The sequence below is a fragment of the Betta splendens genome, chromosome 24 (genome assembly GCF_900634795.4).
Source record: "Betta splendens chromosome 24, fBetSpl5.4, whole genome shotgun sequence".
Classification (NCBI taxonomy): Eukaryota; Metazoa; Chordata; class Actinopteri; order Anabantiformes; family Osphronemidae; genus Betta; species Betta splendens.
This window is the reverse complement of record NC_040901.2, coordinates 4,517,942-4,729,090: the sequence shown is the minus strand read 5'-3', so window position 1 is coordinate 4,729,090 and position 211,149 is coordinate 4,517,942. Positions and strand designations below refer to the sequence as shown.

Genomic DNA, 211,149 nt, shown 5'->3' with positions numbered 1-211,149 from the left:
TCAGCAGCACGTCTTTCACTGGGATTTCAGCTGAGCTCGTCCTCATTAAATGCCTGAGGTGGAGTTCCAGCAAATAACTATACGCACACCTACAAATATCCCCTTCCCACGGCCAATACCACCTACTGTTGGCACTGCAGTGTCCTGAAACTCTCCCGATCCAAGCCAGCGTCTCACACACACACACACACACACACACACACACACACACACACACACACACACACACACACACAGGAACTCAACAACCTCAAACTCATCTCTCTTTCAGCACCGGCCATAATAAAGACACAAAGGAGCGCGGCGTGTTTTGAAGCCCAGTAGAGCATGACACTAAAGTGAAGAAGTAGCCTTGTTAAAGGCTCAAGCAACTCCGTCTTCTTCTGTGTCTCCCGCTAATGGACGGGTAAATTTAGAAATATGGCCAAAAGAGAGCGGACGAGAGGAGAGGGGAGGAAATTGTTTCAGCCTGAGGAATCTGCTCGGTTTTCGGCCGAGGATCGTAAAGAGCTTTTCTTAATACGCTGTAACAGAGTTTAAAAAGAACGACCTGCTCAAAGTGGTTTAATCGACGGCGCAAAATAAAAAAATATCCTCACTGCAGCGCCTGTCATATAAGAACAATACATGCTCAAAGTCATAGAGCCCAGAATATATGGCAAAATAGACAATGGCCATAAAATATGACAGGATGAAAATGACAGAAAGGTCCTGTGGGGGATGATATCATCATAATGATATTCATCCTAATGCACCATCTGGAGTAATGGCTTTTGGACAGTACTTTGACCGAGCCCTAAGCTACAGCGATTTAATGATTTATTGACAGACGCATGCCTCATGGCTGCACGACTAAATAAAAGCTTAGAACGCGCCATCGTGGAATCATTATCTCATGTATGTTACACTATGTGGGTGGGCACGACACAATGTACGACACCACAACTCCATGAAGGGGACTTTGACACTGGGAATAAAGCTTCGTTAACTCTTAATACTTGCATTTTAAGTTAAAATCACTCTGCTGCAAACAAGCTTCAGCACATATTAAACGTTATGTAACTTTCAGCAGCAAAAACTAAAAATTTCCGGATCAGCGCTAAAAAAGGGAGCTTCTTCTCCAACTCTGGATGAAACGCTGCACACATCATCCGCCCGCCGCCGATTCATAAAGCTTCGGAAACGCGGCGCGTCTCGCTCGCTTTGTAAAACAAGCCCGTCCGAGGGCGGAGGCGCGTCGCGCTCTGCGGAAAACGCGCTTCCGCGCGGTTCCGCGTGATCGTGTCGCGCCATAAGACACTCAGGCACAAAGACGCGCTACAGCCATGCAAACAGGATTGCTACACTCCCAGACAAAATGAGATTATTCTTTTTCTCCCCCCATTGAGCCTATTCCAGGCAAGCGTCGGTTGGTGCTGTGTCTCAGGCCGGCGAGCGTGCTCATTATACTTGGGTACATCCAAGTAAACAAAATGATCATTCAATAAGACGCCGGGCTGCACCTACTGTCGGGGGCTCAGTCAGGGTCCGCTCGTTATTCACATCATTTATTCCTCCTCTAAACGCCTTTTATGTGATGGAAAAGACACTGGCTGCCGGCCTGTAGTTGAAATAAACAAGTGGTGCTTTCAATCCATTTGTGAGGCGGAGATGGTGGAGTGTGGTTGATAAGTAGCTACTGTGGGCACGAAGCGGCGCAGCCACAGTGAACGGGCGGCCGCCGCCACGTCGTCGAGAGCGCACTCCATCCTCTCAACGTGCCTCCTGGTGTAAACAAATGAAGCCGCGACTGTGCTTTGCTCTAAGTTTGATCGTTTTTATTGTATTTCACACGCGCAGCCGCAGTTTAAAGGGTGACGCATTGGCCCCCGCGGGAGGAGCCACTAGTGGAAACACCGGGTATTCTTTTTCATTTGGCGCCCGTGGCACCGGTCCGATTCGTCTCGACCTCTCTCAAACCCAGACGCGACGCGGCCTCGAGGCCTTTGATCTACGGGCCGCTCTAATTAAAAGATCAACATCTAACAGGTACGCTGGTGTAGGAGCGCAGACACTGTAGTAGTTAATTTCCCATACTACTCCTGTGTGGCTTCAAATTGCAGCAATTGGATTTTAATCTGTGTACCACTGATTAGTCATTTGGCTCCCCAGCCGCTGTGTAATTTGTTCCACAACAGAGAGCGGAGCGGTGCACGTGCGCACGCGCACGCACACACACACACACACACACACACACACACACACACACACACACACACACACACACACACACACACACACACGCGCGCGTACAGTACGCACAGTTAGCGGCGGCGCACAGGCGAGGGAGCGCGTAAAGGGACGCACAGAGATACAAATTACAGGGTCGGGTGCAGGGGAACAGCTGAGAGGAGTGAGCGACAGATGAAAAAGAGGAAGCGCACACAGCCAAGCAAAAAGCAGCAGACGGCCGTTGGTTCGTGGGCATTTATGGAGCGGCTCAGCTCCCTCTCGTGGCGACGGGGCCCAGAGCTGGACCGCGAGGGAGCGCGCGGGGGTCCGGAGGGGACGGACGGGGTCTTTCGGCTCCAGTCGGTCCGTTCGGACTGTGACGGCGAACCGGCGGGGCCTCCTTCAGCCGCGGGTCCAGTGCCCAGCAGGGTGCCGCGCTGCAGCAGAGGAGCTCCGTTACACCTGACAGCCGAGGGCATGACGGCGGCCTCTGCTTCTGTGTGACCGGCCTTCAGTCAACGCAGCTCATGACCCTGTGCATTTTATTTGCACCAACTACAGAAAACTGTGTTTTACTCAATGATGGGCAGTCGTTTTTTTTTCTTTCTCTTAGAAAATGTTCCAATACGCTGCTGTTTCATCATTTCCGTTAGCATTTAAAATAGAGTCATTTGTTGTTTGTTTGTAATTGTTATGTTTGCAATTTCAAAATTTCTCTCACCACACAAACAATAATTCATCCATCTGCAACATGAATCAATCGACGATCAAGAGCGACTTTTATTCTGAAGGGAATCATCGTGTTTAACAAAGCCATTGCCTTGCCATCGTTGAGGCTGTACTGCGCAGTGGTGTCCAGGAGATGGCGACAACAACCTGCACGCATTCAGCATGAACTAGCTCCACGTGCACAACACTACTGACTTACAGCAGGTCTCCCCCTTCCTGCAAAGAGGGGACAAGACAGTTTTAGTCAAGTAACAATGAGTTGAGACACGACGGTCGAGCTTGATGCTGCAGACTGACTGTCTATTGTTTAGTGTGGGGCAGATATTGGGTTGTGAGTCTGTCTGAAGCACATCTGCAGGTATAATGTATTGATTTTGGCTTGTGAAAAATGTAATAACCAATAAAAACTAAATATCCAGTGTGAAAACACCTGCTCTCTTCTGGGCCTTTGATTCTGTAACATGAACAGATGTGCACTGTTATGCAAAGCTGACTTCACTGTTACACTGCTGTAGGTGAAGCAAGACAGAAGTGCACTCAGTTCTTGTTTTCTATTTCCCAGTTTTGTGAGGAAGCCAGAAATTGAGAAACAACTCATGACTTATTAACCAAAGTGTCTATTAGACCTGTTCCTCTTCATGCTTCACGGATGCTGCACACAATAAAACTTTCCACGTAACAGTTCACTTGCTTCACATACTAAATCCCACAACATCCCATTAATCAATCAGGAGCATCACCCCACATTTTATCCCAATTAGCTCATTCATACAGCTGTCATGTTGTATCAGATGCTTGATCACAAAATGCATCAACTTGACAAACTTCATCTAATTCAGAGCTAAACGAATTACATTAGACTTTACAATTCTGACCTTTCATTGTACTGTACAGTCATCATTAGTCATGTGTGGCTCTAGTGGAGTTTAATATGTCAGAGTGTGGTGGGAAATAAGACTTTTTAAAGGCAGACACAGATTGTGACCTTTAATTATGGCGCAGTGACATTATTAAATGCTGGAGCAGTGTAGGGTTCCCCATTCTGACCAAAACCGGGGAAACGGTGTTGAAAATATCCGATTTGAAAGATAGAGAGCCTAACCTATGCACTACCTCTGCCTGGGGGGTGTTGATGCCTGCAAAGACACCTGTGAGCACTGTCTGTACAGTATAATCCCAATCAGCCGGGATATTTGCCCTCACTCCACAAAATCACGGCATTTCTTTTCTCTAAACCCTGCGTCCCACCTCTCGCTCTGTCTCCAGAGACACATATACTGTAGGAATAAACGTGACCGCATGTGTAATTTCCCCAGAGGCTCCTCACGATCGCCTGATGATCCTCCGCCGTATGAGCTGCTCTGCTCAACTCTGATTGGTGCGAACCCTGACTCACAGGTCTCAACCAATGGCTCGCGGTTTTGCTGCCACGTCACAACTGTTCAGATTGTTCTCCAAAAACCAATAAAGTGACTCACGAACTAATATCTAGAATTGATGATGGGGTGCTGGCTTCGGAACAGACACGTGCTAACATGCTACAAGCAGCTTTTGAAGCACAAGGAGGCACGATGACGTAATGGTAGAGATCGTGATCTGGTAGGAAGCAGTGGTTGGTTTGACTATTTGGAGAATCTGGGACTTTGGAAACAGCATCTGGTAGCAGGTTACAGCTACAAACAGGCAGGCCAGATCCAGTTGCACGCTTAATCTATAGGCAAAGCAATGGAAGACTGGGACAATCTGTGACCTCATCAAGCTGTAGACAGAAAAGTTATAAAAACTATTTCATGTCGTTTGTTTAGTTATTACTCACTCGTGTCTGTAACTTCGAAGCGATGAAGCTGATCCAGGAAACAATCAGTCCCCGTCCTCCATTACTGGTGGAGCTCTGCTAAGACACTCCAGACTCCGTAGGCCAATCACAGGGTTTGTCTTGTATCTCGCAATGTCACAAAGAATATGTAAATTTAGCAGCCAGACGAGGTGAAGGACTAAAAATAGAACTGACACGGTAGCACCATTATGAAAATGTGCGAGGCCTACATTTGGGCTCCTTCAAGAAAGGAGACTTTGGGGGATAAGAAGACCAAAATAGCACTTGGGTGGGTGGGAGGAACGTGACCTGCCTTAAAGAGTGCAATCACACACACATCCCTATCACCGACGAGAGCCATTTTTAGTCCTTCAGCGCCAGACTCATTTCTCAGGCTCAAGAGTCATTTATATCCGCCTGTGAGATCTATCACATCATGATCACTTGTCGACGTGTTCAGTCAAATTCCTGTTCATCTTTTTATCTCTTTGTCCAAACCTCCCTCTTACAAAAGCTTAGAGATGATGTTCATTGTTCATTTATACAGTGGATTCATGACGGTCATCAGCCAAATGTTGTGACCTAGCACCACCTTTTGACCATAATGGCACAGGACGGTTGCCATGGTACCCTCCACACGCCCCATCGATGGCTGAATCCTCCTTCAAAGGTCTTGGACGCGGCCCCCCTTCCTCCTGTTACAGTACAAGAGATGCGTCTTTACCTTTGCCCATCCCCACCTTCACCATCCCAGTGCCCGCCACACCTCCAGGCCCAGCGTTGCCAGGGAACAGCGATGCCTTGAAGTTGAGGGGGCGTGCGACTAGACAAGTGGAGGGGTGAATGGAGGCAGCAGAATGAGGGAAGGGGGACGATGAGCCGCTAATAAGTGGAGGCAGTGGAACATTGCGGCAGGGGGAAGTATCTGGGTATCTAATTAGAGTGAGGGGCTAAATTGTCTTTCCTGAGACGCCACCAAACATGGCACAACAGTGCTATAAAGTCATTCGTATTGTATTGGAATGAGTGTTTGACACAGATAACAGTAAGACACTGAGGGCAGACTTAAGTTTGGGGATATCTGACATTTTCAATAGAATTATAATGGGAAAAAATCATATATATCAAGTTTCTGTGTTCCTTTAAGCTCCAGCATAAGAAGTGGGGGAACGTAGATGCCCCTTTACGGCCGCACCTGCCTATGTCACTGCTCTCCTTCCACCGCTTTGATTTCCCTTCTCGCAGTCCTTGTTGGCAGCCAGACGCACCGTGAGCCCAATTATACTCAGACTTTCACTCACACAACAACAAGGATCGATGGCTTTGTTCCAATTTAGTTATTATGTACTGTTGCAGAATTGGTCTTTGTACATATTCATGGAGTGTGGGGGTGTTTACACTCCAGTTAATTAGTTACTTGGTGGGAGCTCGCTACACAAAGGTTTCACAAACCAAGTAAATCCATGAACCAACCAACTGATAAAAGGCAAACTACAAGAACTTCTGGTTTGGTGTTTTTTTATCTCCTACTTGACATTTGATGCTTATTTTGGAAACAACATGGAGCAACTTTGGTAAAGCAAACTCTGTAACTTTAACAATGGATGCCACAAGTCCAGCAGCAGACGGAAAATATACAGTGGAGACATAGAGAAGCATTTAGCAGTTTAAAAGCCAGAAATTAAAAGAGTGGAGACCAAATCAAAGCTTAAAGGCAACCTATAAAACTTCTGTATAGGTTTCAGTGCCTACAAATGACCCACACCACGTTAAAATGTTATCATCGATCCAGTATTGTTGTCCTGTTCCTCTTGGGAGGCCCCAGAGTTTTCCTAGTTTGAACTAGATTTATAAAGTATAGTTTCTTATTTGGTTCAGCCACAGTGCTTATTATCCACTAGATGGTTCAAGCCTTTCATTTATTTAATGATGCATTGCTTAGGGAGACTGCTCCAAATTAATTATTTGAGGTCTCACCCTCCTCCGTGAACTGGACCCTCACTGTGTGAGTAAAGCTTAGAGTTTGATGTACTGTACCTCGCTTTCAATAAACTAATCAATAATCCTTTAACGCTTACGTCTCTGTTCTGAGCAAACTGGGCAGAGATTTGTAATTCCTCCATTTTTCTTCTTTGTGATCAAAGCCACAATAGTAATATAATAATAGAAAACATGCAACACCAGCTCATTTTACAATAGCCCCAGATCTCTGCATCCCTAGGAAGGTTTATTGCAGCATCGTGCTGGTGGCTTTTTACCGAGAAGCTGGATGAGGACGGGACAAGTGTTCATTTACAGCTGTTGCACCAACAGCACAATCACTAAGGCGGGGAGGAGGGGGGTGGGGGTGAATGCTTCCATTCCAGCTGGATGCAGTGGTGATGAAGATGCTTGGTTGGTTAGTTAGCGTGTGTACAGTTAATAACACAGCTTGGCACCGCGTAATTGATTTCTTCACGTTTAATTAGTTGTTTATCATTCAGGAAATGGCTGTTTAGGCAAAGTCCAGCTGCTGCGAGTGCTGTTGTTGGCTAATACATCATTACTAATACAGTGTTTCCAGGCCAAGTCATAGATTCTTGCATCTTAAAAATGCATAGAATTTTTTATTAAAGATTTGTGTGCTATCATTTTTTATGTAGTCTGGCATGCTAACAAGCTGTATAACCTATAGACTGCACATACAGTAAATAATGGCATGTATAGATTATACCACTGTACTACAGCTAAAAGGATGCATTCAGTTCCTGGTAACCGGAATTTCAGCAGTTCTACCCATCAGTTCCAACATTAAACTATGTGCATGGCATTAAAGGGGATCCAATACTCTTTTCGCACACATACTGAAGGAAAAATTAATAGAAACTACAGTAGATAGACAAGGCAGACAAGGGAGCGTCCTGCAGCAGAGTAGGAGAATGATAAAATGAAAAATACACAAAGCTTTGGGGAGGAGGGGAAGTATCTGATCACACAAGTACTCAACAAAGAATAGTCACTGTAAAGTCTGCAGATTTTCCACTGGGGCGAGTGCAGACATTTCGATTGTGTCAGTTTCGCCTCACAAACTAAACATTGTGTCTTTCAGAAGATCCACAGTCATTTTCCAATAAATAAAAACTATTATCAAGGCCAAATGTTAAATCCTTTTATTAAGAACAAACATATCTCCCCTTATATAAACTCAAATACTAACAGAGCCCAAACAATCCAAAGTCAACTATCCAGAAATCTGACATAATATTGGGAGCTTAAAGCGCCAATAAGTACACAGGTGAACAAGATTGCAGTGAGACACCATTAAAATCATTCATTATATCTATAAGAGTGAAATTAACTTTAAAATATCCATGTATTGATTTCTAGGTTTGTGCATAAGGACAAGAAGGAGATCAACCTACAGCCACGCCTCCATTGCTGATCATGTCCTCCATGAACCTCAGCCTTGATGGTTCAAGCCATAGTTCCACAGGCCACGAGTGAATAGATTGAAACCGAACAGACGAAACATACAGAAGCTGACAATATCACACGCTCAGTGTGATGCACCAAATAAAATCTTCATATTCTATATGTGTTTCACGTCTTTGTGATCATGTGCCTATTGAAGAAAATGAAAAGCATCTGTTTTCCACACTATTTAACACCTTTTACTGTGTTTGAGCTTCACCCTGAAACCATGGTGATAGTATTTATTCTTAGGCTGTTAAGTGTTAGACTGCCAGAAGCATAACTGATGCTAAAATGTATTGTTCTTCCATCCACTTTGACAGACAGCTACAAACATCAACCATGTGTCAAAGGTTAAACTAAAAGCGAAACAAGGTCTGTGGGTTATCAACAAATTACATTTCTGTCTTACTGTAGCTAGACAATAACTTGCCAAAGATCAATTAAGAGTTGTTTTTGCCAATTAAGCCCATTTCACAAAGCACTCCCCTTCATATTTCATGCCATCACACAGAAATTACATTTCTTGAAGGCACGAGCTGGCATTGATCCCATATGATGACTTGATTCCCAGCGGGGTGCCATCACTAGATGCCAGTGTGGTGCAACACGGGCTAGGAAAGCTGTTGAGACACATCAAAGAGTCAGCCCCTGGAAATAGCCATGGCAACCAGTCTGCCTCGCTATGACACCGCCACAGAGGGCAAAACAGTGTGTGCGCTCTTTTAGGATGTTTTATGATATGTCTGATTCACTGGGACCGAGGAGCGAGAAGAAAGGGAGAAGGCGGTGCTGCACTACGAATCTTCTGAGCTCTGAGCAGATGATATACTGTATGCATGTTAAAATGCATTATATAATGCATTTATACAAAGTGTGCATTTGTGAATATGTTTTTTTTCCTACCTTTTCTAGCTTTTACACATGCAGATACAACTGAATAGGATCCTTAGAATTTCCTAGGTTATTTAAGCTCAAACAATACACAATAAACACAGATAATGTAGGAAGATCCTTTCAAAAGCGAGAGTCCTTCAAATAGAGGAACATCTGCCTCCGTGTCTGTAAGCATCCACTAAGAACACGTCTTTGAGCAACATACTGCAGCAGTGACCTGTGTGCTCGGCTTTCAAGTCAGATTGAAGCAGCATATTTCGCTGTGTTGGTCAAGATAACGCTTTGGTGTAAGCTAAAAATGTCTTTCCATGTAAACTGACCACATGCACGCAGTCAAAGGTTGCGCCTGTCTTAACATCAGCCATTTAAGCATTTTCTCTTTTCAAGCGTTTGGTTGATGCATTCAAGGACACTTGGGAATCTCACGTTCAGATTAAAAAAAGACTTAAATGCCAAAATCCTTAAAGGGACCAAAAAACTATATTCATGACCATATAACCCTAATATATATGGGAAAACAATGCAACTTGGCTTATGAGCTAATAACTTTGGACGTGACTTTTTGTTTGTTTGTGTTTTATGAGCTTTAAATAGAAAAAAAAACAGCTGGGTTTCTGAAGAGTGAATATTGTGTATGTTGAAGAATAAAATACCAGTATTATTCACTGCATATACTGGGTGGTGGCCGTGCTCTGTACTTCTGAAGGTGAGCTTGTCAATAACACTCCTACACGCTTTTCGCACATCTCACATGTGATGGGCTCTGCGCTGGGAAGGATCTACTCTAAATCCAATTTGGCAACAGGAGCAGTTTTACAGGCCATTTTGGAGAGAATATTGAGAGACATAGAAAGTGCAAGGTGACTTCTTTGAAACATGGTCTTAATAATATCTGACAGAGAGAAATCCAAGGAGCACCTGCTTCATCACTTGCATAAGACAGAAGACAGATTTATAGTCAGTGTAAAAGCAGAACTTGTCTTCATTCATATTCTACTCATTCTCTCTGTCATACAGAGCAACACTAGCCCATAAATGGGATGTTAAGCAAACAGAACTGACCATGTGGAACACAACTCTGAATAAATAAGTTTGATTTGGTGACACACTGGATTCTTATGGGCTAGAATACACACTTACTATATGTAGTAAGTATGCATGTGTGACCTCTGCAGGTAAAGTAACCCCCCCCCCCCTCCCACCACAGAAGTAAAGACTCAGTTTAAGGGCCATGAGACCAAGCTAACTTCGGCCATCGGCTGTCATTGTATCTGCCTTGTTGTTATGGTTGGCAGTGTTAGGACCCCATCTGTGGCTTCTCAGCCAATTTTGCATTTTGAATCCATAACAGAGTTGAGAGCATTCTGATTGGGTACGTTTAGCCAGTCGCTGCGGTTATTATCAAGCCTTTTGTCAGTCGGATGTGGAAATAAACCATCTGGTGAGTGTGTGGTGAAAAACTACTGATCAAACTGTGCAAAGTGATGTTTTTTTTACAGGTCTTATAAGCATACAGTTCATTTTGAAACAGTTTATCTATCAACATACTAAAAGGATCCGTTTCTTCTTCAGAATATCCAAGAAGAAACATTAGACATTACACCACCCGGGGTGATACTGTATGTCATCACCTTCTAGAGTTGGCCTTATGTTTGCCACATAGAATTTAGGGGTTGACCACCAATTTCTTCACAACGTTGATATGTGCCTGTTATGCGTGTCTTCTCAGAAAGACTGATCTCATTAACCAACCCTGGCCACTTTAAGGGGCTGTGAACCCCCCCCCCCCCCCCCCCCAGTCTTGCACAAAAGACACAAAAAGGAAAGAGAACAAGCTGAGAGCATCAAAAGCAACAGAGATAAAGGCCTTCCACAGCCTCACCAACATCTCAGTATGCACATAATCACACAAAGATAATCTCTACGTCAAACACACAAGCGTTTGTACAGACGTGCACAATGCATGTACAATGTATGCTTTTACCACACATACACCAATCTGCCAAAGCGTCTAAGGCAGTTAAGTGGCTCCAAAGTAATCCCAGCTCTGCTGTCGCCTGATACAGCTGCTGTGCATGAGAAACAAAGCCCACAGCTTTAGCACAACACAATAGAGCAGGTAGCAAGAACTGGATCCTTTCTGGAAGAGCAGAAAAGAAAAGGTCAGAACAGAGGAAAATGTAAATCATCACAAGTGACGAAAATATCAAAAGTCAAAGACGTTTTTAAGCACCTGTATCTGCAGCCCATCAACGGGCCAACAACTGTAAAATTTTAATTCAATTGTTTAACTTGATGCATTTTAATGTGAATTCAATCTGTTCTGCAAACCTGGGTAAAATGACACCAATATTGCCTCTGTGTGTGTTAAATGGATTACAGCTCTGTTTCTATGTATCTCTGTGTGACTCTTTAATTTAAACATCTGAGGATTATCAGATTAGTCTGGTCTTGTTCTGCGTTTCCCATGGAAACACCAAAGCAACAATGCATCGGTCCACATCCTGCTGGGACACTGTCCTGAAGCCATCTGAGCTACAGTTCTGAGTGACATAGGATGAAACACATTCAAGAACCGCAAACCAGTCCGGCTGCCACTGAGCAGAACCTCTGGGATGACCATGACTGGAGCGACTGCAAGTCCCCACACACGAGTGTAGCACTCAAATCCACAGACTCCTGATGATGACATATAGATCACAAATAAATAGTTGCACGTTTTATTAAAAGCCTGTGCAGCTTCCTGAAATATGTAGTGGACAAAAAAAATGTCTGAGGCAGCACACTGTATGCTCCTGTGCACTTACTGTTGTTATATATATATATACAGTACTTTATAACCTAGTTTCTTGTTACTATGGTTACCCCGCGTTCACTGGATGGATGCCTCCCTGCAAGAGAGAGAGAGAGAGAGAGACAGAGAGAGAGAGAGAGAGGTAGAGAGAGAGAGTAAGGGGGGGGGGTTCTGTAAATGTATTCTCCAAAACTCAATTGAATCCTGTGATTTAATTGAAATGAAATAGGATTTTCAATTGCTTTGTTGTTGTCAACGCAGAATAAACACACAGACACGCACATAGACACACAAAGACAAAATTATAGCTCACGGAGAAGAAGTAATACAGCAAAACTAGTGCTTTATATTAAAGTGAAGTGAGACAGAAGCAGTGCAGATGTTAAACATTTCCTAGTGGAGTATTAAACAAGAGCATCTGTGATCACATTATTAACAGAAACAAGCCCACTTCACCTACCATGACAGGTTAAAGTCACTATGTTTCACCTAATATGTTGTCTTATGTTTATTGTTATTCATAATGGCCAGATGTAATGTTCACTAATTTGCATCCTACAGATTTCGTTTTTTTGAGTTTTTTTTATCCTCAGATCTCTTTACTGTATATGACAAAATCGCTTTTGCATCTAAGGAAAACGCTTATCCCACTGACATCACCAGGACTTCTGATGATTTCATGCGCAGGGATTCAGGAGGTGTCGAATAAAGCTACAGCCTCCATAGTATCAGCAGCCCGAGGACGTTTGAACTGATCTGCTCTGATGTCAGCTGGAGGTCTTTCAACTAGAAAACAGAGAGAGGCTTTAATATGAGGGAGGAGGAAGGATGTTTTCTGTCAGCCATATGCATTTATTTCCTAAACTCAACCCACAAAAAGCAAGTTGAAACTATATCAGTACATGAAGTCCCTTTAGCTGAGCAATAGTTTTATATGCAGGGCCAGTAGTCATTTGGCACAGTATTATGTTACCATTCAAATTCACAGCCCAATACACTGATGTTTTTGTGCTTTTTAAATAGGGGCTACTGCCCTAAGTCCAATAAGATATTCTCTTGTTTTCTTGGGCACTCCACAGGGAGACCAAAGGTTAGGGTCAGTCAAAGAACACCTACTCTGGAGCTGCTTTCGATTTTCAGATCCAAGGTCTTGCTTGAGGACAATTCAGCACCATGGACACTTGTAGACCCCAAGAGCTTTAATTAAAACATTTGAAATCTGGTATATTTGTTTGCATTTGCTTTGTTTTCACTGCGAAAGATGAGATCAATTATCCAGTGACGTTTCCCATGAACGTCAGAGAGGTGAAGGGTCTCTGCAAACATGACAAAGGCTGCAACACTGTAATGATAGCAAAAAAAACAAAAAAAACAGTTATTCCAATAATATAATAGTATTGTTGACTTAATTTTGCAAATAAATTCAATGTAAGTCCAGTCTGTATTTCTTTCATCTACAATGTTCAATCAATAAATATTGTTAAATGTGACCAACATAGAACTTCATGTTAAAATCATATATATATATATACCACACTATTCTCACCCTCCGCGGGTGGTCTCATCCACTTTCCAAGCTCGGGTCCTCTACCAGAGGCCAGCCTTCTCCAGTTCTTCTCTGAGCCCTTGGTATTTCTCTAGTTTCTCATGTTCCTTTTTCCTGATGTTGCCATCGCTTGGTATTGCCACATCCACCACTACGGCTTTCCTCTGCTCTTTATCCACCACCACAATGTCTGGTTGGTTCGCCATTACCATTCTGTCAGTCTGGATCTGGAAGTCCCACAGGATCTTGGCTCGCTCGTTCTCTACCACCTTGGGAGGTGTTTCCCACTTTGACCTTGGGATTTCCAGTCCATACTCCACGCAGATGTTCCTGTATACTATGCCAGCCACTTGGTTATGGCGTTCCATGTATGCTTTGCCTGCCAGCATCTTACACCCTGCAGTTATGTGCTGAACCGTCTCTGGGGCCTCTTTGCACAGTCTACACCTTGGGTCTTGTCTGGTGTGGTAGATCTGGGCCTCTATGGCTCTGGTGCTCAGGGCCTGCTCCTGTGCGGCCAGGATGAGTGCCTCTGTGCTGTCCTTCAGCCCAGCCCTTTCAAGCCATTGGTAGGATTTGTTGAGATCAGCCACTTCAGTTATGTTCCGGTGGTACATCCCGTGCAAGGGCTTGTCCTCCCATGATGGTCCCTCTTCCAGCATCTCATCCTCTGTTCTCCACTGCCTGAGACATTCACTCAGCACGTCATCTGTCGGGGCCTTATCCTTGATGTACTTATGGATCTTGGATGTTTCATCCTGGATAGTGGCTCTCACGCTCACTAGTCCTCGGCCTCCTTCCTTGCGGCTAGCGTACAGTCTCAGGGTGCTGGATTTGGGGTGGAACCCTCCATGCATGGTGAGGAGCTTTCGTGTCTTAACATCTGTGGTCTGTATCTCTTCCTTTGGCCACCTTATTATTCCCGCAGGGTATCTGATCACTGGCAGAGCGTAGCTGTTTATTGCCCGGGATTTGTTCTTGCCATTGAGCTGGCTTCTTAGGACTTGCCTTACTCGTTGGAGGTATTTGGCTGTTGCCGCATTCCTTGTTGCCTGTTCAAGGTTGCCGTTTGCCTGTGGTATTCCAAGGTACTTGTAATTGTCCTCAATGTCTGCTATTGTTCCTTCTGGGAGTGAGACCCCTTCTGTGTGGATTACCTTGCCTCTCTTTGTCACCATCCTCCCACATTTCTCGAGTCCGAATGACATCCCGATGTCCGAGCTGTAGATCCTGGTGGTGTGGATCAGCGAGTCGATGTCTCGCTCACTCTTGGCGTACAGCTTGATGTCATCCATGTAGAGGAGGTGACTTATGGTGGCCCCGTTCCGGAGTCGGTATCCATAGCCAGTCTTGTTTATTATTTGGCTGAGGGGGTTCAGACCTATGCAGAACAGCAGTGGGGACAGTGCATCTCCTTGGTATATGCCACATTTGATGGATACTTGGGCAAGTGGCTTCCCATTGGCTTCAAGGGTGGTTCTCCACAACCTCATCGAGTTTGCAATGAAGGCCCTTAGAGTTCTGTTGATGTTGTACAGCTCCAAGCATTCAGTGATCCATGTGTGTGGCATTGAGTCATAGGCTTTCTTGTAGTCGATCCAGGCTGTGCACAGGTTGGTGTGTCGCATTCTGCAGTCTTGGGCGACTGTTCTGTCTACCAGGAGTTGGTGTTTGGCTCCTCTGGTATCCTTACCAATGCCCTTCTGTGCTTCGCTCATATATTGACTCATGTGCCCACTTATCTTAGCTGCGATGATGCCTGACATGAGCTTCCATGTTGTGGAGAGACAGGTTATTGGCCGGTAGTTGGATGGGACTGTACCCTTTAAGGGGTCCTTCATTATCAGGATCGTTCGCCCTTCGGTTAGCCATTCAGGGTGAGTCCCATCCCTTAGCAGCTGGTTCATTTGTGCTGCCAGGCGCTCATGGATTGCAGTGAGCTTCTTTAGCCAGTAGGCGTGGATCATGTCAGGGCCAGGTGCTGTCCAGTTTTTCATACCTGAGACTCTATGTTGGATGTCTGCCACTGTGAAAGTCACTGGGTTCTGTTCAGGGAGGTTGCTGTGGTCTTCCCTCAGATCCACCAGCCACTGTGCATCACTGTTGTGTGATGCCTCAGTGTGCATCACTGTTGTGTGATGCCTCCCTTTCCCATATACCCTTCCAGTACTGTTCAGTTTCCAGCCTTGGTGGGTCTGCTCTGTTGTTATTACCCTGCCATTGAGAGTACACTTTCGCAGGTTGTGTTGCGAACAGCCGGTTTATTCGTCTGGCTTCGTTATCTCTGGTGTATCTCTTTAGGCGGCTGGCCAAGGCTTGTAGCCTTTGCTTGGCAGTTTCGAGTGCTTCAGGTATGGTCATCTGGCTGTACCTCTTGGGCATCGGTCTTTTCATTGCACCTCTCTGGGCCTCTGTCATTTGGCTCACTTCCCTCCGAGCTGCCTTGATTTTTGCCTCCAACCTTCGTTTCCATGGTGGGAACCTCCCCTCTGACCTGGCGTCCTGGCTCCCCCTTGCCGTAGCATTTGTGTTGTATCTCGTCAATCTCAAGTTGTGATAGCACTTGCCGTTTGTGGATGTTGGAACACTGAGCTACTAGTTGCTTCGGCGTCAGCCTTGAATGTGGGTTTCTCCGTTCCCATTCACCGCACATTCTTTGCATGTAGCCCCTCTGACTAGGGTTACTTGAGTAGTAGCATTCCAACAGAGCCTTGTTCTCGCATCTCAGCCATTTCTTTCTTGTTCCAGTAGCCCATTTCTCGTCAAGGTGCTCTGGTTCCCCAACACCTGACGCAGACCTTGTTAGACCGGGCGACGTCTGAGCCGGTATCTCATGTGGTTCATTGTCTCTCATGATATGAGGTAGGCGGTAGCTTGAAGGGTCTTGCCCAAGGACCCACACTGGATGCCTATTCGCCCTAACGGGGGATTCGAACCGGGAACCCCCCGCATGCAAGTCCTGTGACTTTACTGATTGAGCTATCCAGCGACTGATTGAGCTATCCAGCGACTGATTGAGCTATCCAGCGATATATATATATATATATATATATATATATATATATATATATATATATATATATATATATATATATATATATATATATATATATATATATATATATATATATATATATATATATATATATATATATAATATATATAACCAATTGCCAGTTAGACATCAATACGCTGCAGTGCAGTATAGATTCCACCAGTATATATATATATATATATATATATATATATATATATATATATATATATATATATATCTATATATATATATATATATATATATATATATATATATATATATATATATATATATATATATATATATACACATATATATATATACACACACACATATATATACACATATATATATATATATATATATGTGTGCACACACACACACGCTATGGATTGTGGATCAAACCACTAACCCTGTGATTGGGAAGTGTTGCCTCCTAAACTAACAGGCCACCACCTAATGTGAAATTTTCTCAGTGTCTGGTACTCATAGGACTTTAGTAATCACTTGTTGATAGCTTTTTAATGGCCACTCCAAAGTCATATCAGCTGATATGAGTAGCGAAACAACACTGCAATCAACAGGACTCTTCAACCAATTGCCAGTTAGACATCAATACGCTGCAGTGCAGTATAGATTCCACCAGTATATAAAATCTGTTAGATGTGCATGCAATAAGGCTGGTGTCGAGTTACACAGCTAGCAGTCTTGCATTTGTGCTTTATGTATTTCATATATTTGTCATTTTAAAATAAGCCCCTAAAACAATCATTTATGGTCATTTTGTCATTTATGAGTGAATTTTTTGTGGTGAACTTGTGTTATGTAGTATTTTTAAGTAGTTTGGCAGCAGCAAACTTTATTTATACTGTAAAAGTGTACCTGTCCCACATTATTGTTAAAATTCTAAGGTGTAGATCTACACAATTTAACAAAGTGTGACCCAGACAAGCTGGCGTTGCGCTGTCCGTGGTCCTGAAACTGCTTGAGCGCGTCGTCCTGTTGTAAATTCACAGTTTTACAGAAATAGCTCCTTTGTTGTCCACGTAATCCTGAATAATTTATTTCGACGCCTCGTTCCTTTATGACATTTACTCACATCGTCCCCGGGTAAGCGTGGCCGGGCGCATGAATCCCTCATCAGCGCTCGGAAAGGTCAAGAGACATTGATCTCGCTTTGCAAACACGCTCTATATTGTCAGAATCAAACCGCCTCAGATCGAACATCTTCAGGCCATTTAGAGGCTCGTTATCAGATTCAATTCCTCTGTGCATCTAAGAGTTGAATTTTTACTATTACATCTACACCTAGAAGACTTTTCGCAACTTTATCATGCGGCGATGAAGTGAAGGAGCTGGGAGTGAACCCGCACGTCGGTGAGCCAACCGCGGCGCGTGAAGCGCGCGCTCCGGGGTGGAGACTCGTGTTTGAGGGGAAGGACTAGAGGCACCGCACGACACCGCATCCACAGGTTGCCGCGCGCAGCTCTCCGCCTCGTCTTAGCACCGAAAAGTAGTGTCGGTGGAGGCGCATTTGGGTCCGCGCTTTGTTTCGGACTTTGTTTGCAAAACGCTCGTGGGGCAAGACAGACTCGTGAGACTAAATCGCCACTTCTTCACATTACGCGGGACTTTTGCGTGAATCACACGCATCTAGCGTTTCTTCTAAAGACTGTGCGTTTAATTGGAGACCACCATGCCACAGGAGCCCCGCCGCGGCCGCACCACGGTGACAACAGCCAAATAATGGCATGCAGGAGCGGCTGCTGCTGCGGCTCCGGACCAATAAACGAGGATAACGCGAGGTTTCTGCTCCTGGCCTTGTTCATCATCATCTACCTCCTGTGTGGAGCCGCCGTCTTCTCCGCGCTGGAGCAGCCGAAAGAGCGAGAGGCGAAGGAGCGCTGGGCGCAGAGGTTCGAGCAATTCAGCCAGAAGTATAACCTCAGTAGGAGAGACCTCAACAACTTCCTCAGGCATTACGAGGAGGCGAACGTGGCGGGGATCCGCGTGGACGCCATCAGACCTCGATGGGACTTCACCGGGGCTTTTTACTTCGTGGGAACTGTTGTATCGACCATTGGTGAGGCGGGTTAAATTCTTTATTTATTCTTGACCGTAATGGGAGGATGGCGTCTTGGTTTAACACATTAAAGCCAATTCTTACTAACTTTTTCTGAGCCAAAATGGAATTTGTTTTTTATGGACAGAACATAAGCAGATCAGCTGAAACAAACGCCATTATGATTGTTGTAGCAGCTGAATTTCCTTTTGACTATAAAGATGGATAGATGAATACGTCGAAGCCATAACAAATCATAGTTACGCATTCATCTAGTTTCTATGTCCACAGGCAAATTTTGTGATTCTCAATTCTGAGAGAGCAAGATTTTGGACCGATAACCTGTTCACCGTGAACAGGGAGCAGGATTCTTTGGAATCGTGGATGTCAGTGTTAATTTGAAGACAGAGAAAAAGAGAAGTGAAAGAAATGTGACACGTTAAGACAGTAAACCAGCTTTTTTTGTACATATGTGTACCTGCATGCAGTTCTTGTTTTCTTTATTCCATATGACGACGATGGTTTGACAAGCCCTCTGAGGAGATGATTGTCTTAAATCATCAGTAGTATTAAAATCAGAGCAATAGTGATGAATGACCAAGACTAATCATGTTATACAAAAGCTTTGCCTTCATTAAGCAGGAATTGGTTTAATTACTGAGAACACAACTCTCTGATGTTTCAACTTAAACAGGATCCTATCTCTGCTCTTACAGAGGCAGATGCATCATCATAAAACCCTTGATGATGTCATCATTGCTGCACCCCCTGTGGAGACACTGTAGGCTGTAAGAACCCACTTGTTGCTCTGAATCCAGCTGCCTGTAGTCCATAATCAGAAAGACTGCCAAATATTAAATGTAGTCTCATCAGCCTGGGGATCAGTCAGCGTCCTTTTATCTTCTTCATTATCTAACATTCTCATCTGTCCCTCTGTTGGTGTATTGCTTTAGGTAAAGCTTTTATCAAAACACAAAGAATTATGTGTGTCAGAGCTTAGACAAATTCAAAAAACGTTTAAAAGACAACAGCACTGTACTTTGTACAGCTGTAAATGCACTGTAGTTTATGCAAGCTACAAACAGACAAGTGGGCTGAACAAGTTAAAATACACTGAGTAAACATTTATTGTTGTTGATAATATAGTATAGGAGATTGTTAATGGTAAATTTGAAACAGCAGCTTGATATTCTTGTGCATTTATATACAACCTAGAGATGCACTAGGAGCTTTTTAAAGGCCTCGGGTCTGCAGGAAGCCCACATGTGTGGCACTTCTAGGGCTTTGATCTGCATGAAACTACTTAATTGCAAGTAATGCAGATAGTGATGAAATAAAGTGATAAGTTTAGAACAAAAACAACAAAAAAGGGGTTCTCTGCAAAACCAATGACTGCACTTCAGATTCAAGTTCTGTTTAACAGTATATGTTGGAGACAATAGGTAAAAGCAAAGAATCTTTAAAGAACTTAGGAAATAGTGGTGGTATTGACATGTCTATTGTACAAACTGGCACAACATGATTACTCAGAAATAATTTTGAAAAGTTGAAGTATTTAAAATTGGTGGTTGTGGCATGATCCTACATGATCATTACTTTATCCAGGGAGTCTATGGTTTCTGTTTAAAAAATACAAAGATGAAAAATCGAATGTACTGAGAACAGAATAAGAACAGATATATATACAGAGATAAACACAATGAGGTAACTGCTAACTGGCTGTAACTACATTTCTAGGAGGCGTAAGGTTGCCTTTCTGACAAAAGTCAGGACTGCTTAGAGCCAAACAGCCCTTTCATTAACACCCACCATTTTCAGCCTGACACAGGTGTCGTACTGACACTGATTCCCTTTCTTTTTTTCATGTATGTTTCATTAAAGCAGTCAAATGGCTCATCAAAGTCACATTTAACTAGACTTACCAAATGGGAAGTAAAGAAAAACAAATCTATAAAATCAAGCCCATTTGGCTTTATCGTCGTGTTTGGAAGAAAAACTCGATGCTCAATTAGCACCTTGAGAACCAATTTGAATGTGGAGGCAATCAAATTCTCCACAAGAGGCCTGCCTCTGACACAGCGGCAATTAGACTACGTCTTTTTATCACTAAGAGAAATTTATGTGTTGTTTTTTTATTCCAGAAAGCCTTCTTTTCTCGTCACAATTCATCTTGTACACCTGTAAGCAAAGCAAACAACAATACACGATGCATGTAGCTGTAATGGCCAAATGACAGAAGAGCAAACAGTGTTAAATGGTGGGTAAAAAGCAGACATCGCTGAGGTTGGATCAGTCAATACTTTGACACGCTTTGAATTCACTTGCTAGTCCACAAGCCCACGAGACAAGACAAGGGCAAAGTCGCACACAAACCCCATCTCAGTTTCACACGGGGTGATATCAGGCAGGATGGAACCTCAAGAAGCTCAAATTGAGACGTGAAGCAGCAGTCGCCAGGGAACTGCGAGGAATATGGAGTCCTACAGTGACGAGCCCACAATTTGGGAGTGATTGTCGCGAAGCACCTCATCTTCTGAAGAGAAGTATATCAGAGGGAAAGAGGGAGAGTGTCACCATTAGCACCTAACACAGAGAAGACATCAGCAATTACTTGTAAATGTTTTTATTAATGATCAGTAGAGAATCTGTTGTAAATTCATTGTTAATACGTAGACCTCCTGTTCCCCAGGCTTTGGGATGACCACCCCTGCCACTATTGGAGGAAAAGTCTTCCTGATGTTCTACGGCCTCCTCGGCTGTGCAGCCACCATTCTCTTCTTCAACCTCTTCCTGGAGCGCGTCATCACCATCATCGCCGTCGTCCTCAAGTCTTGCCACGAGCGTCGCCACAGCAAAATCGAGCTGCCGCAAAATGGCCGCGGGGCCTCCGAGGGGACCCGAGCAGGCGGCGGAGGCAGAGGCGAGGACCTCGCCGGCTGGAAACCTTCGGTCTACTGCGTGATGCTTATTCTCGGAGCCGCCGCCATCTTGGTGTCCTGCTGCGCCTCGCTTATGTACTCCGCAGCCGAGGGCTGGGGCTACTTGGACTCGCTCTACTTCTGCTTTGTGGCGTTCAGCACCATCGGATTCGGGGACATGGTGAGCAGCCAAAGGGCCGTCTACGAGGGCCACGCCACCGTCGCCTACCGGCTGGGCAACTTCTTCTTCATCCTCACTGGCGTCTGCTGCATCTACTCCCTCTTCAATGTCATCTCCATCGTCATCAAACAAGTCCTCAACTGGCTGCTGAGGCGCTTGGAGGCCCCGTGTCGCTGCTGCTTCCCCAGGAGAGGCCACCATCCACACAGACACCCACGGCGGAACGTGGTGGCCCCCGGACACCTACGAGCCCGCAGAGACCCCTCAATTGAGACGGACGCTATTAATGAGAGCGAGACGGACACAGGGCGCAGGATGTCTGGGGAGATGATCTCCATGAGGGATTTCTTGGCGGCCAACAAGGTGAGAGCTGTAGTGTGGCAGTGACATCTAATGTAGTGTAATCCCATGTTATTAATCTTGGACATGGAAACAATCATAATCATCTGTCAGCACAAAAGCCTCACGGTTAAGTTTGATTCAGCCATACCTTCATCAGTTTGTTTATCATTACACATTTCAAGCATCATTGAAATTCTGGCTCAGTCTAAATTATCGGGCCGGTCCGTGTTTGAACATTCTTTCTAAAAGCACACCTGTACAGTTTGAAAAATAGACTTGTACAGTTTGAACCTTTTGAAGCGAGTAAGAGGGTGAGAACAAACAGAAGCGTGAAGGGAAACAGATGGAGAACGGAGATTTCCCAGACTGCTACAAGTTAAAACGCTGCTGCACAAGGTAACATGCTGACCTTTGCATTTTCCATCAGGGGTCTCTGAATGCTGATAATCTGTAGCTGCAACTTCATTTCAACGTGGACTTTTAACTTGCTAAACCCACAGGCTCACACTGGTGCTAGACTGTGTGGGTCTTGTTTGTAGGCTGCAGCAGTCCTTCTAAAATGCTGTGGTGGAAGACTTCATATACTGAGTCGCTGATATGCAAGGTCAGCTGTCCGTGCACTGAATCAGAGGTCAGCAGTTCAGGTTCATCCTCACACAAATACATTTACCAGTCAACCAGTAGCACTAAAGGTGACACTGGCAAATCTAACCTGAAAGTATTGGAGAAGTTAAGAGTTTGGCTTTATGATGGAAAGATGGTCAGTATGGATAAAATACACACAACTATCTTTACAATAGCTCCAACTCAACAGACTTCATACAAATGAATATGTCAAACAGCACCAATTATGTGAGATCTCACACTTTACTTGTACTGTAATATGAAAAATGAATGACTGTTGCTGTTTCCTTTCAGTCACACATCTTTCGCATTTGTTCTCACCATCTGCTGGTTTTGTATAACACCTGTGAAATCAGATGTACCTGCCGTCAAGGCACAGTCTCTTGACTTGTGTTTCCAGCCTTCACGGGAACTTGCTCCAAACACAGACAGCTAATTTCTCCCTCTCTGCTGGCTTCTCTATTCCTCTCCTCAGGTGAATCTGGCCATTATGCAGAAGCAGCTATCGGAGATGGCCATCGGGCACCCGCGGCAGCCCAGCTCCAGTTCACATCAGAACGGATTCTCGGGAGGCGTGGGCGCCCTTGGCATCATGAATAACCGGCTGGCAGAGACTAGCGTAGACAGATAGGGGAAATCGGGGAAAGCACAAAAAACACTCGGTGGATGTAGCACTGAGGACCAACTGACAGTAAGAAACAAAGACCTGGGTGGTGTATGAGACTGAGTTTATGACATCCAATATATCCTCTCTGTCAACAACCTAGAATCAAACCATCTCGGAACACTTTCTTGACAAGAACATGACATGACACGCTACATGAACGATGCACGATAGTTCACGGAGTCTCGCATCTGGACCAGGCTCAGAGTGCTGGAATGCCCATACCCCCCAACCTCTTCGCTGATAAGGAATTCAGTTTCCATGGTGATAAAAATAAAGCCTGCCTGGAGCCCTTGTGTCTATGCTCTAAAGACCTAATGCACTAAATCGCTACTTTACACCTAACCACAACTCGTGTGCAGCACTTGATAGTTACTTCTCTAAACGCATCATACTACTGTATATCTGTACATAATCAACAGCATTAATGAGACAAATACTGGGTTTGTCTCGAACACTGGTTATTACATAAAATCCAGTGTCAAAAACAAGCCCAGCTTGTGGGTAATGTTTTTCTTTGATGCACATAATTTCACTATTAGACGATCAATAACACTCCTATTCATATTATCCGTGACTCAGACAAATGTTTCCCTGCCGTATTATATCCAACTGAATGGCCTCTAGCTTTAGCTCTGCTTTCATTCACCATCAGAACAAACAGAAGACAAAACCCCCAACAGAACCTTATTACAAACTGAGTAGACCTATGCTGAATTGAATGGATAGTATGAGAGTGAGATGAAACCTATTTATTTGAGACTGCTGTTTACTTTGGAGTTTGCACATGACCTGATTCAAGATATTTTTACACCCTAATGTTGTTGGCCTGTAGGTGGTGGGTATTGATATGAATGAAGTAAAGCATCCCCAAGGCTCATTATTGAGTTGCAGTGAATTAATGTTTAGCTGTATTCTGACTGTGTGATTGCTAATAACAGGTCTGTGGAGTGAGACCCATGTGAAAGTGAGAACAGCTCATGGACACTGTATTAATATGCCTAACGTAGGAAGATTTAAAAGGAATCATGAATTGCTTCAAAGTATTTAAGATGAGTCTGAAATTCTATTATGAGAATCCTCCAGGTGCACCTTAGGCTTTAGTGTTTTACTGATTAAAAACTACACTTAGACAACTGCAAAAAAACATGCTATGATATTTTTCTACGAGGTCACTGTGGCATTTTAGGCAGTTTTCCAATGGTTTTATGAATACTATATCCGAGAGGCATCTGCTGCAAAATATTTTTCAAATAACAGCATAAACTGAGAAGTAGGAGGTGTGATCCAGATGGCATGTGGAATCAAAGAAATACTCTATATGCAAAGTAAAAAATACATTTGTATGAAAAGGAAGATGGTTCACCCTTCTGTAACTCATTCCCAGAATTAGTGATTCTCCAGCCATAGCCTAGCAACAGCTACTAGGCACAACAGACCAACTCAGCCTTGGATATTTTAACATGAAGCAATGTGCACATGATATAATTACAGCAAAACTTTCCACGGTTTTTGGAGATTTTGACTTCGTGTAGCCTTTCCAAAACAAACAAACAAAACACACAAAGACACACACACACACACACACACACACACACACACACACACACACACACACACACACACACACACACACGTCTTATTTAACTGTCTTCTAAAGAAATAGACAATCACAATTCATTATGTCAATCACAAACAATTAAGGGCAAATAATGACTTGGGACTGTTAAATCCACCATTATAGTTTTAAACTGCAAATGTCAGGTGCAAGAGGAGAATGTCAACAATAACAGAAAAAGGGTCAGCACATGGAACAGTCAGTTAAGTCAGGTTTCATTTATCAGTTTTAAACTAAATGTTGTATTTATTGTTACACTCTTCCAAGTTTAAGACATGTAAGGTCCTGAGACAATTTAAGTTCCATTTCCAATTTACTGATAATAAAAATGAGAATAACAGCTGGAATTGAATCAATATCAGTAGATATTCAGAGAAGGAAAAACACTACACACAGAACCCAAAAGCAGGTTCTATTTACTATGGAGACATTTCACTCCCTTAGAAACAATAACGTGACACACTATTCTGAAAGATGTTGCTCATAGATTGCATATATTCATGAACATGCATGCTGCACACAAATACTGAAGCACGTCAACAAAATTGGCTAGTGGTGAATCAAAAAATATCTCATAGAAACTGTGCCTACACAGATAAAAATAATAACTTGGAACAAATGCCTGTGTGTTTCTGAGGGGTGCTTGTATGGCTTTATAACGAGTGTGTGTGCTGCTTACCTGACTTGGACAGACACAGACAAAGGCCTTTTGTTGAAGGGCTTTTTTTCAAGGCGTGGCAACACTCTGAGTTCCTGACCTGACAGTTACATCCTGTGTTGGAGAGTATTTGAAACACACAGTGATGTCATTGAGAATTTCTTTGCGTGATTGATTCTATTATACTACATAGGTGACTATCGATACTCCATCATTTGCGTTTCAGCTGGACTTATTATTTTGCTGGGGGAAGAAGAGATGATGTTTATGCAACCTTTTGAGAGAGTGAGACTAAGTTGTGTACATACTTTGGACATATACTGACATCTTCCATCAAAGAGATAAGCTGTGGCAGACTTGCACAAACAGCTATAATGCCTTAATAAAGCTGTTAGAATAGAAGTAATGCAGTGACATTGTCGTGTCCATAATTATTGATTTATTGTTAATATAAAAATAAAGAGTAAATGTCAACCATGCCAATTAAATAATCTCTGTGAAAACAATTACTGTGAGAAACTGGGCAAGTCGTGCTATAATTTCTTTTCTCTGATGTGTTTTGTTAAAGTTAACCTTTTCTGGTTGCCGTTAATCACAATTCTTATTGTTTGTGACGCACAATAAAGTCACTTTTTGTGTTGTTTAAGTGTGAATGACACTACGATGTGCAATAATGTGCAAAGAACAATAACAATGGCATTGCATGCAATGTTCATTCAGTGTTTAATAGTTCAACAGAAAGTTGGCACCACATGCAAGGTGAATAAATAAAGTTGTTCTTACTCTACTGCATCCACAGTTTGTAGAGATGTACAGCGCCTGAGAACTGCATGACTTGTGTCAGTGCTGCATCTTGGACACTGTGTTGGTACTGGTAGTCGAAACATCAAAATTTCGGTCGTTCTCGTAAGTGAAACAACGTTGCGTAATTTATAATATTTTAATTGCTTTTTGAACGTAGCAGTGAAATAAACATGGCGGTCGAAGAAACTAATAATATCCTAGCTAAATAAAACAACTAGCTAATTTACTTATGTACTTAGCTTATTCGCTTATTAAATTGGCGTAAAATTACGTCAGCTATAGCAGAAAAGTTAATTAGTCAATAAAATGTGCATGCATTTTTAATTAAAATGAAGCAAAAAATAATAATATTGAAAACTGCAACTCAAACAGAATGTATGGAAATAATATATTATTAAAAACGTCACCATTAGTTTTCACCATTGGGTGTCATTTCGTTTCGCTTGGCTTTTTGGTCCTACGGTGTCGCCATACCATCTGACGTCACTCTAAAGCGACAAGTAACAATGGTAAGTGAGCAAGCAAATTTCTCATCGGCTCGTATATTTGTTATAATAAAACATATTATTCTTGGTTTAAACATCGCTCACAGTGTTTGTACTTAGTACATGTGTACTGTTGTAAATTTGCATCTTACTTGTGAATTAACAGCGCAGTTTAAACTAAGTAATAGCCTACTAGCTGAAGCCTAGCTATGTTAGCGCTTTTCCTTGGTTGCAGCCGTCGTTATTCTACGTTGGCCCTGAACACCAAGGATCTGTTTGGTTCGTAATGTTTCTCCTAAGGTGACATTAGTAACGCTGTTAAAATTGATCTCCCTGTTAATGTGAGATAAGTCATTTTTGGTAACATCAAGATATGCAATCAGGTACCGGCGCTCTGAGCTAACAATAATGTAAGAAGCTCAGCTAACAAGCAATTCTGGCATATGGAATATCACGGTAAAAATTACACAAACTAGCATGTACAACTCCTCAACTTATGAATCTTATGAACATAATTCTCATTTGTCCAGGGTCAAAGCCAGAGTGGTGGACACGGTCCAGGGGGAGGCAAGAAGGATGACAAGGTAAGAATGACACAGCTACTAGCTAGTCTGGTTTATATGTACCTGCCTCGAAATAACTAACAAACAAAATCTGGTAATAGTAGCAGTCATAACCTTACCTACAAAAACTGGCGTAGCACAGGCAAAACCTGAATGCAAAACATATGCATCCTGTTTTTTCTAAATATTACATTTTAATTAAGGATAAGAAGAAGAAGTATGAGCCTCCTATTCCCACCAGAGTTGGGAAGAAAAAGAAGAAGACCAAGGGACCAGATGCTGCCAGTAAACTGCCATTGGGTAAGATTGTTGCCAGTTTTTGCAGTTTTAAAGTGCATATTTCTCATGTGCATATGACAACATCTTATATTTAACGGTTGTTGTGAAAATAACGTTATAAGAATTTGCATATAAAGTTCGCCAATGTTACCTGTTTTTAGTGACCCCTCACACTCAATGCCGCTTGAAGCTGCTGAAGCAGGAGCGAATCAAAGATTACCTACTGATGGAGGAAGAGTTCATCAGGAACCAGGAACAGATGAAACCGTTAGAAGAAAAACAAGAGGTTGGTGCTTGTAATCTAAGTCCATCAAGTCCTTTGTGTTATTTAAATAATAAATATTACAAATATTTGACTTTTTGCTTTACTAACAGGAGGAGAGGTCAAAGGTTGATGATCTCAGGGGAACCCCTATGTCTGTGGGAACTCTGGAGGAAATTATTGATGATAATCATGCCATTGTTTCCACCTCAGTGGGATCAGAGCACTATGTCAGCATCCTGTCCTTTGTGGACAAGGATCTGCTGGAGCCAGGGTGTTCTGTTTTGCTCAACCATAAGGTACTCTTCAGCTTTAGGTTTACTCATTTTACATCAATAAAGTCTCTAGATTTTGTTTGTCATTTATGCATAAACAGAGAATCCTGGCATATATAAATTCTTGTGCAGAGTAAATGATTACATAAGAAAATAAACAAACTGGATAATACCTACAGCTGTGGCACAACACATTTACAGCTGTGGGAGGAAACGCTCCCCCATTGTGACAACCATCATTACTTGAATGCTAAAAGTATAGGTGTTTGACTTTAACTGTAACCTTCTAGCTTTAACTTTAGTTGTTCTATACACTGCTCTTCTGTAAATATTCTGATGGGTTTTGTGTATCATTGTAGGTTCATGCTGTGATTGGTGTACTGATGGATGACACAGATCCCTTGGTGACAGTAATGAAGGTGGAGAAAGCTCCACAAGAAACATACGCTGACATTGGTGGACTGGACAATCAGATCCAGGAGATCAAGGTAGATCATTAACCCACTTTATCCTATCTTGTAAAAAGCAGTCCATACAAAAGACATTGGATTTAAAGAAATATTTTACTAATAGATTGTTAGAAATTCCACAGTGGACAAAAATCCTAGGGTCAACAACTAAAGAGAAACCACATTTGAAATCTCAATGCATATGTGAGTCTGGGATTTTACCATAGAGACTGACTATGTAGTTTTATCCTTTATTTTTAAACAGGAGTCAGTGGAGCTGCCTCTCACACATCCTGAGTATTATGAAGAGATGGGTATTAAGCCACCTAAAGGCGTCATCTTATATGGACCACCTGGCACAGGTAGGCATGAATGAATTGTGTTACCAATAGTGGTTTCTAGACTCTTGGAAGTACAAGCAGACAACACATTTCACAGGCAGCCTACAGTAAAGTGCACATTGCTTGATCTTTTTTTGATTTGTTAATAAGGTTAGTATTAAGCAAAAGCAGTTGGCAACAATAAATTCTACTGAAAAGTATGTGTGAATGTCACATTAGAGTAAGTGAATGAAGATGGCATTTTATATCCAGTATCAGTGTTGAATGCTTTAATTTACAAATGAAAAGATTTTCAGCTAAGAAAATCACAGCCTTAAAAAAATCATGAATTATGCAAAAGGTCAATTTCTACCAAATGGAAAAAAAAAGAATTTAAATGTGAACAAAATGTCCTGGGAAACTGGTAAGTCTGCACTTCACTTTCAAAGTCACAGGAAAAAACATTGTGTTCTAGCTTGTTGCCAAACTCTTTGACTGAAAGCGTTCAAACATCTCCAAATGGATATATCGCAAATGGATAAAAAAGCGTGTAGGTGTTGCTGTTCTGCCCTACTAACATTAACACTATTCAGACAAGTGGAATGGAAAACCAGCAGCACACAAGGTCTGAGCAGGTTGATGCTAGAAGCTAGGAAACTTCTACTTGTTCCCTTGAGTTATGTTTTTACAGTGATGTGGATATTATTAAATTAATTTAATAGCTGTGAATATGGTTTATATTTTAGACTCTGTAAAGTTGCCATTCTTTTGCATTTGTCATCTTTGCACAGACTGGCATGCTCTCAAGTAGCCTCATATCACAAAGCAATAGACTATTGAATTGTGACTTATGTTTCCCTTTTTAAAGGACTGTAGGTTAATACTTTGTGTATTTACTAAATCATGAAAATTTGCACGTGCTGTGTTCCAGGCAAGACGCTGCTCGCTAAGGCTGTGGCAAATCAGACATCAGCTACGTTCCTGCGTGTGGTGGGATCAGAGCTTATCCAGAAATACCTGGGAGATGGACCCAAGCTGGTGCGAGAGCTCTTCAGGGTGGCAGAGGAACACGCACCCTCCATTGTCTTTATCGATGAGATTGATGCAATTGGCACTAAAAGGTACAGAGGATTATTATTTTAGAAAGCACTTGATAATGTCAACAAATTTAAAGGAGTCTTAAAAATTATATATAACTGTCTGGAATCCATACCTTCTTCGTCTTTGTCCTGTGTAGATATGACTCCAACTCTGGAGGCGAGAGAGAAATCCAGAGGACCATGCTTGAGCTTCTCAACCAGCTGGACGGCTTTGACTCAAGGGGAGATGTGAAAGTTATTATGGCTACCAACAGGATAGAAACTCTGGATCCAGCCCTCATCAGACCTGGTCAGTAGGAGTCTGATTGGCTGTCTCTTGACCTGCCTCTGTCACTGCCTGTCTGTTTACAGTGTTCTGGGAATTTGTGAAGTAGCTGAGTCATGGCAGAAAGAATGTCTTTGGCACATGCACTTTAAAGCACAGATTTACGCTTGAGCATCTTTCTACTTAAAACTCTTGATGGAGAAAATGAAAATGCATTATTCATGTTTCAGTTATTAATTTACATGTGGACTGAGGACTGATCAGATCTGAATTTAAAATGTTTTTAACAGTGAACTATGGGGGGAAAAAAACCCTCAGGGTAACAGTGTATGGGCATAGTCGTTGGACAGAGGAGCAGATGAAATGATAAACTGGTTGAACTTAAAGAAGCTCTTTACCACTGCAGTTTGTGACCTTCTTTTTTTCTCCCTTCAGGGCGAATCGACCGTAAGATTGAGTTTCCTCTGCCAGACGAGAAAACCAAAAGGAGGATCTTCCAAATCCACACCAGCCGCATGACATTAGCAGATGACGTCACCCTCGACGACCTCATCCTGGCGAAGGACGACCTATCGGGAGCAGACATCAAAGTAAGAATTTGGACTGGCGATTCTGAAAAACCTGCATCTTTTCTTACTGGTCTCATTGACTAGATTCCACTATGTAGCATTCAAAGTGTTCTTTGGACCAGAGAGGTACAAAAAAAAATAATGTGCTGGGCAAAAAATGCCTGCGATTACCCATGATCATTTATTGATGTGTTGGCAGCAAAGTGTTTCACACTGAATTAGCAGAAAGAAAGAAAACAAGATAAAGCGTTTCAGAGTTTAACCATCACAACTCATCTGTTAACAATTTTCCTGTCAATATCTATCTTACTGTGCAAGGTTCTGAGGTGTTGACTATATGAGCTCTTCATGCCTAACACTCTGCTCTGCTGCCCTCATGTGGATTATTACACACTGACACATGGAGCATGTTTTCAGCATACATGAAGATGACATATCATCATAACTAATTCAATATTTATATTGTTAAAAGAACACTAAGAAATAAAACTCAGTCTATAGAATATTGTGTGCATATGGTACAAGTTCACCCTGTAGAAACTAAGGTCACTCATGAGAATATAAATATAATATGTACATAATATATTTTTTATCACAAAGACATTTAAATTAAGTTTGACATTTCTTCCCTTCCCTGTGTCCTTCAGGCCATCTGCACAGAAGCAGGCCTCATGGCTCTGCGTGAGCGCCGTATGAAAGTCACCAATGAAGACTTCAAGAAGTCCAAGGAGAATGTCCTGTACAAGAAGCAGGAGGGCACACCCGAGGGGCTTTACCTCTAACCTTCAAGCGTTGACCTTTCCCCTCCTCCCACCCCCCAACTCCGATCTGTCGCCGTGTGAAAGAGAGGAGGCGGCGCTGCTGTGGCTGTCGTCCGCCTCCCCAGAGAGAGTTTTGATATATTTTGTGCATGTCATATCTGGCTTATCCCACTCTCCTGTTACTGTTGTGTTAAGATAATAAATAAACACCAAAATATCTGCCCATAGTGTGTTAATCAGCAGTTTGCATTTTTAACAGGAGCTTTTTGGCTCACAGTAACTTCTAGAATATGTTCGTAGGGAAGCAGCATCTGTTCATGTGGTAATATCTTCAGATAATTAATCACATGAATTATTCACTTAGTTTAGTCTCTGTTGTTGCCCTTGGTGTCACAAACATATTCACCGACTCGTGTCTGCTTTCTTAGTGTCCCCTCTGCATACATGATGCACCTGTTATTGACAAAGCCTTGAAGGAGTTTCCTGTCCTGGCGTTTAGAATAAACACGATTCACTAATTGCGGCGATGTTCAATGTGACTCTCGCACAGATGTTAGGAGTAACAAAATGAGATGAAACATCCTGACTGTAGCATTTTACTTGGACACTGCCTCGAGCAGCTGCATAATGTCAATGCACTAATGCCTCTCTCTGAAGTGTTTAAAGGGGACTGCCTAAGCAGTGGAGAGAGGTTAAAGTGAGCTTCTGCACATATCTGTGGTGAGGAAATGAGATTTTGCAGCCTTCTGTTCAAATCAGCCTGTGGGTTATTAGCGCGTGGTTAAGTAAATCCAGCTAAGCTGCCCTTGCTGCAGTATGACATGTGGAGAACCGCGGCGTTGATTTAATTCCTCTTGATGTGGAGCCATGTGTAACTGGGTGCTCAGCAGAAAGTTGCCCCATGCAGCAAGCGCCGAGACACTTTACGGGGCCGTCGTTGGGGCTTGAATGAGCGAATGTTGCCGCCCCCCCCCCCAGAAACACTCTTAATTATTAAATCAGTCACGCGTTACAACTGCAGCTCGTACAGTGCAGCGCACAAAACAACAACAACAACACTAAATCAAGCGTGGCGTGCTGTGCCAGGAGGGCTGCGAGGAGAGGGCCGCGTGTCCTAACAAGGCGATTTCCCTGTCAGCTTCAGGAAAACTGGGATCTGGATCTGCTAACGGTGATGGGGGGATGATACACCATGATGAACACAATGCTGGCATTCTCTGAAATGCCACAGTCACATTATTGTTCAGCTGTGACGCGCAAATGAAAGTCTTTTCAGACTTTCATCCCTATTATACACCTGAGACGGGCCCTTTGAGAGCGCCTGAAAAACGGCGCTCACTCACCCGTGCTTAAAAAAAACTTAATGTGACTGAGAGACGCTAGGCAGCGAGAAAAATGCATATGTGCTTATGTAATAAGCGTTTCTCCTGCTGAACAGGGCGAAACATCAGACAAATTCAGTGAGAAGTCCTGATTAGTTCCAGTAGATTAACACATGAAGCAGCTCAACGTGAGTTAGAGTCACTTGACCTGACGAGAACGCAGCCGCGAACTCTGGACTGAGGTGCAGTGATTGGCCACGATGCGCTAAAACAATCGTAAAGTATTAACATAAGATGCGTGTGCTGATTCACATTGGGGGACGTTCGCCGTCGGCCCTAAAGGCGCGTTAATAAAAGCGAAAAGTGGAAAAAATATCGCAGGCATGTGCACAGCATTCGATTATGAAACACGGATCCAGTGGGCAGAGGGAGAAAAAAAGCCTCCTCTCCTCCTGAAAACAACCACAAATGGGGGCCACGTTGTGTTCTTGTCATTTTGTGGTCATTTTTTCTGTCTTTGTGATTGTTTTGCATCTTTTTACGGTCACGTTACACATGTTTAATTGTTGTATCTACTTTGTGTGGTCATTGTAGTCTCGTTAATATTAAAACGGTAATCTTTTGCCTTATAAACTCATCTGGCTGTTCCATTAAACAGAAACTGCATCAAACGTATTTTATTTGATTTACAGACGTTTATGTGCCTGTCAGAGTCTAGAAATGTGGCATCTCTCCTCTCTGTCCCCTGTTGATGTAAACAACTCTTTATCCACTGGGTGGTGCCTTGTGTCAGATGCGCCCTCCGTCAGTGTCAGGCTGGAGAGAGAGAGAGAGAGAGAGAGAGAGCGAGAGAATGAGAGAGAGAGAGAGAGAGAGAGAGTCGACAACTCACTGCGATACTATCAGCTTTGCCAAATTCTGCGTCGTCATTCTACCTGCTGAGCTTGTTTTCTGCTCACTATTAGACACTATTTTATCCAAAAAAAAGAACAAATGGCCTCTCCCTTTCCTAACCGCCTAAATAATTAGGCAGCAGCATTTACATGCGTCGTCCATAGTTAATGTAACGTAGGCCTGCCATACGCTGTGGCAGCCAATAGTAAGTCTGCGCACTTGCCATAGCAATGAAAACCTGTCGCATTTTCCTTCTTTCTCCACCCAACGCATCTATTTAATTATCAACGGTAGTTAAGCAAAGATAACACGTCGCTGAAGGGTGCGATCGTTCTTAAGTTCCCTATATTTATATTTATTATATATCCATCTAGTGCCACTGCCTGGTGCAATGCAGGTCCCGTGTAGCCAATCAACGAGTCCGACACATAGAGTATAATATTGCAGGTCTGCAGCGACCAATAAGAGACGCCATCACACACCAGTACAGCAGATTCTCCAGTGTCAACCGGCCGGCTTCCGACACTAGCGGTATCCTTCCGCGGTTGCGAACTAGTGCTATGTCAAAGAAATCCACCCTTCTTCTCTCCCCTCTCTCTCTGGAATAATGAGGCAGATGGATAGGTGGCAACTTCACAATGCGCCATTAGGGATTTTATGCAGTCATGTAGGCATGAAGCTCATTAATTATTGTTGTGGGGTCTCATATTAGTTTCATGCATTTTAAAGGCACATTCTACATTTTCTCCACCTGTGAGAATCAATCTGATGAAGAAAAGTGCTACATCTGGCAATAAACTTACAAAATGTATAATAAAACAGAATAACATCAACAACAGTGTTATGTGGTAAACGGACATAAATATTAACATTTAAATACTGCACAATATTCTCATCTCAACATCTATTTATAAAAACAACAAACTTAAATAGTTATAACTTTCGGGTGTTTATTAATCTTTGCCAGGGGTACGATGACATCTACATTTTATTTGACATTTCATGTTATTAATATGTGACGATAACTGAAATTAAGTCCACATTTCTGTCTCAAAAACATCATTGTACTTCTATTTAGATGACGATGATGATGAGTGGTGGCAGCTTATTACAAATCTTTGCTTACTATTTTTAATTATGGCATAGTTGTTGTTGCTCTGCTGAAGTATTAATTATGGCCCCAAAAGCCTATTTTATCATGGGTGGGTCACTTTATTGTTGCTTTCTCTAAGTTGGACTAAAAGTTCCCAAGAAAGTCTACCAAGCAACGAAAAAAAATCATTTCTTGGGAGTTTTTATTAGTTTGAGACATATAGTACTAGAAACAGACTGTGGTGAATAAAGCCTCAGTTGGGGAATTAAGTGGGGTAAATAATGTCTAGAAATCTACTATAGACCAACTGCAGTATGTGTTTATGCATGCACTAATCTAGTAATTTGGACAGTATTAAACTATTAAAACAGTATTGCTGATAACATTAAATGGCCACTGCACCCCCGGCCGTGCAGTGCAACATGACTGGAGGGACGGTGTCGGTGCACTGCAGGCGTTTTAGCCCCAGTGATTGACACGTCTCCTGCAGAGGAGCCTCTGCTGCTGCAACAGCCCTGAATTGAAATAAGGAAGTGAGTGATCAGTGCTAGCGTGGCGGAGGGATACACAGGCAATCCCCATTCTGGCCACGGCCAATATACACACTCCTAACCCGCCAGTGGAACTCCATCTAAGGAACGACCACACTCCTAGTCTGCCTCCACAGACCGACAAGCACACAACCCATCCGACATGGTACGTATCGTCATTCATTCTGTGTAGAAAGGGGGGAAAACGCGCTTTAACAGTAGCGGAGCCGCTTTTGCCACCAGCGCGGACCCCGCGTGGCTTAACGCTTTTCCGCATGTGTATTTACTCTTTAGCCGTTGATTGTTCTTAGGAGCTATTAGTATGCGTAGCGGGGACGGAAAACGCCCGCAGACCACATTTTAACGCTGTATCCAGTACGTGAGGTACGCGAAGCCTAATTCCGACCAGCCTTCGCTTTACGAAACGGGTTTGTGCATTAAACAATGTTCACCTTCAAAATGAGACCGTATTTCATCACAACTGCGCAATTCTTACAGCATTAGCGGTCCCCGGGCTTTGTCGGGTCAGGTAGCTGGTCCGTGGCTGCGTGGTGCAGATCGAATTAATTCTTGGACTTCATTCGGCGGTATCAGGATAACTAACGAGCTATTTTGGGTTATTACAGCATAATTATTAAGCCATACGTGCGTTCGGCTACATCTTACAATCCGCCTCGCGAGCGCAGGCGTGTTGGGAAGCCTCCCTGGCGTTATTTGAAACACAGCGGTGTCATATGCAGGTACAATTCTAACGTGTGTTCCAAACACACCTTCGCAATATATATATTCGCGTCTCTTCTTGTCTTCCGCCGCCGCCGTTCGCGGTCTCCCGTCGCCCGGGAGGAGAAGCGAGGCGGCTGCGTTCGCTTCCCCAATTTCTAGGTTGCACCATCCCGCCGCTCGAGCCGCGTCGCGCGCGCCCTCGGTACACGCGCTGGTGTTCCGCAACGGAAACTGACCATATTCTGTGACTACAAGGTTATGGCTGCGCTGCATCGGCCGGACTGCGAGGGCTACGGAAAGCCACAGCAGTTCCGCCTTCACTGCGGACTCTGAGGGTTTATCTTGCACCTGTGTTATCTATTTATGCTATGTCGGCTGATTTGGTTGCCTCTTTGCAAATTCGCGATGTTAAGCAAATGTGTTGCCCAAGTGAGTTGTCCAAGAAGCTTTTTGTGGAAGTGGCCACCACCGAACGTCGAGTGCTCCTGGGTTTTGTGGACATCCTTGTAAAAACTACACCAAATCTAGTAAAAATGAGAATATTACAGAGCTCCAACGTTAGATCATCACCTTCACATAAATACGCTAGCGCAACACAACCCCTCCATCAGCTACGTCACGTAACAAGAAGTGGAAACGATCTGGTCGTCCAAAAGAGGCCTTGGAGCTAACCCATTGATTATCAAGTGTTATAGATCATTAATGGCTTGTGAGAGAGTTGAGAGGCTGTGCACCCCCTCCCCCCACCCCAACCCCTGGCTGTGATCAGATGTCCCATATATGGCATCGAGCAGGTTCACGTTGCATCGCAGCGCAGTAATTGGAGTGTTAAGTGGAATTGTTGTGGAGCTGGCCTGCGTATCAGCGTTTGAAAAGTTGAGTCCACGGGCTTAAGCCCCTTCTATGCATCAATACACCCACTGAAGCGTAAAGAGCCTCCCCCATTGAGGTGAAAGTATCAAATAAGTAGTCGGACCATGCTAGGGCCCTATCCTGTTCCTGGTACGCTCTTGTTGGCTGATGCATGTTTAGTAACTTGAAGGACATCTGATCCGCTTCAGTGAATAATTTATATTCTTGGTTGCAACACCTAGGCCATGTCCCATGTTCCAGTGTCTAGGGGCGATAAAGAGCTTGTGGTGCGGAGGAGTACCCGGCCACCCACCACCGCCAGACCATATGGTGGACTGGCCTTGTCTGCAGGGCGTCGGGATACTGGTGCTGTTTACATCCACGCTCTCTCCCTCCTCCCCTCCAGACACAACCCGGACCTAAGGCCTCACAGTCTTTTGTCCAGCTTCAAAGAGAACAAGCATTCAACACTGTGCTGTGCTCAGTGCTCCTGTTGAATGGGAGTGTGTCTGTCTGACTCTTCATGCGTCGGCTTGTGTCATGGTAAATAGAAGTATGCATTTGTGTGTGTGTGTGTGTGTGTCTGTGACACACCCATCTGTGAGTCCAGCTGGTTTTGCACCCTTCACATGGAAAATATAGAAGCTTTCACAGGACTTGTTTGGCCTTCTCATGATGGCAGGTCTACTTTAAAAACCTGTGAGGCACTGCTAAAGAGAGCACACATAAGAACATTATAGTTAGTGTTAAGGCAAACCGTTTTGCATCCCATGTCAAATTAAACCTCTCACCAAGTGAGAACGAAACATATCCCTCACTGGGCCCGTGAAATGCCTTCTGCCTCCTACAGTCCTTTGGGGAGCGCATTGCTGAAGCTGGCTGGCCAGGCAACAGTGGGAGTGGTTGACCCACTCATGCCAGCGGCCGACAGCCAGAGAAGACCCCCCCCCCCCACACACACACACACCCAAACACACACATACTCACACTCCCAATCCTCTACAAGCTGTTATTAAGACAGGAAGCCTGGCAGCAAACGGGCCTATCCATAAGTCACAGTGGATGGTGAATCACAGGGAGTTTCCTAAGAACAGCATGCTACCTGTATTGAGAGAAAACAAGATACGGTAGGAAAAAAAGGTCTGGCAAATAGAAAGGGAAGAAAAAGGGATGGGCTGGTAGTGGGCCTGGTGGTGCGACAGCGCTGTAAGGCTTCAACAGCTTGGGCCTAAGCCAAGGGAGGATCCATAGCACTGAGTCACCAAACCCTACACCCAGTCCACTTAGAGAGACAGCAGGGGACAGAAAGAGACAGCGTAGATACAACAGAAGCAACACAGCATGACAAAGAGGGTGACTAGGGCAAGATAGGAACGAAGGCTCATCAGCAGGGAAATTAACACATGAAGAGAACCTAGGAGATAAGAGGAGCAGCTGAAAGTAGATACACAAGACTCAAAATATTTTTCAGACTGGGTGGCACGTTAGCATTGACAGGGCTGTTTTGTCTCCCGATATTTCCTTTTCTCGGATGGAAATGAAAACAGGAAGAGGGTCAGGGAGGGAGAAGAAAAGTGTGTTGTTGTGTGCGGAGCAGATTATTGAATGATATCAGCTAATTGTATGAGGGCTGCTGAAGTTATCCACGAGCCCCGCGCTGGCTGAATCGATCCGTCCTGTGGATGCCTGAATGAGGAGTCTTTTGTTTTTAGTTAAAGGTCAGCTTGTTGTGTGTCATGCAGTCATCTGCAAAATTTGATCTGGTCTAACTTAATCTAGTCGTTACGCAACAAATTTTATTTACTGACTTGACTTACAGGAATAAAGCAATTTCACTTCCAAACATGGCTATAATGATGCTCAAGTTTACGCAGTGTAACTGGATGTGTGTGTGTGTGAGTGAGTGAGTGTGTGTCTAAGACTAGATGGCTTTTACAAACAACTACACACCAATGGACGAGAGGAATGCGCTTTGAGGCAGAACTGGTTATTCTGACTAATTTGCAGGAAACATGGAAGTGGAAAGTATTGGTGTACGGGAAGAATGCCATTAAGAGCGACTGTGTGTGTGTGTGTGTGCATGCGTGTGTGTGTTCCTTTGTTGCTGTGCAAAAATGGTGCCACAGTGGCCTGTTAATAAAACAAACTTCCCTCTGAAGCAGAGATGAGGGAGGGTACCTGTGGGAGTTATTTGCACCACAAGCTGCATGAGCACATCACGGTTTCTTTGAAATCTGTGGCTTCTTCAACAAAGAAGCTTGATCCATCTATGTAAAAATGCCTGGCAGCACATCCTCGCTTCCAGGCCATTTAAAGCATGTGTGAGTCACTATCAGCCATTAGAGTCCTAGCTAGTGAAGAGGCTGGGAAGGGAACTAAACTGCTTCAAGGCAGCAGGCATTTTCATCATGGGTTCATCATGGAAAAAAATCCTAAGGTCATATATCCTGAAATTATCCCACCTATATAGTAATTTCTTCTGGTTTGGAAACAGCAACTTCATCCGTTTTATGACACTGTCTTGATGCCCACCAGTTGAGTTGCATGGTGGAGCCACTCTACTACAGCTACTAGTGTTTAAAAGGCGTCTGACTGACTTTTAGCAAATGTCATTATTGATTCTGTGCATCATTGGCATTTCATGGATGTAGACAACTGCTATGTTGGATATGTCATGTAAATGTTTAGGTACAAATATCAAAATGAGCCTTTTATTTGATCAACACTCCTAATAAGAGTCAACATGTCTACTGCAGCCTCAACAGTAAAACAGCTAAGGCCAGCGGTGATGGCGTTGCACCGAGGGCAGCCAACCCCCTGAACACTGTAGTTATTGTTGAGCTGTGCGCTGGTCGGTGGGTGGGGATCCTGTGGAATGTAATGACGCAACAGTTGGGCTTTGGAATAATTACCGTGTTGGGTAAGTTGTGTGTTTGTAACACTCTTCCTCCTCCTTTTTTTCCAACCACAGGCTGACCAGCTAACAGAGGAACAGATTGCAGGTAGGAACTGAGAAAATATATTCATTTATTTTTCACTTGCCCTCGCAGCCAAGTCCTTTTATCATATATTTAATGGCTACTGGTGGAGGTTCAGCTGGTTAGCTTGCATCACATAACAGGATTTGACACACACCCTCCTTTAGCAGATTGTTACCTAGAATCTATGATGAGTCAGGACCAAGTTGAGCAACAGCATTCCAGGTGAGGTTGTAAGACGTAAGATGCCCCACTCAGGTTTCCTGATAGGAATGATGTGGACTAACAATGGAGGCTACACAGCTTCTTCCTTGTCCAACCCCCTCTGTGGCAAATTATCTTGCTAAGGCTAATGTTTAATATTCCCTTTTACTAAATGAGTTTTTTATGGCCTCTAGGATAAAGAAATGTCTCGTAAAAAGTACTTACAGTGAACGTTTTTTTACTGTTTCTGCCTATAAGTTCTCCTCATTTTTGTTCTTTCACAATTTGAGATAAGATCTTTTTGTGGTTGAGTTCACCGCATGTACAACTTCAACTTTAGTTCCCATCCATCTAGGCCAAATTACAGACAAGCATGAGCCTGATGAGTTTACCCAGCCCCAGCAGTCATGTCGCAAACAAGAATCAATTAACCTTTAGGACCTGACTGCAGCATCCTAACACAACCCCTTACTGTCTCTGCACAGCAGCATTAATCTAAGCTCTGATTTTCATCTCTACCCCTGCAGAGTTCAAGGAGGCTTTCTCCTTATTCGACAAGGATGGTGACGGCACCATTACCACCAAAGAGCTTGGCACAGTCATGAGGTCGCTGGGCCAGAACCCCACAGAGGCTGAGCTGCAAGACATGATCAATGAGGTGGACGCTGATGGTAAGCATTACACTTGATCATAAAGTACCAGCATGATTCAAGTTTGTTTTGAACATCCGCATTGAAACTCTGCACCTGTAATATCACTAAACATAAGAACATAAGATGATTTTTAAAAAGGAGGTCCTTAATCATTTGACTACACTTCCTGAAATGTCACAGTCAGTATTTAGGCCGATAATGTGTTCATTATGACATTCCTGCAGAAGGCACTCTTAAGATTCCAGGCACGGCTTAAATCCTGGCTCTAGTGTTATAAAACCATTGAAAACCAATCAGCATTTTATTGCATTAGCTACGTGGTAAAACCTCTGTTACAAATGGTCGAGGGATTAGATGGAGCATCCATTACTGCCCCATCTTGAAACACAGCAGCTGTGTCCCTCCCTTTTTCCTGCCAACTGTCAACCAACTGTCCAAGCCAACTGTCCAGCCAGCTTATTTTCACATGACGTGTCCTTCTGTGTCAGCACTTTAGTCACTGTTTGTTCAGCTCCATCACAGCTAACAATGATGATATGGATGTGCAGGAGGTGCTTGCAGTGGTGGGACGTAGAGCAGGCATTGTCAAAAACTTGTCAGCGATGGTGCCAAATGCTGAGCGCCATAATTCAGATTGTGCTATTTGCCTCCTGCCCTGTCCACTGAGTCTACTCTGCAGCAGTGAGTCCCAGGGGCACTGTGATTGAGAGCGAGAGACAGAGAGAGTGAGTGATTAAAAGACAGACAGAAAGAGAGAGGGAAAGTTGGCAAGTGGCTTTCCAGCTGGCCGTCCTTGGGCAGTAGCATCGAGGATGTTGGCTGTCAGTGAGGCCTTCACCCCAGTGGTGCTCTGTCAGCTTATAGGATTTTGTAAATGGGACTGTATTGATCAGGGAAAATCAATTCCACCGCAGCTTGGCTGCCACTTTATTGAAACGTCCTCCCACCATTTTCAGCATCCCTCCCCCTTTCCTTCAGTTACAAGCAAGAGCAACCATACACACACACACCCTCGATCACTAACATCCCCTTGTTCGCCTCTGCCTCCCTTGGCTGATGCAATCTAGGTCAGACAGCAATGAAGCTGGTAATGGAAAATAAAAGTGGTTACATAAGGCCTCTTTGCGCTTTGCACATCCAGTACCCACATCGGCGGCCATGGGATGTCATCTGGCCCATTGTAAATCAGCTTTATTTACCAAACAAGGCAGCTATGGCAAAGAAAGGAGGAGAGGATGGAGAGCTTTAGATAAAGAGCTGCTATAAGAAATAGTCTCGTAGTGATTTTATTGTAAAAGCCACGCTGCAGATTCGGAACAGCATGGATTACAGTATCAAGTGATTCACTGCTGTTGATTGCACAGACACCCTCATCGGGTCACAAACTAATCACACATGCCTGAGCTGATGGTATGGGCAGACTGTAACGATGTAAAACATGTAAAAGAAAATGAAATCATGTATCAGACAAGATTAAACTATTTAATTATGGGTTATGTAACAGTATGACAAAAGTACCAGCTTTAGCTGCAGCTCATTGCTCGTCATCACTACACAATCCTACCCATCCTTCTTGTCTCAGAATAGAGGTTGGCTTTGTGATGCAGAAAAAATGATGACCACACACACGCGCGCGCGCCTCAGCCTTCTATAGTTTGCGTCAGCATCTCTTATGTGTAATCGCACCATCTCCCACTCGGTTCACTCCTTATATTCTTTCCTCTTCACATCTCCCTCATCTCCATCTTCTTCTCTTGCGCCCACTCCCTCCCTCTTGGTCTTTTTTTTCCTCTCCCTCCCTCCCACCATTTTCTATCTCTCCCCGCCTTCCATTCTCCTATTCTTCATGGCTCCTTCCACCCCCCACCCTTTCCTCTTTCCTCCATCACAGCAGCTGGCCTGAGGTGGAGTGGTGCAGATATCACTCGCTATGTGCCCTGTTTCTATCAAGTTGTTCTTCCCCTTGAGATGATGGCTTTCCAGTTGTAGTCCTGCTCTTCTCCGTGACAGTGGCACCCAACCCCCCCAGTAGCAGCTTGTGCTCCCTTGGAGCTGCTGGTGGCCTATGTGTGTTAGATAACAGGTCCTTAGATTTTTACCCGGGGCTATAAGATCCCCATCTGCCCCATCACAACACAGATCTCTTTTCATTTCAAATACACACATTTAATCTGTTCTTCTGTCCAATTCTTCTCCGAGGCATGCTCTGTTATTGCTTAAATCTGCATACAGTTCCTTGTGCTCCATCCATCACACCCCAGGACTAATCCCCTGTCCCTGACCTTCACCTCAGTCAATCACAAATTTCAACTCTGACTGTCTGTGCCTGCCACAAACATGGTTTACTTCCTTCTTTCTATGGTTGAGCCGCTTCTGCTAATCCTGTTTTAAAACTGCACCAAAGATATTGATCCTATAGCATCAACACACCAGCTGGCATTAGTAATACCACCCTCACTGACCTTTTCTGATGGACTCTAGGATAACGCTACTTCCCTACTTCCTCTGCTACTTCACCCCCCAATTACTTTCCAGCAGAGGAAGCAGAAAAATCTTCCAGGTTCCTTAAAGGACAAGCTACACAGTATACTGTACATCTACATTATAGATGAATGGCCGTGGGTTACCCCCCCCCCCCCTTGCAGTCCTGTTGCCTGTGTATAACATATGCAACTCCAGGGCTTCCCGGAGGAAAAAAAGCAAAATGCAGAGACACACATACAACCCCCACAAAGGGAGGTGTATAGTGAAACGATACGCAGGCTGCTTCCTCTTCTGCTATGACTCATGTCCTAAGTTGCATAGTCACAGGACAGCTCAAGAGATTGGCTATAGCTCATACAGCAATGTAAATTCACAGGAAAAAATAGCTTTTCATCAGCTAAGTGCTTTGTTATTTCTGCTCATCCGAGTTTGCTTTTGAGTTAATTGTAGTTTTTGCTGATTAAATGGTCCTCATTGATCACCTATTACAGGTAATGGTACCATTGACTTCCCTGAGTTCCTCACCATGATGGCCAGAAAAATGAAAGACACAGACAGTGAGGAGGAGATCCGCGAGGCTTTCCGAGTATTTGACAAGGTAATATTTGAGTCTTTGATTAGATGGTTGTATTTCTCTGTAGTCCAAACAATTGTCTTTATATCTATTTTAAACCTTTTACTTAAAATGACCTAAAAAATAAAAGTCTAACATAACCAAGTCCTCGATTTCCAATTTTTGCTTGCTTAACAATGACAGCTGCCATGCCAGCTCAGAAATCTGTCTGATAGGAATATTATTATATATGTATTTGTATGTGTTTTGTTTTTTGATCCCATGCTGTGTTTCCAGGATGGAAATGGCTACATAAGCGCAGCAGAACTCCGTCATGTCATGACGAACCTTGGAGAGAAGCTAACGGACGAAGAAGTGGATGAGATGATCAGAGAAGCAGATATCGATGGAGACGGACAGGTCAACTATGAAGGTACAAACAAACTACATGTCTCGAACCTACTTGAGGAAGCACAAACCGAAATCTCAAAGTGCACAAATAGCTTTAATTTCTAGGCCACCACAGAATCCTTTATTAAAGGGGGGGAGCAGAGTATTCATTTTCCAAGCTTTGTATTTCTCTGAGGGCTACTGAGAGACACGCCAGCCACACATATTAGTTATTACATAGGAGGTATAGAGCTTGCTGAAACAGAGATGGGCAAAACCATCCTTCTGTGCTATCATCTGCACGTCAGAGCCTTTCACTCTCCTCTCCCTCTTTCTTCACTTCCTACTAGTATTGGTCCCTCGGCACATTACATGAGAGCCTGTGCTCATTTTCTCGAAGGCTGTTGATACATTATGAACAGTCCATAAGTCTTGGCTGAACAGTGCCCTACTTCTACATCCATCCAATTATACCACAGAACATATTATATATGATATGTTCTCCAGGGACAATTAAAGCGTCCTCTTGTTTTTCTAATGTGTCTTTTATCTGTGTGTGTGTATGTGTGTGCATATTGCCAACACATTGTTTCTCAACTGTAAGCACAAGGCATGAGGTTTTTAATCAAATGAGTTTAATGAGATGAACATGGAACCCATTTGGAAAGGGGACACTAATTAGGATGTGTGTTCCGAACCTGTTCAAGTTGATTAAAAAATTAATAAAGCATTTACCAATTTAGCAGGTGACTGCTCTTTCTGGCAACAGGCGGTGCCAAAGCCCTGAACCTGATGTCCTTATTGTTTTTTTTTCTCTCCTCTCTGCAGAGTTTGTACAGATGATGACTGCAAAGTGAACCTCGCTCGCCCCGCCCTGTCCCCTCTTAGAAGAAACAAAAAAGAAAAAAAAATCAAAATGTTTTACTTACCTCTTGAGAAAAAAAATGTTCATTTATTCATACTGTTTCTGTATAGAAAATAATTGAATGTTGAAATAAAATATCCTTCTGTCTACAGAGGAAAAAAATAAAAATATACAAAAACATCTGCATGAAAATGATGGTTAGTGACCCTGTCCCCTCCCCCCAGAGATCAATTTAGCATCAGTACTTAACAAGTAAAGATAATAACAAACCCTGTAACTGCTACCTTCAGACTAAAGCAAAAGCATTTGGCGAACTCCTTCCAGTTCCATTTGCTAGTGGTAAATGTCTGGGCTGGCCATCTCTTCTTTCTCTCTGTTTTCTGTTCTTCATGCATGCAGCTTGAGACCGGAGCACTAACCCCCCGCCCCCTCATCCTTCCTCCGGGCTACCAGAGCGTGCTGATTCCACTATAAGCTGTCCTCTTGTTGGTTTGGTACAGTTTTTTTTGTATTTGGAGAGGAGCCCTGTACTGTTAAGATGAGAGCATATACCAGGTTCTAGCTCAAGCATTAAAGTGGAATGGGACTTAATTGTATGCTAGATAAAAAGTGAAAAAAAACAAAAACAGTGTACAAAAAATACATTTTCAAATGTCTGGCATGTTCTTTTGTTTTTGTTATGTTACTTGGATGGCCATCTTAGTAGTTGTGCGTCCTACCCTTTGGAAAGGAGGGTTTGGCTTAAAGTCTTATGGTGAGCTTTCCGTTAGTTTTTTTGTTTTATTTTGTTCTTTCACTGAGATGGAGTGTCTGTCCTCTTTTCTTGCAAGAGAGAATCACTGGCCTTCACTTTTCTTTTTCTTCTGTTTCTCAACTCAGATAAGAGTGTAGTGGGGGTGTGTGCTGTGTTCGCAGCTCATGTTGTTGGGAGCGTCAGCGCACCAGTCGTCACAGCTGTTAATCTGAGTTCAGTTTACATTCATTCCAAGTTGTACATGCTAGTCTTTTTTTTTTTTTTCAAATAAAAGACCATGAACTTTACATTACGTCTTATGTCATCTTTTCTCACGCTTCGATCTGTAAGCACAACAAGTGTGCGTGAGTTGACGCTTAATCACCTCTCCCATGTGCAGCGGTGGGTGATGGCGGGCACAGGAGGAAGGACTCAGCGTGTACTACTGTGCTCCATTACATGACGGTGAGGCTGTGGAGAGCGAGAGCCGCAGACAGAGATGGAGAAGCAGCACACAGTGTTTGCTCTAACACTCAGCTGTGGCCGTACATACACATCTATGACGCCTCTCCTCCCCTCTCTCTCTCTCTCTCTCTCTCTCTCTCTCTCTCTCAAGACCTAGCTGGTTGCTAGGCAACAGGAACATGCTGTAACTGGGATGTTGGGTTCTTTTTTTTTCTTTTTCTTTTTTTGAAAAGGCAAGTGGGAGTTTGAATAAACCCTGCTGCTTCTGTCGATGAGTCCGCGTTGGCTTGTCCTAGTAAGGCAAAGCAGGCTACGGCGCCGCTGCCGCGTGCGCCTTTTAGAACAGCACCGATACGGAACGCAGGCATGAAGGTCATTCCTAGACATCAAAAAACTAAAGTAAGGGCTGGATTGTTTTACTATATTTGGGCTGTAATTTAACCATGTTTGGGGGTTGGAGCGAAGGTAGACTCAAATGACTCTCCACCCACCACACAGGACATGATCTAGCATGAACCAAGCATTCTTTGCATTCCACATATACCTGCTAGATCTGTAGCTGTTACTCCGAATAGGGAAGATGTGGGTCGCCAGAATCAAAATGAACATCCTTCTAGTAAGATGCTTATCATCTGCAACTACAGACATCACGTTTTCAATGAACATCAAGCCACAAGCTGCACTCGGCCGTCCCTGCGTTTGCCCCTCCTTGCAGCACCAAAGCAGCCAATCGGAGACGTCTGGGAAGTTGAGTGACAGATGGGACCGAGGCAGCCCTGCTCTGTATTACCTCAAATGGTCAGGTGCACAAATAAAACACATTTAAAGGAAAACAGCAGGAGAGTTACGCTGGGAGTGGATCTTATATGCATGTGTGTCACGCTCACTCATTTCCACTATCACTCACGCTCGGCTGCAGACCATGTACAGTAGAGTCCAGTCCAGCTGACAGCATGTTTTTGGAGTGTGGGAGGAAGCGGTTACTGGAAGTCCCAGTAACTGAACCCAGGTCCAGGACCGCTGACCTCTACAACACTGGGCTGGTGGTCAATTAACCAAGCACCTGGCTGAAACCTGCCCTCGGAAGTCCTTTGAAAACAACTATGGGCGCCTTCCTCTACTATAACACTGTGAGGCTGCTAAGACGCATGAGGGGGACTAACTCATATTCCATGAAGCCATGTCTTACACAAATATGATCTTGGCAGCTCTCGAGCCCAGATGCTACGAGCTAACACAGTGTGACTAGAGGTGTCTGGTATAAACAGAGCGCCGGTAACGCAGGAGCTGCCTTGTTTGTGCAGAGGAGTGGCCTCTGTTTGGTTTATTGCCACAGTGGCCTGAAAACTGTTTAAGATAAATAGCCCCTATTTAGTTAATGGTCTAACAAAAGTGCCTGTGGCACCAAACGGGGGCAGGTTTAAGGACGAACAGACACCACGTCCTTCCTCTGTTGTTTGCTAAGTCAACAAAGGTTGGCTCTTTTTTTAAAACTTTTTCCATTAGTGAACACTGACATTGTTTTCTCTCCATAACATTAAATAAACCTGATGTGATTTGTGTCTGATTCCTTGTAGAACAAGCGTCCACATTTTTTACTAAGCTCATTGTCTATCTGCCCATAATGAATGACATGAATTAGTTCTACAAATAAACTGTCCTTTATTGGAAAAGCCTGGTGTGAAATATTTTAGAATTCACAGCCTTTAATAATACAGCGTTCAATATCCACCTATCAGCCCCCACACACACACACAGGGAACCAGCCAGTCCCAAGGTTGGTGGGCGTGGCTTAACGCCTAGGCTGCAGGTCTACGGGCGTTCGGCCTCCGGGGGGTGGGGGGTGGGGGGCGGGTGGAGGAAGGGACACCTGAGCACCCGGGGGGTTAAATTAGAAACATGAATATTTCAAGTGTAAATGAAGCGGCGCAGTGCGGAGGCTGTAACGTGAGATGGGTTGAGCGGGCACGAGTATCACATGTCAGCGCCCCTGGAAAGAACGGACAGGCCTTATATGTGTGTGTGTGTGTGTGTGTGTGTGTGTGTGTGTGTGTGTGTGTGTGTGTGTGTGTGTCATGGAGCCGTGTTTGTTGGTGTGGTGTCCGGTTGTATTAGCAAGTTAAGGAAGTGGACGAGGTGAGCTTTGAGGAAGCTTCTGGTCCTTTCCACCATCAAACGCATATGTGTGTGTGTGTGTGTGTGTGTGTGTGTGGAATCGTGATCTACTTTAAAGTTTCTTGGCGTGTTTCGTGCACGTGTGACCCTCACGTGTGACAGCACGGGGACCTTCCTCCCACACCGTCACCGTCGCGCACCGTTCTTTTTTCCTCAAATTTAAGCTCATTCCTTTAAATCTGCCCGCGTCGTGCGACCGCCGCCCGAAAAGCGGAGGCGCCCCCGGTAATTAGCTCGCGTGGATTTAGCCGTAATGTTTTTTGCAGCCTCGCTGCTTATTACGGGCCTCGGAGGGTCGCTTGCACCGGGCTGCGCTAATGACGACTGTAGAGGTGATGAAGGGAAGCACCGCGGGGGGTTCGACTGTTCACGCTCCTCACACTCTGCAATGCAGCGCCCCCCCAACACACACACACCCATCCCTCCTCCTTTGCACTACTCCTTCACTCACTAGCAGCATCCCAACAATCCCAGCTAAGCCCCCCCCCTAAATCAGCCCTGGTGTCTTTTCAATTACTTGCAGCAGCATGGGTCTTTCACTAAGTCTTTCTCCCGACCCTCTAATAGCTCCATCTCTCACTTCATTTTTTTTCCTCCTTCTTCCCTTCGCCTCGATTCCTCACCCCGTCTCCCCCTCGTGTCCTCGCCCCCCTTTCCCCCTCATTTACCTTGCTCCCTCGTCTTCGCCTGCTCCATTTGTCTTACAGTACATTTTCATTTTTATGGACTCCAATCACTTTTTCCTCCTCCTCCCTCAGTTCCCTTCACTGTGTCACCGTCACCGTCTTTGGGCTTTTCCTCATCTGCGCCAGGCCTTCCTCTATTTACCTAGAAGAATAGGCTCATCCATCTTTGATTGTTGTGAAATATTACGGCGGTGTCACGACAACCAAGCCTCCCCGAACCTCATGCAATATTCAGAGGCGATGATATAAGATTCCTGCTAATGAAAAAAACAGCAGGCAATACAAACAGCCCTTTAATAAGAGCCTGCTCCCTATTGAGAAGCTGGCTGTGGCCGGCGGCTGAGACATCCCGTACATCAACACTGGGCCTCTGGGGTGAAGGCACCAGCTCCGTTGGACCTGTTTGCAACTTAATCCACATAAGCCACCTTTATTAACATCATAGGAACAATCTGCAACATGCATGTCCTCACGCTGTTATGCGAGAGCCCGCTTTGAAATATGTATTGCCCAGATGGGAGACAAAGGACCGTCAGGCTTAATGGTGAGAGGGGCCGTAAAAGCTTTATGCGTCCCCCCGCTCGGGCTTCAGATATCACCTTCTTCCGCAGACGCAGCACATTTAAATGCATGCATGCGCTGTATGCGCACACACACGCAACGGCCGTTCACACGCAGGAGGCAAGAGGAGGGGCGTGGCCGGGGACCGCTAGCAGGGAAAGCCTCCCGTCCTGAATTGGAAAAAAAACTCGTGGAGAAAAAAAATTCAATGCAGAGAGGCCAGAGATCCATAGAGACAGGATGCAGAAGAGGGGAGAGGGAGGTAAAAACAGGGAGATGGAGGGGGGAGAGGCGGGTGAGGGAGAAAATGCTGAGCTGGGATCCTCCTGCCAGGGATTTCCTCCCTCTGATGTATTTCCCCCTCTTTTTTTTTTGAAACTTCATCTTTGCAGCGTTCAGTTGCGTATTCCCTGCCACCTCCCTGAGCGCTGAACACCGTAACACAGCAGCAAAGGTGCGTGTGTGAAGCTACTGAGCTACGTCCTGCCCCGCGCGAACCCCCGGCCTGGCGCCGAAGGGAAAGAGAGGGTGATGAGGAAGGGCAAGTGAAGAGGGGGGCGGTGGGGGCGGGGGTGAAGCGGAGGCCGGTCCTGCAGAGGCAATGCAGAGGCAATACGATGCAAATGCAACATAATGCAGTGGTGCCGGGGGAGGCGCTGCAGAGGAGGAGACGACGTCCAGGAGGAGGCCGCGGGGCGAAACGCACACCGGCACGAAATGAAAAATGTGCAACGGTAGCCGCGAAAGAAACCGAGAGCAGCGTCACATCACCTTCAGGCCCAGACAGATGTCTGCATACGTGTGGATCGGACTCGGATGGTACACCCCCCCGTTCATGACCCATGCGCACATGCACCCACTTTTCAATTATTCATCACCAATATACGCGGCGTCTGAGCAAAACACAAACAGCTCAAATGTACCTTGACCCAGTAGAAGTCATTAGCAGAGCGGAGCTGTGTGTGTGTGTGTGTGTGGGGGGGTGCTGGTTGAGGTAATGTAGACGCGGCGATCTACGCTGCAGATGCGGGCCGGGAGTAACGCAATTAACAGACGTAATCTCGTTTCGAGTCTCGTTAGGCGGCATCGGGTCTGAGTCAGAGTCGCCGCCGCCGAACAAGTCTGGAGAATGTTCCCCCCACATGCTAACGTGCTCCTTCTTGGATTTAATAATTCAATGAAGCTAAACATAAAACGGCCTGCGTCCTCTCAGCGCTGCCAGGAAGAATTCAATTAGCCACGCCGCATGTTGTGACAGCCTGCTTTATGCTTAGGTGCCGTATTTGCTGGTTGTGTTTGTGTAGCCCCTCGGCCCCGCTTTTCCCCGCGCTCGCAGAGGGAACCAGCCGACTCGGCCTTTTCTCCCCCGTCGCCGCGGGCCACGTTTTGTGCTGCGGGGGGGGGGCGAAAAAGGGAGAAACCTGCTGTCGAAGGGGAGCGGGGATACGCGGACGCAGGCCGCTGCATTTGCATTTCTGTATGTTGTATGTGAAAGGTGCCGACGGGCGACGGGGTGAGTCGGCCGGCGCCGGCTTATTCTGGACCGCACTGACTGACACAGTACCGGCTGTTAGCGGCCGAATAGCCTCGCGCTGAGACCTTTCCACACAATAGCATCGCCCTGCGCGAACATGTGTCCACCTCAGGTCTGAATGGAAAACGTGCAGGATGGAGCCTCCCGCAGTCAAGTTCACCAAAGTAATAATAAACAAAAATATAAACCCATTTAGAAGAACACAAAGGTACGGTGCAAATGAGCAAATGAGTTTGCGCATGCAGCCGAGGAGAGGCTGGAAAGCAGCACGTCCGCCCACGCGGAGACCTAGTCACCAGGTGGGCGGCTGGCAGCGCGCTCTGATTGGCCGGCCGAGGCCGCCTGTCCGCTGGAGAGGAAGCCGGCGCGGTCGAAAAGGAAGGTTTCCATCGACTCACCCCCCCCCCACCCTACGACGAACGCGACGGGGGCCCTTTTCGAAACAGGGATCTGCCTCGGTATAAATAGTCATAAATAGACACCGTCCTCCCTTTGATGAGCCTGCCCTAAGGATGTAACGCGATTGTAGAGGATATGGAGATACGTGAGTCATCGCCAGCTCGGGAGGCCCGTCGGTGCCGTGGAGCACGGGCGCGGCGACGCATTCATGTAAATCCAAGACGCTGAGGATAGGAGACAATCGCACAATGGGCAATTAAGACATTCACATCCGTTAGGCGGACAGGAAGTTATTCATCGGGCCTTTTTACAACTTAACTCATCAAACGCAGACTCCACGCTGATCTATGATCTGTGTCATCGTTGCAGCCTCAGCGCCTTGTACTGAGTCGCCCAGTCACTCCTTCATCATCTTCGTCTCCCTCTAATTACTGCCTGGCAAACTAATGAGGAGGATCCTTTCGTTAAATACAAACAGCAGCCTGGCCCTTAATTAGCAGCCTCTCCGGCTTGTTGTTGAGAAACACTCTTGCGGAGAGCTGAGCGTCTAATAAAGGCTCGGTCCTCAGCCTGACACCGAGACAAACGAAGCCGGCGCCGCCGAACATCAAAATGGTGGCGGGTGCTAATGAAACGCCGCGTGCGGGGATACGTTTGTGAAATATGAGTCAGAAGCCACTGTTACTGGCCACATGTTCACATCCCAGGGATTTAAACTAGAAAGCACCTCATGCAGCTGCTATGACTGCTGTGTTTGCAGCCATGTTTCCATTCACCTGTTTAAAAATCTTTTTTGGCACTGTTTTGGTCTCCACCATCTCCTAAAAACTGGGCTCTTTGCTAGTTAGCACTCTAATACAGGACTTGATCTTCTTCTGTAACTTTCCTTGACTAACACAAAACAGAGCTTAAAGCATTTAAACCTGCTTTGTAATAGTGCTGACAAGCCGGTATTTTGTCTTGAGGACACAGTGTAAGTGCACACAGGTCGGGCCCAGTGAAACCAGTCCATTGCTAATGGAGGGTCAAAGGCTAAATACACAGAGTCATGACTTATTTAAAAAGATCCCTTTATTCTACAACTGCTCCGGGGCCAGGCAGTGCACACCTTTCTTGTTCCTCCCATTTATCTCCATCCTTCCACCACAGGAGATGAGGATTTACTAAATGGGTATCGTGGGGAGGAAGGAAATGCACATTCTTCATACTGTAAATTCTCCGAGGCGACTTCAAATCCCCAAAACCCGAGGCGACGGCAGCGGCCCGCTAAAACTCGCCGCCGCCGGCGGAGGCGTCTTCAGTTTCGCTCGGGTGCACGGGTAGTGTTCACTGAAGGCCAGCCACAACAGTTCAGGTGCACTGGCTGACAAATGAGCCAAGGATCAATTGGCTGAGCAAGGGCGGCACCGAAAGCAATAGTTGAGGCTGCTGAACGGGCCGTTAATGAGACACTGGATTCCAAATAATAACGGAGTGTTTATGAGAGGTCACCTGAGACGCTTGATGAATAATAGATGGGCTGTAGCCTTGTGAGAGCAGGTAAACTCACCGGGCTATGATTAGCGCTCAGCTAAGCCAACATTTAGAGTTTACCCTCGAGAGAGGGGGCAATAAGTGAGAGGGGCAAATAAAGGCCAGCAGGCACAGGTCCAGGCCATAGCACAGAGTGGCACCGGTGTCACTGACACAGGTATAATAAGGTCCACTGTTGCGTGGCATGATGCTGGTCCTGATGTCCATCTTCCCGGGGACATTTTTCCAGTTTCTCCAATGGGATCAGGGTCAGACTGTCACTCAATTTTACACATACAAAAACTAGGGTCTCAGATCCAGATCAGAGTCCTTGGAAACCCTACGCTACTGCTGTCCCCTGAACACATCACAACATGGATATGGCAACGCCACTACAGCATATGCTCCATGAACCCAGAGAACCTGGTGCATGCTAGACTGGACCCGACGTCCTGCACCGATCTCGTTTGCACACACGAGCCGGTGTTTAGGTTTTTTTTTAAGTCAAAAACTCAAGTTTCAAACTTCTCACATTGGAGAAACTGGAACCAGCAAACATTTGGCATTTTTACCTCGGAGAAATATCAAAGTCAATACATTTCCTGCCAAAAAGAATCCAAGTACTACCCAAACGCATTCACACTCACATTCACACCTACTGGGGAACGTTGCTTCCAGTTCAGTTGTTTGTACTGTATTATTGTTGGACGCCAGAAGATTCCACACGACGAAGGGAGGACGAGCTCTGCAGAAACGACAACTGAAGCACAGCTGTAACACAACAGCGGACGAACTCACCGCTGCCGGCCACCGACCACGAGGACAGGTGTGCTAGTAATAACCTCAACAACTCTCAGCCGTACTCACATTATTATTATCATTATGCCACAATAGACCACAGTTCAAACCTTGTACAGTTATAATCGCCTCAGAAGCAGGCTCTAAAAAGCCCATTGTAATTATTTGGGCTTAAAAACGATTGGATGATGATGGATTCCATTAGTGGATCCCTCTCTCGTTTCTCCGCTCTGCCCTCTATTCATTTCACAATAAAAGCCCCCGTCCCTGTGCTCTTCCAACTGACAGATAAAGCGAACAGAGCGCTTCACAAACACATGAGCCTATTCACTTCCGCCTTCAACATGCATGTGGACGGATGGATGGCTCTTTGCTCGGAGGGCGCTCTGCCTTTATGTATGTTCCAGCCAGTGCGCAGTCTGTGGGGCTTAACACGCACCCCTGGGCACCGCTGACGCTCAATGGAGCCGGCGCATAAAGACAGCGCGTCCTCCGCCTGCGCTCCTTCTGAAGGGGTTACGTAAGGCCGGGGGACGGGTGCAGCTGGAGGTGAGAGCGGGGCCCGCTAGGCCGAGGGGGCGACGAGGGCCAGCGGGTCGGGAACGACCACGTGGGGGAGGGGCGACCACCTCGGGGCCGCGGTGGGCCGGGGCAAATGGAGGCGCCGCCGGACAGGAAGCGCTCCTTATTAATTCATACATGGAGAACTCCAGGGCTGGCGCTCAACACACTCACATGTGTGTATGTGTGTGTGTGTGTTTTAATGTCAGACACAGCTGAGGACAGGTGGATACGGAAATGATCAGGACTGCATCGGCGATTAGGCAGAGTCAACGGGTTCGAGGCTTTTACCAAAGACAAGAGGACCCGATGAATATTCATGTTGCCTTCACTTCTGGAGACGCAACAGAAATCCCCACTGTGTAAAAAAACACAGCCCATTGTGCCGTGGAGTGTGTGTGTGTGTGTGTGTGTGTGTGTGTGTGTGCGTGTGTGTGTGTGTGTGTGTCTGTGTGTGTGTGTGTGTGTGTGTGTGTCTGTGTGTGTGTGTGTGTGTGTGCGCCCTCCGTCTTCCTGTGACATCCCGCCCACCTACGCACATCCAAATGCCTTAAAAACGCTCCCACCGACGAACTGGCCGCCGCCCACGCGTGCTCGTCATTACGCAGTCTGGCCGGCGGACGCCAGGCTTCACGTGGACGCAGCTTCAACATATCCGGCGGTTTTAGAGGGGAGTGAAATCCAAATGTGTGTCAGCTGCTTCCCTTCGACATTATTAGCCCATCAACTACACGGCTGCTGGGATTGTGATGAGCTCGACCTTCTTCCCATTGATCGAGCGCGGCCGCGTTTCACACGGCGCTCCCCTCCCGCGTTCGTGACTCAGCGCTGCTCCTCGCGCCCTCGGACGGCTCGGCGCTGACGAGGGCCCTCGCGTTGCTGCCGGACCCGTGACCCCGTGACCCCCTGGCAGCGCTGCTCAGATACAGCTGTGCATCAGATGCACCAGGCAAACAGGCACAGGAGGCCACATTCTAGCAAGCTGAGCCCTGTCTATATGGTTAATTTGAATCACTATTATATATAACTAGCTTTTTCTGAAATATCAATTTGTCTAATGGAACAAGTAGAACAGTTTGAAGATTAATACCCACCTATTAAGTTGTTTAAAATGCTATGTTTAAACTATTAACATGATACAGTATGTTATGAAGTTGTGACTTTACAGTGGTTGATTCCAGCTGAGTTCGGCAGGTAAAGCAGCCATTAAACCAACAGGTTTCCCATTGAGATCCACTTCAGGTGAGTCGACGCTCGTGGCAGACTTCATGTCTTTTAACACTAGACTCACAAAGCAACCGACCTCTAGGCTTCAGGAGTTTCGCCGCTAAGGTTTCTCTCCAGGAACCGCGTACATAACTTAACACCTTATTCAAAAGCATTTCCTCGCATGAGCTACCTGTTATGATCCGGCGAAGGACAAGTGAGGCCAACACCAATGGAACCATGTGGGCGGTGTGATTCGGCGCCGCTGCGCTCCTTCACTGGAACCGCTCCGCACATCTGAAGACGAGCAGTGGAAGGTATTTAACTGAAGTCCAACGGGAAAAGCACTATGACCGCAGCCATTTGCATAAATTGTCTGAGGTAAGAGATGCACTCTAATAAACCGGTGCTCACCACTGTTACTGCATGTGTGTTTTCAGTACAGATCAGTACAGAACAGTAACACATACGCATACAGAACCCTATTTATTATGTCATGGCTTAACATCTTCTTCACATATCACTAACACATGCCCCCTCCAAAAGGAAAAATAAGTCACAGGCGTCATATGCTATTTGCTCAGTGGGTATTTGCAGTTCTGGCAGCAGAGCGTTATTAAAATTGGATCATCACCTGAATATTTCAAAATGTTAAACCTATCTATAGTAACTTGACGGGAACTCGGAGCGGACTGGACCTGTGATTTCATGACCTCGACGTCTCTCGGAGAAAATGAAAAATGTAAAAAAAAAAAAAGAAGCGACGGGATATTCAAATTCGCTGTCTGCTTTTTTATCATCACTTGTGTTTAAGTACTAAAAACAGCACAGGGGCTTGTAAAGAAACCTATTAGTTCATCTGTGAATGTGAAAACGTACAGAGGGACTGGGATTTCGCCGTTGAGGGGAATGAGAGAGAGGACGAGAGGCTTCAGCGCGCAGACGGTGATGTAACATTAAAGAGGCATTTGAGGAGGAGAGAACAACAGCGAGACAAAGGAGGCAGGGACTGTACTTTAAAATGTGGGGTCATTCCCTGATGGCTCTGAGATCCTGCCTCCCTCCCTCCCCCCCGCGCTCGGCCCAGCAGCGCGTTCACCTTTTAAACTCTCCCTCCTCGGTTGGAGCGAATTAAGGACGCCTCGGCGGCTCCCAATGCAGCGCCTCCCACGAGCCTCGAGTGTCGGCCTCCGTCTTCCAGAGCGTTCCTTCAAAGATGGCGACGCAATTAGCGGTTCAAATGCATTAAACTCGCACAGATCTCTCTGTTGTGTTGTTATACAGATCGGGGGCCACGGACCGAGCACATCACTCCTGCATCCGTTTACACTAGGTCCAAGGATTCAACCAACGCACCGTCCACGCATTGTCTACGCTGCTTTTCTGGGCTGCTGGAGGCGAATCCTTGTCTTCTGTCTTATCTGCATTCTATACATACTACGCATACGCAGACATGTGCACACAAGCAACGAACAACAGCGCATTTGTTCGGGAGGTCGCCCTCTAACAGCAAGGTTGGCCTCAAGAATCAAGAGTCAGCCTCAAGAATCAGTGTGAGTGTGAGGGTGAATGGGTGAATGAGAAGAAGTGTAAAGCGGGTTGGATCCCAGAAGGCTGTTTAAATGCGTTATGTTAATCTAACAACTTAACCTATGGAGAGTTGAAGGGTGGCTTAAGTTAACTTTAGACAGAACCTGATTGGCTGTTTCCACCCTTTGACAAGCTAAGGAGAATCCATATATATATATAAAATTTAAGCTAAGCTTTCTTGTGTGTGACAACGCAGGACCCCTCTGATGGCAAGAGTGCTGTATCTCCTTTGTCAGCACAGCTACATATCTGAAAGGCATACAGTGTGTGACATAACCTCACATCAAGCATGCACAATGCGAAAAAGCACCGTCAGGGATCTCAGACTGGAGACAAGGAGACAAAGGAGTGCGTTCAGTGATATTCTGCCGGGTAAAAGCCGCCCGAGGTGACAGTCCTTCGCATCCCGACTCGTGGTTCGTCTCAGACGTCGCCCGCGTCGCTCCACCTGCTCCGTCTGGGGGTTCGGGCCCGGCCACGCAGCCAGAGGGCGGGCTCATTAGGGCTGTGGCCCACCTCCAACCTGTCCCACACCCTCTGCAAACGCCGGGAGAAACACCAGGCTCCGTAACTCGTCAGAGGGCAGCGCTGAGGGTGTTTTTCAAGCCTCGATGCGAGCAGAGCCAGGTGGAGTGTGTGTGTGAGAGTGTGTGTGTGTGTGTGTGTGTGTGTGTGTGTGTGTGTGTGTGTGTGTGTGTGGCCTCTGAGGAGACGTTCTCACAAGCCCACAAGATGAACCGGAAGGCACCTGTCTGCGCGACGCGCTCCGTCAGCGGCGCGCGGCCAATTAGGGCCGCAGCCGAGCATCCGGCACAGACACGCGTCCGTCCAATGCGCTTCCAGGGGAGACGCGCGCTTTAAAAGGGAGGCCTGTGGTGCATTGGAATGCGGGAGCTTCGCCCGGACTAACCAGCCACTCTGCTCCCTTATCCCGTCGCCGATAGCGCTCGGCCATTTGACTACATTTCCATACTGAGCACGAGGGCCCGAGCCTGCCAGCGCCGCGTCTGTTTATCTCTTTGGGGAGATGACGCCCGACCTGATACCGTCTTCATGTCCCATCATAGCAACAGCCGTGCCACTGGCTGGCGGAGCCCATCGGAGCACTAACACTCACGCGGGCGTGTTTGTCTTGAGAACACACACCCACACACAACACAACGCCGCTGTCTGCTGCCGCCGGGCCACAGTGGCTCCTGGGGCTGGTTTGCATATCAGACCTGACATAATAAGGAGATACTGTATGGAGTCTGAGGGCGGTGGGTGTGGAGGTGGAAGGTGATACTGACACCTCGTCTGGTCAGCTAAACAAGCACGCGCACACACACACGCACGCACGCACGCACGCACGCACGCACGCACGCACGCACGCACGCACGCACGCACGCACGCACGCACACACACACACAGGTTTACTTTTTTTTCCTGGCAGTTATCTCTGTATTTGCATGCCAGTAAGTGTACTAACTAGGATTCCTGGGTATACGTGTAGTACTCCAAGGGACTAGGGTGCACCTATTTGTCTTAGCAGTAATTAAGCTAAGCTAAAGGCTTCACCATAAATGAAATGCAATCGGATGAGGTACTGTAAAGCATCAGGACAGATTTCGTTTCATTATGAGTGATCGACCCCCCACGCTCCTCTTGATGCCGTACATCAACACATAACTTCTATTCAAATGAATGAGAAGCGATGCGTTGCAGCACTGTCCCAACATGGCGCCTTATGGTCGGGTCATGCACAGCTACAGCCGTGATGCTAACAGGCAGACGAGGCCAGCCTGACATTCTGCGCCTTCCTCCCCATCGCCGCCAAAGTCCATCCTCAACATGTGCCTTTGGTGTCAGAAGACAAGATTCAAGAGGAGGCCTCAAGTGGAGCGTTGAGCCAGTTGTGTTCACCTGTAACAACACCGAGCTCAGTCCGAGACGTAATTAATCCCATTCTGAATCCCTGAAAAACTACAGGGTTCAAACGCTAAGTAGCTTTTGTTCTCAGACATCGAGCAACGAGATCCGTTTCCAAAGAAAGATGATGTTTGTACATCACACTGTTCATGTTGATTCCAAATGCTCATCTTCTAGGACCTTTAGGTTACTGTACAAAGCCTTCCACATGCACCAACCCTGCCATTAGCAGAGGGAAACGGCTCATGAGGTGGTGGGCGCGACTAGTTTGTAGTGTTTAGTCACTGGGATCGGGGGAAAGCAGCTGATTCGCAGTAACAAGGCACCATCGAGTGGACAGATCTCACAGCACAGTCAGCCTCCTGCTGTAGCTGGCTGAAGTCCAGGACGCCATTATTGGGGTTCGTTTGTATAGACTCTCAAGCTCCTGACTCCACGTCCCTGTCCTTCCCTCATGTGAGGAGCTGATGGGTCTCTTGATACTAAATTCTTGCTGTTGGCGTTTGATATGTAAAGCGATTCTGAAACAGCATCTACTCAGATGAACTTTTTGTGACCTGCTGTCAATTTTCCATCTCACGACGACAAACCTACCTATTTACCAAAACATTATAAATGTCACCAAGCAGGCGTTGTTTTCTCGAATCTGACATTTTTCTCCACGAGGCATTTGTCATCTTGTGCAAGAAAAGTTTGGTTATGCTTTAAATTCCCCCTAAAAGTGAATCACGTAACATCTTTGCTTCACAAAACACGTCCGGTAACGTGAAACATTCATATGAAAGTGGAATAAAATTTGCAGTCTTTAGTCTTTTAAATGTTACTTTTATATTTACTCACACACAAAAAAATAAATAAAATACAATTCAGACAAACAAACTAAAGTAAATCATAGGGAGCGTCCACTGACTCCCTCTCTGTTTCTTCGATGATCAGCAACAACAGGGAACCGTCTACACACAGGCTGTTTATGCAGGCACAAACGATGAATGATGAAAGAGTGTCATTCTCCTGAAAACGTACACACACACACACAACACGGGGGGCAGGGGCATAAGTAATTTAGCAGAGTGTGACACTTTCACGGTCTAATTAGCCCCAGTGTTGCAGTAAACACGGCCCAATGACCCTCCAGTTCCAGTTACTCATTAAGTATAAATGGGTCTGAAGACGGCCTGACTCGTCACAACGGTGACTCCCCCAGAACCGTCCAGAACGTCATGACTCGACATCATGCACACAGCTGGGCAGTAAACAAGCTGGGCGTCCAGATGAGGAGGCGGCTCTGGGGAAAGGATGCCCGTAGCGCAGACACACAGGCAGACAGACCGCCGCCACCTTGGGCCTGTGCTGGGGATTTACCTTTCTCTCCATTTCTGTTGTGGTAGCAGTCATGGCCAGGCAGGAGCGATCAAATTGTGCACGACCCCCCATCAGCTGGAAGGCTTCAGCAGCAGGGTGTCCCAGATTCACAGACCACCTCTGTCCTCCCATCCAGTCCAGAGGCTCCTCGCTCCTCATTGCGAAGCACTACTGACACCTGGTGGACACCTCCTTTAAACCTCATGGCGCTCAGCTTGTGTGGCTGCCGAAATAATTATTTTGACCACCTGGTTTGATTATAGACATTTATCTCCATGAAGATTTCACCCATTTAGACATTCAAATGTATTAATCTAAATATGTGCTACTTACATTCAACTATCCCCAAAACATCTATCAAACGTAGAACATGAATGAAAATAAGTGGTACAGGAGGACACACTCAATCAATACGCGTGTGTGGTGACAATCTAGTAAGTGGTCCTCTGGCAGAAATAAGTGACCCAAAGACTGAACAGCGCAGCGAAGCAAAAGGCCGTTATCAGGCAGGACCAGCTCAGCATTTCTCCCAACAATCAGCCACTTTTCCTGTCACAGAGAGGAGCAGTCAGGGTTCAGTGAACCCCTGGGGTGACTTTGCTTTGAGCACCGTCAGGGCCTTCCTGTCTCGGAACACAGAGGCATTACCTAAGATTTTATTAGGGCATGTTGGGTCAAATGCCGCCGGACAGTCGGGCTCCGTTCCAGGACGCGGGAGTGGAAACAGGATTTGATTCAGACGCTTGGTTTTCATATGAATCGTTTATGTGCAGGTTGTTGTGTTCAAATGATCCAAACAAGAGCTTTATTCAGCCGTACATGTGTTAGCACGTCATTCTCCTATCCTTGGCCTCTAATGTGGAAATAATTCATAAAACTGTTAAAATGAAGCAGGTAAAAACAAACACGAGGCTTCACAGACATGTTTCAGGAGCAATAAAACAACGGTGCAAGCTGCGCTCTTTACAATACTGTTGGCAAGTACTACTTTGAAATGAGGTTGATGCTGAAAGTACATTAAAAAAAAGAGCTTTAAAGTCAAACACAGCTGAATCCTGTCTCCATATCTCAGACTGCACACCCAACATCTGTCAACCTTGCTCATCCTTTGTACTGGTAATAGGCGACTGCTGAGGGACATTTCTACTGACAGCAAAGGAAAAGACAAAGGGGAAAAGAGAAAGAGAAATGACAGAGAGGGATACAAAGACGAGGGAAGGGGACGGGGAACAGGTGACGCTTTTGATTTTGCCAGAGATGTAATAGTGACACTGCAGGGCTTAATTACTGATGTGAAACAGTACAACAAAGCGAATAAAGAATAAAAGAAGCACAAACTTTGTTGGTTTCTACTGTAAAAAGAAATGCATATTTCAACCGGCTGCATTCCCCATAAACATTATGAGCCGAAGGGCTGAGCTAATACTCACCACCTTCATTGAAGAGATTTGCAGATCTTCACTTCTATTCATCTCAAGTATACACAGAAAATGTTCTACGTGGGTTAGACCTCATGTCTAACTGCACATGTAAGGGAAAAATATATGAATGAGTTTAAAGTCAAATGCTAGGCACTGTCAGACGTATGGCAACACGACAGGGGACCGAGGAGAGAACCACAGTGATGTAAACACAAAACATATGGTCACCTCACATTACTGCATGTTCAGGATTGAGTTTTTCGCCACACGTTTGGTTTCACTTGAGCATGAGTCTAAAAAATGACGTGCTGGAAAAACTGCACCACAAAACACCGGGAGATTTGATAGAATGCTCCCGAATGGTCTGTATTGGAACTAAATCAAACGTTTTCTCGCGCAGGGTTCCCTGGAGATTAATAGGCTCTATGGAGCATGAAATTCAAGTCTCATCATGGCATCCTCACCTGGATCAGGGTTGTGACCTTCAGTCCTCGTGGTGATAACACAGTGCAGAGTAAGGCTTTGCTGCACTGATGCTTTTGATTAGACCCCCACCCGCCCCGTCTCAGAAAGGCACGCGACTGAGCTCCACCTGTTCACAGTTCACTACTGCTCTGCTTTTGTTCTCTCCTCGTCTTTAGCAGCACTTTACGTTGATCTCCGTTCCAGAGAAAATGACACTTTGTGACGTTGTCGATAATACTAGCATGCGTATATGCATTTACAGAAACGATCATCTCCTTAGACTAGACGTGTCACATGATTCTTTTGAAGTAACTGTGTGTTGGGTAGTGTACATATGCAAAGCTTGTAGAAAGATACAACATGATAAGAAGAGATGGTGGTGTCTGCATGGTTGTATCTTATGAGTGCTTGATAGTGCATTTGCCTTTCTGCAGCTGGGAGACATAGAGCTTTGACTTGGTGCCGTCCAGTCGTTTGTAGCACACCTCATCGTTGCTGATGGTGGTTATAATGGCACTGCATCACACAAAGACAAAAAGTCTTAGGACCTTGAAGCCATGCATAATAACAGACATATTACCCCCACCCTCACACACACACACACACACACACACACACACACACACACACACACACACCTAGTTGGGTAGTCATCCTTCCTGTTGATACAGATGGTCTGTCCCCTGCAGTACCACTGGTTGTCATAGAAAAGTCGACCGTCCTCGGAGCGGGCCACGTGGTGATGTCTGTCAGGCTTGGTTGCGGGGGCTGCTGGGAGAGATGGAGAAATACTGAGCGAGCCAGGCAATCGAACACACGCGCCATTAAAAAAGGGTGAAGGCACCGTTTACATTCAAATTGACTTTGAGAAAAATGTATCAAATTAACTGCTTTGTGACCACGTGCGGATCACGGCACTCCGTCAGGCTTTAATTGATTATGAGGCAAGAGTCTTACCATCCACCTTCACCCTGTGTGGCCCCAGTGACGCCATCGCCTGTGGGGGGGGGGATAAAAGGCATAAATAAGAAGCTCATCACAAGTCCAACCACACATCTACTCGCTCCATTTTTAAAATAATACCTTTCTTATTGCGGTCCAGTCTTCAAGAATATCCAGATCTTGTAGCATATAAACAATATAAGGCCGTAAGGAAAAGGTTAGGGAAAGCTACGCTGAAGAGTGACAGGACACATCTGTTTTAGGCATCATTAAGCTAAAGTGCTGCAGTAGAATATAGTGCCGATGACGAAGGGGAGCAATAAGACAAGGACACGACCAGGAGGAAAAAGGATATCAGAAACAACAACAGGCTTCTTCTTCTTGACAGGGCAAAATGGGTCTTTCTTCTTGTTTTTCCGTGCATGCAGTCCGTCATTCCACAGCTCTGAAAAAGCCAAGAGGACAGATGGGAGGGAGGGGAGATACCGGGCTGCTGCGTCACTTCCTCCGTTGTGATACTTTCCGTAATCCTTTTGTTGGTACCTGAGGTGATGTCGATGCTATGCCTGTCCTCTTCCAGTCTTCTTATTTTCTCCTCCAGTTCACTTTGCACAGTGTCAAACAGCAGCAACTTCTCACTCTGTCGCACAGTAAGAAGAGCAAAGACCAAGATTCGAATCTACACAAACTTTGCACAAGTGCATAGAGTGGCTGCATTTACAGCATCAAGGAGGAAACCGTAGCTTCTGACTCGTGTGTGAAGCTCTCACCTCCCAGTGTTGGCAGGCAGCCTGAATCTCACACTCATACTTGTTTTTTACAGACTCCAGACACAGCTCCCTATAGATGCCTGCAGCAAACAGAGACAGCAAATCAATTACAGCGGAACAAAGGCTTTTCACATAAATTTTGTGGACAGCATTGTCTCACCAGCTACTTTGGTCCTGATCTGCATGTTCTCCTGCAGGTTGGCCAAAGGTTCCAAATATTCCTGAGCACAGCCAGCCATGACTTCCTGCAGCTTGATGTCCACCTGGCTCAGGCGCTCCTTATACAACCTATGGAGCAGGAAAAGAGAGACAAGGGAGGCCACTAATTAGAGCTTTTCCCAAATTCACCAGACACTGAGCCTGAACACGTTTGAACTTGAACCTCTCCCCAGTTTCCAGGACACTGTAATCTGAGACCAGGCGTGGGCTCAGAGTGTTACGTACTGTTCCTTTAAATCCGTGAACTGCTTCTCCAGGGTGGTCATCTCATCCAGACACTCCATCCTCCTCCTCTCACAGTCCTCATCGTCCATCTCTGTTCGCAAGAACACATGTCACGTTCGACATTAAATGCGTTTCATTGCAACCAACGTCATCCTCCCTGTACTGCACTTCTCTATACTACACGGTCTTCACTCGTCAAAACTAATTTCCCCCACAGTCGCATTTCTCGTTGAATAATAATTGTCTTGAAACGTGTGCGCGCTTGTGTGTGCGAGTTGCTGCTCAAGGCCTATTTTTCCTACCCGAGCTGTCTCCATCTTCAGATACGGACGAGCTAACGGTGTCATCCTCGTCTGTGCTGCTGCCGTCCTGCTCGTGAAAATCCACCTCCATGTCTTCGTGGTTGCTGTCCTTCTTGTCCCGGGAGTGAACCGGCATTGCCCCCGCACAGACGCGTCGGGCTTGACGGGGCGGCGGGCCTGTGCGGCAACGTAACCGCGAGTAAAGAGGTAAAATGTAGCTCAGACGGCTAACCGGCTAGCTAACCCTCATCTAGACAGCTGGAAACGCAAACATGGCTACCGTCGACCAATCACAAGAGGCTTTACTGCGTTTGTCCAATCAGATGTTGGTATGAGGTAACAATTACGGTGAGACTACTTTCGGGATTTGTAGTTTTACCTGATATGCGGTTACAGTGTCGTATACCTCAAATATCTTTTTGACGTGTATGATAAGCGCATTTATTTACTTGACGTTGTGAATTATACGTGTATGTATGTGTTTTGTTAGAGCGCGCTTATATAGAGACTAGCTGCTATACATTCTGAGTTATGCCTAATTAAGGCTCTCTTAAATGTATATTTCAGTTGCCAGGTTGTTCCCTAATCAAGTAATTTGTTTTTGCAACACTGTAATGCATTTATAGGTAGATAAGATACAACAGTAATACGAGGACATGCAATGGATATAGGTATATAAATAAGATATAATATGAGTTGTATTGAAGAGTGGAATGTACAGGAGAGAAGAAAGTAGAGATGTGGGATGAAAACAGAGAGAGTATCCTACTGGTCTGTTGACTTAACAATGACAATGTGCTGTCAGGGCTGCAGGTTTGGAGATTCTCAACACAAGCTGTCAGTACCACAGTCAGCTGGAGAACCTTTGATTTGGACTGGAAGCAGACGGGAGGTTTTCACAGTGAAACCGTGAGCAGCTGCTACACGGGGAATGTTGAAAAGGTGCTGGAGACCCTCAGGTAGCTGACTGGCAGATGATTCAACGGCCCAGGGCCTAAAGCTGTCACAGCTCCCTGCATGACTCTCCTTTCACCCATCTGGGTAGCAGTGATGGACAGGCTGCAGAGTGGGCGGAAGCTAGAGCTGTGTTCTCTACTGGCGTGACTGACAGTCATATGCAGATTTTATGGGCTTGTGCTGAACAATCAGCAAAATAATCTAAGTGGTGCTTCATCTGTCTCTGAGTTATTTGATGTCATTATGAAGAACAATACAGTAATAACAAAACAGAAGCTTAGTATCCCATCAGTTCAAGTCTTTTGTTCAGAGACAGCAGCAATTCACCAAACAACTATTTTGGAGCAGTTATTCAAAGTAGGTAAGTGAGTGAGTTGTCACCTGTATTTACATTTTATCCTTTAGTATTTGTTTACTTCTCGTGTGTTTTAGTTTTGTGGTACAGTGGTGCAGTGGGTAACACTGTTGCCTCACAGCAGGAAGGGCGTGGGTTCTGTGTGGAGTTTGCATGTTCTCCCCATGTTCGCGTGGGTTCTCTCCGGGTTCTCCCACGGCCCAAAGACATGCGGTTAGGTTAATTGGCTACGGGGAAAAAGCACTAGAAGACAGATGGACGGAGTTTTAGTTCTAATGACAGAGACGGAGGTTCCAGGAGCTGCAATCAAGCTTCCAACCACAAGGGGGAGATAAAGACCAGTGCTGCTCGAGGTAACTCCTCGATTCGGATATTAAATTCCTCTTATTAATGAAATAGCACGTATAAAATTAATGATAAGAAGTAATTGGGGCAAATTGGAGGGGTAATATAATAAAATTAATTAGGTAAAAAAAATTAAACACAATACATTCAGATGTCTATGTCATTAACAGGCACCAGAAGCTGCAGGTTTATTTGCGATGAGAGGTTTGCTACTAGAAGGTTTGTATTCATATTCCAAGCGTTGTGCTCATTTGCTTTGTGGTTGATCTTGTAGTCTCACTATTTCCGCGGTGTGAAGCACAGTGCCACTCACATGCTATTTTCTCACACCACTAGAAGTGTGTCAGGGAACTTTGCTGGTCTCATTTGTATTTAGGGCAGCGCAGTGTGCACAGAAAATCTGAGTTGTCTTTTGTGGTTTATTTCATAACAAAGAAATTTTTCTCTCTGTTTCTCAGAGTCAAAAGAACTGACTGTTGACACAATGGACAATCAATAAAGTAAGAAGGAATGTGGGAGCAACTCAAGAATGAAAAGGACCAAACAGAGAACCACACTTTATGGTTTACTGGCAAGTTCTGTAAGTCTCCACCAGTTTTATTACTTAAAGCTGTACTGCACCCTGGAAAATTTATTTGACTTACTTAATAGATGTGCTTTCTGCTTTGCATGTGCCCTCACATGACAGTCAGCACTGACATGACAATGTGCAGTCATGTCCAATCGCCCTGTGATGCTGCGTCTGATATGATCTCAGACTTACAGCTTCAAACATGCAGCACGGTGCAGCTCTGGGCTTTATTGGCAAACTCGGCAGTCAGATTATGCGGTGGGACCACGTGGCGAGATGGAGGTGAAGGCTCAATTTGCAATTCAATTTCGTAGCGCAATATTGCAACATAGTTATGGCAAGTCACTTTACAAAGTAAGGTTTAAGACCTTACACATCTAAACCCAACAGATCCCACATACAGCAAGCCTTTAGCAGAACCAGACTGAATGAGGGCGGCCATCTGCCTCGACTGGCTGGGGTGGGGGTGGGGGAGTGAGAGAGAGAGAGAAAGAGAAAGAGAAAGAGAGAGACAGAGCGACAGAGACAGAGAGACAGAGAGAGAGAGAGAGAGAGAGAGAGAGACAGAGACAGAGACAGAGACAGAGACAGAGAGACAGAGAGAGAGAGAAAGAGAAAGAGAGAGAGAGAGAAGCACAGACACAACAGCAACAAGCGGAACACAGGCAGGATGGTTGGATCCTCCACTGCCCATCACAGACACAAAGCTCTGAGTCCAGTGATACCTGTAGGTGAGGACAGAGTGGGTGAACAGAGGAAGAAGGACAGGGAAAGTGAAGAACCAAAATAAAAACGCTGAGGTGTGCCTACATTTATCATGCTTCACATCTCTGTGCCCCACACAAACCTTTCCAGTAGGAGGTGTTTCAGTTCATTAGCGTTTTACTGCTGCTTCATATACATGTATGCAGTCATAGTAAGAGTTCAGTGATAATGTTCAAACCCATTAAATTCTTCCATTGGAGACCGTTTTGGAGCTTTAACTGAATACATCGTTTAATTTGCAAATGAAGGAAATAAAGGAGATTTTTCTTCTGCAGTCAGTCCTGGAGGCTCTGCTGGAACCTCTTGGGTTTTTTTTAAACACAGGCACGGTAGCCGGTTCTTAGCGTTAAGCCCGATTTCATATTGAGACTCGTGACTTTGTACAAAATGTCAAGCTGTTCTCCAGAGAGAGGTGGATATCTCGCAAATCTATGCAAATGAGGGCAAAAACGTCTGCAGGGCTGCATCTGAGGAAAACCTGCGGGCCCGATGGTGACAGATTGCTGATGGGCAGCAGAACAGTTGAGGGCTGCACCATCCCATCCAGTGCGTGCACGTAAGGCGCCGTGGGAATGCCTGGGGAGGGAAACCGAGGCATTACCCCTTCTCCGAAAAGCACCCACGCTTCCCCGAAAAAAGAAGCCCTCGCACATTCAGCACGAAACCGAGGCAACAGAGGGGAGGATATCAGAGCTTTTCAGCTCACTGACAGTTTTTAGAGCTTAAAAAAAATGGAAATGAACAGAACGAAAACTAGAACGACTTTATTCCTTTTATGTGTTTGAAAGAAAAAGTGATTTCTAGGAACTGATGACTGGGCTACAGTTCATCACTTCATGTCACGCATACACGTTCATTCATGTTCACACCCCATGACTGTATCAATATGATGTTGTATGAAACTTTAATTTTATTGCATTTTTTTTCTCCTGGTGTGGTTCTGGTGAAGTCCCTTTGACAAAGACACGGCCTGACTCACACGGTTAAACGCGGCTCTTGTTTAACCTGCCTGACTAAAATATGCCTTTTTTTACATCATACCACCCGTTGTGAAAATATGAAGTGGGCGTCGTGTGTGTCACTTCTGGGTGTAACGGACTCCCACGCAAAATAGACGGATGGATGTCGGTTGTTCGGTGAAGCTCTCACCAAGGTGACGGACGGCAGCTTCCATCTGAAACAGGAGGCAAGTTGTCATGAGTGAATTCAACCCAGCAGTTGCTGCTGATTTTAGGATGTCAAATCGTTTTCCTCTTTTCCTCCAACACACAGCACTAAATAGATAGGATTTCGCCTTTTGCATGACCCCCCCCCCCCCCCACACACACACAACGTCACGGCCTCCATCATTCCTCCATCATACGCTACAATACGCTGTTCTTCTAACTTTTGTGTGGATGTTTTTTTTTTTATGTGACTAACAATATTTCTTTGCTTGGTTTTGCTCATTGCGGTAAACGCACACTTGTACAAACAGAGTGGTCTTAAGTTGTGATGCTGTTAGTCGTCAGAGATACAACAGGCCTTTGTTTTAAAGTGCAGGGTGGGGTTGATGTCAGATGGTCCTCAGCGCTGCACCGTCGCGGCGTGGTTCCCCCTCTGACGCTGGATTAGATAAGCAGCGGTCTACCGACATGCAGGCAGAGGGCAATGTTCAGCGCCTGACAATCGACTGGCGTCAGCGCGTGGTCTCCATGGCAACCAGATGTAAACACCGAGCCGGAGCACTTGCTCGGCTTTACGCAGAAACATGCTCAACGCGGTAATATGGAAGTTCCAGTATTTCCCATATGGGGTAAAAAAAGACACCAGACAAATGTACACACACACACACTATCATGGCAACAACAAAAAAAAAAACACACAAGCCCAGTAGAACAGATTGTCCCCAGACGCCTCATTATGAGAGCATGCAAGGAATTCAGGACGTACGCGACGCGGCGTGCACCGCTACGCGTGACGTCTGTCTGATGTGACGCACTGCAGCAGATACTCGCAGACGCTGCTGCTCAGTGACATCACAGCTCTCATAGGTGTGTGTGTGTGTGTGTGTGTGTGTGTGTTTGGTTTGCATAATGTAATCCCAGCGGAGCATCGCCCCGCAGAGGTGTGAATGCATTAGTGCACATGGATACCGTTGCTATGTTTTCGCCGAGCCCGCTTCTCACAGTGCAAACAAACGTGATCCTGGGAATTTTTTTCTGAAATATCAGGGCAGCCCGGACGGTTAGCGCTGTCACGCACTCGGCTGCGGGGTGTTGTGAAAGACAAGTGAATTTCCTGTGTGCGCGCGTCGACGCAAAAATGGCACAAATGCAAAAAAGGGGGAAAAGGTGAGAAAGGTTTAAATGAAAATTGTGAGGGAAAAAAAAAGGCCTTCTCAAATGGAGATATTTCTGCAGGACTTAAGTGATTTCCAGAATGAAAGCCGGTCTGTGCAGGATTTTGGAGATGTGGTAAAGAGTGTGAAGTGACAGACGGGTAAGTCCAGAACATCCTTCCTGGTACGCAAAGTGCTGGTTTCACAAGGGAGACTCCAAGAGGAAACTTTAGAATGTTTCCCGGCCTCCGCTGCACTCTGTACTGGCTACAGGGGCTTTGTACTGGGACAGTGTGCAGAAACAACGGTGGGAATCTAGCCGCCGTCTGCGTGGAGATTTGTGACATTTCTACACTAGGTGCACGACTTTGAATCATGAGGACCCCCAAACGCAAACACAGTGACATGTCTGATCAGATTCATGAAATATTGCTGCCTAGAGTCCACGATTTGAAATCTAATTCAAATCAAAAGAACACAGAATTTCATTTAAATGAAATGTTTCATTATGTTAAGTCGTACATACTAAAACACAGCTAATTTGCATGGAACATGACAACACAGCACAATATGATTAATAGTCTGGCTGAATAGTGTGAATTATACATTTATCTCGGGATCTCGGCTCTCATTTTAAAAAATGTCTTCAAATGTGGTCAATTAGGATAAAAGTGTGAAGTGGAAAATATGCAGCGCTACGTTGGTTCGCCACTTGAAACGGATAATTTCCCCGGCGCAGAAGGGAATTCTTCAAGAGCCAGACAGGGGCCGTCTTTCGCTCATTCATGCCCATCGCGCTCATTCATTGAAGTTAATAATGGCATGTCCCCTAACCTACATCACAGGTGAAAATAGGTGTCTAATAGGAAACTACAAGTTGTCATTCTGAGTGTCTTTTGGGGGGGGATTTTTCTCACAAAAGCACGGCTGCGTGTGATTTCCCTTGCTTTTTCTAAGATAAGTCAATTGGAAATCCCCGCCGAGGCTCCGCCCAGCGAGCGCACAAAACCCAGCGCGTCCTCCTGCGCTGCACACTCTGCCCTGACCTCTGCGTAGAGACGGAGCCGAGTCTTGTGACAGTCGCAACATGGTGGACATACACAGAGTATCCAACCACGTCCAAATGGATTACGACCTGGACAACCGGGAGGCGAAGCAGGGGAAGATGCTGCCGTGCCACGAGGACCGCCTGGACAGCGGCCTGGATTCGCTGAAGGAGGACGAGCTCGTGAACCAGTTCCAGGACATGGCCGTGGACGCGGTCCTGTCCACGAGCCTCCAAGAGGAGTACGAGCCGTGGAGGGCGGCGGTGACGGACGACGGAGACACGTAAGTGCGCTCAACGGGGCTTTTCAGTGTGCGCAGTTGCAGAATAAACGCTCGATGTTTTTTTTTTGTTTGTTTTGTTTTTTTTTTGCACGAAGGCTTTTTGCACCGACGCGCGCAATTGGAACCGAATGCATCGAAAAGACGCGAAAATCCCCCTAGAAGTGCGCGTGAAAATGGCGAAAGTTGGACGAAAACAAATGGGCTTTAAAACTGCGTGTGTGTGTGTGTGCGTGCGTGCGTGCGTGCGCGTGCAGTACTTTGCGGTGTGTGTGTACTTTGGCTGAGAGCGCAGTCTGGGCGGCGCTAAAGTCCGCGCTGCGAGTTCAGGAAAGTCCCTGGCCCGCTGCCAGTAACTGATAAAAGCATCAGATGTGTCAAGCCACAACTGGTGGAAATAACCCGACAAAACTCCATTCTTGCGAAACGCTCCACTGCTTCGCCTTTGTTCTGACTTTTTTGGCTGGAACCACTTCCTCCATGCGTATTTTTTTTTCTTGACTATTTTGAATAACCCCCCCCCCCCCTCCCACAGGCTTCTCCACCTGGCCGTCATTCACGAAGCCACGGATCACGCGCTCCAGATGATCAGACTGTCCCACAATCACCCTTTCCTCAACGTCCAGAACCATCAGAGACAGGTAATGGCCCGAACCAAACGCAACTCACCTCAACCCACTCAAACGAAGCGTGAACTAACAAACGCCTCTCCATCCATTCTCCTTTCCAGACCGCCCTCCATCTAGCGGTGATCACGGAGCAGCTCCAGCTCGTGGAGAAGCTCCTGAAGGCCGGCTGTGACCCGCGGCTGGCCGACGACAGCGGGAACACGCCCCTGCACATCGCCTGCAAGAAGGGCTCCCTCGCCTGCTTCGGCCTCATCACCCAGAACTGCCAGCGCCACCTCGCCTCCATCGTGTCCTTCCCCAACTACAGCGGTGAGTCTCGAATTCAAGCGGACCTCCTCCGCTCGCTCATCAGCGGGTTTGACTTCAGCAGCAGCGCTTTATGGGGTTCTGTTGTTAACCTGTCTGAATTCTTCCCTTCCAGGACACAACTGTCTCCATCTGGCATCGATCAACGGCTTTGTTTCGCTGGTGGAAGGTCTTGTTCAACTGGGTGCTGATATCAATGCACAGGTAGGTGTTAAGAACTAGTAAATGGAAAAATAATCCCTTTCAGCCAAATGACTCTTAAATGCGAGGCAGAGTGGAGGAGCCTAACGGTTGTTTTCTTGCTTTTCCATAGGAACAGTGCAGTGGCAGAACGTCGCTACATCTCGCTGTGGACCTCCAGGACTCCACGCTGGTCCGCTGCCTGCTCGACCTCGGCGCCGACGTGAACTGCTTGAACTACGGCGGCTTCGCGCCGTACCACCTGACCTACGGGCGGCAGAACGAAGAGATCCGCTGCCAGTTGTACGCGAGGACGCCGCAGGCGCTCAGGCAGCTGCCCGACAGCGAATCGGACGACAGCGACATGGAGGATCTGGACCTGTCGGACGACGAGGTCAGTATCCGGTGCCGAACAGAACTAAGAGTCCTCTCCAAGCAAAATCAGCCAAAAGGTTTCCCTTCAACAGTCCCTAACGGTTCTTTTTTCCTCTCTCACCCCTACAGCTGTATGACGACATCAAATTTGGGAAGTAAACAGAACCATCTGTGCTGGTGTGAAGAAGAGTGATGCTGCTATGGGCTGCTCAGCCCCGGCCCCCGGTGAGGGATACCCGCCCCCCCCCACCAGAGCCAAGTCCACTAGTGCTGGCCCTGGGATCACAAACATGAAGATGGCGTCTAGTTTGGTCAAGTCTGGTCCAGATCACAGAAGTCTATGGCACAAGCAAGGCCGTGACCACGTCGACCACAGTCCTAGTGTACAATGTATAAATATGTATTGATGCGTGTGTGTGTGTGTATATATCAGACGTAATATATTGTAAATACAGATATTATTTTTGTACCAATGTACATGTGCTGTGAATTTAAACACTATAGAAATGTTCTGAATAAAAAAAGTATGGTATGACTATAAAATAACGTGAGTAGTGTGTTTCCTCCACTCAGCGGGGTTTTTTTTTTACCCCCCCATGATGAGTCTTTCAGTGCTTTTCCATATTGAATAATCAGCATCACATCTCACTTGCACAAAGTGACGAGGAAGTGAAGACTGTCATCGCCCAGACTTCACAGACAAAAGTGATCACACTCAGCCACTTGGAACGGTCTGGGATTTCCTTGTTGGGGCGAGGTCACCAGGTCTGAGTCACTGAGTTGAAAGTCCCTGGGCAGAAAAAGAAGAACATGGTGTACAGAATATTCCGCCCTGCCCTAGGAGTATTGTTGAACGGCGGCTGCGGAGTAGATAGGCCTGAAAAAAGGAGGAAATCAACAGCGTCTGAATTACTGCCATGTCATAAAGAATCAGGAAGGAATTGGGAAGTACTGGACTTCCCTGTCAGGCGATACATTATCAAAAGTTAGGAATTTCTCTAAGTGTTTCTCTTTAGTAACCAGCAATTATTTCCCAGTATGAAGCAAAACTGGAACCAGCACTGACTCAGAAAATGCCCCATGTGATTAGTAGCAATAACAGTGGATTCTGCAGCCTGTAATTGCCCTTGAGGCTGTAAACCTGCACAGTGGGATTTTCCAAGGGCCACTCGGTTACTTTTTAAGGGCAGTGAGAATTATGAGAGATGTAAACGCTGGCTTAAGCAGCAAAAAAGGCCTTGTTGACTATAGATAAGAAAGCAAGATATTTAGTTGGGTTCTTTCTGATTCAGGTAACAGCTGTAGAAAAACTGACAAAAAGTGACGCAATGAGACTGAAAGTGATGGAATAGCAACTGAAACACGATTGACTGGTGACATGCTAACATCATTTCTGATCATACGACGATGACAAATTCCTCTGTAAAGGGCAGGGTCATTGACCAGAATGCTTAGTCAGTTTCTCCCTCCATACTGACAGTCCAGCCCATATGCCAGCTTCATCATAACCGCTCTGAAATCTCAGAACAAGTAAGTTTTCCACTTGCAAAGTGAAACTACTTGTGTTGTACAATGCATCCGGTGAGTTGGAGTAATCTATTTCTGACAAGCTGCAGGAGGATAAAAAAAAATGTCAAACAGGTTAGCAAAATGAGGTCAAATCACTCACCGTGTAGTAAAAAAACCCTCCTTACAGCACCTCGGGCTGTCACGTGATTTTTCTGTGCATTTACAGCCACAACAGGAAGTGTAGAGGTAGAGCTCTGCAGCAGCTCATGTTCCCATAAAAGGTTTCCCTTGCTGCTAACTTAAACCAAACAGTGCAGCTGCACCATAGTGAGGGTCTACAAAGAGCATAATTCATGCGGGAACATTATGCTTCTCGGCAAATAGTAAACAAGGACAACATCTGTTTTACTCCAAAAACTTTTTTTTAATTATTGAATGAAACAGTTGGGTAAATGTACAGCAAACAAAGATAACGCCCATCTCCATCTGGGAACTGCATATCCCTTTATGCTCTAACTCCAATCCACCTGGTGAAAGGTCGCCAGCTCAGTCTCGCTCTGCAAGAGACATCAGGTGGGAGTCCACTTCAGTCTCTGTCAGAATTCTGCATAAAAACAAAATAAAGTCAGATGATGATGCTAAATCAATTTCAAGCACTGCTGCAGTTAGTTTTTGTTAGGTTTCATGAATAATATTGCATTGTTGGTTAAATAAAATTCATAACATTCAGTATATTATAGAACAATGTCAGAAGAAAGCCTTAGGAGATTATAGTAAAAAAACATTATGACTTTAATAAAAAAACAACATTTAAGTGCAACAAATGACCATGCATGACCAGGGTTTTACCTGAACTTTGGGTCCTGCGTTGTAATAACGCCCACCTCGAGCTCAGAGGGCTTGAAGTCAATGGAAAGTACAGTTGACAGACAAGAAACTGCTGTCTACAGCCAAAAAACAAAAAAAACACAGGGCTGAGTAGGAAGTGATAAAAATGTGAAATGTGTATTCAATCATGTAATAACCTTTAATGAGAGTGGCAGAGTTTTCCTCTATGAGTTGAAGATTATAAAATCAAGCACCGCACAGCTGGAAACCACCACAGTCTCACGGGTTACTTTCACATGAACCTGTGCTAAATACGTCAATGAAAAAAAATAATCATTTACCTCAATAGTTTGTTCAAAGGTCCAGTCCAGTTTCTTTTTCACTTTCTTCTCCAAGAAACTGGTGGCTTCTGTCTGCTTCACTCCAGCAGCTGTAGCCTTGAAGCCGCAGTAGTAACCTGCTGGGTCACACTTGTACACCTGGGGGCCAAACTCCTCATCGATCCCAATCACGATCATACCTGCATGGCAGAGTCACCATGGGGGACTGTAACAACTCATGGTTTTCAAATTGTGTATTTTATTATGCTTTTTAACTATAAATCAATGCTTACAACAGCCTAGTGGTCGCATTTCAGCGTTCTGTGTGTAGACCTGCGAGATGTCAGCGATTCTCTTGCACAGCATGTCCACTGGAATCTCATAACCATACTTATACTGCCAGTTAGCTGCCTCGTAGCGAGCTCGCTGCACTTGGGACCTGCTGTCAGCTGTAAGAGATAAGAGGCGTTATGTTTTAAGGAGTGTGCTGCTGGATTATTATACAGTATATTGATACTTCAGATCTCACACCATCTGACACCATATGGCAACACTATCTAACTACCTAAATAACTAGTAAAGAGGAACCATCGACAAGTCAATGCAGGGACTGAGGAGAACCGAGATGTCACCTACAATGTTACCAGTCTGAACACAAAAATACCCTGAAAGGTGGTGTAGTTATGTTTAAAATTGTTCCCTTTTACTGAAAAGCTTCCGTTTTCTGCTACAAAGAGTGACTCAATTTAAAAAGCAATTTGTAGAACATCCAATCGTTCTTTTGTGCAAAAAAAGCTGCTTAATGTGTTGCCTCTGAGTAAGAGTATCACTGTTCAGATGTACCACAGTGGTTGTAACCTAAAAATAATAAACACTAAACTTACCTGTCATTCCAGACATTACACAGCCAATATTATCTGTTATTCTGAAAAGGTGAGTCACTGTGGATGCATCCAGAAGCTTGTCCTGTTGCAAAGGAAGAAACAATGAATCATAGTGTTGAGATCAAGAAATGCCATTACTACACCAGTGTTAAGTGATTTATGAATCAAATCTATGCATTTAATATTGCTTTAAATGGAAGGGGTGGGTCACTTTCAAAACATGGGAACACAAAGAACACACGAATGACGCAAGTGCTCATTATCGTCACATCAGAATGCAAGTTTGTATGTATTCCGTGCTTCATGATGACAGCAGTATAAAACACTCACCGGTACTTTTTTCTGTGTTACAACAACTGCACAGTCCTTCCCCCTGACTGCTACTGATGTGAGTCCACCTTGGTTTATTGCCTTGAAGGCATATTCTGAAAGACACAGGAGGCAAGGGTTCATGTTTGCTTGGCACCATGTACAGACAGACAATGCTGGTCCTCAAATAAACAAAATGTAGCCAACAAGCAATGAACAATGAACAACTACACGTGATCAGGTGTCATCTGACCTGTAGCTGATTTTGTGGGCTCACATCTTGTGTGGTTTTAAGACAATGACTGACAGCATGTCACGATTGGCTTCTTTGGTTTTTCAAGTAATTAAGTATGTAGTAGTAGTATTAATAATGTTGACTAATACGTTCTGTCCATATGCAGTTTGGTATATAAAACTAGCTCAAATACACAGAATAAAACAATTACAAATACAAAAACAGTGTTGTATTATAGTTATTTTAATTATATGGTTATGTGAACGTCAAGAAATGTATGCCACTATGACCAAATGATTCCTGTTAATCAAAACAAACAAATAACTTCATAACCTATCCATTGACTTAATGGAAAATTGACACTTACGGCAATGAATCAGCTTGCCTAGCTAAAATGCTAGTCACGCTAACTAGCCGGCTAACGAGTAACGATATAAGGTTTGTTTGCTTTCTTTATTTAGATGAAGTTGCGAAATGAAACCGAATTTAAAAATTAAACACGCTGTTATCATTACTGATACATTTGTGGGTAAATATTCTACTTGCACCCTGCCGGGCTTATTACACTTCAATGAATCAGTTTAAATAATAGAAATGCTAACGTGCAGAGTAGCCAGCTAGCTATTTTGATCCTCTGCTACTCTGTCTGTAGCTCAATTCAGAAAGTCAGAAAGTGGGCTTAAATAACGCATTTGACACTTTTAGTAACACCGTTCTGGTAACATTCGACACTACTTTCGCTTTGGCGGGGTATTATTTACCAGCCAGTAGCCAAGCAAGCGAAGCATGACAGAGCATTTAGCTAGCCAGCTAGCAGACCTTAGAGCCAGCAAGCCAGCGTTTGTCTGAACAACTCCGCATACTGACCGACTTGGTAGAGTCTTCCTTCAGGAGAGAAGATGGTGATGTGTCGATCAAACCCTGCACTTGAGCCCCGGGACATTGTACAAAGTCCGTTTATCCAAATTAAATTGCAAGCAGACCTTACTTCATGCACAGTACTGGCACCCGGAAGTTGAATACAAGTGTTCGAACCTCATCCGGTGTGAGAGGCCTGCCTCGTTCCTATGGTAACGTCAACGTTGCATATCTAGAAACAGTAAGGACAATATTTGTTTTTACTTAATTACTTACCTGTACTTGTCGGGTACTTTATATTAAATATATATCTTATGTTAGTAACCTTTTTTCTACACTTACACTACTACAACTATTTGACAACACAGTGGGCATATATTATATTATATATTACTATATATAGTAATTTTAAAGTTTTTATATATAATAATATATAATACGTTTTTATATATAATAAAGAGAATAACTTATATATAATAAAGAGAATAAAAAAACAAAACTAAGAAAGGCACAGCTCTAAGTGTCAAAGATAAATTACTTTAGATTAGTCAACTGTTTAAATTCCTGCAGTGTATGTGTTAAAAATTGTATTTGTGTAAACTGTATAAGTTTTGTCTTGTAGCAGTGACAGGAAGCTGGTTGTATAAGACTTTTCCAGGAACATTTCACAGTATAACATAATTCAGTAATAACGCACCAACAAATATCGCCCTGGTGATTAACCGGCAACCTTAAAACTCAGATATTTACACGTCCTACATGTATCAATAAACCTCAAATGACATCTTTGCAATCTTTGCAACCTTTGAAATCACACAATAAAGTGTAACCTTCATGGAGAAGCTAAAGTCTTTGTATACTGCGTGTGGTGGAACATGATTGTTTTACAGTTACACAGGATTCATGTAATATTGCTGTATAAAAGGCCACATGGAACACAAGCAGGTTTTTTTTCTTTTAAACTACAATTCGTGGAACTAAATCACAGACGGCTCACTTGGTTATAGCTAATCCCATTTCCTTGTTCCTGAACAGGCTGCTAACGTGAATGTGTCAACAGGGGGGGGGGTTTCCCTCTGTCCCCAGGTAAGTAATACAGCTGAACAGAGGATGTTTGCTTCCTCTTTAAAAGTCAACACAGTCAGATAGTGACTCAGGCAGCTTTTAGTGTGGTAGCACCAGCAGCGATAACCAGAACTGAATCTCAGTTCAGCAATGGTAAGCGGGGTTATCTTATGAACTGGTTTCACGGTTTTAGAGCAAAAAGTCCCTCTGTTTGGTTGCCATGGTAACATCCTAATTTTGGAACAGCAGTGTGATTGATATAGCTGCAGTGACATACATGGAAGTATTTGAATCTAACCACCGATCAAAATTTCTGATCTCTCATTTACCCGACAAACAGTCCAGCGGATGAATGAAGATGTGAGTTTCCAAAATATATTTTGCAATAAAAAAACATGTTTTAACATATAAACTGTTGTAAGGTCACTTGAAAATGAACACATATATTAGTTGCAGGTGCTGTGAGGTTTAATCAGACATGTGAACAAAAAAATTGAATCCTGATCATTTGCTACATTTTAAAGGCCTTATATGCTTCATTTAGATATTTTGCAATCAAACCCCCTCACTCCTGATACCTCCCCCTTTCCTGTCCCCTTCCCCACCTCTGTTCTTTGTGCTTCTGTTCTTACTCGTTCAAAGCGTGGCTCGCACATTCTGTACTGGTGTTTGAAGCCAGAAAGACCCCCCACCCCCGGGTCGTATGAGAAGAGACGTGGGACCGCGCTGCAGACCGGGGGATCTCCATTGTCTCAAAAAATAGTGTTTCACATTACAATGCCACAGTCTGTCGAATAATTTTTCCAATCGCAGAAGTTAAGATGTTGGGCAATAAGGGAAGTGATGTAATGAGGCCAGCTTTCTCTGAAAAGTCATTTGGAGTAAATATTTGGAAATTTTTATAAGAATCAACATTTTTGAAACTTCCCAAATAAAAATCTTAAAAGTTATGCTTTTTTTTAAATTAAACCCTATGTATAGAATCACCACATAGATCTTTTCCTTTAAAGCTTGGACAAACGCATTCTACTTGTGAATTTTTGTACATTCATTATATTTTAGCACATTTTAGGCTCATAACTTCTAGGAACCCGAATGCAGCATGAGGCTTCCAGGAAAAGCTTATCTGTGATATAAGACGACATAAGTCCAGTGTGTGTGATAACAGTGTTGCACGCTGGCTTCCTTTTACTACAGACTTTGTCTTTTGGGTTATCTGATGGTTTGTCATGTTGCAAACACTCCAGTGGTTGCACAGTACTTTTTGTTGTAATCGGCGTTGCTGCACTTATTTGGAATCAGACCTAAAAAATGGCAAATCAAAAAGTGGTGCAACATTAACGTTAATTGAAAACTTGTTGCTGGCTTTTGATTTCCCCGTGTGGTGCAATAGATGGGCTTCATCCTCCAGAAAGGCCAGAAAATATGAGGAGGACAGGAAAAACAATTAGCATCACACAGAAAGGAAAACAGAGCCAGAGGTCAAGAAGGAAATAAGATATGTCATAGAAGGCCTTGTTGTGTCTCTTCCTCATATCTAACTAAATGTGAAAATTAGATCTGAAGGAAGTCCACCTGTACTAGTTGTAGTTAGTGGGTTGCACCCGGACATGAGTAATTTAAAAATAAATGGCCTCTTTGTGAAACTGTTGGCATTAACATGTGGGTCAGCGCCACCTAAAAGATTTTCATAAAGTGGTTTAGAAATGTTTTTAACTGTCTCTGAAGACTCTGCATCAAACACATCAAACAGTTCATGTTTTTAATAAAACACAAGTTCACAGCTTTGGATTTTCATCACACATTAACATTAATTAACAACATGTCGTCCAGGTTTTTATTGCAGCCTCCTTCCTCGTCCTGTGGAGGTTGGTCCTTTGAATCCTCCCATCAGCATATGTTGAGCACAGTTCTTCTCAATGTTGTCTTGCACTTTGCTGTTTCCATCATCTTTGTAAGAATAAGGTCTGTTGCATGATAAGAATGTTCCACTGCACTGTTTTCTTTCTGCACAACATTTGGCTGATCTTATACAACAGTACGTCTAAGCAGGCCTATATGAGCGAACCACATGAGAGCAGGTGTGTGGCAATAGTGGAATTAGCATAGAGGGGGGATGTCAGTGGTTTCACCCCACATACAGTATCACACCATAAATGTCTTTAAATGTCTAACCTCTGCATGAAATCCCCCTCAAAGACACAGCGAGAATTTTTTATTTAAAAATAGCTCCCTGTTCTTTGCAGGGCTAATGTTCAATATAAAAAAAAGCTCATGTGGTTGAGCTCAGTACCTTTTTCAGACAGTCATTATGCACTGCAGGACGGACAGATTCAATTAGATAGCGAGCTGTAACTCCAGGCGCATGCACGTCGTTACATTAAACGGCCAACATACCAAAACTGTCCTGGGAGGAACTCCGAGCGAATCGAAAGGGGTTCAAACAAGAAGAGCGACCTGAATCTCACAGTCTGCTCATTAAGCGAGCGGCTTGAGGAAGCTAAGGCGTCTCACGCTGCTGTGCCACAGGGCAGCAGGAAGCACAAAACCTCTGCTTCTTCCTCACTATTTAGAGGCTGAGAGCTCTGCAGAGCTTCTCTTACGGTGCTGTGCACTGTACGAATTCAGGCAGGCCCTTACAGCTGGTCGCCACGGCAACGCTTGCACGCCTCCATCACTGTATCGGTCCATGCAGGTTATGTCATTATGTGGACCTTGTCTACCTGCACGCATGCAGAGGGTGCAGCATCGCTCCGTGCCCTCGGGCTTTGGAGCTTCAGCTTTCGTTTTGCCTGCATACTAACGTATAGTGAAAGCAACGAATGAGGAAGACACCTGAAATGAACATAAATAACATCTTGGCAAAGAGTTGACTTTTCCAAATGCTGTGCTCATCATCCCTTGACTTTGCAGCAGTGGCACCGCTGAGCACCTGCTGAATGTGCACTCCTAGACCTTATTTTCTGGTTTGTCAAGAGTCACCTGTTTCACAAGACCTCAGTCATTTGCATTTATTTCTAATGCAACAATGTTAAAGATTTTAATGGCTAATCAGTAAATATCAGCATTCCTTTTATTTTTATAGAAGAAAAGCATCAAAGCAAACTGAAGACTGGAATGAATTTGCAAGTACAACCTGAAAATCCTGACACTAATGATAATAATGAAGCAGTTATGTTAGTGACCTCCCACTGGCTCAGTGAGGGAGGAAACACCCTGTCGTCCTGCACCGATGCCAAACGCAGTGTAGCACCAGGCAAAGATGTCAAAAACGGACAGACTCTAAGACCGCAGGTTGAAAAACAAGAAACCCAAACGTGACCGCGTGCTTGTACGTCCACGAAAATCCCCCGTCTCACGTGCTTCTGCTGCGTTAATGGAGCCGCCACATTGTCCGCAGACGGAAAGCGTGCGCTCACGGGCCTGATTTGGTTACGTTAGATAGTCAAACAGGGGTTTGAAACGAACCTTCAGCTGTGAAGTCATTGCAGGGAATAGTGGGGGAATTTGGAATGAGAACACTGTTCCCAAAAATGATACAAGGACCGTTTATCTTTAGTCATGGAGCTATTTTGTGGATGGGGCCTTGTTAAAATAGACAGTGACCTACTGCGAACAGGGTTTTTTTTTTATGGCTCTTCCTCATGCCGTCTCCGCTGCTTGTTCTCTCATGCTCTCTCGCATTCCCACACAGGTCTGCGTCCAGGAACCCGATCGAGATCCATAAAGATTTATTGTTCGCTCGAGGGCGAACGCAAGGCTCGAGGCGCGACCCCGGCTTGCGCTGCAGCAGCGCAGCGTTATGAAAAAGCGCAGGAATGCGCTCGCTGAGGACTCTCGGGGTGGAATTTTTCGCTGGGAATTTCCCAGCGGCGTGCGTTTGCGCGTGCGTGCGCGCGCGGCCGGATCTCCGGCGAGTGCGGAGCAACCTCCTGCCTCCGCGCAAGCGTAAACAGGTTCCGCCTAGACTGAGGGCTGAAGCCGGTCTTTGGGAGAAGCCCGTGTGTCGGGCCACGCATTCCGAAGATGCCTCTTCAGGTCTATTTAAATACAATTACAGCCCATTAGCAGAAGCCTGGTGATGCTCCGTGCTGTCGAGGATGTGTTGCGCTGCCGGGCACGTGACCCGCGTGCTGCTCTTATTCAGAAATGTGGCTTTTGCAGAAGTGCGGACTGCAGCTGACCTCCAGTAGCACTGTTACTTGCAGGCTGCATGTTCCCCTGAAATCCCCCGAACTTCCCCTCCTCCAGACCTCGCCTCCCCGCCGACGGGATAAAGGCCTCATTCTGCCGCGGATCCGCTGCCCGGCTGGCGAGAAGTCGCTTCCCCTGCACCACGTGTTCCGCCTAATTGCTTTTCCAGGGTAGAGCGGAGGGCAGTGTTATAGAGATGAGGACGGGGGGCGTTGGGGGCCCAGATGTGTGCAGTAGCAGACGGCCACGCGCACATCTGCAATTGTTTGCGCTCGTTGGGGGAATTCCTCCCTTGCTCCGCATCCCACATACGGCGTCCTGCTGAATCCACAACCTGGGACAATGAGCCGCTCCACTCCCTCCTTCTGGGCCTCCTCTCATGTTTCCCTGTGTGTGTCACGAGCCGTTCTCCCCACAGACAGACAAACAGGCCGGTCTGGTGGCGAATCCAGGAGGCGTGGGAGCCTTTTGTGTTGAGGAAATTTAAAGGGAAGATAAAAGAGACGGCTGCTTCTCTGTAAATATACAGTATGGCGTATGAGGCACAGACATAACAAGCAGTTAGCTGCAGGTTGGGTTTGGTTCAGGGGGTTTGAATGCACCTCACCGCATATGTTCCTATTATGACAAAGGAAAAAATGTAAAGCTTTCAGCCGAGTGTTGTATCAAGTGAGCACACGGGCGACAAAGGCTCCAAACGTAAATAGCAATTTGCACTGCTGGCAAGAGCTTTTTATATAAAGGGGCTAAAAATACCCATTGTTTTGCAGCGTGGGCCGGCCACAACAAAAGTAGGGAGTTTCCTCTCCTCCAGGATGTGGGGAGATTTCCTTGGACGTGTTTCGCGGCGGAGAAGTCCTGACAAGATGATCCGAGGTGCACTTCAGCATTCTTTACATGCTCCCGTGAAGCGACGAGGCCGTTGTGTAACAGCGAGGCCCCGCCGGCGCCTCACAGGGATCACAGGGCGTGGGCCGCCATCACCTTGACCTCCGCCTGCGTTGCTCTGTCGCACCTCTCGGGCTCGTCGGGTTGATGTACAGTAGACGGGCTGGAATGAAGCGCGGCCGTTTCCCTCGCACGAATGTTCACATTCTTGACTAGTGACACGGGCGTCAGACAAAGGCAAGACAACAGGTCACACTATTAATATCAAGGTTTGGGTTCTCGTTTCAACATCAGTCAACTGTCTAAGTATAGAAACTAAAACCAGTGAGATGACCTTCAGTAGATTATTAAACAGAGGCCTTTAGCACCATCGTAACTCATATCTTACTGTATACTGACCTTGACTTTATCATTTCTTTCCCCTCTAAAAACACTTCAAGCATCTTTTATATTTGACGGCTTGATATAATTTTATTGCTCTAACGAGGAGCGTTTCCAACTGGCAGATATTTTCTATGGAACAACATTAGCAGCTAATAGCTGTGCACATTGTGAAGGATCTAAGAAGTTATAGTCCAAAAGGTTATGGAGTCATATTTATTAAATTACAGCAAACAATGATGCTGAAGTTACTGTTCAATCAGGCGTTGCCAGTTTCTTTTTGATAAAAGTAAGTCAGAGCATTGTAGCAACTGGGTTGTTCGTTGGGCTGTTCAACCACCAGCCATTTGTCACTGACTCAGAGCGGAGCTGATGCATTCACAGCTTCTGTGTTTCCAAGCCCTGTTAGCATCATTCGCCGTATGTGAGATCACACATCATATGTGACAGATACTGGAAAGTACCTAAGTATACTTTTGGCCCTCGCCGGCCCTTGCAGCGCCGCACTCCACCCAGACAGGAACATTATTCTGCAGAGGCCTGTTTCACTACCGTCGCGCTCTGACCAGCGGTTACATAAGCCGCTCAGAAAACAGGAGCAGGCCTCCGCCCATCCACACACAACACCCACTGACCAGTCAGGGTTATTCAGAGTCAAGAGGCTAAAATTATCAGTATGAAGGAATCAGGCTTAAGGCCATGGTACTTACAGGTATTAGTCACGCGTGGCGCTCCCATCATGCATTATTAGGGGTTTGTGGTCGTTTTGTGCCTCTTTGTAGCAGTTTTGCGTTATTTGAGGTGATTAGTTGCGTCCGAGGCTCTTTTTGCGCCTCTGCGCTGGGACTTCACGCAAAACGCTGACACCCATCGTCAGCGACTGGTGTCCAGAAGCCAAAGAGGTGCGACGCTGGTGAGATTGCGATCACGGACACGCTGGGTGATAACTGAGGGAAGCTCGAATCGTAACGTGTCCGGCAATCACAGCGAAAGCGCTGATAAGGACGAGACGCTGTCACATGCTTCTATCAATCGAGGAACTGACTCATGAGTTCCAAGTACTTGGAGGACAACGCATTCTTAAGATAGACCTGGATTTCATTTTTTTATTGTCATTTGTATGATTTATTCAGATGAACACATCTGTATAAACATGCATGAATTACATAATATTAAGGTTATAAAGGACATATTCAATGTGCATCTGTGGAGTGGGCCAATAAATAATAATAAAAATTGCTGATTTAAATCAGAATTGTTTCATTTACTCAAAATCTGAAGTGAAATTCTGAAGTGAACCCGTTTTCCAGTAACATTTATCTGGTACGTGATGCTAATTGCAAACTCTAAAATCCCTACATTTAATCAACCTGTTCTCCTTCCATTCCCACTTGTGCATGAGCAGATGGTAAAGGTCCACAGGTCATGTTGTCTTAGCGCTGCTGTCAGTGAAGCAGCCACCTGTATTAGCAGAGTTGCAGCTGAGACAGGAGGCAGGTTGTGCCAGGGACTTTCCACAACCCTGGTGTGTATATATGTGTGTGTGTGTGTGTGTGTGTGCGTTTGTGACAGTCGAGTGAACGTTTCTGCATTTGGGCGTGTGCGTGTGCGCCTGGGTGTGTAAAGGCCACCGCGCGCAGACGCACGATCTGGCGAGCGAGAGCGGCGCGAACTGAGGGGCGAGACAACGCTTCGTGGCACAGGGTAAATAAGCAGAGGTCACAGTCTAGCACATCCACGTTGTCCCTGTCAGAGCGGCGCGTAGCATTATAATGTTGTGGCTGCTAGCTTGCAAACCTAAACGCAGCTGAATGCCACGACCAGTGTTAATGACTCAATACGTGAGCATGCTTGTAGCTGTCACACAGGCCTAAACCTATTGCCCCACAGCGGGGCAGCCCACACTCTCTGACCTGCCGCATCCCTCTACACCCAAAGGCGTGTGCAGGTTATCGGGTCAAGCTACGCGCCTCAGAACCGTCGGTGCCGCGGCGGCTTTCTTGCAGGACTCCGCTGTGTTTTGGAGCTGCAGCCCACGGAAGAGGCGCGGGCTCAGGGGGTGAGACAGGAGGCCGAGCGGCGCTGGAAATCCCCTTCCCTCGGCAGGCCTGCCTCGTCTTCGGCTCGCGGGGCCCCGCGGAGGCCCACATCAAAAGCGCTGCTGCTGCTCTCATCATCCTCCTTCTTCTGTCTCTCTTTATGTCTCACTGTCCCTCTGTGTGTCTGCTTCCTCACCTCCGTGTCTGTTTCCATATAGGTTACAAGTGGCTTTCACCCATGGGAGGCTGCTCTGTAGGCCTCTGACCTACCAGGATGTAATGACTGATCTGCACTGCATTACATCGACTGCAGCTGTGTGTATTGACTATTTTTAACACCATTGTGTGTGTGACTGAGCTGCATGTGCGCCTTGATTAGTCCCAGAGCTGCTGCATCAGCACACATGGCAGTCATGTGAGGTGTGATACATTTTAGGCCTTGCGGTCAGGCTTGCGGACCACCTTTGGGTAAATCAGAAGTGGAAACGCACTCAGCACCTCCTCTCCCCCACTCAAACGCCACAAAAATGTCAGATATGCCTGAAGCGAGGCCCAGCGCGTGGACACAGTCGGGGGTGGGGGGAGGTGAAGGTGAAGCAGACGGCTTTGGGACAGACCCTTGAGCATAAGCTCAAGGCCACACAGGCACCAGTAGACATCAAGTCACAAGGATCAGCAGTGTGAACTCTCAACCCTGGATTTTCCCTCTTAATCACTGATGACTGCTGCGTGTCTCATAGCTCCCTGAAGGAAAGGACAAAGTCCCACAACACTCTCAAAGCCGGTTATTCATCTATTTTCTAGTATCTGTAATTAACAATGTTCTTTATGCTCTTGTTGTTGAGGCAGTTCTTCAAACGTGTCCTGCAAACCTCAGAATGAGTTTGTTTACATAGTCTGGATGGATGCTGGCCCAAGGTAAGTCTGCCTATTGTTAAATACAGTACTGCCACCTAGCGGAGAAACCAGGAACTGCAAACACCTTAGTTCAGAACTGACTCAAGATGTAGATGAAGAACCTGTAGCCAGTGAAGGATGTGGGTGATGCGGTTTAATTAAACAGGATATAGTCAGGTGGAAGATGATGATCTGCTGTGAAAACTCGTGATAGGATGAGCCCCAAGATAAGAAAGAAGGTATTTGTCTTATTTGATTAGATAAATAACATAATAGGAAGTCACTAGAAAACTGCTACTAAGCTACTATGAAATGTATATAATATAAACCCCTGCCCTTGGACCTATGCAGCATGACAATCAGGACTGTGTGCTGCAGAGCCTGCAGGGGATGATGTGAGGTTGCCTTGTGTGGATTAGAGTGACTCCACAGTGAGCCGTCTCATCATGGCACCTCCAAACCCATGTGGCACCATAGCTTGAAAATATATCAAGCTATTGGATCAGGCATGAGGCACCAGCAGATTCTGCCTTCATACAGTCTAGGGTGTCCTTAAAACACACTGTCCACATATATCGCTTCCAGTCTAAGTAGTAGGTCTTACAGAAGCATTCCTGTCGTGTGCTGTAGATTCACTGCCCCACATGCCAAGTCAGAGTCTGTCATTAACTCCTAAAACGCTCATGTAGCGGTTCTCAACCACGTGAGCTTGGGGGTGCGTTAGCAAACATACCCGGCCTTAAAACGGCCTTCGTGATGCGCAGCTCTGCATTTCTCATTCCTTACGTCTGCCCATAGCGCAGCAATCATCCCCCGCCCCCGCTGGGCACGTCAGCGGGACCACAGGAATCCACTCTGACCACAGAGTGGGGACATTGTGGAGCGAGTGGACGGGGCGTGTGACCGCACAGTGGCCTGCACAAGAAACAACACGGGCCCTTTGTTAACAGACAGAACCAGGCCTTTACATCACTGGTACTGTAGCACCAGCAACAAGCACCAGCAACAGTCACCTTCCACTTGGTGAATAACACACTTTAGTATCTGAGCCTCTTTAGCTCGGTAGATCTCCACAGAACACTGAGTAATTGTGACATATTGATATTTTATTTACTGTTATTAAAGCAATAGAAAAGTTTAAATCAAGTGCACTCAGTTCAGTAAAACAACACAATTATAAAAAGTACTAAAAAGTGTTACAAGTGTAAATTTGCATGTTTCTATACAGACTTTGCTTAATTTTCAAAAAGGCCAACACTCCACTTCTGCTGTTTTGTAGCAGAGGTGGCAGTAAAATAAAGGAACCCGTTTGAAGAGTGTTTCCCGGCTCTCTCGTCCGCAGATGATGCGAGAACCGAGGCCGAGACCCGCCCAGTGCTTCCACAGACGTTAAAGTGCAAAACAAGCTTCATCCACATTAATGCCGACCACATATTAACACGCGACAGAGCATTACAACGGCCAGCTCCTTGGTGCAGAGTGGAACAGATCGGGACAAAAGGCATGAAATACTGACAGAACACCGCCTCCAGGCTCCTGAATAAACCGGCTAATCTAAGAGAATACAGTCAAAGCCTCCAATGAAGAATAATTCAGCTTCATCATCATATTATTTATGCCTGATGCCCAGATCTGTCACCGTATTGGTGATTTAGGCACAGTGTCCAGTTGTAAACATCACTGTCAACATCACAGCACCTGATGGACGCGTGGGCACATATGTTGTCACGTTATCCAGCTGTTACTTCACCATTAGCTACAATGTTGGAAAAGGACACTTTTCATACTACGGCCAAACAACCACCAAACAGCAGCACTGCCCATGTAACGCTGGGTCGCACGCAAACCAAAAGGTGCTCAGTGAAACAAGACCGTCTCCCTCCTTTCCAACGTTACCGCGCTCGTCTTTTAAGATTGGTTCTGTTGCCGGGGCGATAACAAGATGGCGCTTTCAGGTTCCGGGCTTTCCCTCTCCATCTGATAGGAGGGCAGGTCCGGATGCGCCGGGGTCGCCTCCGCCGCCGCGACCGCCTCGCCGTCATCGCCGTCATCGCCCCCCGACCGCTGGTCGAACGCCCGCTCCGCCTCCTCGGACAAACGGTTTTCCTCCGTCTCCTCCTCCCGCTAACACAGGGGCGGGGTCAAACATCAGGCGGTCCATGAAATCAGAACCGTAACCACTGCAGTGTACGATGGCTCCTGCGACGTACCTCTTTCTTTATCCGGTAGTATTCGTCTATGGCGTACTGGTACTTCGCCGATGTGATGCCAAAGAGCGAGGCCATCCTCTCCCCCAGGTAGTCACAGGCTGGAAAATCAACGCTATGAGCGCTAACGTTGCGAGCTAAGCTATGTTGAGGCATCGCAGCAGTTACCATGGCGATTTATCCTGGTTCTTACATCAAAAAACTACATTTGGGACTTGGGTTGGTTTCTTATATGGTTAAAAATAATCATCCAAACCTGAGATGGTGGATGTGGCCGCTCTCCACATGTGGAACCAGAAGTACGGCCCCCAGGTCATTTTTGACTGTAATGAAGAAGAGTCAATGTCATGTTGTCATATAATCCAGATTAGACATTTATTCGATCCCATGCATGGTCCCCCGCATGAACTCCCCAGTCCCTCCCCCGCTCCTCACCCTCACCGCATCGGCCGGGGACGACAGCAGGTCCTTCCTCTCCGGCTCCTTGTCTTCCCCGTCCTCCTCGTCCGTGCTGTACTCCTCCATTGTCTCCCCGCTGGAGAAATGGATGATCCGACGAGGAGCCTTCTCCCTGCGCTGCCGCTCCCCCCGCCCGTCCATCTCCCCCAGCTCCACGCTCTCAAAGTCCTTAGCTGGATTCTGGGTAAACAAACAAACAAACAAACAAACAAACACACAAGCACGAAGACAGTTATTGCGTCGCTGCGGCCACGAGATGAGATAACAGCACAGTTGCTAAGCGTGACTATGATAAATATGCTAATTATTTATCATATCTCAACGTAACAGCTGCAGACACGGACACATATTCACAAAACAACGCGGTGAAGAAAAGACGCAGACGCTTCAGAGGAGACCCGCGTTTACCGACCTGCTCCACCGCCATGTTCTGTCCGAGGGACACGCTGACGTTTGTCAGATACAGAGAAATATCGGCCATTGTCGCCGTCTTCTTAACGTCCGTGGATGCTGCGACGACGACGCCCCCTCCGCGCGAGACGCACCGGAAGTGCCGCGCACAACGTAACGTAACGAAACGAAACGTAACGTCTATAAAAAAAAAATTACGTTCAATTCACCAGGTGCACTTTCATTATTTCAAAAGAACATTTTAATTAATCTTTTTTTAAATATATATAGTTGATTAGTTGATTGGTACGTCTTATATTTTTAGGTAAAGCCCTATGTTTAATGCCTAATGCATATAATTATTTATATTAATAATGTAAACTGGACTTTTTTTCCACAACGGTTTGATGGCTAAAAATTTGTTTTATTTAAATGTGGGTGAGCTTCTATACGTTTATTTGGATTGAAAAGGTCCACAATTTAAACTAAACAATCTAAAGAATGGCTAAATAAAATCATTTATTACTATGTCTGGGGCACTTAGCCTGGCAGTAAATGAACAGTACCATTATTTAAAATTACATTATAGCTGACTTCGGTCCACTCTGCTGACCCTGCTGTACACTGCTGATTACCTGGATCAGGTGTGTGTGTGTGTGTGTGTGTGTGTGTGTGTGTGTGTGTGTGTGTGTGTGTGTGTGTGTGTGAGAGTGTGAGACCAGTTCTTAGCTGTAAGTGCAGGGCTGCTTGATAAACAAGCAGGACATTGGCCCTTGAAGACCGATAGATTTGTCTTTGCCTTACTTTCCATCACCACTAGATGTCAGTAGTGCTCTGTATACGACACATTGCCTTCTCTGAGGCAGCTGTTTGGGAGTTGGCAGTAAATTATCAGCGCCAGAGTTGTGATTTATATAAATAACCAGCAGGAACCTGTATATTTTCACATTCAATAATCAATCACCCCATTTGGGTTTTTGCTCTCTGCCTGGAGATCTGCAAGCAAACTTCAACAGGAAGAATTTACTGGAGGCCACAAACCACAGGACTAACTCTCAAACCTGTGATGTTGTCAAATACACAATTGCCTGAGGTGTATAAGAACATCATCTTCGTTCTAAACAGTTTTATTAGTTAGGAGCCAAAATATATTTCCTCCTCTCCAGGAAACCCCCAAACGCGCTCACGGTTTGCTTTTCTTAGCATCATCCTTCATTTCTGTGGATTTTATATACACTCTTCCAGGATTTACAGCCTCACCTCTCCTCACCTGCTTTATCTGGATTAGTCCGCATCAGAAATGGTGTTGCAGCTTTTCATCGGCTCAGTCTCTTTGCATATTAACAGCTGACAAGGGCATTTAACCAGGCTATTTGTAATCAGCCCCTCAGTTTCTCAGGTCAGTTATTTGTCGGACCAAACATTATCTGTAGCCGTCAAGCGTTATGGATTTTTCAAAAGGGTAAAATAACAACCACTGGGATGTATCTGTTGTGTTATAGGAAAAGGTTACTGCTATCATACTGTATGATGTCACAGATTTTGTTGCAGTTTCTTATTGGATGCATAGATTTTCAATTACATACCATTAGTAGCCAATAAACCACAAAACATTAAGATATTAGGAAAACCCAAGAGAATGAACAACAACTGTGCTGCACAGCAAATGTGAACACTGCACTTTGTACAATGCTGCATTCACGCTAAGCAGAGCATCCTCCCTGCCTTTTTTAATGCCATCAATAACATGGTGCGTTCCCTTTCCAGCCATGTCCGTTTTACACCCCCAATGATATGAGCTCCTCTGTCGACAGGAATCGTGCCTCTCATTTGCCCATTGATAGTTATGGGTCTGCTTTCACTGGGAGGAGTGGGAGTGTTGCAACGCCTCTGCAAATGGGTGGAAAATATGGGAATCCTGGGAGAAATGTAAACAGATGTATTAAAATGTAGAAGAATACATTAATTCAACAGACTCGCTGTTCGTGAAGGCAGCACAGTAATGAAAAGAGGGCTTCTCTCTGCTGGGACCCCCTATTTTCCCTTATTAGTCAGGCACCGAGTGACTCACTGACTCTGTTCAATTGGCGACACTTGCACAAACGTCGCAGCATTTATAGATGTCCAGCAGCCATTGTGCTTCGAGGTTAGCCTCACTGAATGGCTGCTTTATCGAATGGTGATGTCACCTGTCACGCAGTTGGAGACGACAGTGGCCTCTATTCGACGATCCGACGAGCCTCGCGGCTCAACTCATACACGCAGCAGGGACTTAATACACAGTTAATATCGCTGTAAAGATTTCTACTGGCACGTAATGCAGTTTGCAATGACAACAGCGGCAGTGATTGTTCCTTGGCAGCCTGTGAATTTATTTTTCTTGGCGCATTCGCAAGTCCATTACTTGCTTACAATTTAATGGGTTCTTTAGAATTTGACTTTTGCAATGGGACTTAATTTGATGGTTATTTGTTGGACAATCTGTTAAAGTTGCACGTCTCTGTTAGGCCCAGTTCGAAAAAGGAGAGATGCAATTTAGATTGCATAAAAGTGTTTATTGTGAGAACACAGTCATTATGTAGCAATGGATTATGGTAAGAGCTGGCAATTAGTAAATCGGACAGGATGGCATGATAGGAAGAAACTCCTGGTGGGGATCAAATAGCTTAAAAAAGGAAGGCAAGCTCTGGATGCTCCTTCTGGATGAGGTGATGGGGGGTGGATGTGCAAATGATAGAATCCGGGAGAGGACTTAAATTATGCATTCAATGAGCTGATTGGATAGAGAAAAGCAGGCAGGACGATTACTGGCCACAGACAATTACGACAAATTTGAAAGACAGGAGTTTTGAAGAGGTGGGGAAAGGGCAGTTAAGCAGTAAATTAAGTATGAGTGTCAAAAAAAGATTGAAGATTGAACATAGGACAGGACATGTTGGTATCTGAAGCATTAAATGTAAGAATCAACAGCTGGAAGAAGAAAGAAAACCAGGTTCAGGCTGCACAGACATTTATTACCAGCAAAATGTTATTATAATCATAATAATTCAACATGCCTTGTGCCAAACGGAGTCAAACACAAAAGAGGCTTCAAATGGCCCCATGTACAATGTGACAGGCAATAGGAGCCGTCGAGGTAAAATAAAAACGGCAGCTGCATTACAGCAACACAAAGGAAATGAATCATCGGCAAGAGAGCGGGGAAGAATATTAAATACGGTTTCACGGGATATTCGGGCAGCAGCTGTGGCGATAAATAGCTCTGCTTGCTTTCGCTGGACTTTGCGAGAGCTGGAAGGGGACACAGGAGAATCGAAGGGTTCGAGGGGCTTCCGGTGGCACGAGCACGAAACCAGCTGCTGTTGAATTGTTAATAGAGGAACAAAACCAGGAGGCAAACTCAAGATTAACACACCTGTGTGGAGGTTGGTATTCTCACCTTTCAAACGGAGGCGCGTGTTTGTGTTCATTACCACCTAGTATTTTTTTTTCTTTTATTTTGGCGAGACACAGTCGTCTGTGTATTTTAATCCCCGCCTGTGACTCTCCAAGGTGTTTATCTGCTCTTATCAACTCCCCCTCCGAAGGAAACTGCCGATCACAAAAATTCATTTTCCCCGTGTTTGCATTGTGAATGCAGACATCAAAACATCTAGTTAACTCAGGGCCTCTGTGTTTGTATGGGCACATTAATGCAGCTCATTACAACAGAATCAACAGAGCAAAAGGGCAAGGATACGTTCACAGCGAGCGGAGGGCGACGCTTTGGCGGCTACTGGCAGTTGTTACTGTGGGAAATCTGAATTTGAATCATATTCATGCTAAAAAAAGAGAAAAAAAAACTTTTTTAATGTAGGTTCAAACGCCTCGATTCAAAATATCCCTTCGAGGTCAAACGCGAATACGTTTCATCCGCGCCCTCGACACTGAATGGGTTTTTGAGAGATACTCAGTTTGTTCCAGACGAGCCTTTTGTTGATGTGTGTGAAAGGGGAGACGCTTTAAAGAGACGCCGAACGCTGGCTGAAATTATTTACCGGTGAAGATCATAAAAAGGTTTAGAGTTAAAAAAAGCCTTTTAAGGAGCTGGTTCGAGATATCAGGGCTTTTCCACTGCCCACCGTCCTCACCGCTGATACTAAAACAAAGTAATTAAGCATCAAAATCAATGGAATTGATTTGGATATACTTAACAGCGTGTAAGAGCCTCGGTGATTGCAGAAATGAAGCCTACAGGACATAAAGGAGCCATATTACATTAACAATCAGCTGTTTTAATCAGACCCATTCAGCAAACTGCTGTTTTTAAAGGCTCACGTTGGTTTGGGTTCGTTTGTCTCCTGCTGATTTTTGCAGCGCGAGGATCGAACTCATCAAGCTTATATTGCATCTATTTTATGGGCACCTCACTTAATTGTCTTCCAAGCATAAGTCAAATATTCTCCATACTACCGGTCCAGCCACTCACTCACAGGCACAGATCTTTTTTCCTGGTTATGCATTTTGTTCGCACGTCTCCTCCACTTTGTGGATATTTGCGTTTTCACGCGGATCTTCAGTCTCGCGCTCGAACCACTCGTTGCTCTGCTGCCTGACATCTGCAGCTTCTGAGCTCTTCACAAATCCGAACAGGCTGCTTCCTCCTTCGCGGAAGACGCCTGCGCTGTCAGAACATCTATCAGTGAAAGACGTCTCACGCACGTGTACTCACAGACGAACACACCTCTGACATGAAGATGAATGGCGCGCATCAATGTTTCCATCTCCCGCTCGCGACGGGGCCCTCGGAGGGGCCCAGCTGCGAAGAGGAGCCAAGTTCCCCTCACGCTGCTCTGTCATGACCGTAAAATTACCTCCAATAATTCATATGATGGGACCGCGCTTGGAGGAGGAAGACCTGCTGCATGATGGACGTCTGGCAGCCAGAAAACACGGGGAAACAGGAACTCAAAGCAGGCGAGAGCCGCTTTACTGCAGCAGCAGCGGTTTGAGGAGTGGAGGCCTGGAGTCGGCATCCGAGGCTGCTGCATCGACTGCTGACATCCCTGAGTTGCTGGAATCTGAACAGAAGGCAGACACACACACACACACACACACACACACACACACACACACACACACACACACACACACACACACACACACACACACACACACACACTGAGGATTTCCAGTTTAACACTGCGCAGACCGCTACTCATGGACCTATGATTGGCAAATGAAAGAGGAGCCTGACGGTTTGAAGGCCGAGTCACTCTTTGGTTCAGATCGACTGATGCTCAGCACACTGAGTCTGAAGCTGATAATTCAGCTGCCAGATTTCTGCAATTATGCCAAGGATTTCTCTGCTGGACCGCTGAGCGCGGCTTCACTCTCACTGACGGAAAGCGAATAAAAAGAACCCTCTCGTTGGTTACGATTTCCAATTATCATTATTTCAATTCCATTAAAATGTTGTAATAACTGGAAAACATCCCATTTTCATACACACAAGAGGAACTCCACCAAAGCCCAGTCAGATGTTTTCTATCCAAATTAGACTGGAAAACAAGCACAACGGAGTTCAAGGGTCCAAACTGGGCCCAGAGAAATGTTCCTGTCACTGACCAACCACAGCGGCCCAGTTAACTGCTTCTCTCTGATAAATAGACAGCGGTGACATTTATTTGCGGATGCACACGCGCCCCTCGACCGCAGCTGTGTCAGCTCGCGCTCGCCACTCGGCACGTGCGGTTATAAATGAACGCGGGCTCCTCTGGATGCAGGACGGCGCTTTTACACCCTTCTCCTCCTGATGAAGAGGAGCGGGCGGCTGTTTGACGCCAGGTGGCCGTCCACAGATGCACGGTCCACATCTGGAGGGAAATGAGTCAGGAAAGGCCATTGTGACTCACACACGATGCCACTCATGACAGTCCTCATCATATGATGCAGGATTAAGTCTCAGAGAATTAAAATAACCAGATTCTGGCTCCGACCATGTTTGATCCTCCTCCATCCCCCTAAAATAAATGCATGGTTTGAGAAATGTGCAATAAAAGAGATCATTCAGTAAAACTACAGAGGCAGACTGAACCAGGGCTTTGTATCGGCCTCATAATTAGATCAGATGAAAATAAATATTCTATCACATCTAATAAGTCTTTTTGTCAATTTTGTTCTTTTACATCTGGAGGCTGGCTAAAAATATTATTCGTTGGCACAAAGCTGATCTGCTAACACACTCGATTTATTCTGGCTATAATACGTCTTTATGCGGCCGCATTTCTCTCCAAACTTGGGAGGGACTTTCATTTTCAGCCCTGTGCAAAATGACAGAGCCCATTCAAGTATTTTTCCTCTTATTTTATCCTTGAGGCAAAATTGACACAGCTTCTTTCCCATGATGCAATTTTTCATTTTCTCCAAATTCTATTTTGATAATACCGGTACATACAATGTACCTTCAAAGCAACATCATTCATAGTTTGTCCTGGACATCTACTGACCCAGAACTGGATCCGTAGGGTTTAAGATGGTATAACAATGCTCTATTTAAGAAATATGACTAAAATATAATCTATTGTGGCTGCTATTAGTGCCAGTAATAAAAAAATGCAAAAAATATTATAGGGGTTCTTTTTAAAGATAAATGAGATTCACGCTCCTTCCTATTTCAGGCATTTCTGTACAGTCCCTGAGTGTCAGGACTTGAATTGAAAGTGCAGAGTGTCAGTCATCCTGCAGCTCGCTCTGAATCTGAGCTCAGACGAGTCAGAGCACATTCTGTCCCAAAAAGCCAAAAAACATGCTTCACTGCTTGGAGGTTCCATGTAGTTTGTCCCTTGATTACATTCTGTATTTAAATGTCAAGATGCCCCCGCGGAAGGATGCGGGGGTCACTGTGCTCTGGATTATACTCACCTCACACAGTAAAGGTGCAACCACACATTCTGCAACTTTTGTCTCTTCTCTATTCTTCCACTGTGACGAGCAGCATCATGCAGGACTTTCACCTATGAATGGACTCAAATTGTGGAAACGTTGATGAACCGCAGTCCTTTCAAAGTGACAAACCGCTCCGGTGATGTCAATGAACTCCACTCCCATCGCTCCCTTTTCCACCGGCGTCTGTTTTAAATGTCATCGCTGGCTCTGCGCTGACGTTGAAACTCATTTATAGCATGTGGTGGCCAAAAGCCTTGGGCTGAAATGTGCTCTGCCAAATTGACACTTTTGGCTTTGTGTGGTGGAGGCTTTTGTGATACAGAGAAGCCCTCACTGTAAACTGTCATTAAAGAGGCAGCGCTTTACTTGAGACTTTGAAACCCTGTCTACTGGAATAAGTCATATGAGGGGGGAAAAAAGGGTTATAATTGGCCATCGTGCAACAATAATGGCCCTCTTGCCAGCCCCTTCACAATGGGCTGATTTTCTGTTGCCTTAATCCCCCCGACACCTTCTCTTCCATGCGGCTTTCTCTTTTAACAAAGCAAGTAGAGGAAAGACGGATAAGTCACTTATCTGACATCATCAGAGGGGAAGTTCTGCGTCCGTGGACTTTCAGGGTCAAGTAATAGCTTTAAGCGAGACGCACAAGTATGAGGGAGGAGAGGGTTTCGGGATGCGAGAGGGCGGCGGATGCGAGGGGTGAGGGAGGGCGCGGCGATCGAGGGCAGGGGAGGATTCGTGTGGCGGAACAATGGGGCGAGAAAGCACTGAGTGCTGAGGTCGGTGGGTGGCTGCTGACCTGATTGCGTGGACTCGCCGGCAGCAAGCAGAGCTGCTCAGATGCGCACAGATCCGAAATCCATCACAACCGTGTGAGGGAGAATATGTAGAGGCTGACTGTAACGTAAATAATGATAACGTTGCTTTAAGGGCCCCAGTTGTGCCTATTTTGTGAAAGAGAAATAGGAAAAATATGTAGGGAGGAACCATTCGCTCTCAGAAGGAGATCTGTAACATGAAGGCAAAGGGCTCAGTGGGCTCTTGCTTAATAAGTCAGGCCACACAGTGTTGGCAGCACCGATGTTGAGAAATCTTTTAAAGGGTTCAGGTTTTCACGCTGATGAGGTCGATGCAGATTTTCCATCGGGAGCCGGGACAGTTTCTCAGCTCCGTCTGGGTTATTTATACCTCCGACGCTGTCTAATCCAGACCGGACATTTGATTACAACAAGGGCTGGAACGCAAACAACAGCCTGTCAATCAATACGATGCTGGGCTGGATGCAGAATTACAGTACGCGTCTATTGTTTTCTTCATCGGCTGTGATGTCTAAATCTCCATCCGTCCTAATCAACGAGTCACGTTCTGCAGGTGGAAGGTTGATCTGCAAGAAACAGGCAGAGAGACAAAGACCCAGACCTATTTCATAGCCAGCAACTCTGACTGTTATTTGTGAAAGTATGTGAAACGTCGTGGGCGCATACAGTATATACAAATTGCAGCGTGCGCTCGAAGCCCTTCTCATATTCGGCTTCTCTTCACAGGTCTGAGCCGTGCAATTTCCTCCTCAAGGATAGACACACAGTAGAAAGTGCTCACTTTACTTTCCCCCCGAGAAGCCCTGAGCAGAGCCGACTGGCCGAGAGACAGGACGTGCAAAGGAGGTTTGAACTATTACCTTGTTATATAATCTATAATTTGTCGGTTCCCTTGAACCTGTATTTAGTTTCCATGAAGTACTTTAAAGTCTTTCATGAATATCCATCCATTTAAAATAGTCGATCAGTTTAAAAGAAACGATTGTTCTTAGGTCCTTCACCTATTATAGCGCATAATGCTGTGAGACATTCAGGGACTCTGGGAACTCTCATAGTGTGTTGCTTGGGAATCTGTCATGCTACTGTTATTGCCACATGGCCTCAGGAGTCTTTTTAAAAAAACTGTCACTTAACATTTGGAGAAGCAGCCTAAGGATCTGGTGCTCAAGAAGAAGTGTGACCAAACCATATGATGCCATTTTTATATATTTAAAAGTTCAATTATGCAATATGAGCACAAGCTGAATGTAAGATTTAACAAATGCATGTTTTTATATAAACCCACATAAGAAAACAACCACATTGTGTTTGCAGCGCTCATATTCCGTATGTTAGGAGGGACAGTGAACTGCACACGACTCTGCTGCGTTATTTGCGATTATGTCTCTTTTCTGACATTTTCCTGCCATATGGTGCACTGAGCTATCTTTAACCGAGGCCCCCTGGGGTGTAGAACCAAGCAGTCGCCCTCTGACCCCCGCTTAGAATTAGGACTTTCCATCTCTAGACAACTTGCCCTTCGATGTTCGCCGCTGTCACTTAAATGGCTAATGGCTCCCATTCCCCCCAGCGCAGGAAAATTAGGGGGGCCTAATATAACAAAGTGGCCTGGCTTTTGGTGTTTTGGGGATAACAGATTGTTTCCATAGTAGTGGAAGGGGGCAAGCTGGTGGTGAGCATCCCTCATCAATCATCGTTTAGCAGCCTTTAAATGGGTGTGTGCCTCCCTAAGGGATTTTAGGATTGAACTGCCAAGGATATAAAGAGCAGCTCCACTGTTCTGTATGTTTTCCAGTCTAAGCAGTTTCGGAAGTAACTCTTTAAACGTGGACCACGGGTGAGGAAAACCCACCTGCACTGTGCTGTAAACAGGCCACCGTCAGCTCAGCACTAATGGCGGCAAACGCCACAATTTTCCCGCCGTCAGGTCATAAAAGCCCGGCAGCGGTGAGCGGCGTCGCTGACAGGCGCCGCGACGATGAGCTATTATGTGTAATATGCTCACGTATGAGTGGAATTACAGCAATTTGAACTTAAAAACACGCTTTTGTAGCGGACTAGCGTTAGCTTGACCTCGTCGTTATGCAAACCTGCGTCAGAGCCCCGACAAATGACAGCATTTCACATGTTTCTTCAATAATTCATTCGGGGGGTTGTTTGATATTTAACATTGGCATAAAGGTTAAAAGAGAACAGGCTTATCCGCTAATCTTGGGTTTGACAGGATAATGCCATCTGTTGCAGGTTCGGGTCTATCCGCCCTCTCGAAGCCTGAACAGCGGCCGCTCTCCAAGGAAGAAGTGTGGTTAAGTGACAGACTGAATACACAAGTGACAGAAATGATTAAAAAAACATCCCGTTCGCGCGTTGCTATTCATCCCTCTTGAAAATGCCTCCTCCGACTTGTCACATAAAGTTACCCGTTCTTGGGGGAAAAAAAAAACAGCATTTGTCCTACTTCTATTTGTACTGCACCCATCAATTTTACGGGAGTATGGGCTGTTATATAAACCTATAAAGCAATCATCGTTTTGTATTTTTCAAATTCCTGGCCGCTTCCTGACCATTCTCATGTGGATGGAAGACATGGCACAGTGATCAGGCATTGTCAGGCACATGTCGACACTTTGTATAGGATTCTTTTTTCCCCCGAGGGGACAGAAATGATCCATTATCAGGAAGACATTGGGAGGATGAAATATCCAATGTTTATGCACTGAAGGGGATGATGAATGGCTGCTTTGATGGTCTCCTGTGTCAATCAGCCGGACTGGCTCATTAGGTCAGCAGATTTTGAGCCACGGGAGGATAGTTATTCAAATCCCTAAAAATATGCAGAGGCAATGAAAACACCTTGTCCATGAATAACAATGGCCCTCGCGTTGCAGGAGCTTCCTGAGCGAATATACGGTCAGAGAAGGAGACGCTGCTGAGATGAGGCTTTAATTTGGGGGGAATAAAAACGAGGCGTGCATATTAAAATCGAGTGCGGGATGACAAATGCGTGACATCTCAGTTGGGGGGGGGGGGCGTCTTGTACAAACAAAAGAGTAAAGCTCAGGTATTCAAGTAGATTATGGTGCATACACAAAGGGAAGGGGAATTCTAAAGAGGCTCCAGAGTTACGGGAGAGAGGTTCTAAAGGACGAATGGAGCTTCGGTCTCTGTGTGCCCTGTTTCATCTGGCCCAGTGTCACCACTTAATCAGAACCAAGGAACTCCATTGCTGAGATACAAACAGCAATAAAAAATAAATAAATAAAAATAAAAACTTTAATTAACAGGATCATATTCTATATTTATTCATATTTCTACACTTGTTTTCCTTAAATCAAGTATTACAGCGCTGTCTAAGACTGTTTGTGATTGCTGGTTAGCAGCTGGTAAAGACAATGCTGATCCTGTGAATGGCCTGTTTAGTCACGTTTTGCTTATCGCCCTTAGAGCTGACGCAAACGAATGCAGATGCTTTATTACAAGCTAGAAGACCCCGCAGTGAGGACAGTGAATTAAACGTAGGGGAGTTCGAACTGACACAGATCACATCAGGCATGAATCAGAGGACACATACAGGTGGTTGAGGTCTTCATGGCGTGACTGGAGGCCAGTCTGCTCTGAGACTGGTCCAATAGAAGAGCTGGATGACTGTGTAACTCTCCCATCTGGGGATGAAGCATGTGTCTGCAGAAATGCAAAAACGCATTAGCTACATCCCACAGAACAATATTCAAGCTAACACATCCGCTCTTCTCCTTGGGCAGTGTGCCATTAGATTCGCTCTATACAAACGCCTGATAATGCTGAGATCTACCTAAAAGCCACGTTTCTCAAACACACCTCAAATCTGACTAGGAGTTATCGCTGCATCTCTGAACTGAGAGCTCTATTGGCGCCGCGTATCCTAATTACGATCTCCCTCACTTCCTTTGCTTCTCCGCTTCCGGGGCTAATTTGGTTTAGATCGATCTTAGCTACTTACTCGATATTTCAGAATCGAGTGCTCCCCCAAAACGTTGTAAACCACAGTATACTTCATTATCCTCCGTGTGCATATGATGTTGGAGAAATACTGATACAGTTGTTTGCTCTAAGTGAAATCCTCTGTGAATGAACGGACGACGGAGCGAACCACAGCAGAATGAAAGCTGAGGCAGTAAATCATGATGTCCACGGCGTTAAGCGTTCAGGCAAAGCAGGAAGTAAATGCACGAATACTGAGTGATGCAGGTTTTCTAAAACCTAGCTGTGTTTCCTTGCGTTCCGAGCCGAATGGAAAACAAATGTTTAGAAGCCATTTGAACTGCGGCAGCTTGTCTCTGGCAGGTTTCCTCAGGCCTCGAGCTCCGCCTGCAGACACTGTGTGTCCTGCGCTCGCTTTCATTCTTTGACACGTTCCCTCTTTTCATCTTGCTTACACTTCCTTTCACCCGCTGCATTTCTCCCCCCCCGCGTTTGGCGTCGGCCTCCCCTCCTCGGCAGATATCTGGGCTGTGTTCAGGAATCAGCCAGTCGCACAGCGAAAGCCGGGAGGGGAGGAGGGGGGGATGAGACTGTAAACTCTGACTATGTGCCAGCACTGTTATTTTCTTCATCACAGAACCTGCGTTGACACAAATAATGGAATGCATTGGCAGTCTATCAGAAAGAGAGTGAGGGGAAAGTGGGCCACTGCCAACCCTAGGCTATGCAAATCCACCCACAGCCGTCTGAGTTTAGAAATATAACGATCAGATCAAACCCCAGCGCTTCCCGTCCTGTCTTTTTTCTAATCTCTGATTTCCCTCCATTCGCTCTATTCCTCCACACTCTCTGTTGCCCGCGTTTTTCCTCCTCCAGCTCCGTTACTGGCTCCGCCATCTGGTGCCGGTGCCCGGGAGACGGACTCGGCTGTGGTCGGGGCTCAGAGCGGGAGCCTGCTTATTGCGCCTCGCCGTCGCCGCTCGTTCCGCCTCTGACGGGCACCGTGACCAGTGGAGCATGTGCCTGCAATTAAGCCCTGTGTTAAGTAAAAAACTGCAATTTGCAAAGTCAAGCATGAAGGTGCACTTTCGGAGAACAAAGCGAGGTGGAGGAGAGGAGGAGGAACCAATCAATCTGCCGCCAGGTTCTGATTTAGTTGTTTTTCTTTGGACATGGCAGCAGCTGTTTGTCAAAAATGCCGGTACATCAATAATAAACCGAAGAATTTGTGATGAAGATGCCAAAAAAATAAATGAATTTTTAAATCAATCAAAAAGCATCAATCCTGATTCTAGCACGTGTTTGTTGTCAGGGTTTAGCTACATGTCTGACCGGTAGCGTTTCAGCTAAGGGTGCTTTTATTTATAAGCCAGTCTTTACAGGACATTTACTGCCAGGTCCAGCTGCAGTGCAAAATAAAGTCAACAGCAAGGCAGCAAATCACTTCTACGCTTCCTCTTTCCCACGAGACACGTGTGCAGTGCAGGTCTATCTGAGTCCACTCGTTTCAAACCCCACATGTTTTACGGTAAGTGTTTTGACCAAAGTGTCTGAGCTGCACTTTTCAACATCCAGTTTTCTTCTGTATAGTGCAGGTTCCACTTCCGTGACTTTGTTTTTTTACGTTATTGGGTTTAGGCACATCACGTACGCTTAACTTGAAAATACAGAGGAATAAAACAGATGTTTCACCCACAAGCATCAAACAACAGCAGAAAGCGGTGGAACGCTTCGCACTGTTCAGAGACCAAGTGGCTTCTATTGAGGTCTTGCAACAGGTGAACGTCTGAGCAGGAAAGCAGAGTCAGTGACTATATCAATTTTCGCAAGTATTCAGCCTTGAACCAGCAGCTATGGGCGTCAACACCCAGCCCTGCAGAAACCCACACCTGTAAATAAATGATTATTATGATATTATTATGATAATTGAACTGATTCGAGAAGAGAGAATGTCCGTTACTGCTGATATGCTCAAACACAGCAACATGGCTACAATTATGCACAGAATCATTTGTTTAAAGGAAGAATATTTGTGCATTCCTTCGGTAACATTGTTTCCTCTTGCAGTTTAGCCGCACACATGGCGTCAGCTACCAATCCATTTATCAAAGCTCATGTGACGGGTTTAAATGTGTCTGTGAGGGATTTATGATCAGATTCATTTTAGTAAAACGACGGTTTTATGAACGCGATCACTCTGCGTCTTACTTGCTATGCGTGTGTTAGCGCAGCAGTGCTAATGTCACACCACAGCGGATGAAAGACGCTCGCTGAATTCACAGATGTGTCGCCTTCATTTGCATATGATCATTAAGCCAGAGCGAAAAAGAACAGAGAAAGGAAATAGGAAATGTTCAGTGCACGATAGATGATTTCACCAGCTGCCGCTAACGCCCTCAGACCCCTCCACAGGCCGAAGGCCGAAAAAGAGCTCGCCCGGAGACTTAAGTTGGGTTTAAACTCAGTCGTGGTTGAACGCTGCTTTCAGGTGCAATTTGAAGGGCTCACAAGCGTTCGGTCGTCGAACGCCAGCCACGCACAACTTTGCCAACAATTTCAAGGCTGCCGCTTCCGATTACGCCGCGTCTACCTGAGCTTATTTTTACTGGACATTATACGAGACGCAGCAGACGCTGAGAACGCTGCTGGCGCGGCCGCCGGGCCGTCGGCAGGAATTACCTCCTGACATAAATCTAATCCTTTTCAAACAGACCTTTGGCACGTCGGCGTTCGCCCTGTGAAGCTTTGTGTTAATGCATAATGGATGTGCCCATGTGCATGTTTGCACTACCAAGTAAAAACGTTAGCGCTTGTCCTGTTGCGTCCTGCACCTCATGCATCTGTTTATTCCCACTTTTACATAATTTCAGATTAACATACATTTCCACATACTTCACTGCTGTGTTTTCTCTATCCCTGCTCTATAAACTATACACCTCTCTCTCCGGGTTCCTGCTTATAGTCTTTTCACCCCTTCAGTGGAATCCGCTAACGCCACGATCTGTCGCCCTCAGTGCTGTCGCCTGGCGTTTAAACCAGCCACCGTCTCTGCTGTCAGCTGTCATTTCGGTGTCAGATCGATGCAGCGCTGATTGGAATTGATCCGGCCGCTCCGCGTAAGTGTTTCCTGAAGCTAATGCAATTGTGCGGCGACGCTCAAACATTCATACTTTGAATCATCTCCAAAGCGTCCGCGTGTGTGTTTTTTAATCACGCGGCAGGCGATGGCTTCATCCGGACGCCGGGACATCCGGGACCTCCGGGACCTCCGGGACCTCCTTGACCCTGCAGCTCATCGTGCCGCTCCCACCGAAATCGCATTTATTCATCAGTTCATCATTAAGTGCAGATTTGAGCAGCAAGAGAACAGGACAAACTGAAGAAATAATTATAATTATAATTATAGATTATTGGAAACAATCCTGCCTATGCGTGTTTATATAGCAGAAGGCAGATATTTATCACTACATCATTTAACAATGTAGACCAACACCATACAATACTTATAAACACAAGATATGCCAAATATGAGACTGTGCCTAATTCTATTTATAACCTGATTTAATCACCTTGAAACAACTCTGCCTGTTTTACTGGTTAGTGGACAACTAACCAGTAAAAACATTGTACACTGTAAATATGCATAATGAACATTTTATAAATGTATTGATCAGCAATTATGTTATTATTATATTCAGTATTTACACTCTACAGTATGTGGAGGAGTTTACATATAGGCTGTTTTTTGCGATCCAGAAAGGAACTAAATTGTATCCAGACTTTGATGTAACCAAAATTGCACGGAGATGGCAGCCAAATAACCTTGATGGGGGCTGCTCTGCTTTTAGTTCCATTACCTGACGTATGATGAAATGTGCTTCTTCAAATGGTGAAGCGCATTCGCAAGATGAGATGAAACTGTAACAATCCCCGTGCAGGAAAAAATGGGGCATGTAATCGTCCGCACTGTGTTGTAGGGTTGCATAAAAAATATATTTTAAGACTATGAAATGTAAAAGAAAACGTGGTTTGATGAAAATGGGATTTGTGAAACTTTAGGGCTGTGGTGGTGGGGGTGTATTTGAAATGGCTTCTGGGACGAGCGACTCGAAGCGCTGTGAGGAGATATTTACCACCATGCCAATATCTGATCACACCCCACTAGACAAATCCATATTGTTTGATATGTGACATGTAACCCCAATATGTGAGTAATTATTGTTTCATCTCCAGGTCTCCTTAGATGTGGATGATGGCAGGGCAGGACGGTTCAGGAGCCTCGGGGGAAAGAGAGTTCTGGGAACCAAGACAGCTTTTATATGACGCTTTTGATGAGGCCTCAGGCTACAAAAGAGCCTAAGATGTGTGTGTGTGTGTGTGTGTGTGTGTGTGTGTGTGTGTGTGTGTGTGTGTGTGTGTGTGTGTGTGTGGATGGGCAGCTGGTTGGCAGTTGCATCATGGGTGTGAACGCTGCCTCGCAGGTGAATCTGATACGTGTCAGCGCGGCGCCGGCCTCGAGCCCATTAAAGGTGTCGGGTTCAAACTGAGACCTGCCACCCGGAGCGGTCCAGAAGTCCTTTCAGAAAGCAGAGCGCCGAGAATCCGAACGGGCTCTGACGCAGCCATTAATAGTGTTTTATGAACACATTATATCTGCGACCTTATCATATAAAAGTAATACACAGCCAGTGTCTCGAGGGCAGCATCAGCTCCCTCGGTTTAGGCTTTTAAATGCGTCCTCTGCTGCCATAGCGACAAAAGGCAGCTGAAAAGTTGTCCACAACAGTGATGTCTGCACAGGAGGTTCAGCGGCGGTTGAATTAAACGCAGGCCGTCTGAACGTCAGGGAACAGGAAGACGCTGCTCGGGTCACGCAAACGCACGAGAGCCTGCTGTAGCGGCGACGGGGTCATGGTCTGCGTGGAAGCTGAAGTAACCAGTGCAGACCACAGTCCATTAACACAGGGGGCGCCATGCGGGGACAGAACCACGCGTTGCTCCACACAAACAGTGATAGTAAAGATTAAATCAGCAGCAAAGCCCTGATTGTTGTTGAAGGGCTTCACATAAACTCAAAGATGGTGGATCTCACTAAACAGCATCCTGAGACTCGAGTGTTTACATTTTAAACCTAGTAAAATGTTTGTGTTCCAATTGATGAATTTGCTTTATTATTTGCTAATGCTTCAATTAATCTGTTTGTATTAATAACTGTTAACACGTCGCCAGTCGTCGCCTCCGGAGCAGATGCTACTTTCAGTCTTAATAAGGTTTTAATTTACTTGCACCGCTCTCATGTTTCCGGCCTCCTCACAGGAGCTGGCAGACGCACGACTACGGCTGAATACTGATGCCGAGGCTGCAGGAGGAGGCTGCAGTGCTGCCCTGCGCCTCACGGGGGCGCTCTTACAAAACCTTTACCGATTCTACGAGAGGGTGGGGACAAACAAGCGACCGAGGCGAGAAGCTGTTCAATGGGGCTGTCTGCTCATAATATAAGCGATTCGAGACGAGTAAATACCTTGTACTTAATGAAACGCTATCACTTTAAGAAGAGTTGGAGAATCTTTTTCGCTCACCGGCAGTAGCTTCACCAAAACCGGTCACTCTAACGGTAATTCATTAGACACATCTCAGCTGCAGCTTCTACTTTCTTTCTACCTTGGCGATGCGGCACTTATCCAAAATGATGAATCAGTTTTATATTTCCACTGTCAGAGTGTTCACTTCATAGGCTCGGACCACACTAATGGGTGTTTGTGGCTGTATTTATTATTAATGCTGTTGGGCATCAGACACTTATGGGATCCATTTGGTCCACACAAGCCTTTAAATCTGGCTCTTTCTCCCGCTCGCGACGTGTCGGGTTTTAAACTCTCGCAGTATAAATATTTTAAGGGGCGATTGAAGGTGGGCTCCGCGCGCGGCCCATCGATGCATCATAGTTACGTCTGAGACGGATGCATTTAGATTAAGCGGAATGGCTGAAGAGTCCGACCAACGCGAGCGAGGCCGGGGGGCGAGCGCCGCACCTGAGTTGTCGGCCGCGGGTGGATTTTATGAGAGCGAAAAGGCGTCCGGAGGCGCAGAACGCAATTAACGAGGCTGCGGGTGAATTTACAGACAATCAGGCCTCCGGTTCTGGCAATTTGACGTGTCTCGGCCGGCACATCCCACTGATGAATGCAAAGGATGTGGCTAAACAGAAGAGAGGAGCAAGGTTCAGTTACTCTTCTGATTATTAGAGCGCCGCTGATCAAATTTACCGCCTGCACTTGCTCGTGTTTGCCATTTACATGCGGTGTTTAGAGCCCGGGATCCGATTTGCATAACAGGAGCTCAAAGTGAAGGATGGAGGGCCTTTCGGTCAGCGTTTACGGGGCTGGAGCTAAAAGAGGAGAAAGCAAATGCCGCACCGCATGCGCCCATTTGTGTGGCGCCTTTCTTCCCCCCCCCGACACACACGTTCACGACACGATGGCACAGAATAAAAAGAAAGCTCAGATCTGTGGGTGCTTTCAGGCCCTGGCACAAACAGGGAGCGTCAATAACTTCCAAATGCCAAAGAACACAAGTGATAGTCGATAGAGCGCAGAGTGTGACGAGGTGAACGCGACCAGAACTCAGCGAGGACAGGAATAACTCGACTGAAGCCTCACTGGAAGTGATACATATGAAGATCTGCTCTAATAAACATAGGAGCCCCTTGATTGACAGGACATTCGTTGATGGGGCCGCTTATCTGATGCATCGATTCCGGGTTCATAAGATCGTTCAGAAAATAATGCAGACAGCAACACTTTTAAGCTCCCATCGCTTATTTATGACCCTTCGACAACACCGGGCCTTTACCTATGCTACGGTCGATACCAGCGCCTCACACACACACACACACACACACACACACACACACACACACACACACACACACACACACACACACACACACAGACACACACACACACACACACACACACACGTTACTCCATTGGTATCAATCCATGAGCAGTGGCGTCATTAATAATTCACAGGTGCATTCGAGTTCACCAGTAAGCACTGAGGAGACATTCACATTTTGGTTTCGTACACACATGCAAAACAAAAACAGTCCGGTGTAAATGGACCAGTAGCCGGTACGGTAGAACATGTACCCGTCCACATGCAAATGGGCTCAACAGGTCAACATCAAGTGGTGGCGTCCGTCACAGTTTCGTGCAAACCTACCCCTGACTGGGCTGAAGTTGGAGAAGGCGTCATTAAATTGGAGTTTGGTCCCCAGAAGCTCTGTTGTCAGCCAGCGGCCCGGCCGACCTCGGCCCGGCACACACTTACCCACGCGTCTAGATGATAATGAGAAACGTCTGACAGGTACAGGTAGTAGGTGGCCCGCTGAACCACCACTATGGGTGCGATAATGACTGACGAGACACATCTCAAAGCGTCTTTTGCTTTTTGCGAAAATGAGAAATCGGTGCGAACGCTTCGGCTTCTCAGCTCTAATTTCTATTCCTGCATCTGTTTGCTCCTTCCTACCTTCTGCCCACCAGGCTATCGCAGTGCTGCGTCTCCTACCTCACCCTTGAGTCATACGAGACGACTTTTACATGAAAGTCCACGACTACTGTCGCTTTGGATGCACGTTGCTTCTAACGTTTGCTAGCCGCAGGTTGTTAGCTAGGTGCAAAAGGTCACAGTGGGTGGATGTTTGTGGCCCTCTCCTGCGTGGATGTGCTACAGAATATAATTAGCTGCACAAGGGGAGCTCTAGAGGGAAGAAGCCATGCTCGTCTCGCACACAGGGGGACGCGCGAGAAGAAGGGCTACGTTCTGGAGACGGCAGAATGAAAGAGCATGAATTATAAATGAATCTCCGCTCTCAGATGCGCATAATTAGGAGCGGAACGAGAGCTCGCGAAATGACAAATGAAGCCGGCGCGGATCAGCCGGACCCGGGCTGATGTCGCTGTCTGGTAAGCGCGACGTGTGGCGGGTGCGGTGGAGGCGAGGGGCGAGTACGTCTGCCCGGGTCGGCTGGTTGTCCGTGGCCATCCATCTGCACCAGTGATCAGGTGGTTTCAAGCCGCGGCTCTGACAAGCAGGTGTGGCGTCTCTGAAAGGTGCTTCTTTGGTGTAATGAGGGAGACGAAGCGTGTGTGTGTGTGTGTGTGGGGGGGGGGGGGGTATCGTTGTCACGTTTGCCCTTCCCCGGAGTGCTCTGGGTCCAGACTGTCTGTTGTCTCTCAAGCGTGTTTGCAGTCTGCCAAGTGTAACTAGTGAGTTCACATGTTTTGACCCTCCTGCAGCGAGTGATTAAAGGAGGACAGGCCACCAGCCACTGATGCCCGCCTGCCCACGGTCCAACATCACTGGATGCGTATTGGAAACACATTTACACGAAGGGGTTAGTTCACACGAATTCAGACTCTTTTTTAGCTTCTTGGTTCCATGTGGATAACACAAATGTTCCGTTGTCCTCTCGCTTCAGCCGGCAAACAATGACTGGGCTTTTTGCAGGGATGTGGTCCCCGCATCCACTCTGCTTCCCTTTGTCCTGCCTCGCTGGCTGTCATCCACATCGCTCCTCCCGCCGGTGCCACCTGCAGTGCCGAATGCATTAACTTGTCATTTGGAAGCGTTTAGATGCTATTTTGGGGGGCTTTTCTTTCTCATCCATGTAAAACAGGTCAGCGGCAGTCAATCACACGCCAGAGCCGTGTTTACATGATCTTAAAAGACGCTCCACCGATGTGGATAAAGGGATGGGCAGCTTTATGGGACTCAGCCAGGTGCCCGGCTGTCATTGATTGGATGGTTGGCTCATTGGGCGGAATCACCGGGAAGCTCCCTGGTTTCTACTTGTTATACAGAAAGATGTTGCTGGTCCAGCTGCTTCTCTCCAAACAGAACCATGATGGCCTCGCCCCATGTTACCTCAACATTTCTCCAAGCTAGAATGATTTCTGGGGCTGTGGTATGGGCGGTTCCAGGCCCAAGTTTCTGACAGATGGCAGGGGCCAGTGCCAGCACAGACCTGGACGAGAGGCTGGGTACAAGGTGGGCCCGAGTGAGAGACAAACCACATACAGCTAATCTGGCGCGCCATCAAACTCCTTGGCAGCTCTCCGAGGGCAACAATTACCGAGGCAAGGTGCCGTAGAGATGCCGCTTTGAAAATGAAATTTTCCCACCACAGTTACAATCAGTATGGAAATGCTGATTAGCCCTCTGACGTGTGCGCAGTTAGCTTTGTTCCTAATCCCCCCGAGAGATATAAAGCAGACGGAGGCTTCACGTCGGGGCTCCGCGTTTAACATTTACCCGCTCCAAATCTCTCTTTCAAACTGTCGTCAGTATGTTTGCTTTAAGGGCGCGAGGACAGACACAAGTGTCCAGAAGAAATACTCCAGCTAAAAACGTCTCCTTCGAGAGGAGCGCTGACGACTGTAATGAGCCACCGAGGGGCCCTGTCAGGCTGGAGACAAAAGACCCCACCGGAGTTCTTCACATTCACAGGGGAGAAGTGCCAATTCTGCCGTCCTCCCCCTCCGGGTTTGATTCTATGTGCGGCTCTGTTCTGCTCGTCTTCTGATCAATATGCTCCGCTTTCCTCTCTTTTCTGGTCAGCTTGTCACGGAGCCCGTGGGGAAATGTGAAGAAATGGCAGAGTTCCATAAAGCAGCTGTGGCCCTCCGTCAGCTGCCAGCCGACTACTGATGTTAGCGACAGAAGAGTTTGAAACGGACGCGAGGACGCTAACAGATAACCAAGTGTGACCATAGCATGAAAACGCCGAACAGAAGCATCCGCTTCTGTCCTCGCTAATTGACTGGGACATTATTGATGATTGAGGATTCTAGCATCTGGTTCCATGGCTGCCGCTGTCGCTTTGTCAGTCCTTCACGTTCATCAAATACCAACATTAAGGAGGATTGCTATGAAATCTGGTGCCGACGTTCACAAATCCTACCGACTTCTGTGATCAACATATGACTCTTTTATTTAGCATCTCTATCTGGTCCTTAGAAACGAGTCAATGCAGTAGTAAAGCACTTTGGCCTGCAATTACTATTCCTCATATGTACAATGCTAGTGGTTGACCGATTGATTGCTTGGCCAATCATTGAGCCGATCTTTGACACTTCTAATTAATCAGCAACAGCCAATACCAACAGCCATGTTGGTAAATTAATAAAATGTCCACAGTCACAAAAGCATCTTACACTGGAAGCACTCATTGTTCCAATGCAACTGAAAAATGCTGTGAGTCGTCGCCCCCGACGCGACTGAAGAGAGTGAAAAGCCAATAGCAGCTGTTAAATATGCACCAACCATTCGACTCACGTACGATAAACATCTCGGGGATCTGGGTACAGCAAGCGTTCATCACAGCAGCCATGCTGGTGAGTTCAGGGATAGTATTAATTGTAGTTCATCAGCCTTTCAGAAACTCGAAATGAATATATGCATATACATATATTCAATATGTATTTGTAACTATATTGTAACCCAGTCCCAAGAGTTAACCGTGATCCTGTTACCATCTGGACAATTAGAAACCACAGGCACTGGAGCATAAAGAAGCTGTTTGTGACCATAATGTGTCCATCATTCACATCTTAAGCTTGGAGGACCTCATTACGGCGAGAGCCAAGGGAAGAGTACTTGGAGCGGGAAACACAACTGGGGACATAATCTAAATAAAAGCGTCCCAGGCCACATTGAAGGACTGCCTAGTCAACAGTTTTTAGTTGTGCTTATACCACAAGACACGTTTGGATACAGTTCATTTGTCTATGCCAAACAACTGGGACAAGGTTGTGAAGTCTGTACCAGAGGCAAAGTACAGCACACACCAAACAGCATCTGCTGGCTGCACCCGGCAGCCACACAGTCCTCTTAGTTTTGCAGTATTTGCATTTTTTTTCCAGCCATGACATTTTAGAAGTTCAGGTCACGAGTTTGTTAAAATCTAAGTATAATCTAAATAACTGATCCATCCCCAGAAACACATTTCAAACTGACTTGACCACTTTCCTGGAATGTGTTGTTCTTCCTCCAGCTGCACAGAACATCCATCATATTTCTCCACCCGAGTCATTTGATCTAATTATCTCACAGGGAGCCAGAAACAAAATGTACCAGAGGTGTGAGATTTCATTAGTTTCTGCACATGATGCAATATGACATTGTCATTGTCTAATGTCGTTGTGCAGCACGCCGGCCTGGATGCGACATCGTTTTTCAAAATTTGATGTCATCCTAAACGAGTCACTATTTTCCACCATTGTGGTTTGTCACCAGCGGTGGAGGTTTCCTGCTTCATAAACTCATGTCCCATATGATGGACATTGTCTCCTGGTGACAACAAAACCATCAGTATGGACCATCAGGTTCCTCTCCTTCACACGGAACCAACTCGTTTCATCTTTGCCTCCGTCTCCTGCAGCAGCCAAGGCTCCAAGTCAAGATGTGGCCTGAGATGATTTGCATAATTCCCATGGTGATGTGAAAGTAGACGCTCATGAATAATGTAATGATAACTCCGCGTAAATAGTTTTCAAAACAAGACAGGCGAGGTTGGACTATTAGACAAGATGGATGGAGGGGAAGTCAAAACAACGCTTAGTAAAGAGAAACATAATATTAAAATATTATTAATATTAATAAAGACAAGACAAGAATGAAATGGAAATTTAAATAGGAGTAAAAAAATAAAACGTGTGCTGCTGCTGTGAAAGAAAACAGTGTATTACTGAATGTGAGTATTTGGATTGAGCACTTAATTCAATAACATTTATGTTTCAAGAGAGCTAAATCTCCAAGAGAATAAAACTCCCTTTGGTTTGCTGTAAACTTTCCTGCAAGTCACAGCCTGCAGAGCCTGGAAACAACCCAACCCCGCCTGATCCGGTGTCCGTGTCAACAGCGGTCAAACGCGCGAGTTATTTTTGCAGTTAAACGTTAAGGTCTAACAGGCGCTTCTGTCATCTCACCTTACAGAAAGTGGTAATCTGTAAACAGAGATACATCTAAAAAAAGAGAGAAAACCCTGCACAAACAGCGGCGTGTTAAAAATACGCCGGTGCCCTCCCTCGGCTGCAGTCGGACGGATGCTCGGAGAGAGGAAGACAGAGGACCTGAAATAGCCTCCTGAAATAGCCTGGAGCAACCAGGGAAAGAGAGAGAGACAGAGAGAGACCTGCCTCTGCCTGCTGTTAATTCCCCTCTGTCCTTGAATGTGTGTGTGGTCATGTGAGCGCATATAGGGACGGATGAGTGTGTGTTTACTCTCCCACAGCCTCCTTTTCCTTCCACGTTTCGCCTCCTCCCCTCTGATTTGATTTAAATAAAAGCCACCCGCTTAAAACGAAGTGTCAGGGCGAACCTCCGAAATGTGTTTAAGTGAAACGGGATTTTGAGGCGTAAACATTTCATTGGCTCATGTTTATTCATTTTTAGCGAAGCCGTGGAGTAATGTTGCATTTTGGTTGCCTGCACTATTCATTAAACGGCCTCTCGCCCGAGGTGCAGCCTTTTATAATGGCGGTAGAGCGCTGTTGGCAGCTATGTTATTGACATAAGCGTATGGATTCCATTTCGTGTTCATGAAGCCAACATCGGACAAAAAGGGAACGCGTCCACGTGTTTGAGTCAGAAAAAGGAGGCGGAGCGACGCTGAGGGGAGTTGACGCGTTCGTGTGCGAGCGTCTCACTTTCACCCGGTCCGATCTATTGTTTCAGAGACAGCAGCGCTTCATCACCCGCGCCGCCCAAGGTCTCAGGCGTGAGATGTTGCCCTACATCGAGGCTCTGCCGATCAATATTGACTGATCCGTGCAACTCGAGGGAATATCGGCGCTCATCTGCGCCTCGCACGCCGCCACGTTTATGTAATTAAAATGGCCGACGAGCGCTAACCCGCCTGTGACCTTTTAACCTCGCGTTGGCGGCGGTTCGTCCGCGCGGCGTGGGAACGCGTCACCTGATATCCACTGGAAATCTGTTGCTAAAGACACTGGGAGCGGTCCTGCGGGGACTTGCTGTGTGGGGGAAGAGACGGCGGTTCAGGGGCCGAGGCTTTGGCAGGTTGGGATCTCCATTAAAGCAGATGAGGAGGATAATTGCAGTTATTTCCAAACTATGTTTCACATTGTTCTGGGTTTGTGAGTGTGCCAGAATAATAGTACACCGTGTCCAGCAGCGTTTGGCCACATCCAAAACCCAGTAACACTACACTACAATTACACTTGTCTGTATTTGACTGTAACATCATCCAACAGTTTGATATATTGTATTGAAGTATGTTTTAAAGTTACGTCTGTGGAAATGAAGTCATTTTGGTTTTAAAAATTATTTCTGGGCGTGTCGGTATTCCAAAAAATTGGCAGTAAAATTCTTATTTGTTTGTCTGACTCAGCAGTTTGTGGTAGAATTAAAGGTAGTCAACAGTTGTAGTATTAAGATACCAAAACAATAAGCTTTTTGAAACTCTAATTATAGATTTTTTTATGTTACGCTTAGGCTACACTACTACTTCTTCCAGGCCTTATAAGTCCCGGCGATGGTTTTCATGTGAATGAGAAGCATATACTGTACAGCAGAGACACACTCAATATGATCCATATATCACCCAGCCACCTCTGCCCTGCTGCTGAATCAGCTCAGTTCCTCACGTCTGGGTGCACTTCAGGCCGATCCCATCGCTTGTGCACTAACTGGGGATGGACCGGTTACGCTTTTACTAATATTTTCCACTGTTTTTCGAAACTAGCTCAGGACTTTGTAATTGCGGAGACAGTGCACACGCGGTCTCTGCACTTCAGAGGCAAAATGGTGCATAATTGCTGACTTCATTCGGGCTGCTGAGTCCACTGATAATTGCATCTGGCGGTAAATGCTTCTTCCAAATGTCAAACCTCGACTGTCGCGCTCGTGTTTTACTCGCACATTTCCGATGACATCTGTTAACCCAGCGTGAGGGAGCGCTGTGTGCTGCCCAGAGACTTCCATCAGACACTTGCTATTGGGAATCATATCTTCCCCCTGCACCAGCTACGTGCGTGCAATACAGGTACATAATCTAAGATTGCTTTAGTTTACACCCTCACACACAATATAGTTAGGGTCATGCCCATAGGTTTGAAGAGGAGGGTTTAAAAAGCCGTGAATTTGACAGGAAATGACAAGAATTTCAGCTTTTATTCAATGAGTCTGGACATCAAATTGTGTGATGCCCTTCCTGACCTTCAATAACTCAACAGACATGAAACCAGACTGTGGTCCCACACAGGCTGACTGAACAAAGAATGGTTCTTATTGCATGAATAAACTTTTTATTTATTAAAATATATATATTTTTTATATTCTTATCAAAAGTTTTAAATGCAAGACACAAAGAAAAGCCAAATGTCCTTGTTTGGCATTTTGTTTTGCACTCATTCTTACGCGCGGTGCTCTTTTAGAACCATCCCAGACCGTCTGCGTCGGGCGGCCGTGAGTCCGATCGAGTGTTCGGAGTTTGGCGTGGGCGCGGAACGGCAGCACAATAAACAAGCACTTGGAGCAGGAGCATCGGAGAGGATGTTTCCCAGAAATCGATGTGAGGCCCACTGGACCGCGCATCAGCCACGTTATCTTATCGCACTTCAATATGAAGATATTCCTGTTTGGTAACTACCACAATAAACACAGCGCTATTTGCATTTATGGATTTTCTGCTAGCGCCGCGTATCTGCGTGTCATGTTCTCACTCGGGGTAACGCTATTCATAGCCTCGGCCGGTCTGTGCACCACAGAGCTATGGAGGCTACATGCAGGTTGTCAAAAGATGATGTAACGTGGCCCAAAGAGGTAAAGAAAAGGTTGTTCAGGAAAAAATGCAGCTCTTCTACTTCACCTATAAAAACTATCAACAAGTGAAAGATTTCCTTTACTGTATTTTAGCTGCATAAAGTAGGCTCTACTGACTGTGGACAAACTAAACAAACAGACAAGGCTCCGGAATGAGGAAACGAACGTCGAGGAATCGATGCTGCACTCGTTCGTGGACAGCGCTCGCTCGTTGCGATGTAACATGAAGTTCCCTCTGTCCTGCAGCCGCCGCGGCGCATCTAAAACACCCATTTGCATTTATGGATTTTCTCCCTGCACCGTGTCACGCTCCTGCTCAGAGGGGAGACTGGTGTGTGTGTGTGTGTTGGGGAGGCTCTCTGGTCATAGTCTTTATCCATTTCATCTCCACCGCAGCCTTGACGATGGGCCATGGCCCTTAGTCAGATGGGGTCAGGGCACATGCTACTTGTTGGAGACTTGGTGGACACCGATGAATTCGGGAACAAGGGGAAATAAGGGAGGGGGGGCAGTTCAATAGCAACAACCAAGGTTAGCCGACACTTCTGAAGCCGACACAAATCTGAACTGCGAGTTTACATACGCTTTAATTAAGTGGCTGCAGTAGCTGCAAACATCTTTTGCAAACAATTAGTGAATATGAATTTTTTTCGACTTAAGCAAACTTAAACGATACAGATTTGTACTCTTATAACTCTGTTGGTCATGTCTGATTGGTTAGCTTAAAAAATTACTGGAGCTTTTGATTTTCTGTCTTTGCTAAAAATGTCACGGGAGAAAAAAATGCAAATCGCTACAGGTTTAAGGTCGAAGGCGTGAAAAGCTCCATAGCGCTTACATTAAATCATCTCCTTCCACAGGTTGCACTCGTGTGTGTTTTTCTAACGCCTGGTTCATGTCATGTTTTTGCTGCTGAGCCGCTCACACTGTTCATATATCTCTCACCGAGGCAGCGGATCAAAACCAGCTGCTGTCAGAGTGAATAAAAAAAACAAAAAACAAAAAAAAAAACGCAGCATGATGGTTGAGTAAACAGCCAGTTAGTTTACTCAAGCTGTATTAGGTCCAGAACGTAAAGCATTCAATAAAGAAGAGAAAAACAAAGCTGAGATTCTTCTCACTGCAATTTGTCTTTCAAGAATATTTTCCTTTAAAGTGTTTTTGCTGCATCGCTGCAATGTTTTTGTTTCACACTTCACCCTCGTACGACTCCAGAGGCAGAGGCTTCATCTGAAGGAAAGCTTTTAACGCTGGAAAAGACTCAACCGCACCGTCGGACCATGTTTAAACGTCTTGCTCGGAAAAAAAAGTCTGCATTTTACGCGATTACCCGCCGCAGGTTGGCGTCCGCGGCGGCATTAGGAGACGCGGAGCAGAGCGTTCTCCACCAAATTGGTGTCAGGGATTAATTTGACTCTGCAGCCCACTCTACTCTGGAGTGCAAGCATTTGGAATCCATCAATGGTTTTCTCCTGTTCACGTGGAAAAAAAGATCATATAGTGTGTGTGTGTGTGTGTGTGTGTGTGTGTGTGTGTGTGTGTGTGTGTGTGTGTGTGTGTGTGTGACGTAGACGGTGGCTCTCGTCAATGCAAATACCCCCCCCTCACCCTCTGCCAGCTGGTGTGACGCTCTGGCATATTGGCAAGTGAGGCGGGCGGGTCGATAAGGATTTTAACCGCGCCTTAAAACGGGTAATGGTGGCCTTTATGTGTGTCATTGTCACTTACCCAAAAGTCACGGCTCCTCAGCGCCGCCATCCATCACCTGCCCGCCCGCCACATGCCTCTTTCTGCCTAACTGATTTACTTAGGCTCTGTTTGTTTGTTTGCGCTCAAAGTCACTTTCGTTTATGACGGAGCCGGGGCCACGGCTCCCGTCTGCACGGAGATAGACGGACAAGGCTGGTTAGCGCCCCCCCGCCCCCCCCCCAAAGCCCTGTCATAGTGGATATTACACTCACGCAAAGCTATTTCTGCACCTTCTCTTCACAACGAAGAAAGCGAAAGCCCCGTTTTGTCCGCGGCAACAGCTGACTTCAATATTTGTGTGCTTGATATTCCTCCTATGAGCGTTGCCCTGCGGTGAATTTACTGTAACCTAATGAAAAAGGTCTCGGCCAGACGGCCCCCCTAAATAAATCAACTGCAGGGTGAAAGCTGAGGGAAATAAGGTTATAACGCACATATTCTGAGGTTTTTAATAACGTCTGCGCTGGAAAAACAAGGAGGAACGCGAGAACGCATCCTTCGGGGGGGGGCGGCTTCTGGAAATGGATTCGTGCTGTTGCGTCTGGATTTTGCCAGTTGTGTCATTTCGCCTTCCAGGTTGAGACCCAGCGTGCGAGGACCAGCGCAGGGCGGCCGCCCTTGAAGCACTGCAAAGTGTGTCTCACCTTTACGACAGCAATTTCGGCCACAAATGCCTCTGTGTTTTCACTGCGTAATGGTCTCGGAGCATTTGGAACGGAAACGGGGAAATTTAATTCGCGATTGGCCGATGGGTCCTTGGACGTGGACGGAAGGCGGGTCTTTGGAAGGTGGGAAGCTTCAAATAAGGTGACTTAGGGATTGTGAATGGAATATTTTACAGCATCCTCTTTCCACACGACTAATGACTCATATAATCATTTGTTGTTCCTCGTAGGTCAGTACCAGGGGCTGATTTAAAACTTTAGCAGTCTTTAGCAGCGTGTTAAACATAGGGAGGAGAGAAGGAACCAGCAGCGGCCTCCTATGTAAGACCCCTGTTTTATTAAACCATTCATTTGCCTCATGTTGCTGCTCCATAACAGGAGAGTCTACCTATAAACCTGCAAGCGCTCACGATCGGAATCACAATCAGAATGGGTGTCATCACGCATACTAGGATGGAGCCTTGCTCGGCGTTTAAGACGACGTAAACATAAATTGTAGAATGTAATAATGCACAATAACGGGATGGGAATATAAGTAAATGGGGTATTTACATGTTCAGGGTGCTTTCTAATACGGAAAAGTACCAAGATAAACTGCATTATAGATCTCTAGACACGCAGCGTATATATTTGTTTGGGTCAGAGATGATGCATACATGCATATTATATAAGGCTGGGAGATGTGCTGTCAGCGCGTTTGTGATTTGTAACAGTGAAGCAGAATATTTCTAGTTCATTGTGGTGAATGTTTAAAGGGTCTTTGCTCTGAGATGTCAAAGTGGAATCTCACGACGAAGCGTTAGCGTGTCTGTAAATGAGATGATAAAGATCAGCGCAGCCCCGTGGGACTCGCGTGGTGGCTAAACGGTGTCGCCGTGGCAACCTCTGCGGTTAAAGCGTCCTCTGGAGGCCGGCGCCGGCCCTCGGGTGCGATCGGAAGGAAACACTCGAAAAAAGTTCCCGCGCGAGACGCTCTTCATTGAAGCGCCGCTCCCCCCACGGTTCACGAGGAGGACGCCGGCAGAGCCGTTTCATCTCCGCGCGTATTTACAAAGCTTTGGGAGGCGTCCCGCTCGTTTTCGTGGCTAACCGGCGAAGATGTTTGAGTTGCTCCCAGCGACTGTGGGAATCTACAGAGAACGGCTGGCGGACTTCAGTCGGGGAAGAAGTGCTCGTTAGGCTCGTTAACTATGTTGTCGTGGTTAATTAAATGCCCACTTCATACTTGAAGTTTGTTGGCGCTCATGCACCAAGTCTGACCCCCCCTGTTATGACGACGCCACTGGAATGAGGGGTGGGCGATCAAGGTCGCCGATGCCTCTCTCTCCAGTTTGACTGATGTGTGTGATTAACTGGCATTACCTCCAGACTTCTTCAAGGGTGAGGTAAAAGGGGAAAAAAAGGGAGTTCTGACTTTCATGTCTGCTCTGAATATTGTGATTGAGAGCTGAAAGGCCCCGCTTTGAACAAGCGCACCCAGCTCCACAACACAACGAGGCCTCTGTCTGCCTCCAACCCCGGGCTCTGACGGCTTCGGCCAACGCCGCCTAATTCAATTGTTTCGACGCCGGCGTGAAGTGGAGGGGGAGAGACGGGGAAACGAGACAGAGGCATCTCACTTGAGCGACGGAGGAGGATGCAGTCACCTCGCGTCCGAGCCGCTGGAGAGAAGAACCTCATTGAGCGCTTTGTTTTCATCTAAGGCCGAGCGCTGTTAGAATCACTTCACGCGTGTGCGTCGCTGCACACGTGAAGGCTTGTGTGTAAAGCAGAGAACATCTATATACAATGTGTGTGTGTGTACTTCAAGGCACTCTCATTTACATATAGAGCACTCGGCCCTCAGGAGGTAAGTGGACTTTAACAGTGAGATAGCTCTGCTATTTATTGCTTTTCATGCTGCAGTGAATACCTGAGAGCCGCAACTTCTCAAACGTGGCGGTGAAATCCATATACAAATGACCAACAGCCATCGCTGCTCGCCAGTAAGTGCCTCCGCAGCCTGGAAGAGAAAGCCGGGAGGCTGTTAGACGCGTAATTCCTCAATATCTATAAGCTGTTCCTCTGTTTCCGCACATGCCAGGAGATGCATACTGTACCATTAGGCGCTGACGTGTGGAAATGGGAAGCGGGGGCCGACTTCGCCCTCCAAAGTTTCCCTCAAAGTTAATGAAACCCCAGGAATTGGACAATCTATTTGATTTGATTCTTGTTCCCCTAAACTAGCGACGTGGCAGGACACCCACACAATAAGCGGACGTCAACGTGTCGGGCTGTCAACCAAAAAAAAAGTCAGTTCGCATTCTGAGGGAACGTTGATACAATCCATCAATGTCAGGCTAATCTGAATTGGAGATTTTTATTGCAAAACCCCAGAATAAACTTGCGTTTTTTTTGTCTCGTCCAGTCAGCGGCGCCGAAGATTTATAGCGATGTCATTATTGGAGGCGTAATCTTAGTTGTGCCGCGTGATTTAGCGGTGATTTATAGTCGGTCCATTTCCTTGTAAACCGCGGCGGGGCCCTGGCAGAAGAGGACGGCCTGATGCGCTAACAGCCAGCGAACTGCTGATATGACAACACGGCCGCGTGTCGTCGGCGCCGAGCCGGAGAGAAGCTACATGGGAACGTTTAGTCGGCGTAAAAACGCCCGCTTTTCCTCACACGGCGCTGCTTTAGTGTCTGTTCAACGTCTCCGGCAGACAAACCCCTTTGATTCTGCGCGAGGCTCCGCCGTCCAACGAATCGTTTACACTATTATGTGCGATTAGTACTGTAGGTGTTGGAGTGTGTTTCACTTGGAATTCCAGCACAGCGAGTGTGTCTTAAAGGGAGGCGGAGCAGAACAGACAGGAAAAGAATGAAGGATTCATGTAGAGGGTGAAATGAAGACGTGAACCACAGCTTTCTCCTCAATGTGTATAAATCCTCTATTATCACAGCATTTGGAGATAATTCCCTTCATAATAGCAGCAGGTACAGTAGGAACTGGGCAAAGGCTGTGGTGACCACTGATGGAGACCCATAAATACAGCTAATACCTTTAACTGGACATTGTTTCCCACTGCACATATCATCCATGCCATCGACTGGCCTCGCCCCGTCCCAGGCTCTGACTGCGGTGCGGGCTCTCACGTTTCGCCAACAGTAATAGGTTACACAGAAGAATAAAGATGCAGTCGCTAGATATTGATCACACGGAATCCACACCTCTGGCAAAATTAACGAGACAATGCACATGGGTCAATACTGCTTTCCACTCGATTGGAGAAGGAACCGCTTTTTTTTTTTTTTTTCGCAGCGCCGCTTGTAATCCGAGTAAAAGTGCTGATTTGCGCTCATCTCCTCCAAAGCGTCTCGTTAAAGGTCATCATGGAGTATCAATTATAAAACCCGCCAGGAATTTCATTGTGGATTCAAACATATTTCTCCACCCGGTTGTTTAAATGTTAGAGACTTCGCTCGCTTGGAAAAAAGAATCTGATCGCCCCAATTTGAGAACAGGCTTAAGTCACATCCTGTCAGACAGCCGAGCGTGTTGGTCAAGATTACAGAGGATTAATGACATCATCACTTCCTTTAAAGTCACAGAAGCTCTTCCTGTTTGGTAAAGTATGACACCAGCAGACGGCCATCGATCCCTTATGTCCATAATTAGCACAATATGAGTGTTTGAGCGTGTGTGTGTCTAAGTACTGTACATGAGTCCCACTTCCTCCAGAGATCATTATGAAGGGGATTCTTGGATTTTGCAGGGCAGCAGCGACTCACATGTAATTACTCACACTCGACTCGAGGCCCCCCACGGAGCGACCCGGTGCAGGGGCCCCGGGTGTCGCCGCCCCGCGGCCCGTGTTCTCAAGGAGCCGCTCCATCAGCGTCTCCTTTAATCGGACCACCGGCTCTGCCCTTCGCTAACCCTCCGGAGTTCAAAGGAAAGGTCGGGCAAGGTGATCCTTCCACTCGCGGCCAGATTAGGGCGGCGGGCGACGTTTTAAACGTTTGTTAAAAGGGAACAAGCTGCGGGAGGAGGACGACCGGGCTTCAAGCTGGAAAAAGCAGAGGATGGAGTTGGTTTGTAGTTGAACTCCATGATATTAAATTAATTTCACGTCTACTGGACAGAATTTAATGGCGAGAAAAGCACGAGCATATATTTTGTGTAAATTCTTTTCTTTCGACATGAGTCAGTACATTACAGAAAGGCATTTTCTGCAACCTTTGGTGTATTAAGGCCCAACATGTAAAAGTATTGGCTTTTACGCGATGCTACATTAACTGAAACTTCTTAACCAAGATAAAAGGAAAAAAGAAGCTGCTCCTTAAAATATAAAATCAAAAAACTAAAGATACAAGAGGGAAAAGGTTCAAAAGTTGTGCATTTCGTTTGAATCAGCTGTCTTGATGTTTGATGACAGAGAAGCTGGATACATTTAAAGAAGGAAAGACTCACTGTGAATCCACCTACAGCACGTTTCATGGCCTGGTGCTGTAGCTCCATATCGCGTTGGTCGTATCCTTCATTGTTGCCTCCTCCACTGTCGAGTGAAACCAAGCAATGCTTTTACTTTGTTGACACATAATTTGATTCAAACCAAAAGGCAACTACAATTACAGAAGCCAAGCCGGCGTCCAGTCGTGCCGCTTCCACTGTGATACCGGCCGGTCGGCCACTTTCATCTCAGAATAACAGCAATGATTTTGCTAAATTGACGCTGGATTCTCAGCATTGTGAGTGTACAATTGCAAATGCCCGAGGGGGAAAATGAATGAGTTTTTAACTTCAAACTCCACTGCTGCCACAAACAGTATTTGGGTTGGAAGAAGATCCGCGCGCTACTTCACTGAGGACGACAGAATGAAAATGCTGGGTTTTTCAGCAGTAATTAATGAGGAGGATCATTTCCATTTGACTGCAGCAGAGAGCAGAATGAAACCACATCTGTAACTCGGCGCTCTTTTCTTCCTTCCAGGGCTTAATAATTAACACGCGCGCGCCATTACTCAACAGTTTTAAGTGAGTGACAAAGCTGTGCATAGATACATCATGCCCCAATTTCATATCTGTCATCTGTAACAAGCAATTAAAAGTGGGTTCCAGCAGGATGCGGGGAGTGTGACAGCCCCGGCAGCGCGTTTCATCTCCGTCCCGCTTTCCAGCAGCTTTTACCGACTCAATATGGTCACCGACAAGGTGGAGTTGTTGCCGGCGCTGACGTTTGCGGTCGCACCTCTCAGCCGTACTTGGGGAATATCAGCTTTGCGTCCATCCTCCCCCAGCGTCCCGGCCATCGTCCGCCTTTATCTCTTACATACAGTATAATCCAGCCTCCCTGGCTTCAGACACGTCACCCTAAACCATTATTTACCTCTCCCTCTGCAAGCATGGTGATGTATATCTCCGAGGAGAGAGTGCCGGCTCTATTAATTAGGAGCACGGCACCGTTAAAGGAGCTCTGCGGGGAGAGACGGCGCCGCTCGCTGCTCCCGACCTGCCCGCCGCGTCCTCCCACGGCGCAGATGATTAATGATGTCAGCCGTATCGCGGGGCCCTTATCAGACAGGGACACTCCCACCAAACAAAGCCGGGGTTAGGAGCTCGCTGTTTAACTGATGAACTGGGACCAGTGGCAAGGTGAGGCCGCGTCGCAGCGAATGCTAATGACCTTGGGCGTGGACTGTTAGGCGAGCGCCGGGGAACGTTAACGGCTGGAGGCGAGCTGTAACTATGATGTGTGCGACCGGGCTGCGAGCTCCGGGGGCTGCGAGCAAAAGCAGCAGAGAGGTTTTCAGTCAGGACCTTCAGGTGACAAATATCCTTATTATGTCGATTGGCTTCTTTTATAATGCAGAGTGTGGCAAAATAAGCATTATTCATAGCTTTACACATATACTGTATATGTATTTACTATATATATATATATATATATATATATATATATATATATATATATATATATATATTGGGGGTCCACTGCCTGCTCATTATCTCAAGGTTTCTCCCTTGCGGCTGCTCTTTAAAACCATCTTCAGGTGGATGCTTTTAAGTTTTTAATTAATTCTAATTGAATCCACAGACGAAACAAGGTTTTAGGAGCGAGACAAAGAAGTGCTTTATTTGCTCAATTATTTATATTGTGTCTACTTCTGTTTCAATACAGCCTGTTTCTGAGAGATAGGTAATGCTTGAGTTATTTGGATTCGTTTCAGCATCAGGTGTGAATTAGAAAGTGTGACATGATCAACTGTCCCACCTGGCATTTTTGTTGTCTCTTGTTTTTGTGTTTTCTTTAGTTACCTCACTCACACTCAGTTATCATCTAAACTGCTTCATAACAGCCCAGCTGTGGTTTGGATGAGGAGCGGGCCCATCCCTGCTACCCCCCTATTTAAGATTACCTGCTAACTGTGAAATGTTCATAATGTATATCACATAATGCTTATATTAATATTGTAAATATCAGGGGCTATTGCTGTAACCAACACTGTTCAAAAAGAGTAAACTTTCCTCTAATGTATTTTTACTTCATTACAATTTATGGACGCGTAATTAATGAAATAATGGAGGAATCCTACTGCACTAATGGCAGTAGCCCTGAGTTAAATGGAGTGTGGGCGAGTGGCTGCGTATTGAACGGTCCATGTGGCTTTTCACATTACACACCAAGGTTAAGTTGTTTAATGGGACACTTTGAATCGCGGGTCTTATCAGATATTACAGAAGCACCCAGATCAATAAAAAAGCCCTCTAATCTTTGTCACCAGTAATGTGAGTTAACGGCTAGTTATGAGATATCCGCCGCGATATGCTTGCTTTTAACTTTATCATATATGTGCATCACATCGTTTCAAAGGGAACTTGGTGAGCCCTTGCATGTGTAATATATCAGGCCTATCTGGCCCTGGATGAGAGCGGGAGAAGGAGAGCGGCAACGATGGGATCTTGTCTTTGTGATGATTTTCCACTACAAAGACGCTATCGCGCCTCCGTCCTCAGATTGTTATCGCTTATGGGCTAGAAATAGAATATTTTATGAGACACAGGACCACAAGTGTTATAGTCAGCTGGGTAGGATGTCTCTTTATCAACCGCTAAATAAGAGAATTGGTAATGAAAGTCCCATTACGCTCAAATCTAACTGTAGTCTGTAGTCAAATCGTTCAAAAAGAGTTAAAATAACAGTGATTGAATTAAAGTCCCAGAGTGAACACTACCTACAGGAATAGATCTGTTAGATCCTGGGCTGGTTCCGACACATATGCAACCTGCAAATACACACATGATTCATTTGCTTTTGTTTGTTCCTTGCGCCTTATTTGCTGGAGGCTAATGTCAAGATATCATAAAAGCCTGGAAAAATGAATACTTAATGACTGTCATTTATTAGCTATTCCTCCACCGTCATGGGAAGCGCTTTGTGCAGGGATGTTTTATTAATGCACAAATCACAGACCCAGCACTTATGAGAAAAGGGAACGTGTGTGTGTCTGCGTTTGTGTAACTGAACTGAAGTATCTCAACGACTAATGAATCCATTAAAGTCACATTTTACAACAGGAAGAATCCTATTAACTTAACTCTGATGATCTCTGACCTTTTCCTCCACTGCACTTCTGTTTTCAGGGAAACGTTGAAACCTATTGCATGACCTGCTGGGCGATTCTGCCTTGGCATTCGTTGTCCCCAGAGGATGATTACTACTAACATTACCAATCACCTGACATTTTCCCTGCCACCATGCTGGCATTTCTGCTTTTGGTATTTCATCAGAATCTAATAACCTCAGACCTCTAATCCTTGGATAGCTGGTCATAGACTATGTAACAGAGAAGCATGTATCCCCAGAGGATAAATCTAAGGAAGATCACTCATCATGTTCCATGTAGGATGAACTACTTTTAATATGCTGAATCCTTAGTGAAATAGTGCAATATTTTGGCTACGCTGAATATAATGGACAACACAAAACAGTAAATAATGTTTGTGTAGTAGTAAAGTCATGTGTGTTTCCATGACACTGTTGGCTTTTTCCACACTGTTGCTTCAGACTTTCCTGTGTAAGTATGCGTGGTGGAATGCACACACCACGGTGTTTAACTGTGTATAATTTGACTGCAAAACACTGGCAGAAACCAAAGTGTGTGCACGATTGAGATTGTTTCTGTGTAATTGTGTTTTCCTCACATGGTTTGCTCTGCTCGTCTTGTGTGGCGCGAGGACCGCGAGTGTGAATGTGCAGCTCGCTCCGTGTTCTATGTTGATCCCACTCGCGGTGCGACTCAATATTGGCTGCCAGCGGAGAGTCCGTGGGGTGTGTGCGCGACTCCAGTCTTACTCACCGACCGATCCCCCTCATTTGCCGTGGAATTTAAAAGGAATACGTCTTCCACCAAGTGCGGCTCCTTCTTCCCTTTCAGCGTCTTCTCTCTCCATTGCTCTCATTCATCCTGTGTGCCGGAGAGGTCCGCTAGACTCATTAGCGCCCGCCTCTGTGTTTCATGCCATGTTCCCCCAAAGGCATTACTAGCACCATTAGCCCAGGCAGCAGAGAGATTTCAAACTGCCTGGGTAGACGGATGCCTTCCAAGACAAAGTGTGTTCCTTTCTTTAATTAGCATTTTTTAAACATCAATATATTTTCTTCTGGCCTCACAGGACCCAAACTCTGCCGAATTAATTATTTACAGCAATGCTGTCTTCCTTCCGCTTTCACTCTCCCACCTCCTCTACTTCCTTTGAAAGCCGTCATGGTTTCCAAGTTGTTGCCTCTAGTTGGATGTGAATGCGGCGTGGACGTTCAGCTCTCCCCCTCAGGTGCCCTTTAATAGCAGACATTTTCTGCATTAAATGATCAATTTGTGGCCGAATCAAGAATTCAAGCAGCATTAATGTCCACGAAAGGCTTTACTGCCCACAAGACAACTTTAATTATGTTTATGTTTCTCTCTGATTTTGGTATTTATTTTGGCCAAGTATGAAATAAGCAGAATAACCTCTTGAAAATGAGAGGGCTGCTCCTGAGAATCCCCCCAGGTGGAGAACACAGGGTAATATCTCTCTCTAGCTGTCATAAAAGAGAAAGAAAAGTGAGGCCACAGACTTGAAAAGGCAGGGGATTGGATTGAAGGCACAATATGCATGCGGAGATAAAGTTGAAAAGGAGAGCGATAACCCTCTTCCTCTCGTAACCCCGCCACGCCACTGTGACAGAGCCAAGGTGGGAATAGCCACCAAGTCTCCATGGCAACCATGTGAACTTAAACTGAAATTGAGTTTATCCATATTCAGTCAAACACGACCTGTCAGCGTGATGGTCTTGGTTCATCACAAAACAAACACAGGGTTTGGAGTCAGGGCTTCAGTTTGTGCATTGGTATTGATTGGTGGAATTTTTAGCGAGAAACAAGCCAATGAGAATAGTTCTCATCCATATCAGTGCACTGACTGTAACAGTTCTCCCTCCGGCCTTAGATGGCGCTGTCTGGCGTGCACCATGTCAATTTTTATTCCTGTTTCATCCCCGTTTTTTTTAGTTTACACTTTATCGGTTTACTGAACTTTATCACAGAGTTGGGGTCGTTATGCACATTCTTTGTTTTACATTATACCTAAGTATCCTGCCTTGCAGAGATCTTTATAAATTAATACTTTCATACATTAACCTGTATGTGCTTCATTGTTTTCACCTATTTTGTATTTCTTGCCTTTAATTATATGATTAATTTTTATAAGTCTTGTGTGTTGTGCACTTGGATTCTCTAGTCCTGTCAGAGTGGCCCATGTCTCTACGTTAAACTGACCTACTGGATTTTATAGATTTCCAGTCAGGAAGTAGTTGGTTTGTCGGCCTCTTAGTTGGTTTTTAACTCTGACTCTTGTACAATGCCTTTGCTTTAAAATCTGAGGATTTCTCTGAAGATCAATTGTCTTTCATAAACCATATTCTGACAACAAGTTATCTAGGGAAGAAATTGAATGAGATAACACATGATTGTATTGGAAAAATACAGTTATAAAAAAAGGGAGAGCTTAAACACATCTTAGATCTCAAACATCTATGCAGTCTAGGCTTCACACTGGAAAGTTCAAACTGTCTGTTAACCACATATGCAAGGTGTTGTGATGGTTCTTGCACAATTGCACCGTGGGAAATTTAGGATTTCTTTTTAAAATAAATTATCACTTTAGGATATTTTGACCTTCACCAAATTTACTATTTATTTACTGCCTTTCCAGTCCAGCAGAGGTGGAATACGTTATAACTGAAGGACTCCTTTAAACTTCATTACGTTCACCATCTGCTGATGAACAGGTGCACCTTGCAGCGAGAATGATTAGTCAGCTGCTGTTTCTAAGGTCAAGACTGAAGTGAAACTTACACACTTACACTGAGCTGTACATACTGTAGACGTTCACTGTTTAACTTAATGTACTAGATCATTTAAATAAAGTTTTTTTTACGGCAAACGGAGGAAGTCCATTATCGGACAGATGGGACAAGCTGAGGCTGAGCAAATGGAACAGTTCCAAAGTCACGGACAGAGAACCCAGCTGCTCAGCTGGTTGGAGGCTGGAACTGTCACACTGATACTTCTTTACTTCCACAGTGGATATTTAAATTGCACAAACAAGGTTGCTCTGCCTCTCTGAAATGCCTGCGTCGTCAAAAAGCCAGTCTGCTAGTTGTTACCAGTGACATATGTTGGTTTCATCCTGCTTTGGTGGCCAGATCATAGATATATATTTAGATCTAAACATCAAACATAATAAAAACACCTTGTGGAGCATGTGTGATAGAAGCTGGCTGTTGTTAAGCACAAAGGGACACAGATAAAACTGAATGTAGACAAGAAAAATTTAACCCACAACTGCACCATCAACCACGGCCTGTTTCCTCCCTGTCCACTGATCTATGGCAGCAAATCTCAAATTAATTATGCCAAAAGGTGTTTGTTCAATTGCTCTAAGTGATCAAAAATGAAAGTCTTTGATATGTAAATAATTTCAATTAGGAATCACTTCCGTCGTCCTGGGCGCCTGCCTAATTTTCATTGTTCATATGTTCAAAGACACACACACACACACACACACACACACACACACACACACACACACACACACACACACACACACACACACACACACACACACTGGGCTCATGGGTTGACGGATGATTTGATTGATTTTATGAAAATTAGACTTTTGTAACAACACTATAACATCACTAGAGACTATAAACAAGCAAGTTTCAGTTTGTCATTCAACTCTATTTCATTTTGGTAACCACTTGTTAGAACAGATTGATAAAAGATTTCAAAATACTTGTTGCAAAAGGTTGCTGTGATCTTACAGCATGGAGACAATAAAAATCTTCCATTATGTTCCATATATTTCAAATGATAAAGAGGAAATGATAACTCTTCAGTCCCAATCTACTGCACCTCTTCCTTGGAATAATGCAATCTTTGATCCCTGGCTGCCTTGAGGAACTGAAGCTTCACAAACAGGGAGACTTTCTTGGACATTTGCTCTCTTCCGCCCAACAATTCCATCCTGATACATCCCTGAATTGTTAGTTTGAATAAATTTAACAGTAAAATGCTTTATGCCGTAAGTTCTTCGACCGGCTGTGACTTGAAGCATTAGCATATGTATTGGATGGGAATAGGCCGGGTGAGAATGTGGCTTTGTGCCGACTCTCGTGCCTTTAGCTACAAAAGCTGTGCAGTCTTGTCATTTAAATACGAAATGATCAAAAGAGGGAGAGTAAATTAATACTTAGGCAGAAGTGACCATTAATTAAACAGGGGGGGTGTAAGTGTTGCTACTTACTGCATATTCTACTAAACTTAATCTGGAGTATGTGGTTTGTTGTGATCTGTAAACTACTTTTCTTTATTTGCTCCCGTTCTTCATGTTGCTGTGAGATGTGGAGCCTGGTTTCATCTTAAATAGACTCGAAATGCTTATTTTGGATCCATACTTAATTGCAGGTAGAATCAATCTGTCCAAATGGGTTGTTTTAATTTTATATTACCTTGAAACAGAGCCGTTGCCGTCTTCCTAGTGCACATCCAAGCGTCAGTGAATCCGTGGCGTCTCAGTGATGTGCTCTTGCGAGTCCTTTTGACATTTGCCTTGGATTGAGTGGCCATCTGTGATGATGATGAGCCTTTTTTTTTCCTCCCCACAGCGTTTCTCACATGAGCCATGTGCGGCGCCTTGAGTAAGTGTTGTTTACGATGCAACCTCACATTCTTTTTTTTTATTTTTCCCCCCATCCTTTCATCCGCGTCTGTAAAAACTCCTTTCAGCGTGACTTCTGCTTTTTGCCTGAGAGGAAAAGAAAAAAAAAAAGAAACACTCAATCAGAATCGATGCCGTGCCGGCCGTCGATCCTTTGGTACTTTTAATTTCTCAAACACATGCATAATTAGCTAGGCCTCATTTTCAGATTGAATGGCTATTTCATCATCCGCTCAGATGCAGACAGTGATTTGCAGATCTAGGACTGGGCTACATTTAGTATGCAATTAATGTCGGAGAGGAATTATGAGGGTTGTTGATGGTCTCTTTTCATTTCAGCATGTCATGCAAAAAGCTAAAGGCCTTCCCATAAACTATTAATAAAATCTGTGAAAATATTCCTCAAGAGCATGAAACAACGCCATCTAAAAAATGTGGACTCATGTTGCATCACTGCATCCAACAGCAATAAAGCACTACTTGCTGGAGGAATATATTCATATGTATGTACACATGTTTTTATGATAATTTGATCATTAGATTTACTGGTTGATACATTTTTACTCTCATACAGTAATGAGATCTGGGTCATGGCTGAAAAAGGAGGAAATCTCGTGGGCAAGTGGGCAAAATGAGCTCTTTCTCCAGTCTGGCAGGGGGCTTCTGTTTGAGACAGGGTGAGGAGCTCCGAGTCGAGCCGCTGCGTCTCCACAGTGAGAGCAGCCCACTGAGGTGACATCTGTTTCAGACGCGTCCCACCAGGAAGAGGCTCTGGGGAAAAGCCAGGACACGCTGCAGGGACGGTGAGTCTCGGCTGGCTGGAAAAGCCTCGGGATCTGGTCCCGGACGAGCGGGAGGAAGTCTCCGGGGAGAGGGAAGTCTGGGCTCTGCCTGGTTAGACTGCGGCCTCTGTGACCGTGGGCGATGTCTCCACCTGGAGTTCCCACGGAGAAGCCAGACCCATGCGAGAAGAAGGAGAAATACTGTGGGTGATGGAGGGTGGAGAGATGGGTCATCAAAACAAGTCTGCGGTGCTTTTCTTTTATCTACGACAACAAACATCCTCAGACCTTTAACCAAATACCTGTTTGACTTACTCTTCTATGGTTTCCAACCAAGATGTCATGTGTTTGCCTAACACTGGGAAAAGATCAAACCTCTCAGCACATTAAAAGCATTGCTTTTTGCCCAACACTGAATTGTGCAAAACAGTGTTATGCACAATGCATCTTTTTAAATTTTTAGTACCAAACAGTATCTGCTGTACACATGGTACCTCTTGTAGTTTTTCTCTTACAGTGACATGAGTATATATCTACAGGACGATGAACGTTGTAACACCAATGAAGTGTAGTCATGAACAGTTACAGACACTGGGAAGTTTGAAAGTTTGAGAAAAGTTTTGTTATTATTGTTTTTTCTTGGGAAATGGATCCTGATGTACAAACTTTGTCTGACAACAGAGTTTGTGGTATCGAATGAAGGTGAAGGAGAGTTTCTGAACCTGTGTGTTTTTTTATGCTGTGTCTCAGTAATAAGCTAAGCTACTGAGACGTGGACCATACAAAGTTTGAAGCCGTCAGAGTTTGACGGGGGGAAACTTCTCATGGCAGGTTGTGAGCGTGTTTGATAGAATGAGCACAGCGAACGAATCAGGAAAGTTGAAGCAGGCGACAACGTAAACAACGATGCTCTTTAACAAGGTGAATCGTGGTAAATCTTCGCGCGCCGGGCTTTGATGCCCGCCCGAATTGGCCGAACATGACAGTGAAAAGCGATTGATTGCGAGTGCGAGTGGAAACGCGACTTTGCCGCTTTATCTGCCGATTTGCTTTGAAACGCGTGGGCTGTGAAGATAATGTGTCGGGTACACGCTGCAGCTCCCAGACAGACAAGGTGTTCCCTTTGATACCAAGTCCAAGAACTTTGGGTTCTTGGACTTTTTCTACATTCGACAAAATGCTGCGCCGTTGTTTCTCTTTCTAGCACGAGATTTAAATCAACATTGAACACCAACCTGTCAACATGGGTTCAAATCTGACAACAAGTAATTTAATATGTGAAATATGGAGTCGTGAGGCTACAGTGACCTTTATCCATCTATATCTTAGATATAGATGGTTAAATAGAAAGCTCAGCTCACATTGGACCAAACAGACAAACAACGAGTTATAAAGTTGGAGGAGATAAAAAACAGAGAAAGAGGAAATATGCATGTAAACGTCTTCACTGACATTAAAAATCAGGAAGTGCTAATTATGTGGTTGGAAATAAGCAGAAGAAATTGTAAATCTTTCAGTGAACAAATGTAATAAATGTACAGTTGTTTTAGTTTCTCTTGTTTCTCTTTCTTTGCTCTAACACATCTGACATTTCCATCGGTTTCATATTCGCTTCAACTCGACTTCAGTTGCAGTTTGTTGCATTAATACACAGACTCTCCACCTCAGGTTTGTTCATCCCTAACAGTCTGTGATACAAGAATTTCAATAAATGCCAAAACACACTTTAGTGTTGGAATCGCTTGCTCTGTGACAGGTGTTCCTGTTTCTGTTTGCTGACTAGAACCTGCCACAAAACATGATGACTTAAAAACACAATAATTAGAAGCCGCTAAATCACATGAAAGCTTTTGTCGGATTTGCTCTCTTGATGTTTCCATCGTGGCTTCAGGTGCGATGTGACGCTTTGGAAACAGATTTGAACCAAAGGAGCATTTAGACAAGTACATTGAACAGCACACATTGATGCCCAGACGACGTCCTGCGGATTCATCAACTGCCCTTTTCAGTCAGCGTATAAAAATCTAAACTAACAAATTAGAGTGAATTTGCTGTGATGTAAAACCCTGCATGTGCGTCTGCAGTCCCGACAAAAAAGCCCCAGCTTCGCCGACTATTAGCGGCCGTGATATCATCTTATCACCGCGCTGTGTTTCATGTGCAGCGGGAGGACGCACTCTACTTAATTAATTGAATTGCAAGGCCATCTACTTGGACACTTCCTTTTCAACGTTTTTATTGCCGGCTTCGGTTAAATTAATTGGGTGAATTTCTCATTCCCTTTAGTTGGCTTTGGCGACAGTCAAAGGGAGATTAAAAAAAAAAATCCTTGGATCTTATAAACCTAAAAGACGTCTGATGCCGCAACAGAAGCAGTGATTAAAAAGGTGCGGAATTGGTTCTTCCTTTCATTTTATCTCCACTCATACATCTTTCCCTTTTTGGATTCATTTCATTGGTCTTTTATTGGGTGTTTGATCATGACAAGACTGGTTCATTTTCTGATGATTTAATAAAGATTTCCTAAACATGGGGTCGGGTCACGGATGCATTGCTGCTGCTGCCGTTGCTGCTTAAGTGACAAAAATAGAATCATTTAAAAAAGGAAGTTATTTTTAATCCTTTGCACTCAGTGATTTTCACAGAGCATCCTCAGCCCTTCACTGGCGACTCCATCGAAACACTTACTGTGAGAGTAAGGAGCGCTTCACAAGGGCACCTTGACAGCAGGCGGCGGAGGAGAGAGGAGTGTGAGCGGAGAGCCCATTCGTCACCTCGGCTCCTGTTTGAGCAACGGTGGCTCCTCTTCTAAAACAAACCCAGCGATGAAGCGCACCGCGCGATCAGCGAGGCTTAATGTTCACCATAAAGGACAGAGATCAACCCGCAATATTTCAGGCCAGCTCACGCGGCGAGACTCAGATCAGAGGGTTCAGTAATAGTTTTGTCTGAGCCACGGAATGATGGAGAGAATGAGGCCCTTTAAACTCGGAGGACGTACGTGACCTTGAAGATCCCTCTCTGAAAGGCCAAGAGAATGACAGGTATGAACTAATACGCCGGCCTGACGGCAATTTAGCCCCGCGTAATTCCAGCTCTCCAGCTCAAACCTCCGTTTCTCAATTACTTTTGACATTTTACATTTAGATGTTGCACTAAGAGCCGTTGGAGAGGAAGAGAGACGCGCAGAGAGATAATGTTCTGAAGGAAGGAGCAGCGAGTTCAAGTCACAGCATTTATTTCCCTGTTTTAAAAAAACTGTTTATGGTTATATAAAAATAAAATCAACTACAAGTGACAGGTGCTCTATGAGTCTTGTGCCACTAGTTATTATGTACTGTGTCTATACAACTTTGGGAGGACACAACATAAAAACACACACAAGTAAATAGCTAAGAATTCATTGAGAGTGGTCGAATGTCTTGATTATATAAAGTATATACATTTAAATAAGTATTTAAATACACCCCTGTGCTCAATTTTCCTTTTAGTACAGAGAAAAAATACTCAGGATTATGTGATCTTTGAAACATTTTGATGCACACCCTCAGTTGTGGCCAGGTCATGCCCTCAGTGATTACAGACTGCAACACGTATATAATCTTCAAGTGTTACCAGCATCTTAAATTACTTCTGGTACTTTACCCTTGAAAAAGTAATTATTGCTGCCATTAACTCTGTAGCACTTTTACTCTCTTCATTACTTAGTTTAACCTGCTCTGTTGTGTCTCCATGAGCTCAATCAGATCAATAAATCAAACAGCAGTAATGTGTTTTCTTCAAACACGGTCTCGTCATTTTAAATAGCAGAGAGGCTGCTGGTAAAAAGGTTGTGGTCCCCAGTTGTCCAATCAGATGGCGGTCATTAAATCAAACGGACCAATCACAGGGCAGAAAAAGACATCACCTTCTACCGAACCCCTCACTCACCTATAAACACTAGTGGCTGCTGCTTCTGTATCTTCACAATCCTGCAACTCCACATATAGAAGAGCTTTGTTTTTAAAGTACCTACAATACAAAATATAATCGTTTTAAAGTGACGGTACGATATTTATTCATTTCCCATCTGGCAACGCAGGCATACTCTGAATCCAAAGGCAGCAAAGATAAAAATACAACAATACAAACAATGACTCCGGGGTCATAACTAAATCGATACCATCCTGCCAACGCGCTGCTTTGAACACATCGCGCGCATACTTGCATGAATTTCTATGCTATCGTAAAGCACATACGCTGAAAAGGTTCATTGTTCGCCAGTCAAACCTTTAAACTGTTGCGAGGGATTCGGTCCCAGCATGAACTTCCCCGACGATGTGTTAAGTTCAGTCTCCAAGCATCAGCCACAAGTAGCAGGAAAAAAAAAAAGACTCGTATCTAACGCACGTATTGTTGCGAGAGGCCTGGGAACAAAAAAGGAACGGGATTACGGTGTATTTCATGCAGGAGACACGCCACCAGAGAGCGCGTGAGACAAAAGAATCCGTTTGACATTGTAAGCAGCTGAAATTCAAAAAGGGGGGGGGGGGTGCATTATCTGTCTAGACTTATCTAGGCTGGTGGAAAAGTGCCAGGTGACTGGATGTGAGAGATCAAAGTTCTCGGCAGGCGTGCGCAGAATGCGAGGCGAGGCGGCTAGTTACCAGGACTCAGGATTTGCGTCCATCAACGTAAGCCCCGGCGCTCTTTGTTCTTCATGGACCCCGGTAAACAAAGCCCTTCCGCCTCCTCCGGCGCGTAGCGCTCCCCGTCTGATTCACATCCACAACATATTGTTTCATCTGCGCCGTTCTTTTCGCTTTTCACGCCTGTGGAATTGGGGAAGCTTAAGAGGAGCTTGTCTCGGATAATCAAATCCTTATCTCGGAGGGGGTGCGTTTGTCTTAAAGGACAAGGGACAAGGAAGCCGGTTGTTCTTAAACTTCTGTGTCTCTTGATGCTCCGGGATCTGCCTCAGCGTTTTACTTGTCTTTTTTGTTTCTCCTTCCAGTTTTTGGTTACTGTGGATAAGTTCTGTCCACGCTTTTCAGCTCTCTACTTCAGATGAGAGCGGGCTAGAAGCACCTGACCGAGTGCCAGCATCGCAGCACGGCTTTACTTGCCTCCCCATCCCTCCCTTTCTCCCTCGTATTCTCCATCACCAGGCCTCGCTCCTTTTTTTTTCTCCTCCTCCTCCTCCTCCTCCTCTCTCGCACTCTCTTTTCTCTCAGCATAAAAGCGCAGCGGCCATTCTGTTCCAACCTGCTGTCCGCATGACAGAGCATGGGAGAGATGATGGAAAAGCACTTCGCTCAGGCTCCTGTGTTTGAAAGCCCCCGTTTCTTTTTCTTTTTTTCTTTTTTTTGAGTAGCAGGAACAGTATCCCAAAAAAACTGAGCTCCTTCTCTAAGGTGCAGGCAGGAGAATCAGACGAAATCAGAACACGAGACGGATTTTGGCTCCCAAGAAATGAAAAAAAAAACGAGCGTGTGAATTTAAAACACCTTTTCTTGGGGCGATACTCATTTTTTTCTACTTTCAAGGTTTATAGAAAAGGAGGCCAACAAACTATACACATTAATTCTACTCTGCTAAGCTCAGGGAATCCAAGCCTACTGTGTGGGATGGAGGCAAAAAAAGAGAAAACACTCCACGGCCTGCCTGACTAAATGATGGTGTTGGGATTATTGGGGACCACCAGTTCAATGAAGCAGAAAATGGGAATATGCTTGTGAGGGCACACAAGTTTACTTGAGCAGGAACCGCGGGCTCCCCGGGAGACCGGCATGGCGAACTCAGCAAAACATTTAGCCGAGTACAGCCGGCGCCGTACTGCACTGAAGGGTGTAATTGTAACTAATTGGAATTCACCGGCAGCACGAATGCGTTTCAGTAGCTTATTGAATCACAGATTTATAGCTGGTTGAAACTGTTTTTAAAGGGCTAAATTCAGCAAGGTTGAAAATTAATCACAGTCATTACGGCGCAGTAATGAATTTTCAGTCTTCACAATGCGACTGTTCCGTATCACAGTCTGTGTTTGTGCTCGAACCCACGACAAATTCTCTAACTCTAACATTTCATCAAAAGTTAATTACCGACCATGTGACGACTTTAACCCATTCACCCAATTATTATAGAATTCTTACACTTATGAGTCATTAGTTGTAGAGTTTCATTTAAATTATATTTAGTCTCCTAACATAAAATAAATGTATTCGCGTTGAAGAACGAAACACAATTAAACATCGTTTTAATAAAAATTGTCAGAAAATCCTTCCCAATATTAGTTACTAATTACCTGTTATAACTTGAAACGAAAGGAAACACTGCAACACTTATACTAATCCTATTAATATGATGAATTGAACCTAACTGCTACAAAGGATGTGACTCTGTTACAAAACATTTTATGTTATTATATATTATGTTAATTGATTTGTAAGCAATTACAGCAGGTTTCCCCCTGGGTAAGAATGTACAGAAACTCCAGGGTCATTGGCTTGATCCCGTCTCCTGTTTCTGTTAATCTGCCCATTGGCAAGGCACAGACTCCTTAGGTTTACTTCAATCTGACCCTGCAGTGTGTTAAGTTATGAGAAAAAGTCAATAAGTCATTAATGGCTCTATTTCACTCAAAATGCACATCATTTAGACTCCCTTACTTGATTATGAATATAATAGGTTTGCATTAAATTGCACATGCTAACTTGGACACGTGCCTTATCAGGAGATCACAGCCCATCACAAAGAGTCGGGTTCGTCAGAAACCCATGTGAAAATCAATGTGGGGTTGCTCTCACGGCGAGTGCAGCTCCTCAGCCTCTGCCGGTCCGGTGGGCGGCTCTTTGGACAGACAGCACGAGTGTCAAACTGTCATCGCTGCTGGCACAAAGCAGCACCCGAAGTGATTTGCGCTGCACTCTGGAGGTGTGGCCGAGGCAGAAAGTGCTCCTCAGCCGCACCGATCGACCAGTGAGACGGCGTCTGCGGTCCAGATGTGTTTAGTCCCCATCCTCCTCTCCGACGATGCCTTCGGGCTGTGCTGCTTCATCCCAACAGCTCCTTCTTTTGTTGTTCCCCTTAGCTATCGAACACTTGAGTGGAGCCGCCTCAGAGACCGGCGTCCAATTACCGATTCTCACATGAGGTCAGTCACTGATGCTTGGTGGAACATGCAGCTCCCCGCACATTACAAGGCCTCAACTTGATCAATGTGCAGCTGATTTCAGAGGGATTCAGAGGAAACTAAGAATTCCAAATTAAGTATAAATGTGTCCAGAAGATTGATTGATTGAATTGAACAGTTTCTTTAATGATCTACTGGATGCTCTGCATTGATTTTGGTCCTCTTTGTCTAATAATTGTTGATTGTTGGTTCAGCATGTAATCACATTAACCTTATGTTAACATTAGCTCATGTTTACAGTGTGTGGAACGATCCATCTGCATGTGTTAGTCACATCCTCACAGCAGGAGGCCTGTGTGTTAATACTGCAAAACAGAAAAAAACACAATCAGCCCTTCAGCAGCGAGACACACTCAGGGGTCCGACCATGGATCAGCACTAATAGAGGCAATGTGTGAGTTTTGAAGTTGCAAGGCTCAGGTGAGCTGATCCTGGCGCAGCGCTCGCGGCGGCGCTTCCGTAATGAGCCACGGCGGGAGGCGAGCGACGAGTTCCTGCGGTAAATGGCTCCGCCGAGGCTGCAGAGGCAGAGAGCGGCTGGTAATCAAGGAGTACAGCCAGAGGCGGTGTCATGCTCGCTGGATTGTTCAATCTCCTCACATTATCTTCTCATAATGCAGCTCTGCCGCCGCACTCAGACACTCACCACTTTGGGGGACGCAAGGGGAGGATGAAGGGAAGGCTAGAAAAAGGTAGCAAGGTTTTACATGATGAAACGTCACACAATAGGTTTTAGAAGGAGCATCTGACATAGACATTTCTTTGTGATAAATGTTAGAAATGATTTTCCTACACAGCCTATAAGCAACCTTTCATTATTGTAGTTTTTACAAGCTTCGACTTGAACGATTTATTTGGTCTCACTGCTTCTATTAACCTTACTTCAGCCTATGCAGCTGTTCATGCTGAAAAAGGTGAATTAAATCCGATGTGTGCTGACGTGTCCAGCGACCAATAACTAGTTAATGATCTTTGCGAGCATTTTACCATTTTAAGAGACATAAACATGTCAAAGAAGGAGACAAAGCGGCAGTAAAATGGGGGAGCGTTTGGCCTAAATACCACAAACCTGGTTTTTGATCATTTAATTAATCAAATGGGCAAAACCAATCAATAAATGATCAAGTAAAGCCTGGTAGAGTAGATGGAAATTTTATTTTTTACCAAAATCTTCTTAAATAATATAAAAAAAAAATTAATTATTAAATAAATGTTTTTAAAGTCTTTTTGTTTGATGAGGCCATCCACAAATGAGGTGTTTAGATTTTAGACTGTAGATTCAACAATAGCTAAAATGCAAAAAAAAAAAACCTTCCTATTGTAAGCCCAATGCAGATGATACAAATATTGGATTGTTTTAGATTCACTGTGGATTTTGTTAATGTTGTTGAGCAGAATCTGCAGAAACACTGAACCTTTACCAGCAAACCTGGGCTCTTTGTTGCAGTTGCACATATCGTGTTTGCTAACTGACGCTAGGCTAACTCATGGTGTAGCGGTTAAGCTAGCTTGGCTCGAGTTATTTTTAATAGAAAATAAGGAAAATTGTTGGTGACCCCCCACAAAGCCAGAATGGAATAAAATGTGCTTCCTCTAAACATGCATTAATCACAGTGTGTACTTTTATTTGAGTGTATATGAGCCAGAGAAAGTACTGACATGCTTCACATGGGAACGGTGCCTCAAATTAAAAAAAAATCTTCAGATAGAAAAAGTCGTCTTTGGAGAACTCGGATGGTCTGTCCATTCTTTAAACCGCGATCAATTGCTATTGAGAGGCCTGGAAACTGTTCAATGCTAAATGTATTTTGTGTTATTTTTATTCAGTCGAGTTTTCTTGATCTCGGCATCAAACCACCACATTTCTCCTCGGGGAGCTCACAATGACTCACATTCGGGCCAGGAAACCAGGAACGATTGAGCAGTTTCAATCACACGCATGAAGACTTTTTCAAAAACAAGATCAATCAATATCCACCTCTTAAAGTTAACTCTTAAAAATTTACTTGAATCGAAACCGCCAGTCACCCGCAGACACTAAGTAACCATCTCTGTTGCTCATCGGCGTCTGAATGCCAATGACCTGAAATAACGAACTTCAAACAGGCTGGAAGATAAACCTATAAAGCTAAAGACTGTCTTTGTGTGTCCCGAGGACGCCTCTTGCTCCAAATTTCTCTGACCTAATTTCTCTTTTCACACTGTCAATAACTAAATTGTGCCACTGCTTCAAAATGAAGAGAACAGCTTTAATGACTGTGAGGGGAAAATCCTCCACTAGTTTCAAAGTACCACAAAAAAAAAGTTAGCAGATAGCAGAGGGAAATCTGCATGAAAACATCATTATTATTATTTTCATTATACTACTGTACAAAAAAAACAGGTTTTGGTACTTTTGCTAAAACAGAAGGAATAAAACATGAAGGTAAAATGGCCTCATTGAATCGCTACAGTACATAGCAAAGTTGCGAATAAACGCCTGCAGGTGCTGCAACACAATTAAGTTGTTTTTTCCGTGTGGACAACGCTTAAAAATAGCAACTGTCAGTCAGTAATGGCAGCTGTTTGTTTTTGTCACCAGCGCACCCAGCGCCGGCATGAAAGCGGCGTCTCCGAGGCACGGACGGGTGTCGTGGTTCGGGAACCGCTAGTTTAACGGCCCCCTGCGGCGCCTTTGGCAGCTAGCGGCGCGTGCAGCTGGAGTGATACTGTACAGTACGTTCCTGCCACTTCCTGTCATTCCGGTGGAAAAATGAACCATTGCAATTTATGAAACAATTTGCAAAAATGTCACATTAAGTAATAGTACAATTTACAAATCATATTCTCTGTTAGCAATGCTACTGTACCTTAATAGCAAATAGGGATTGGTCTTTGGGTCATCTGCTTAAGCACTTCAGGAATGGAAGTTTATATTTCCACAGCTTCCCGGTAGCACCTGAACGCACCGTACAGTAATAGACACACAGAAACCTACATTCATTTTTCATTCATTCCCTCCTCGGTTCCTCCTGTCCGACGCCGTTCAGGATTTAATGCAGTGTTTCTCTAATCCTCATAAGTGTGTTATAAAATCCTACTCGGCCTGCGTTTCTTTCAGGTGTTGGAGTGTTCTGCACGAAGTTGGAGCCAAAAACATACATCAAGTCCACAATTTCGTTTGCTCAATTCCTCCCAGTGACGGATACGTCTTGGAAAACACATACGAGGTTGTAGCCAAAAACAGAATGGTTTCCCAGCAGTGGGCCCTATACATCACTGTAAATAATTCACAGAAGTAAAGTCTGGCTTCCTGAGGCCTGCACATGCCCAGACCAACATCTACTTCATCTTGATCACTATGAAATCCCCCGAAGACACAACATTGACCCGGGGCAGACGTCTTGGGGACATATTCCAACAGGAGAACATTACTCCTCGTGCTACAAATGTACTTTTTTTATTAGGTGCCAAAATGTGACAGCAGACTTGGATTTAGTTCCTCCCTTGTTCTTTATTCTGTGTAAATTTGAAAGCGTCAACTGATTGAGAAGTTTGAACTACTTTAGTGTCCATATAGGAGTAAATCTTCAACTGGTGAAATATATCCACCGACTTGGACGGAGGTACAGGCCAGAAATACACTGGAAAAGATGAATGGAGCAAGTCTTCAACTACTGCACAGTGTAAGTACTGTAGACTTGATCGTTTTCTGGTCAGGACTTGAATCATGGTCTTATCTACAAATCGCTTCACTCAATAATAAAACCAAAGCATCAATTTATCATAAACTCTACATTAAGGATAGCAAAGTACATGTATGTAATCCACAGTGTTATTGTTATTTTCACTTCTTATGTCATTCGAGCTTTAAATCTAATTTTCTTCAGTCTTTCTCAAGGAAAACACAGCTGAGGTCAACACTGGCACTAACTCCTAGTGACCCATTAGGAAGCTTGGATAGAAGACAGAGAGATGCTGTTTTAATTCGCAGCAGCAGGCACATTATTAACAGGAGGCTCGTCATTGGCTGAAAGCTATGAAAATCATTATTGTCAATATTGTCGTCGGTGTCAATGACGTCACACAAATATAGTAAGGTGAAAACTAATGAATGTGTTTTCTACTAAATTAAACATCTGGCAAATTACTTCTGAATTATTAATTTATGTTTCTACATCATTTACTGTGGTGTCATCAGACACAGGAAACAAAAGGCGTCCTGTCTCCTGTAATGGTGTTGTTGTAGCGCAGCGTGCACATTTGGGTGACGGGCGAGACCACGGAAGAACCTGCGCGGAAGCAGACGGAATAAAAGACAACGGCTGGACTGGTCGGCCTTGCTGTGTTTGTGAAACAGGACCCTTTCCCAATCAGATCACAGTGAGGATGGAGGCGCCGCAGGGGGACATTTTGGACGGGGGGGGGGGGTCAGTTTCGCCTGTGAAGAATCATTTTTAATTCAGGTCCTCTGACTTATTTTATCGGCTCTCAGGACTGCTGCTGAGTAAACACTTTTAAAATTGAAGGTGAGAAAGCCCCTCTGGTTTGGAGCATAAAAAATGCATCAACCTTGTGAATGTAAAACAGTATATCATTGGCGCGGACGCGGCGGCTTCCATTTCGCCGTCGCGAGCGAAGCAGGTCTGTTTTGATAGTGCATCACGTTTATGATTTTTTGCATGTATAAAATAAAAATAAGTTTCATTTCTTTGTAGTTTATGGTGTCATTACCTCCCAAGTTACAATGTGAATATAAAAAACACCTAAGCTGGTATTTGTGGTGCAGCTGATCCTCTCCACAGACATACACTGCCATTGATTTTTCAACCTGCAACCTGTGCCGTGGCCTCGTACCCGCTCCGCCGTTTGACGTCAGCCTCGCTGACAGTGGGCCCGCTCAGGCGTGTAATGGCATCCTTTGTGTTTCAGTCCGAATGCGGGCGGCCTGTTCACCGGCGCTTGGGGGGGGGGTCGCGTTCAACGGCTCCGTGTCCAAGCACGAATATACTTGTCTCCATTTGGTGAACGTGTCTGGAGTGCGGCCGTTCCGACGGATCAACCCATCACTGTCGCCTGACCTCGGCTGCGCTCCCATTACCCAGCTCCTCCAATCTGTCATCGGCAGTCAATGCTACGGAGGCGAGCGCTCATACATCATAAACAGCTACGATGCGTCTGGATGCATCAGATTTCCATATAGGTCAAAATATATGATTTATGGCTCGACGAACATGATTATTTGTCTGGGGAAGAATTTAGAAGTCGTGACTATTTGGGCTAAACTTTCTAAAGGCGCGATCAAATTAAAACTTTACCCCACGCTTTGATTCATGGAGGCGGGAGCGTTTGGCTGCTTTGACACGACGGGCCGAGATTGTTTTGTGTGCGAGGGTGTGAGGGCCAGTCGGTCACAGGAGCCGGGAGGATTTATCACTGCATGCCAGGTATTGATTTATACCCGAACACACGTCTCTTACCTCCCTCTCGAGCCCGTGGCCTGTGTGCGCCTGATTCCTCCGAGTCGTATCAGCGCCATAGGAGCTTCTAATCCCTCCAGCAGGAATCCTCCCTTGGTGTAAAACATTGATTGCTCTGTAATAACAAGTCCAGATTGTGTACAGTCCCGTGGTGTATAAGTAGCACCGACCTATAGCTTTATTCTCATAATACAAAAATAGGATTGTGGGATTTTTCTACCAGGCTTCGTGGCCAGGGCGGGAACTTTTGCGGTTGCATTTTTCACTATAAATCAAGTTGTGTGGAGCTCCGTGCCTCATGCGGCGTCTCAGGGGCTCGCTTATGTTCTTAACACAGCCAAGCGTCACCTCTTGGAAAACAAAGATGAACTGTAAACCCACAAATGAAAAGACAAAACAATAAAACCCTCGAGAGATTGTTGGGGATTTTTTGGGTAAATGTCTTAAGAAGCGTTTGGACTGAATCAAAATGCATCTTATATGTGTAAACATATAAGAATAGCTTTATAAATCAGTAATAAGCTATTCATTACTGTAGTATTTGGTTGCCACTTATGATAAATGCAGGTTCTGCAGTTCCCATCAATATTGCACTTATAAGGAATAATTAGGTCATTAATTAGATTTAGGGGCAATAAAGGCCCCATGTCCTTATATATCGACCAAATGTAAACATACTCTAATTATGGCTCGGCTTTAATGTAGTATCTGTTATTGTATTTGAGATTGAATGCACTGAAGCATTAAACATAATACTCTGGGCTGTTGCGAGGTTATTTGTGGAGCTGCTGTTGTTAAACTATACTGTAGTCTGGAAAAAAAACAAACACTTCAAATTAAACAGGGTAAAAGAGACTAATTGAATAAGTCTCGGTTTGAGGGAACTGAGGTGGACACAGTAAACACTGTGTAGAGGAATAGAAGTGATTGTTGACCAGAGGAACCGGCTCCTGCTGCAGCTGAGGAGTCTGGATGTGTCAGAACAGAGCAGCAGCTCCCACATGAATAATCCTTTGGTTTATTGGTTCCTGCTCTCCCGTCTGTGTTCACATTCCATCCGTCTTTTCTCACATTACCTCTGCGGACAATTAAAGACAAACGGCCAACAATAACATTTTACAAACACTGGACCAGACATAGGATGTGTAAATGAGTCGTATACTGTAGTATTGAAACCATATGATGTCACCTAGAGAACGTCTGGAGGAGCAGGTGACCCATGACGGCAACCTCCACGTTATGACCTCACCTTATCTGAAAAGTTTTCCAGATGATGTCATCTCTTCAGCTGGAAGATGAGAAATCTCTGAACCTAAGGGTTTTAAAGGAACTCACCAGTGAATCACTGATGCGTTTTCTAGACATCTAAACATCCTAATCACCAGCTAATGATCTGACAGACAAACTGAAAACACCCTCGATTTTAATAAAATGCTAAACACCCTGATTACGTTCGGTGGAGCTCAGATTTCTGATCGACGCCCCCCACATTTGGCCGATCGGCCTCCGCGTGGTGACGATGCACCGCGGGCGAAAATTTATTTCCATTCATTACTTTTCATGACAATTGATGCATTTGTCACCAACGCGTTGCGCTGCTACAGACGCCACTGACTGTCACATAATCACCAACACCTGCCGTTTGATTACTCACACCTGTTGCTCACCTAATGAGACAGTCGTGCGATGACAGCCCTGATTATGCGCGGAGCCGTCCGTTCGCCGCGCCCGTTCTCCCCCGTCCTGCGGCGTCCTCGCCACTTCGTTAACCTGCCTCCTCTGCCAGCGCTGACCCCGGAGTTAAAGCCATTGATATTTTCATTTTTCACGTCCAATAAACGTGTCAAACACGCAGAGGCTGAATGGCTTCCTGTCCATATTTGCTATCTGCTGCTCACAGCATCTCATTTGTTGTTTATTTCCCCATCCTTTCAGAATAAAGCCGCACCAGGATGCTACTAATATCATAGAATAAACATTTTATTCCCACGATGCTGTGTTTGTCATTTAAACAAGTGCCACTGAATTTAGAGCAAATCCACGCACCCTGAGACATCTCATTGTCTTCCTGCGAATCTGAATATTGACAAGCCTCGCAGCTCCCAGCTGAAAACACAGTGGAGGCCTCCAACGTACATCCTCGAGCCTTTGATGGGCTGCCTGCCGCGGACTAAAGCTTTGTTAAGTCACCTGTCAGATGAAATTACTCCAGTGTCAGCTGCCCGGTGAAGTGACGGCAGGGATCCTGAGCCCCGCGGGGCCCCTGGGAGCCCGCACGGACCCACAGCGGGGCTGCGGGAATGTCGGGTGGGCCGCGGTGCCGGCGCTGTTAGGTCTCGTTGAGACACTTCCACAGATCCACCCTCACCCTCGTATTATGGCCATAATCCAGAATGACACTTTAAAAAGAACACACGGGCTTCATTAGTGTGCTGACAATGCAGCCCTATGGCCTGTTAATGGTGAGCTCTCATAGGCTTGGCAGTGAGGAAAAGAACTTTAATCAGTGTCTCACAGGTACTGCAGTTGCCAGGGATACTACACTAAAGAAAGCATACAAAAGGACTAATGGTCTCCTGTTGCGCTAGTTGGCTTCTGGAGGACAATCTAGTTCCAACAATGAGATTCACGGAGTCCAGAGCCGCAGAAGAAATTAGAAACACTACAGCCTGTATTGACGTTTATTTTTAGCGATGCAGTGTCATGAAGCTATATTTACATACGGTTATGTCACATACGTGACAATGGAGACTTGCTTGGGGCAATTTTGTATTTATTTATATGCAATACTTCACTTGAACCAAGAGCTCATTAACTGGCATTTCCCTGTTTGTGTATATTTATCTATTATAATTACTCCCTCTCTATTTCTAGACGAAAGTGGGGCAGCTGAATAATGAACAGTAATGAAGATAATGATTTTTCCTGAGACGTAATGAAAGCGGCAATCAATTAACCAAGCTGTACCCACGTTTGTCAGTCATTATAATTATTTTAAGTAAAGAAATAAGATTCTTTACTGGCTTATGTGAAAGTAGCATCATTAATATTATGCGTGAAGCCTCGTGCAGCTGTAGCTCCGTGATGTGTTGTCCTGCGTCCTCCCTCCCCCCCAATATCTGCGGAGGCGTCTGTGCGAGTCTAAAGAGGCAGGAGCTCAGGAAGTAAAGGCCCGGTCACAGCCAAATCCATTTGCACACCAGACACCCACAGACACCACCTCCCATCATGGGAACAGTAAATTAGAAACTTTTTGCTTTGACTAAAGAAAAAGAAGGGAGAGGGAAGCTCTCGTATGTCCGTTCTCCAGGCCCACACACCAGGTGGGTGTTGACAAATCTCTCTCTAGGGAATACTGTAAGACAAAGTACTGCAGGATAAACCCACCCGTGGGTGTCCTGCAGGACGTGGACTAAACAGAACAGCCATCCACCTCAAAGACGTGAGCTTTATCATTTAATTTATCTTAGGTCTCTTGATTCATGCTTTTATTTCATTAACACAATCCACTTCCTGTTTGCCTCTATCTACTTCACATCTGTCTTCCTCCACACCTCCTCCTTCCTCCCTGCTGTCGTGTAAAGCCCTCTCCATCCATCAGTCCCCTGCCAGATTGTCTTCACTTCTGTGCCCTACAAACGTTCAATCCTCTGCCTGTTGTCAAGCTCTGGGCTCCTCTGAACTTCTCCGTGCCGGCCTGGTGATCTGTTTGAATTTGCTTTAGAAACCGTGCCAGGTGAATTCTTCTTCTTGACTCGCTGCCAGTGAAGAGGATGAATATCTCAGTTGGCTGTTCTGCCTCTCTCTCTCTCTCTCTCTCTCTCTCTCTCTCACTCACTCTCTTGGTGGCAAGTTTGTCGTAGTCAATGCAGGGAGGATTAGGAGGCCATTTGTAATTGAAAGCCCTTCGAGTCCTGTCACTAAGACTGTTTGTATACTTTGCCTCTGCTGTCTGCTGCAGAGAGTGAAGAAAGGGAGTGTCCTGTGAAGTGACACAGGAAGTCTGATCAGTCATTACAGATACAGGGAGAGGTTTTACAGCAGCCACGCAAAATCCACAGAAACAATGGACTTTTATCAAATGATCCTTTGTGACTATTTATTTATTTTGTATCACTACTTCCAGGAAACAAAGAAAATCAATTGCTTCAGTCTGTATTCAGTTCAGTGTGTTTCCAGATGTTACAGCTACATTAATAAAATGTGAAACAGCAACGCCATTGCAGATTCGCTCTCTTTAGGGTCTAATCCATTATGGTAATAAAAAAAATCCAAAGTGACTAAGCTGGTATGCTTGAATTTGTCATGACAACCGTCCTGCTCCAGGTAATGAGATGAAACTGCTTCTGCGAAGGACTGACAGTCACTTTAAAGCGTATTTTCTTGGGAAGCATTTTCTCGTCACGATTATAAACACAGTGCGATGCGTAAATAAGAACCGCTCAATCAAGTCTGTCACGTAAAAAAAAAAAACAGTTGATTAAAGCTGTTGCACATTCAACTTACTTAGCTAATGTGTTGAGGAGGAGGCACCGAGGTGAGAAGAGAAAGGACAGCGCAGAGAAAATGGGAAGATTTAACACGAGAAAGGTCAAAATGAAAGTATTAAACAGGGAGATGGAGTCTGAGTGGAGAAGTAACAACCCGTAATCACTGCTGATATCTAGCTGCAAGGCCCCCAGAGCCGCTCTGTCCTCTCCTACTTCTATCTCTCAAAATAATTGGCGTAATCTCATCCAGGGCTGTTGCTGCCAGGCATTAGTCAGCACTTTCCTGCTCGGCCGGCGTCGGCCCAGCGTCGCTGATGTCTGTCTACAGGAGCGCTCTCCCTTCATAGGAAACATCCGAACTGCTCTCTTCAAGGCCTGTCTTTACCGCAATTACACTCGTTATGGATTCTGCGAGTCGTAACCCGCGTGCACTGACTTCATTCACCTGTTTGCGAATAAGTAGTCAAAGTAGAGCAGGAGGGAAAAAAAAGAATAAATAATGGAACAGATGGCGTTAAAACCATCTGTTAGATTCTTGATTAGCAAAATAGACGCGGCGGTGACAAATTTGAATTCTGGCGGGGGTTATAAGCTGGTTTGTAAATTGCTGTGTGATTAATAATCTACATTTGTTATTTACTCTGCATCGCCGGCCATCTGCTCGGCACCCGAGTTCACAATGCAAATGTAACATTTCTATTGGCTGGACGGTTGAAACTGATACAGGGTAAATAGGGTTACGGTTAAAAACGGTGGCGAGACAGTTTGATCGACTGATATTTTGCTTCATTGTCATTAGATAATAAAGTTGCTGTTGCAGATGGAGTCTGTTTAAACTACAGTACTGCACATGGTTCCAGTGCTCCTCTTTAAGAAAAACCCTTGCAGGTAAACAAAACTAACAAAAAGTAAGACACAAGGACGACTGAGTCATTTAAAGACTCCTACACAAAACATAGAAAGCAGAGGTTGATGCACAGAAACTGCCTCTGCTGGCTGAAATCCACGACTTGGCAGTCGACTCAAAGTTCACGAGCCGCAGAGCAGCAGAAGCGTTGGGAGAAGTCGGCTCATGCGGCGAAACGCTCAAAATAATATTTAGCCCTTGTTTAGTTCCTGAACAGTGTGTTATTTGTTCCTGTAGCGCTGTAGCTGCAGCTTCCCACATGGTTCCACCGCTGACCCGAGGTCGGGAGAGAGCAAAGGATGAAGCATGAAGTCGGTGCATCCAGACAAACAGAAGCACCGAGTGAAACAGCTGCTGGACCCAAACTGGGAAAATCCTAAAAAACTGAAAGAAGTGGAGGGAGTCAAGGAGCGCTTTGAGGAGCGACTCTGACTCAGAGCGTGAGGAGACGAGTCAAAGAATCTGATGAGTCACATTAGCACGCTGATTCTGGGATCAGACCCTAGATTCAGATCCAAAGTGGGTCGGTGAGTAAATATGTTGGGTTATGACTAAAACCTAGTCTCCACTTACAATAGTGAGAATGAGTTGAGTGTGTGGCCAGTGGGTTCAAAGGTCAAACGCAGGCAGCTCGCGCACCATCCATCACGCGTCAGTGCAGCGGCGACGCTATTACACGGGAGGCGAGTCGATTTTTTTATGACGCACGTCAATATTTCTCCGCGTTCTTTTCACAATAAATCACGCGCTCTCCGATGACAGCTAATTAAAGAACAACACAACTTTTAAGAATTCTTTTTTTTTTTTTTTCTCAAACGCCTCGTAACTTTCCAACGTCACACGTTTTGCTAGAGGTTCGCTGCTGCATCTGCATCGTAGCGGCGCCGCCAATTAGTTTTTAATTGCACCTGAGAGGCCGCGGCGCGGGACGCCGCGCGGCGGAGGCTTCCGCCGCTTTTTCCTCCACGCTAATAAGGCGGCCGCTCCTGATATATGTGACGCGGAGACCTGCCAAGTCACTTTAATGATCCTCCTGGTGGTAGGCAGGAAACCAAACCACAGCGAAATCACTTTATACCCACAAGGTCATGCAGCGAAGGAACCTCGCTGTTGTTGATTGATAAATATTACCTTCAGTCCTTGGCTCCTTCTTTCCCCTCACTCACTTATGATTCCATTTTCCTTCCGACACCTTTTTCCTCCCGCTCCTTTCAGGCGCCTTGAAAGCCTCGGTGTTGGACGTGTACGGGGGCAGCTGATCTGTCTTACCAAAGGTGTGTTTTTTTGCTCCGTGGGAGACAAAGATGTGAGCCCCCGCCGACACATTGTGAACCGCAGGACTGTATAATTTCTATCACTCGCTGCTCTTTTTTACATCCGTCCCTCAGTCCTTTTCCTTCCCGCCCACGCGCTGGTGGGAAATGTAGACTCAAAGCGGCGCCGCCCACGGCCCGAGCCCAGAGATCACAGTCTGACGCGAACGACTCCCCCGTACGACGATGGCGAATCGTGTGCGGCACCCGCTCCCGGACGGATCCGTGCATCTCGCACGTTGTTTCCAAACTCCGAAGCTCGGCCGCGCGTCTTCTGCGCGACGTGTAGCTTTCAACGCGCCCGGTGGGACGCTGCTCGAGTGCCACGATGGAGGGACTCAGTCTAAACAAAGATGCTCCGACAGCTCAGCGCCGCTTGGAAGAAGCCGGGATCACAGTCACATGTGATCTATGATTCATGAGCGGCTCTGATAAATTGATGCCTGGTGGAGACTTCTTCTCTGCAGCAGCAAACCACGTGGGTCGTGAAGCAGGGCCCCATGAAGCTTATCTCCCAGTGGATTCATCCACTTTTACTTTTTTCCATTTTATTACTTTTTTATACAACCATTATAATTATGTGCAATGCTTTGTGATGTTCCAAATCAAATATGCAGTTGTTGGAGCTGCAGTTTTGCAAAAATTCAAGTGATCAATGAATAAAACTCATTTCTGAAAAGTAGCTGGAAACAGAATTCAAACTCCTGGATTAATAAAGAAAATGTAGATGAGAGAAGGTGACGGTCAACAAAAGTTGGCCCTGGTTTTAATAAAGACCCTGTCAGTATCTGTGACATGAATCCCATCACCACCCGGGACCAAAAGATCTGGATGCGAGTCCAAACACAGCCCTGAGCTTTGTATCTGTGCAGCCTGTCTGCGCTGCTGCTGCACCAACTGTGCCTTCAAAATAAACTCATTTGTACAGTTGTACATATATTCCTTCCAATTCCCAGTCAACTACAGCAAACAGAGTTTGTGATTTTGCTACAGTTATACAACGCAGACATGTGTAACGCTTGGGTGCCAGTAGCAGGCAAAAATGGTCAAGAATATATATTATTCTATACGGATTAGCAAATAATACGGATTAGCAAATAATAAAATGTAATTTTGTTTTGAAAACAAAAACAGAAAGGTTTTTAAGGCTTTTAATGGTGCAGATGAAAACTGAGGAGAGAACAAGTAAAACTCACTCACATAAGCCACGCCCACTTTTACATCACGCGTACTTCCTGGTTTCGCGGCATGATGGCCAATCCTTTACCAGCTCATCTTTTTTTTCCACAGCCCTGTTGCTTGTTGATTTTCAACCCTAGAGGCTGAGACTGTTGTCTCTCAAAGGTGAAACTACTTAGTTTCAGTTTCTTCATATTAGTTACTTACTATATTCCTGGCTTGCAGTGATTTTCAGTGTGTAGTTGGAATCTGATTCCCTGTTTGTTTTATAATGCTTGTTTGGTAGGCGGCCATCTTAGCTCTGGGTGATTCTGCTACAGTAAGTAGTTGAATCATAGTAGTAGTAGTTTTTATTTAAATTAAATTTTACATTTCAGTTGTAATAAAATGAGAAAGACATTATAAAGTGAAGTCAAACTGGTAGTTGGGCCACACAGAAATCAATACTAGATGTATTTCAGTAATGTTTGTACATGACTGCAAAGCTTCCCGAAGGAAACGAGCTACAGCACATGCAGTATATTCCAACGCGTGAAAAGGAACTGACCCCGTCGTCTTGTAAATGCGCTTCTCATAACTTACTGCACGTTTGCAGCGCAAAACAATCGATTTCAAATGCACATACGCGTTATTGATCGCCTGCTCAGAGCGCGGCATCAAAAGGAAGCTGTCTCTTTGACAAGCAGCCGCCTGTAATGGCTGCTCCTGCCAGACGCTTCAAATGGCTCCCACCCGCTCCCACCGGCTCCGGCTGCAAACACCAGCACCAGAACGCATGCAGAACTGCAGGAAACTCAGCAACAGAGACAAATCGCTGCCCATTAGCTGCTGGTGTGTTCCTTTACGGTATGTAGACCATAAACCGATGCTGCAGCTCGGCTTCTTTTTCCAGGGAAACACGGTGAGAAACATGGAACCAAACCACAAAGCTCGACAGGCTCCCAACTGCCTGTTTATTTATATTTCCACTGAGGAAACCCAACTGTTTTCCCCACATCATGCACGGTCCCTGCAGTGTTATCTGATCTGCACTTGAATGTGGAAGACGGGGTATTTGTTTAAGGAGCAGCAAACGCTCCTGCCTGCGTGTGTGTGTGTGTGTGTGTGTGTGTGTGTGTGTGTGTGTGTGTGTGTGTGTGGCAGCCAGTGTCCATGGGAATAAGGATGAAGTAGGTGGATTAACATGTTTGGACAAGGAGACTGATTGTTTGAACAGTGTTGCTGAGTGAATGACAGCCTGACAGCAACACTGACTCCTAAGTAGAGTGAGAACGATGGCCCTGAGCTCAAAAGTGTGTGTGTGTGTGTGTGTGTGTGTGTGTGTGTGTGTGTGTGTGTGGGGGGGGGGGTCTTGGCGAAGCTTGTAGAAAATCATCAGTTTCTGGAGTTGACAAAATAATACACACTCATCTGTTTGCATGTCCAGTTGCATCATGCAGTGAAACAGCTTGAAGCACTCGCAGCAGCTCATGAATGAAACATGAGACCACAGGGTTATGATTTAAGCCGCGACAATATTACAAATATTAGCAAACTTCAGTTTGTAATCCGCAGTTGTCCTCGTGAGCCGCACATGTAATATACATGTGTCCTCCCCAAGGAGTCCATTCACTGCAGCATCACTTGTGTCAGTGGGTGAAAACAATGATGTAAACTCACATTTAAATCCCGGAAAATCCTCCCAGACAAACTATTCATAATTCAGAAGATCCAACAGGAAAGGGTCATTTTGTAAGTAAAGCAAGCTTTCTGATTAAATTCGTCTCTGATCCACAAACTAGAGCAACAACAGCTACTAAAATATGTGTTGAGCTGATTTCATTTTACACCTCCTCAGCTGTCACGTTGCATCATGGCAGCAGATTCAGATGATGACTTAACAATATATAGAAGAAAACAAAGTATGTTTTTCGCTGAGTCATTCTTTGCTGTGTTGTGTTTTTAGCAGTTTCTGACTAAGTAAGTTTGTACAGCAACTAAAGAACAAATTGTGCAATAAAAAAAGAGAGCTGCTGCACAGAGTCGTTTGGAGGAGAATACAATGTCCGAGCTGCTTCTTAAGCCGTGCCAAGCTCACGCCTTTGACCTGGTTTGAGAAGCTGAGCCGTGTTTGGCCACGTTGAGCAGCACACAGCAGGGGGTCCACTCCTGGCACAGGAGGCCACAGGACCAGATGGACAGTTGGATAATTATAGTTCCCTTCAGTCGGCCCGCTGACCACTTCAACTCGCTTTTGGCCTCGCTGCACTTGTTTTGAGTTGATTTTAAAACTTTCATATGCTCAACAAAGTGGCGAAGCTCAGAGAAGCAACTGGAATAGGTGCGTCACCGCCGTGCGGCCGCCAAAGCGGCCTCCTTTTCAGCCAGGACTAATGCACAGCTCTCACGGCCTCAGGTTCGAGCGGGCCTGGCTTCCAGCGCCGCTCACATATGTCTGGAACATCAGCGCGCGAGCGTTTCCAGACACTCTTTTTTCAGATGTTGGAAACGTTCTCGCTACTAATTGGGCGACGAGGTTCTCCATCATTTTTCTAATCAGGACTTATTGCTGTTTCCTGTGACTCTCGTTTGCGGCCAACTTTAGTCACACCGTAAATGAGATATGCCGTAGTGGTCCAAGAGCATGAGAGTGTGTGTGTGTGTGTGTGTGTGTGTGTGTGTGTGTGTGTGTGTGTGTGTGTGTGTGTGTGTGTGTGTGTGTGTGTGTGTGTGTGTGCGTGTGTGTGTGCGAGACTAAGCATGTGTTCTTTTGTGTGTCCGGTTTTACTCATGACTTCATTTGTATCTATTATTACTGCTTTTCCTAAGCGGTGACCAAAATGGCAAGGGGACAAATTTCTTCCAAGCCCATTATGCACAGTATAATGGTTTGTTGATGCAGTTTTAAGAGACATCCTTGGCCGGAAACGCAGCTCTGCCATCCACAAGAGCCCAATTAAATTTATTTTTCATTATGAATTATGGTATGGCTTATGGTGTGTGTGTGTGTGTGTGTGTGTGTGTGTGTGTGTGTGTGTGTGTGTGTGTGTGTGTGTGTGTGTGTGTGTGTGTGTGTGTGTGAGAGAATTAGCCGAAGGCCAGAAAGCAGGCGCTGCTCAGATCTGTCCAGCTACAAGCAAACAGTGTCCGTGGGTGAACCACAGCCAGCCGTCCCCTGGACAACACAGCAATGCTCTCTGTTTAATTACCATGTTTAGCACAAGAAGAACAACCTGACAATGAATGGAAGCATTTTGATACATCTGGAGTCCAATTATGCCAAAGTTCCTGCAACTGTGGACAAACATCACAGTGATACTGACAGAAAATAATCCAGATGATGAGGAGGAAGTTGCTGGTTTAGTTCAGTTCATGTGGAATGGACGTGAATAAATGTTTAGGAAAAAGCTGCACCTAAATATCATGACTGCATCAACAGCTTTAAAAGCAATCACAAATCAGTGGAGTTCATCTTCAGCAAGTCACAGCTAATAATGGAGCATCTTCTGATTCTCTTGCTATGAGGCCGCATGTTCAGTTTAAGACAGCAACTGACTCCCTGTTATCTTCAAATATCACAATGGACCGCCCCTTCCACCTGTCATGGTTTCTCCCCCCAGTCTTCACCAGCGCAGGTCTTCTTCAGTTTGAAGCGGTGAACCATACAATACAACAGAGGCCTTTATGACCTGAACGTTCACGGCAGTGTCTCAGCTTTCATCTCAATAGCTTCGCATGAATGTTAAAGTGTGGGGAACACGTGACCATTCTGGGCTCAGTGCTCAGGGTTGAAAGGAATTTGATCTGTTCACTTCCTGTTGAAGCAGAAGAAGTAAAAAAAAAAAATCATTATGTTTAATGTTTTGCTGCAAATTCCTCAGCGATCGCCTGAAGTCCACCCCCTGTTCCTGCTCGATCTGTTTAAAAGCTTCATCCTGGTGAATGATCAAATGTCATCTAGTGCGTTTTGATTAATTAACCAGTATGAGTGCAGACTATTACGGCTGCAGTTGTTGCTACTCTTCTAGGAAATAACTCAGAGGAGCCAAGTTTTATTCTCTGAAATAATTTGAGTGGACAAAAATAATGAAATGAATAAAAGTCTGACTTTGCTGTCGCAGGTTTGAAAGGCTCTTCATCCAGACTCAGATTAAGGTTCACAGGGTCCCATGTTTAGTTTTTAAACTCAGACTTTAACTCATTTTCCTCTTGGAGGATCCATCACCTGCCATTATAATGAACTACTGAATATACCCATGAAACCAGCTACATTTGATCTCCATTAGGCCATTTTTTATAATTAATCTATTTAGGTATCATTTTCTTGCTTACTTGCACAGACGACTCCACATTAATCTGAATGGAAACGATTGCTGTTTTGATGCAAAACGCTGAAACGGTACTTTGAAATCCTGCCCTCACGCCTCACGCACTGAGCTTTAAATACTGATTAAAAAAACCCTGCTCAGATGAAAACTGTAAAAATTGAGAAAGTCATTTATGAAAGTCAGGTATAAAAGGCTCTGCTGTCACCACCCCATTCAGTTCGCCTGCTGTTTAGTCACACAGCCTTTGTCACAGAGGCATCACCTGTGCATCATCAGTCCAATTTTATTTGACAGTTCCAAACAAATTCTGAAGAAGAACTATTGATAGCGACTATTTATAGTGTGTTTTCTTCAGCAGATGGTTCTGTTCATATTGTTAACAGACCCGTCTGTGTTTTACTGTATCCACTTTACTCCCAAGAAAACATGGATATTTCTGCCATCGATTGAATAAATCTGAATGCCAAACAGGATCATTGATGGATTGTTTAATTGACTTGCTAATTAGGTGATTTACCTTAAATGTGCTACTGCACAGTACCATGCCATAAATAAATAAATTGTAAGACATTCGAGGCGTTAGTATAATTATAGTAATCCAAGCAGAGCGCTGACGAGGGCATTGGCAGCCACTTGATGCCATTTCCCTTCGCAACCTGCTTCAATGAAATGAACAACAAACGTCACAGTCGCTCCGGTCGAGCCGAGGGGGCACAATTAGCGGCATCCTCAACCGGGTTTTACGGCAAATGTACTTCTAATTAGCTCCCCATTAATGCGAGCTGCAAGAATGGAGCGAGATGGAGCGGTTCCACTCGGTTCTGCTGTTCCTGAGCCGTCGAGCGGGAGCTAGCCACTGGAAAACAGTTGCAAATTTCACCTTTGTAAGTAATAACAAGCTCAATTTCTTTGCTCATTGACCACAGTGAGCGCGGTTAATGGAAAGCCACGGCGCGCGGCCTTCGCATCTTTTGGACGCGCCTCTGATTGATTTTGTCAGAGTTTTTCCCAGCGCGGGCAGAATGAAGCTGCAGCTCGGAGCCCTGCATCACGCGAGACGCCTCAGTCGGTGGAGAGATATGACGTTCATAAGCGACGCTCAATAATTAGACCGATTAGTCATTTTTATACACACAACAGTAGATGTAGGAGCCACACAAATGGGTTTTACCTCAGAGCCGACCGCCACGGCGGCGGGAGGACACTCATTTCCAGCTCTGCTTTGTCTGAGAGGAGGAATCGATGGCTCGTTGAGAAATGCAATATGAAAAGAAAACAACGGAGAAATACATCAAAGGCAGCAAAACAAAACCCAGCGTACAGTATGTCAGTGTGGGACAGACAGTTTAAACTTAAACCAACACCATGCTGTCGAGTCACATTCACCAACGTTTCAATATAACGTAGCTGATTCGCATCTGTTCAAACGCTACATATTTCATTATAACGTTCACAAAAACCACTGATGTACAGGATCCTAAAACATCTGAACTGTGTTTACCCATCGTGATCCTTTCCCATCAGAATCCAGGTTTCTGCTTAAAGAACTAACAAGAACCACGTTTAAAATGACTTCAGTCATGATGTCATCTCACAGGACTGCTCATTTATTCATTTATATATTTGCTTACCAAGCCAGTGATGAGATAATATTTGTAATGTAATATTTGTGCCCTGTAGCCAGGGCAACAATTTAATGTAGGTATCGATAAATGTGAGCTATATGTGGCAAGTAGCCAACCCGTACTGTAGCACGAGCACTTTGAATCAGTGATTTAAAATAACACAATACACAAAGTACACAATTGTAGCATTACTAGGTTTAAATCTCCAGCTTATATTTGTTGTGGTGAAACATAAAGATATGCGGGCAAGGACCAGCACAGAATATTAATGAAGGGGGTGACATCCACAAATCATTTAAAACGTGTAAATGTTATTTTTCAAAAATTTAATTCCAGAGTGCCAAAAGTCCAGATCCTCCTGAGGCGAGAATGTGGAGTGGTTTACAAATAAATAAGAGCAAATCAATATGAAGAAAATCAATTTCCACAGACAAAACCCACATTGGATTGCAGCTTCAATCGAGTCATTTCCCAAAGGAGCGAAATAAATTCCATCTTGCCGAGATGTGCCAGGGCACTCCGACATTATGCTGGGATATCATACACATCCAAATCCCCAACAAACAGATCCATCACTCTGTTTACTCACATTCTGTCCTTGCATTCTGGACGTGCATTTCTCCAGCTGAGTTTCTGGATGAGAAGATGATCTGCGACAAGCTTCCACACCCTGGATCTCGACGAAGTTGTGGCCGCCACAGTGAATAAGGAGGTTATCGGGCTCGTAGTTCCTCTAAACCACTGAGGGAAAGAGAGAAAAGGTCACCGGAGCCAAACCAAAAACATGCATTTATGTATTTTAACTGAGAAATCTACTCGATGCAAAATGAATGGCAACAATGGACTGAATTGAGCGTCCTGTCAAGCGCGTGCAGACCTCTAACATGCGGGTGAGAACATTCTTGTTAATGTGTTGTGGCCCATATGATTTGCCTGCGGTTGCTGCTTCGTGCTAATCCTGAACTAATGATGGATGTGTTGGTAGAACCTCAGCAGATACACAATCAAGCCCTAATGAGATGTGGTGGTACTAATTGCAATTGCTGAGTATAGAGGCATTGGATTATAATTAATAATTAGAAAGAGATTAGTCATTGGTTTCCTGTAGGATGAACAAATTCACAGATATGTAGGAACCAGACAATTAATTATCTCTATTGTCATTAACAGTGTTACACTTAATCCTTGTTAGTTAAACATTAATTTGCACTCAGTTACTAATTCTTTTGTCTCTTTACTTCTTCTATAAAGTTGTGTTCATTGTGTCAGCAAAAACGTTAATTCTGATTGTTGACAATCTTTTATTTACAACTATAATTAGGATTAAATTCCCCTTTCTGTAGCAGAACAATCATTGGGTCTTTCTCAGAACATCGACAGACTGAAAATTCTGTTTTTAATGTTCATGGAAACATGCAATGCTCCCTGTGCCCACGCATGTGCAGCGTGTCTGTTACCAATACACACTACATTTACTGGAACTGAGGGCAGCTACTAATGGCCGACTTCCCCCTAGGGGAAATATTACAAATGCTTAATAAGTGAGAACAGGGGAAAGTTGAACTAAAAACCAGGTAAGAACAAATCTAACTAACTGCAAAATAAAATGACATGGTTGAAGAACAGACAAGCATTCATTGGACAAAATATTTAGCATATAATGTCAGTGCTAAGCAGAGAAAGAGACCAAAATACAAACAGAGAAGACTGGAGTAAGAGGTAACATTAATAAAGTAACGACAAAGTAAAGACAGAGGAAGAATAGGAGGGAGGCCTCACGAACCTCACTGTGAAATTAATGCTCAGGAATGAATGACACCAACGAAGAAGACAGGACTTTTGTTCAGACACACCTACTTCTGTTTTCATTCCCATCTACTTCTGTTGCTATTATCTCCATATGTTCATAGTCAGTATTAGAAACAGTAAAACAAGGCTGCAAAAAAACAGCGTGTAACATATTATGTATTTGTGATCTAAGTGACAGAAGCTCCATGATAAATTCCTTCAATATTGCTGCCTTGAAGTGGGGACGGATTTCAATTGGCCCGCAGCCCCCGCCGCCCCCCCACCCCCCGAAATCCAAACCACGGCTCAGTCTCCCAGCGTCGCCAGCACTTGTGGCTCCAAGCATCCACTTTCAGATGTTTACCTACGAATACAGAGGCCTTATTAAGCTGCAGGCTTTCCTGGCGGCCAGGCTGCAGCGGGGAGCGCGCCTCTCAGAGAAACAGCACTAAAAACCCAGCGTGGGTCCCCGCTGCGCCTTTCATTTTATCATTTTTATTTAACCTCCCAATTTGTGTCCGACTTTGAACAGTGCAGTCAGCGAGCCTGCGTGGCGCCATTAGGCCCGAACCCACCACAGCTTCACCCGCCCGTAGCCCAACGGCCCAGAGTCGGCAGCCAGCTTGACAGGGCCTGCGTGAAAGGCAGTTTAATCATGTATTGATGATGAAGTCTTTTAGTCTTTTATTATAACACATTTATACTTATACCAATTCAACCCTGCGTGCGTGATTGTTTGTCCAGGTGTTAAACACGATTTACTTACAGACGATTCGCAGGTCAGACTCTTCATGTTTGCACAACATAAAGCATGAACTCAACACTGGAATCGTAATATTTGTATTTAAAGGACACTAATGAGTAGATTTTGTATAATACAACTTTTCTGTCTTTGTTCAGATGTCACATGATTCCTGTCAAATGAATAGAATATATCAAACGCGTTCTCAATGTGTTTATTGAGCGATAATGTGAAAAGTGTCACGTCATTCGAACCAAAACCTGGAGCTCTATTGATTTCACAACTTTCAAAAGGGTTTATTTAGCTTTTTGTTCCTCTCATCCCACCTATGATGTATTTTTTAACTTTAGCATAGACAGTTGCTTTTGTGAGGTTGTATTATCTGCTCAGCACCAGACAGCAGGCAGACAATTAGACAATGAACGCGGGTAATAGAGCAAACACTCAATACAAACCCAACAAGGACAAGAAAATGTTTCAGCTTCCAGTCATTTTATCAAGTACCCTTAATATCAACTCCTGACTGAAAGGAACCCTCCTCCATCAACTGGTTGGTTATGTATTTAAGCAGTATAAGCAACATCTTACCCATAATTCAACAGTGTTACAGTACCTACAGTAGTTATATTGATGTTTAGTCATAACCAGTCCATTCATGCAAAACAAATGTGAGTGTGAAATGCAGGAGATTAATTTGGAGGAAAAAAAAAGATCTTTGGAAAAACAATTTTATAACATATGTGCAGCTATTTTAAAAATTCAGACCTTCGTTTTTTATTTCTCTCAAACACTGGAGATGAAAGCGCAGACTTTTCATCTCAGGTTGTACCGAGGCATCAAAGAGCGGTTTAATCCACGTGCGCCTCGCTCTCCCTCACTCTATCTCTCTCTCTCTCCATCACACCGTTGGATGTCTGTCAGCATTTTCCGCCCTTTTAACCAGCCTTTTCTGCTCCTCGGGTTGTTAGATGCGTTTAAGGACAAATGAAAGCAAAGAGGCTACAGATGGAATATGCAGCGTTTTGTTCAGCGTATAGATCCAACAATTGGACCTAGAGGCAAATAACTGCTCCGTTATTGACCGGCTGCTTTATGCGAGCGGCAGCGTTCAAAGGTTAAATAGGGAAGGTTTGAAATGAGCCAACTCTGCATCATTGTTCCCCCACATCTGTTTATTGTTTTCATGGAGTGCAACAATTAGATACAGTGTAAAGCGATCACATCGTCTCCAGCTGCCAATAAAACACTTTTTATGACAAATACACACACAAACGCGAAGACAAGAGCAGAAAAACAGAATAAAAAGGATGACATAGACGTCAAAACATTTAAATGTGATTATGCCAAACTTGAGTCTTTGTGCAGCTCACCTATCAAAATTAGGCCAATTACTTATATCCAGTGAACAGGTTTACAATTTTTGTTATTTTAATAAAATTTAGAACAAGAAAGAAAAAGAGAACAATTAAAAGGCTAAAATATGTTTCAACGCATCGATTAGCATATTTTCCGTTGAGCACAGAGACCATGCCTTTGAATGCCTGACAGGTCTGACATGTCTTTCTGCTGGCACAGTAATGGCCAGCGTGGCCCCTGCATGCGGGGGCGGTTCCTTGAATGGCAGGCCGGAGACATGTGACACGCATTGGAACCCCTCACACTCGCAAACGACGCGGTGACAGAGATGGAGGCGAGAAGTCGACGGAGGCAAAAGAAGTAGGGTGAAAATAACAAAGATCTATAATCAAATGTGTGAAGGTTTGATAACTGGTTTACTCCAACGATCGTGAGCCTGTTTGTCCAACAAACAACACACATAAAGCAGATTTTACGACCATCTTGACATGTATGTGCTTTTCCAACAAATAACAATTATGTGAGCCTAGCGCAGTTATAAAATCAAGCTAGGCTGGGTCGAAACACCAGGTAGTTCACCAAACCACTAGTGCATCTGTTTTGTAGAAAGAGGCTCCAAACCTCCATCTCGAGGCGGAGTGGTGCTGTCAAAGGCTCGTGTGATTGAACGGTCTGGCAGCGGCGCAGGTGTATTTATACATTCCCTTCTGTTCCCCGGCGAAAAGGGGTGGGAGCTCACAGCTGTCAATTAACTTCAGGTGTGCTGCTGGCCTGTGCTGAAGCTTCAGGCTTTAAGACTCCCACGTTAGCGAGGCGGTGCAGCTGCAGGTGCGAGCGGAGGCGAACAAGACTTTCGCATCGGATTTTCAGAGAAACCAAACGCATGTACTTGATTTCAAATTTGATCAGAACCGTGACTAACAAGTTAGGTTGTCCATTTTTTTTGCAATGACATCACAGGAGAACATGTAAACAGTCCAGCGAGAGCAGCTGTGACCAATATTAAAAGAAATCTAACTCTAGAGTGAAGTGCTTCTTCATCTTAGTTTGAAGATAGAACTTCATCTTGTGTAATTTTACTTTGCACTGTATCGGTACTGGAGACCAACCCCAATTCCTCACACAATTAGCCCCTTGGACCCTGCACATCTCTGGACCTGGCTTCAGAATTGTGCGAACCCTTCAGGCCAGACAGCATCAATAAGTGGCTGACAGGCTTTGGAGGGGCCCCGTTCTCAGACAGTAGTGGCAAGATAAAAGACAAATGAAGAATAATTGACTCGCGGCTCTTGGCCAAAGGGATTAGTATGACTGAACTCTGGTATCTCCTCCACTTCTCTCTCTCTCTCGGTCTCTGTCTCGCTTTCGCCCCATCTGTCTCCTCGCCTCCTCCACTGTTGGACCCGTGGCTCCAGCAGCACTACCCAGAATCACGCTGCCCATTAATAACCCACAGAAAGGAAAAAACTTATTAAACACATCGATAAACGTCCTTAGACTCCGAAGGGAAGTAAGTGACCTCATTTACAATGGCGGCGCCGAGTTTGCTCAGGAACTGAACTGTGCCTCCGCTTGTATTGAATTCGGTGACGAGATGCAGGAAAACTAGAAAATGAAAAAAAAAAAAAATCTAATCAAAGTTGACACAAACATAATTCAAAGTACTGGAGATTTCTCGTGTATACACATTGTTATGGAGAACACGGTGATACATGCTCGTGTTTGAAGCCGCTCATTATTTTCAAGGGAACACGGAATCCGACGACATCATCACACAATCAGTGCTACACCTATTATTCGCAGTGGTTTTAAGATGTTTTCCTCTCCTGCCATGGAAAGACCCCCACCAAAGAATGGGATCTCTGATGAGTCGCTCTTTTATGTTTCTTCTTGTGTCAGTTGCCTCTGAGGGTAATTGGAGAAGAGCCAATTACAGGAATACCGTATGGAAACCTGGATGGAAATTTAAGATCACTCCCTTCAGCGAATCAGTTGCGATTCGGATGCGTACATACTGTACAGGAACCTTCACAGCTTTTTGGTTTGTTTTCTAACTTTTTTGCTAAACTAAGTTAATCAAGCTTAATTGTTATAATAAGAAATGTTGCATCTTGGCTTTGAGACAATACACTATGCAGCTTTTGGGATGTTTCTGTAGTAGTACAGTATGAGACTCACTCAGACCAGGTCTCCAGCCACGCCCCTTATCTCGTGCCACTCCCACTTTCTGTTTGAGACCATTTAGGTTCAGGAGTTTAAGTTTAAATTAAATTATTAATAATTAAATTAAGTTCAGCCAAAAAGTCAGCATCCTAAACCAAAAAAAACATTCACTGTATCTACAGTATCTCATCTACCTGCATCTCTAGTTAAGTTAATTAGTGGGGGGCTAGAAGCAGATTACTGTAGCTCAGTGATTAATGGAAGATCATTTTGAAACAACAGCGCACAGTGCCAATACTGTATGTAACACTGAAGACCTTTATAGTCTATAATTGCTGGTCATCAGTACAATCTGAATTCACCCTTTACACCACAACAGTCAATACACCTGTTCTGTGTCATACCTCTGTTGTCCTGAATATACAACTTTTTTTTTTACACACTTAACAGGGTCCTTGGTAATGATTTACTATGTGTTCATTTCAGGCAGTGATTTCTGGAGGCACACCTACTTCTTATTCCAATGCACTGGTGCATGGAGCCATCAATTCATCTCCCCATCTACTAACCCGGGCACACATCTATCCATCCAAGTATAAACCATTATGGAGCATTATCATTTAGTCAGTGTCGTTCAAGGCTGCCAGTGGCCTCGTCCTGCCCAGTATCCCCCGCCCCCACGATCCACTCCGTTCCCACTACTTAAAACCTGGAACAGCCAGTCTTCTCTCCTGGGTCTGTATACCGTCGGCCATCTGTGCTCCAGGCAAGATGGAAAACAGTGGTTGAGTCACTGCCTGCATGCTGGATGTCCAGAGTGACACAGATCAATGTGAGGGATGGAGGTGGGGCAATTCTGCATAACACCCACCAAGGCCCCCAGCGGGTGATGATCACCAGAACTGAGAAATTGCTCTTTGTATTTGTAAGAAAACTTTTTTAAAGCTCACATCAGTTTTTCCTATAATGGGCATTAGGACAACATTTAATAACCTACTGCTACATTCTATAGCCCCAGTGTGCCCATCTGCAGGCATAGCTCACAACCCCCTGTATCTATAAAGAAACACTCAAGTCCATTTAAAGTATTCTGAGGATTCTCTAGATTCTGCTGTTTGCGTGGTGAAAATGAATATACAGCTGCTGCTGATGGCATCGAGGGGGCACTGATAATAGGCTCTTAGTGATTTGAAAACACTGCCTGTGTTTAAGATTTGCCTTCATTGCCTAGAATTAAAATTAAAAAGTTTTAAATATTCTTCACTGTGTGGAGAGAACAGACGCACTGTAGCACCCGGACGTATTTACACAACACACAACAATCCTTTGTTCCTTTTAAATCACAATTTCAGCTCATCCTTGCCTTCTAGCGATTAGTGCTGATGACAGCTGGATGGATGGATTAATAACCATTCACACGTCTCCTCCACAGGTAAAAACTGCAGAAATGCTTGACATGCTCTGTGAAGACGTAGAGAAGCTGAACAGAAAACAGAAAAATGAAAGAAAAGCCTGTTGTTGACCCTTGTGTCACTAGGTGATGGTATCAATAAACAGGGCTGGAGAATGTGCATGACCGTGATGGGTTTGCATTAGTGCAATGGAGTAGTCGCTTCCTCCGATGACAGACGATGCCTGACTGGACTGTGGACGGCGACACCGGTCTGTCAGCAGCAGATAGAGAGTGATGTCATAGTACGGCTGCAGTGCATAAATCTCTCATTACAAAGGCGCGACCCACTCATTTAACTGTTCAGTGGTGCCAGAATCACAGGCACTTGTCTGCGCAGTTGAAAAAGGGAGTCTCGGAAGACGTTAGCGGTCGGATTACACGCTTACTAGCAGAGACCTAGGGAGAAAAACCAAGCTGCAAATCAAGTGTTTGCATCTTTTCAGCTGAGATTGTATATATTTAAATATCTTTAGTATGTTTGTGACTTTAAGTGCTGTACCAACGAGCACATTGCTCATGGTCATAGAATCTTGCATCAGCCTTGCTGCCTCCAGCTGTGACTGTAGGAGCTTCTTGTGATATCTGCTCCAGCTACTATCAGTGGTGTTAGTCTTGGTGCTAATTAGCCTTCATCTGGACAGATTAGGATATTCATGGGTGCCAAAGAGCATTAGCAGCAGAGCTACAGACACCTTTATTCTATAATTTCTCCTCCATGTGTTATTAAGTATTAGATATTATACACAGTTTAACTTACAGTATGGAAGAATCTCACAGTTGCAAACAAGCACATGAGCCTGTCAGTTTCTCTCTATACTCAAAGGTACTGTCGCTAATAATAATCCTGCACCTGTGATGCTGTAAGAGCCATAAGAGGCATTTTCCAAGTCTCAAATACAAGATGTTCCAAGACAGAAAAAGCTGAACTCTCTTTTCTCTGTTACGAAGCCTAATATTCTTTCTTCCTTCTGTGTTTAACTTCAATACTAACATGATCGTATGAGCGATCCTCGGAGCTCAACAGGTCCGATTAGATAGATGTGCTGGACCATTGCATTAAAGCTAAAAGATGTCTCCAAAATATGAGTTTCTGTATTTCAACATACAGAACAACTGAAATGCTCTTAAAGTCTAATATAACGCTAGACTGTGTTAAAATATCAATAACTCAGCAACTTTGACTCTTGAGATTTATCCTCCGTTTGCCCTTTTTTGTATTTTATTACTTGGATCAGTCATGTAGCGCACCAGTACTGCTGTCGTGAGACATTCTGAGCACATCAGCCATTGAGCATGAATAGTTTATAAAGGCAATAAAGCATGCATTTATAGTCCCTGCAATTATGGCCAGTCATTTCCCCATGCTGTCTCCCTGCTAGATGTCCTACCATTATCATCATGTCACCAAATTTGTTCTTTCTTCTAGATTGAGAGAGAGATCGTCGATCGCTGGCTGCGGTGTTTTTTTATTGCATGTCTAAATGTTGCTAAGCAGACTGTTGCGATGGGGAAGAAGCCGGAGAGAAGTGTGTTTATGTGTATTTCAATTAACAAAGCTTATTAGTTTGATGGGTTTTTCAAGAGTCCGCAAGAATAAAGTTAACATAAAGCATTGTTACTATTTAAAGTGACTGTTGTTGTGGAAAGGTGCCGCTTTAATCAGTCATGAGAATAGAAAGCGCTAATAGAAACTTAAACAAGTCAAGTAAACCTGCAGCGTAATGAATCGGTTCAGGGGCTGATTGAGGTGAAAAAAGATGATGATGCTGTTGCTTTCTGGAGCACCTTTAAATTAGATGAGCTATTATAGGTACAGTACTTCCTAAGTACATCCTAATGGACGTGGAAATGAAAGAGCCTCGGTCGCACAAAGGGAAAGCGAGAGCCTCATCCAAACGCAGCGCCGAGCATGGAGAGGTTGTCTTGCTGGGTGACCTTGTCCTAAGAGCCCTGTTCAGAGAGTCCCACAGCTGCGGCCAAAACAACAATTATTGTCATGGGTGGGCGATGGGAGTCAAAGCACCTGGAATAAATTGCAAATGGTAAACAAACAAAAAAAAAAAAGAAAACCAACAAAGCATCTCATCATTATGCAGGGTTTGCTTAAAAGAGCGATTTTGACGCCCGAGCACCAAAACGTCCCCCGGTCGACATGGACTCGTTAAAATAGTGGCTGTTTTGCTGTTTCGACTGTTGAGCACATGACAGAGCTGCAGATGCAAAAAGGGAGCGAGATTATGTCTAAAGCTGCACCAGGAACAGATATTAAAACTCATTTTAGCACTTGAAGCCTTTATTGATATTGTATTAAGGTAGAGTGAATCCTCTGCTGAATCGTTTGAGCATTGACTGCATTGTTATTTTTCCAAATCCCAAAGCAGACAAGCAGTTGAACACGGTTCAGTAGGTTCGTATCCGTATATATTTGCCCGCATGATGCATATTTGATTGGATATTTGGACATCTTGGGAGTAATTGGAAGCAAAGAGCCATAGACAGAGGTGTGATTCATGTGACTTCGCATTTCTGGACGCCAGTGGGTCACGACTACATTAACCACGTCTCGCCTGTTAGCGGAGCAGAGGAGTACAGTAACGGCTGCGTCTCAGCTCGTCCCTGCATAATGAACATCGGTAGTTCATTCAGCAGAGAGCAGTAAACGCGGGTTTTATTAATCATCGTCATCGCGCGGCGCCACAATCTGCTGTTGACTAGTCGTCTGTAAAATGAGGACACGTCGCGTTGTGGGGTTGGTATCGGGATGCAGCTCACATCACGTCTACAGTACAGTACGTTCCTCTCATTGTTGAGCTGCTGAAGACACACACTCCCTTCACTGAATCAGTGAACGGCACCATGGTGCGGTACTGGATGTAGTATAAGTAGCAGCATGTTGCTACAAGTAGAAGATACAAACACATGCAAGATGCAATACAGGCACGGCATGTGTCATCTTCATATCGAGACCGGTTGGAGGTGGTCGCGTTCAGGGTGAGTGGAATAGGTTAAGTTGAAGTGTCAGGAAGGAAACAAAGTATTTGCCTAAGTGTAGGAGTAAGGGATGTTTTTCATAGTCCACAGAATGTAATGTCACTGATGGGATCAGTTTACACACACACACACACACACACACACACACACACACACACACACACACACACACACACACACACACACACACACACACACACACACACACACACACACACACACACACACACACACACTCCCATGTGGGAGGATTATAAGAGGAAGGTACAGCCCATTGCTTTCTAATAACATCCTCTAATCTCTTGCCAGCTGCCCTTGAGGCTGTCCACTCAGAAAACATTGCAACTTTTCACCTTCAATAAAGCGCCTCCCCTCTCGCTTCTTCCTCACCCTTTATCAGCGAAGGGATGGGGAGGGGGGGTGAGGGGGAGGGGGGTGAGGGGGGGTGCGCGCGCGAACCTCTCTCCATCAAGGAGAGTGGACAGGGTTGGCCCTCTGCTTGGTTGCGGAGGGGAGAGGCATATCCATCCCCCGACCCTGTCAGCTCGAATTAACTGTACAACCCCAACCTTTCAGCCCGAACCTCCGGCCATTAGAGGCCGCGACGCCGTCGGCGCTGTCTTCCCGTCGAGGTTCCCTCAGCTCCCACTCTCCGTCCAGTACATTAGACCCACTCCTCTCAGACAGCGCCCCTCGTGATATGTGGGAACGGGCCCGTCCCTTTGTGTCAGGTGTTGTGGCGGGGCGGCTCCATCGATTGCAGAGGAGCAACCTTTCATCCCGACTAATGTCTCAGCTCGAACGACCCCACGCGATGACACGGCGTCCCGCCGCCATCTGCTCTCAGATCAGGTTTCCCAGCGGTTACGCTGTTCTTTGCACTCTGAATACTTTCATCCCCTATTACACTGATCCGTCGGGCAGAAGTTTAGCCCACTCGCTCTTAAACTCTGTCATCATTTGTATTCATCACATTTTCAATTTCTCTCCCCCCCCCCCCCCCCCCCCCCCTCTCTCTCTCTCTCCATGATGCCGTATAATAGGTTTTGTGCTTATAGGGTGTCGTAGGGTTTCTTTTTCCAATTAGCATGGAATCGTTTCTCCAGCACTAATCTCGCGCCGCACATAGCCAGCTCCCCCATCTTTGATTTAATGCTTGGCATGAAACAGGGGGAGTTGGAGGTGCAGCCATGTTGGAGAATCCCAGCGGCCCACAATGTGTTCACCTACTGATTGCTCGACCTCCCAGGTTTAGTGCTGGTTTATGGAGCATGATATGAAATAAACCCGTTTTCGGTCCCCCAACAAAGGTCGGTGGCATAACTCGCACTCTACTCGGGGAGCTCGGAGTTCAAGGATGGAAGGTTCTGGAGATGCATTTAAGGCAAAGTGGGAGAAGTGGAAACGACAGGAATGCAAATATACATGCGCATCTGTTAAGAGAGTTGGAGAGACTTGCAAACAACAGTGGAGCAAAGCCTGTTGGAGCTGAGAACCTCGATTCGGAGCACACGCTGGGCTCCTGGAGACGGAGCCCTGAGAGTTCGTTGTGTCCAGAGGTCATCAATCATCTTCCCGAACCACTGCTCCACGTGAGCTAATCCCACCGTCCTATTAAAACCCACAGACACAAGGCTCAAAAAACAATGGAATCGCAGCCAAACTCCTTCATTTCCCCACTGATTTAGTTCTGTTGTTGCGAAAAGGCAGAGAATCGAGCGATGGAGGGAGGGTATTAGTATGTACAAAGCGCCGCGTTGACACGAGTATCTTCAAGTAATGAATACGTGGAATGGTAAATATAGGCCTCTTTGAGTCCCTGAGCTTTAACCACAGTCTCTTCATTTATGGTTAATCATCAACCCCACTGTGAAGGAAAACATTCAAAATGCAAATTGTTCGCCTGCTCACAAGCACCTTTACAGACACACACAGGCTGTGTTCATCAGAAACGCACACCCAGTGTGATTAGATGGGGGACTGGTGGTGGGAAATCAATTTTGCGGGATTCAAACTGCCTGTCAATAATTTATTCACCAGCGCTCACTACAGGTATTGTCCTGAAAGACATTGACGCGAGGAGCATAGGTAGTGGTTTTTGTCATATTTGAGAGGGTCTTTATTAAGAGTCCTCATATGAAACAATGAGCTGGTCTCTCTGTTCTCGCCAATACAATTAGGACTGTATTGTATCGCTCGACTTGCAGTTGCGGGACTTTAATTTAATTTTGTCTGCAAAGGTTGAATTATAACAGAGTAAACACGGGGCGCATTAACGGAGGAGCCGTTGTAGCTTTGAGGCGGGTGTGTCGTACAAGACGTTTACATGAAGAGCAACAGAAGGGAAAAAGCGGAAAATCGAACGTGACATTATGAACTGACAATTAGAATGATGAATAATCAGAGACTATTTCAAATAATTTCCCTTTTCCCACTGACACCTATCTTAATTTCAGAGCTTCTGTCGAGTGCTGCAGCAGCGCAGAAAATGTCAGTTATTGTTGCCATTACAAGACTTGTATTAGAGTTTGACTTAATTCTATTGGGTTTTTTCCCACTCTACCCAGAGCAACAAATTAAATTAGTATGTTTAAAGTCATGCTTCCTCTGTAAAGGATCAAAACAACAGTCGTGGTCCCGAGAGGTTAAGTGTGTTTTTCAGAAATTGCATGAACCAGGTCCCTGGAATGACGCTGCCCTGTGCAATAATTCAATTTAACATTCACAACGCACCACAAAAAGTATCTTACTCATAATTAAAAGGGAATAAATTGGGAGTGTAAGAAAATATCAAAACACAGCATTGATTTCTAAATGTTGACATGGGAGGCAGTTCAATGAAGTTGCGTCAAACCTCCAACCGCTATGAGGCAGCAACGATGTCAAAGTCACTAGTCACTGATTTAAAGAATATGACTCTATGGAGTTGTTGAGATTTTTATCATTTTGATCATATCGTTTCATTTTTCTTTTTAGAGTCTGGAAGCAGAGAGATTTTTGTACAGTTATGCTTTAACATTTTATAATCTTCATTTGGTAACATACAGTCCTCACACTGTGAACACACTCACACTCACACTGTGAGTTTCCTGAAAAGAATATTTTAAAAATTGTATTTCCATTATACAGCCCGGGGTACTGTGTTTTTTTTTTCCTTTTATCACATCATATCGAGTCTCCGTCAGATGTGGATTTAGTTCTGAGCAATATTACTTCATAAATCATACAGGAAGCTTAAGAATGATGTTGACAGAATTTTGAAAAGTGAAGTCCCCATTTCCCAGGTACAGCAGTCCCACCAGAAACCACAGCCTCTGTCACTCACTCCCTGCTTTGTCTTTTGCAGTGGTTGTAATCGTAGATAATGAATCATTACCAAAGGTTTTCCGGATATTTGCATTTTGCAAGAACGAGCTAGTTTTTAGCAAAGACAAAAAAGAAGCAGTGGCTTTGTTAACTCTAATCAACAAAGGGCTCAGATAATAATTGGCTCTCACATGAGGGAGAAAAAAAAAAAAAAATTCTTAGACTGAATGAAGCACTAATCCGTAGCATTAAATCAATGTCCACTTTGATTCTCCGACTGGATTGGGAGCAGTCACTTAGCAACTCCTGACCTTGGCTGTCATGTTAGCATGCATGAGCATTCTACATCCCTGACGCTTTGATGTGCCGCCTTCACCCCTTCTCCATCCATGCATGAGCAACTTAAAGATTTCCTGCCCGGGTCAATCATATTGAATTGCGAGCTGATCAACTGTGACAAGCAGCTCTCTCTCTCTCTCTCTCTCTCTCTCTGGCCGAGCGAGCTTGCAGGACAGCTGAGCACATGCTTCACCTTACCCAGGTGCAGTCACCTTGGCCGTGAGCGATGAACTCTCGGGCCCGGCTGACTAATTCCTTCCTTTTGCTCCCAGGACGGCACATCAAAGACATCTGCATGTAGATTAAAGCCGGGAGCTCGCCCGGCGTTAACATTCACAGCCACCACAGAGACAATATTGAGACGAGGTGAAAGGGAAGACGGTGGTCCCTCTGCGGCCGCGAGCGTGTCATCGAGAGGCCACCTGTTCTGCATCGCGATCCGCTTCAGCAGCGGAACATCTAAAGACCCGTCCACGTTCCAGTAAACACATCTGAGCACACGTGTACATACAGTACACGTGCTTCTGGTTAAGGTGATGACGACACGCAGCATATGGTGCCGGAGAGCTTCAGAGAACACAGAAATCCATAGGATCAGTGTGGGAGAACTTCTTAAATTGAAGCATTTGGCTAATGGCTCGCTCCAGAAGAACCAGATAACAACGGCGACTCGATGCCGTCACACTTTAGGTCGTTGCTGAATTGTTAATGTGGGCGCGGTGATAATTTGGCTGCCTCAGAGAGGAAAGCGCCTCAGCTGATGACTTCAGCAGTTAAAGGACAGATGCGCTGACAAGGCGATGGATGCCCAACCTGCTTTAATGGGGTGGGCCATTCTCTGTGTAGAGCAGCAGGCGGAGGAGCTAGATTGAATTAAGGCGCCACTTTGTCAACACGTTCGGTCCATTTTATATCCGGTGTGTGGGGGAACGTTATGGGAGAAGCCCACCGGGTTGAAGCCTGCAGCGAAAACGGGTCAACACCTAATGCGAATCAATCATCTGTCGCCTTTCCTGGCATCAGAACCATCAAACCCATCTGTCCTGAAGCTACTGTTACAGTAGCAAAGCCTCAAATTTGCTTTCATTTTTCCTCATCATATATTGATATTACTATTTTTTTTACAGTCGATCCCAAGAGGATTCAAATATATCACTTGACTCAAGTTTTGTATCGCGATGCATAAAGGCAGTTCGTTTCTATGCGTCATGCGAAACCATTGAGCGAGCGACACATCAAGGCCCACTCACCTTCTCATTAAAATATGCAGATGAAGTCCATAATAAAAAGGCTGACAGATGTTCTGATACTAATTTATGGGTCTTATGAACTTGTAAATGAGGAACATTATCACTGTCGTTATGGGACTAGCTGCTCTGGTTACTGCTACAGGATTTCGCCCGGCGTCCGTCAAAGGCCACGTCTCCGGCGACTTTCCAGGCGCGACTCTGACGCCGCGAAAAGGCCTGAACGTCAGCGGGTCATTCAAGCATCCAGCAGATGTTCCTTATGGGAAAACGTACAGTCTGAACGTCAAAACCTTGAAGGATCACCGGTCTGTTTCCCTTCAGCTTCGAAGGATAATTCATCTTGCCGCCGCTAAACCCAGACGTCTGCGCAGCTTCTCGTCCCTTTAATGTAAACCCTGCAGTCGTCGGCGAGTCAAATGAACCGTCACGAAGATCGCGCAACATTCCAAAAGTGGCCTGAAAAGTGCCAATTACGAGTGCGCTCCTCCTGCAGATACGCAGGCGAGTCGCACTTGGCAGCGCCTTCGGCGATGACACCCGTGCACGCGGGGTCGGGGTCACATCTGGCCCGTGTCTCGATCCGATGTGAGCAATCAGACCAAGCTGGCAACGCGCGGCGCGCTCAGAGGGAGTGGGGGAGTGAAGAGGGAGGCGGGGTGAGGAGGCGTCGGGGGTGAGAGGTGTGCAGATGGCTGATAACAACTCTCGTACATTCTCGCCACATTTCCTTTTTCTGCTGATTGCCTACATTTCAACTCTTCTCCAGCTCCTTTTCCATCGCTTTCGCTTTGATTCGGCTTCCGATGGGAAGTGCTTCCATGGTGCACTTTCAGCTGGAGGACGTTCTCGAAAAAGTACAAGTACTGTAGTGCAGGACTAGAACACGTTTTGTGTTTTAGGAGCGGCTTCCATTGGGAAAATTCATAAAAAAATTATCTACATCCCAGTTATGCTTTTCAGGTTTTAGAAGAATATTGTTGCAACAATCTCTTTAAACTTTAAAACAAATCAGTGCATGACTTGAGACCTTTATGAAAAAATATAAAAACTGACTGATAATTTGTGAACTGCATGTGTGTTTTTGTTTTTTTTCCTTTTTCTTGCTGCTGTTGTCAAATGTGCAGGTCTGGAATCTAACTTTATTTTTGCATCTGTCATATTTGGACCAATAAAGGTTTGCAACAATCAAAGGTTTTTCCTTGGTTTTATGTTTTATTTATAGTAGAAAAATCAATTTTTGTATAAAAAATTGGCCCCATTCACTTTTAGTGGATGATTGAATGACTTGTATTCATGAATTCATGTTTTTTTTCCCCTGAACATTTTTATTGTGTGGTACTGAATCAGTTAAATTGTCTTATTTGAAGTTGCAATAAATGTAAAGCTTTATTGTGAAGGTCTGCCTGTACTGCATATACTGTAATGGAACATTTGAAGAGCACGGTGCTCAGTGACACGCAGACTCAATATGTTAAAGTCATAATGACTTGATATATCATCCCTCCAGGCAAAGGTTAGAAAGGCAGAGTTTTCTTATTGGCACCAGATTGATGCTGCAGCTCAGAAGTGACTGCGCAACAATAGATCTCACACACACAGTTGGAAATAAGTGAAAGCGATGCGTCGTCTGCTCTCAAACCTTAACCATGCGAGCGCTGGCTGCGTTTGCCGCGTGTCTCACCCCCACAAAAATACCCACAATTTAATACGAAGCCCAAACTCATTGCCATTCATTCCCTGGCACATCACTCTCCGGCAGCTTGAATTGGAAAATGATGCTGTAGTCCGTACAATTCAGAGAATGCCGTATTTACATCACCGCAGTGCCGTGTAATCAATATGTCAATAAACCTACATCTATTCTGCTCCTCGTGCCCCCCTGCTGGGTGAATGGGACTCAAATGGGGCAACGGATGCAAAAGCTGGACAAACACTCGCATGCGCATGAATTTGTTTTTCTTCTTGTGTTTGAGATTCTAGAGGATGAGAGTCACTACTACAGTAGAAATCAACTCATGTCAATGGCATTTCCTATTATTGGACACTTGGATGCTTTTCATTTCCCCTCTATAGAAAAGTCTGTTTAGAGCTTGCACATGAGACTAGTTCATATTCCCCCGTATATGATACCGGGCGTGTTTTATTCATGGCGTCGGCTGAGGCCCGGCCTGGCTCAAGATCGAGCATGTTAACTATTTATCCCACATTATGACAAGACACGAGCCCGTCAGGCTTAAAGCAGCCGGCCTCGCCCGCCGTCTGCCGCTGACAGGGTTGAAACTCGACGCGTCTCATCTCCTCCACAGATAAGGATCCAGACCTCCTCTAGTCACCACGAGCTCCCCCTGCGCCGCGGACCGACACACAGGGCTTCCTACAATGGAACTGGCAGGGGAAATGAGGACGGAGCAGCTCTTATCCAGCAGCGAGGGGCTGCGGTTCCTCTGTCGTCGCCGGCCAAACGTCTGACTGTACCCAGGACATGGAGATGATCAATTACGCCCCATGTCTCTGTCCCATCAAGCGCATTCACAGGAGCTTTAGTCAAATGAGAGCAGAAGTGTGGACCACTGCGGGGAGAAAGCAAATAAAAGCGTAGAAAGGAGAATTCTTTTCAACAGTTTGGGGGAAAAAGACGATTTTGAGAACCGTGAGCATGACCTTACATAGAAAGTATGAAAGGATGATGAAAGCACACAACATAAATTAAACAGCATCCAATTTCAAGGGTTTTTCAATTCAACGATGATGCAATTACTGTAGATAAATATTTAGACTGTATTATGCAAATGAATTTAATTATGTAGGTTCAACATTTAGCTTTATTTAAATATTGATCTTGGCCTCTCACTTTGGTATATTTCCTATTTTTACTCATTAATTTCTAATTTCCAGTCGCCAGCAATGTTTATACTGTATAAAACTGTTCATGAGGTCAAATTCTACTCTACAGCCTGTGAAGAGAAGCTGATGCAGATGAAATATGATCTCCGTGGCTGCAGCATTTTGAAACTTTTTCTCAAGTTTCTTGTACTGTGCCGTAAGTTACACTGAGATGCTGCTAATTTGCTTTGTTCATGTAGAAGCCAGTAGATAATTTTTAACACGTACGGTCTCACCCTGTAAATGTACTGCGTGAGGATGAGCTTGAACTAGGTGCAAAGCGTTACTTTGCTCAAAACCGAGGATTGGCCGTTTCACAGGGGCAAGTATTGTTCCAGGTTTCTGCAAAAAGCATTTAAGAAGGCAATTTTTTCTGACGTCCCCCTGGATGAGAGTCCCTTCATACATTTAAAAGTGAAAAATCCTGCTGCAGTGATAGAATTCTGGATTTGTGAAATCCCCTTATAGCAGATATATTGCTGCTGTAGCACTGCTGTATTATTACAGCTTATTCCTGTAAGCCACATTTTCCACAGAGGTTAACAACATGTTTTGAGCCAGGATGAATAGCTGCATGTTCTGGCCTCAATTCATGCCCATATTTGGCTTATGGGATATGAACATCGACCTTGTACAGCCTTCAAATAGTTTGTGTTGAAACATATTTTCATATTTAAAGCTACACCTTGATTTTGTATCTACGGCTCCCTTCACGTACGTACGAGATGACACAGGATGAAAGGGTTTTTATGCAAATGTTTAACACTTTAAAATATTTCCAATCAATTAGTTATGAATCCTGGAAAACCGAGCATCTTGGATCTTTCTGGTTGCCCCCAAATTAGACCAGAATCAAAAGGAATGGCTAATATCGCTGTTGTTGCATCGTCTCGATAGCCTCAAAGGCTAATTATTTGTAATTAAGGTTTTTTGTCGTTGAAGGCGTAAACAAAGAAAATTTATGAATTCAGCAAACTGTTTCTCAGCTCTGAGTCTTTTAATCATCCCAACGTTTCGCTCTTCGCAGGCTGGCCATGCTGGATTCGGCCCGGGAGATTTATTGAGTCCAGCTAAAACTTCAATCAGCTCTTCGTCTGCTTTTAGCTAATTTATGGCTGAAGTAAGAGTTATTGAGTTACAGTACTGAAGACAACAAATTAGCACTTTGCAAATATTTGTTTCATATTTTTGCACACAGACTGAGATAGTAGATTATGGTTGGAACAGATATAACAGATTTATTTCACCTAATAATCAAGTGCAAGAATAATACATCAATTCTAATTTCAAGCCTGGGTCTGACAACTTTGTTAATGAGCATGAAATTTACAGTACAACTGTGAAAGCCACAACTTTTTGACTCTGATTTTATTTTATTGGATGTGGTCAGATTAATCTTGGAAGATGTCCTGATTTTGTTGCACTGTAGAATAACAGCTTATCATGAACAAGTGACATGTCTTTAAGGAAAAGATCCACACGTTACAGCTAAAAATAATTTTTTTTGATATTGTGTGTAGCCTAGTATTCCACCCACTGTTTAAGAATATGATACTATTAGAAATTGTAGCAGTTCAAGTGAATACAGTTTCTTCTGATCGCTAGCATTATTATTTCTGCCCACATTAGAAGTGACAGGTTGTTATAAACGATTTATTTAACTACTATATTTTAAACCTCTTCTGTCACATGACAACCTATTTCCGAGCCTCTTTTTTGTCCCTCTTATAAAAAAACGGACGCGACGTTTCGGCGTCGAATTGCTTGTCGACAAATGTTCCGCAACTGTCTCTGTCACCGAGGAAAATGGGGAGAGCGATTTTCTCCGCTCACCAGTCGCCCTAATCTTCAAAGGATGCTGTTATTGCACGGCTTCCATCGCGCCCGTCCTGGACCATCCTGCCAGAGGAGTGTCAGGTAAAGTGCTAGATTACAGCCTGTGTCAAGTGAGCTCCCCCCGAATGACAGCGCTTAAAATATTGACGCTGCCATTTGTTTAGTTCCTTTACTCTCCTTACTATGTTCTTATAAGAGCGGCTGTGGAAGTGATACAGTGGTTTCCTCTTCATATCAGCTTGACACCACGCGTCAGGGGCTGATCTCCCTGGGATGCGACTGCACGGTGGTTCCCGACGAGGCGAAAGCGTATCGTTACTGTACTGGCCCCGGCTTTGAGGGGATCAAAGTCAAGACTCCAGCAGGGCGGAGAGGCTGGAACGGCGGCGCATCGAGGTCGACGTTTCTCCCTCGGCCTAAATGTGACCTGATTCGAGGTGGAGTGAGGCCGCTCGGATTCCATTGTGCCGCGTGAGGGGAGCGGGGAGGAGGTGTAGCATCGGGAGGCAGGACAAGAACAAACAGGAGGAAGATGCAGGAGGGTGGGGGGGGTAAGACTGGCACTGAGAGCACAACAGAGGGGAAGAGACATGGAGCCAAACTTGTTCCCTTCTGGTGCCAGCACATTTCATCCCATTGTCTTTTTTTCCTCTCCTTTCAATGAGCTCTGCCAGTCACAGTCCATTGCCCAGATGAAGCTCTGGGCCACTAGTTCGGGGAAAGATATAAGGCCATTGTACGTGCCCGCCTGCCAGATCTGCGATACTAGTTTTGCCAAAATTGCCACTGTATTGTTTTCCCGCTTTCATGTTGTGTGAGCAAACGAGGGCAGTGACTTCCACTTTGGAATATTTGAATGCACTAATATGTTGATGCTGCGTCGGCCAAAAGAGCAGCAAAACACTAAAAGATGGAAGATGCGTTCACTTACACTCCGAAATTCAGAGTTACTGATGCATTTTTGCCTTTGTTTACGATATTAAGGTCATCTGTTACCATTTCCATCCACGCTAGTGCTTGTGAACGTTTTTCCTGTCGTCCCCGACACCCGGACCTGCCCAGGGTGCTCTCTGCAAACCATCACACCAAACAAGCGGAAAATAGCGGTGAGACAACAGTGGTCAGTGCTGAAATTTTAATCCGAGCTCACACGCATGAAAGGGCACAGCCGGCTCTTTCTTCAGTGCTCTTGGCGGGAGTATGTAAATGTCTCCGTATGTTCAATTCAAATGACGCGTCAGCTCAGCGGGCTCACGTGAGGTGGTGCTGAATACAATTAGTTTCACATCACTAATGCATAAATAATGACTACCCTTGGAAGGGCCTGAATGTCAGGATGCAGTCATGTGCAGCTCTGCCGCTCTCATCTTCATTTGCTCGCAGCTCTCTCTCTATTCCATAGGTCAGCAAACGCTTGGCCGTGATGCATGTGAGGAATAGCATCTAGGCCACTTTAACAAGTCTGTGTCATGAAACTGACACATAGCGCTATCAACTAGTTACAGTTGATGCACTTGCTGAACACTAATGTTATTTCTTTTCAAAAGCAACTGAATTATAAACTACATGTGTTGCATGCAGACACAGGCGAGTATGAGGTGCACATTTAGTTATTTCATAGCAACATCCTAATAAGCATTTCTTTCTTTGTTTTACTTAATTTTTTTAATTTAGCACCATCACCTGAGTGCATGGTATTTTGTTGAAACATTTATTTCCAGCACATTTGATGCTGTGAAACTATTGGAGTGCATTTGGTGGAACACAGGGATGGGATTTCAGTGAGATCCAATTTATTGATCATTGAGGCAGAAGTGCAAATCACAGCAGGAATATAAACCATATCCAAAAAGTAGGGACTGGAGCAGGAGTTAAGGACGGGAACGGGACTGATAAAAATGTTGGTGGTGAAAGGCCTTGATGATAGAAATAGTGAGGTTCAATCCAGTGACTCTCCGGCGGGTGTAACAGCACGCAGCTGAGCGGCCTCATTATTAGTCGTAGGAGTTGTCAGCGTGGCAAAACACAACAAATGCATCTGATCTTCTGGATGAGATTTTTCCAACAGCTCTCACACGCTGGTTATAGCCAACTTTCATAGATCACTTTTTATAGCCTTTCATTGGCAGATTCATCCTACGAGTCCATGTTTTTAAATGACGACATAAAGCCTCGCTGTTAATAGATTAGCCCCATTAAAATGTACAATAATAGTATTATACAAAGTCATTAAAGCTCATTGTGGGAATCTCTGAAAGCACATGGTGAGAGTTTAGGCGTGTGCTTACAGACCACTACCTCAGTGGGAGACGCTTGGAAGAAATCTCATCAGCCCAGTTTTTTATAATAGTGATCCAACTGATCATTTTATTACTTATTTCTCTGCTGTTGTTGTGAAATGAAGGTATTCTCTCAACTTTTATGTGCATCTCTAACTGCTAAACACAGCAATGCAAGACTCAGCTTTTGTCACTGCCCAGACTTGGATCAGCGATGCAAAACGAGCTGGACTCAATGATGGCGACGTTGACTCAAGCCAAGAAAATGAAATGGTCTCACAGATGTAGATTCCTGTTCCTCCATCACATCTTGGACAGAGGCACTTGAGACAAATCTCCCGTCTGTAGAAACTAAATGGCCTTAAACTACCTCTTGGACCGTTGACCGAAGGAACCACTTCCTGTCACTCGTCACCTGGGGATTTATGGTCTGTTACAGGCTGAAGCACAGAATTAGACACGTGAGGTTTTTACACCCTGAGCCTCGTGTTCTCCACGATTAGCACAAAATCATAAAAACCACACAAGAAGTCGCACCCACCCTACTCCAGCCCATCACTAATTTATTAATGATGAATGTACTGGATATAAACTCTGACAGGATGATTAATGTGAGTAAGGATATGAGTGTGCTTTACGCATGGGAGATTTCTGAGAGGATGAGGTTTTTTTTTCTCTCTTGTCACTTCATCCTGTGTATCCACTCATATACCAGCGATATCAGTCTTCCCTATAAATACGGATGAACCATCTTGACAACTAAAGGCAGCTCTTCACTTGACTAATACATTTGAATATTGTAATGTTGGGGGAGGTTTAAGCAGTAAGTACATCATTCACACAAATCCTGAAGACCTTGTGTGGAGGTTTTTGTTGGCAAGGCATTTTTGATCCCTTGCAACAGTTTCTGCTGTTACCTTGCAATATTATTATTATTTTATTTTTTCATTCCATTGCAATACCTTCTGACTGCGTTATATATTTACACCTTGGCTAAGAGTGATGATTACTATTCACAGCCGGCGGCCTCTGTTCCTTTACTCCTCGTCTGCTTACGGTAGCTGGAGTCAGATTCGGAGCCGACTTGGCTGGAAGCCATTTCTTCTAACATTAGAAGAAGCTTCAGCTCAGTTTCTACTCTAACCCTAAACCTACGAATAACAGTCAGTTTAATGCATAACATACCTCCTCCACAAGTAAAACCTTTACATGCCTATTACTAATATTAATCGCAAAGCTTGCACAATAAACAAGGACAAACTAACTTATTAAAGTTATTACTGAATAAATTTAGAGGATTTGGTGTTACGACCTAAGGACAACACAACATTGCTGCATCATTAATGCACTAATCTTTCATCTGATATGTATCCAGCACTGAGTCTTTCTGAATCTGATTTCATTCAGATCCATTATTCATGTATTTAGGGTTCAGCTTTCAACTTCTGAAAGTTAAAAATTGAGTGGTAGCCTAATTTATGTTCATAACCTGCAGCCATATCTCCTCAAATTAATAAAATAGAACTGTTTTTGATTTTCTTACAAACACCTGACTTGTGGCAGAAGATGGAGCAAAATGCTATTTGTAGCAAAACTAGCAAAATGCTAATTGTAGGCAACACATACTGTATAAATGGATTGCAACATATTAACATGTAAGGAGATGGTGGCAGCCTGTGAGGATTTGTTTTAGGAACCTTAATAAGCTGCAGATGGAGTCACATGTAGTTTAGGATAGAAATGAGGTAGTTTCTTTAAAAAAAAAAAGCTTGACTCCAGCTATTTAAAATGATGAGATGGCTCTGTGGGGTTTTCCATACGCTCCACTTTTATGTTGGCACATAAAATTTAACAAATCACCTGCAGAGCATATCTGACGTGTTCAGTATTGTGGAAACGCCCAGTAATAAGTGGACACGACGGACACCTGGACACCACACAATGCTTTGATTATCATTAGACGTTGCATGCTTTGAAGCATTACATCAGCCGTTCTAGAGACGTGATTCGCGGTATTTACAGTACAGCTGCCCGTTTGAGCTTTTTCTACCTACAAACCGCCTCAGCGTAACAGCGGGGAGAAGATTTACACGTCGGCCTCCGCTAAAGCTGACATAAGTGAAGACGTGAGCACACGGGGCGATTACCTGTTAATAATGCGCAGTGGGCATTGTTAGGGCGGGAGGTTTTCCGCTGCTTCAAACCCATTAACCGTGGTTTTGGAGTCATCGTCAGGAAGGCAAAGTTTGTTAGAGGCATCAGCAAAATAATTAGATGCTCCCTGTGTCGCTGGACCGGCGGAAACCGACTAGAAGCAAACAGGGGTCACGGCGACTGCAGTGTGTGTGCGCATGAAATGAGAGGATCTCATAACAGATTGCATTATTTGAGAATGTTTTCTCAGCGAGGGACCGGACTCATTGTGAATACAGCTTGGTATTTGATACACTCGGAGGGCATACCTCCTGGGGGAAGAAACATAGGACGGTGTTTTATTTTGAAATGGGAAAAAGTTCGGTTGAATGGAAGCGCACACATAATCAAACACACACACACACACACGCAGAGGATGGAAAATAGATCACATATTCAGCAAAATGACCTTTTCTTTGATGGTTGCTGAGTATGTGAGTCCCAGCTATCAAACAAGTCCTTCGGTAAAGGAATAGAAATGTCTTTAGAGATCTTGCAAATCCTGCTCGAATGAATCGGGACGGCTTTAAATGAATATATTATTCAGCGCTAATACAACCTTCTGAAAACGACGGCCGTGTTTGAACCTTTCACTGTGATTGTGCGCTCCATACAGCACGGGCTCGGGAAAAACACAAAACCGTCCTCAGCTGCGAGGAATCTATCAGGTATTCATGAAATGTGCTGCGGCGCCGTCATGTGAAGCTTTGTAATATGTTCATACTCCATTTTAGGTTTCCTTCATGAATAGACTTAATAACTGTCTGAAGAATCAGGGACTCATTCCATTCAGCTTCTTTCTCTAGGAATTTATGCCAGTTACTCCTTTTCTAGCGCATCCTTTTGTGACAGGGTACAGTACGTAGTAGCCTATTACAGTCTATTGTCCAGGTAAATCACTTCCTTATTTAGCCGACTTGCATTTTAAAGTTCTCTCAGCAAGAGCTCATTCAGCATCCCAACGCGTGCTTCAGCTCTCGAGCAAATTAGCCTGTGACATATAGCAACATCTGGTGGCTGCCTGAGCGGGATTCATCCACTTCCTGTTACACACTTGGCAAGAAGGCAACGGGCTGCAGTCATTACGTCACCGCTGGATGAGCCTCCGTTCAGTCGGCAGCAATCGCGACTCGCGATCTCCCGTCACGACCGGCAGCTTCATAGTAGAAAGGGATTCGGCAGCATGTGAGAAGCTGAAGCTCCTGCGACATGAAACAGTGCAGTAAACTATTAATAACTATAAATCCTTTTGCTTTTCACTGACCAGACATGACATCAATGCTAAAAAAGAAAGGTCACAGCAGTTTTTCAGGAATTGGATGATGCCAGTGAGAGCTTATTTACTGTGCAACCCCAGTGTTACCATGGTTATAATAGAATAAGTTACACTATAGCCCATGTCAGCGCTTTAACAAAGGACGACTCTTTAGTCTGGCATTTCCAGAGTATTACAACATGTATTTAAAGCCTATCTCAGGTTACGTTTAACAGCTTTAAGGAATGACCTCATAACATTAGAGATGGCGGCTTGTAGCATGAATCAGGCCACGGGAATGTGCTAATAAGAAAAAAAAAAGGTTAATAAACAAGACCAGAACCGAGGGGATTATCGCAATCCACCAGTGAGGTTCAGTAAAAATATAAACATGGCGGTGAATGTCTGCTTCCAGTTTAATCCTATGCCAATTCACACATACAATAAAACCTTTTTTATAATCCACTGTCTCAACCTGTGTAATCCATTACTAAGAGTCTTTTATACTGAAAGGACGATAAGGTGCATTCCCCATAATATCTCATAAAAACCCGCTATTATTTATAGCACACAAATGTGCTTGGAACTGATGATTCATCCTCAGGCAGAGGCGGGTTTAAATATTAGTGTCACCGTGACACCTTAATAAAGCTTTTTAATTATTGACAATAAATATGGAGGGCTTATCTTTATGAAATATTTTCTTTGGCAGCGAGCACCTTGCATATACAACCTTTATTTTTAAACCTGGCTTTTTGTCACATTTTATTTGTAAGAAAAGCTGCACACTGCAAGACACAGGCCACAAAGAGACACAGTTAAAGACAAATTTGATTCTGATTTTCACATTCAGGCTGTCACTGTAACCCGTCTGCTGACCTCCACATTATTATTCCTGAGTCCCAGTGTGGCCGGGGAGGAGGGGGACTGGAAGAGGCTAGCCTCGGCATGCCTCGAGCCAAAACACAATCCCACAATTACTCCACTTGATGTGCTGGGAAAACTTGGCATCTTCCAGTTGAGTCAATATGTGGCAGGTTTGGATTTCAAGAATTCTTTAAAGCTGTGGAAAATGAGCGCCTTTCCTGTGCATGACACTTCGTTTTTTGACTTCAAGGGGTCATCGGTGGCTGCTTGGGCCTGATAGCATCAGTGCTGCTGCTATGACACCACTGGGACGACTGGGGCGACGGTGGAATCAGACTGGCCTGACGCTATCAGCGGACTCATCTCTGCTGAGAATGAGATCCCTCTCACGACCTTCAGCCGATCCTTATCTCGCTTGGACAAAAGGCTGACTGTGTCTCTAAGCGTGTTGATTGGATGAGTCACCGCATTTAAAACTGCGGATGTGTATGAATTGAGGAGATTTTTTCTTTTTTTTAGAAAGAGCTTTCCAAAGGGCGTGTGGGTTTTTCATTTTATTTGACCATTTTGTCTGTTAAAGTACCTGCTGTATGTTGAATTTGCCATAAATCACATATTAGCTGAAGTCCATACCCAAAGTTTGAAGCAAAGTCAAAGAAAAATATAATAATATATCAGTTACAATGGTCACAGATACTGTAGAGGCACATGGTGAGCTGAGCGACACACTGTAAAAGGAGCAAAACGTGGTATGAAAAGCGCCACCCTGGGACGCGATGCATCACAATCTGCCCACGTGCTCGTTCATCACCTTGGGTTCACCAAATGTGATACAACATAATCTACAGCCCTGTCTCACCTTTCTCCCCTCGGGCGACCGACATCCAGCCTACAATAACCGTGCCAGTCTGTTTCCTTTCACCCTGACTGAGATTTTGACCTCAACCTTCATATACTGTACTGTAGGAAACATCACATTAGAGAAGGTCTGCTCAAACAGATACCTCAAAAATAATTAATTTGGGCCTGATGAAAAGGCAAAGAAGTGACCTTTCCGAACTCTAGTGTGTTTAAAGATGTGAGCGAATCCTAAGAATAGTTAAGCTTCTATGAGCTGCATTTAGCTTTTAGTTTTCTACACAACAACAGCTCCTCAACGGACCCCCGACAGGCCTAAATGCATTAACTGTACATGACTTAAAGACTACGAGATGTTGTTGCAAATGTAATTGGATTATTGGCAGCATATACAGAGGTGCCTGAGATCACCTCAGGAGCACGGCAACATAATAACCTGCTGAGCGAATCTGGCAGCGTGAGGAAAAACGCATAAAAAGTCTGCGGTGACACCAGAGATGCCTCCGGTGAGCCCACCGGATATTAGCGGCTGTAAAAGTGTGACCCAGGTAATGAGTTGGCTCATTGACATGCTGTGTTCAGCCCATACACCTTTAATTCTAATAAGTCATTTTCTTTAGTGTCTGCTTTTAATATCTGTGTGAATGTCATTATGGGCGAGTCGTAGCTTACGTACGTAAGTTAAAGCTTTGTCCTCTGATGCAGGAAAAGCCCTACTCTTTGTCCGCAATGTTTCTATGTATTAATAAAATACATGGCAACTGTTACATAACATCAAAACACAGCTCTCACCTGAATTGATGAGGTTTTTATTAATAATAAACCTGAATCATCATGTTTTTAATAACACTACAGTACCTCCTGCTTTTATTGGTCACGCCGTCTGTGAAAACAACAAAATTGATTCCTGTTGCTGACATCGATCATGAACAGCGGATGCACCAAAATTGTCCCGTGTCCCATAAATCTGCCGCTCAGGGCCAGTGGTGTTACCGTGACGACAGGAGCGACGCTCCGGCTCGTGAACGCACCGGCGAGGCTTGCGTGTGAGGGATCGCAGGTGGCTGGAAGCTTGTATTCCATCCTACGCCACGACTCCACGAAGGCTGTGAGTGCGAAAGCATCAGTGTGTTTTATTAATAACGAAGGCGATAGATAGATGGACGGATGCATGCAGCGAGCAAATGAGGGCGTCGGGGAGAAGGAGCAGCTGCAGCAGGAGAAGGGGAAAATTGAAAAGTGTTAATCAGCAGCTCGACTGTTTAATTGCGGAAGCGGATGGAAAGTCCAATTTGTGTTTTCTGCTATTGTCTTGCAAACCACATTTGTCTCTGTTTTATGCACCTGCAACGGCTGATTAAATTACGCTTAGAACCTGAAACGCGTCCAAACAACAGAAACACAAACCAGACACGATTTACGGCCCCTGACACGAAATTTAATTGTTTTTTTGCCATATTTTTACAGTTTAATTTTACGAGCGATTTGCCATAATTTCCGGTTTGCCGGAGGCAGACCATTTACCGTTGCTCAACTCTTTCTTCAGCATTCCAAGGCAAAAGAAGAGAGGAGGAGGAGGAGCAGATGAAAAGAGGAAGAATTGTGGATCGATTAGCTTGCAGCAGGATTTGAAAGGAAATTTACATTTGTGCCTGGACACATAAAAATAGGGAAATGCAAACTAGATTTTTATTCTCAACATAGATTTCTCTGCTCACTGTATGATGATGCGACACACAAACAGCCAGTAATACCACATGACTCATACCGTATATGCTGTATGTGATCACAGCAAACTCCTCCTGAATCCATTAACTCCTGTCTCCAGCATCTTCTATGGGAAAATGAGGATCTGACTCAGGATCAGAATGAGATGCTGCACACAGTAAAATAGATTTGACGGAAAGGGAAACACTTTCTCTAAAGAAATATTTGTATAACATTCAAGAGATATTATATTCTTAAAGCTGCAATTATACATTTGCAGGTTGTCCTGCAAAGCTAAGCAAAGATTGCACTATAAATATTCAGTGTTATTGTGATCGCAACGATTTGTACAGTAGCTCAAAGTACGAGCCGCCGCAGCATCACCGGGTTTTATGTGATGTATGTTAAGATTATGCAGCAGCAAGCGAGAGACTTTGCATTCGTGCGTATTTGCTTGTTTGCAGAAAAGTAGTAACAATATGTCGACACCGACTGGATGAAGTTCTCCATCCATTTCCGACGGCTCGTCAGGGAAGCGGCAGCTACTTTGGCTTCATTTTCACTGACCCTGCATATCCACGGGATCATAAATAAGGGAGCAGTTTGCTTTAGGACTATGGGGTTTCAGGTTTGCGCCCGGTGTCTCCAGTTGGGAGACGATTGTCAAGTCACGCCTGCTTTTTTTAGAGTAATGTGTGAAAAGCGGACGGAACAAAATGAGAATCTTCCTCTTTGTCCTTGTGATGAATGAAGGGACACTGGAGCAGCGGCAGCCGAGAATAGTCGGCAGTAAGTACAGATAGTCCATAAGATCTACTGTAGATGAGGTGCCATTTTTATTCTGAAAGGCTCGAGGCCAGTTCTATCACTCTGCATCGCGTTCTTGCTGATTTTCCCCCTGAAACTTGTTCCCTCCTCATGTCATCATCGCTGGCTGCAATAAGTTCTGATGGCAATTTAAGTTTTCCATTCATGAAACTAAAGCTGTTATAGTCACTGGTTTTATATTAACCCTGAAGCCCATATATGTGCAGGGGAACTGAAACTATGCAGCATGATCAACAACCTCTGCAGTAAAATCAATAATACAACATTGTGACTTCTTACCTACAGTAAATGCCCAGCACTAACTAGTTAGCAGACGTAGGTGGAGACCAAAATAAAGCTCACAGGGTGAGAGATAATGTGAAATTAGTCATTAAATGTATTCCTTAGAATAGTTGTTGTTATTTATTGCCTCATCTGGATTCATTATTGCTTCACAACAGGAAGATAAGTGTGGTAAAAGTGTTCAGGAAGTCATTACATCGTCTCGCTGACACCTTGAACACTGACTTCGGGAGATCTGCCATTTTTTTTTTTTTTACTGTGAAGACAAATGCACGTACATTTAGAGAGTTACACAAACCCATGCACAAACACAGCCATCAACCCTTAAGCAAGAGGTGTATGCTGTTATCACTTTCAGGAGGATAAACAATGTTAGTGAGAATACTAATCTCGGTGTAGCAGCTCAGAGCGTCTCCCTCATTGCTGGGATATAAATAGCATAATTAGCCACGGGAGGAAACACAAATGCCACTTATCTCACTAACCGCTGCACGGTGTTCCACATTCCTCACGCACAGTTTTTCCCTTCAATCCGTCTTCCCGTGTCGCGCCTCCAGGAAGACGCTGGTTGTCGGCGGCTGCAGGAACAGTGAGGGATGCAGACTTCGGGGGGGAGGCTGGGTGCAAATAGCTCTGAGCTAATAATATGTTTCATCCTCAGGTGAGGTCTGAGGAGAGAAGGGAGCGAGAGGACGAGCGAACGGGTGTTTTACCAGGTGACTGCATGCGGTGACAGGCCGACTTCACTACACACACACACACACACACACACACGAAGCAGCAGAAGGTGCTGCCGAATGTCCAGCAAGGCCTGTGTCAGAAGTCGTAGAGCCAGATGTTGTCCACTGGTGCAGAGAGAGGCGCTGGGACATGCAGCTCAATGGTACGACTCAGGTAGAGGGCACCAGCACAAGCTGTGACATTTTCCCAAGTGTAAAGGTACAAACCTGTAATACTTTAAAGCTCTGACCTTATAGAATGCTGCTTAAAAAAGATATTTGAATGAGTCCAATCCCCATTTTGTTCTCCCTAAAAGTCACAGTTGATCATGTACAGTACCGTACTTCAACAGTTAGTGATGGAGTCACTATAAGCTGACTTGTATTGTGCAGACACCATCACTGTGTTGACTACACTGCAAATAAACGTGTCTGTCGTGTCGCTGGCACCTAGAGGGTTCTAAGTCCAGAACGTCATTAGCTACAGTAGGCGAACACAAAACCCTTTCATGCCATTCCATCACATTACATTCATCAGTTAAGTACTGAACATTAAATACAGCCCCATTTCTAATGTCGTCTGCCTCCATTCCCAATAAAAATTGTAAATCAAACCTGTTTTTTTGTAATAAAAAAAAATCTGTCATTTTATTTCTTTGCCTGAGAGGACAGTGTAACATCACTCCATCGCTCCAGTGTTTCCTCCACCTCACACTCCCACAGTCAGTTTTAGCCAGTCAACTCCTGACATATGTTACTGTATACAGTACAATGTATTTTGATTTTCCTTGTGCAAAATATACTTTTTTATGAGTAGTTTATTGTTACAAAATCGTGTTAATCTGTTTGATAAGTCATATTATTATTATTCAGACTATGAGGACATTCATTATTATCATACAGTAGATCAAGAGGGTTCCTAATGTTGTTGATGTTTAATAACTTTAGAACAGCGGAAAGATCCTAATAAAGTAAATCCATTGGTTCAGCTTGCGCCTATTTCTATTTAAAACTTAAAAAATAAAATGAAGAAAGTTTTGTTTTTTTTCCTGCATCAGATATCTGTAGGACATTTGCATAATTGTTCTTAACTCCCAGTGTTCTCCTCCAAGCTGCTCCGCTAAGTGCTGGAGTCCATAATGAGCCGATGAGTAATGCGTTCAGCTCTGCCCTGCAACACCGGCCGTATGATTAAATGGGCTTGACGGACTGTTGCAAATTCTCACTGCACAGATGTAAAAATGACTAATTAAGGATACGCTACGGTTGCTCCCTGCAGACGCTGATGCAGACACACACACACACACACACACACACACACACACACACACACACACACACACACACACACACACACACACACACACACACACACACACACACACACACAGAGTGACACCAGCATTCACGTCTGGCCAGTGGTGTCCTTCATGGATGGTTCCTGACAATCCATATTTCATTTCCTGTAGGGTTATAGGAAGCATCTCCCCAGAGGTTTCCACTTGTCAAACTGTCACATCTCAAATGCCTCACAAGAAGAACGAATTTGTTGATGTTTGCCACAAAAGGAGAAAAAAAACACAACCTCCTCTTCCTCAGTTTCCATTTCAATTTCTACTTTACTGATTTCTTCTTCCCATGACCTCCATCTCAGGACTTAAGTCGCGGCGGCTGTGGAATAACAAAGAGACGAAGCACGGCAGCGCTGCCGCTGGATGTGTTGCCTAAGACAGCGTAGAGCAACAGCCGACACTTTGCACCCATTTTGCATCATTCAAGCCTTTTCATACACTCTCTCCCTTTAAGCCTGGCGCTCCATCAAATAACCTGCGTATGAGGTGCTGTGCACAAAAACCAGAAGCAAATGTGAAGTTTCTGACTTCATTTTGCTCCGTTGTTCTTTTTAAATGTCTCCTCTTTTCGCCACTGTTCTATTTTAAAACCGTCTGGTATTATTAACTGGCTTTCACAGTAAGGGACTTTTTTTTTACTTTTCATTTGGATTTGTCCTTCTGCATTCGCACCTCTTTCCTTTACTGCTTCAAAGATGCTTTATTCTCTGAGCAGCTCACAACAAATGTGACTTTCACAGGGTTTATTGAGTTGAAGACTTTGTTTAAAGCCACGTTACAGTATCAATGTTCAATTAAAGTGAACATTCAGTAAGCTTTTAATGGTAAAATCCCATTGTGGAAAAATATCACTTTAGTCTTTATGAACAGATAAATGTTGCACCAACAGCTCCACTTACCTTCTGACCACTTTTGTTGCCAAATTACAGCTAACTTTTGTTCCCACTGAGTATTTTTTCATATAGAACTGGCAGTAATTTCTCTAAGCTCACTGTGACTTGTCATTGAAATGACTGCTGGTCCTCCTGGCAAATGCGACCTCGGGGTATCGCCAGCAAATGACCCATCATTAAAGAGCTGATCCCAAAACTGTGGCAATGAAACCATGTAATTGGAAAACCCTTAAGGAATCATTTTTTAAAGAGATGTGATGAAGAAAATTGCCCCAAAAAGTTTCCCCTTAAAAGTCTATATAATCTTATAAATGACTACAAGTGCTAAGCTTGTCCCTGGGGTATGATTTAAGTTATCTCCCCATGAAATGTAAATTACAGTCTTCTTAAGGTTGTAATGGTGCGTTATTTTATTCATGAGGTTATGATTACACTGTTCCTGTCGCTTGAATATTCAAACTGTGTCAAGTGGAAACGACTGGATCTAATGTGATCACTGGGACCAGGACATCTACTGTGATGCATTATGGATTAAAACACTGAAGCATTCACTCGTCCCAAGGTTGCCGGAAGGATTCATGAGTTGCTATTAAAGTTCAGATCCAGCCTGATAGTCTGAGAACCTTTCATAATGAATTACCTTCAGTTATTACCGGCTCCAGTCTCCCGCCCCCGTGTTTCATTTGACGCCGATGCTCATTTGTTGATGTAATGAATGCAGGAACGTGAGCACGGGTGAGAAATGAACGTGAAAGGTCTGCTGCAAGAAGTAATTGGGGGCTTGGAGGAACATGAAAGGAGGGGGGGGGGGGGGGCGTGTGTACAGTACCTATGTGTGTGATCCCAAATGTAAAAGATGAATCGCCGTGGAGACGTCTCGCGAGCCAGTAGGGAAGCAGAGTAATTATGATGTGGTAGGAAGCGAAGTGAGCGCTGGCCCTCTGGCCATCAGGTACTTCAACACACCGTGTTGCAACACATGGTAAATTACATTGTGTGTCAGTGAGTGATTTATTGCGCCGGGGCCAGATCTGGCTTGACAGACAGTCGGAAATGAAGGGGGGGGGGGGTGATTGTGCTGCGTGTTCTCAGATTAGGTCTTATCCGCTTGACACGTATAACACACAAACCGGTGCGTTTTGAAATGGGTACAGCATGTAACCAGATTAGACCCGCGCAGGAATATGTACACAAACATGTCGTGGCAAACAAAACCGACACCTGACAGACATACACACAAGCAGCATGTACAAACAATGACTGGCTCCAGAATTGGAGCAGTGCGTTCGCTCGTGTGTTGGGTTGTTTGATCAGACTGCGACTTATATATATATTTTATTACCTTGTTCAATGATGGACATTTAAATATGAAAATTTTCTTCATTAAATTCATTATTGTATATCTCACTTACAGTAACACCAAATGCAGCCGATTTTAGCAAATTATGGAAACCACATGCACAGACTTGTATTTGTATACTCAACAATTTGTGTTTATTTATAAGTTACATCATTTGCAAAATGTTATAATTTCTCATCAGGAAAGAATCAAAAGAAGCAAGCATTTACTGTAATTCCTACTGCACCTTCAGACTATCATGAGATGAGACTGCGCTGACATGAGACGAAATGAGGAGATTATCTGCAAGAATGGGCAACAAAAGCACAATGTTGTGTGTCACAAATCAATAGCTAAACAAATGACGCTGGGCTCCATCTGACTGTGACGTAGTTTGGAGATGTACAGTAGGAAACTCATGTCATCATTTCAGCTGGAGAAATCAGTCAGAAGCCTGAAATAAGAGGTTTTTCTCTGCCTGCACTAATACTACAATGATATTATTACGTTTTCTGACAAGTATGCACTGGAGGACAAATAAAGATACAAAACAAGCAAAAGGAAAGATTATAAAATCAAGGAGAACAACTGGTGACAACAAAATGTTTACAAGGACACTTGGCTCATTAAATGAACAGTCTGTGCTGCAGTTTGTCCTCATGTATTTATATTCAGTAGCCACATGTGCTGAAGGTGACTGACCGCATGCGGCGAAATCATATATAACCCCTATGTGCAGCCTAATCCGGTAATCATCATGTAATAGGACGGGCCGAACTTTCATAAATCTCAGCTGGAACGTCGAGAGGCTTTAGGATTCGCTGGCATTATTTGTGCCAAGGCGTAAATTAACGGGAGCCGCTTTCTCGACGGAGCACTAAGTAATTACTGTCCTTTTAGAAACGTTGGCCTTCGGTGGAGGGGGGGGGGGGGGCACGCGGAAGCGCAGACGGGTGATATTTGCATTCTGATAATTACGAACCATTAGATTTGTGCTCTCCCACTTGTTCCACTGGTGCGGTAAATATCAACCACTTCCCATTTGTATCTCAATACCACTTAGTATTTATCAAAGCTTATTCCCATTATGCAAAGTCTGACAAATTAAAAAATCTACTTTTGTGCATAATGGCGGAACAATGGGCTCCGTTATGAAATGGACTGTTAATGCTGCTTTCTTTCACCAGTTGGTAAAATCTCTCCCTGATGCCATTAACGGAGCTGTAAAGTGGCACCAAAGCCACCTGCTGCTGTCAGGGATCCTTCATGTGTCACACAGATCCGGCTGCTTTTCTCCGGCGTCACTCGGTTGACGTTAGGTTTTGTGCCAGGCGGCGTTCCAGAACACTAAGGACGCAGACATGGTGGGATTTAACAGGCGAAGGCGAGGAACTCAGACAAACATCAAAGTTGACACTATGGTTTTTTGTCTGTTTTTGTATCGTGGAGATTCTGAGGCGTTTATTATGAAAGGCTTCAGCTGCGACACAAGACGCCGCCATCACTCCATCGCCGGAAAGGTGAGCCTTAATCCGATTGGGGAGATTACACGCGTCGGCGTTTTTTCATCCTCATCGTTGTTGTCAAAGCACCGCGGGGCTTGTCGGGAGACGGGGCCCTTGTCGTTTCCAGCATCGCTGATTTATCTGCAGTTCTTGGCCTTTCGCGACGCTCCTCCGCTCCCGCTCGAAGCCGAGGAATCCTGTAAGGTCACCTGGGCATCGAGGTGTGTGAAGGCCGCGCGCAGAGGGAGGAAGGAGGCTTTGCAGGGCTCCGCTCACCCGGTGGGGGGGGGGGTTACGTGAAATACCGGCGACACACTGGAATTCACAGCTGTCAAAAGGAAAAGGGGCAAAAAAACTCTTCAATACATCTCAGAACAATGTCTCCGACCTAGACCTTCTGCATGTACAGTACGGCCTCTACGGCTTTATACAAACACCACTTGAACTGGACAAACTCCAACACTACATGAGTAAGAAACCCCCTATATATATATATATATATATATATATATATATATATATATATATATATATATATATATATATATATATATATATATATATATATATATATATATATATATATTTTTTTTTTGTATCAGGTGTGGGAGCTACATATATGTGCATAAGACCATTTTGGAAGATAATTTGGAATAAAATTTTGAATTAATTATTTCTACTATTAGAATCTATAGTGAACTAAATGTCTAAATATGGTTACAAAAGTAGCGAACAAAGGCAAATAACGAATGATGAATGACAGCAACATTAAATCAGCAGCATCAGAACAAACCTGGCAACAGATACAACGAACCGAAAAATGCAACTGAGGACAGACACCTTAATACCAAGCTAAACCAGAAGTGACGTCACAACCTAGTGCAACTAAACTGAACAAAAACAAGGGCGCCCCCAGGCGGCTGGAGGGACGAACTGCAACATTTGGCTACCTGAAATCATGACGAAATATGAAAACCTGGCAAATGTAGATTGTGTTCGTCAGATATCAGATTCTTTCCAAAAATCATAATATGCTGTACATGCAAAATTAACTGCCAGTTGTTTCGAGGTTATAAAGGTTGTGTGACCAATTCAGACCCATACAAAAGCTTTCCATTTGACTGCACTATACTATTTTTAATATTTAGTTAATTATTACTATTAGTCAAAATATGGAAAGACAAAGCAGTAATGAATAAACATCCAGGACAGACACAAATCAACGTGCAATGTGTTGTACGTGGAAATAAGTTGTTTATGGATCAAAAATGGAAGCAGAAATAAAAGGAAACAAATAAAAAAAGACTGAACACTAATGGAAACTAGTTTCTGTGTAAGAACCAAGACCAAGCAGAGTTAAATACAAGACACTCAGAGGTAAACTGAGACCGGTACTTCAGGTGGAAATAAGAAAGACATGGATTGAGCCAGCAGTTTATTGTCTACTTTGAAAATAGCGGAGAAACTGAGGACGAGTAAAGTAAACAGCAGTAGTTAAGAGAAACACAACTGACAGAACACAAGTGAAAATACAGAGCCAGGAAACCTTATCCTGCCGTGGATCAACCCTGATTCCACAGTATAAACATTTTAGTGGAATTATCATCTACACATTCATCACAACTAGACCAATGGGTGTTTTTTATAGCGCCACAGTCAACTGCAATCTGATTTTTGTGCCACGTTGTGCAGCCGTAGCAGGGACGCACACGAAGCCACACTGCACATCCGCAGCATGGTTCTTTGTTAGCGTGGTAACAAATACGGCTTCAGCGCGTGAGCGTAGGAGCCAGATTGTGTCCTTCACGCTCGATTTCAAGAGTCCAGCGACTGTCTCAATAACAATATGCTCTAAACGTTGAAGCCGTTTTGCCGCATGACAAATAAATAACAAATGCGCAAAAAATAGTGATTTCTCTATGTAAGTGTGCTGCACTGGAACGCAGGACACAAAACATTATCATTAACATAAACCTGGAGGTCGAGCGCACAAGGTTTTTTGTGCGTCAAACTGAGAGATCGAGCCACAGGACCATGCTTTTAATGTCAGCTAAAGCTTCACTCAGTCTGTTCAGGCCGACCTTGTGTATGGATGTGAAAATTAGAATTCAGAGTCACCCACCAAAACTGGTCAACTGTTACTGTAAAGCTCCTATAAATGAAATCTCTACACCAGGAAGAGATAATAAGTTTGGAAGGAGTGGACTCGTTCCATCTCTGCTTTTGCTCACCTTTCCAGATCACTGCGCGTTCAAAGATGCATTTGAAAGCGTTCTTCAAAGGCTTTCTTCAAATGATTTAATATAACATGACAATTGACCACAAGGCACAAAGGCCTAAAACTCTCCAAGAGAGTCTGTGTATTTCTTGGCTGCTCGTGAGCTGCGGCAGTTTTTCCTGCAGAGATCAGTGGCTGTGTTTTTCCTGTAGTTTGGCTCATTTGAACCCAGGAACCTTCAAAAGATATAAACAAGCTCAGGTTTCTGCTATAAATAAATAAATCCAATTTTCTTTGTGTTTTTTTTTCTTTTATTGTAATGACTGGAGGAGAAAACTTGCCAAACAAAAACACAGGTATGTAAAAAAAACATTAGAAATCTTTTTCCTGAGTTTATCCTGTGATGGAATTTAAAAAAGCAACACTTTCTAGAACAAACCCTCCAGAATCACAAAGCAACTCTGACAGACATTTTGGAACATGTGGTCTAAGTTCATTTGCCACTTTCATTCCCTTTGTATTGTGTCTGTTCAGCGTCTGCAGCTGGGGAGTTATTTCTGCAGCGCTGCAGGAAATGTCAAGGACGCTGCAGTGTCGTAAGGTTCTCCAGGACGCGACTGTTGTCTTAAGCAGATTCTACAGGGACTTGATCAAAGCTACAGTCACATCTGTCTGGTTAAATAGATGTTGGTGAACAAAGTACAGTTCATCGAGAGTGAAAGCGCTGATTATCTACATGTAGAATAAGACTTCTTCAAAAAATTAAGAATAAACTATTCCAGAAACGTCTACAAGGTGACTCCATGGAGTCAAAGCATCCTCAATGGTATTGATCATCGTCTGTCTAGAGTTCAACAATCAGAACACACCAACCAGAGTACTGGCAGCCGTATTATATAGGGTTGATGAGTGTTGATTAAAGAAAATGAGTGACGGAGGCTCTCTGGGACCTGTGGCTCAGTGTGTGACTGGACTCATGCAAACACTGTGGTGAAGTGGCTTTAGCCTCACAACTCACAACAAGATCCTGGGTTTGAAACCAGAGGTCTGAACTTAAACTGTCTCATTGTGAATCACAACTACACAACTACAAGTAGAAGTATCACGGCATCTGGAGCCTTTGTTCTCCTTCGAGAAACGTACATTTCAGACTAGAAACCTAGTTTTGCAAATGCATGGTAGAAATACAGGTTCTCGAATCCTCTACCCTGAATCTAGAAACCATGTGTATTCTGGAACGTCAGAACAGAATCTCGATTTGCTCACGTCAAACCTTTTAAATGAACGGAACCATCTGCATTCACAACAGCCTTATTCCAACCTTCTGGCCCTATAAATACTAAAATGGATTGACTAAAAGGGGCCAGTGAAGTTAAGTGTGTTCTAAGAGCAGCTCCTTCTCTTAGTATAAGTTTCAACGCGTGACGGAAATGTCTCCTGATGAGGTTCTCATTGATTAAGGGCGGCCATGGGCCTTCTGGACTCCATCTTCAGGCAGGGCCCTGCAGATTGATGTGCTTTTCACCGGGGTTTATCTGTTCCTTAATGCCTCTTTGTTCAGCGCCGTATTGGTGTTTCTGTCACGTTGTTAAAATCTATGGCGCAATATCGCTCGCTCGGAATGGGCTCATCGAAGTGTCAGCCTTCCCAGATCTATGGCTCAATATGGCCAGAAGTGGAGACGGGGAGGAAGACGGAGCAGTAAACTCATAAGCCGGTGTTTTCGCCGTGATGGATGGCGCCGCGCGCGCAGAAAAAGCAGGTAAAAGGGAGAACGGACAAGCAGCGAGGCGTCGTCCCGACACGTTCGACTAAACGATCGCGCCACGAGTGTTTCCATTTGCCTCCATGTAAAGCAGCTGCTCCGACCCGCGGACCGTTCAGGCCTCGGCGTCGCCTCCTCTCGCTGACTGAGCCGCGGTCTCTGTGATTATGGCACTCATCAAACCTTGTGTTGATGCCAGCTGGCTGGTTCCATCCCAGACGCGGCGGCGGCCCGTTTCATTACGTCATGATCTGACATTAAACATTATTTGTTCAGTATTAAAATCCCCCCGCGTTAAACATCTTCTTCTATTGCAAGTGTATAAAGAATCTGCTTTTTAATCATGTCCTTAAGCCTCGACGTTGCTTTCAAACGCCCCTGTTCAAAGTCCAGGGATTACAACAGATGAGGCCCAATAAATGATCCCTCTGCTATCACAGTAATTAACTTTCATCAGGTACCTCACAGATGTTTCAAAGCAACATCAAAGTTTGTTACTTTTGAACATCATCCCAAGTGTCTAAATATCAATTAGCAGTGAACAAAATCTAGTTTTATCTGAATATTTGTACTATTTTTACTATATACGGAGGGAGCTGGTATATATATATATACCAGCTCCCTCCGTGGTGGCTCAAACCGCCCAGAGGAATGCTCCTTTCCAGGCATCAGAGGACCAGGCCAGACAGAGTCTGTCCTTTTTAAAGGGTATCAGGGATTGGCAGGGCCGTGATCTCCTCTCCTTGCAGGTCTTTTGTGACTCTCGGGAGGGGCCGGGGCCGGGCGAGCTCCCTGGCGCCGCGCTGCTCTTTCACCCAGTCAGCCTTCGTTTGCCTCTGCCGTAACGTCCGCGTTGCTGGAGTTCGGTGCCTTCTGATAGGCAGTGCTGTATACTGTACGCGCCACCTACAAATTAAATACGTGCTTGAAAAAAAGCTTCTCAATCATATAACTTATAGTCAGCTCACTCAAAGTCTAAGTAACAGTGGCAGCTGTTTAGAGGAGCTGATGAATTGCCGTGTGTTTGAGTGGCGCTCAGGCCCTGAAGGCATCATTTCTGAATGTCGTTCCATTCTGCAGCTGAATAGTCAGAAGGTTGAAAGTGGATGTTTGATACAGGTGATTCTTTGTTGTTATCTTAAAGAAGTAGATATGAAACTGGATCCATAAATGTTCTTTGGACATAGGTTTTCATATTATAGAGCCTTGGTACATATATATAGGCCTTTGACTGGGAAGAGACTTTAAAAGACTAATGAGAAGACTTTTGAGAAAGAACCGAGAAACTGGGACAAACTGGGAACAGACGCTCTGGCAGTCGAACCATATGCGAAAAGCATATTGCTGTCGTCTTCAAGACGAATATAGTCTGGTGCTTGAGCATTTCCTGTGAAATATTTCATACTTCTCGAGTGCCGTACGTCTCCCAGCCCTCGTTTTCCCTCAAGTCATCGCAGATTGTACAGTAATTCAAAACGAGGCGACTTCCACCCCCCCGGTCAAAACACTGCGCAAAGAACAATCTCATCAGGCGTCACGATGATTACATATGGCATCACGGCGCTAGAGTGAGACGCTGGGATCGATGGGAGTCGATGCAATGCATCAATAGATTGTGCAGGTTCAGCACAGGGGGAGACGATCATTCAGGCTGATAGGAGAGGACCCCTGAACCGCGGCTGCAGCCGAGCCGGGCCCTGAAACTGGACGCGGCTCGGTCTGATGTTATCAGGCGCTTCCGTACAGTAGCGGCGCCCTGGATGAGCCGTCGTCATGACAACCAGGTGTTGAGAGTGGGTAAACCTAACCTCAAACCTGAGGGCAGAACCTGTTGTAGCACAGTTGTGTGGTAGCTCATATGGCAGGAATACATCCAGGAAGTGGATCTTAGAGCACTTATTTATGGACCTATTATTTAAATACTGCCCCCCCCCCCTTTGTTTTTCACTAACATCTGTATGGGAAAGCAGCAGCTGAAAGAAAGAAGCTTCCACTTGTTAATCCTTTGAACGTGAAGTGTGTTATTATCTGTCGATGGGACTTCAAGGGGGTTGAAGATAAAGGGTTTCAAACTGATTTCTGGGAACAAGAAAGTGTTGTCGCTCTCAGCTGGTTATTACGTCTGAGCTGGAGATGCAGACCTGAATAAATACGCTTCTCCACAGCAGCCGGCCCTGAAATGGCAGCGCTTATTATGTCCGGACTAACCTGGTGATTTAGGAATTTAGAGGAAATCACATGTATTGGCTTCTGGGGTGACGCAAACTCACTTTTACAGGAACGTCCCCGGAAGCCAAGAACATTCCTTTGGAATAATGTAATTGACAGTTTGCTGAACAGCGACTACGCACACGCGGCTCGGAGCCAGCAGCGTGTATAGTTGTACCAGCATTACTCATTATGTGTGTGGATGTTTGTCCTCTGCCCAGCTCACCACACACAGCGCAAACCTAGATTCATTACCAGAATCAGAATAATTATACGTTAAATAGAATAAAAACGTCATAATATGTATGTTCTAAAACATCCATCCACCCATTGCTGTCAGTCGGAGAAAAAAAAGGACCAGAGATCAAAGTTTTAGAATCATTTGACACCTGATGGCATCTTTATAACCTGGATTTCTTGCTTTCTATTTGTTAATAAACAAGTCTAAATAAACAAAATGCCGATTATATAAATAGGCAAAGACATTCATGATTTCTCCATTATGTTTCTATTTGTAGCTACACCACATAGAGATGTGTCTAGTGAGTGAAATGCTGATTTCCCATTTCAAATTTGCCATACTGAGAGAGTTCACAGGTGTTTTCATATAAATGTTAGAAAATACACAGTATAAAGCAGCAGAGGCACCAACGGACGTCCAGCCTCCAGCCTCGTGCTGGATATCTCTCCACTGCAGAGCGCTATTGATCCAGTTGCCATAAAGAATGTGTTGGTGTGGGCACGAGTATTGGCTTCACCTTAATTCACTTGTTGGGGAGGTTTTTTTCATGCTTTGACTGAGACAGCATCTGTCGGACAGTGCGTGCGTAGATGCGCGACGAGACCCTCAGTCTTTGAATTTGATGGAAACGAAGGCGCCCCCGCTGATGGACCCCTCCGCTGCGAGAATCACATTATACAAATTCACATCTGGGATTAAAGGTTTACTTATGTAAAGATGCTTTCATATGCAGCGCATTAGAAACATCTGTAAAAATCCTGAACACTGCAAACTGGACGTGTATTGATGGAATATAAGACAATCTGTTTGACAAATTGTGAATGTGTCACAGAGTCAGACTGTATCAACCTCATATTCAAATGCCATTATAATCATGACAGGACGTGCGTTTCCACATGCTCGTAGATGAGGAGGATTAATTCAGCGGCGACGCTGGAAGAATGGAGCCTTAACATTCTTCGGGCCTCACACAAAGGCTGCGTGTGTTGGTCCTGCTCTTGGCCTCATGCATTTCCCAAGTGCATTGATGTGTATGTCTCGCCGCCCGCTCTAGATGACAGAGATGGCACCGCGCCCGAAGACCCCGCGCCGCATTCCGACGGCCATTAATTGAGTACCTGCCCATCATCTCGGCCCTGATTGATGACATAATTAGAGACTGGCTCATTTGATGGAGAGGCCCGGCGGAGCCCTCTGTCTGCTGGCCTTTGTGCGGACGTGAGGCCCGGGTCCCCGCCGCTAACCTCAGCGCGTCCGTGTGTGGAGATCGGCTCCCCCGGTCCTGCTCTCCTTCACAATGAGCACCGCTTCAAGACTGGGGGGGGGGCTGATTAAATTAAAGTGCCGCGCAGGCAATCATGCCAAGGTCAAAGAGATGCTGCGCAAACTGCTTTTGGCACCAACTTTCCTCGGTGTGTGGAGACGCTTATCAGCAGATGTGTGCGGTTTGGGCTCGGGAGCGGCCGAGCAGTCGCCCCGGCGTGGAAAATTGAATTGTCACTGTTGATTTTGCCGCTTGCATATCAGTGAGAGAATGAACTCTCAACAAAAGCACAATATAGAGTCACGGTCTGAGCCTTGAGCAAGAAAGATCCCAGTGTTTCTGTCGTAGGCGCGAGATTTACGTCAAACCTGACACAGACATGTTACTGTATATATATATACAGTAAGTCACCATGTCTAATATGTTTGTTATGGTTCAGTGAACTCCTAATTCAAAGCAGGAAATATTATTGTTTGTGCCATTTCTAACACAGAAGTGATTCATAGAAAAAACATTAAATCAAGCTTTAGCTCTTTTTTATCTCACTCATTTCCCTTCACTTGTTCAAGGTAACAAATGAAAGGATCTTAACTTTAATGGCAAATGTCTGAACCGAAGCCACTGACTTGTGCTTTTGTAATAATTAAAATAAGTCTTTGATTCACAGCATGAACACTGGTGTTGAACAAATAATGTGAGAAGGTTCGTCACACATCAGGGTCAATCAGAGGAAGTAGAGATGCATCACATCCTAACAACTTAAAAAAGGCCTGAGGCAACGCTTGAAGGAGCAACAAGCACGTCTGAAGAAAGTTAGAGAATGATGAGACGTCCCTTCATACTGAGTGTGGTTCCGAACAGGCCCAATCGCTGCTCCAACCCTGAAGTCTGGTTCCCTGCAGCCTGTGAAGGATCCATTCAATTCAGCAAAACGCGCAGAAAACACGCCGTCTCTGCGCCAAAGCCACAAAGGAGCGGTTTCAAAACAACAGTTGTTGCCATGTTGAAGAAGCCAAGTCAGAGTCTGGACCTCGATGCGATCCAGAGCTTGTGGCAGGACATGAGACGCGCCGGTTCATTCATGTTCCCCCGTAATAGCTTGAGAGAGTTTTGAGCAGTTTTGGCAGCGATGGAGGGGAAAAACCTGCAGAGTCCAGACACGCGAGCTGATACGAATCCGTCCGGTGTGACGTGGGCCAAATGTGACTTCAAATACAGATTCCAGGTCAGCAGATTACACAACCAGTCGTTCATCTTCTAATTAATATGCATGGGCTCTTTAAACAAAAGTACAGATGTTAAAATAAGATGTGATGTAAGCGACAGCCCAATATCTAAATCAAAGCATGAAAACCTCTAGGAGTGATCACGTTTCCTTCCTTCTGTGTATTTGCTTCCTAATAACATTTCACCAACTTAACGACGCTTTAATAGCAAGACGTTCCTCCGCAGCCCGACGCGTCTCTGAAACAATCAAAGCGCTAGATTTGTTTACTCCTCCACGCGCAAACAACATCATCGGCGTCGCCGAGCGTCAGACTAAACACGTGAACGATAGAGCGGATGCCGGACCCAGTCGGAAGCTGCCCCTTCTCCGCGGTGCTTTTTCTGGGGACGTCTGCGGACGATGACTCACCGTTGGAGGGTCTCGGCGTCCCGTGGAGGGACTCGAACGAGCGGGCCAGGCCCCAGCGCTATCAGATGGCTGTTGCCTGAACACCAGCGGCGTCTCCAGCATATGCCTAATTGGCAGTTTGAGCCTCTGCTCCGCTGTCTGGGTTCCAAGCCATTAGCGCGTTATGTGCACTCCGGACCGAGGGCCCAGAAGAACAATTCCTGCACCACCACAACATTTAAACGGCTTCGAGCCTTACTTCACTTGTCCCCCAGCTGTGAGGACGAGGACCCCTGGGTTCTGTCTTTGGCGGACTCTTCCTCGCGAGCTGTCGCCACCTCCCGCCGCCGCTCGGACCGCGACTGGAACCAGTGGCCCGCGATTTACGGCGACGGAGCGAGCGAAGCAGGACAGTGACAGTGAACAGCTTGTCGAACACGGCTGCTCAATTCAACACGGCTGCCGGTCGCACACGCAACATTCATCCCCTCTGATGATAATCTGCTCGTCTTTTATGGTCGAGATGTAGAGAAAATCTATTCATAATGGTTCCAGATGTGCGAGACCATGCGACGAGCTGCCGATTCAGACAATGTTTGTTTGGGTTTGCAGAAATTGAAAAACGCCAAGACATGAACGATCAAGAGAATAGTCCCATTAGCGCGACTGATATGTTGTCATCAGGCCGTTTCCTGTTTATTTCTCCAAACCAAAGTCAGTCAAAGAAAGTCAGATCATGGAATTTCATGTGATACAAACACTGAATGCAACAGTCAAGCTCATTACTGACTTCTCCAAATAAAGACAGCAGCATCAGCGGGAAATCTATGAAACAAGATCATCGTAAATAAGTTAATAACACTCGCAGCTGACCTCTAGACTGACAAAGGACATTTCTAAAGCTCCTAGATTTGTTGATGCTCACCAGGCTGGAAAGGGTGACAAAGGACTCTCTACGGCGTCTGGACTCCACCAGTCGTCTGCGAGGCCGAGCGTTCCCCGGTGGAGAACACTGAAGCATTGTTGTCCTCACCAGGAGTCGCCCGACAACAAAGATGGCTCCGCGATCAAAGCGCCCGAGCACAAGGAGTTCACAGGAGTCCCCGCGGTGGCATCTGAGGAGCGAGAGGCCTCTCCTGCACAATCGTGTGATTTTGTGTGCGTTTAGCATGAGGAAAGCGGCCACATTCAATCCAGAGGACGCTTGCAATGCTTTATATAGAAGAGAAGCACCGGGCCTGATGAATGGCTGGTTCCGCCAAGCATTTGTTGAAAACAATGTTTGCAGCCCATGAGCCCGGTTCTTTTAAGACACACTGGAGCAATCACGAGCACATGCTCTGAACAGAGGGGTTTCCATGGGGCGACACTCAAGCTGTCAACACTCCATACGTTACTGTGGCCGTGAGCACGCGTGTCAGCGGGAACAAGCAGAACATGCAGCAATTCACCAGAGAGCTGCTGGAATCAGAGTCCCGGAGACGTGTCCACCGGCAGCCAGGCAGCGCCAGGACACGCGCTGATGTCTTAGCAGAAGAAGAGAGAAGTCTAATTTCAGCCGGAGTACAGCTGAGTGCACATCAAAAGCTATTTTCCAGTGATACATCAGCTGCAGATGTTTGCCAGGCAGCAAACACTCAGCGGGCTTTTCGTCGCAGATGGGAGAATATATTTTGTTGGTAAAAGCCTTGTTTCTGGGCCGACGGAACCACGCTTTACTTTTTACAGAGGAGTGTGTTTGTGGCCGCTGAACGCAGCTGTCAACAAGAGAGTTCAGGACTGGAGGAGGCCGTGGCCCCAGGATGGCACCAGGTGAGGATGAAGACGATGAAGAGGCTGAAGTGAAGCCGGACCTCAGCAGCAAACGTGACGCTGGACAACGTTTAAATACAGTCTGGTCATTGGTCCCGTGTTCATAACCAAATGATAAATAACCTCTTGTAATATTTCATCCACACGCTTATAAATGATGATGTAACAATGTTTCTGTGAGGAGAGTCAGGTAAACAATCAGTTAGACATTTAATCAACGTGATTTAATTCCCATCGACTGAAGTTTTTTTTATTTGCTCTGAAAAAAAGAACGAAACCATTAAGTTGACGTTTGTCTTTGTAATTATGCCGAATTGATGATAAAACACAGCTTCTACACATAAGAAATATAAAGTGTTTATTTAATGTAGGATATTTGCAATGTACCTGTAATACCTGGTGAAAACAAGCCTGAGTCAGTGTCATGAGCAGAAAACCGGGGCCTGTGGGGCGCATGTTGTCCTTGCTCAGTCCGGTTTTTTTTCCTTTCTCAGGGATCTTGGTGCCATTTTCAGCTAAACTTTTATCCTAATGAGCAGTTTGACTGATTAGTCGTCCCTATTGGAGTTTCCACACCGCTCCGCCGATATTTCTACAGTGCCAGTAAACCTCCTTGGCTGGAGGCGCAGAGCACACATTACTGTAAACTCGCCTCTAAACTTAAAAAAAAAAAAAAAAAAAAAAGCTGGACCCAATTTCTTCTGCTTATCCCCTAAAAGCCACGAGCCTGTTGGCTTCACTATTCATCACCGTCTTCATTCATTATGGGCCCTACCCGACGGTGAGCCTCGCTCAAGGTCGCAGCTGCTCCGTCCCACCTGGAACCGTGACCCCCCCCCGGCCCAACATATGGAGGTGCTGCCGTGCTCCACGCGGTCCAAAGGGAGAGAGTTAAACTTTAATCTGGCCGGTTACTGGGGAATGTGCTCTGGTTCCCTGGCAGGTGGCGTTTTAATTATTGAGAATGCTCAGTTCATATTTAGTTTAGCCACAAATGTCTTTTTCATCCAGAACAACAACTCGCAGCCAGAGCCGTGGATTTATTCCAAATGTGAAGTGATTTAGTGCCTTTCTGCCTTTTTCCCTCCCATTGTGCGGTGCTGCATGCATAAACATCTTCTCTATTAAGCATCTCATCCGGCTCGCTCCTCTACAGCATTAATATTGTATATGTTTGAAAATTCATGTAGCTGTTGGTAGAAGCGCGGCTCGTTTCCATCAAGGCAACCAGACGTGGATGAAGCGCTGTTTAGATCCGTACCAATTATTCCCGCGCTCGCGTGTTTGGAAGCAATCACCTTTCCAACGATAACAGACTCTCACTACAACGTGCTCTACATGGGAAAAAGGAAAAAAATCACCAATTAGCATACAAACAGTCGCAAGTGTCTTTGAAGCCTCTTGTATAAACAACCAAAGATGGATTTCATACCAAAGAAAAGTGTGCCGGAGACAGTGAAGCCTCATACATCATTAGTTTGAAAAAACAAGCCAAACTGCTTGGTTAACTTGATAGCTTATGCAACAAATGAACCGAGTCTGCTCAGCACAGCGCCGTGCACTCACACATGCGCATAATTAAGGCACATTCCAGCAGATGCGGGGGAAAAAAACAAATGCAATATCATTTTTAGAAATCGGCGCATCTGTGCAGTTCTGCCCCCCAACACACACACACACACACACACACACATATTCTGTTGAGTGATCGATCCGGATGCATCACACTTAGCTCGCGGCACCAAGACTCACAGACAAATATACTCAAATCCAAATTTAACGTGCTTCATTTGAGCCATTTCCATTTTATGCAAATTCTCTTTTCAACTTAAATTTTCCTTCCACATATGCTGCTCTACTTTCCCGCAGTCGAGCACAGACCGCAGGGAGCGGCGAGTGTGTCGGCGGAACACATGGACAGAGGCTCAACTCATACATAGTCTCCATAAAGCACAAATCCTGAGCATATGTCTGCGGAATGATAAATGTCCCCCGGCCTCCCTAAAACACTGGCACAATGCAGTTTAGCTAATCCAGCGAGAGCAGACAATTAAAACGTAGCATGTGGACACAAACTGTGCAGTCTAATTAAATCGAACTTTGTGGATGACCTGAGTTTCTAGGTCGCAGACGGGCTCGTGGGGAGTTTGTAATCATAACACTGTACAGGCAATTTCACTTCTTCAGGTTAAATAAATAAATAAAAAAAATTGCATACTGGCAAAAATCTTCAAATGGAATGGAATGAACAGGAAGTCAGTGCTCATTAACACAGCAAGCCAATAAAATTTAGATGCTTTAAAATCCTGATTGCTTCAATCAGTAGTGTTTTATAAATGAGTAGTTGTGCCTAAATTCTATCTATGTACAGTAACATATTTCAAGCAACTTCAACCAGCAGCCAGTGGGTGGTGGGTGGAAGAGTGTGGGAGCCGTGGCTGTCTTGATTTTGTCTCAGAGAGGACCAAGGTGTCAGACGTCTAAAAGCAGCGTTGGAGATTTATTTTTGAGACGAGCCAGTGGGCTGAGCGTTTCGCGGCTTCCTCCAGGAAACGACGAGAACGCGGGCCTCGCGGCGCCGGTGTCGGTTGCAGGTGCCGCGTTTGCTGGGTTGCGTCATGCGGCAGGAGTGGCTCCTCTCATGTCGACACCTGTGAAATGCCTCCGAGGCCGGGGAGGATTGCAGGCAGTTAGACAGCGGTTTTCGGTGAAACACTCATTTTGTCACCAATTAGGACTCAGTGCAGCTGGTGAGTCACTTTTTATGAGCTGTAAAAGGGAAGAAAACTGGGTGTAGTGTACAGAAGTGCAGAGATTTTCTTGCAAACACCAAGGACTTGTCAGGCAGGATACAAAGTAAATAGTTTGTAACATATATTCCTTATCTCAGAGGAACTGACTATATTTTCATTGCTACTGAAAAAGAACAGTAGTCGTAGAGGCATTTCCCCTCACGGGCTGAAATTGGAAGGGCAAATTGAATTTGCATCTCAAACAAGGCCTCGATTGATGATTGTTAGAAACATCCCCCGTGTTCGATGTCTAAACGCTGTGAGAGGAATTCCTATAGCACCCGCGCTCTGTTTTTGCTCTCTTTCAACTCGCGGCATCAAATTTTAATGACTAGCATCAAAAAGAGTAAGCACCTCCAGGAAACGAGCGGAGCTCGACGAGGGGAGAGAGGCGCGAACGGCCACTCGCTCCTTCGCAATCGCTCTCAAACCACACGAGCTGAACCGCGGTGCTCGATTTCTGTCCAAAATGGACTGACTTAGAGTTTGCTTTTACTGCTGGCAGCAAAAAGGCAGTAATCTGGTGACCTGTTCTGACCCACATTAGCCCAATGTACTGTGAAAAAGGCAAAGGCCCCACCTGTACTCAGTCTTTAATTAAAGGCCAGTGAGAGCAATGAAAGATGGGAATAACAACAGAGCCGCGCTTTAAAGCAGCCAGTTCAGTGTTAAGTCGAGCAGCTGTCGATGTTTGCAATACCTGAAATAAGGCTGCTTTCGAGTGCATCCTTTAATGACGTCTCCTCCATATTGAGGCTGATTAGAAGATGTTTAAATGAGGATCACAAAGCGGGGCTCTCGGAGAGCTTGTTCGAAAGCAGGGAAATTTAATGTTCTTTTGGCAGGGAGGTATAAAAACACAGGCACTCAGCGCTAACACCTGCTCGCGAACATTTCAAAGGCAGACATCCGCATTTCATTAGTTGCTGCCATATGGAAAACGACAAACAGGACCACTCTCCTTTAAATGAATCACAACATTCGCAAATGCCGAGACACAAATGGTGCTGAAAAACGCTGCAAAGAGTCTGTTTCTCAGTGTTATGACAATTAACTTAGTGGCCGGGAGCTAAAAGGACCAGCTTAAGTTTACATTTAGCCTAGTTAGAACATGTCAACTGTCAACTGATGGAGATTTATGCAAAAAGCACTAAAAGACTGCTACCCATGTTTTTCCACTGCTGCTGATGGTGGTTTGTCTCTTTATTTCAGCTGGCAATATCAAAATATGATTCCACTTAATTTGATGTGTTCAAGAATTTTAATTTGTGAAAAACAGCTAATTGTTAGTTTGCTTATGTCACAAACAGACAAATGGCTAATGAAGCGGGACAGAACTTTGGACGGAGTTTATATAGATGGTTAGGTTAGCATACTCAGAGTTTAGCTATTATTATTAATTACTCAATAATCAAATTCTTAACATTCTTACTAGAATAGAACCTTGTGTAAGTAACTTCTTGTTTACATATTTGATTGGACAGCATTGCAGATGCTTCTTGCAAATGAAACTGTTGTATCATCTAATCAATTGGACAATTTAGAAGGTTAAATAATTCAGCATTGGGGAGTCAATCATAAAGTGCTAAGCACTTAGTAGTTTTAACAACCTATAACCTCACCCACAAGCTAAACCCCGTCCTGGTGAATGCACAGAGGTACACGCTCACGCTGAATCTTTTATAGTACTCGTTACACAACACTCAAGAAGAGGAGCCGAATACATGATTTTACTGATGAAAAGCTCAGTTCCCTGCATCAAACTTGCCTCCCTAAAAAGCAGACAGTTCTGCAATAACAAATCATATCTTGATGTTTGGAAGTTTTCAGAAAAATACCAATTTCCTGCTCAAAATACCAAAGGGACACACCCTCTAGTATTTTAGATGAATAAATGTGGTTAATTGTCATGGCGAATTAAAACTGGGCTAATGTGGGTTCTTTAGTGGGCTG

General features: G+C 45.0%; 7 protein-coding genes and 2 long non-coding RNA genes across 14 annotated transcripts; 4 read left to right on the top strand and 5 right to left on the bottom strand.

Annotated features, from left to right (window-relative positions):
- Positions 1-17,438: 17,438 nt before the first annotated feature.
- kcnk13b (potassium channel, subfamily K, member 13b) lies at positions 17,439-26,339 on the top strand. The gene is made up of 3 exons (XM_029140398.3): positions 17,439-18,563; positions 21,232-22,004; positions 23,083-26,339. The coding sequence occupies exons 1-3, from the start codon at positions 18,227-18,229 to the stop codon at positions 23,236-23,238; spliced, it is 1,266 nt and encodes a 421-aa protein (XP_028996231.1). The 5' UTR covers positions 17,439-18,226; the 3' UTR covers positions 23,239-26,339.
- Positions 23,091-26,840, bottom strand: LOC114849215 (uncharacterized). 2 transcript variants are annotated; one of them, XR_003784585.3, is made up of 4 exons: positions 26,759-26,838; positions 26,331-26,418; positions 25,569-25,661; positions 23,091-23,221 (listed from the first exon to the last, which is right to left on the bottom strand). It is a non-coding gene; the product is annotated as an uncharacterized LOC114849215 (long non-coding RNA). The 2 variants fall into 2 exon arrangements; XR_008693933.1 differs by lacking the exon at positions 23,091-23,221 and adding an exon at positions 24,674-24,807 and having other exon boundaries at positions 26,759-26,840.
- psmc1b (proteasome 26S subunit, ATPase 1b) lies at positions 26,781-31,906 on the top strand. The gene is made up of 11 exons (XM_029140397.3): positions 26,781-26,860; positions 27,367-27,420; positions 27,603-27,699; positions 27,840-27,964; positions 28,054-28,239; positions 28,575-28,703; positions 28,930-29,026; positions 29,916-30,105; positions 30,222-30,373; positions 30,785-30,939; positions 31,566-31,906. Exons 1-11 carry the CDS (start codon positions 26,858-26,860, stop codon positions 31,698-31,700), a joined length of 1,323 nt encoding a protein of 440 aa, XP_028996230.1. The 5' UTR covers positions 26,781-26,857; the 3' UTR covers positions 31,701-31,906.
- Positions 31,907-35,543: 3,637 nt separating this feature from the next.
- Positions 35,544-46,261, top strand: calm1b (calmodulin 1b). The gene is made up of 6 exons (XM_029140399.2): positions 35,544-35,684; positions 40,065-40,095; positions 40,803-40,946; positions 43,904-44,010; positions 44,263-44,398; positions 45,184-46,261. Exons 1-6 carry the CDS (start codon positions 35,682-35,684, stop codon positions 45,210-45,212), a joined length of 450 nt encoding a protein of 149 aa, XP_028996232.1. The 5' UTR covers positions 35,544-35,681; the 3' UTR covers positions 45,213-46,261.
- A 15,192-nt stretch (positions 46,262-61,453) lies between these two features.
- Positions 61,454-65,537, bottom strand: brms1lb (BRMS1 like transcriptional repressor b). 2 transcript variants are annotated; one of them, XM_029141078.3, is made up of 10 exons: positions 65,055-65,537; positions 64,753-64,843; positions 64,469-64,596; positions 64,309-64,388; positions 64,082-64,178; positions 63,894-63,983; positions 63,680-63,744; positions 63,554-63,593; positions 63,235-63,367; positions 61,454-63,112 (listed from the first exon to the last, which is right to left on the bottom strand). In XM_029141078.3, the coding sequence occupies exons 1-10, from the start codon at positions 65,188-65,190 to the stop codon at positions 62,995-62,997; spliced, it is 978 nt and encodes a 325-aa protein (XP_028996911.1). In that variant the 5' UTR covers positions 65,191-65,537; the 3' UTR covers positions 61,454-62,994. The 2 variants fall into 2 exon arrangements, with proteins under 2 accessions (XP_028996911.1, XP_028996912.1); XM_029141079.3 differs by having other exon boundaries at positions 63,235-63,364; positions 65,055-65,532.
- Positions 65,538-70,093: 4,556 nt separating this feature from the next.
- On the top strand, positions 70,094-128,491 carry LOC114849518 (NF-kappa-B inhibitor alpha-like). 2 transcript variants are annotated; one of them, XR_008693792.1, is made up of 7 exons: positions 70,094-71,696; positions 72,229-72,334; positions 72,424-72,631; positions 72,744-72,832; positions 72,942-73,202; positions 73,313-73,416; positions 128,482-128,491. XR_008693792.1 is itself a non-coding variant. In XM_055506153.1 (6 exons), exons 1-6 carry the CDS (start codon positions 71,455-71,457, stop codon positions 73,340-73,342), a joined length of 936 nt encoding a protein of 311 aa, XP_055362128.1. In that variant the 5' UTR covers positions 70,094-71,454; the 3' UTR covers positions 73,343-73,729. The 2 variants fall into 2 exon arrangements, 1 of the variants encoding a protein (XP_055362128.1); XM_055506153.1 differs by lacking the exon at positions 128,482-128,491 and having other exon boundaries at positions 73,313-73,729.
- Positions 75,094-78,314, bottom strand: psma6b (proteasome 20S subunit alpha 6b). Its single transcript, XM_029142058.3, has 7 exons — positions 78,136-78,314; positions 77,055-77,149; positions 76,725-76,806; positions 76,134-76,289; positions 75,862-76,040; positions 75,542-75,636; positions 75,094-75,296 (listed from the first exon to the last, which is right to left on the bottom strand). Exons 1-7 carry the CDS (start codon positions 78,209-78,211, stop codon positions 75,239-75,241), a joined length of 741 nt encoding a protein of 246 aa, XP_028997891.1. The 5' UTR covers positions 78,212-78,314; the 3' UTR covers positions 75,094-75,238.
- zgc:153383 (uncharacterized protein LOC751751 homolog) lies at positions 80,940-90,829 on the bottom strand. Of its 3 annotated transcripts, none has more exons than XM_029141377.2 (5): positions 90,669-90,829; positions 90,233-90,436; positions 90,054-90,120; positions 89,801-89,898; positions 80,940-88,505 (listed from the first exon to the last, which is right to left on the bottom strand). In XM_029141377.2, exons 1-5 carry the CDS (start codon positions 90,735-90,737, stop codon positions 88,422-88,424), a joined length of 522 nt encoding a protein of 173 aa, XP_028997210.1. In that variant the 5' UTR covers positions 90,738-90,829; the 3' UTR covers positions 80,940-88,421. The 3 variants fall into 3 exon arrangements, with proteins under 3 accessions (XP_028997210.1, XP_028997208.1, XP_028997209.1); XM_029141375.1 differs by lacking the exon at positions 80,940-88,505 and adding an exon at positions 88,676-89,714; XM_029141376.1 differs by lacking the exon at positions 80,940-88,505 and adding an exon at positions 88,676-89,714 and having other exon boundaries at positions 90,239-90,436.
- LOC121201995 (uncharacterized) lies at positions 128,210-132,840 on the bottom strand. The gene is made up of 3 exons (XR_005897277.2): positions 131,656-132,840; positions 128,612-128,682; positions 128,210-128,437 (listed from the first exon to the last, which is right to left on the bottom strand). It is a non-coding gene; the product is annotated as an uncharacterized LOC121201995 (long non-coding RNA).
- Between the last annotated feature and the right edge of the window lie 78,309 nt (positions 132,841-211,149).

Coding starts and splice junctions, on each gene's coding strand:
- zgc:153383 (XM_029141375.1), bottom strand. CDS start 90,737: ATGGCCGATATTTCTCTGTATCTGACAAACGTCAGCGTGTCCCTCGGA. Junction 90,437..90,668: donor AGAACATGGCGGTGGAGCAG/GTCGGTAAACGC, acceptor TTGTTTACCCAG/AATCCAGCTAAGGACTTTGA. Junction 89,715..89,800: donor ACTACCGGATAAAGAAAGAG/GTACGTCGCAGG, acceptor CCCCTGTGTTAG/CGGGAGGAGGAGACGGAGGA.
- LOC114849518 (XM_055506153.1), top strand. CDS start 71,455: ATGGTGGACATACACAGAGTATCCAACCACGTCCAAATGGATTACGAC. Junction 71,697..72,228: donor GTGACGGACGACGGAGACAC/GTAAGTGCGCTC, acceptor CCCCTCCCACAG/GCTTCTCCACCTGGCCGTCA. Junction 72,335..72,423: donor TCCAGAACCATCAGAGACAG/GTAATGGCCCGA, acceptor TCTCCTTTCCAG/ACCGCCCTCCATCTAGCGGT.
- psmc1b (XM_029140397.3), top strand. Junction 27,700..27,839: donor TGCCAGTAAACTGCCATTGG/GTAAGATTGTTG, acceptor ACCTGTTTTTAG/TGACCCCTCACACTCAATGC. Junction 30,940..31,565: donor TATCGGGAGCAGACATCAAA/GTAAGAATTTGG, acceptor TGTGTCCTTCAG/GCCATCTGCACAGAAGCAGG.
- psma6b (XM_029142058.3), bottom strand. CDS start 78,211: ATGTCCCGGGGCTCAAGTGCAGGGTTTGATCGACACATCACCATCTTC. Junction 76,041..76,133: donor AATGCGACCACTAGGCTGTT/GTAAGCATTGAT, acceptor TCTGCCATGCAG/GTATGATCGTGATTGGGATC. Junction 75,637..75,861: donor CCTTTGAACAAACTATTGAG/GTAAATGATTAT, acceptor TTTTGGCTGTAG/ACAGCAGTTTCTTGTCTGTC.
- brms1lb (XM_029141078.3), bottom strand. CDS start 65,190: ATGCCGGTTCACTCCCGGGACAAGAAGGACAGCAACCACGAAGACATG. Junction 64,179..64,308: donor CTGCCTGCCAACACTGGGAG/GTGAGAGCTTCA, acceptor ACTGTGCGACAG/AGTGAGAAGTTGCTGCTGTT. Junction 63,984..64,081: donor TAGCATCGACATCACCTCAG/GTACCAACAAAA, acceptor TGGCTTTTTCAG/AGCTGTGGAATGACGGACTG.
- calm1b (XM_029140399.2), top strand. Junction 40,947..43,903: donor CAATGAGGTGGACGCTGATG/GTAAGCATTACA, acceptor CACCTATTACAG/GTAATGGTACCATTGACTTC. Junction 44,399..45,183: donor CGGACAGGTCAACTATGAAG/GTACAAACAAAC, acceptor TCCTCTCTGCAG/AGTTTGTACAGATGATGACT.
- kcnk13b (XM_029140398.3), top strand. CDS start 18,227: ATGGCATGCAGGAGCGGCTGCTGCTGCGGCTCCGGACCAATAAACGAG. Junction 18,564..21,231: donor AACTGTTGTATCGACCATTG/GTGAGGCGGGTT, acceptor CCTGTTCCCCAG/GCTTTGGGATGACCACCCCT. Junction 22,005..23,082: donor ATTTCTTGGCGGCCAACAAG/GTGAGAGCTGTA, acceptor TCCTCTCCTCAG/GTGAATCTGGCCATTATGCA.